The sequence below is a fragment of the Carcharodon carcharias genome, chromosome 6 (assembly GCF_017639515.1).
Source record: "Carcharodon carcharias isolate sCarCar2 chromosome 6, sCarCar2.pri, whole genome shotgun sequence".
Classification (NCBI taxonomy): Eukaryota; Metazoa; Chordata; class Chondrichthyes; order Lamniformes; family Lamnidae; genus Carcharodon; species Carcharodon carcharias.
Genome location: NC_054472.1, coordinates 163,133,620 through 163,421,977, shown reverse-complemented (window position 1 = coordinate 163,421,977; position 288,358 = coordinate 163,133,620). Strand labels below are relative to the sequence as shown.

At 42.8% G+C, this 288,358-nt stretch overlaps 1 protein-coding gene across 3 annotated transcripts; it reads left to right on the top strand.

Moving 5' to 3' along the window:
- The first annotated feature begins 68,644 nt into the window (after nucleotides 1-68,644).
- LOC121279382 (adhesion G protein-coupled receptor B1-like) lies at nucleotides 68,645-257,561 on the top strand. Of its 3 annotated transcripts, none has more exons than XM_041190585.1 (17): nucleotides 68,675-68,746; nucleotides 87,974-88,077; nucleotides 100,129-100,231; nucleotides 109,402-109,552; nucleotides 115,814-115,883; nucleotides 149,224-149,290; nucleotides 149,431-149,516; nucleotides 179,120-179,291; nucleotides 201,517-201,612; nucleotides 207,354-207,393; nucleotides 209,030-209,113; nucleotides 210,180-210,823; nucleotides 220,304-220,375; nucleotides 226,969-227,004; nucleotides 227,108-227,212; nucleotides 255,135-255,188; nucleotides 256,648-257,561. In XM_041190585.1, exons 2-17 carry the CDS (start codon nucleotides 87,977-87,979, stop codon nucleotides 256,840-256,842), a joined length of 2,076 nt encoding a protein of 691 aa, XP_041046519.1. In that variant the 5' UTR covers nucleotides 68,675-68,746; nucleotides 87,974-87,976; the 3' UTR covers nucleotides 256,843-257,561. The 3 variants fall into 3 exon arrangements, with proteins under 3 accessions (XP_041046520.1, XP_041046519.1, XP_041046517.1); XM_041190583.1 differs by lacking the exon at nucleotides 209,030-209,113 and adding an exon at nucleotides 159,103-159,201; XM_041190586.1 differs by lacking the exon at nucleotides 209,030-209,113 and having other exon boundaries at nucleotides 68,645-68,746.
- Nucleotides 257,562-288,358: the final 30,797 nt, after the last annotated feature.

The window sequence follows — 288,358 nt, the reverse complement described above, 5'->3', positions numbered from 1 at the left end:
TACCGGTGCCCCCGCCTCCCTTCTTGCCTCTTAAGGGCTGGTTAGCTCTGCCCATGGAAATTTACATTGAAAAAGGGCATTCGGTTCACATAGACCTTCAATAATCCAAAATATAATCGTGTTGACCTAGGCCTGAATTTTTCAGCCGGTGGGCAACTCAGTGCCATTTTACGCGGGCATGCCAATTAAGGCCTGTCCAGCATAAGACGCGAACAGTAGCGCTCAGCGCTACTTGTGCAGGCAGGGGGAGGAGGGAGAGTCGGGGCCAGGGCTCTTTTGCATGAAGCTGTCTCAGGGAAATTGAAACATTTTTGAAATAAATAAATAAATAAATCAAAAATTTGATTAAACATGTCGCCTCATGTGACTGCGCCACATAAGATGGGACATGTTTTTATATTTCAGAATTTTTTCTTTATTTAATTTATATAAGCTTTAGGAAACCTCAACCCGCTTGTGGATGAGGTTTCCTAAAAAACGTGAAGGCCGCTTGGTTTTTCTTTGCCTGCCCGCCAACATTAAGGTGGGACAGGCAGCTTAAACAATGACCTTTATTACTTCCTTAATGGCCCTAATAGGCTGTTTAAATATTGGCAGGCGGGCAGCCAACTCCGGCACGCGCCTGCCAAGCGAAACATCACGAGATAATGCGATGACATCGGGACGCACGTCCGATGTCATCGCGTGTCTTTTTACATGCTGGCATGCCGGACCCGTGCCCACACGCCGACTGAAAACTGCAGGCCCTAGTCTCTTTGTGCTTTCTGCACTTCAAGTATTTCTCCAGTTTCCACTTAAAAGATGCAAGCATGTTTACTTTGACCATCACCTTTAGGAAAACATTTAGTGATCCATTGACCCTCTCACTAAAGAAATGTCTCCGAAACCCTCTCTCTTTTGTGGCTTTATTTACTTGCACTTGCACTTTCAGGATATTATGTTTTTTGGACCATTAATTCTCTCTTTTAATTTATAGCCAACGGCTTCTACTCATTGTGGGCTCCCATTACTTCTTTTCTCCCAAAAGGAGTACATAATATTTCTCCACACAGGATAGATTTGTGATTTGTCTGGCCATCCCACTGACGTGCCCATCTTCTCCGAAGTCTTTTACAGTTCTTCTTTCTGATACCAAGCCTGCCACTCCCGCGTCAACAGGAAATTTTGCAAATACGCTCCTTATACCTAACTTTTAATCATCTCCCAATGACAAATGTAGGATGTGGGCGGCTTTTTTGGATGAGCCTTTGAAAGATCATGGCACAAAAATACTTGAGAAAAACAGAGAATTCTGGCTTCTCTGCAGGAAGATTGACTCTCAAGCCCATAAGCTGGGAAAGAAATCAGACTACAAGCCTTGTAACTTCAATCTAATCTTCACAGCGCAAGCCTAAGGAGAAAACAGGGCCAGAATTTTTAGCTTGTCAGGTGGGTCCGCACCCAACCCATACCAGCATAAAATGACATGCGATATTTTGGTCAGCGGGCACGCGTGGAAGTTGGCAGCGCTCCCACTGACAATTAACAAGCATATTAAGGCCATTAACAATGTAATTGAGGTAAATTTTTTGCTGACCATCCAATCTTACAGTTGGCAGGCAGGCGAAAAGGCCATGCGGCCTTTACATTTTTTGTGAAACCTCACCCACGGGCGGGATGGGGTTTCGAGCCGTCGTTAAAAAAGATAAAAAATGTTCATACTAATTTCTAACATGAGGGGTCATGTTTTTTAACATCTTAAAATGCTTTATTTGGCCCCGATCGTGGGCGGCGGTCAGCTTCCCGACCACTCCCACCTGCCCCTGCCAAGCCCACCCAACGAGGGTAAAATTCTGCCCCAATAATTGTTTGGAATTCTGTGTGCAAGAAGCTCTAATTATTTGGATAACTTTTAGCAGCTCCGGTTGTATGGAGTTTGGCTATGTAATCTTACAGGTGAAGTTCAGCATGTCTTTCTCTATAGTTATCTACAAACACATTGGATCTACCAATACGCTGCCCACATTGGTGGTTCAACTGAGTCAGCACATGTCCCTATTTTGTATAAGGTTGTAAACTAACAGGAGGGGCCAGACATAATTACACCTGAAACAGAAGTCACAAGGTTACATTCAGGACACATATGCCTCCATATTGTGCTTCATGAACCTGTTCTGACGTGAAGAAATGGCACCTTATCTACATTGGCTATTCGGACCCAGATAACTCTCTGTTGCTTTTTAGTTCATTTGCCGTTTTTCACATGGTTAGAATTCCTGCCATTCATTCTGTCACTCCTAGATCTCATTCAGTTTAACGTAATTGAGGAAAGAGATGTAAAAATAGATTATCATCTGAATGGGAGCACAATGTCAAATTTATAAATTACACAGACATAGGAAATAGGACCAAAATATGCTCGATACACACAAGAAGTTACTCAGTATCTGTAAAGTGAGATGAGAGGATATTGACTTTTCAGATGTGTGACCTTTAATCAGAACTAAAGATCAGAATGTAACGAAGCATTTTGGTAAGGCTGGAAAAATAGGGAGAAAAGGATGAGGAAGGAAAAGATACGATCATCACTCAAAAGGAGTAGATAGGATGGATGATCTACAAACAGCTGAATAGAAGATTGATAGGTGGTATAAAAATTAATGAGGTCTTACAGTGATATAAAAAAGACAACAGATTAAGCAAATGGTGGAGGGTGTAAAGACACGGGAGTGGTCTAGCAGCCAAAAAGAACATAAGGTCGGAAAAGATGGTGAAACAAAGAAAACAAGGCCTGCTATGTAAACATAAGGTATGGGGCTGTAACTTCCATGGGACTCCCCTCACCCCAAAACCCCAGGGGACACCCCGCATCTCCTGACTAAACTCAGGGAACTCCCCTCAACTCCAGATACCCCCAGGGGACTCCCCTCAACCCTAGATACCCCCAGGGGACTCTCCCCAACCCCCCTGACTTCCACCCCCACCATAGGACTCCCCCCACCCCCTTGACTACCACCAGGGGACTCCCCCTACTCCTCCCCCGACTACCACCCGCCCTGGGAATCCACAGCCCACCCGCCACCCCCCCCCCCCCCCCCACCAACCCCCCAAATGGGACTCCCCCCGACCCCTGAACCTCCAAGGGGCTCACCCTAAACATACCCCCCCCCACAATCCCGCCGACTACCCTCCTCCACAGGACTCCCCCTGCCCCCTATGGGACTTTCCTCCCAGTGCTCTAAAAAAAAATGTGTGTGGCCTCCTTTCATCCGATTCCACAGCGCCTGATTGAAGGCCTCAGGAGCACACTGCCCTGCACATTTCTCACCCGGCCTGAGTCAGAAGGTCAGGTGAGACAGAATCAAGAAGATTCACAGGTAGGAACGTGGAAGTGAAGTGGCAATCTGACTCCGACTTTAACCAAAGCCGCATGTTGGGAAACTGATGAGATCGAATGTAATGCTAACTTTTACACCGCAACTTACCTTACTTTCCACTGAAGTGAATGTAAAACTGGTGTTGAGCCCAAATCCCATAGATTTCCACACAATGGGCAGAATTTTATGCTCCCCGGAAGCGGTAAAATTGGGCGAAATGCCAAAGGCGCCATTCCCAGTGCCTACCTTCCTGCCCTAGTCCCGCCGCAATTTTCTGATTGGCAGGGAAGGCACAGGGCAGCCAACCCACCCTTGGGCCAATTGAGGACCTTAAATGACCAATTGGTGAAAACTTTAGGGCCTCTTGGCCCCACACCCCCACCCCAGGTGCAGATTCTCCCATGTTGGGCAGACGCTGCTGTCAAGTGGGAAGCCCAGCAGGACTCACTGCTCGGGCTGCTGGCAGGCAAGGGAAGGGAGTACATCCTTTACAAGCCCCCTGGGGCTATCAGAGACCAAGCCCCCACAGTCTTCTCCCAAACACAAACACCCACACCCACGCACACCCACACACACACACACACACACACAAACACACACACACAGTCCACACGCACACATGCACACATACACAAACACACACACACACACACACACACACAAACGCACATACACAGTCCATACACACATGCACACGTACACACGCACATGTACACAAACACACAAACACACACACGTACACACACACACAGAGTCCACACACACATGCACACGTACACAAACACACACACAAACGCACATACACAGTCCACACACACATGCACACGTACACAAACACACACACACACACAAACGCACATACACAGTCCACACACGCATGCACACGTACACACGCACATGTACACAAACACACACACACACAGCCCACACACATGCACACATACACATGCACACGTACGTACGCACATGTACACGTGCACAAACACACACACACACGCACATCAAATGCAACCCCAGCTGTAAATAAAATGGCGGCACCCCAGTGATTTTGTTACTAAACTCAGTTTTCAGACCGGAGGCTGCAGACTGGCCAGCAGAATGGGAAATGTTCCTGAAACTCACATTGTTCTTTCTTGGGACAGCGTAGGAGAATAAAGACAGAGAAGCTTCACAAGCCTATTTTGATCCCTTTCCCCCACCCCACCCCCACTAGGGCTATCTGTACCTTGCTCAACCCGCTTACTACCCTTAATGTCACCTATTATAACATTCCTTAGGTAATATCACCACCTTGAACACCTCTTTGTCTTTTTGTCTATGACATCTTTTGGTTATCTCCACCTATCATTGGTCCTCTATCCAGCTCTACCTGTCCCACCCCCGCCACCCCCCCCACCCCCCACACTGAAACCAGCTTATATTTCACCTCTTTTCTATTTTTCCTTAATTCTGTTGAAGAGCCACATGGACTCGAAACGTTAACTGTGTTCCTCTCTGCAGATGTTGTCAGACCTGCTGAGTTTTTCCAGGTATTTTTGTTTTGCTTCGGATTTCCAGCATCCACAGTTTTTTGCTTTTAAGCTTCCCATGGGAATGGGAGGGAAATTAAAGTAGCTACAGAGAAGTCATCGCCACACTTGCAGACAATACTGAGGTGCTCAGCAAAGTGTTTTCCAAACCACACTTGGTTTCGAGGAATTCAATATGTGACGACCAAATAATTAGAATTTGTGTATGGGAATTGCTTTTGCATATATACATGGGCATGAAGTGCCAACGCATGCTGTTTAATCCTCTCAGCTCATTGGTTAGATTGTAGTTGGAATATTGGAAATAATTTCCACTGGAATCTCCTGAGCACCCATCGCAGCTTCACCAACACAGCTGTTAATGTGATATTATGTGTGTGCTTTTCCACTGAAGTTACAGCTGACAAGTGGAAGGACCCCATGGAAATGCAGCTCCAATATTTCCAATTTTCCAGGTACAACTTTTGAAAGGTTTTCTAGGTCTTAGACCATGCACAGAGAAGATTTACTCAGGGTGGGTCAGTGGTGAGTGTAGTTTAAATGGTGAATAGCTATTATACTAATAGCTAGAGTGCATCATCATCAGTGATGTTAGATTATGTCAGATCACAAAGAACCTGAGGAAAGAAGGCTTTACTAGAGTCCTGCTAAAGTCATTCTGTAAATGGTGCAAATAGTCAATAAATGTTCACTTGTTGGTCTCCAGCTCTCTGCTATCGAAAACACTGAGAGCCCGGCTGTGACATTAATATCTTGAGGTGAGGGGGATGTGGGGGTTGTGTGTGTGCAATGGGTCGGGCATGGAGTAGTGAAAGAGAGACCCAGGGGAGGACAGAGGGACATAGAGGAGTGAAAAGGCAAGGGTCTGGCATCCTGGGTGGTGGGCAGAGGGATGGTGCAAACAGTAAGGTAAGAAAATGAAGGGCCTAAAGGGCGATGCCATTACTGCCCAAATGTATGATCATCTCAGGGTGTTGGCTGGCAGGGTCCTTACAGGGCACTGAGTTCACCGACATTTCAATTATTCTCACTGAGACTGATCTCAGACAATGTCCTTTACAATGCAGAGAAGGGAGGGCCAGCTGAGCTTGCAAGTTCAGCCATGTCCTACAGAGTGGCGAGTACAACACTGGTACAAACATGAATATTCAATAAAGAATGAACAAAAAAAAATAACATTGTTTCTTCCACAATGAAGGAAATGTCGCTAACTCTCCTGTAACCATCAAAATGTGCCAACCATGAGGTGTGTCAGCACATTTAGCTGCCTAAGCTAGTCTCAACAAATAATGATGACGCACACTTGAATAAAGTGAAAGATTTACAAGGGAAATTTAACTTTGGAAAACACCTGTGCCCCCTTTGTGCTCTCGTGTCTTACGTTAATGGCAATGGTACAAGGAAGTAAAGTTGTGACCTTGATGAAGAGCCTCCCTGTTTGACCAGGAGGCTCTTTTGTAGCCCACCCGTAGCCACAACATTGTCAAATGACGGCAGGTTTCACCACTGAAAAACATATCCCGCCAACTGATTGGACATTTCTCCCACGCAGGTCGCCAGCACTTTATATTTTAATTGTAATTGGGTGGGAAATGGGAAGAAGCAAGGGGAGAATTTTTAGCTCGGTGGGCAGGCCCACACACAACTGGTGGGATGATGTTTTGAAAAGCAAATACAAATGAAATAAAAAGTTTAACATCTAATGAAAAACACATCCCTGCTCATGTGACAGAGTCACATGAGGGGACATGTTTAATTAATTTTTACAGTTGTTTAATAATTTTTTAAATATATTCTTCATCTCCCTGAGGCAGCTCTGTGCTCTCAGAGCTGCCACACACATATCACGCTGGGCAGGCCTTAATTTGCCCACCAGTTGTCAATCGCAGATGGCAGTCCCCGCGGATCCTGCACGCCGAGGGCAAAATTCTACCCCAAGAATGTAGAAATGGCACTTCCGGTTATGCCATTGGGAAAGGCATGCTGCTGACAAAATCCCCCTCCTCCATCTCTATGGCCAGGATTTTGCCCTCGTCAGGCGGGCTTGGCGGGGTTGGTCGGGAATCTGGCTGCCACTCACGATCGGTGCCTGACCGTGATTTCACGTTGGCAGGCCACTAAAGGCCTGCCCAGCGTGAAACACGTGCTGCAGTGCTCAGCGCTGCCTGTGTGTGGCAGGGAGGAGGGCGAGTGGGGAACTTCACCCATGTGTGCAGGTACACGTAGGAAAAGCTCCCTGAGGCACAGAGCTGCCTCAGGGGCGTAGAAGAGTTTTAAGAGTTAAAAATAAAGAATTTTAAATTGTTAAAAAAAAATGTCCCCAAATGTGACTTTTGTCACATGAGCAGGGACATGTTAGGAATGAAATGTTTAAAGTTTTATTTAATTTTTAACAGCTGTTGGAAACCTCATCCTGCCCATGGATGGGGTTTCCTAAAAATTCCACAAACTGCTTGGCCTTTTTGCCTGCCTGCCAATCGTAAGGTTGGATGGGCAGCGAAAAATGTAATTCCATTTGGACTTTAATGTCCTTAATAGGCCTGTTAATTGTCGGCGGGCATGCTGCCAACTCCTGCGTGCGCCTGCCGACTGAAATATCACGTGTCATTTTACACTCATTCAGGTTGGGCACACCCCTGCCCTATGAGCTAAAAATTCTGGCCTATATTTCCTCTTTTTGCTTTCCTTTAATTGAAAGCATTTCCTCCCTGAGTTGTCGCCAATATTTTAATTCAGTTAATAGAATAACTGCTAATTTTGCATTCTGTTTGACAAAGTGGTTTTGTCAGGAGACAAAAAATACCAAGTATATCCTTTCCTGTTTTGGGGGTGGAGGTTGGGGGGAGGAGTGCTTTATTTACACAATGCTTCTTTTTTTTTAACACAAAACTGATTTAATTGGGGACACAATAGTTAGACCATTGCCCTGCTCTTCCTGGATATCAGTTTAAATACAACCCAGAGGGTGAAAGTGAGCATGACCTAGATTTTCTGATCATACTCCCATTAGTAAACTGCCCTAAATGAATGACTGAGTATTAGTGTTATGACTTGAAAATCTAGGCCAGTCACTTTTAGTGTAAAGTTGTAATATCTCAGTGTAGTTTTAGTAGGAACGAATCTGCTGACAATCTCTTGACAACATGGTGCTAATTAGCAGAAAGAAAAACAGAAAAAGCTGCAAATGCTCAGGAGGTCAGGATATGTTGACACAGGGAGAATTTAACGTTTGAGGTTGAGAAATGACAAATTATTTTTAGTTTTTCTTTCATATTTTGCAGTTGCCTGTCGTTTATTTTTTCATTTTGTACCAATTAGTACTAATGTGGAATGCTTGATGTTGTAAATGGGTTTATTAAAGTAAAGGTTGCATGCCTGACGTCGGAATTGAGTAAGAGGATGGAATCTTCTCCTTCCCCAAAGCAGCAGGATTCGTGAGTGCAAGATATCAGGAAATTAGTTTGGAACCTTGTTTTCCCAACTTTCATGGTGGGTCGAGGGTCCCGTTTGCATCTCGCGAATGCTCATTAAAAGGCCAGTAGTCTGGAATCTTGTTCCCCCTTCCAATTTTCCGCCATGCCGGTGGGAATTTAAACTGTTCTGTTTCACGACTCGACGTAAGTGGTGCGCACCCAACAAGGGAGAGTTTCCTGGACTGGCCGAGCACGCGACACCGCCTTCCCCACTCTCGCAGGCTGCTCTCGGGTGCCGGGCGATGCCAAGGCAGAAGGTGGTGGGCATGTGAAGTGGTGATGGAAGGCAGGAAGGCAGAACGGAAGAGTGGATGGCTGGCAGGGGAGGTGCGGGTGTGGGGTGGGTGCGTCCAGGAAGGAAAAGCCAGTAAAAACTGGGAAATAAGAAGACTGGTCTGAACTGGTCTTGTATACCTCAAAATGGAACACCAGTTAAACTTGGGAAATAAAAGCACTGGTCCAAAGTGTTTTTTCCTTCTGGGGTGGAAGGGTGGGTGGAAGGCTGGAAAGTGGGGTGGAAGGGGGATGGAAGGCTAGAAGGGGGGCGTTGGAAGGCTATCAACCTCACAGACCCCCTCCCTCTAAAAACACTCTGCCCACCCCACTTTGTGCTCTAAGTTGCTCTAATGGTCGTGTGCACTCCGCTCCTTTGAGCTAAAGGACATCCTGGAAGATCGAGAATGGATGTTCCTCATCTTAATACATGCCTGTGCATGGAGACATCGCTTTTTGACAAGGGCGATGACAGACATGTGCGAGGAGCCTCCCTCTCACACTATTCTGTTTGCCTCCATGATCCTTGAGACTCTTTAGAGAGGCCTTCGCCTTGGCATAGTCGAAATACTAACAACCCTCTAACCCCAGCACATTTAGAAAATCACTCTGTAGTCAGGTAGAATCAATATGGTTTTGTCAAAGGGAAAGGAACTCTTTGAGGAAGTAACAGGCAGGGTGGATAAAGAGTGCCACAGAAATCAGAGCTGGGGCCTCAACCGTTTACAGTTTATATCAATGACTTAGATGGAGAGACCAAACATATGGTAGCTAAATTTGCTGATGACATAAAGGTAAGTAGGAAAGTAAGTTGTCAAGAGGACAAGAAGAGTCTACAAAGAGATATAGATAGGTTAAGTGAGTGGACAAACATTTGGCAGATGGAGTATAATGTGGGAAATTGTGAACTTGTCCACTTTGGCAGGAAGAATAGAAAAGCAATGTGTTATTTAAATGGAGAGAGACTGCAGAGCTCAATGATACAGAGGGATCTGGGTGTTTTTGTACATGAATCACAAAAAGTTAGTATGCAGTGATTAGGAAGGCAAATGGAATACTGTTTATTGCAAGGGGAATCAAGTATGAAAGTATATTGGATAGACTTGGGCTGTTTTTGTTGGAGCAGAGAAGGCTAAGGGGTGACCTGATTGAGGTGTAGAGGATTATGAGGGGCATAGACAGGGTGGATAGGGAGCAGCTGTTCCCCTTAGTTGAAGAATCAATCACAAGGGGACACAAGTTCAAGAAGAGGGGCAGGAGGTTTAGAGGGAAAACTTTTTCCCCCAGAGGGTGGTGACGGTCTGGAATGCACTGCTTGGGAGGATGGTGGAGGAGGGTTGCCTCACATCCTATAAAAGGTATCTGGAAGAGCACTTGGTAAGTGATAACATTTCAAGGCTATGGGCCAAGTGCTGGTAAATGGGATTAGGTAGGTAGATCAGGTGTTTCTCACATGTTGTCGCAGACTTGATGGGCTGAAGGGCCTCTTCTGCACTGTGTGATTCTGTGATTCTATGATAGGGAAGTGTTGCTACAGCTTGTACAGGCCTTGGCAAGACTGTACCTGGAGTACTGTGTGCAGTTTTGGTCTCCTTACTTAAGATTTGATAAAATTACATTAGAGGTAGTTTAGAGAAGGTTCTCTCAACTGATTCCTGGGATAAAGAAGTTAGCTTATGAGAAAAGGCTGAGCAAGTTGAGCCTATATCCATTGGCGTTCAGAAGAATGAGAGGTGATCTTATTGCAACATAAGATCCTGAGGGGACTTGACAGGGTGGTGCAGAGAGGATGTTTCCCCTTCCGGAGGGAGTCTAGAACAAGAGGACACAATTTAAAAATTAGGGATCTCCCACTTAAGACAGAGAGGAGGAGATTTTTTTTTTTCTCACAGGGTCAATAGTCTGTGGCATTCTCTTCCCCAGAGAGCAGTAGAGGCTGGATCATTGAATATATTGAAGGCTGAGTTAGATAGATTTTTGATCGACAAGGAAGTCAAAGGTTATGGGGAACAGTCAGGAAAGTGGAGTTAAGGCTACAACCAAATCAGCCTTTCCACATTCACCCTGTTAAGACCCCTCTTAAAGGTTTCAATTAAGTTACCTCTTACTCTTCCAAATTCCATTGGATACAAGCTTAACCTGTCCAGCCTTCCCTCATAGGACAACCCGCCCATTCCTCGCATTAGTCCAGTAAACTTTCTCTGAACTGCTTCTAATTCATTTATATCTTTCTTTAAATGAGGAGACCAGTACTGTACACAAAACTCCAGATGCAGTCTACCAATGTCCTGCACAACTGAAACATACTTTCCCTACTTTTGTAATCAATTCCCCTCACTATAAACGATAACACTCTATTAGCTTTCCTAATTACTTGCTGTGCCTGCATACTAACCTTTTGTGATTCATGCAGTAGGACAACCAGGTCCTTCTGAATCTCAGAACTCTGCAATCTCTCACCATTTAGATAGTATGCTTCTTTTTTATTCTTCCTTCCAACAAAAACGGTTCCACATTTGTCCACATTATACTCCATTTGCCAGATTTTTTCCCAATCACTTAACCTATCTTTGTCACTTTGTAGTCTCCTTACATCCTCTTCACTATTTACTTTCCTATCTATCTTTGTGTCGTCAGCAAATTTAACAACCATTCCTTCGGCCCCTTCATCCAAGTAATTTATATAAGTTGTAAAAAGTTGAAGCCCCAGCACTGATCCCTGTGGCAAATCACAGGTCACATCCTGCCAACCAGAAAAAGGACCATTTATGCCAACTTTATGCTTCCTGTTAGCTAGCCAATCTTCCATTCATGCCATGTTACTCCTATGCCATGAGCTTTAATTTTCTGAACTAACCTTTGATGTGAACTTTATCAAATGCCTTCTGGAAATCTATGTACAGCACATCTGCTGGTTCTCCTTTATCTACAGCATAAGTGACTCCTTCAAAGAACTCCAATAAATTAATTAAACATGATTTCCCTTGCCCAAAACCACATTGACTCTGCTTGATTGCTTGAATTTTTCTAAGTGCCCTGCTATAACATCTTTACTAATAGCTTCTAACATTTTCCCAATGACATATGTTAGGCTAACCGAGCTATAGTTTCCTGATTTCTGTCTCCAACCGAGCTATAGTTTCCTGATTTCTGTCACCTTCCCTTTTTGAACAAAGGAGTTATATTTGCTATTTTCCAATCTAGTGGAACATTCACTGAATCTTGGGAATTTTGGAAAATTAAAACCAGTGCATCAACTATCTCACTAGCCACTTCTTTCAAGACCTTAGGGTGAAGTCCATCCGGACCTGGAGATTTGTCAGCCCGCAGTCCCATCAATTTGCTCAATACCATTTACCTGGTGATTGTAATTTTCCTGAGTTTTCTCCTCCCTTCCATTCCCTGATTTACAGTTATTCCCGGGATGTTACTTGTGCCTTCTATAGTGAAGACCGAAGCAAAATTCCTGTTTAATTCTTCCACCATCTCCCTACTTTCCATGATCAATTCCCCAGATGTACTTTCTATAAGGCCAATGCTCACTTTGTTAATTATTTTCTTATTTAAATATCTACAAGGGTAAGGAGGTTATGCTATTTTCATAAGGGCACCGATGAGACCACATCTGGAGTACTGTGTACAGTATTGGTCTCCTTATTTAAGGAACGATGTAAATGCATTAGAAGCAATTCAGAGAAGGTTTACTTGATTAATACCTGGAATGGGTGGGTTATCTTATAAGGAAAGACTGTACAGGCTGGGCTTGAATCCATTGGAGTTTAGAAGAGTAAGAGGCAATTTGATTGAAATGTATACATTCCTGAGGGGACTTGACAGGGTGAATGTGAAAAGGATATTTCCTCTTGTGGGAGAAACTAGAACTCGGGGTTGCCCATTTAGGACTGAAATGATGATTCTTTTTCTCTCAGAGGGTTGTGAGACTTTGGAATTCTTTTCTTCAAAAGGTGATTGAGGCAGAGTCCTTGAATATCTTTAGTAGATGGATTCTTGATTTACAAGAGGGTGGGTTAAAATCAGATCAGCCATGATCTTATTAAATGGTGGAGCAGGCTTGAGGGGCTGAATGGGCTGCTCCTGCACCTAACTCGTTCAGTTTAGGTGTGAATAATGTCTGAGTTAGCTTGCACATTTGGAGAGCAACTCAGTTACCCAAAATCTGCTGAGTGATGTTGCTAGGACTAGAAAATTGCAGCTATGAGAAAAGATTGGATAGGATGGGGTTGCTCGCCTTGGAACAAAGGATGCTGAGGGAGATTTGATTGAGATGTACAAAATTGTGAGGGGCCTGGAGAAAGTGGATGGGAAGGGCCTATTTACCTTTGCTGAGAGGTCAGTGACTAGGGGACATAGATTTAAAGTGGTTGGCAGAAGGATTAGAGGGTAGATGAGGACAATTTTTTTCATCCAGTAGATTGTAGGGGTTTTGAACTCACTGCCTGATAGGGTAGTAGGGTAGTAGGGGCAGAAACCCTCAATTCATTAAAAGGTATCTGGATGTGCGGCTCAAGTGCCATTACCTGCAGGGCTCTGGACCAAATGTTGGAAAGTGGGATTAGGCTGGGTGGCTCGTTTCGCGGCTGATGCAGGCACAATGGGTCAAGTGGCCTCTTTCTGTGCCGTAAACTATCTACGATTCTATAAATAAATCAGACACTTGACACACTTACCCCAGCATGGAACTGGCTGATGTAGTGATACAAAATACACAGCAGCTCAGGTATCTGTGGAGAGAGAAATAGTTCATGTCTCAGGCTGACATTTCCATTAGTTTTGATTTCAGATTTCCAGCATCCCCAGTATTTTGCTTTTTTTAATGTGGTGATACACTTTGCCTTTACTCTGTCTAGAAGATACTTTGTATTTATCTATTCGGTAAAGGTTACTATAGAAGGAGACAAAATCATTTGTAACTACAAAGAGAAAATCATCAAACAAAGATAAAGGAAATCTAACACCGACAAACAGAACCTGCCGGATGAGTGCCAAGTAACCCTGAACATATCCTAAATTCAAAGACAAGTCCTTTCTATACTAAGTGATCAATCTGGGTGATATGTGTTTGAAGGTTTCACCTTTTGGTGTCATTCACTTCCAACAGTTGGGGAAAGGTTCTTGAATTAAAGTTGGTAACACTCCTGCCTCTGAGTCAATAGCTGTGGGTTTACGCCTCACTTTAGCGACTTCAGCACAAAATCTAGGTTAACAATTTAGTGTGGTACAGAGGGAATACAGCACTTTCAGAAGTCCTGTCTTTCAGATGCGATGTGAAGCCAAGGCTCTGTCCACCCTCTAAATGGACGTAAAATAACCCTTGCCACTATTTAGAAGAGCTGGCAAATTGTCTCGGAACCTGGCCGATATTAATCCCTCGATCAACATCAGTCAGATTATTTCGTCTTTATCACATTGCCATTTGTCAGGCCTGAGAACAAATTACAACAGCGACCATTTTTCAAAAGTATTTAATTGGCTGTGAAGTGCTTTTTGAGACTCTGAGTTTGTGAAAACGGTTATTATAAATCCAAGTCTTTCTTCCTTCATTCCTTTCTTTGAACGCATCAAAATTAATGAGACACAGACACCCAGGCATACCGACTTTAATTACTCCCTAACTTTCAGCCTTCTTTTAACAAAAGATCCTACACTGGGCCACTGCCGGTATGACATATTTACATCCCACTAACAAGCTACCCCAGAGCTCAGCCCGTAATGGGGGCTACTGTCTTATCATTCTGAAGGAAAGACGTCTTCAATAAACATCTTCAAGGTTTTATTTAGTTTTGAGCTTTGATTTCTCAGTCATTTCCCAGCATTTACTTTGGCTAACCACTTCATAGTGTATAGCCATTTTTCAGTTATCACTTTATTTTGACAACTCAACTCCACAAGTTACAGAACTATTTTGCCCACGGCAACAGGCTGAAAATCTAGCCCAGTGAATCTTTGATTATATATAACTTTTGAAGAGGAAGAACTTCCTGTGATGAATTTATTTCTTTAATTTTAAGATGTAGTCAACACTGGTGAGGCTGTCCATCCTTGATGGTTTTTAGTAGAAATAGATTTTAGAAGTGGCTGGCTCAGCTGAACACATCATATTAAAAGACAACCACATCACACCAAAGCAAACTGTTTGGGATTTGACAACAAATGCTGACTTTGCCAGCAATGCCCACATTCCATGAAATAATTTTTTAAAAGCCAGTGTCCACTGAACGATACCCCAGTGTGAGGGCTGGATTTAATGGGACACTATGCTCCCTGCCCCACCCCCAGAAAAACATTGGGGAGCCCGCCCCTGCTCCCAATGACTGTCCTGTAGCCAATCGGCTTGAGGTGAGACTTTTATGTTAGCCCACAACTTCCCAGCTTTGTCAAATGCAGCTTGATACTTTGCTATGACAGTATTTGAACTTACAATGGTTCAGGGAGATGTGGCATAGTGGTAATGTTACTGGACTAGTAATCCTGAGGCCCAGGCTAATGCTTTGAGGACACGGGTTTAAATCCCACTACAGCAGCTGGTGGAATTTAAATTCAATTAATAAGTCTGGGATATACAACTGTTCTCACTGATGGTGACCATAAAACTATCATTGTTTTTATAAAAACCCATCTGGTTCACTAACGTCCTTTAGGGAATGAAACCTGTCATCCTTACCTGGTCCAGTCGACATGTGATTCCAGCGATGTGGTTGACTCTTAACTGCCCTCTGCAATGTCCTAGCAAGTCACTCAGTTCAAGGGCAATTAGGGCTGGGTAATAAATGCTGGCCTTCCCAGCAACACCCACATCCAATGAACGAATAAAGAGAAAAAACGTTGCTATCCAGTTGCTACCCTAAAGCTAGCGTGCCTTTTTTGGATTCTTCATAATTATCATTTCTTCTATTTGATTAATCCGAAAGATTCACATTCACTCTAATCAGATTCCATTTTGATCTATTTAGAACTTTCAGTTATTATGAGACCATCTTTCAGACTGTGTATTATTGATGAATTATTTAGTGGAAAACATAGTTCCTGTTCAAAACCTCTTTTCCTTCCCTTTTCCATATCAGTTTTGTTGCTTCTAAGGGTGATTTATTGTGTAAAGTGAGCTGACAGCAACAATAGCCCAGAACTTACGATCTCCAGATGGTTCTACCCCAAAGGATACCCTGGGGGACCCTTCAGAAATCCCTCGGCATGACTATGCAGGGATTGCCCAGGAAGTTTAGACTCCCGATAGGCAATTGCCCTCTGCCTGGAACCCTCTGAAACTCTGAGTTAAAGCCGGAGACCTTGGTCTGTTCCAGCTCACTTACCAGAATAGTTATCCAGGAAAAGTTAGAAGGAGCCCCCAACAACCACCCCTGACCAACCCCCGACCCAACTACTGCCCAATCACCCGACCAGCTCACCAATCTGACAACCCTCCTCCATCACCCGACTGCCTTTCTGACCATCCGATTACCCCCACCTGATTACCTCCTGATCACCTCCCCAACCCAATTAATCCCCTCTGATTCCCTGACTACTCTCACAACCACCCGACTGCCACTTCCCAAACGTACTCCCTCTCAAACCCCCAAGTACCTCCAACAACCCACGACTACCCCCTTTCCCAACTACCACCTGACCACCCGACCACCCCCCAACCCCCAGACCACCCTCGCAAACTGTCTATCCCGCTTAACTCCTGACTATCCCTGAACCGTATTCCCCCCCAAACCATCCAGACTTACTCAACCCCCAATTAACTGCCACCCTACCCCCTCACACACCCAACTGCCATCCTACCCACTCGCTCAATTAGCTTACACACTTACCTTCTCCCCGTAGCTTCTCAAAATGGCTTTGGGACATTTAAATGTACTGGAATATGGCAGCTAGTGCCATAAAAATGGGGCATGACTTGGCTTCCCATGATGATCCTGCACTATGGGGAAGGACTCCCAGGACAGGGAGGCCCTGCGTTTCTGAGGAGGCTCGGTTCGGAAGTCTGGGTGAGCAACACGGAACTCCGGCACAAGGTAAGTAACTAGGAATGGAGTGGCAATCCGATGGGGATTGCCACTCCTCGGAAGATTAAGCCCATTATGTTTTTGTTTTCTGGAGGTTGCAAAATGTTGGGTTAATGCATATCCGGAGCAAAGTTTCATGCATTGGAGGTGCTAATGAGGAACATGTACCTCATTACGAGGTGGTCTAAATAAGCGGATAGAGAGAGAACAGAAAAGAGAAGTAAGCACCAGGCTAGAAACATTCACAGCTAACATTGTAATGAGACTTTAAGTGACACTTATTTTCAGCCAACATCCTACACTGTTGAATAACTTATAACTTAACATATGGCAAGTGGTTTTGTACAAGATCAAAATGGTATGTGCCAGAATGTGACAATGATCACAACTAGTGAGATTTTGACAGATCCAGAGGAAGAATGTAATTCAGAGAAGTGGCTTGTGCATTCATATCAGAAGATTGTCTTTCTCCAACATAATGGTATTTGTGACATGGCATTATTTAGTACTTTAATTGATTTTGATAGAAAATTGGAAATGCAAATTTTCTCCCCTCTGTTGAGGCCACAGTTTCTCTTACTTGGGGTATTGCTCAATGGACACCAGCTATTTTTTATTCTTTCACAGGATGTAGGCAGCGCTAGCAAGGCCAGTATTTATTGCCCCTTGCTAATGCCCCTTGAAAAGGTGGTGGTAAGCCACCTTCTTGAACCGCTGCAGGTACACCAACAGTGCTGATAGGAAGGAAGCTCCAGGATTTTGACCCAGCCACAGTGCAGGAATGGTAATATAGTTCCATGTCGGGATGGTGTGTGGCTTTGAGGGGAGATTACAGGTGATGGTGTTCCCATGCACCTGCTGTCCTTGTCCTTCTATTTGGTAGATGTCATGATTTTGGAAGATGCTGTTGACAGAGGATTGACAAGTTCTGCAGTGTGTCTTGTAGATGGCACACACTGACTGCTGCCACTGTGTGTCTGTGGTGGAAGGAATGAATGTTTCAGGTGGTGGATTGGTTGGTGATCAAGTGGGCAGCCTTGTCCTGTATGCTGTTGAGCTTCTTGAGTGTTGTTGGAGCTACAATCATCCACCTCACTCCTGACTTCTGATGGTGGTGAGGCTTTGGAGAGACAGGAGGTGAATTACTTGTCACTGTTGAAGACACTGATAAAGTCTGAAATATGGTTCCATGCTCTCACTCAAAATCTGGGCAATGGTTCTATTGGCAGTGACTATTCTCCAGTGGTCAAGTAGTGTAAGATCAGATAGTGAATCTCGCCAGGCTGTTTTATCATGGTGAGGTATTGTTATTATGTCCGGTCCTATCCTCGTATCCTCGGTTCACTCATGCATTTTTTAGGTGCAGTTGCTGGATGGCAATTAGCAGCAAGAACCTTGATTGGCTTCATCAGAGCCTTACTAAGAGAAACTTATACCTCCCCTATGGCTGCTCCTGCTGAAATCAGCTAACTCAATATAGAGGGCCAAATGAACATAGGACCATCTTAGTTGATATGACTTGTTACGTCAGGCAGTGCTTTGATTATACTTCGGTGCAGGAATGGTTTATTATTACTTATTCACTGTTCTCAGGGAAAATAGACATGCTCAGAAGAAGAGTCATGTGGACTCGAAACGTTAACTCTTTCTCTCTCTACAGATGCCGTCAGACTTGCTGCGTTTTTCCAGTATTTTCTGTTTTTATTTAAAATAGACATGCTGCTGCTTTAAAAACAAATATGGAAAATTGTTGAAAAAAATAGATTTTGAATTAAATGGATGATGTTCTGAGTATGCACAAATTATAGAGAATTTGTCCACAGGCCTCACATATAATAATTTCTGCAGGTATACTTCCTTCTGACAGACTAAGCACCATCTTCCGACATGTACTTAGAACAATATAGGATTATGTGGATCTGATGTTGGGATGCTAGCATGCTGGTGGCATCCTAAAGAGAAATGGATTAGTGTTTAACAAAGTATTTGAAAAGGGTGTAATTCAAATTAGTGACTTAACTGCTCATATCATAAAATATTATTTTCTCCAACCTCATGGTACATGTGCCACCAATCAGTTCTTACCTTTCTTTTTAGCTTTCTTTATTTTCACTCCTGTCCTTTTTCTCTCTCTGTGCTCATGTAGATTTTAATAGAATGCAGGGTTAGTCAATAATATTTACCTTGTTAATTTTTGATTATGCACAGAAATGTAGAGGATGTACAGATAAGATTAACTGAGCACCTAAAATTTATGGATTGTCTGGTTGAAGTGGAACCTAACCACTGATATATTGACTGTGGACTATTGCGCAAAGGATCCAGTCATCCAACATTAGAAATAGGAACATGCTATTCATGTCTTTGAGCCTGTTCTGCCATTCGGTTTGTCCATGATCTGTATCTCAACTCATTTATCTGCCTTTGCTTCATATCTCTTAATACCCTTACCTACAAAATTATATCGATTTCAGTTTTGAAAATTTCAATTGACCCAAGCCACAGACTTTTGAAAGAGAATTCCGATTTATAATTGCCATTTGTATGACATAGTGTTTCTTGATTTCACTTCTGAATAGCTTAGCTCTAATTTTAAGATCCCCTTGTTTGGGATTCTCCCACCAGAGAAATAGTTTCTATGTATCCCTTTAAGCACCTCAATTAAATTAACCCATAACCTTTTAAAGTCAATGAAATCCAAGCAACATTTATGTATCCTCTTCCCATAACTCTTTCTGCACCTATTCTTGGTTATGAGCAGTCGCACCAAGTGCTTCGATTAAATTGGACAATTAATATTTATATGTCCGATTGTGAAAGTTTTAATTGAAATTCTAATCTTGATGAAGAGTCATTGATTAGGCAGACCATTTGAAGTATGTTTAATTGTGGCAAGCTAATTTACCTCCATGAGAAGGCTTTTACTTCACTTCTAGAATTTCTGGAGAAGTGTGAAAAATGTACGTGTCACTAGGGTGGATTACAACTGGTGTAAAATCTAACAGTTAAATTAGTATTATATGTTAGAAGTATACGAGTGTAAGGTCGTAGCATAAATGTATACAAGGTGATAGCTGCAAGTTAGGAGGAAAAGAATTCTATTGAAAGATTACTGAAAAAACAGCTTACCACAGAGGAGGACTGATTAGTTTTAATAAGTACTAACCACAATTTTAATAAGTATTAACCGCAACTTGCATTTATATAGCATTCTTAATGGTGAAAAACATCTCCAATTGTGTCACAGAATCATAAAAGAAACAAGAAAGAAATAATTCAGTGCCAAAGGAGGAGGCATTAGAAGGAGCAACCAAATGTTTGATCAAAGAGGTGTTTTTTTAAGAATGGTCTTATAAGGGGAGGAGAAGCTGGAGAGACAGAGAGATTTAGGGAAGGAATTTGTTTGTGTAGGGCAGATATAAGAAAGGGGGTTGGAATGTACAAAAGACCAGTGTCAGAGCAACACAATTTTCCCAGAGTGTTTATAGGGCTAGAGTAAATAAGATATATGTAATAGAATATACGTAAAGAATAGAATACACGTAAAGCGAGGCAGTGGAGAGATTTAATAGTAGTTAAATTTATATCTGATAAAAATGTTATTTAAGATATAAATAGGAAACATATGATTAAACCCTGCTAAAATTGTGATATTGAAATGCTGAACTAATTTATATTATATCAAGTTGAACCCAGCTCATGTTGTGCTATAGTAATTATCAGGCCGAGTTACCACACCACTTGTAACAATCATGTTGACAATTGATTGCACTTGACTATGTGGATGACATGAAATGGAATGCTTGAGTTCCAAATTCCTTTTTCAACAATAAATTTGAGGGCCTACAAAACATAAATATGTAATAAACATTTCCAAAAAGATAGATTCATTAATGGCAATGACATATATCAGTGAATCAGGATGCACCTGCAATAATGGTTTTTGAACACTGCTTCAAGCAACTGACAAACCACTTGAACAATATAAATCTCGCAAAATGTATTAATACAGCTGCGGAGGGCACAAGTGATGCATAAAATGGTAAATAATAGCAGAGAAAAGCATATATAAAGCATTCAAAGTCCTTGTGGAAGCTATAATGAAATATGGCAGTGACACATTGGTGGGCGAGGAACAGTCTCAAATAAGCAGCTAATGAGGCATGTGTGGGAGTACATCACCCAGATGGTGAACAGTAACCAGGAATAAAAGGAGAAAAACATTTGCATGACTTAAAGAGAAGTACCAAAATAAAGACAGGAAAATGCCTTACATTGGAGAACAAAAATAAATGCATTGGCTAGAAATGTGCACTATTTATACAAATTGGTTTTGAAAATGCAAGTTTGCATATAAAGAAATGCATCACTGCTGCACTGGCACAAATATGAAGAATGCAGCACTTCAAAAAGTATTCAAACTAAAAATAGCAGGGCCATACAAATAGCACTTCGTTATAATGGAGAGAAAGTATTGCAGGAATGAATACGCTTGTCTCAATCTCCATTGCTCTTACATTTCAAGTTAAAAATGGCATACAGTCGGAGGATGCAAAGTGCAACCAGAGTGTCAGACAAAAATCACTAACAGCATTCAGCATTCACAACACTATCTTTGATCAATTCAGCAGAATGAGTTTGAAAGATGTGGGGTGTTTGGAGTTTGCTAGGCGTAGTGTTGACCTTGTGGTTTGTACCAAATACTTCTGATGTGCTGTAATTTGTACTCACACAACCATGTCCACACACTGATCGTGCACAAGCCTATTTATTTGGCATATAAAAGCACTACCCATATATGCATGTGTGCTGATTTACTGCCTAAAGAGCAAGATCAAAGTCAACTTGCTGTAGAATCAGAGGAAATGCAGTCACAAATTCATAATGAACAACAGCATATTTTTTTTTTTAAAGCTACATAATTTAGGTGATGCGGAATAGACATTAGGGCCAACCAGATAGGCTATAATGTCTTTTCTGGTCCTATATTTTTCTATATCCCCAGATTGAGAAGGAATTGCAGGATTAAGCATTACTTAAAACAGGGCAGCAGTGGAAAGAAAGAGAGACTTCCATTTATATATCAACTTCCATGACCTCAGGACATCCCAAGGTGCCTTACAGAAGTACTTGTGAAGTGTAGTTACTGATGTATTGTAGGAAGCATGCATTTAATTGTGCATAATATCCCATAAATGAGATAATGACCAGATATTCTGTTTTGTAATGTTGGTCAAGGGATCAGTGTGGACCAGGAGAACTCCCCTGCTCGATAGTGCTGTGAGATATTTTATGTCCACATGAGCAGACAGGCAGGGCTTGGTTTAACACCTTATCTGAAAGATGGCACATCCAACATTGCAATACTCCACTGGAATGCCAGCTGAGGTTTTGTGCTGAAGTCTCTTGTAGTGTTTCTTGAACCGACAACCTTACTAACCAAAGGTGGCAGTGCTACCACTGAGCCACAGCTGATTCCTATCTAGAAGGGTCATTGGAAAGGTCATCGCTCTCAGTTTGACGGATCCATGGCAAGTCCGCTGCATGTGTTTTGTGAGGATGCAGGCTAAGGCTGGACTGAGGAAAGGAAAAGCTTACAGGTAACTCTGGGAGGAACTGAGGGAGGAACTCTGAGACTCCATGCAAGCCCCACGATGAGAAAGATAAAGTTATTCTAGGAAGTTGCTCTTCTGTAGTGGCAAGAACCAGAAACATATCACTTACCAATTGACACTTATGTGTTAGCAGCAGTGGTGTGCCATTTCCCAGCCCTATACAGTGGTCATTGGTGCTTGTGAAAGCAAATAATCACAGCAATTCCAGCAAAGGAACCCATTGCTTTGATGAGTATTCAAGACCGTGGGTCAGATACGTTGTGAACCTTGTACATCCAGTCACCAATACCACTTGCTCAACTAGGGGAGCATCTAATAACAGGGCACCAGCAAAAGCAACCTGCAGAAATTGACCGAGCACATAGAAATGCTGAGCTGCAAGACAAATTAAACACAAGAAGCAACGGCGGTGAATCAAAACAAAATTAATTCCTTTTCAATATCCTTTGCAGCATGTTGGTCTTTTATTGTGCAGAAAAGAAATCAGAAGTAAAGATGCAATTCTTTGCAGAACAATAGGGACACTAAACCAATAGCTGACATCCATCTGTCTCAGGAGATGATGGACTGTGCCCGGGGTTTATGTCACTTCTGTATTGAACATCGTCTGTTGTGGCTGGAGAGACCAATTCATGAGCGGCAGTCCCTTCCGCAGCGGGCACAGATGAATAGTGTTGGCTCAAGATTGGCTGATTATTTTTTCCTTCTGCCGGGCTCTCTTTTCTGCCATCCGATTGTTTCTTTTATCCTCTACTTTCTCCAGGCCTTTCCTGACTGTCTGTCTCCAGGCACTCCAGTCAGCAACGAGGACTTCCCATGCATCGATTCCAATCCCGATCAGTTTGAAGACTCGCTTGCAGACATTTTCGTATCTCAGATGTGGGAAACCTGTTGGGCTTATGCCAATAGCAGACTCGCCATAAAGCATATCTTTGGGTATGCAGCAGTCATCCATTCAATTCACATGAGTCAGCCAATGGAGTCACCACTGACTCAAGAGGGAAAATATGCTGGGGATCACTGCATGCTAGTGGACTTTCGTTTTTGTCACTCTGTCTTGCCAGGAGATGCCCAATATTTGTCTCAGGTAGTGGAGATGGAAACTGTTCAACCACCTTTCTTAGTTTGCATAAACTATCCATGTTTCACAACTGTAAAGGACGGTGCTGAGAACACAAGCTTGGTATTTGCAGAGCTTATTGTTTTCGGTTAGTTTGCAGTAGCAAAGTCCACTCTGTGGTTATTAAAGTAAGTCCAGCAGAGTAAAAATATCTAAATTCAAAGTTTATTGGAACAGGTGGGCAATATAGACTCTCACTACCTCCCTGCCTAGTGTGGTCATTTTTTTGCTGGCATTTTTGCACCTCCTGATCTCTCCTGCCTTGCAGCTACTTCTCAGCTAATACTATGGTTACTTTTGTATTTTCACATTCTTCCCTTGGAGAATAGTGTATGATGTGGAAGGATCCACATTTAACAACCTGGCAAGCCAAAACAAGATCGTTTTATCCAGGGCCATAACTGTCTTTATTCTGGCTGATTGGAGCTCTTCATGAGCTTCCACAACCCGTACAATGAGGTGAGTGAGTGAATGCAGTCAAGCACAATCACACCCACCGAATGCGAGCATCCTGCTAGTTATCAATTTAAAGTTCAGAGCCAAAGCCTTGGTGTCCATATGCTCAAACTGTCTTGAGAGGGATTAAAATCCTGCACCTTCTGATTCAGGTGGGAATGTTACTCTGAAGGCAAATGCCTATTCAGGTTCCGAGGTGAAGTGTCTGCTCCAAGCCATAAATTTGCATGGAAGGCAGCATACATTATCTGACCTTTGGGGTATATTGGAAGCAGTCTCTGTCAGGTTCCTCCTAGTGTAATGAGGAAACTGAGGGGATGGTAACACAGAAGCACAGAGGCGAATGGAGGTGGGCAGCCTGAATAGGGCTACACTAGCCATTGGATCCACGGTGACAGATGCAGTTACTTGTGTCTGGTAAACAAGCAGTCATACAGCTTCTTCACGGGCAACAGACATGCTGCCTGGTCGCACCTGCTGCAACAATAATACAGGACTGAAAACAACTCCTTGCGGTATACTTGTGTGAGTATTGACTAGATGCCCATGTTCATTTAGCATCAGCTGTGAAATTGTAGATGCCCACTTTTCCAAGTCCTTCCTTAGTTGTTTTGAACACTCCCCATCAGTTGCCTTTAACAAGGTTTTAATAAGCACTGACCGGCTCTTTCCAGCTTTTCTCTCACTTTCATGGCCTCTTTATTGTTGGATCAGATTAGCAGTTATCGGGGAAAGAAAAAAATGGACAATAAGTTCATTCAGAAATTTATCTTGTTAGTCAATTCATTTATTTTTACATGTATCTAATTACTGCGATAAAATTCTTGGCATGAAGAATTTTAGCTCACTTTATTCTGGTGAGTCTCAGATAGCGTGCAGTGAACTAAGAGTTAAATGGTACTGGAACCACTATTACATTGCATTCCTACTAAAGGCCAAACTGTGGTAGGTTACAGATGATGACAATTGAGCTATATATTAAATATCACCTTAAAATCCTACATATAAGTGTAAATCTTGTCTTTTTGATATTGTTTCTTTAAATGACTAGAAACAAGGATGAAATCATCGATGATTGTCTTTTAATACAGTCACGTGGCCTTTTTCCTTTGCTGCGCAGCAGGAAGAGGCTTTCAATTCACACGGGTCGATGATTGCTTTTTAGAGCACAAAGCAGAGTTAATGTGAAATTTCTTATTAGCCAGATCAGAGGATTTCACATCAAAGATCAGCACCATACCAGAAAAGGTCAGCAAGTCTTCATTTTTGTGCTCAAATTTGTAATAGCTGTAAACACATTTCAAATCCGCCTTATTTAAATTTATCACTGATGATTAATCTGGGTCATGTATGGATTTATTTGAAGTAATGGCATGCATTAGTGAATCTTTGGGGTCAATTATCTGCAGTGATCTTGCTTTGTACTATATCTATTATCTATCAGTCATATTATAATTACATAATATTTGTAATTTGAAGTGGTGTTCAATAACCTTCATTTGGTCATCTTCTAATCTGTTTTCATTGTTGTTATTTGCTTCTTAAGTTATGATCTGACTAAAAAAAAAAGTTATATTAGTTTTAGTCTTTTTCTTTTGCACCATTTCCTTTCCTCATGAAATAACAGACAACATTATTATGTTCACCCTCTACGTCACAGAGCTACTGCATTAGGCATACGAGGTTGTTTATTACTATGATATGAAATTTCATCGGCTGCATTGTATCCTGTCCTTGAAATTACATAGTCAGACTTAATTATATGCAGATCCGCATTGAAATCTCACTTGATGGCTCAGTTGGTAAAGACTGTACAATTGACCCGTCCCGACCAGAAGGTCGTAGCTTGATTCCTCATAAGTTGCTTTCATTTGGAGCTGCATTTGAGGTGCTACAATTTGGCTTGGTGGCCATGATTTTAATAAAGGGCAAATACAACACAATTCCCTCTCCTGGCTCCTTTTTGAAAATGTTGATGCTGTATGAGAGCAGAGTTGACTGGGGTGCCCTTCACCTTGCTTATGTCCTTGATGGATTATGAGACCAGAAGCCTGGTCCAATAATTCAACAAATGTGAGCTCAAACCTTGCCAGCCAGCCTGAGAATTTGAATTCAGTTTAAAAAAGAAAACCTGGAAATTAAAAATAAAAGCTGGCAGAAGTAAAAGTATAAGTAAACCCAAGTGGTTCATCACTCTGCTCTGCCCCAACAATGCATCTCAGCCCTAACACACCAGGCTTCAGGCGTTGTCAATGCTGTTGTCTTAATGGGCTCTACAGAACCTTACGATGGTGTCTCTGTGGACATAAAAAAAGTTTAAATTCTACTTATCCATCAGTGAGGCAACAGAGCCAACCAGTCTTACCTGGTCTGATTTGTCTATGACTCCAGACCCACAGCAATGTGATTGACTCTTACCTTCCATCTGAAGTGGCCTAGCAATCCCTTAAATTGCATCAAACAGTATGGTTCAAGAATAAAGTCAACTACCGCTTTTTTAGCGCAATTAGGAATGGGCAATAAATTCTGGCCCTGCCAGTGACACTCATATCCTGAAAATTTAAAGTAAATAACCTGCTGATATTCATTCTCAATAAAGAATGAACATTTGGCTAACATACTGGTGTCTGAATGTAATTGCTTTCTCTCTCTTGCACTTATGTATAATAGGTATAAATATTGTGATGGACAAGAGGGGGTTAATTTAAACAGCACTAATTTCTCACCCCCTGTCCATAAACAGAAAGATGTGTTGATTTGTTTCTCTTTTTACGAGGGGTGACATGTTTCCCAACCCCTCCCAGCCCGTCGGTTTTGTGCAATCCAATTTTCTATTAATAGCCCTGCAGTAAATTTGAGATAGGATAAACTTGAAGGGTTAGTCTATTTGCACACACTCAAAACTCGAAAAGGGGGTTCACAACGTTTCCCTCACATTCAGATAGCAAAGAGAGGGATAGAAAAAAGAAAGATTTACAGTACAGAGAGCATATAGAAAAGCAATATTGTTTCACGTGGGTTCCAGAGTCCAGATTTAAAGTCTAATGAGGCATTCTTTCACAGAGGTCGGTGGACTGAAAACCGATACTGGATAATGCACTTTTCTGGTGGTGTTGTCTTCACACGATGAGATAGGCATAGAGATGAATCAGTCTTGTAGGTGATGGTACAGAATTTTCAGTGTAGGAGGGGGCCAACTATTCCACCTGGGCAGAGCTCTTTGTTTGTAAGGCTGCTAGCTATGCAGACTGAGCTATGCCATTCAGCAAGGCATTATTACTTGTTCCACAAGCCAGATGTCCATGTCGCATGACTCAAACCTCTCCCCCAGGTCTTCGACAGATGTGTATCTAATGTCTGGATTCCAAAGGCTGTTAAATGTCTCAGCCATTAGGAATTGCAGGGCCTTTGTCTCAGCAGATGATCCATCTCCTGCTGGCCAGCCTGGGTTATTAAATGCAAATGGCCTTTGTAGAGCTCTCTTTGAATTCAGGCGGTGCAGTCCACAGGCAGTTGTTAGTGGCTCCGCAGAGATAACGAGGTGTGGGTTTTATCAAAACTGTCAAATAGCTTCTTTTGCTCAGGGATCACAGACAGGCATAGGTTCAGACATTTTAAAGGTCTTTGTTCAGTTTTAACATTTTGGAAATAACAGTGAGCGTATCTTATATACAGGACAGAATTTTCTCTTCGGCTTGGGGGGGCAGGCCCCACACGCCAACAAGTAAAATGACACGTGGTGATGTTGGACAAGTGTCCCGACCTCACCGCACGTCAATCCGATCTTTCGTTTGGCAGGCGCACACCAGAGTCGGCCACGTGCCCACCAAACTGTCAAAGGCCTGTTAAGGCCATTAATTAACCACTTAATCAATTTGACAGGGCTGCCCATCCAACCATAAGGTTGGCGGGCAGGCGAAGAGCCCAGGCGACCTTCGCATTTTTCATGAAGCCTCATCCATGGGCGGGATGAGGTTTCATTAAGGGTTTATTAAAATAATAAATATTCTCTAAACATTTCATAAACATGTCCCCGCTCATGTGATGCTGCAAATGAATTTTAACTTTCTTTATTTTAAACTTTAAAACTGAACTTAATCTCCCTGAGGCAGCTCCATGCCTCAGGGAGATTTCTGCACTCTTTTGTGCACATGTGCAAAAGAGCTCAGGCCCCGACTCTCCCTCCTCCCTGCCGCCTTCACAGGTAGCACTGAGCCTGCCCACGTAAAATGGCAGCGCGCAGCTGATTGTGGGCGGTGATCGGCTCCACGCCCGCCCATGCCTGCTCCCGAACGACCCACCCAACGGGGGGACAATTCTCCCCATTATAAAAATATACAGTGAGAGGGCTTAGTCCCTCACAATATCTATATTTATACAAATATATTGTTAAAGGGCAGAGGAATTTCAATGTTGTAAAATTCAATGATTCAGTGCTGCCATAGCGGGCACCTTCAGAAGTGGCAAAAGAGAGAAAATTAGCAGAAAGAAAACTAGCTTTGATGCCTTGCAGTCAGATGACTTTTTTTTTTCCTTTTTTGCCTTGACTCTTTGGAAGGTTAACTTTGTTTTGAAACCCCTTGCTATAATGTAGCAAAGTAGTTTTGATTTCATATATTTATATTTTCATATTGATGTAATTGAGACTTTTGCAATGCATTGAGATCGAGCATCGACCAGCAGGGTTTGATTATTTAGTAGATATTAGATGTGGGTCAGTGAGTTACAGGAGCATAATCTAATTGAGCGGCTCAAATAATGTCACAAATCAGGATGATAATCTTTAGTTGCCCACCTGAATGCCAAAATTAAATTATTCCGTTAATTCCACAGATGCAGTCATATTACTTACAATGTATTTTGTAAAGAAAACTTGCATCTTATGTATTTTGTTTCTTTTCGTTGGGAATGTTGAATTGTTTTTAATGCAAAGCATATCAAAGGGTCAAGGTCAAAAAAACAAGATATCACAAAAGCTGTAAAATTAAAAGAGAAGGCAAGGTAAATCAAGAATGCATGGTTAGGTGACTTTAAATTTGAGGTTTGTAAGCTGGTAATTATAGGAGAAAGAGAGAACTGTAGAAGTGAAGGAGTTTCACAGTTTTAGGTCACAGGAAAATGAATTTGATTCTGAGATCGTATGGTAAATCTTGATTTCAATAGAGTGTGGATGCAAAGATGAGGCCCATAAGAATAGTACATTTGGAACTTAGGAGAAACGAGCATCAAAAGTTTATTGAAACATCAGCCAACATAGATTGGGTAGACTAGGGATGGTATCCTGGTCCCTTAAGATGTTTTACTGTGTTATTGTGCTATATAATTGTTGTTGTGCTTATGGCACTGGACTAGTAACCCAGGGATTATGAATAAAAACCCCACCAAATTGAATTCAATAAATTGGAACTATATGGGCTAATACAAGGAAAGCAATGGCCAATGCTGGATTGTTGTGAGCCTCAGCGGTTGCCTTAATCTTCTTCAGAGAAAGGACCTTGCCTGCTCTAACTAATGACTCCAGTTCCACATTACATACTTGATTCTTAATGCCCTTAGGGGAATTTTGCATGACCAGTAAATACTGCCTTGCTGGTGCTACACGTCTCAAAAACAAATAAAGTCACAGGAATAGTAACAAATGGGGGGTGAAGTTGAAATTAGAATTGTTTATTATGCCACAAGCTTTGTCTTGTATCCTGTAGCGCTGCAAGATTTAATTTAATTTACTCAAGTGAGCTGTTAGCTCAAACCAGAAAATAGATTAGGACTTTGAATTTACAGTTTATCATTTATTGCCATTTCCATTTTTTTTGGCCAACATTAATTGTATTATTTTACTGGTCAACCCAGAAGAAAAAAACATTAAAGCTTGGGAAAAAGACTGGTACTGGTCGTAGCTGGTCTTATGTCCCTTAAAATGGAACTCCAGCTTAGATCAGTACCAGTCAGTCAACAAGTTTTGCTGGTTTTTTTCTTCTAGGAAATTGATGCAATAGAAATTATTCTATAAACTTGGAAGGTTTGTGAACTGTGAGGAGGATAGTCATAGATTTGAAGAAGATATAGACATGCAGCATCTGAAATTTAATGCAGAGAGGTGTGAAATGATGCATTTTTGTAGGAAGAATGAGGAGAAACAATATAAAATGATGGAAAGGGCAGATGGGCCTGAGGGTATACTTGCATGAATTATTGACAGGGCAGATTGAGAAAGCAGTTAATAAAGCACATGGGATTCTGGGCTTTATAAATACAGGGAAGAAAAGCAAGGAAGGTTCTGGTGAACTTTTATCAAACACTCATTTGGCCTGATCTGGAGTATTGAGTGCAATTCTGGGTACCACACTTTGGGAAAGATGTGAAAGCATTGGAGACCATGCAGAAAAGTCACTGCTTCTGTACTGGGGAGGGTTAGGGCTCAGAAGAAGTCCTGGGAGCTATTTATAGCTTGGTGCAGCTGGGAGTTTGGAGTTTGGTGAAACCCAGGGGAGGTGGCAGCTTATTGAAGCTAGCAGTCCAGAAAATAATTGGAATTAGATAATTAGAAGCAGGAATGCAGCTTTGTGAATCCCATGGAATGTAGCCTTAGGAGGAGAGAGCGAGCCATCGGGAGGTGAGCAGTCATTGAGGCAGTTCAAGTTGGAATGGCTTTTGAGGGAATTCAGAGGTTATATCTTCTAAAGTGAAGAATGACAATCCTTCATGAGGCAGACAGAGTTTTAACAAGATATTGTGACTCACAGTGGTCACTGACACCTGGCTGGATTGCTGAGAAATCCATGAGGTCTATTTTTGTTACAACTGTTTTGTGTTAAATGGTGTCAAGTTTCTTGAGTGTTGTTGGAGCTGCGCTCATCCAGGCAAGAGGAGAGTATTCCATCACACTCCTGACTTGCGCCTTATAGATGGTGGACAGGCCTTGGGAAGTCAGGAGGTGATTACTCACTGCAGGATTCCTAGCCTCTGACCTGCTCTTATAGCCACAGTATTAATATGACTAGTCCAATTCAGTTTCTGTTCAATGGTAAGCCCCAGGATGTTGATAGTGGGAGACTCAGCGATGGTAATACTATTAAATGACAAGGGGCGATGGTTAACTTCTCTCTTGTTGGAAATGGTCATTGCCTGGTACTTGTGTGGCGCAAATATTACTTGCCACTTGTCAGCTCAAGCTTGGATATTGTCGAGGTCTTGTTACATTTGCACACGGACTGCTTCAGTATCTGGAGTCGCGAATGGTGCTGAACATTGTGAAATCATCAGCGAATATCCCTACTTCTGACCTTATGATGGAAGGAAAGTCATTGATGAAGCAGCTGAAGATGGTTGGGCCTAGGACTCTACCCTAAGGAACTCCTGCAGTGATGTCCCAGGGCTGAGATGATTGACCTCCAACAACAACAACCATCTTCCTTTGTGCTAGGTATGACTCCAACCAGTGGAGAGGTTTCCCCCTGATTCCCATTGACCCCAGTTTTAATATGGCTCCTTGATGCCACACTCAGTCAAATGCTGCCTTAATGTGAAGGGTAGCCACTCTCACCTCACCTCTGGAGTTCAGCTCTTTTGTCTATGTTTGAACCAAGGTTGTAATGAGGTCAGAAGCTGAGTGGCCCTGGTGGAACCCAAACTGAGCATCAGTGAACAGGTTATTGCTAAGCAAATGCCGCTTGATAGCACAGTTGGTGACCCCTTCCATTACTTTACTGGTGATTGAGAGTAAATTGATGGGATGTTAATTGGCTGGGTTAGATTTGTCCTCCTTTTTGTGTACAGGATATGCTTGTGCAATTTTCCACATTGCCAATAGATACCGTTGTTCTAGCTGTACCGGAACAGCTTGACTAGGGACGCAGCAAGTTCTGGGGCACAAGTCTTGAGCACTATGGCTGGAATATTGTCAGGTCCCATTAAGAGCTAAGAATTTTTAGTAACAGGACAGAATCTTCCGCTTTGAAGTCAAAATTCAGTGGCAGGCATGGAAGTGCGATTGATTCCTGTTTTGGGTGGTGGGGGACTGCTGGTGGTGGTGCGGCACACCTGAACAAACACAATCTTGTGCTGTTTAGTTCATTACTTATTCACCCATGTGGAGCATGGCGAACCTCGTGGTGGGGGCGGGCAGGAAGTCACCCTTCCCTCCATAGCCTCATGGGCTCAAAGATCCGGCGCCATATTTAAAGGGCACTGAGACAGTAGCCCTCCCTTTCCCCCTTAGCCTGCCTTCCAGTTCCAGCCTCCACTCCATCCTACCCTCCCCTTCCAGCCTTTGCACAGCTTTTGCTACCGGCACCTGACATGAGGGAAGTTATGAGTGGCCCCCAAGAAGGTGAACACATAATTTACTGATCTCAAAGTCGTGGAAGAAATGAAGCTCGCCAGGTGCACACGACTTATATACAGTCATAAAAATGAATGTTCTAATTTCCCACTCCCGGGGAATTTAATTTGAAAGGGGATCTTACTTCCAGTGAGGTGGCCTTTTAATGAGCATGCATAATATGCTAATGAATGCAAAAGGGCTTCTCGATAATGTTCATCAGGAAGCTTGACCCATCTTTAAAGGTCTGAGAACAGAATTCTGACAGTTCATCCCGATGCCGGGATTCTGATTTTTGGCCTCACCCTAAATTCAATTCCCCCACAAGGCATGTTTCCCACTGCTGGCAGGACCAGAAGATTCCACCTAGGAAAACTATTGAGTCCCACAAAACCAGTCCATTTTGACTGATTCCAATTCTATTTTATTGCTTATTATTCAAATTAATCTCTTCTCTCCAAAAATATGTCCCCTTGCCCCTTGAAGCTACTCATGCCAACTGCCTCAATAGCTTTTCTTGGCACCTTATTCTCCAAATGCATCTTTGTTTTTGTAATAAAAAAAATCTGCCTGCTGTCTTTTTTCTTAAATTGCCATTTTGAAACTTGTCATTGATTTTTGAACCATTTTATGACCATAATAAAATTACTCAGCTTTATCAAGCCCTTCGAAATTTTTTAAAAATCTCCACTTGGATCACTCTTGCATTTCTTTGCTGAAGAAGTAACATTCCACGTCTTTAAAGTTCCTTCATAACCTACATTCTTGATACATGAATTATCTCCATTGCTTCCTCTGTATCCACTTAAGAACAAGAGACGGTGGATAGTGGTAATGTCGCTGGACTAGTAATCCAAAGGCCCAGGCTAATGTTTTGGGGACAGCTAGTGGAATTTGAATTCCATCAATTAATAAAGTCTGGAATTGAAAGCTAGTCTTAGTAATGGTGACCACAAAATGATCATTGATTGTTGTAAAATCCCATCTGGTTCACTAATGCCATTTAGGGAAGGAAACCTACCATCCTTACCTGGTCTGGCCTGCATGTGACTCCAGACCCACAGCAATGTGTTTGACTCTTAAATGGCACTCAGTTCAAGGGCAGTTAGGGATGGGCAACAAATGCTGGCCTTGCAAGTGACCCTCACATCCCATGAAAGAATAAAAAGTATTTTTAAATAGCACAGGTATATTTAAGGGAAAGCTAGATAAGTGCATGGGGGAAAAAAGAGACAGAAGAGTTAGATGAAGTAGGCAAGTGTGGAGCCTAAGAACCAGCATAGAGCAGTTGGGCAAATGGGCAGATTATGTGCTGCAAATTTATGTGCAACTTTCTATAATTTTTTTTATTCCTTCATGGGATGTGGGCGTCACTGGCTCGGCAAGCATTTGCCTTTCAGAAGGCGGTGGTGACCTATGGGATCAAAACCATACAAATTACTCAAATAGAATCCTTATACACGAGCAGAATAGCTTAGTAGGATGTCTACTCTACTTTTGCCAATTATAAGTAACTGAACTGCTGGTTTTGGACAATGACCCCAAAAGTTGATTGGGGGGGGGGGGCATGGAAACAAAATCTCTACCTTTTCAGTCTTTCATGGTCCTACTGTCTACCCACTAAGTTTATCTGATCTGAAGGAGGCTAGGTAGAAATCTCGGGTTTACCTTTTCTGGAACTCTCTATAATGGGCATCCATCCAGTGTCCTTTTAAGAATATGAGGTAGGGATGTTCCTCCCATGTATTTTACTTAGTTGAACTTGTGGAACAATGCAACTGTTTGATTTTCTCTCCTTCCTACCTGGGCGGGGGTGGGGGGGGGTGTGGGGGGGTGGGGGTGGGGGGGAGCCAGGAATGTAAAAACAACAGAATGGATCTCTGTCCTTTTTTCCCTACCTATCAAAGTGGAAAAATAATCCAGCTGTCTTCAGGAAAAAGAGTCTTAATAATTTAATTTTTTTTTAGAAATTATTTTTAAAAACATGTAATGTGTAATGGAATAAATTGCATTAAACCACATATTCATATTACCTGTGTGTGATATCAGTGTGATGAAAATTACATACAACCCTTCTTTCTCTGATTATATATAAAAAAAGTTTGTTAGATGGCTTTTTCAGGGACACAGGTCGGAATCGTCCCAAATTTACACTCAGCGTAGTAGCAGGCAGGAAAAACGACGTTTCACTCATTGGCTGCGATGGCAGCTTTTCACGCCATATCGTCCCAACCCCGCTGCATTAGTTATGCATTCCTGGACCACACGCCATTTCGATTGCAGGCAGGCTCCGATCCGCCTGCCACGCTGTCACCTCACCACTTCATCATGCCAGGCACTGCATTTAAAATACAGCCTCGCTCAGTGCTTCCTGCCCAGGACTGCAGCAAAGAAGACATGACCTGAAAGGCAAAAGGACTGCAGCCCTCGAGCGCCTTTTAGACACCATGGAGGCTCGCTGTGATGTCCTCTACCACATCTCTGGCCGCAGGAGAGGCAGCACCTTTACTACTCTAGCTTGGCAGGTGATGGCAGTGGTGATCAATGCCAATGTTGCACAGAAGAGGTTGGCCATCCAATACAGATAGAGGTTGAATGATCTCATCCATGCTGCCCGGTTAAGGCATCCATCTCATCATTCTAAACTCACAAACTCAAGCCCATTACACATTCACTGGCATCTCACTCACTGCCAGCTCAAGGGACATCATCGCCCATTCTCACATACATACCCTCACATCTCAATCTGGCCTCATCTCCTCTGGAGACTGCCTCCTCAGCCCTCACCATCTTGAGGCAGTTGCACAGATCAACAGGTGACCCCCCACGCCCTGGGATACCCTCCTACCCCAATACAGCCCTTATCCTACAGCCTCTTCCCTGCCTGAGGTAACTTCTCCCTCTTCCCCAAGTAAGACCTTACCCTGCAGCCAATGAAAAGCCTCCCACATATGACTGAACTGGTAAGTGGAGATCTGTGAGACCCCCCTAAAAGTGATGGGTGCTGTCTGTGAAGCCTGGCGCTGACGATTGCAAATGCTGACTGAAGCAAGGTAGGCAAACAAACCTTGAAGTCTTGAGCGAAGTGCAGCCCGCCAAGTGCATGCCTTATATATGCTGTTGTGAAACACACTGGCATGTTTTCCTACCTATGTGGGAGAACGATCCAGTGGGGAGGGACAATTTCGGTGGGCTGGCCTACTAAAGATATGCAGACGTAATACAGTGATGGTGGGAAATGTGGCTCGCCATTGGTGGGCTGAGCAGACGATCGCAAACTGGTTTCACACTGTCGTGAAACCGATCTCTCCATATTGTCCGCTCATGCTACCAAACATGCCCAATGCCAGCAGGCACGGAAAATCCTGACCACTGTGTCAGTCGCTTTGCATTCCTGAGTCATGATAAGTTTATATCTGAGGTTTGGCTTGATGTTGAAAAACCATTGCAGATGTTTTATGGCTTACTTGCCTAAAGAAGAAGTGTTGAGAACTCTTCTCTGCAGGTTTTCTGAAGACTGACAGTTACAGCAATTGCAAGCTAAGTGAAGAGGTGATAATGATTTGTACAACACATCTCAGGCCGTAGTTACTGGCTGTTCTTCAGGATGCTCTGAGTTCTTCTAATTTGCATACGTTGCTGTGCCTATTCTTTGATCTCTTTTTGTACTTCGGTGAATTTTCCTTTCTTTAAAAAAAATTAACTTTGACACTATTTTTGTGTCTCAATGATTTTGAGAACTATCCGTGATGTACTTTCATTCTACTCTTTGAGACTGGATGCTTATCTATATTTATATCCCAGGTGTTGCTTTCCTAATTAACTGAGGCAGGATTTATACTTTCAGTAATTTTTCCTTTACCATTGATTATTCTCCAAAGTGTAACGTTTGCATTCTTTAGAATGTGATAACATCCATTGTTTATAATCATAGCTTAGTCAAAGGTCTGTTACAATGCTTCACCCGGACATCACCTTGACTTTGTGGAGTTCAATCTTCCCGTATGAATGCTGAACACAGTCCACAGCTTGTGACACTGAAGTAGCAATCTGAAGCTTGTGAGTTCGCAATTCCATTTTGATAAGTTGTGAAAATGAACTCAAGAAATTAGATCATCTTTAAGCTGATACAATAAAATGACCATGGAGGTTATAAATACCCAGCTGGCTCATCAGTGTCCTTCAAGAAGTAACCCTTGCTTGGCCTGGCCTATATGTGACTCCAGATGCACAATATCTGGTTGACTGTTAACATCCTCATGATAACAAGGGAACGGCAATGAATACTTGTTTCCCACATTCCAAGAATATACAAATTTTCTTTTTCCATTGTTTCACCAGAGGCGTTAACCAATTTACTTTTAACAAGTCAGCGCCCCTGCAAAAGGAGCAGAGAGGGGGACTTCAGATGAAAGCTTTAATGTTGCAAGCATTACTTTTCCACTGTATAATTTTAAGCCCAGTGCTCTTTCTTGCCTATGGTATTTTTTTTACTTCTGCAGATAATTTACCTGAACATGAGTAAAAAACACAAGACTATAATGCAGAAAATTTGAAACAAGAACAAAAGGCCCTGGAAACACACAGTGTGTCAGGCCGCATCCATAAAAAGAACGGAGGGTTCTGATGAAGGGTCCATACCTGAACTATTACCCAAATACTGGCTATATTAAAATTGCTGGATAATAAAAGGAAAAGGAACTTGTACATTATGAATAATAATTACACCTGATCTAATCACAAAGTTCAAAGCTGAATAACAATTAAGTAGAAAATAAATAAATTATTATACATGGTCATTTGGTAATACAGAATTTGCTGAGAAAAGACATGCTATCAAAGCTTTTTGTCTTGCACTCATCAGGACAGCTCACAAAAAATTACTAACAGTAAAAGGGAGCAACAATTTATACCGCATGGGAAGAGGGTGTGGATTGGTTGGTAAGTGGACTCTGGTTTGAATTTGAACAAAGCTGGTTAGTTAACTGTTCCATGCTGCAATTTTCCATGGCAATGCCTCCACTGATCAGAGTCCACTTGCCAACCAATCAGCTTCTCATGCAGTATAAATTGTTGTTTCCCTTTACTATTGGTAATTTCTTGTGAGCTGTCCTGATGGGTTTAAGCTGAAATGCTCTGATAGCATGTCTCTTTTTTCAGGAATTGTTATTTCAATTCTATATCTTATATCTATAGTATATCACCTCCCCACTATTTTATCATATACACATTAACGTATCTATTAAAATAATGGAAAGAAATATGCCCATGACTGGGTAATAGTTCAGGTATGGACCCTTCATCAAAGCCCTCCATTCTTTTCATGGATACAGCCTGACACGCTGTATGTTTCCAGCACTTTTTGCTCTTGTTTCAAATTTTCAGCATTACTCATTTTCAGGTAAATAGTGAGACCAAAGCTTATATATCATGGGGTGCGATGACAATGCTAAATTATTCAAGCTTTGGCCTCATAGCGTCATCACAGTGCTTTGGAATGTTATTATTTGTGTGGCATATTTTCTGACTAGCCCCGTTAACTTAAAAAATTGCTATTGGATAGAATTTACTTCTGGTACCATTAGTGGACAAATATATAATATATTTTTCTGACATTCTTCTGTTGTGAAGCACTATCCTTTGTATGTTTGTACTATGTTTCTCCGTGCACTTTTTAAACACAGGTATTAACTCAAAAACAGGTTAATACCTCTATTAAGATGGCATGTTGCAGGATTTATTATGGACATAATAATTCCTTTCTGAGGTCTAATATTGGTTGGTAAATCTACCCCAATGTGTTATACCATGCTTATACCATGATGGATAATCGGGGGATGATTTTTTTTCTTCATACAAGGAATGTGGGCATCACTGGCATTACCGATCCCTAATCCACTTGAAAAGATGATGGTTTGTGTACTCTATTTTATCTGTTCTACATTAAGAGGACTAAATCCTAAATGGCCATTTCATGCTCCATCTTAGACGAGAATAAAATACAGTGATGAACTCTTTGAAAAATAAGTATATAAGAACATAAGAAATAGAAACAGGAGTAGACCATTCGGCCCCTCGAGCCTTCTCCGTCATTCAATAAGATCATGGCTGATCTTCTTGTGTTTCGATTTACACATTCCCATCTAACCCCGATAGCCTTTGATTCCTTTGCCTAACAAGAATCCATCTACCCCTGCCTTAAAAATATTCAATGACCCCGCCTCCACCACCTTCTGAGGCAGAGAATTCCAAAGTCGCACACCTCTCTGAGAGAAAAAAAATTCTCCTCATCTCTGTCCTAAAAGGGCGACCCCTAATTTTAATGCCCCTTAGTTCTGGACTCACCTACAAGAGGAAACATCCTTTTGACGTCCACCTTGTCAAGGCCGTTCAGGATCTTGTATACTTCAATCAAATCACCCCTCACTCTTCTAAACTCCAGTGGAAACAAGCCCAGTCTGCCCAACCTTTCCTCATAAGACAACCCATTCATAGTAAGCCTCCGTTGAACTGCCTCCAATGCATTTACATCCTTCCTTAAATAAGGAGCCAAAACTGCACACAGTATTCGAGGTGCAGTCTCACCAATGTGCCCTGTATAACTGAAGTATAACATCCTTACTTCTATGTTCAGTCCCTCTCGTAAAAAAGGATAGCATTCCATTAGCCTTCTTAATTACTTGCTGTACCTGCATACTAACCTTTTGTGACTTGTGTACTAGAACACCTAGGTCCTTCTGCACCTCTGAATTATGCAGCCGTTCTCCATTTAAATAATACTCCGCTTTTTTGTTCTTCCTGCCAAAGTGAGCAACTTCATATTTTCCCACATTAAATCCATTTTCCAGTTCTTTTCCCACTCACTCAGCCTATCTATAGCCATCTGCAACCAACTCATGCCCTCTTCACAACATACTTCTCTGCCTATCTTTGTGTCATCTGCAAACTTAGCTATCATGTCTTCACGCCCCTCATCTAAGTCATTGATGTAAATCATAAAAAGTTGAGGCCCCAGCACAGACCCCGCCGGGACTCCGCTCGTCACATCCTGCCAATCAGAAAAAGACTCATTTATGCATGCTCATTGCTTTCTGCCAGCCAGCTAATCTTCTATCCATGCTAATATCTTACCCCCTGCACCATGCACTTTTATTTTCCGTAATAGTCTATGGTGTGGCACCTTATCAAATGCCTTCTGGAAATTCAAGTACAGTACATCTACAGGCTCCCCTTTATCCACTGTGCATGTTACTCCTTCAAAAAACTCCAATAAATTGGTTGAACATGATTTTCCTTTCACAAAACCATGCTGAGCCTTCCCTATTGCTTTGAGCTCTTCTACGTGCCCCGGTATAACCTCCATAATGATCAATTCTAATAACTTACCCATCACTGACATCAAGCTAACTGGTCTATAGTTTCCTGTTTTCTGCCTCCCTCCCTTCTTGAATAGAGGGGTTATATTTGCTACTTTCTAGTCTGATGGAAACTTTCCAGAATCTAGCGAATTTTGGAAAATTAACACCAGTGCATCAAATACCTCCTTAGCCACCTCTTTTAAGACTCTAGGATGTAGTCCATTGCATCCGGAGACTTTCCAGCCTGTAGTTCCTTCAATTTGCTAAATGCTATTTCCCTAGTGATTTCAATATGTATAGCCTGTGAGAGCCAAATTCTCTGTGAAATCTCACCACTCCTATTTACCTGAAAGGAAGAGAAGATATTGTTAGTGTCAGGCAGCCAGTGCACCAGACCAGACACAGCAGAAATACATACATGGATAAGTTTCAGGATTCCTGGATTTACAGGATCACAGAATTTTTTATAGCACAGAAGGAGGTCACTCAGCCTGCCATGTCTGTGCTGGCTCTCTGAAGGAGAAAGTTGTCTTGTGCTCTCCCCCCACCTTTTCGCTATAGCCCTGTGCATACTTCCTTTTCAGACAATAATCAAAGTGTTTTCATAAATGGTGATTCATTTCCAATCATCTAACACAAGACACATATCTTAGAGCCATATTAATCCCATAGGACGCTTCTTACTTCTGTTTAAGGAGAATAAGGCATCAGCTGGCCATTAGTCAACTGACAGCCACTCGATTGTGTCTATTATATGGATAAAGGTATGAGGGACAACTCATAAGTACATCATAAGAAGCATAACTCATCAAAAGTGTTTGATTGAGTTGTCATCATCCACAGCTTAAACACTCACCCTAGTGTTAATGCATATTTACCGTATGATGCTTCAGTCTGTTATCTTGATCCCTTATTTAATTGTCAAGGCACAAGAAACCCTTACGCTTGCTTAATTGGGTTAGGCAATCTTCAGTTACTGACCTGATTGACATGTTTTTCATCTGATCATCCACACACAGTTTGATTTATGTTTAATGTGTCCTTAGATCTTTTGTTGTGCTGTTGGACTGACAAGTTTGACCTGGTAATTTTGATGTTACTATTTTCAACTTCTGTTCATAATGTTTTGCTTGAAGGTAATTTTGGGATTGAACCTTCTCTAGTATTTTAGTTTATTTCTGTCTTAACTTTGTTGCTACCATATAGGTGCACATGGGAATATTTTCTGCATGGTCTTGAACCTTCATTTATTGCACAAGTACTTTGTATAAATGCATAAATGCTCATTTTATTTTTTAACTTGTCCTGCAACTTTCTTCCTCCTCCTTCTGAAAGTACTGATATTTGCAATTCTTGTCCTCTCCAACCTTATTGTTTCTTTCAATGAATTGTTTTTCTCAGACATACCTCCATACTTTGCAAGTTCCTTTTCTTGGGGTAATAGTTGGAAACCTAATGTTCAGACTCTACCATTGACCAGTATGGTGGTATGTCTAATGTTGCCTAATAGCATAGCTAAAAGTGAAATTTAATTTTGCAAGAAACTACAGGTGCTTTTCACATATCCATAGGTGAGCATGCTGGAGCTCAAATGTGTGGTGCTACACAGCTGCTTTAAAAAATAGCACAATTTGCTTTGAAAGCAGTTAATTTTAGAAATTATCAATTTTTGGATGGTTTTTAATAATTCACAGGTTTCTGGTTCCTCTTCTCTGCCTCTTGCTGGAATCAAATCAAGGCATAAAACAACATTCTATACTCAAGCACAAACTCTTTTTATCTGTTATCACTTTCTTCCATAACCTGTGGGCTTTTAAATACCAAGGTCAGCATCACCTAGTCCTGATTTATCTTGTCCTCTCTCCAATTTTTTTTCTGGCTTCATGGTTGTGCTGAATTCTAAATGTGGCCAGTCATCTACCTTTCTCAAATTGGAAAAAAGAGCACATTTTAAAAGTATGTCTACTATCCCTATCCAATCCTTTATTGAAAGGATCAGATGAGATAAAGGGACAGTTTTGATGGAGTCACATTGTAGGTGGGTAAGATAATAGCATCACCATGGCTGAATCCCCCACCATCAACATCCTGAAGTTTATCATTGGCCAGAAACTTATCTGAAACAGCCATATTAGCTACAAGAGCAGGTGAGAGGCTAGGAATTCTGTGGGGAGTAAAGCTGAAGGATTCTAATCATGGCCAAGCTAGAGGTTGTTGTTCAGACACTTATTCTCTCAGAGAGTGCTTTCACTGCTTGACACGTGATTTTCAACTTCTTGGAAGGCATTTAACATGCCTGGCACTTCACTAACCTTCCACTACAGTTTCCTGCTTCCAGCCTTCTCCTTGGCATGGGAGCAGCTTATGCAGCCGTACCTTCCACTTCTACTGAGGGGCATGAGTAGGATCAACACCAGTATCAGTAGGGCCAGTAACAGTTGTGGTACACCAGCAGGATGCAGCACCTTCTCCAGCTGTCATCTCCATAGCAGCATGCCCCGCCACAGAGCAGAGCAGATGAACACTGAGATGGACTCCACGGTGAGACCAACAACACAGGGTCCACTGTGGCTTATCTGAGCACCAGTGCCTCAGGAGGCTCAGGCTCTCAGATCAGGTCACTGCTGACATCAGCCTACTGGAGCAAGATCTGCTCCCCACTGACAATGATTGAAAAGATGACTACCATTGGAGGGTCCTACCATGCCCCTGCATCTCTGCCTTTTGCCAAGATGTGTGTTCTCTTCTCCTGCAGGGAAAGAAAGTAGAGAGGTTTGAGTGCTCATGATGGCTTGTGTGGAGAGTAGGAAAGGATAACATTTGTGGAGGGTCACTAGGAGACACGTGTGTGAGAGGGCAATAAGCTGAGTATAAGTGCGAGTGTTGGCTGCTCAGATGAGGAGATGAGTTGCCTGGAGTGAGGAGAAAGAGTGGAGCTGTAATGCGTGTTGACCTGAGGAGTGCTGTGCAGATGAATGCTGGGTAAGGCAGAGTGTGGGGCTTGGCATCTGAAAGTCTTATGCCACTCACTTCTTATGCCCTCCTGACGTTCCAGATCCTCTTGGTGCATTGTCTCTAGCTTGGATGGACACATTTCTGATGCTGACCACCTCAATCACTTCCATCCACACCTACTTGGTAATAGAGAATGCCCTTTTCCTCTCTTCCTTGAGAGAGCTCACCTCACTGCAGCCACTCAGATCCTGCAGCAGGTTATGCCTGGTAATCCAGGCACTAGTGAGACACCTGGAGGACAGCCTTCCCAGGTTTCCACCCCATGGCTGCCTAAAAAATTCAAATGCTGGTGAGTCTTTGTACCCCATGGTCCCTTTATGCTATGGTCCATTTAATTAGAAGTCCTTCCACTGAAGGAATGGACCAGTCACCTTGCCCACCATCTGTAATTGGTCGAGTACCACAAAGGTGGAATTTTCATGCCTTGGACTAGGAAAAAGACTCAGCGAAGCCCATTGCATCAGCATTCGGGTTTCTGACCTGCAAGTGGCCCTGCCATTCCATCAGGGGCTAAATTGATAAAATTATGCCCAATATTTAATTGGGCAATTGATAATTCTATAGAACAAACTACCTTGGGAGACACAGAAAGCAGATAGTATTGATTCATTCAAATGAAACTAAGATAAGTTTCTTTCAGTGGGTAACATTTTGGGATTTATAATGTGAACATTTTGGGACATAAAACATGCTAAGTATAGTATGTTTCAGAAGAAAAAGGTGGCTTTGGACCAATGCTTCCCAAAGCTCCCCATAACTGGATTTTTTTAGTGTGTCATTTCTGGGTCTACTGTAGACTAATTGATGGAGATTGATTGTTATGATTAATCAGTAACTCCATTATCATTGTATCGGACGATGACCATGATAACAAAAGGTGAATTGATGGATCTTGGTCTCCTCTTTTCTCACAATTTCTATGTTCCTATCTTTAAGCGATGACCTCAATTTGACAGTTCTATTGAAATCCACTCAAAAGCTGAAAAGGCCTTCAGGCATTGGGTCGAAAGATCCCAGAGGAATTTTCACACTGCATTGAAGACAGGAAGCCAATTTCTTTTATATAAATGTGAAGGTTGTTTTCTAGTTAACTGAAGTAATGTTGAAACTTTCAAAAAAGAAAATACCGGAACGGAAACTTTCAGCTGTTTAAGTTGACATTTGACTTATATTTTCCTCCGTTTAAAAAATGGGAGAAATGCTCTGTTTCTTTAGAACTGACAACTTATTAGTAGAATTGTGGGACTGTAATTTTGAAATGCGATTCCTGATAGTGTGATTTTAACAGTAATGGAAATATAGCAGGAGGTTGCAATACATGTGATAATAATCCTTTAATGGTTACAAAGCAAATAATAAACCACATTACCATGAATCATGAGTGTGCAGAATTCATTTTGAATGATACACCATAGGATCATCAAATTTTACACTGCAGATCAAGATGATTCAACCATCGCAGCTGCACCAGCACTTTGAAAGATCTCTCCACTTACTTTGATAATATTTGCCTTTTACCCACACCCATTAAAACTTTTTCAATTATTAATCTGCTTCCCTTTTTAAAGTTATTGTTGATTTTGCTAGGTATTCCATGATTTAACATTTCTTTGCTTAAAAAATTGTCAATCTGCCCTTTGTACTTTGGTGTTGATCTTAAAATTGTGCCTTCTTGCTACCAATTCATTGATCACGGCAAAGTTTCTCTTGATATACTTATCTAAACTTGTCTTACTTTCAAACATCTGTTAGATCTCCTCTGGATCTCATAACAAAAGCCCCTCATCGCTGCTAGTCAAATCTCTTCTCCATCCTCTCCATGATTTTGACATTTTCCAAAAATACCTTAATCCTCACGAAATATTCTATCTAATGCTTTAAGAATTATTAGTTTGCTTTTCTACTCTGTGTCACTATTTTTAAAACGTAGGATTCCATGTTCTCCTTTTTTTACAGTGTTATCAACTTGTCCACCCACTTTAAAATTTTGTGCATCTAAACCCCTTATTTTATCTTCAAGTATATTAACAATTTGAGACAGGCCGTGTGATAAGTATGCATTGCTTGAGAGGTAAAAGATGACTTAGGATATTTGTTTATTGTAGGCGGATGTAGGCATTGTTGGAAAGGCTAACATTTGTTGCCTATTTCTCATTGTCCCATAATTATTAATATAATTGTAATGGCCTACTCCTGCTCCTATTTCTTATATTTCTATGTCCTTGAGATGGTGTTCATGAGCTACCTTCTTGAATCACTGCAGTCAGTGGTACTAAAGGAGTCCTAGTGTTTTGCTCCAGCACCATGAGCAAATATCAACGGGCAGGATTTTCCCTCGGCGATTTGGGGGCGGGGCCCACTCGCCGAGGGGAAAACGACGCGGGATGACATTGGGAGGAATCCCCGACGTCATCACGGTCCCTTTAAATTTTTAGGAAGACGGGTGGACGGCGAAATCAGCTGTCCACCCGCCGACATGTCAATGGCCAATTGAAGCCATTGACAGGCTCATTAAGATAATTAAAGACCTGCCCGTCCAAGCTTAAGGCTGGTGGATAGGCCAGGAGCCCCAGCGGGCTGCAGCTTATTCATGAAACTTCATCCACTGGCGGGATGAAGTTTCATGTCCCTTTTTTAAATATTTAATAAATTTTATGTGTTTAGTATAAACATGTCTCATCTCATGTGACATTATCACATGAGGGGGTCATGTTAATAATTTCAATATTTATCTATTTTTAGACTTTACTTACCTGTCATGAATCTCCCTGAGACAGGACTTTGCCTCAGGGAGCAGTGCGCTCATTCACGCACATACACGAAAGAGCACGCTTTGACAGTTGGGGATTCCCTCCCCCCCCAACCCCGGAACAGGAAGTGCATAGCGCTTCCTGTCGGGAAGGCTGCTGGGCGTGCTTTAATTGGCCCGCCCACTCAAAATGACAGCAGGCCCTACTTCGGTGGCGAGGGTCGGCTGTCCGCCCGCCGTTGAGCCGGTGGGGCCCGCACGCCATCCAAGGGCAAAATTCTGCCCAACATATTTTCAAGCCAGGATAGTGTGTGACTTGGAGGAGAGCTTGAATGTAGTGGGCTCCTGCTGATCTTGTTATTCCAGGTGTCAGCAGCCATTGCTTTGGTAGGTGCTGTCAAAGATATCTTAGTGAGTTGTTGAGTGCATCTCGGTATACACTGCAGTTGTGTTGCACCTGAGGTGCATGCAGTGAATGTTTAGAGTGCTGGATGGGGTGTCAGTCAAGAGGGCTGTTTTATCCTGAGTAATGTTGAGCTTCTTGAGTCTTGTTGGAGTTGTACTCATCCATGCAAATGAAGATTGCTCCTGATTTGTGTCTTTTAGAGGGAGGAAAAATCTTAGGAACTCAAGAGGTGAGTCATTCACCATAGACTCAGTTTATGACTTGTTCCTGTAGCCACAATATTAATGTGGCTGTCCAGTTAAATTTCTGGTCAATGATGATGCCTAGGATGTTGATGATGGGGGATTTGATGGACATACCAGTGAATATAAAGGAGAAATTGTTAGACACTTTCTTGTTACAGATGTTCATTGACTGGCACTTGTGTGGCATTCATGTTACTTGCCATTTATCAACCCAAACTTCTATGTTGTCCAAGTCTTCCTATCTGTGGCTACATCATTATCTGAGGAGTTGTGAATGGGGTTGAACACTGTGCGATCATCAGTGAACATCACCATATAATGGAGGATATGATACAGTTGACAATGGTTGGGTCTAGGACACTACCCTCAGGAGCTGCTGCAACAATGTCCCGGAGCTGAGATTATTAGCCTCCAACAGCCATGACCACCTTCCTTTGTGCTAGGTATGATTGCAGTCAGTGGAGAGTGTTCCCTGATTTCCATTGGTTTCAGTTTTTCTAAGGCTCCTTAATATCATTGACTTTATGTGAAGGGTTTAAAACCACCACTATAATGAGATCTGGAACTGTGGTCCTCAAGGAGCCCAAACTGAACATTGGTAAATGGCTCTTTGTGAGTAAGTCCACTTGACAGCATTGACAATGACACCTTCTATCACCTTAGTAATGGTTGAGATTAGGCTGATGGGGCAGTAATTGGCCAGATTGCAATTGTTATGCTTTATGTGAACAAGACATACCTGGGTATTTTTGAACTTCATCAGGTAGATACCAGTGTTATAGCTGCACTAGAACTTGGTTAGAGGTATGGGTATCCAGTTTTGTGTTGCTGTGTCTGTTCAGAATCTATCCCACTTAGCATGGTGGTAATGTTATATAACATAATAGAGGATATGCTCAGTGTGAAATGAGAACTTTGCCTCCACAAGGATGGTGAAGTGGTCACTACTACCAATACTATCAAGGACAGACACACCTCCAGCAGGTAAATCAGTGAAGACGAGACTAAATATATGTTTGCTCTCACGTTGGTTCTCTCAACACCATTTTCTCCTGCAGACTGCCTGCTTCTGTCCCTGTGTCACCTTTTTCATTATCATCAGCATGACAATGAATAAGAGCATCAATAATTGAACAGTAACTTTCAGCTATGGCTGAAATAGCCTTTGCATATGCTTTCCACTTGGTGTCAGAGAGATGTTTTGGTATGGTGGAATCAGGACCCAAAAGTGATTTGAGTACTGTCCAGCATTTTGTAGAGGAAAAGAACATTTGTTGCATATTTGTTTTATATTTGTTGCACAACAGCAAAACAATTTTCTGCATCTAGGCAACAATCAACTGCAGCACAGCCAACAAGATTCTGTGAATGACCAACAGTGGAATATATATAGTATACTTATTTTTCTCTGCAAGTTTTTGCAGCATGCCATTATACCTTCCTGCCATGTTAGCTGCATTGTCATTTGACTATCCTCTGTGCTTACTGAAGTCAACTTTGCAGTCATTGCCTAGATAATCCAGCACCATATTGGTCATACTTTCATCAATATTCAAGGAAAGTTAGAAAATGTTCAATGGGAAAACCGTCATTGGGAGACACATATTACAATAAATGTTGGCTGATCAACATGTGAAAGATCTGATGAGTGAAGTTTCTGCTTTTCTCAAGTCATCCAAAATAGATCCTCTTACTTTTTTAGCCAGAAGCATTTTAATGACCTTTTCAATTTCTCAAATGGTCATTCCAATGTTGACACTCTGGGGGATTTTTCTATGTCCAGAATGAAAGATCATCCTCAGTCAAAACGCCCCAGAGACCAAGATCATCAGACTTTGTGTATCTATTTCCTTTAGCTGGGATTTCAAGCTCTGTAACATTCCCAGATGTAGTCTCACATTTACATCTGTATCATCTATCGTAGTAGAAGCACTGGATGTTTGTGGATGCTGTGGGCCCGGATGACTCTCTTCAGTATGAGGTCCATCATTTTTTTTAACAGTGAAATAACTGTAATTGTTTTATCTGCCCTTCAAGCTGTTGCTTTTTTCCTTTTTTGACATGCAATTTTATAAGTTATTTTCATTTTTAACAGACCTCTCTATAATAATAAGACAATTAAACCTTAGGCAAATTCTTTGAATTCAATCCTTTATGTTTACGAGTAAAGTAGAAATAAAAAATCAAATTCATATGTTTCAATAATATATATATATATAGTTACACGGTGTCAAGCAGAGAGGGGAAACGCCTGGGCAAAATTTTCTGAATTCAAGTGTACCACGGTTTACAACTGCATCACGTGTGTGTTTCACACTTTATTAGTTTTTAGAATTTATTTCATAAAGGAAGATATTTCAAAATAAAAAAATGCTTTTATATTTATTATTGCCTTGAAAAAGCCATATAAGGCATTCTTATTTTGTGAACAAAGTGTCTAAATAGATCAAGTGCCTGTCAGAGGTCAGGGGAAAGGACGGCCCTGTCTGGCACCATGAATATGAATTATAGTTATTTCTGCGCAGATTTATAACCTCAATAAGAAAAATAATTGTTTAGTCATATAAGTGTGTTTTTCTCATATCAGAACCGAAATGTCGATTTTAGGAAGTCTTTTTTCCTGTTTCCTTTATTTTTCAACCAGTTATGTAAAGCTTGAAATTTAGTCTTTTTTTCATATTTAGAGGCCCATCATATTATGAGGCTCTAAGCTGTAGCTTACTTAGCTTATGCGTAAATCCGGCTCTGGTAGTTGGCCAAATCCTCGAGGACATAGTGTGTGATTATGGCTTTATCAGGTTGTTCCTTCACTGGTCTGTGAGACAGTTCTCTCAATTTGACCTCAGTCCACAAGTCCTGAATCTTCGGCTCAGCAAGCGGGGCATCCCGACGTCACCAAGCATCATTTATATTTTCAGTTCGGCAGGCAATTAAACTAATATCAATTAAACTAATAAACCGAGCTGCCCGTAAAACCTTAAGGTTGGCGGGCAGGTGAAGAGCCCAGGCGGCCTTCACATTTTTCATGGAACCTCATCCATGGGCGGGATGATGTTTCATGAAGAGTTTATAAATTTAATAAATTTTTTCATTAATGTTCATTGACATGACCCAGCTCATGTGACACTTGGCCCGCCCACGTAAAATAGTGGTGCAGACCCAATCGGTGGGGGGCTGATCGGGTCTGCGCCCGGCCCTGCACACCTCCCCCCCCCCACCGCCGAATTCTTCCCCAAATGTTCATGAGGAAGACTTTGCAGGGTCGACTGGGTTGGATGTGCCTTTGTCATGTCTAAATCTGATGCCTAGGTTTATGTTGTCTAGTTTTGTTATTATACTTTGTATACTATTCTTGGTGACATTTAGTACAAGTGAGCGGCTTGCTAGGCCATTTTAGAGAGGGCAGTTAAGGGCCAACCACATTGCTGTGGTTCTGGAGTCACAAATAGGCCAGAGCAGGCGAGGACAGCAGATCTGCTTCCCTAAGGACATTGGTGAACCAGATGGATTTTACAGCAATCCAGTGATTACACAATCACCATTACAAATACTAGCTTTTATTTCATATTTATTTATTAAATAGAATTTAAATTTCCCAGCAGGAATGGTAGGTCTTAAACTCATGCCTATGGATCATTCGTTCAGACCTCTGGATTATTAGTAATAAAAGCAAAATACTAAAGACGCTGGAAACCTGAAATAAAAATAGGAAATGCTGGAAAAACTCAGCAGGCCTGGCAACATCTGTGGAGAGAGAAACAAAGTTAATATTTTAAGTCTGTATGACTTCTTCAGAGCTGGAGAGGTAGAAATGTGATGGACTGTTGAAGAGACGGATGGGAGGTGGGGTGGGACAAGTGGAGTAAAGTAGAAGGTCAGGGATTGGTAGGTGCTCAGGAGAGATTTGACAAAGAAGTCACGTACACAAGACAAATGGAGTGTTAATGGTAGTGTTAAAAACTAAAGAAGGTGCTAATAGTGGCATAAAGGTAAGATAGCAGAATGTGTTACTAGCAGAACAAGGGTCAGCATTCTGTGAAAACAAAACATAAGAACAAGTTACAGATGACCTGGAAGACAGAGTTCATGGTTTGAAGCTGCTCAACTCAATGTTAAGTCCAGAATGCTGTAAGCTGCCTAATCAGAAAATGAGGTGCTGTTCCTCCAGTTTGCGTTGGGCTCCACTGGAACATTGCAGCAAGCCACGGGCAGAAAAGTGCGTATGAGAGCAGGGTGGTGAATTGAAGGTTGAGGTCGTGCTTGCAGACTGATCGAAGATGTTCCGCAAAGAGATCACCCAGTCTGTATTTAGTCTCCCCAGTGTAGAGGAGACTGCATTGTGAGCAACATATATAGTAGACTAAATTGAATGAGGTGCAAGTGAATCACTGCTTCACCTGAAAGGAGTGTTTGGGGCCTTGGACGGTGAGGTTTATTAGTCCTGTCTGCTGCTGTTCCCAATGTTCTCCAACACTGAAGTTTACTTTGTGTTATTTTTGGATATTTTGTAGACTAATTGAGGGAGATAGATTGGTATGATTAGTCAACAGCACCATTATCATGGTGTCATGTGACTACCAGAAGCTGAACTAGATGGACCTTAGTATTTTTCATCTAACCATTCCTATGTACAAAAATGTATCACTCTGCAATAATTGAATCTGCTATCCATAAGCATGCCCTATTCCTTACATGTTTTGGGTCCTTAACGAAGTACTTAAATGATGAAACCTGTCTGTACTTGCGTGTCTGTCATGTAGGATTGGTGTATTTATTTGTGCTTTTAATATAATTTTAACTCAATATTCCTTCCAAATATTAAAATATTCTGCCCACCAGTTCCCTGTTACCTGCTGAATTTGTTTGTCTATTTTTGTTATTACCTGATTGTCACATTTCCATGTATTTAACTTAATTACTTAGTCTATATATGAGTTTTATGATTTTTTTGCTGTACATTACACTGCAATTCAGCTTTTGAGATATGAATATGTTTCTTGAATGTAGTGCCATTATTAAAATGCCATTGTTAAGAAAAGAGCAATGCTGTCGTGATTACCTCCTCGCCTGGTCAGTGGGTGAGTGAACTTGGAATAACTTGGAAAAACATTAATTACTTACTACTTTCTATTTTCTAACCATTTTCATACCCTGCTACTGCAGTCCCTTTAACCCTGCATGCCGTAATTTTATCAACAGCCTATTTTGGAAATCCACACGCAGAACACGCACAGCATTTCCTTTCTTATGAGCGTCCAAACGTGCTTTTAATTGCCTCGGGCGCTACGATACTTTTAGAAATATATTCTGGCTGTTCAAAATATGCTCAATACACTCTCAGTGAACAATGATTTTATCTCTCTAGAAGATGACCCAGTACCGCTGATAGACAGAGTTATCCATAGTAAAAAAGTAGAAAAAAACTAGAAATGCTTAGGTAAGGAAGCATCTGTGCAGAGAAACAGAGTTAACATTTCATGTTGATGATCTGAGTGGTCCATAGGTTTGTCCATTTCTCTCTTTTTAAACAGAGATATTGCATTGGCAAATCAGACTCCAGCACAACTTACGTATCTAAGATGTGTGAAATTTTCAGACTAGGCTATTAACAGTAACAGTGAGCAAAGTATCCAGTAATTAGCCATAATCCACAAGAACCATAGGCATAGAACTGCAGATGTTTACAGCACAAGTAAGGGCCCATTGTCTCTGTGCTACCTCTTTACTAGACTATTAGCTTGAGTCAAGCAAAATTTTATCCTCAAGTGTCATCAATACTTTCAATAAGTGGATAAGTTGTGACTCTGACCTCATTTCAAGTTCACTCTTCCAGCAAGGGAACTGGATAGCAACCAGAATTGAGGATCACGGGTAAAATATAAAGCCCTGCCGCAAGGCAACTTTGGAGGTGCTTGAGGGGCATTTAATCGGCCTGGTGGATATGGGGCAATTATCCCACTGCCTTCCTCCCTCTGCTCTAAGTCGAGGGTGGGATGGCTTGTGGGCAACCTTGCCGCCTGCTGCCAATTGAGGCCCTTATGTGGGCAATTAATTCCCACTTAAGATCTTCAGCCTGCACCACAGGTATTTTGCCCCATATGTCTCCCTGGGTGCTTAGGTCAGTGAACTCTAGGGTTTGAATTTTAGACCTTCTCAGCTGCATGGTTCACCAGGAAAAACTCATTAAGCTTTTAAGAAGCAAAGGTGCTGTCTTATTAACAGAACCCAATGAAACAATAATAGTCGTCACTTTTCTGGCCCTTGCAAATGACATGTTCTCCACACATTTTATTTTTTTACGAACTGTTTCTATTACTTCATGCTCATTCTGCTTTGGTGAGTTTCCTCCTCTTCTTTGTATCTCTTTTCCAGTTTTGCCAGTTCCTTCACCCCCCTTTGAAAATAAACCATTGCTATTTTAAAATAATTCATTTATTGAATGTGGGTGTTGCTGGCTGGGCGAGCATTTATTGGCCATCCCTAATTGCCCTTGAGAAGGTGGTGGCGAGCTGCCTTCTTGAAGCACTGCAGTCCATGTGGTGTTGGTACACCCACAGCGCTGTTAGGGAGAGAGTTTCAGGATTTTGGCCCAGCGACAGTGAAGAAACGGCGATATATTTCCAAGTCAGGATGGTGAGTGGCTTAGAGTGGAACTCTCAAGTGGTGGTGTTCCCATGTGTTTGCTGCCCTTGTTCTTTTAGATGGTAGCAGTCATTGGTTTGGAAGGTGCTGCCTAGGAAGCTTGGTGAGATCCTGCAGTGCATCTTGTAGATGGTACACACTGCTGCCACTGGGCGTCGGTGGTGGGAGGGTTGAATGCTTATGGATGGCGTGCCAAACAAGTGGGCTGCTTTGCCCTGGATGGTGTCAAGCTTCTTGAGCATTGTTGGAGTTGCACTCATCCAGATAAATGGGGAGTATTCCATCAGACTCCTGACTTGTGCCTTGTAGATGGTGGACATGATTTAAGGAGTCAGGAGGTGAGTTACTCACCACAGGATTCCTAGCCTCTGACCTGCCCTTGTAGTCACTGTATTTATATGGCGAGTCCAGTTCAGTTTCTGGTCAATGGTAAGCCCCAGGATGTTGATAGCGTTTCAAGAAGGCAGTTCACCACCACCTTCTCAAGGGCAATTGGGGATGTGCAATAAATGCTGGCCTAGCTGGCAATGCCCACATCCCATTAAATGATTTAAAAAAAAACAGTGATGGTAGTGCCATTGAATGTCAAGGGTGACGGTTGGACTCTCTCTTGTTGGAAATCATTATTGCCTGGCCCTTATGTGGCACGAATGTTACTTGCCACTTGTCAGCCCAAGCTGACTGTTGGGTTTTGTCTCATTTGAACATGGACTGCTTCAGTATCTGAGGAGCCGTGAATGGTGCTGAACATTGTGCACTCATCAGCGAACATCCCCACTTCTGGCCTTATGATGGAAGGAAGGTCATTGATGGTGCAGCTGAAGATGGTCAGCCGAGGATACTACCCTGAGGAACTCCTGCAGTGATGTCCTGGAACTGAGATGATTGATCTCCATCAATCACAACCATCTTCCTTCGTGCTAGGTATAACTTCAACTAGCGGAGAGTTTTCCCCCTGATTCCCATTGACTCCAGTTTTGCTAGGGCTCTTTGATGCCACATTCAGTCAAATGTGGCCTTGATGTCAAAGGCAGTAACTCTCACCTCACCTCAGGAGTTCAGCTCTTTTGTCTATGTTTGAACCATGGCTGTAATGAGGTCAGGAGCTGAGTGACCCTGGCGGAACCCAAACAAAGCGTCAGTGAGCAGGTTATTGCTAAACAAGTGCTGCTTGATAGCACTGTTGACCCCTTCCATCACTTTACTAATGATAGGCAGTAGACTGATGGGGCGGTAATTGGCCAGGTAGGAGTTGTCCTGCATTTTTGTACAGGACAGGCTGCTGGTCAACTTCTGATGTCTCTGTAAGTTCCGTCGTTCTTTCCTTCATTCATCTGTTCCTTCTGTTTGTGTGGCCAGTCTTCATGTGTGCACCTCAACAAGGCTGGATGGAGATCAGAACACCATCCAATTCTGAACTCACATGTGCTGCTCAGTTCATATTTATCAGGACTCAAAATTTTATTCCTCATTTGTTTATAAGCACAAAAGTCTAATATTGTCAATCTAGTGTCACCATGCCCTTGATCAAAGCAAACTGGCTGTGTCCCAGCACTGACATACATCTGTCTTCATTTGCTGTGGAAAAATACATTTATTTAGGAGTTCTTGTTAATAGAAGGGGACAGTGAATAAGCAATGGCATTATGTTAATTATAGTAATTGCCTCTCTGGCTTTTGATTTTCCCCCCTATTTTATGCTGCAATACATTCTCAAATGGCTAATCCTTCTGGTCTCTGCTGCTGCCTCAGGACAGGTGCAGCAGTGAACCCATACATTCATCCTTCCACTGGATAAATGGGGTCAGGTTACAAATGAGTAACAAAGCATAGCTGATGTTTCAAAAAGATAGCCTCCGGGTGCACTAGTTTCAAAATTAAGTCATTTAAAAAAAAAAAGTAGTCCTGATGGCTCAGTTGGAAAAATGCCTAGTCAGGTGTGGTAAGCAGCTATGCAGACCCATAGACTGAGGGGTCAAACTTTTGTCTGAGCTACTTATCAACCAGGGCTATGTTGGGGACACTATAGTTGACCTCAGGATTTCAGGTTGGAGAGGAGAAAAATCAGCCAGAACATCTGCTCCAATGATCCTGGCTGGAAAATATATATGAGAAAAAGAGTGGAAAAATCATTTTAAAAAATTTAGATAGCTGAAAGAATGGAATCAAAATACTGTGGATGCTGAAAATCTGAAATAAAACAGAAAATGCTGGAAACACTCAGGAGGTCTGGTAGCATTGTTGGAGAGAGAAACAGAGTTAATGTTTCGAGTCCACTATGACTTTTCTTCGGAACTGAAGAGAAGTAGAATTGTGATCGGCTCTGTGCTGTTGAGAAAAGGGGAGAGGCCGGTGGAGCAAAATAGGAGGTCAGGGATGGGTTAGAGGGCAGGAGATGTTAAGTGACAAAGAGGGTATGGAACACAAGATAAAGGGAGTGGTAATAATAGTATTAAAGACTAAAGCAAGTGTTAATAGCAGAATAAAGGTCAGAACTGTCTGAAAGCAAAAATATGAGAACAAGATGTAGACTGGCACTTAGAGGCATGGTGGAAGATCTAAATGGAGGACAGAGTTCATGGTCTGAAGTTGTTGAAGTCAATGTTGAGTCCAGAAGATGTAAAGTGCCTATTTGGAAGATGAGGTGCTGTTCCTCAAACTTGCATTGGGCTTCACAGGAACATTGTAGGAGGCTGAGGACAGAAATATGCACATGGATCAACCTAGAATAGAAAGATAACCCTGGCTTCTTCTCTCTATTGCAAGCCGTATCTTTAAACTTATCCCCCCGTATCCTCCACCCTCATCTCCAATGACAAAAGTGAGGAGCTCATAGATTTCTTTGTCACAAAGATTGAGACATATGATCAGCTGCCTAAGTTATTTCCCTCCCTTGCCCTAGCTCACTAGGCCAAACTTCCTCTCAGGCTCCCCACTGCCCCAGCTGTGAAATTGTTCCCTTCTCTAGTTTTACTCCTTTATCCCTTCACGTCTTCTCTGAACTCATCTTGCCCATGAGACCCACTGCATGTATATTGACAACACCTGGCTTTACCTCACCACCACCTCTCCCTCGATCCTTTCATGTTTCTAAATTGTCAGACGGCTTGTCTGACATGCAGTAATGGGTGAGCCAAAATGCCCTCCAATTAAATATTGGGAATTCTAAAGCTATTGTCTTCAGTCCAGGCCACAAACTCCATTCCCTTGCCAACGACTATGCCTCTCTGCCTTGTAACTGTCCAAACTTGAATCAGACAGTGTACAACCTTGGTTTCATACTTGAAGCTGGGATGAGCTTTCAAATACATTTTAGCCATCACTAAAGTCATGTATCTGCAGCTCCATATCATCAACCATCTCCACCCTTGACCCAGCTCTTCCGCTGCTGAAACCCACAGCCATGCCTTTGTTATCTCCATATTTGACCATTCTAACATAAACCTGGCCAGTCTCTTGCATTAACCCTTCTGTAAACTTGAGGTCATCCAAATCTCTGCTGCCTGTGCCCTAACTTGCATCAAGCATGGTTTTCCCATCATTCCTGTGCTTACAGGTCAAGAACTCAATTTTAAAATTCTTAACCTTGCATTCAAATCTCACCATGGCCCAACCCCTTCCTATCTCTGTAATCTCCTCCAGCTTTACAACCCTCTGTGACATCTGCACGCCTTTAATTCTGGCCTCTTGAGCATCCCCTATTTAAATCACTTCACCATTGGTGGCCACCTTCAGCTGCCTAGGCCCCAGACTTTAGAATTCCCTCTCTATACATCTCTCTATCTCAACTTACCGTTCCTCCTTTAAGGCACCCCATAAAACTTACCTCTTTGTTTTTAGCAATTATGCTAAAACCAGTCATCCTCCAATGTGAACATCAATTGCGTAGATTACATGGGGGAGAACATTCCCCCCATAGGGGGGAGTTGTGCAGGGGCGGGCAGGGTGGGCACAGACCCAATCGGTAACCCGATCAGGTCCGTGCTGCCATTTTACGTGGGCAAGCCAATTAAGGCCCGCCCAGCGTAACACACACCCTGAAGCGCTGAGTGCTCCCTGGGGTTCCCTGAGTCAAGGCCTGTGCGCTTTCATGCATGCGTGCGAAAGAGCGCAGAAATCTCCCTGAGGCACAGAGGTGCTTCGGGGAGATTAGTTTAAATTCTAAAATTCTAAATAAAGAAAAGAGAAAAAAAATTAAGACATGCCCCTCACATGAGCTGGGACATGTCAATGATTTTTTACAAACATTTTTATTCAATTTATAAACACTTCATGAAATCTCATCCCGCCCATGGATGAGGTTCGATGAAAAATGCAAAGGCCGCCTGGGCTCTTCGCTTGCCTGCCAACCTTAAGGGTGGACGGGCAGCTCAGTTTATTAGTTTAATTAGTTTTTAAATGGCCTTAATAGGTCTTTGACAGTTCGGCTGCGCACCCGCCGAATTGAAAATCTACATGATGTGCGGTGACATTGGGACGCACACTTGACGTCACCCCGCATCATTTTACGCCTTGGTGAGCGGGCCCTGCCCCTGCTCGCCGAGCCGAAAATTCTGGCCATGGAGTTCACAATCCATTGGCATATTGATAATCATTGCTGTCAGAAAATTAAAAAAAACTCCTATTTCTAAGGTGCTTATAAGGAAATGTCCCAAGGCGTTTCGCAGAGGCATTAAAAAACAAAATATGACCCCGAGCCAAACTTTTTGAGAAATAATGCAATTAATAAATTAAAATCGCTGTAATGCTTGACCAAGAGCCAATGTAGGTCAGCCAGCATAAGAGTGATCGGGGAACTAGACTTGGTGTGAATAAAGACACGGACCATAGACTTTTGAATAAGCTCAAGTTTATGGAGGGTAGAATGTGGAGGCCAGCAAGGAGTGCATTGAATTGGTCAAGTCTAGAGGTAACAAAGGCATTAATGAAAATTTCAGTAGCAGATAAGCTGAGCCAGGGGCAATTGTGTATTGGAGTTCAGAAGATTGAGGGGTGATCTTATTGAAACGTATAAGATCCTGAGGAGCCTTGACAGGGTTGATACTGAAAGGCTGTTTCCCCTTGTGGGAGAGGCTGGAAGTAGGGGACGATGTTTAAAAACAAGAGGTCTCCCATTTAAGAGAGAGATGAAAAGATTTTTTTTTCAGAGGGTCATGAATCTTTAGAGCTCTCTTTTCCAGAGAGCAGTGGAAGCCGGCTCAATGGATATTTTTAAGGCAGAGTTAGATAGACTCTTGACTAACAAGGGAATCAAAGGTAGGCAGAATGTGGAGTTGAGGCCACGTTCAGATCAGCCATGATCTTATTGAATGGCGGAGCAGCTTCAAAGGCTGAATGACCTATTCCTGCTCCTAATTCAGATGTTTGTATGTTCATATGTTCGTATGTTGTAAGTCAGGCCATGTTACAGAGTTGGAAACAGGCATCTAGCTCTTCAATATGAACCATATGTAGTTATTTGAATATTTTTCAATGTTAATTGTGCTATATAAATATAAGTGGTTGTAAACCTTTTGTTCTAAGCTGGAATAAGTCTGACAAGATTGTTGCTAATCATAAAAAGTATCATTGCTCTTAATCAAGTTCTCTTAAACGAGATCCACTAAATAACATGTTATACCTGTGCACTGAGCTGCTACACAATTATGCTAGTTTTCTACCCATGTTTCTCATTGATAAACATGGGTAGAAAACTAGCATAATTGGGGTGTCCTCAAGTGACAGAAGAGAGGTTTTTTATAAATTAGAAACTGTATATAGCCTGCTTTAAATGTGTGGGAAAAGAGTTTCTTGCTTAAAAATGAATTCAAGTTCAAGTATAATAACTTTGCATTTTTCAGACTGCAAGGGACATTATTTTCTCCTGGAACTCCTCCAATTTTAAATATACTGCAAGGTGTGCACTTTCCAGTCCAGAAAGGTCTCAGATACAAAACTCAGGCTATACTTGCTTAACAAACAGTAGTTAACCATTTATCTCAGTGTCCCTTGCTTGGAGCGGGTTGGGGAAAGTTTGCAAGAGATCTCATTTCTGTTCACTATATAATGATATCAGCCAGAGAGTGTGCCTATCTCAACATTGGACAACAACAGATTTAAGCTCACTCACCTGTACCAGTTTTCTGCCTATGCTTCTTGTCCAAGCTCAAGAGAAAAAAATAATGAAAAGCAGTTAGCACTTGCGGAACTGCACCTCATCTTAAGTCAGCACATTCAGGAAAGGAGAGGAAAAAACTGGAAGAACAAAGAAGAGTATAGCAGGCTAACTAATATATCAAAGCTGTAAGTGAACACTTCTGCAACCCCCAAGGCAATTGTTTCATCCCTCTTTCCTCAACCAAAATCAATATTCAGATGAAGCATGTCCAGGGACAGAGAACACGATTTGCACATTTGCACTATGACTTGTTTTACTTATGATTGCAAAAGAGGAAATCTCATGGGCTATCATCATTTTGTTTGTGAAAAGGCCAATCTTGGTAATGCTCGCAGATCACCGAGTAAAGGTGTCAGTTCTTTGCCTGCAACTCCCAATCATTAAGACCTGGGCAGTAACTGAATGGAAGGCAGGTGCCTTTCCAAAGGAAGAGAGTGCAGAACCTGTATTTCAACGTTGCTCTTTCACTAATGCTTCCTTAATCAGATTTTCTTCACTTCTTTTACTGGAGAACAAAAAGGAAGAGCAGACCAAAGCAGGGTTATCTTTTAGAATACATCTATTCCCTTCTGTGTCCAAACTGATATCTATTGTGGCTCAGAAATCGTCACTAATATAAAAGACCAAAGCAGAAGGTGCTGTCTTTGTGGTGAAGGGGTTGACTAGTACTGTAGCGTGCACTTCAGTATATTTTTATTCTCAATTGCATTTGCAAATCCTCTTTCATGCAGTAGCATAAAATGAAGTCATTTCATGGTTCATTTGAAATGAACCATGTTAGCTTATTACTAATGGTGCATTTTCAACCGAGGTAGGGTTGTAAATTGCATTTGCTTGTTGGACCTCTTGCAGTTTTTATTTGTGTATATATATGTGTGAAATATAACAGGGAAAATGATTGACATTCAAAATTATATGAGAGCAAAGCAATGATTTACCAAAATTATCACAATGATTTTCCTTTTGGAACCGCAATTGACTTATTTCATTGATTTATTATGTATTTATGTAAATTTTCCCCTCAATTGATGGTGCACTAAATGAATGACACACAGCACAGTGGGCAATACCTTCATTGTTATTTCACAGCTTTGCATCATTTGATTACAATGGTATTTGAAGTGATATTTCTTCATTTGTAAAATTCAAATTTCGTTATTTGCTTAAATTCAGCATGTGTTGGGTAATGGGCTTTGACGGGTTAAGTAGCAAATGAGTATATACTTAATATTTAAGTGTTAAATGTATACTCTTTACCACTTTTTTATTACTATAGGATTGCGTAAAAAAGAGACATGTCTAAGCTTTTTGTATGGCACTTATCAGGACACTCGCAAGAATACCAATATACTGCATGTGAAGAGAGTGCTGATTGGGTGGCAAGTGGCATTGCCATGGAGAATGCACCACTGCTGGTGACTGATGGTTAACAGCCATGCATTGTTCGAAATTTAAATCAGGTAGTTTGACCCTGATTGGTCAAGGCATTGCCCTGAGGAATGATTCAGTGAATGGCTGTCACTTATTTTGTTTAACTGAAGCAGACACAATGTATGTACATGTTCTTTCTGTTTGCAAAGAACAGAGCCCTGTGTATTAATATATGTAATTTCCAGTACACACAAATGTGCCACATTGTGACACCAAATGACAATCTTACATTGGTTGTCAGCGTGATTCTTAGCATACTGAGGATTATTCAGCAAATGTTGTCTGATCGCGGAATCACATCTAGTGTTGGACACTATGGATTTTTGCAAGCACGGGAGGTTGGGTACAGTCTATACCATGCCTGTTGTGAACAGCAGCTGGGACATGCTTTTTGATACGATTCGCTAGTCTTTGTAGCGTATGGCCTACATACCAAGCATCACACTGGCGCTGAAATTTCTATACCACATTACTCATTTACGTGATAGGCAGAACAAGAAGAGGTATTAGCTGAGGTTGAACTCCTCTACTCCCAACTATCCCCCACAAACCAGCATCTTTTGAAGATGGTGAATGCTTGAATGCAAACCCAGCTGATCTAGTGCTTGCATTTTGTGGGATGCCGAATGACCTGTCCAACTTTCACATGCAATACCTACAGCGTTATGAGGCCTTAAGGCCAACCTGGACCTACACATCAGTAATAAAAACAAAAAACTGCGGATGCTGGAAATCCAAAACAAAAACAGAATTACCTGGAAAAACTCAGCAGGTCTGGCAGCATCAGCGGAGAAGAAAAGAGTTGACGTTTCGAGTCCTCATGACCCTTCAGTTCTGTTGAAGGGTTATGAGGACTCGAAACGTCAACTCTTTTCTTCTCCACCGATGCTGCTCGACCTGCTGAGTTTTTCCAGGTAATTTTGTTTTTGTTCTACACATCAGTAAACCTGACAAAGGGACATGAATAGTCATCCTTAACAAGTGTGACTATATCAGCAAAATGCACACCATTCTTAGTGACAGGTCCAAATTCGTATACATTGGACCTGCCGCTCAACATGACCAGTCAGCCTTCCAACAAAAGTAAGTTAAAAAAATACTTGCTGAACTTGTGTAACAGCAGTGAACTACCACATGATATATATGACAGGGTTCGTCGTCCCAGTTTGCTACGTATGTATGGACTACCAAAGACACACAAAAATAATAGTCTGTCTATGCCCCACCTTATCTATGACTGGTTCTGCACAACATGAATTGGCCAAATGGTTGGGCGAATTGTTACAACCAGTTTTGACCAAGTTTTCCACATACACGGTGAAGGACTCCTTCAGATTTGCAATGGCCGTACAGGACTTACATATCAATAGCAATGCTGTGTCCATATGCTCATTTGACATGGCTAGACTATTCACCAATGTTACACTTAAGGAAAGCATAGCTATTTGCACTGCAGCACTATATCATGGTGATCTAGATCCACCACCATTGCGTGAATCAGTATCCGTTAAACTTATGAACTCAACAACTCGCGCAGTTGAGTTCAGTTTTAACAACACCATGTTTGCCCAAATAGATGGTGTTACCATGGGATCCCCTCTAGGCCCAGCTCTCGCAAACATCTTTGTTAAGTTCCATGAGAAACGTGTCTTCAATGGAATGACACCTAACCTCCTCCTACCCCTCAAATATTTCCAATATGCGGATGATACGTTTGCTATGTTTAAATTTGCAGCTGCATGTAACAATTTCCTTACATATCATAATAGGGTCCATATTGCGCTCAAATTCACCTATGAAATGGAGCAGTCAAATAAGCTCCTCTTTCTTGACATTCTAGTTTGCCAGGGGATTCTCCACCATGGTCTATGCAAGCCTACTTTCTCTGGTCAATGTACATGCTGGGATTCTTGCAGTTTCATGCATTATAAGATTGGTCTTATCAGCAACCTTGTAAATAGGGTCCGAGCCATTTGTTCACCATGCAAGCTTGATCCTGAAATAGGGTGCATCAAAGGCATCCTGCAGGATAATGGCTACCCTGATCAGATCATTTTACGCTGTGTATCACGCAAGCTCATTAACAGGCCGAAGACTGTCACTTTTGGCCCTGAAAAATGCCCAGATTATCTCAGATAACCCTGGAAGGGCAAGGTATCTCAAAAAATTGAGCAACAAGTGAAGTTGTCTGTTTCACGCTGCCACTATGCAGTAGCACCATGAATGGTATTTGCCACTAACAGGATGCTGCTGTCAAGCCAAAAAGATGTTCTATCACACAAATGAGTAATGTGGTATGTGAATTTCATTGCCAGTGTAATGCTAGGTACATAGGCCATACGCCACAAAGTCTGGCAGATCGTATCAAACAGCATGCCCCAGTCACTGTTCGCAATGTGTAGGGTGCAGGCTATACCCAACCAGCCCGCGCTTGCAAAGCTCAAAACACAGTGTCTGACATTAGATATGATTCCGCGATTGGACAACGTTTGCTGAATAATCCTCAGTGTGATAAGAATTATGGTGACAACCAATTTAAGATTGTCAGTTGGGCCTGCAGTGTGGTGCATTTGCGTGTTCTGGAAACTACATATATTAATACACAAGGCTCTATTCTTTGCAGACAGAAAGAACATGTATGTGTATTGTGCCTGTTTCAGCTAAACAAAATAAGTGACAGCCATTCGCTGACTCATTCCTCAGAGCAGTGCCTTGACCAATCAGGATGAAGTAGCCTGATTTAAAAACAAAAAAACTGCGGATGCTGGAAATCCAAAACAAAAACAGAATTACCTGGAAAAACTCAGCAGGTCTGGCAGCATCGGCGGAGAAGAAAAGAGTTGACGTTTCGAGTCCTCATGACCCTTCGACAGAACTTGAGTTCGAGTCCAGGAAAGAGCTGAAATATAAGCTGGTTTAAGGTGTGTGTGGGGGGGGCGGAGAGATAGAGAGACAGAGAGGTGGAGGGGGTTGGTGTGGTTGTAGGGACAAACAAGCAGTGATAGAAGCAGATCATCAAAAGATGTCAACGACAATAGTTGTCAACGACTATCACTGCTTGTTTGTCCCCACAACCACACCCCCCCCCTCCACCTCTCTGTCTCTCTATCTCTCCGCCCCCCACACACACACCTTAAACCAGCTTATATTTCAGCTCTTTCCTGGACTCGAACTCAAGTTCTGTCGAAGGGTCATGAGGACTCGAAACGTCAACTCTTTTCTTCTCCGCCGATGCTGCCAGACCTGCTGAGTTTTTCCAGGTAATTCTGTTTTTGTTTTAGCCTGATTTAAATTTCGAATAATGCTTGGCAGTTAATTGTCAGTCACCATCAGTGATGCATTCTCCATGGCAATGCCACTTGCTGACCAATCAGCACTCTCTTCACATACAGTATAAATTGTTGTTTTCCCCTTATATTAGTATTCTTGTGAGTGTCCTGATGACTGCAAGACAAAAAGCTTGGACATGTCTCTTTTTTCAGCAATACTCAAGTTCTGTACTACCAAACGACTATAACGATAGGATTACATTTATTCTAAAGGTGTTATTTCAAAGCAAATGGGAAATTATTTTTCCACTTGAAATACTGGCATCACCAGCCCTTTCTCAAGCTTGTGACACTTGAATTTAGCTAGTTATTATTAGTGGGCTATTCAGTCCCAGACAGAAGGATGAATCACCTGACAATCATGTATACAAATCTTCATGCATGGGTCACAGAAACTAGGGTGATTTTCCCCCTCCTTCCAATGGGGAGTGAAGACAACAACGGCATGCCGATTTATGCCTTGACTGCTGCAGCACAATACAAAATTGGGATTAGGCCAGGGATCTACTACTCCTAAGCATCACACCACAGAGTAGCTTTATCTACTTTAATGGCATAAATATTTTTAACTTTTTTTTTTGTATTTTTTTTCTTTCCTTCCTATAAATATTTCTCTTCCCCACATTATTTAATTAGCAGAAAGTCGAGGGAAGTCGGTCTGCAAGCTCCAAACGTGCTGACAATAAGTAGTTATGATAGGGTGCATAAGGTTGGTCTCTGATTTTGTCCTCTTACTGGCCATTGCTTAGCATACCTCCAACAAGACTTGAGACTTGAAATGTGAGGATTCTGTGAATCCCTACCTAATCACATCATAATTCAGCAAACAAGAATTTTACTTGTAGCCATCGGAATTCTTGCTGCTCTCGTTGCCTCTGGCTCCTAATTCATGGCCTGTCCCACTGTGGGATGTAGAAATGGCTGAATTCAATATCGTAATTTTCATGCTCTTAAGCAAAATAAAGCAAAATTATGTTATTAGGAGCAAGTTAATCTCAGCATCCAAGTGTCTATTCTTCATACAGAACTTGGGTATTTTTGCTGAAACAAGACATATGTTGTCAAAGCTTTTCAGCTTTTCACAAGAATACAATATCCAAAGGGAACAACAATTTATACTTCATGAGGAGATAGTGCTGTTTAGTTGGCAAGTGGACTCTAATTGGTAGGGGTGTTGCCATGGAGAATGCACCAGTTAACTGATGACTGACAGTTAGCTACCAAGCCTTGTTTAAATTTAAACCAGGCAGGTTGACTCTGATTGATCAAGGCATTGCTCCAGGAAATGAACAAGAAGATGGGTGTTGTCTATTTTGTTTTGTTGAAACAGGCACGATGTCAATACATGTTCTATTCTCAAAGAACAGGGTCCTGTGTATTAATATATGTAACTCCTAGCACACATAAGTGCGCCACACTGCGAGCCTTAATGATAATCTGAAATTGGTTGTCAGCGTAATATAAGGGAGTAGTTACAAGAATTCTATTACTGCTTTGGCTGAGATCAACTAACTTTTACATCCAAAAATAGAACCTCCTGAGACATTTTGACAACATGATAAGACATTGTATAAGCCCAAGGGTGGGATTTTCTGCCCCCATCCGCTGCTGGGACTTTTGGCTGGGCCACTGAATCTCCCGTGGTGGGTCCCGCCACAACACAAGCCTTCTTTCCAAGAGTCAAAGCTATAGCTGCTTTCAATGGCAAGGATCCAACCACAGAGGCCAGGATTTTCTGAGGATGATATCCAAGGTGGGAAGGCTGGCAAAAAAGCATGGGAAGGCATTGGATGGCATGCCCAATTTCCTCTCACTAACATGTTATTTTGCCAGCAGCGGGAAATGTGACAGAAAGGACAGCTGCTTTGAGTCTAATTGAGCCACTAAGCGGCAAACTAACAGCTAATAGAATAGCACCAATCCTTCTTCTTGTTTTGTAAAGCTCGTTGAATGAAGCGGACTACGTTGTTAAAAATTGAATTTGGTACTGAAACGCTTCTGCACTAAAGAGTTAAATAGTCTGCGTGCTGTAGCTACAGTGATCCTGGTGTGGAAGTAGTAATATTGCCTTTCTCCCACAAACAATCTGTCAAATATTAAAGTCTAATTAAAAAATCAAATCTAAAAAAGATTTGCACTTTGCTACCCCACCAGCACTGCCATTTTGCATGTGGGTGTGCTGATCAGACTGCAGTTGTATATTCCCACCCACTAGCAGTCTGACTCAGCTTCCCACACAGCATGTAGTAAAGTGACAGATAGAGATCTGTTACTGTGACTGACCTAAGGAGAGTAGAAGTATGATCTTGTTGGATCTGTGGGATAAAAAATATAAAACAATAATGAAATCAATGAATATACATAATAGTGGGATTTACAAAACAAATTATAGAAAGGTACATAAGCTCCTTTCATGCAACACTTAAAAGAGGCATCATTATTTTGGACATAAATGCTAAATATTGATAGAAGCATTTTAAAAAATACCCCATTTAACAAAAGAAATCACTAACTCTTCAAGGTTAAACCAAGATAAATTATTTTTCCTGTTTCTGGTCCAACACCGAAAGGCAGACCTCAATTAAGCCACATGCCAAACGCTGTATGCACACTCCAGTCCTTGACTCTTGGCCCTCCACTTGGTAACCATTAAAGACATATGGATATAAGCAATACCCACCAGACAATGCCACTGTGATTGAGCGTATCAGCATGCTTGCGTCGTTGTCACTCTCTGAAGCAGTTCTCCAGGGTTGTCCAGAGCCTGAGTCACTAAGTAACTAGTTACTTACTATCGCAATGCACCAGGTGTATTATATGTGTATATGCTTGGTAACTATGAGTGTTACAGAAATGAGCATCTGATGACTACAGAACAATTACAATAATGTAGCCAGTGGTTTAGTTCATCATGCCATCATGTTACCCATTGTGTCCACAAAAATGTTTTAATTTTGCAAAATGTTTGTTCCAGAAATGGGAAACCATTGCAAAAATCAGCTGGTAGGAATACTAGTCCAACATCTACCTGGCAATTTTTGAAGCTGGCAGACAAGACTATTCTGACAACTAAATCTACATCAACCATGACAATGCTGCTGTCAAGTGTTGATTTTTGTGGTTCTTATTCACTTGCAAGACTGATCTTGCTCACTAATACCGACTGTAACACATGAAATACACCGTCACTTATCTGTTGTTGTGCAGGGATAAATCTTAGGGATTTTTTTTCTTATGGCGCTTGCTCTGCGGTTGCCAGTTTTCTGCCATATGGTAAGGTTTTTTGATGGGTGATCCAGAAATTTCAACTGTGTGAACCCAGGCATCGTTTGTGACATACATCTATCACTCATTTAAGATTAATAAAGTTTCAATGAAGATTTATCAGAAACAAGAAAAACCGCAAAACTCAATCCCAAATCCATTTCCCCATTCACTGCATGAAACCTGGCTAGTTTGGGGCAGCAAAAGGTCGTAGCCCTTTAAGCATAGATGCTTAGCTATTAATGGAGCTGAAGGTTGATATTGTAAATAAATCTTTTGAAGGCTGCTTCAGACACATGCAGATACATCTGACTAACATGAACATGGGTTCAGATAATCCCCCACCCCCAAAGACCTGCAAAAATCAGACATATCACCCTCATCTCAACTGAAAACAGATGCGTGTGTGTGTACACGGTTGTTAAAGACTGGATGCACATTTTCTGCACTAGGCAAATTTTGAAAACATCAAGTTGTTAAATGTAATTTTTTTAAAAAGCCATTATCTTTGTGGTTATAGCTGCAGGTATATTGCACATGATTATTGTATCTAGTACAGAGGAACAATGTGTCCCACTGACTATTCACACGTCTATTTCAGGAGAGACAGGTGTCATTAAACCCAAAATTTATTCTAGCAGGAACAATTTGGATCTGAGAAATTGCAGCAATTTTAATTTGAATTCGTCCCTAAAGTGCAATGTGACTTTTTAAATTTTCAGTTTTGCGCTGTGACTGAGACTTAAATTATTTGTTAATTATTTATATGAAGAAATCATGTACACTCGAGAAAAGTTAAGCTCGAAAGCTCCTTTGCCATGGGTTGTTGCCAAATCCGTCACCCGCTCTTTGACTCATCACTTTAATGATGGCATACTTGCTTTTCTTCAGTGCATTTTGTTTCCCCCCACCCCCCCCCTTCCTTTCATTGCTTCCTTTCCTAAGTAGCTCCCAAACCCTTGGAACACTGTTACAGTGTGCATTTCTGTTTTAAGTCTGTGCTTTTGGTAATGGAGCTATAGTGCTCTTGTTTTGGAAACAGGTTTGTGTGTGCACTTTTTGTTTAGTGTTTGTAGAATTGATGACTGTACAGTACCTAAATTATTTGGCATGTTTTCAGATGAGTTCTTTAAAAAAAAAAGCAATGTAAATTGGCGTTTGATGCATGGGAAGAAATGTTGAATAATCTTCAAAAGGACAGCTGTCTTAGTATTGCCTAGACAACCTGTGGGGGGGCCAAAGTAAACTGAAAGCCGGCTCTCAGGTACCAAGTAGCTGCTGAATTTTATTAATTTTTCGGCATCCTCCATTCAAAGGGATGAATCGTCTACCTTTGTAGATGTTATTTTGCTTGTCTTTCGTGCCGGTTTTTTTTAACAGGGGGAGCCGTCCTTCCGATATCACTCGGAATATTATAGACATTAATTAATACATTGTTTTCTCTCTCTTTCTCTCTGTAAATAGCGGGACCTGTTAAAGAGAGGTTTGCAGGACCGGGATTGTCTGCAGTCCCCGTCTCAAATGTTACTTTTGTTATTCCCTGGCATGCAGGATGTGGGGAATTGAGTGTTGACTTTTATGTTTGGGTCTGGGTAGGGCTTGCTGCTGCTGGTTCTGTGGGGAGAGGAATTGTCGTCCAAGTAATTGCAATCATTGCGTACGTCGCTGTTTTCCTGGAAGAAAACTTATTCATTAAATGTTCCTCGTGCGGTGCCGAGCTGATGCATCGCCTTGTTTTGATTTTATTATTATTGTTTGGGTTTTTTTTCTGGTGCATGCGTGAGATTTGTCGCATTTGTTTTAGCTCTTCATTTAGAGACGTGTATCTGTGTTTTCTCTTTTGGAAATTGTCAGCTTTGCCGTACAGGGGGTCTGGTCGAGCCGCGGCTGCAAGACATTCCCCATTGACTCGTCACGTACAAAATGCCAGTGTGACCGTCTCTCCAGCTTCGCCATTTTGGCTCAGCTCTCTTCAGATTCGGTGAGTCCTTTTTATTTATTTTTATTTTTGGAAGGGAGAAAAAAATGGTGCATTTAGCCTCTGTGAGAAAAAAAAATAAACGGTATAAAATCAGCAGTCGAATTCATTGCAAGTGAACGCAACATCAAAAGAGACATGTCAGCTGTGATTAAAGGCTGACATTTCATTTTTGAAATATATATTCATATATGGATGTGTTTGTGTGTTGGTGACTGTTGCGTCTATTAAGAAGCTGGTATTTACGACGGCTCCTTGACATTGGAATAAATTGCAATCAGCATTTGTTAAGATGCTCTTTAGATGCTTTCACATGATATTAGGCTGAATTCTCATTTTCTGTGGTCAGTTGCCTGAAATGTGTAGGAGTAAAATGGTTTAGCACTCACAAATGCTGCCAAACGCCGATTTGTTTTATTCAACTAAATATGTTCCACTGTTGCGCGATACTAGAGCACATCTTGCAGAATTGTTAAATTCCGTCTGTGGCTGTAGATGGATTATACATGACATCCAAAACATTTCCTAGAAATATAAGCGGGTTATCTCAATAAAATTTTTATTTCACTACGTAGTATCCTCATCACAATATTCTTTAATGTTATGATGAGTATTAATACTTCATGTGATTAGGCGTGTTCCAAATACCAAATTCCAATTTATGAACAATGCAATTGGACTTCATAGTAAATATTATTGATATAAATCAACAGTGACGTAAGGGATAAATAGCAAGTAATTTTACGCCAAGATGATAAACTAAGTGGCACAGCTATCAGATGTACATCTAAACGTTCTGCCTTATGTGTGTTTTTTTTTCTCTCACTTTTCTACTGAATTTAAATAAACAGTTTAGGCAACAATTGAGTCTGGCACCATGTGTCAACACAAGCCCATTCTATTTGCAACTACTATCCATTATAATAGCTCAGGGAAGTAAAACTTTGGTACTCAGCTGCATATGTTAAATATACACACATGACTTCCGATCAGATCAACTCTGTTGTCACTATAGAATGTGAAACTGTTTGAATTGTTTTTATTTGGCGAGGCATTGCTAATGGAATTGGCCATTTATGTTAATGGACTAAGAATAAGATGGATGCTGGTCATGTTCTCAGAAAGAAGCTGTTTAGAATGGTCTAAAACATAAGTTATACACACTATGATGTTTCAGAATGTTGCTGTGAATTATATAAATTTATTATTTTTGTTTGTTGGTGAGAGATAATGAAATCTGCAAAAAATAATTTTCATTTGCTTTATGCACAAGTGATTGTCACACTTTAGTAGCTAACATTATTTATTATACAATGCTTCATTTATACATGTTTTACTTCATGATTCTTGTGTAATTAAATCTCCAGTTTCATTATGCTTACTTTTATATGATTGTATCTGTAACTTAATGATAATGACAGTTGTTCTAATGGTTATTATATAGTGGCTTGTATATGGAAAAAAATGCCAATTTTTATGCGTGATACAAATATTGAATGTATATATAATATGGATTTTGTAGATTATACCGATATCCATACAGACAAAAATACACTTCTAAAATTAATCGAAAGGAATAAATACTGGATCTGCACAAGACATGTTTTAATGTGAAATTAGCCAGTCAGTGTATGCTATTGGGCTTGTGGAATATTGTGAATTTACCATCAGGCAATTGTTTTTGCATTCAGAAGATATATTTTTGTGCATGAGAAAGGAGTAATACTATAAATAACAACAGGAAGTGCAAAGCACACCAGGCAGCATCTGAAAGGGGAGGATGAAGTATTATTGAAGGTATGACCTGTAGTTCGTTTGAAAGGTCTGACCTGTTTTCTACTTCAGATGTTGATCCACCTGCTGTGCATCTCCAGCTTTGTCTGCACCTACTTAAGATTTCCCGCCTTTGGAGGTTTTCCTTACAATCTTTACCAGGATAAGGGGCAGTATTGGCAGTTCATTTTCTTAGCAAACACGTGTTTGACTCCATTAGTTATTTTTTGCCCAAGTGATCAATAGCTGTGGAACAAATTAATCATTACAATCAGCTTGGTCTATTGCAAAGTTATTGATTGTGAGAGAAAAATTATTCCATCAAAGGAGCAGTATTGCTTCAGAGGCATGGTTGGTGCTAATTAATTTTGTGACCAACAACCTTCTGGTGTACTAAAGATATATGGGCTCGGAGGGTCCTGGGTAAATCCTGGTCCCAACCAACATGGGCCAGCAGCACAAACTGCTGCTAATTTGACTTATTTGGAATTCATTCAATCAGCTGGATTTTATGGCCCGCCACTGGGCGTGTTTTTGGTGGGGGGTGGTGAGCGGGGGGTGCATATAAGATACGTCTGCTGGCTAAACCACCATCTTCCCGTCCACCTCTGACCATGTCTCCATAATGCGGGTGGGGGAAGAGGGGCATGGGGGTGTGTAAGGTGTCCACTAGGCCACTTGCCCTTAGGTCTATTGAGGTCCTTAAATGACCAGTTATTGCCCACTTAAGACCATCAATCTGCCCGCCACTGAGGTAATACGTTTGACAGTGGCAGGCAGGCGAAGAGTGAGAAGGCTTTTGTTTAACACAGGTGGGAAGGAAGAAGGGATACATCCTCCTGGGGGTGCTCTGTGCTTCTGGGGCATCCCTCCCCGAAGGTATTACCCCTCTTTGTGCCTCCCCACCTGGACACCAAAACTCGATCTGTCATCCACCCTTGCCTCCCTCCCAAGGGTGCCCAATCCCTTCTTGCCTTAAAAGTCAGACTTACCTTACTCGGGTCATCATTGCTTTTCTTTGTAGACATGCTTGCAGGCCCAGCAGTGACCACTACTGAGTTCTGACACTGCTGGGGCTGCTAGAGTTGCTGGTTGCTCAGATTGGCAGCCAGCTGTCAAGGGAAGGACTTCCTCTCGTTGAGGAGCGAAAGTCCGGCCCTCACCTCATTAAGGCCACCCGACTGCATTATGACTGTGGGGCAGCCTTGTTTAAAGTTGGTTGATTTGAGACCAACCTTTCTTCCTGTGGGTGGGTGGGGAGCAGGGATGGGATTTTGAAGTTATGGGGATAGGATGGGGAAGTGGAGTTGATGTAAAAGTTCAACCAGTATCTTATTAAATGATGGAACATGCTTGTGGGGCTATATGGCTATTTGTTCCTATTTCTTAAAGCTGAGGCCCATTATTTGGTTAGAGCGAAGGGAATTTTCATTCCATATACTAACTTCCCTCTACTCTGGCCCCACAAAATCTGCAAAATAAATTATGTATGTAGTTGCCTCCTCTGACATTGCATAGGCTGCTCTATGAGACAAACCTGATAATCGTGATTGTGTCTGTTTTCTGGGTTACACAGGGAGTTAGGACAGTCATTGAGTTATGGTGGCAAAGAAAAGGGCTATTTGGCCCATCAAGTCCATGCCAGCTCTCTACAAAAATCCAGTTAGGTCCCATTCCCCCATTCCATCACCGTATGAAAATGTATTTCCTTCAAATGCCCATCCAACTTAATTTTGAAATAATTGATTTTCTCTGTTTCCACCACGCTTGTAGGCAGCAAGTACTAAATTATTACCACCCGCTACATAAAAAAAGACTTATTCCTTATTTTCCCCTGTATCTGTGGACAAAACCTTAAATCTATGTCCCCTAGTCCTTGTACCATTAGCAAATGTGCATAGCATTTATTTGTCTGCCTTATCTAAATCTGTCATTATCTTGTACACCCCTAGCAAATCTCCCCTCAACCTCCCAGAGATGAACTGAAGCGACTCTAGCAAAACGGAATATTAAAAACAAGCCTAGTGTTTATCACTATGTTTAAAAATTATATTAAAAATTATATATAGGACCTGGCAACACAGATCACTTGCAGTTTATTGCCTGGTATTCTTCAGAGTATCCTGTCACCATGGGCAGCATTTTCCATTTTGAATGACATTGAGATCAAATGGCGGTCCCAAAACTGGATTGTATCAGGGACAGTAACCCAAAATCAACGTTTGCTGGATGATTGGCTAATTAGTAGCTAGAAGGTATGCTTGAGTTAGGAACAGCTGGTAGGCTCTCGAAGCTCGTTGCGGGGGAGGGGGGGGCGTGGGGGGGGGGGGGGGGGGGGGGTGGGGGTGGGGGGAGGTTGCGGTTGCAGTAGGAGGCCCTCTAGAACTGAAAGAGCTATAGCTTTCCAGTGCAGGGATTAGACAGAGAGGGGGACTTTCTGCACTATTAACATATTCAAAATTAAAAATGGCCATAGCTGCCGCCAACATTGTGAAGAGGAAACCCTCAGGTATGGCAACTGTGGGGGGAGGCCTCAAAGTGATTCTGGAGTGCTAGTCTCCTGCTGGAAATTTCAATTTAGCCTCTCATCATTGGTCTTAACTGGACTTCTAATTGACTCAAACTACCCTTCGCTTGTGTGCAGCTAGTTAGGCACAATCCAGCTCTCACGAAGACAGCCGGGAGTCAGGACTGTGGTGGGGATGCCGGCTGGCATAGGGAAATCCCATGCCTGCCAGCCTCTGTTCTTGCCCTCAATCGGGGCCAACATCCCACTCCATGACTCAGTTGATAGTCCTCTCAGTTCTAGACCCAAAGATTGCTGGTTTGAGCAGCACAGTGGGGCTTGAGCATGTGAACGCTGATGGAGTGGTGCTATGTGGAAGAAAGTGTCTTTTGGATGAGTTGTTAAATGGAGGTTATGGCCTCTTCAAGGGCACATTGAAGATTGCATTCTTTGAAAAAGAGCAGTGAGTTCTCTTGGTCCTCTGACCAACATTTCTCTGTACTTCAGTAACAGCAGGTAAACAGATTTGCTGATGTTCCTGTCACTACTGTTTTGGGAAAATTGTTGGGGCAGAATAGATTCTGCCTTTGCCTACGTTAAAACGGTGACTGCCCTTTAAAAGTACCTCTTTAACTGTAAGGTGCTTTGGGAAGTTCTGAGGTCGTAAAAGGCACTATATAAATGCGAGTTATTTCTTTCTGTTGCAAAAGCCTTCCATTCCAAACAGCGTGAATTGCTTTCCGATATTTCAATGGTATGGTAAGGTTCTTGAAGAAAGCTAGTTTTTATTTGTACCTATTTAAATTCAAGGTAGGAGTTTAAGTTCTCTTGATAGGCCTATCCTCTTGCAACTAAGCAGCCTTGCATTCTTTCTAACTGAACAACAGTTTCTCCAATGGTAGTAAATATTGAATTTGCATTTACATTTTACTATTCATATTCTCAGCTTATGCAAAGCACCATGTTATGTGTGTAAACATGGTAGCTAAGTTGCTCATAAGACAGCCCCACAATCACCAAGAGAGATAAATGATCAATTACCTCCATTTTGATGTTTTTGGTTGAGGGTTTGGTATTGGCCATGACACTGAGAGTACCTCCTGCTCTTTTGCAATCCCTTATGTCCACCTGACCAGGCAAGAAGGGACTCTATTTTACGTTTCATCCAGAAGACAGCAACTCTGATGGTGTAACGCTCCCTTGGTACTGCATTGATCTGTAATCCTAGATTAATATGTATGGTCTGACTCAGAAGTGAGCAGGCCACCAATGAGCCAAGTTAACACTGCAGGTGCCATCTATATGCAAATACATTGGGCCCATTACTTACTCTGATGCTGCACAAAATAAGATAGAACAATAATAAAGAAAATTAAACAGTTATTTATCTTCATTTATGCTATCCTGATATAGGTGGACAAAGCATCTGTTCCAGAGCTGTTGCTTGGTGGAACTATTTTTTTATTCTTCCTTGGAATATGGGCATTGCCGACAAGGCCCACATTTGTTGCCCATCCCTGATTGACCTTGAATGAGTGGCTTGCTCTCCCATTTCACAGGGTGGTTAAGAGCCCATAACATTACTGTGGGCCAGGAGTCACAAGTAGGCCAGGCTAGGTAGGGATTGCAGATTTCGTTCCCTAAAGGACATTAGTGAATCAGATGGGTTTTTACAACAATGGTCATGTTCACCATTACAAAGATTAGCTTTATATTTCAGATTTATTAATTGAAATTAAATTACACCAGCCACCGTGGTGGGATTTATACGCGTGCACCCAGAGCAACTTTTTTGTTCAAGGAACTCCAAATGGTGTAGTCAATCCACCTTGAGAAGTTAGATCTGTTAGTTTGAGATTCCAAGATTTCAATGTTGAGGATAGGAGCTTTTAAAATGTAAAATAATAAATAAATAATGAAACACAATGTTCTGCTTACTTCCTGGTAATTAAATACAAGGATACACAGCCAGCATGCTTCACGTAAGAAATTGGCTTGGTGCTAAGACTGAATCTGTATGTGTTCTTACTTCTTATATTTAAAAAAAAATATTTTGATACATATGTTACAGATGAATATATTTCAGAACTGACCATATGAATTGTATTATAAGGACTCCCAGATATTATTTGGGAATTTGCAGTAAACAGTGAGGAAGATAGTAGCAGACTTCAGGAGGACAGGATGATGAAATGGGCAGGCACATGCCAAATGTAATTTAACACATAGAAGTGTTAATGTATCTTGGTAGGAAGAATAAAGAGAGGCAATATAAACTAAATGATCCAATTTTAAGGTGGTTACAGGACAGAGAGAACTGGGATGCACGCATACAAATCTTTGAAGGTGGCAAGGCAAGATCAGCAGGCTATTATAAAAGCACATAAAATCTTGTAAGAAGAAAAGCAATGAAGTTATGCCAAACTTTTATAAATCACTGGTTGGACACCATACTTTAGGGCGGATGTAAAGGCCTTGGAGAGGATGCTGAGGAGATTTACTAGAATGGTACCAGGGATGCAGGACCTCAGTTTTGTGGAAAACCTAGAGAAGCCATGGTTATACTCCTCGGAGCAGAGAAAGTCAAAGGGAGGTTCAGTAAAACGGTGATGAAAATCATGAGGAATAAGGAGACACTGTTTTCAGTGGCAGCGGGGTCTGTTTCCAGTGGACACAGATTTATGTAATTGGCAAAATAACCAGTGGAGAGATTAAGAGAATGTTATAGATGTTAGGATATGGAATCCAATGGCTATAAAGGGAAGTGGAAGCAGATTCAAGAATAACTTCCAAAGGTGAATTGAAGGGGAAAAAATTGCAGGGCTCTGGGGTATAGGCAGGTGAATGGAACGTATTGGAATAGATTTTTCAAAGAGCTGACATAGACATAATGGGCCAAACAAAGTCCTTCTGTGCTGTATCATTCTATGATTCTATGATGGGTACCCCTAATCAAATCATTGTTGTAAAGTGACTTCTCCTGGTTTCAAATCAAGCACACACTGATGCTGTGAAACTCTTTGCCTACTGACATCACACAAATATGTTCCTGATTTGGCATTAGCTGGCATTAAAATGATAAAGTTACTCAGAGAGGCCACAGCATGACACCATAGAATGGGTATTCCATGTTAGGTTCTCTGAGGCTGTCCTCCATTTTGAATAATGTTGCAGTAGTTCACGCTGCAGTACACGTGTCATTTATTGTGGCATAAACATACCCAACAGCAAATATAAAGCAAAATTTTTGTTACAGTTTTATTGACTGTTCTGGAAACTAAACCTGTCTGAAAATTCACATTAAAATAAGATGTGTTCCTTTAAAAGACGACCTGGAAGACAACATTTTTCAGATAAATTGAGGCACTTTAATCTTGAAATGACTGCAATTTAGATAAAAATACTTAACACATTGACATGATATTTCTGTCAATTATTTTAACATGGCATTAATTGATTTAAGTGTGTTAGTGCCTGCTTCAACATGAGAGGCAAAGAATGTCATGTGAAAAGTTAGCGCTTTCATACGCCAATATTGCATGCAGTAATTTAGAGGATCTTGCTTCTTGATCGTTTGTTTAATTACATTGAAACCTGTCTTAGAGGCCATCTGCTCAGAAATCTGTAATCTGATTAATCAGACTTGAACTTTTGTATGGAATCTATTTTTGGAGACCCTACGAAATTGCTCTTGAAGATGATCATTGTCGACATTTTTATTGTTATCAAGTAAGAACCGAATACCTTTTAATTTTCAGTGGAACAATAATGCAATTAAAACTTAATAAACATTTGTTACGACCCCGGACGAGGTCCAATATTTGTTAAATTCCCAGACGAGATCCCCAATTTGTTATGGCAGGGCTGGAACCCCAATTTTATGATCCCGGATGAGGAGGAATGAGCTGGCTCCCTTTCTTTATTCAACCCCCTTGGTTGGTCACAACAAGGTTAATTTAAAAATCCTTTCCCCGTGGATACCTTTTTACCAGTCCAAATGTATTTACTTTTCTTATGGAGCCAATTTAACGGGGCTTTCTTGAGTCAAAGAAGGAGTAAGTTTATTTGTTACTAAAACCTGAGAAAAATAATGAAAACGCAACACACATACACATAGATCAGAAATGAGAAGTTAAGAGTCCAAATAAAAGTTAATAAAAATACAAATCAGTCCTTTGCTTGCCTGCAGGGATTAGATGGCAGTATGTTGTGGCCATTAAGTTGGATGAGTCCGATAGAGCTGATCATGGCAGATTCTCAGTTAGCTGGAGATACTTAGAGTGAACTGTTACATCGCCTCCTGCTGGTGGGATTTTCTGGTCCCCCCAAAGTCAGTGGACTTTGGAACGGCTGGCTGCATTTTCTGGCTCTGACCCCGTTGCAACAGGACTGTAAAACTCCACCCTTCTGCAGGGTAGCTGAAGAGGCTATCTGATTTCCTTCTGATGATGGCTTCTGCTGAGCCTTGCCTACAACCACAAAGCGAGAGACAGAGAGAGCGAGAGATTTCGCCTGCGACCCGCAGGGGCACTTGGTTGGTGTTTCTTCTTGTTTCTGTCAATCACCCACTGTTCTTATCCCTGTGTATTCCCAGGAGGGGTGGGGTGTCGGGGGGCAGGATGCACTTTTTTTTTCGCCTCACACAATTTTACACATTTTCATGGCGCAGTTGACTCTGATTTTTCATGGCCCGTCCAACCTTTCGTTTGGCTGATGGTTGAATCGGCCAGGCGGCCTTTGCATTTTTCATCAAACCTCATCCAAAGGCGGGATGAAATTTCCGTGATGAAATAAAATAAAAATAAATCTGTGTGGACAGCGTTTTTATCGGCTATATTTTCAAGTGATTGATTATGATGCATGGACACTTTTTTTTCAGCTTTTAAAACGTTTAGTTTAGCCTTTTCAGGTCTCCAGGTCCCCAAGGCAGCTGTCTGCCTCCAGGGAGCTTTATCACAGCGCTGACCTGCGCCTGTGGAAATGTCAACGCCCGCCCTCTTCCTGCCCCCACCCCAGCATCGCTGAGCTTTTCAGCTTGTGTTTCACACTGGCTGGCCATTAATTGGTCAGCCAGTGTGAGATTACGGTCAGGGGCCTGGTTCCCAACTGCTCCCGGCCCCGCTGATTGGGCGCACCTACCAAAGGTAAAATTCAGGCCTCTGAGTTATAAATTAACAGGAGATGGATTTTTGAGTGACTGCTGAGACGTATATATCAGTCTTTTGTCTCCGCAACCACAGGAGATTAAAGTTCAGTCTTTTGCATATTTCCTATCTCCCTTTCAAGTGTCTCTGCTTGAAGAAGGCCATGACACCTTTTTCAGGCGTGACATTCCATGTTCTCTCAGGACAGGCCTGTCAGTATAACCCACAGAGGAATTTTCTGGAAAGTGGTCACTTTACATTATCAGCCATCTTTTGCTCAGTGTCTTTGCTTGTGTTTCTTTTAAAAACCACAGGTCTTCCTTTAAAAACTTCAATATGCCCATAAGTAATTTGTGGCTGTAATCTGTTTTTCATGACTTAATGTATATCAATTATTGCAGCTTCAACATGTAATAAAACATTTTGCATAATGTACAGGAATGTGAAAGGGATATGGTAATATGAGATAAATACTAGCTTCATAACTTAGGGAGAACATGAACATTTTTGTTTCTCACAAACTGAAGTGTTTGTTTCTCCTGATGAATGGGAGGACAAAGTGGGAAGGGAAAGGTAGAGAAGAAGTGAGGTGACATTAAAATAGAAAATTTCAGAGGCCTAGCAGCTGGAGAACTTTGATAGCTATCCACCATTCTTCCCATTAAACATTTTTCATGTTAGTTTTTCATTATATCGTAAGGAAGCTAATGCTGCACAAGAAGGGGAGAATCACAATATGGCTAGGTTTAAGAGAGGTTTCTGTTGAAAAGTGAGGGCTACTATGATCAAAGAAGATGTAAAGAAACTTAAAGGGAGAAGTTACATAAAAGTATGCTGTTTTAACATCACAGTGGATTGATGTACTGATCCGTAGCAATCTTGACACACAGAATTGATCCCATTACACTGCTGAGATCCTGATTTTGGCTGTGCCATTGTTAAGTGGAGATGTTAAGTAGATGCCAGACAATTTCCCACTCCTCCACCTGCACCCTCCCACACCACTGACATGGAAAATGTAAACAACCCAAGCTGTCATGCCTGTCTAAGCAATAGCTTTGTAGTAGCAGAAGCTTGAGAGTAGACCCCTGAACATTATAATCATAGTCTTGACATGTCCCAGGGAAAGAAACAGAGGGGGAAGAATCGACTGGGTGAAATTGATTTGGAATTAGTTTAAGCTGTTCAACTCAGTGCTTTTCTGTGATGTCGATTTGTTTGAAAGTTGAAAGCAATGACAGTGTAATACGGAGTGTATCAAAACAGTTACTTTTTAATACCTCCGAATCCTTGAACTCACCATGTTGCGTAATGGTACTTTAACTTTGGGGATCACTCATTACTAGTGCCACCTAACCACCTTGATGTCAACATAGTGTCCTTTCATTAACAAATTTCTACAGAAAACCAATAATTAAATTTCCTTCCAATCACTAAAGGACATTATCCACTTATATCCATCACAATCACTTACTTAACTGTGATCTGATAGTGAAAGCAGTACATTCGTTGAGAACTCTCACATGGGGACTGTTTGCTTTTTTCAACTGTAGATCTTTCTTCCATCAGTCTCTTGTCAATCAAATAAAGCATTGAGGCCCCAAAGTGCGTAGGAAGAGAAGAACATATCAAAGCCATGTAGCTCCTTAAACCTGTTCTTCCATTCTGTTAAATTATGGCTGGAAATGTACTTTACCTCTACTTACCTGCCTTTGCTCCATATCCCTAGATGCCCTTACCTATTGCAAATCTATCATGCCAAGTCTTCGAAATTGCAATTAATTGAGTATCTTTTGGGAAGAGAGTTCCAAATTTCCACTCTATGCGCCATGGTAAACATGTGCTCCCTGAATTCATTTTTAAATAATTTAGCTTTAGTAATCAGCTTGCTCTGCATTTACTCACCAGAAGAAATCATTTCCCTGTCAAATTTCTTAATTATTTTAAAGATCTCAAATAGATCACCTCTCAACCTTTTAATTCAAAGGGAATGCTAACCTAGTTCATACAATCTTTATTTGTGACCTATCCTTTTCAGCCCTTGTGTCATTCTGTTGATTCTGCACTGAAACCCCTTAAAGGCTTTTTCTGAGGCTTGGTTCCAAAAATTGAATGCAGTAGTCCAGTTGGGGTCTGATCAAGGCTATGTACAACTAAAGCCTTTTGTCAGCCTTGACTTAGAGCTAGCACACCCACATTTGAAGGTTGTGGGTTGAAGCCCCACTCCAGAGATTCAAGCACATAATCCAGGCCGATGCTTCAGTACAGTACTGATGGAGTGCTGCAGTACTGGAGGTGCCATAACTCAGATGAGGCCACGAGTGTCTGCTCAGGTTTAGAAGATCTATAGCGTTATTTGAAGTGTCGATGCCCTGGCCAACATTGCTCACTCAACCTACAGCATTAAAAAAAAATCTGGGCATTAATCTCATTGCTGTTTGTGGGACTTTGCTATGGCTGCTGCATTCCCCTTTATTATAACACTGACTACATTTCAGAAGTACTCCATTGATTGTGAAGTGCCATGGGATATCCTAAGGTCATGAAAGGCACTATATAAATGCAAGGCACTCCCTGCGTATTTATTCATCCTGGACATACAAGGTATCCAGAACCTCCTACATCCTGCAGGTATCACAGCTTATGGCTTCAGCTACCCCATCCCCCACACTAAACTCAGTTGTTTAGCTCTAACAAACCCCCTCAATCTCATGACTGTCGGGCCTTGCTGTGTGAAAATTAACTGACACGTTTCCCCACATTACAGCAATGACTACACTACCAAAGTACTTAATTTAGTTGTATAAAGCTTTGGGATGTCTGAGATTGTGAAAGATTCTAGACAAATGCGAGTCTTTCTTCTCTGAAAGCATCATTCCCTCACCTTTATATTTTTGAGATAAAGGACAACATGCTATTAGACTATTTGATGACTGTCACCTGTGCACTAGTTTTTAGTGATTTTTATACATCGATGCCTCAATCTCTTTACTCTTTCCCAGCTGCCAGTCTCACCATTAAGAAAATACTCTGCCTTTCCCTGATCTGAAGTGGATGACTTTGCTCTTCCCCATATTGAATTCCAATGTGTCCTAGTTTTTCTCCACTATGTCTTTATTTCTTTGTAACTTGTTTCACTCATCTGCACAACTTTCTGTGGCATATTTGGACATACAATGCTGTATTCGCACATCCAGCTAGTACATATTGTGAAATGCTGAAGGCCAAATGCAAATCTATGAGGAAGACCACTTGTTGCATCCTGCTCATCAGGCAATGAGCTCTTTATCTCCACTGTTACCACCTTCCCAACCAGTTATTGATGTATGCCCCAGGATGGCTCAAATTCCATGCACCTTCATTTTTGATTTTTGTGGAACCTTTTCAGATGCCTTCTCACAATGTTTGTATTCGCTTCCCGATCCACTATCCTTCCTACTAACTCCTAAGTGTGGCTGAAATTGGGAATTCCTCTTCATATTTGGTATATGTCCCACCAGTCTGAGGTGACTGTACTGGTCAGTGCTCTAACATGTTACACTGGAGTGTTACTTCTATCACACCAGAAATTATTTTGTCACTCTGTTTCCCTTAAGTTGTACATAATCCTTATCATGGTAAATCTCTGGGTAACATAGAATCGCAACAGTTTTCTCTTAAATAATTTATAATTTAGATTCCTACCAAAAATTTCTATGCAGTGCATTTCAGGTCACAACAATTTACTGTATTATTAAAAAAAAGTCCTCATGGTAGCTTTGGCTCTTTTGCCAATCACCTACAGTCTGCTCTGGTTATTCAACTTTCTGCCACTTCAAAACAGTTTGCCTTGATTTCCTCTATCACAACTGTTCATGATATTGAACAGCTCTATCAAATTTCCTTTCAACTTTCTCTACTTGAAGGAAAACAACCCCAGCTTTTCCAGTCTCTCCATATGACTGAAATCCTTTAACCTTGTACCATTTGAGTAAATCTCTTCAGCACCCTCAATGACACCTTTACATCCTTCCTAAAGTGCGGTGATCAGATTTGAGCACACTACTCCAGCTGAGGCCTAATGAGTGCACAATAAATTCTTAGCAGCTTCCTAGCTTTTGTACTCTATGCCTCTCTTAATAAAGCCAAGGATTCCATGGCTTTTAAGTAGCCTTCTCAACTTGGTCTGCCACCTTCAAAGATTCGTGTACATATACTCCCAAGTTTCTCTGATCCTGCACCTCCTTTAAAATTGTCTCTTTTAGTTTATATTGACTCTCCATATGCTTCCCACCAAAATTCATTACTTCACATATTTCTGTTAAATTTTGTTTGTCATGTGTTTGTCCATTCATACATCAGAGAGCAGTGTTCCTCATTGTGATTGCTGGGGAACACCACCACATGTTTCCCTCTAGAATGTAAAAGCAACCATTCACTACTACTCTTTGCTTTCTGATCCTTAGCCAATTCAGATCCAAACTGCCCCTATCCCTTTAATCCCATTATCTTTCAATTTTCTTACAAGTCTATCAATGTGATACTTTGTCAAACACCTTTTCAAAGTCCATATATGCAACATCAGCTGCACCAACCTCATCAGCCCTCTTCATTAACTCATCAAAGAGTTTAATCAAGTTAGTCCAACATGATTTACCTTCAACAAATTTGGCATAATTTCTGTTCATTCTCCAATGCATTTTGAAATGCCAATTAAGTTGTCTTGCATTATTATCATTAAAGATTTTTCCATCATCAACTTTAAGCTGACTGGCCTAAAGATGCCAGGTTTCTCCATCTCCCCTTTTGTACACAAGGATGTAACATTTGCATCCCCTAGTGCCCTGGCACCACCCCTGTATCTAAAGAAGATTGGAAGATTGTGGTCCAAGCCTTCATAATTTCTACCCTTACTTCTCTCAGTAACCTCAGATGCAACCTTGCTGGACTTTTCTACTTTGCGAGCTGCCAACTGTTTAAGTATCTCCTCTTAATCTATCTTTACCCTATTCTAGATCCCTATTACCTGCTCCTTCACTGTGACATTTTCTTCTTTAGTGAAGACAGATGCAAATTACTCATTTAGCATCCCAGACTTGCCCTCTGCCTATAATTGAAGATCTTGTTTTTGACCTCTAATTGGCCCCACTCATCCTTTGACAGCTAATTCATACATTTATAAGTTCATGAAAGACCCTTATATGTTAGCCACTAATCTATTGTCAGACTCTCTCTTTTCCCTTCTTATTCCCTTATTTAGATCTCCTCTGTGCTTTATATATTCATCTTGATTCAATTCCGTGTTATGTGCTTTATTTCATAGCAGATTTTCATTTAATGTTCCAGAGCATCACCAATACATACACTGAGCAGTGTAGGCTAATATCTGGTGTTGGAATGGAACTTCCTGTGTTTCAGCTTTTTTACATGGGCGGGCCAATTAAGGCCCCCCAGCGTGACGTCCGCCAGGAAGCGCTATGCGCTCCCTGTGCTGGTGGGATTCCCTCAGCCAAGAGTGTGCTCTTTCACGCATGCACGCGAAAGAGCACACTCATCTCCCTGAGACTAAGTGCTGCCTCAGGGAGATCAGCGCCAAGTTTAAAAATGGTACATGTACAATAATAAAATTTCCCTGACATGTCCATCACTTTTAATCAAACCTTTGTAAATTTTTTAAAACCCTCATGAAACCTCATCCCACCCGTGAATGAGGTTTCATGCTTTTTCTGAAGCCCGCCAGGGCTCCCGGCCTGCCCGCCAACCATAGCTGTTTCGGCTGCTCCCCCGCCGACCTGAAAATTGAAATAAAGCAGGGTGGCATCAGGAGTTCCACCCGACGTCATCCTGCGTCATTTTACGTGTCGGCCAGCGGGCCCTGCAACACCCCCCCCCCCTCCAACTACACCCGCTCGCCGACCTAAATATCCTGGCTGTAGCTTATGCAAATAGGAATCAGATGCATTTGACCTTTGCTAAGAGACTAGCTTTATTTTCTTTTTTAATCACTAGATGCAATTCTGCAGATATTTTCTAAAAACAGTAACTGTATATCTTCTCATGTAAATTAACGTAAAATTATATTTGGGCGTATTGTAATGTGTAGAATAGTAATCACAAAAGTTTAAGGCACAAGAGCATAACTGTTGCCCCAGTTATAACTGTAACATTAATACTAGAGTGGGCTGCCATTGAGTCTCCAAAAGCAGGTAATAGTAAATGTGATGCTGAAGTTATCTTTATAAAATTGTTTGAAAATATTCCATTTATCTCACTGCTCCTTTGAGATGGATGTTAGAATAAGTGACAGCAGCATCTTTAAATTTGCATTTCAGCGACGGTCACATAGGGCAGAACTTCCTCTTCGGCGTGCGGGGGCAAGTGTAAAATGGCGCGTGCCCGCCGAACTGGCAAAGGCCTGTTAAGGCCATTAATAAACCAAATTGATAGGGCTGTCCGTCCAACCTTAAGGTTGGTGGGCAGGCGAAGAACCCAAGCGGCCTTCGCATTTTTCATGAAACCTCATCCACGGGCGGGATGAGGTTTCATGATGGGTTTATTAATTTAATAGATATTTTTTAAACATATCGTAAACATGTTCCAGCTCACGTGACACTCACATGAGGGACACATGTGTAAATGATTTTTAACTTTCTTTATTTTGAAGTTTAAAATTGAACTTAATCTCCCTGAGGCAGCTCCATGCCTCAGGGAGATTTCTGCGCTCTTTCACACGCCTGCCTGACAGGCAGAAGATTCTGCCCTTGGCTTTTTTAACATGAGCAAACCCATGCAAGAAATTAGGAAAATGAACATTGAGATTCACAGTCAATTTTAGGGTATGCATGTATACAAGCACTCTTGTCTGCACTTTCAGTATGAGCTGGCTACTCATGCTTTGCCTAATGGATCTTGTTTGAGTTAAAAACAGGAAATACTGGAAATGTATCAAGATACTTTACCATTGCAAAATGAAAAAAAGAGTAGGTTAATGTACCTGATGAACGTTATACGCCATCTTATAATATAACTATAACTATCTGGTCTCTTAGTTATTACTTGAGCACTTTCTTCTCCTACTTCAGTGTTATAGAACGGACTGCGCTGTTGAAGATACAATGCTATTTGACAAGCACTATCTAACTTGTGATCTCCTATGCTTTTGTCCATATGCAATCAAGAATCTGTTACGTGGCTGTGATGTTTAGCTGTAAACCTGGTCTTCCCCTTTAAAGGCCACTACTCTTAACAGACAAATCCAAAAAATTGCAGCAACTTACAAATTGCCAACATCAATCAGAGGACAACTGTAGCTGATTTTAAATTTTAATGTTTAGGTTATGACTGATATTTAAAATTATTTTTGAGATGGTTTTTATTGTAACAGAATGTGCCATGTCTGAAGTCTGATTATTGTATACTGAATATCAGCTTTTATTTTTGTACTAGTTGATGTATGGTGACATTGCACACGGGAATATTAGACCAAGTGCTTTCAGACGAAGCAGAATTCGAGAGCAGGAAAGAATTGGAGCATGGCACACAGATGTGCTCAGTATCCATTTTAAAATCGTACATTCTGTGCTTATTTTTGTATCCCATTATAGATTCCTGTATCCCACATTTATTAAGTAAACTTGCACACTGTAATTACTGTGACAATGCTGGCATTGCAGCACCTCTACTGATGGCGGGGGCACGGTTGTTGGGGAGAGTGGAGTTGCAGCCTAACAAGTTTTACATAACCAGTTTCCATTCTAAATGTGAACCTGGGAATTATAATGGAAAATAAAATTACAACCAATATATATATAGATATTAGTTCCTTACTCTGTTAGGAATATATATGGTTTTACAGTACATTGATCAGACAATTATACGGTCACCTCTCCTCTTACTTGACTTTATTTTTATTCAAGCATCATCTAGTGATGGCAGCATGGGCAGGTATCCAACTTTAAGCCTGTTCAGTGCTACTCCCCCCACAGGAAGATAGAGTTATCTGCCTGACTTTACCTCCCTGCTCATCATGAAGTGATTTATCTCTTTCATGCTTCCTGATTAGGATTTCAGTAAGTTAGACAGATTGCAAAGTGCAGAGGTTTTTAACCTCCACTGTACTGGGTTGCACTGTTACTTTTATTTTAACTTTAAAATCCTTCCACGTGAGTGATTGGATAAATTCAGTAAATGGTTTGGCATTGACAAGGCAAGAAGGTCCTAGCTTTGATTCCTGTTGGGTGGTGAATAAATTGATCTCCACTGGGAAAGCAGTTGGGGTGTTGACCACTGTACTGTAGAGAAGGAGGAAAATATCAGTCTGGGTTCCTCCATTTGGTTCAGTCCTTAATGGAAGATGTACTTATGTGGATATTGGAAGCCAACAAATCAAGCTCTTGTTGATGCATTGCACAATTGAATATTTTCTTGACATTAGGAAGGGATAATACTGAACAAAAAGGGATATAATTGGTTTGGTAAGTTTGGTAACAAAAGTCTCTGTGAGCACATTTCAGGAACCAAAAGTATCTGAAAGCTGTCCATTGTGACAAGAATTTTGGCATGATTCTCCCTGTGCGATCCTGAACACTGCCATCAGGCCTGTGTTGTGTGTGAAACAGTCACTCATTGTGATTTTCCCTGGGGTGGCCAGTTAATGATCAGAGAATGGACTTGCCATCTAATTAAGGATGGCAGGCAAGCCCTTGAAGCTGGAGGGCCAATCAGAAGTCTTCCGGCTTGAAAGCAGCAACAGGCTGTGATGACAGGTAAGTAACAGAGAGGGCGCTAAAAAAGATGGTGGGGAGCAACCCTCAACAGGGCAGCCTATGGCTGCCGCAGCACTCAGGCAGACAGGGAGTGCCATTAAAAGGCTGCCTGCAGCACTGGCCCCCTGCTCTTCTGCTGGAAGACTGCCTCCAAGCAGTTAAACTGGCCCTTGCTGCCTGTAGAGACCTGGGGCAGAATTTTGGGGGGAAGTTGATGGGCTGGCGTGTGCGGGCGCAGTTCCGATCAGCGTGCCGCCATTTTACGTGGGCGGGCCAATTAACGCCCGCCCAGTGTGACGTCCACAGGGAAGCATTATGCACTCCCTGTGCGGGCGGGGGGAATCCCTAAAATCGAGAGTGTGTTCTTTCGTGCATGCGCATGAAAGAGTGCACTCATCTCCCTGAGGTTAAGTGCTGCCTCAGAGAGATCGGCTCTACTTTCAACAATATTAAAAATAGAGAAAAAAAAATTCCCTTACATGTTCCCTCATGTGACAGTGTCACATGAGTTGGGATATGTTCATAAATTCCATAACAACTTCATTAAAATTTTTAAAACCCTACATGAAACCTCATCCCGCCCGTTGATGAGGTTTCATGTTTTTTCTATTGCCCGCTGGAGCTCCTGGCCTGCCCGCCAACCTTAAGGTTGGATGGGAAGGTCCTTTAATTGCTTAACTGATCCTGTCAATGGCCTCAATTGGCCATTGACAGGTCGGCGGGCCCGCAGCTGATTTTGCTGCGGGACCGCCTTCTTGAAAATTTAAATTGGGCGTGGTGACGTTGGGAGTTCTCCCCCCGATGTCACCACGTGTTATTTTACGCGTCAGTGAGTGGGCCCGGTCCCTGCTCGCTGACAGTAAAATCCTGCCCCTGGAAGTCGACAGGAAAATCCCATTTGGCCAGACTGCGTTCCTGAGATGAGTAAGTGATTTAAGTTGCTGGGGGGAGATAAATTTGCTTTACATCTTGTGTTAAAACATGATAATGATAATTTATTGCATAAAGGTGTTCACTGTTAGCTCTGACTTCTAACAATTATTCTATTCTGACTTTCTCATAGAACATGGACAAAACGATCCTGCCTTCGGTCACTCTAATCGTTGGCTGTGGAGTTTCCTCATTGACTCTCCTGCTGTTAATCATTATTTATGTATCTGTCTGGAGGTAATGACATTGAATTTTGTTTTATTAATTAAACTGCATTGCAACCTATATTCAAAGGGTTATATTGGCTGATATATACAGTCAAAAGGCCTGACATAATTACCAGCTTTTGATCCAGCGGAGAACTTCTTTAAGAAATGACCTACCTAATGCAGCCTATTTCTTTATGGCCTTGACTAAAGGGGTCATTATAAAGAATTTAAATCAATTACCGCTATATAAATGTCACATGTTTTTCATGGCTTGCTGTTCCATATATTCATTTTGGTAGGAAGAATGCGGAGAGACAATATAAAATAAAGGGTAAAGTCTAAAGGGGATGCAGGAGCAGAGGGACCTGGGTGTGTATGTGCATATACCATTGAAGGTGGCAGGACAGGTTGAGAGTGCAGCCAATAAAGAAAAGGCTTTATTAATAGGGGCATAAAGTACAAAAGCAAGGAAGTTATGTTAAACTTATGTAGAACACTGGTTCAGCCTCAACTGGAGTATTGCTTCCAGTTCTGGGTGCCAAACTTTAGGAAGGTTGTGAAGGCATTAGAGAGGGTGCAGAAAAGACTCATGAGACTGGTTCCAGGGATAAGGAACTTCAGTTACGTAGAAAGATTGGAGAAGTTGGCACTGTTTTCCTTGGAGAAGAAAAGGCGAAGAGGAGATTTGATAGAGGTATTCAAAATCATGAGGGATCCAGACAGATAAACAGGGACAAACTGTTGCCACTTGTTTAAGGACTGAGAACAAGAGGGCACAGATTTAAGGTAATTGACAAAAGAAGCAATGGTGACATGAGGAAAAACCTTTTCATGCAGTGAGTGGTTAGGATCTGGAATGCGCTCCCTGAGAATGGAAGCAGGTTGAATCGAGGCATTAGAGAGGTAATTGGATTATTATCTGAAGAGGAAGAATGTGCAGAGCTACGGGGAGAAGGCGGGGAGTGGCACTAGGTGAATTAGTCCTCCTGAGAGCCAGCACAGACACAATGGGCCGAATGACCTCCATGCTGTAACCATTGTGCGATTCTGAGATGAGATGACAAAAAAGCGACTTGCTCTGGTCCCCAACCAGTACTACTCTTGAGTTGATCACTTTGGTCATCCTCATATGTTCAGAGGTCTTCACCACCTAATCTTCCCTCTGTGAAATCAAGTTTGCTGCCTAATGGCACATGGTTTCTGAGATCAAAAATGTTTAATTTGCTACTGTACTTGCTTCAGAAATGTTGCTGTTTGTTTTATTTGTACATTTATTTCCCTTCTCTCCAGTTGTTATTAAAATGAGAAGGCAGTAGAGGACATAATGCGGAATTGCAATGGCTCACTGTCCTTTCCTACTAGGAATATGGTTAAAATTGATTCCAGGTTAATAGGATTTGGGTTTTCTCTCCTCCCTGGCAGCAAGAGTCGCATGTTGAATCAATTTAACCAATTTAAGCCCAGTTGCTACCAAATGAGAACTTGTCGCATAAAACTACATTGGCAATCTCACCCAGAAAGGCTCCAAGGATGGCTGTGAAAGAAGAGATGCTTTTTTTTATATTGAAAGTAGAATGTAAATTGTTGGGAGCGTTTTGAGTAAACTTTATTCTGTATCTTACACATGTTGTATCTAATCTGAATCTGCTTAACATTGATGCTGACTGTTCAAAATGGAAAGATATTCTAGCATTCAAACTAGGAACAGGAGTGGACCAATTGGCCCCTCAAGCCCACTCCGCCATTCAATAAGATCATGGCTTATCTAATTGTGGCCTTAATTCCACTTTCTTTTCAACCCCCCATACCCTTTGACTCCCTTGTCAATCAAGAATATATCGAACGCAGCCTTAAAAATATTCAATGACCCTGTCTCTACCACTCTCTGGAGAAGAGTTCTACACACTCACAACCCTGTGAGAGAAAAAAGTTCTCCTCATCTCCATCTTAAATGGGAGAACCCTTATTTTTAAATTGTGTCCCCAAGTTCTAGTCTCTCCCACAAGGGGAAACATCCTTTCAGCATCCACCCTGTCTAGTTCCCCTCAGGAACTTATATGTTTCAATAAGACTGCCTCTCATTCTTCTGAACTCCAATGGATACAGGCCCAACCTGTCCAACCTTTCCTCAGGATAACCCCCTTATCCCAGGAATCAGTTGAGTGAACCTCCTCTGAACTGCTTCTAATGCAATTATGTCATCTTTTAAATAAGAAGAGCAAAACTGTACACAGTGCTCTAGATGTGTTCTTGCCAATACCCTGTACAACTGTAGCAAAACATCGCTACTTTTATTTTCCATTTTCCTTTCAATAAACAACAACATTCCACTTGTCCAGATCCCTCTGCTCTACAATCAGAGTTCCACAATCTCTTATTTAAATAATATGCTGCTTTCCCGCCGGCATAAAATTCCGCCTCTTATGTCCTCTTCGCAACTTACTTTCCTACCTATTTTTGTGTCATCAGTAAATTTAGCAACCACACATTCAGTCCTGTCATCCAAGTCATTAATATAGATTGTATATAGTTGGAGCCCTAGCACTGATCCCTGTGGCACTCCATACATTACATCTTGCGAACTCGAAAATGGCCCATTTAAGCCTGCTGTCTGTTTCCTGTTAGCTAACCAATCCTTTATCCATGCTAATGTGTTACCCTTTGCACCATGAGCTCTTAGTGTAGTAGCCTTTGATGTGGCACCTTGTCAGATGCCTTCTGGAATTCTAAATGCACCACATACATAGATTCCCTTTATCCACGTTGCTTGTTACTTCATGAAAGAACTCTAATAAATTAACCAAACATTATTTCCCTTTCACAAAACCATGTTGACTCTGCCTGAATGCATTGAGATTTTCTAAGTGTCCCACTATAATCTCCTTAATAATAGTGCCAGCATTTTCCCTATAACAGATGTTAAGCTAACTGACCTGTCGTTTCCTGCTTTCTTCCTCCCTTTTATCTTTTGAATAGAGGAGTTACATTTGCTACTTTCCAATCTGATGGGACCTTTCCAGAATCTAGGTTCTTTTGCAAAACCAAAGCTAATGCATCTACTATCTCAGCAACCACTTATTTTAAGAACCTGGGATGAAGTCCATCAGGACCTGGGGATTTGTCAGCTTTTATTTCTAATAATTCCCTCAGCACCCTTTCCCTGGTGATTGTAATGGTTTTCAATTTCTTTCTCCCTTTCACCTCTTGATTCACACTTGTTTCTGGAATGTTATTTCTATCCGACAAGATGCACTGCAGGAATTCACCAAGGCTTCTTAGGCAGCACCTTCTAAACCTACGAGCACCACCATGTAGATGGACAAGGGCAGCAGACAGTTGGGAACACCACCACCTGGAAGTTCCCCTCCAAGGGGAATACTCACCATTCTGATTTGGAAATATATTGTTGTTCCTTCACTGTCGCTGGGTCAAAACCTTGGAACTCCCTCCCTAACAACACTGTGTGTGTACCTACACCTCAGGGACTGCAGCAGTTCAAGAAGGCAGCTCACCACCCTTTTTCTCAAGGGCAATTACAGATGGGCAATAAATGCTGCTTTTGCCAGGGATGCCTACACCCCATGAATGAATTTTAAAAATCCTCAGCAATGAAGACAACTGCAAAATATCTGTTCAATTCACCTGCCATGTACTATTGAATATTCATGTCCCAACTTTTGTCATCTTGCAGCCATGTCTCTGTAATGGCTTTCAGAGCATACATATTTATTTATTTCTATTTGAAATAAATGTCTAGCACGATCGTCAGCATGTATGGCACGAATGGTTCTCGGAAGTGGAAAAACTCTCTCAAAAAATAAATGATAAACAGAGTGAGCACTCCAGGCCAAACTTGGTTAGAATAAATTCTATTGAGAGAAGACTTCTTTTAAAGTAACGAGTAGAATTTTGATCCTTACTACAGGGGCTCTCTGGAATGGTCACTTCTGGTATATTGTTGTGAAAAAGATGACTTACAAAATTCATTATTAATCCTAAAGTTTTCTGAACGTTTAATTAGTTTGAATTAATTTAATTAGGTAAGATTATTTTTTATATATTACCCACATTGATTATAATCTAATTAATAACTGCTTCCTGGCCTATTAGGCTCTGATTCTTAGAACAGGTACAAGATCAGTAGAATTAAAGTGACTCCAGGGTCCAATAAGGTGATTCACATCATTGCAGTCTGACAACTCCTGCTTCATTTATTGGTGGAAGACCTGTACAACAGAGCAAAATGTGCTCTTCACATTACTATTTTAAAGAGAAAAAAATTGCATTGCAATTATTTTGTTCTATTTCAAGGAATCAATCTAAGTCACTGAAGTTAAGGACTTGGTGTGGGATAGAATATCAGGAGTTGAGTTTTGGATAGCTGAAGTTTATGAAGGGTGCAAAGTGGGAAACTAGCCTGGCGAATATTGAATAAATTGAAACAAAAGCAAAATACTTTGGATGCTGGAATGTTGTAATAAAAATGAAAATGCTGGAACATGCTCAATAGCAAGGGTGGCAGCATCTGTTGAGAGAGAGAAACAAAGTTAACAGCTGGGATTTAGATCCCGTGAAGAGGTTCCCCTGCACTGGTTGGGGAATCAGTGGCAGCCCCGTGTCATTTCTGTGGTGGAGGCCCGATGCAATTAACTGCCCCATTGGGCACTTAACTGGGCAGCCTCAGGCCTTCCATGGGATTTCGGATCCTGGGGACGGATATCCCCTAGTGAAAAGCCAGCAGCTCTCTATTGCTCTAGGCCCAGCCCAAGTTCACCGCTGAATCCAAGATCACAGCTGAGTGGAGACAGGATGGGGGTCGGAGGTTGCCAGAGAGGAGGGTGTTGGAGGCATCAGAGGTAAGGGCAGGTACGTAGCTTTGAGTGCCACCCCCTTCCTAATGCTGGGTCCCAAGATTGGGCACTGAGTGCCTGACAACATGGGACCCACTACAAGGCCACAGGCAAACCTCACAAGGTTTGTTTTGTGGACTTCAGGATGCACATGCGACTCCCATTAAATCCCTGAGTCACCACTGAATTCCAGTGGGCTCAGAAATAATTGGTGTCAAGTGCCTCATGATGGGATCCTACATCAGGCCCTTCCTGCCCCCATCTTAATTGGGGCCAGTTTCCCTGACGCCAGGAACCCAGTGTGGGTTCTCCTGCCTGATCCCCCGGCATCCACTACCCCTGCCAGCATGTACGCTCCAGTGGGTTCAATTACATTGTGCCCAATGTATCAAATCAATGAACTTTCTTCAGAATAGGGAAAAGTTAGAGATGTAACAGGTTTAAAGCAAGTGAAATAGGAGGTGGTGGGGAGAAAAAACTGAAAGGAAGGTCTGTGATAGGTTGGAAGTCAGGAGAGATTCAGTGACAAAAGAGGTAATGGTGCAAGGCCAAAGAGAGAAGTAATGGGACAAGTAAAGAAACAAAAGATGTGCCTTGCGGTGGTGTGAATAGCAGGATAATGAATAGCTGCTGCCTGAAAGCAAAAACAATGAAAAAAGAAAGAAACAAGAGACAAGAAAAGTAAAGAAAAAGGAAACAAAATGGGACAGAGGTTACAATCTAAAATTGTTGAACTCAATGCAGTGAATACAGTATACTAAATTGAAAGAAGAATAAGTAAATTGTCGTCATCTGGAAGGAGTGTTGGGGCCTTGGAAGGAGAGATGGGGGGGGGGGTAAATGGGCAGGTGTTGCATCTCCTGCACTTACAACAGAAAGCTACTCATGATGTGATCTCTGTGTCGGGGAAGCTGAACACAGACTGGGTGATCGCTCTGTAGAATGCCTTTGTTCAGTCTGCAAGCATGCCCGGAAATTCCTGTCATCTGTTGTTTTAATTCCCACCTTGTTCCAGCTCTGACTTTTCTGTTCTCTGCCTGCTGCAGTGTTCCAGTGAAGCTCAGCCCAAGCTCAAGGAACAGAGCCACATCCTTCAAATGGGCATTTCTGGTCTCGACGTTGAGTTCAACAATTTAATTTTATAACCTCTGCCCATTTGTTTCCTTTTTGTTGTGTTTTTTTTTCATCTCTTGTTTCTTTATCCTTTTCTTTTTGCTTCCGGACGGCAGCTGTTCATCATCCTGCCACTCACACCTCCTCTAGGCACATCTTTTGTTTCTTCACCTGGCCCATTACCTCTCCCTTTGGCCTTGCACTATCATCTTTTTTGTCATTTAACCTCTCCTGCCTTCCATCCTATCGCAGACCTTCCATTTTGCCTTTTCCCGCCCTCCCCCATTTGACTTGCATAAAATCAGGTACCTCTCAAAGTGTTTCCAGCCCAATAGAAAGCCAGCCTGAAACGCTAACTGTCTCTCTGCAGATGCTACCAGAACTGCTTAGTATTTTCAGCATTTTCTGCTTTTATTGGATTAGTTGAATCTTGAGCTGGCAAAGGCATGAATTTATGTTTCAGTGGTCATTTGGCTGAGTTAGGGGCAGAGGTGGGCAATGTTGAAAAAGTGGCCTTTATATTGGAGAATAGCTAAAGTCAGAAACTCAGCTTAGGGTCAAACAGTATATGAAAAGTTGAAAATAACTTTATTTAGCTTGAGACAATGTCTGAGGAGAGAGAACACAGTTGATGGCGAGGTTACATAGTTTATGGTGGGGGCCAAAGACAATTGATTTGTTCTTCCCAGTGTTTAGTTAGAGTAATTACAACTCATCTAAGACCAGGTGCCAGGCATGCAGCCTGATATTCATTAATAGGAATTTTCAGGCTGCAATTTACACTGTTGGAATCTTAACCAGGAAATGTATGCTGAGATCACAGCCTCAGCTTGCCTGGTGGAGTGTAAGTGATATTATGAACCTGGTTGTCTGGGAGCGGAGTGAAACTCAAATATGGGCAGCAGCCCCTTTTCTGAAGCATTGATCGAGCATTACCTTAAATATATCTGTGGGCATGTCTCTGGTGGGCTGGGTTAACTTGCCCTCACACTCAAGGAGAATATATCTCCAGGGAATAAACTAGAGTAAAACATAATGAAAGGGTGAAAAAGAAATGGGGAGCCACGATGAAATCTAATAGTAAAGCACTAGTAATTTTTACTTTGACAAACCATCATTTTTATTTGGAAATTTGCTATAATAGTTTTTACTTAGACTAGTGCAGCAAAAAAAAACATCTTTACAGGTATTCTTGGTTGAATAAATGCAAGTAATGTCATTCAACTACTAATAGGCTGCCCAATACAGATCTAAAATAGAGGTTTTCCCTCAGTCTCAAAGATACATTTCTGCTCCCCTCTGGGACCTCTCTTTTCAGTGGAGACCATGCTGAGCAGGACTTTGTTGTGTATATCTGTCCAACTGAAGCCTTTAAGCAGGTTTTTGGACATTGATTGGTTTCTTGTTTGACCTGTTACTCCACCCCATATAATTTGAAGTGTGTGCAGCTGGCTGAACGTTTGTTAGTGAAGAGAAAGTTACCCTCTCAAACAGTGGGTGTACAATGTATTTTTCACTGGGAGAGGCGAGGAGGCAAACCCCTCTGTCACAAATCAAAACCTAGCAGTCTTTTATATTTCAAATATAACTCTCGCACAGCAGTTGTATATTTTGACAGATGGATGTCTTGTTGGTTTAGTCAAGCCAGGGATGGCTCAACAGATAGTGAGTTTGAGTTTTGAGAGGCTCCAACACAGATTGTACAAGTGTTGAAATCAATACCAAAGGTCAAAGTTACATTGATCCAGGCAGGAGATGTAGGAGGGAGATTATCAGTATCAAGGATTAGACTAGAAAGGCAGAAAATTGGTTTGGAGATTGGAAATAAAATAGGCTCCAGAAAGGGTGAAAATCTGCTGAACCAGTTCTGTCCTTGAGTTCCTAAATTGGAACGATGATTTCAATTATGTATTTTGGGGAAGAGGACCTAACATGGAGACAGAGCATTGATATAATTATATTGTGGGATGCAATGTGAGCTACAAAATAATCCTATGAGTAATCTATAAGTTCAATGTCAGAGGCAACTTGCAGTACAACAAAGCCTTTGGCTCTGTTACAAAGATGTATCGGTATACATTTGGTGTAGTTATATCCATGTATGATCATATCATTCAGAACAGTTTAAAGATTGCACCTCAGCCTTCCTAGGCTTTATGTTTTTAAACCATATTGTGAACCAGTACATTTACCTGCTGAACTATAGCTTATTACTCCTTTAACAAAATGCTTATAATATATTCTAAATAAATATGTTTAACGAAAGGCAAGATTTTCATACCTGTAAAAGCTAAGAGCACATAAAGTAACTACTTGAACACATTGGTGTTCTTCACTGCTTCTTTCTACTTCTGTGAATAGTAAACTGCTCATTGATTGAAAACCTGAACCATGTTTATGAAAGCTGAGGGTCATTCACCCAGCCCTTAGATTAAAGTCCTTGACTCTGAATGTTTTACTTTGAAACTCTGTTGTAGTTGACATTTACTCTGTATAATCAGTAAACCAACCATTTATTTGGAAGTCAAATCCATCACGATTGAAACCAATATAGAGTTAGTTCGCCCCGAGATTGACTAGTTTATTTCTTTTTAACTGAAGTTGAAATGAAGTTAAAAGGTCATTTGTAATCCAAAAAAAAAGATTTACTATGAATATTGGAAACTGTAGATTTTGAAATTGTCATCAACCAACCATGTTTGTGATATTCATGGCAGCACAATATTTATTGGAGATTGTGATTCAGGACCTTGGAGAGAGAGAGAGGGAAGCACACTTCAAAATATTTCTGGTCCAAGTGAATGTACCTTATGCTGCTGAACTTTAAATATTCCCCTCAGTCTTCAACCTACAGTGACAACATCCCATCCCCACCCCTTCCAGGCACCCCTGCCCCACTCCCTCAGCCCCCAGATCATCCTATACTGTGAAGCTCGACTTCTTGCTACAATATGGTTACTGCTCACCCCCTGGTCTATTGACAAGCAAAATGGCTATTTTTCACATGTGAGTCTAGTGATTGTCAACAGGCTATTTGACTGCAGGAGCATCTCAGCTGAAGCTGATCCTGATCTCACCCAAATTTCACATGTGCACACTTGTAGTAAATTAGGATTCATAATTCTTCCCTAACTCAAAGATGTTGGGGTCAGTTACGGTACCTCTGTCACCACTCTAGCTCAGCTCAGGGACCAAATTTGAAACCTTCCTGAGTTCTATAGTTTATATGGCACAAATTGCTTTGCCCATCCAAGTTATTGGAGAGCCAAGTATGTAACCTTCATTCACTTGTGTTGCCATGACAGAATTCTTATGGTTGAGGTAAAGGAAGATGTGTCCCAATGTCTATGCAAGGATGAGCTGAGATTTGGCAATCCTGTGGCCAGAAGTGTTAAAAAGACTTTCAAGATTACTTTTCCCACTGGGAGAGTCCACTATAACATCTGTGTCCCTCAGTTGCTCTCCAAAACGCTGGGCAACTAGCCTTGCTTTAATCTTACAAGTCTCATCTGCAGGACCTTTTCCATACAAAGCTGTCTATGCGATGAGGCTGGCTGTCCCCTATCTGATGCTTCAGAATAAACTCCAAATTCCATCCAACTAATTCCTTTTGTTTTGCCTGTCTGATTAGTTTACCCTTTAGTTTATTGGCAGCCACCAAAATCCTCACAGTCATGAGGATGTCTGATTCTAGTCCTATATTGAGACTGTTCTGTGGCCCTCCTTTCATTGTGTAATCTATTTGAGCTGCAGCATCTGCTTGCACTTTGATTTCTTTTGGGACAACTACTGTAAGATCTCTCTCTCGCATGAGCAGAAACTCGTTCACAGGCATCTAACACTGCACAGTTAAATAACTCTGTGACTAATACATTCATCACTGGAATAGAAGTTCTAGTGACTAGTACAATTCCTTCAGTCTGATCATCATCTTCAGCCTCTGAATTTTCTGTGTCATGCATCACTTCAAGAACTCTGCCGTTCCACTTAGGGCAGCTCACAGCGTAATGATGTTTTGAGTCACACCTGAAGCACCTGTTAAATGTTCCCCAGGTATTCCTGGGATTCATTCGCCTGTTGCTGCCCCAATCCTGCCGTCTGCTGTGAAAATACTTTCATCCTCGTTCCTTTTATCTGTAACTCTTCCTTTGTACTGGTGCTTGCATCCAGATTCTGGATGATCTAGAAACGCTGCAATCCTAGAATCCTCCATCCTTTATGACGGTGTAGATGCTGCTGGATCAAGGCCGCTGGAAATGACTGCTTCCCTTTGATTTGTTTCAGGACAGTGGACAGCTACTCTAGAAGGGAGTCACTTTTCTGAGAACTGAGCCCCAGTTCAGACCTGTCTGTATGTGACACCTTCGCACAATCCAGTAATTTAACTGCAAGAACTGAACAAGGAATCTCTGAGTTGAATTCCTGTGGTCTTTTATACAGTCTGCTGAAGTCCGAAATATATTCCTCCATGGAATCTCTGTCTATCTTTTGAAATCTATCAAAGTCTGACCACATCTTGTAGCCATTCAATAGATCATCTCTGCTAAATTTCATCCATGAAACCTAATAAAAGAATCAAACTTTCCTCAGTATCCATCTGACTGGCTTCCAGCTTACAAGATTTGTTTGGAAGCAACAATGCCAAGGCCATATCTTGTTTCCTCTTCAGTAGGAATGTAACTCTTGTCCACATATCCACTTAATTCTTAAACTGGTCATAAGGTTCAGACTCTGAGAACATTGGTGGGTAATCATACCCATTCTTCATAAAAGCTACTCAGGTTGTAAACTTCTGTCTTAACAAAAAATTCTTACTTTCCAACCTTCACCATGCTAAACTTTTTAACAGCCAGTTGGTGAAAGAAGAGCCCAGGGGCCAATTTTTACTCAGTTTTAGACTTATTCACATAGTGAGCTGTTACAAAAGAATAACTGCTAACTCTAGAGTCCCCCCCAACAGTGTCAGTAAGTGCCTTTTTATCCTATTTGGATTAGAACAATAAAATAAACAAATGAAATAACAATGACGCAAACTAATTAACAGCCCCTTAAAGGGGCACTGTAACAAAAAACCTCCAAAACTTTAAGGGAAACTTAAATTAAATTAAACTAACATCCCTGGGGTTGATGATGCACTTCAGCCCCTGTGGTGTCATCAGTTGCGGAAGGCCTCAAGCATACCAGCAGACAGAGATTTCCAATCAGTTGTGTGGCAGAGTGAATGTGGAGCATGGTGATGTGAGCAGCCTCTGCTAGCAGCAACAGTACCTGGTCCCCCATCCGAATACTAACCAGGCCTGAGTCTGCATGGCTCCTGAGATTAAACAAGATTGGGCATTTTCAGGTTAGCACGGCTATAGCCAATTGCTTTTTTATACTCTATTGAGTAAATCAGTAAAAAAAATAAACTAATAACCAATAATAAAAACAGAATCTCAGTAGGCCTGTCAGTATCTGTGGAGAGAGGAACGGGGGCTGGGATTTTCCGGTCCCACCCACTGTGGGTTGGTCCGTCACATTTTTCGTTCCACCTGCGATGAATACGGTCGTGTGCGGGACTGGAAAATCCTGGCCTGAGTCAGCGTTTCGAGTCCAATACGATCCTTCTTTGGAACCCGGAGTTCTGAAGAAGAGTCATATTGGACTCGAAACGTTAACTCTGTTTCTTTCTCCACAGGTTCTGCCAGGTCTACTGAGTCTTTCCAGCATTTCCTGTTTTAATTTCAGATTTCCAGCATCCACAGTATTTTGCTTTTAAATTAATAACCAAGTTAACAGTCCCTTAGACAGAAAGACAAAACTTTAAAGGAAACTTAGCAAATTAAATTAAAATGTCATTTCTGGGGCTGATGATGCACTCCAGCCCCTGCGGTCATGAAAGGCCTTAAGTGGACATCGTGTGCTCCTTTTCTAGAGACACCCAGGTGCGAATGTAGCCGTGGAATAGGGACAGACAGTCTGGTTGAACAAAAGTGCCTCTTTTTCTGTGCACAAGTAATTATCCAATGAATGCCACCCCCCCCCACCTCTCCAACCTGAAGATGCTTAACCTTAATTTATACAATTAGCAAAGTAATGTCATAGATTGTAACTTTTGTTTCTAATGTACATTGCAGGTACATTCGGTCAGAACGGTCGGTAATTTTAATAAACTTCTGCCTGTCAATCATTTCATCAAATGCTCTCATCCTGATAGGACAAACTCAGACAAGAAATAAGGTAAGTGGTTGATTTTTAACGTCATGCACTGTGTGTGCATGTTATTTAGCAGGCATGCATCTGGGTGTTTTAACCTTAACATTTTCACTCTAAAGAGATTCAAGATATGATGAAGGCAGTTAGAAAACTGAAATCTGAGCAAATAATTGTGGTTTATTCATAACTGCGGCTATCAGCCTTGGTTCGATTGGTTGTAGGTTCAAGTTCCTCTGAAGAGTCTTCGGCACATAATCTATACTGGCACTTCAGTGCAGTACTGAGGGACTGCTACGCTGTTGAACCTGCTGGAGATGTTAAACTGAGGCCTTGTCTTCCCTCTCAGGTGAATGCAAAAGACCCCAAGGTACTATTTGAAGAAGAGCAAATGTTTCCCAACATTTATCCCTCAAGCAACACCTAAAGCAGATGATCTAGTCATTATTTCTTTGCTGTTTTGCAAATTGGCTGCTGTGTTTCCAACATTCCAACAGTGACTGCACTTGGGCTGTGAAGCACTTCGGAGTGTCCTGGGATCATGAAAAGCACTTTACAGATGCAAATTCTTTCTTTAGTTTCCCTTTAAAAGAAAGGCTTGCATTCTCAAAGTGCTTTATCAGGACTCAGAAACATCTCAGAGCATTTCACACGCACTGAATTACTTTGGAATAGTGCAATAACTGTTCTTACGTTGGCATAGGTGGAACACATTTTGCTTGCAGCAAGACTTAACAGCAATCGGCTGAATCACCAATGACCATTTTTTTAAATTAATGTTGCTTGTAGGAGAAATCCTGCTCTTTAGAGAGTGGCAGAGGACCTTACACTTCTACTTAAATCAGCAGAACATGGTTTTCATTTGATAGCTGTCTCAAAGGACAGTGCATTTGACAATATGACACTGGGAAAGTCAGCCAGTTTTGTGCTCCAGTCTTGGAATACATCATTCTTGTTCCAAGGCAGCTGAGCCAAGCTGACATTTTTAATGCCATTGGCTCCTTTTGTTTTTTTAAATTTAAACTTGGTGCTGCAAAAATGTATCAAATGTACACTAAACATTCAGCATGGTCCAAATCCTGAAATGATAGGGACTCTAACTAAAACATTGATGTATTAGAAGTAGAAACACAAGATTTGTAAGATGTTTCACCGAATTGCCCAAAACAAAAAAAAGTGTGAGAGCAACAAATTGAGATCACCAAACATGTTAAGTCCAAGAATAAAGAGAATTTCCTGTTTTTATTTCAGATTATCAGTAACTGCAGAATTTTTTTCTTGTCTACAAGATAAGCACTTGGAGAAGTTTTCAGTTTGCATGCTATATTCCTGAAAACAGTATTACAGTAATTCAAGGCATGATATGCTAAGTACATAGCATAATGTAATGTAATAAAATATGAAACTACTCCAATGTTGCATTTTTTAACTTCGATATTAAGTATATAAATTGAAACAGAAGGTCCAAATTTAAGACATTTGGGACTAGAAATTGGATTGCTCGGTGCACGTTTTCCAGGCAAAGAAAGGGGGCTGATTGTCCAATATCACTTGGCGGAATCTTGCCCTTTGTATATGGCAGTGACAGGCCCACCAATAGACATTGAACTGTGCTGTTTTCCTGCATATCTATAAGCTGCTTGAATTTAATGCTATAATGCTATGCCTGGAGCCATCTGCCATACTGGACAGAAACACGTTGGAACTCGTGCAAGGGAAGCTCCTCCGACTGTTCTCATTTGTTTCCACAGTGGCCCAACCTTAAAGTGATTGCTGAAACTTGTGGAAAAAACACATGGATAAGGACTCCAGTTGCTATCTAATGATGCAGGAGATCACATGGCCCCCTTGTCCATTCATTGAGGCACCATGGTTGTTGCCATTGCTTGGATGGCACCCAAAACAGTGTACAACTTTCCAGGCCTTGATTCCTGCTTATTCTTCCCACCTAATTCCTTCATTCTCTCATCTATCTATATTATTTGAACTAATTTTTACTTTTAACTAATGTATACTCTCTATACATTTTTTGAATTCATTCTTGAGATGTGAGATGCGCTAGCAAGGCCAGCATTTATTGCCCTTGAGCTGCCTCTAACTGAGTGGTTAGCTTGGGCTATTTCAGAGGGCAGTTAAGAGTCAAACACATGGTGTGGATCTGTAGTCACATGCAGGCCAACCAGGTAATGCAGATTTGCCTCCCCTTAATGTGTCAGATGGGTTTTTATGAGATTCCAATAGTTTCATGGTCACTATTGATAAGAGTAATATTTTAGAACTATAGAGTTATACAGCGCATAAACAGGCCCTACGCCCGTTGTGCCTGTGCCGGCCATCAAGTACCTATCTATTCTAATCTCATTTTCCAGCACTTAGTCCATAGCCCTGTATGCTATGACGTTTCAAGTGCTCATCTAAATACTTCTTAAATGTTGTGAGGGTTCCTGCCCCTACCATCCTCCCAGGCAGTGAGTTCCACATTCCAACCACCCTCCAGGTGAAAAGATTTTTCCTTAAATCCCCACTAAACTTCTTGCCCCTTATCTTAAACCTATGCCCCCTGGTTATTGATACCTCCGCTAAGGGGAGAAGTTTCTTCCTATCTACCCTATCTGTGTCCCCTATGAAGCCCATGTAGGCTACGTCAACTGCACTATCCTCATCTACACAACTAGTCGCCTCCTCGAAAAACGTATCCAAATTTGTTAGACATGATCCCCCCCGACGAAGCCATGCTGACTATCCCTGATAACCCCTGCCTCCCCAAGTGGAGATTAATCCTGTTCCTCAGAATTTTTCCCAATAGTTTCCCTACCATTGATTTTAAACTCACTGGCCCGTAATTACCCGGTTTATTCCTACTACCCTTCTATGGTTTATTCCAGATTAATTATTGTCTTAAAGATGTAATTAACGAAATGCAAATTCTCCCAACTGCTGTAGTGGGATTTGAAACTTATGTTACTGGACGATGTGTCCAGACCACTGGATTACTAGTCCAGCAACATTGCCATTATGTTACCACCCCCCTCCTCAAACATCAGTTGTTCTATCTTCTTTTATCTTCAAGCTGTCTTCAAGCTGTTTTCTTTGGCATCTCTGATTTCACTGTCCTCCTGAGAGATAGATCTTGGATTAAAAAGCTTAGGCTATGATTGCCTAAAAACTAGCCCTGGAGGTCATTTTGTTGCCTCATTGAATGCTTGAATCTGACAAGAATTTATGAGTCAAATTGAAATTGCAATCCTCAAGAGTAACATTGAAATGGAAGTTGTCTCGTCTGCAATACGAGTAGCCCAGTCAGACTTGGATGAGCTAACTCATAAGTCGGCCAGTTAGGGTTATATACACATGACTTGCTCATCAAACACATTCATATTACATACAGGAAGTAATTCTGCACACCCAGTGGCAGAGATGTGCACCAGGGAATATAGTTTAGTAATCTTATCTCCATTTGCTCCCAGAATGAGAGATTTGAGCCTCAAAAAGTCAATAAGCTGTCCTTTTCAAATATTAACTGATTTATTGTTGCGCATTTCCAGTAAAATACCTTCAGTTCTGTTTAAAGAGCTCCTTTCTATTGAATAGCTGATTTCATTGTTGAAGTCTGCAATTTCTCATTCCATCTTTCACATTTCTGCCCTATTTTCCCCTCTCAGGAGAGGAGGGTACTTTTAAAATTCTGTCATGGGATGTAAGGTCATTGGCAAGGCCAGTATTTGTTGCCCTTCTCTACTTGTCTCTGAGAAGGTGGTGCTGAGCTACCTTCTTGAACAGCTGTAGTCCACGTGGATTAGGTTAACCCACAGTGCTGTTAGGAAGCAAATTCCATGATCTTAACTCAGCAACAGTCAAAGAATGGGAATATAGTTCCAAGTCAGGATGTGTGTGGCTTGATGGGGAACTTGCAGATGGTGGTGTTCCCTTGCATCTGTTGCCCTTGTCCTTCTAGGTTGTAGAGGTTGTGGCTTTGGAGGATGGTATCACAGAACTATTACAGTGCAGAAGGAGACCATTTGACCCATCGTGTCTATTGAAAGTGCCTTGGTGAGTTGCCGCAGTGCATCTTGTATATGGTACGCACTGCGGCCACTGTGTGTCGGTGATGGAGAGAGTGAATGATTAAGGTGGTGAATGGGGTGCTGAAAAAGCGGACTGCTTTATTCTGGATGGTGTTGAGATTCTTGAATGTTGTTGGGGCCGTACTCGTCCAGGCAAGTGGAGAGCATTCCATCGCATTCCTGACTTGTGCCTTGCAGCTGGTGGACAGGCTTTGGGGAATCTGGAAGTGAATAGCCTGCTGCAGAATTCCCAGCCTCTGACCTGTTGTTGTGGCCACAGTATTTATATGGTCCAGTTCAGCTTTTGGTCAATAGTAACCCCGAGGATGTTGATGGTGGGGAATTCTTGGTAATGCCATTGAATGTTGTGGAGAGATGTTTGTTGAAGATTGTCATTGCCTGGCACTTATGTGGCACAGATTTTACTTATCACTTGTCAGCCCAAGCCTGAATGTTGTCCAGGTCTTGCTGCATATGGACATGGGCTGTTTCAGTGTCTGAGGAGTCATGAATGTTGCTGAATATTGTGCAGTCATCAGCGAACATCCTCAGTCCTGACCTTATGATGGAGGGAAGGTCATTGATGAAGCATTGATGATGGTTGGGCCTATGTCACTGTCCCACAGAACTCCTGCAGCAATGCCCTGAGGCTGAGATGATTGGTCCTCTTCCTTTGTGTGAGGTTTGACTTGAACAGAGTTTTCTTTCTCATTCTCAATGACTTCAGATTTCCTAGGGCTCCTTGATACCACACTTGGTCAAATGCTGCCTGTATGTCAAGGGCAGTCACTCTCACCACACCTCTGGAGTTCAGCTGTTTTGTCCATGTTTAGACTAAGGCTGTAATGAGGCCAGGAGCTGAGTGGCCCTGGCAGAACCCAAACTGAACGTCAGTGAGCGGGTTATTGCTAAGCAAGTGCTGCAATATTGATGACCTCTTCCAGCACTTTGCTGACGATGGAGAATAGACTATTGGCCAGTAATTGGCCAGATTGGATTTACCCTGCTTTTGTGGACTGGACATATTTGGGCAATTTTCCACCTTGCTGGGTAGATGCCAGTTTTGTAGACTGGCAGTTCTCTAGCACCATGACCAAACCTCCAATCTCCATGCACAAGCAAAAATGGTGAATGTTAGCAGATGGTTTGGCCATCTCACGCAGTATCAGTTCACACTTGCTTTCCAACAGAGGCCTGGTGAATGAAAGAAGGAGAAAGAACTTGCCCCCATCAAGCCCCTTTCACAACTTCAGGATATTCAAATATGCTTTAGGTCCAATGAAGTCATTTTTGAAGTACAGTCACTGTTTAATGAAGAGAAGCATGGTAAGCAATTTGTGCGCAGCAGGACCCCACAAATGTCAAAGAGATAAATGACTATTCAAACTGTTTTAGTTGATTGAGTGATAGCTATTAGAGTCATGGGGTGGAATTTTACAAGGCCATAAAATGCAGTGAGCTGTTCAATAGTCCATTGACTTCAGTGGGACTGGAAAATCCTGCCAGCAGGTGGGGCCATAAAATTCCGCCATGAATTGTCCTTCTCCTGTGCTATAACCAATCAGCCTGCTGCATTCATGCCAGCAAGAGCAACTTAGCTAGTCCCACCTCCCAATCCCTCACCCCTTTCGTTGCAGCCCTGCAGAGCTTGTCTCTTCAGCTGCTTATCCAATTCCCTATATCAAAAGCCATGACTGAGCCTGCCTGCACTCCACTCTCAGGTGGTGCATTCCAGATCCTAACCTCTCGCTGGATAAAAAAGCATGGTGGAGGCAGATACGACCAAGGCTTTCATAACAAAATTGGATAAGTACCTTAAGAGGGAACACTTGCGGGGCCATGGGAAAAGCTTGGGGAGTGTGACTAGCTGAGTTTCCTTGCAGACGGCTGGCATTGTTGGCTTCCTTCCATGTTGTAACCATTCTATGATGCTATGTACTAGCAAGGATTGACTTTTTATTAAAATGCTATTGGTGATCTTAAAATATGGTCAACCTGGTGATTGTTATCATATCTTGATAATCCCGAACCATATTAATTGAGATGACAGATGGATTAAGAGGATTAGAGGCTATTGCATGCATTTCATTTGACAGAAAAGGCTTCTATTTCCCCAAAGAGATTACATGAGCAATGGGACACTGCTGCAATTCTTCGAAATTTTTGATGCAATTTTAAATCTGTAGAAGTCATACAGGACTATTCAGGGTATAGCCAGCAAGCCAAGTCTCTCTTGCTCCCATTTTCCAGAATTCCTGTTCCATTTTATGCTCCACATTTATAAACTCTGAGCCAGTTGTTTTCCTTAGCCTAAAGAATCTAGTTTCGGATGCCTAAAGCACTGAGTGGAGCTAATCCACTGCCAATTTCACCTTGAGACAGCTGTATTTTTGTGAATGAATGATTTTGGCTATGGTACAAAGCCAACTGGCCAATTTCATCTGCAATTCAGAGTGCCTCATCTAAGCGTAATATTTATTGGCAAATTGATGTGTTTGTCAGGATTCAGCTGTGTAAGCAGACCATAACCAAGGTTTTTTTTTTAATTTAGTACTGGTAAAATTACTGCTAATGAATGAAAGTCTTGAGTTGAAGCACTTACTGTAAAACAGGACCCTGTTCTGCAATGTTAGCCAATTTTATCTTTCACTTGCTTCATTCATTCACTACCTCTCCCGGTTTTAAATCTCTTACTGGTTTCTGTGTTTTCACGTTATTATTCAGGATTTTTTTTGTCCAATTTTCCACAGCAATTTTAAACACTGGGTCTTTAAAGAAAAGTATTCACGCAAACTCAAAATATGGTGCAATGCTAATGAAAGTTGTTTTCCTCAACCATTGTAAACAATAAGCACTTTGTTTTTCTGTCTTAATAATCAAATAAACATTCATGCTTATTGTGTGAGGCACCTCGTCCTGGGTGTTCGCCAGGGATTGGCTGGAATAGGTTCTTCCATTTGCTTTCACTGGCAGAGATAAAAACAGACATGGACAGTCAGTTAATTCCAGCAAAGACTATAAAGTTAGTCAGACTTGAAATAGAAAAATACAAGGGCAAGTTTTGACCAGGTGGTGTTTAGGTGGGTAGATTGTCAAATTACTTGGCTTGACGAACCACTGATATGAGGAAGCATAGTGTGTTTATTATTTTGTTTTCTCAGTTCACCTTTAAAAAGTTTGAAGATGCACACACGCAAAAGACACAAATATCCATTTAGATTATTGATAAGCTCTAAGGTTATGCTATTGTATATTGGTTTATGTAAGATGGGCCAATCACTTAAGGGGGTGGGCTGCTGACTAGCATTGCTGCACCTAAGCAAAAATCTGAGGCAGCACTTTAAAAGTGTCATTTTGATTTCTGGCTGCAGTGACAAGCAGCTGTCTCACTCCCAGCGGTTTCATTGCTGCTGTCCATAAGCAAGCGGGAGGAGGCACTTGACTTTAATTCAATTTGTTCAGCAACCTGTAGAAAATTCTTTTGCTCTGCTTCTTCCCTCCCTGATGATCTGGTAGAAATGGGGAACTGATAATGTGGGACATTTGCAGGGACAGATCTGCCTTAGTCCGCTTCAAGAGCAACACAGTGGGGTCCATCAATCCATCGTGTAAGTAAATTGATTGGAATGACCATTTTAAAAATTAAAGCACAGGTTTCTTCATTTAAGAGCGATTTCTTCTGCTAAACCAATGTTATTGAATGAGCATTATTTAAGAAAAAAGCCGATCAAAAAAGTCAAGCCAGCCAACCACAATTCAATCTTTTTTAACTCCCAAGAAAGGGCATTTTATTATCAAGGATATTTTTGGAATTCCTGCATTACAATGATCCAGTTAGCAAACGTACATTGTACTTGAAACTGTTCAAAGGAAACTGCTCCAAATGTTTCTGTAGACTTGCTGCTGCCATTTCAACACCCTAAGATACAGCACCTGCTAACTGTAGAGGTTGCTGTACACAGTGCTCCATTGAAAGGAATTAACTCCTATTATCACACAGCTGCAAAATGACATTGACCCAAATGCATCTCGTCCTTCTGCATTAGCAGATTTGCCGCCAAGGAATTAGACTCTTTTTTTCATTAAGCAACCAATTCACTGCATTAGTTGATGTGCTGGCAAAGAGTGTGAGTTAAACTCTGTTGGACTGACAAAAGTGGGAAATGTTGAAAGATAATGTGGTTTAAAACAAGAAATTGCAGATTGGGTCAGTGTGGCTTTCATCCTTACGTGAAGTAAGCTGCTTCAGAATACTTTTGGTTCAGTTCTCAGAGTTCTGAAGATAATCAGGTTTCAGAATATCGACAACAATAAATTCTACGTCTAACATATTATCTGATGTACTCCAAAGTAAAAATCATCTTTATAGCGCTGCGGGCGGAATTGAATAACAACCAGTGCTTTCCGTGCATGAGGACTATTCATAGGAACTTTGCAATGTTGCATCCTGTACCATGGGTTTTAGTGGGAAATGAGTAGTGACCAGGTACTGTATGAAGACTCAGCAGCGAACACTTTCAGAGGTTTAAGTAGCATTAGTGGAATGAAAAGTATTCTGTATTAAGGGTTTTGGTAGGAATTGAGCAGCGAACAGGTCTTTCTTCATAGAAGGCTTTAGTGGGAACTAAGCAAAGAGTAGAGCTTTCTGTACGTAGCACTTGACTAGAGACTGCATAATGATAACTGTATATGAGGCTTTATTGATAATTAGCCATTCACAAATCTTTCTGCATAGAGGGCTTAGTGGGTCCTAAGGGAAGAGCAGATCCTTCTATGCAGGGACTACACAATGGCAGGATAATCTATATAGAGCACTTTATTGGGCATTTAACTATTAGTAGATCTTTCTGTAAATGGGTTCATTGGAGTCTAATTGATTTCTCTGTAGAAGAGACTTCAATGGGGACTGAACAGTGAGCTGGGAGAGGCTTTAGTGGGTTAAATCTTGTTGTAATTTTAAGTAAATGAACATTAAACAACTAAAAATGTGGGAATTGCACAGCAGGCTATTTAGCCTCTGAAAGATCAAATCAGGGCAAACTTTGTAGGTGTCACCAACATGAAATCAGTGATTTTATTGGGTCAGTGAAGATGTTTGCTAATCAATGTTCCTTTTACTTTTTATTTTACCAGGTGATCTGTACCCTTGTGGCAGCGTTCCTGCACTTCTTCTTCCTGTCATCCTTTTGCTGGGTGCTGACAGAGGCCTGGCAGTCATACATGGCTGTCACAGGAAGATTACGAAATCGAATCATTCGGAAACGTTTTCTCTGTCTTGGATGGGGTTAGTAGATAACAATTTTATATGTCCTATCACCATGGAAAATATTGTGTTCCTTTATCAATTTTCAACCCCACTTCTGTTTTCCCATGGTCAGCTCATCCTTTCCATCATGTCCCCTTGTCAGGACAGGACAGTGGTCCTTTTCACAGGTTCTGGTTAATTCATCAGTAGCCACAATTGAGCATTTAAAAAAAAAATCATTCACGGGATGTGGGCTTCACTGGCTGGGCCAGCATTTATTGCCCATCCCTAGTTGCCCTTGGAAAGGTGGTGGTGAACTGCCTTCTTGAACTGCTGCAGTGGATCATCTCACAACTGGTATCACATCAGAAGGTGTCAAAGGCTCCCAAGATAACTGGGGATGCGGATAACCATTTGTCATAGTTTCGCTTAACTTTCTTAAAATTAACCCTACATTTCTTGATCATTGCAGAATGATTCTAAGGCTTTTGCCTCAACTGTCAAGCTCATTAGAACCATTGAATTAAAAGAGTGAGCACAAGATAGTTGATGTTAGCTTTTCTGGCTTAGTGCACCTGCTAAGTTTGGGCATTGATTTAAAACCAATTGTTGACTCTGCAAATTCTTCCACCCTGAGACATGATTGACAGTGCTTTGACATGGCCCTGAGAGGTTGCCAGAAGAGCAAGTTGTAGACTGATTTGTCTTCCGTCCTTCCCCTTGGGAAATATCTGGCTGCCTCTTGGCCTCTGCCACTGAGGTAAGAATGAGCTATGCCATCGGGATGAGCTTTACTTAAACCAGGCTGGGACCTGGCCAACCGTATAACTAGGGCTTTGGGCAGGGCTTTAAACTAACAAAGATGGTGGGGGGGGAGTGGGGATGGTTTCGGTGAAGGGAGATTTAGAAATCCAAAGAGAAAGGTCGAAGCATTGAATCAGTAGAGCGATGTGGGTAAAGGCAAGCAGAAAGGGAAGTGAAGGGACAGAGAGTTTATCAGAAATCGCACGGCTGCGAATAAGGCCTTTACAGGGAATTGCAGTAAAAAAAATTAAACTAAAGGTTCTTTATCGGAATGCATGAAGCATCTACATAAAATGGATGAACTAGTGGCACAAATAGAGGTAAGTGATTTAGATCTAATCGCCATTACAGAAACATGGTGACAAGGTAATTAAGGTGGGGAAATAAATATTCCGAGGTGCACAATATTTTGGAAAGACAGACAGAATGGCAAAGGACAAAGCATAGCCCAAATCGTAAAATATGACATAAGGTTATTAATGAGAAAGAAGATGAAGTAGAATCAGTATGGGTGGCAAGAGTCAGAAAATACTGGTGGGAGTAGTTTATAGTCTGCCTAACAGTAATTAAGACCATAAGACGTTGAAGCAGAAGTAGGCCATTTGGCCCATCAAGTCGATTCAATGAGATAATGGCTGACCTGATAATCCTCAGCTCCACTTTCCTGCCTTTTCCCCATAACCCTTGATTCGCTTTTTGATTAAAAATCTGTCTATCTCAGACTTGAAAATACTTAACGACCCAGCCTCTACCCTCCTCTGCAGTAAAGACGTCCACAGATTCATTACCTTCTGAGAGAAGAAATTCCTCCTTATCTCTGTCTTAAATGGGTGACCCCTTACTCTGAGATTATGCCCTCTGGTCCTAGACTCTCCCACAAGGAGAAACAACTTCTCAGCATCTACCCTGTCAAGGCCCCTAAAAATCTTGTAAGTTTCAATAAGGTCACCTCTCATTCTTCTCACATTATGTTCCATCTGTCAGGTTTTTGCCCGTACACTTAACCTGTCTATATCCCTCTGTAGACTCTGTGTCATCCTCACCACTTGCCTTCCCACCTATTTTTGTGTCATCCATAGACTTAGCGATAGTACATTCATTTCCCTCATCCAAGTCATTAATATATATTGTAAATAATTGGGGCCCTGGCACTGATCTACTAGTTACAGGTTGCCATCCTGAAAATGCTCCCTTTATCGCAACTCTCTGTCTGCTATTACTTAGCCAGTCCTCTATCCATGCTAATATACTGCCCCCAACACCATGGGCTCTTATCCTATTAAGTAGCCTTACATGTGGTACCTTATTGAATGCATTTTGGAAATCCAAATCTATTACATCTACTGTTCCCCTTTATCTATCCTGCTTGTTAGCTCCTCGAAGAATTCTAATAAACTTGTCAGGCATGATTTCCCCTTCATGAAGCCATGCTGACTCTACTTGGTTATATTATGCTCTGCTATTACATCCTTCGCAATTTTCCCAATGATGGATGTTAAGATAACTGGCCTATAGTTACATTTTTTTGTCTCCGCTTTTTGAATAAGGGTGTTACATTGGAAGTTTTCCAATCTTCTGGGACTTTTCCAGAATCTAAAGATTCTTGGAAGATTACAACCAGTGCATCCACTATTTGTGTTGCTACTTCCTTTAATATCCTAGGATGCAATCCATCAGGTGGAGGGACTTATCGGCTGTTAGCCCCCATTAGCTTCCCTAGTACTTTTTCTCCAATTATAGTTATTGTATTTATTTCCTCTCCCCCTTTTTGCCTCTTGATTATTTAGTATTTTTGGACTGCTATACCATTGAACAGAGCATTAAACAATAAATTATTGGAGCTTGTAACAAAAGCAATGTAATTATTGTGGGGGACTTAATCTTCATATAGACTGGGGCAATCAGATTTGCAAGAAGGATCTTGAAGATGAGTTTGCAGATGTTTTTGCGATAGTTTCCCGCAGCAAAATGTTATGGAACCGACTAGGAACACAATTATCTTAGATCAAGTATTGTGTGATGAAGCAGGATTAATCAGTAATGTCTTAGTAAAAGACCTAATGGGAAATAATGATCATAGTACCATTGAATTCCATGTTCAGTTTGAAAGGAACAGATTCCAATCATAAACAAGAATCTTAAACTTAAACAAAGCAATTACATAGGTATGAGGGGTGCATTGACTAAGGTTAATTGGAGTTAGGAACGCAATGGGTTGTGGCCAACGTAAACCTTAGATTTAGGTCTGCAGACGGGGAGAGAAATTGCTTTTACACTGAGTGTTTCGCTTTCAGACTCTCTCTAAAGCTTGAACTTTCCTGTGAAATAATTGGCATTCTAAATAGTAGTGTTTGAAACACAGTAAATAAGTGCGCTTCCCTTAAGGGTACAAAAGATTGCTCCACGACTGTAATGAGGAGCAATAAAGGAGAAAGGACATAAAAATGGTGCTATTTAAATATGGAGCAATATCTCATTGCACTTCTATTATGTGTTCCGTGTATTTTGAATTTTCTCAAATGGTTATAAATTATTCCACGTTATTACGTCATCGTTATAGATAACATCTGAAGCAGTTTGAAAATGAACAATAAAATCACATAGATGCAGCTTTGTTTCATTGCTGGCAATGGCAGCAGTTCACTTTAGCTATTTAAAATTCATGGCTGGCAATGATATTACTATATACAGTGATTATTATGCAGTCCCAGGTTAATGTAAAGAATCTTTCTGATTTGAGAGCTGTAGATACAGATATATACAGAGCTATTAATATGGCATTAAATCAAACACTGTTTCTTGCAAAAGACTACAGTTTATGCACAATCGTAAAAGATGTAATGTGGATTTTACGTCCTTTAAATTTCTTTAAGAAAAGCCGCTGTAAAAAAGTCATATCTTTGCAATCGGATTATCATTTTTGATTGATGTTTTATTTTTTCCCAAGGTTGTGTAATCCATGCTATGTTGTCATGTCCCGTAATTGTGATTTTTTTTCAGCTCAGCATTCTAGGCTTGTGTATTTGAGACAAGCAGAACCAAAACCAAAACTGATTGGCTATTCTGTCCGACAGAAAAAAAAATGATTTCATAACACAGTTTATTATCTTTTCTTTTGTGAGGGATTCCTTATTACAGGCTGCAGATGTTTATATTTTAAATGGCTGACACACACTTGAGAGCATTGCTTTCGATTTGTCAGCTCAGTACCCTGCTTAAAGTGTGGAAGCACTTCAGCATGATGTAATTGACCATTTTTACTTTAGACCAGGTTCAGGATAGCACCTACAAATTATCCACTATTTTGGATATGTCCATACATCTATGCCATGTGCCCCAAGCGGGATCAGGAGAGAAAGGGAAAAAATAAATTCACTACTATTGCCAATTTTTCTAACTCACTTGGACTTAGTCCAAATACTGAATTCATTCTTTTATAAACTCTTAAAGCAACATGAATTTATCCCAAAGTTAGAACAGAACTTAACCTAATCAAGTCTCTTCAGTAAATGAACAAATGCATATGGAAAAATGGAGCAATGAAAGACAATTCATTCCAGTGGGCATATCCCATCTCTGTTTTGTATACATTCTACTATATAAAGATTCTACTCTTTATCCCCCAAGGAATGGTTTTGAGAAACGCATTTTTATCTTTCTTATCCTGCTGCCTTTTCCATGGCAGCCTGGCAAAATTTGAGAATGCCGGGCTATAGTAAAGCTTTTTGGCAGTGCCTGTTCTCATGTTTGTAGCCAGAAGACAGTTTCCATAAGCAAACAGCAAATTCCTATGAATTGAAACTTGCATCCGATTCATTGATATCTATTAAAAAGTGAGCCCAATATTAATTGTTAACTCCTAATTATGGTAGATCACTCACTGGAGATTATCTGGGACAGTACTTTCTATCTGACTTGCAATAATGGAAAATAAAAAAAAGTTATCAAATCACCGCATACACTTCAAGTTACTTGGCCAAAATCACATGGCAAAACAGTGGAATACATAGTAATCAAACTTAGAATAGATGAATAGTTTATGGATTTTTAAAGTTCTTTTCAATAGCTTCTGAGTGACATTAGGATGGGTAGAAGTAGCAACATTGGGCCTTGAGGGTAGGCATGGAAAGACAGAACTTCGAGAATCAAATGGCTGGACAACACGCAGAGCTTGGTTGGATGAATTATTTATTGAATATGCAGAGAGCCAATCAGAAACTCATGTTTGCATTTGTATTCTAAGTTAAGGCAGTTTGGACAGTATTACTTGTAACTTGCACTCTGATCATGGGCATTTCTTTTTATCTTGTTCATAGAAGGAATAGAGGTATTGGATGCCATGAAGTTGTCCTCACTACCATTCTGATCCGCATGGAGACCAACAAACCAAAAAAAAAATCTACCGAACAACCCCAATAGAAAATAACGATGGACAAGATTTCACTTTTTAAAACTTTTACTTTAGCAATTAAACCAAAACCAACATAAATGAAACATTAATTAACAGGCAAACTGCAGTCAATAGAGACTGTAAATTATACTTTAAATAGCAGATAAAATGAAGATAGATCTATTGGATTCACTGGGCACTCTTAGCATATATGGCACGACCTTCAACCACAAAGTGCTTCAAACCTCTGTCTTCCTCAGGGAGCGTTCTAGTTTCTTTCTCCATGCAGGGTTTAACCACCAATTGTCCTCCAGCAGCTACTCCCAACCAACCAGAGTCCCACAGGCACAGTCTTCACCAAAATGGCAAGCTCTGGTTAATAGGTCCCTTTAAAATAATTGAAGCAGCTGTAGTAACTTTTCTTAACCCTGCTCCCGTATCTAATCTTCAGGCTTACTTCTTTTTAAATTACTCCACACACAACGTGCCTGCATTGAACTGCACTGCTGAGATCATCTCATTGCTCTGTACTTTGGTTTCAACCGGCTTCCATTTCCTTAGGAACCTGAAGTCTCAGCCCATTTCCCAAAAAGCTGAAATCTTAGTTTCTCTTTCAGTTAGAGAATGTCTTTAAAAAAAAAAACAAGCTTTGAGACCAGAGTTAGTGCACCCAACAAAACATTCGACAAAGCCATCTGTGTAGATAACAACTCCCACGTGCTTCCCCAAAATGTGCATTTCATCACACTACCATCAAACACTTTCAGAAGCTAGTGAAGCAACTTTGGGTACAAATAGCATGTTAAAAGCCTGAAAACTATTTAAGTTGTACAAAATACTTCTCTGTAACAGTGCAAAATAACTCACTGTTATAGAATGCGGTATCCCTTACAAAGAGCAAGCATACGTTTATATAAAATGGGCCAAAATGTGCTGTAAACAGTTATGGTTCTTTGGAATAATTTTGGAGCATTAATGATGACACACCTAAACTCCCTGCAGTAGTGCGTATATTGCTATCTAATACGTACATAAGTAGATTAGAAATAGAACTGTTTGGGCACAGCTAATATATATGTATTTATTTTACCTTTAATTTGTTTTAGGACTTCCAGCCCTGGTTGTCGCAACATCTGTTGGATTCACCAAATCGAAGGGATATGGAACAGTAAACTAGTAAGTAGGTCATGGCATTCCTTAATCGCTTGTTTGATAAATGTATAATCATCTTTTTACTGAAGTTTTCATCATAAGGTGATTGATTGCAGTCTTTCAGTTTACTCAGGAGTCTTACCTACTGTGAGCAATTGGTGCAGACTGTTTCTGCCTCTCGTAATCTGCCAACCATTGTCTTTTGTTAATCCTTCAATCCTCTAGCACCAGCTTGCACTGCACTCCAGAGAGAAAATAATGCAAAATCAAATTTCAGTGACTTTTTTACTTCAGCTTTCTTTTTCCCCAGTGACCTATCATGGCTTATTACTTGATGTATATATGACCATATATACAGACTTTGTTTGTTCTATTGGCCTTTTCTTAACTGCAAATTAGCATAATAATGCAATATTTGTAACACTATTATCTGCCAGGAATGTTAGTTGAAAAGTACTGTATTCTACAGGTCTCTGACGCCTATTGTATATATTGTTTAAAGGAGATAGTTGGCTGGAGGGAAATATATAGCACTCATTCAGACACGTGCTTTGATAACTTGTAAATGATGATGGGGATCCATGGGCAATTTTCAACTGTTGGTGGAATCACAAAGTCACATTACACATCTTAAACTCACGGCCAGTTACATAATATTCTTTATAGTATTGCATATGATGCATGTATTTAGTTTAAAAATAACTTAGAGATGTAAAAGGAAGACTTGCATTTATATAGAACTTTTCCTGACCGCGGGACATCCTAAAGCACTACATAGCTGGTGAAATACCTTTCAAAGTGTTGTTATGTAGGAAACATGGCAGGCAATTTGCAAATGTGTTAATGAATAAATCTGGGCTAGGATTTTTCAGTCAGCGTGCGGGGACGGGCAGGCATCCTGAGGTCATTGCTCTGCCTCGCGATGTTTCATAGAGTCATAGAGGCCAACAGCACAGAAAAAAGCCCTTCAGCCCATCGAGTTTGCGCCAGTCAAACAAGTATCTAACTATTCTAATCCCATTTTCCATCACCAGGCCCATAGCCCTGTATGCCATGGCACCACAAGTGCACATCCAAATAATTCTTAAATTTTATGAGTGTTTCTGCCTCTACCACCTTTTCAGGCAGTGAGTTCCAGATTCCCACCAGCCTCTGGGTGAAAAGATTCTTCCTCACATCCCCTGCCAGACCACTTAGAACCTCCTCCCTTTCTATGCTAATTTCTTCAATTATATCGCAGCCCTTCTGCCTGATTTCCATACCCACGTCATCCCTCTTGTTTCGTTCCGTGGGCACGCACCAGAGTTGGCTGCGCGCCCGTCAATAATTGATAGGCTTATTAAGGCCATTAATGAATTAATTAATGTCAAGTTAACGCTGCCCATCCAACCTTACGGTTGGTGGGCAGGCAAAAAGGCCAAGCGGCCTTTATGTTTTTTAGGAAACTTCACCCACAAGTGGACTGAGGTTTCCTAAAGCTCTTATGAATTAAATACATAGTTTTCCTGAAAAATAAAAACATGTCCCATCTCATGTGACACAGTCATGAGGAGACATGTTTCATTAAATTTCTATTGATTTTATTTATTATTTTCAAAAGCGCTTCAATCTCCCTGAGGCAGCTCCGAGCCCCAACTCTCCCTCCTCCTCCCCATCGCCCGCACAGGTAGCGCTGCTACCGCTTGCGTATTATGTAAGGCCTGCCTGTGTAAAATGGCAGCGCAGAGCCGATCACAGGCAGCGATCGGCTCTGCAATCACTCCCACCTAGCCTGCCTGACGCCAGAAGAATTCAGGTCCTGGTTTTCTTTGAGCTATTGATTGTGGGGTAAATATTGGCCAGGGCACCAGTGATAACTCTCCTGTCATGGGATCTTTTATGCCCACCTGAGAGGGCAGACAAAGCCTTGGGTTAACTTGTGATTTCTCATCTCTGACAACACAGCATCTTCTTAGTACTGACCGAGGGTCTCAGCCTAGATTTTTATACTCAAGTGCTGGAATGGAAATTGTACCCATAATCTTCTGACTCAGAGGTGAGAGTGCTATCCACTGAGCCACAGCTGGCACACACTATGCCAGGTGCGCTGAGTAGAGAAGATGTACTTAAGGAAGAGAAAAATATTAGAAAAGCTGAAGGCACCTGACATTAAACACCTCTTGCAACGGTATTACACAAGAATTTTTCTCACCAGAAATAGGCCTGTCATAATACTGTAATTAAATCAGATTGACTACATACTATGTATTCAGTTTGAATAATAAGTGTGTGGGGCTATTGGAGTAGTATGATAGGGACATATCAGTGTGATGAATTTATTTTACCCAACCATGGACTCTTTAGTAGTTGTGGCAAGGTGCAAAATCCTAAAAGGCTAATCATCATTGGTGTGATATTTTCCACATATTTAAGGGGCCAAGTCTCCCTTCTGAGCGAATTTGTGCGATATTTTTGTCAGCGTGCGCTGGAATCAGCAGTGCGCCCACCGGCAATTAAAATGCCTAGTAAGGCCATTAAAAAGTTAATTAAAAGAAAGTTTTCACTTTACGGTTGACAGGCAGGCAAAAAGGCCAAGCGGCCTTTGTGCATTTTTGGAAACCTCATCCACGGGCGGGATGAGGTTTCCAAAACCAAATAAAAATCAAATAAAATCTTCAATTTTTCATTAATAACATGTTCCTGCTCATGTGACAGAATCACATGAGGGGACATGTTTCATTACATTTATAAAATCTTTCTATTTTGGAAAGCAGTTCAACTGTGCCTCAGGGAGATTAGGAAGTGTGCACTCGCGCGCATGCGCAAGGGTCACAGTCACCCAGCTCGCACCCACCCCCCCCCCCCCTCCTCCTCCTCCCCCTGCCTGCACAGGCAGCACTGAGCGCCAAATTGTCTTCCGGCCCCCAGTCGCGGGCAGTGGTCAGCTTTCCTGACCGCCCCCATGCTGATCTCGCATGCCAACGTCAGTGATTCCGGCGAGCAGGACTCATAATGAGATGCTCAAGTATTGAAGTTAGCTTCCCGACGTTTGGCGGCAGGAGACGCGGCCTGCTATTGATGGCTGAAGCGGACGATTGCAAACTGGTTTCACAACGGCCTAAAACCGATTTTTGGCCTTCTCACTATATTGCCCGCTCACGCCCGCCAATGGGACTGGACAATTCTGCCCAATGTAAGGGTCAACTTTCTTTTAAAGGACAGATAACTTTAATGAATCATTGCATTATAACCTTCATTACAACACCCAATAATGACATTTGAAGGTGTGAAAACACTTACCCTTCAGAATATTCCCATTTTATTCACAAACTCTCAAACCTACCGTGCTTTTAATGGGCTTCCAGATCCCCGTCCAACCAGATGAAAATGGCATGTGGGAGGAAATCCAATTTTTGTCCTCCGTTTAAAATGGGGCACCCGACCTCAGTGGAGCGGGCATCTATTTTGCACACTAAGCATTCCCAAGCTGCCAAAATGGGGTCGGGAATGGGGAGGAAAATCTGACTTCCTTCAAAAAGAAAGGAACCGAATGTGGCCATTCCTGTACCGAAGAGCATCTCTGCACCCAGATGGAAATTCGGCCCTAAATGTGAGTGACAAAGTTGGTACAAATGTAAAGTTAGAGACTGTGAAGAGATCTTTGAGGGACCTAGTTGAGAAATGTTATCACAGATGAAATTGCAGGTTAATTACTTACCAAATGGTTGTACCCAACATGGAGGAAGGGTCTCCTAGGAAATGTGATGAGTTTAATAATTTTTTGATATTTGTTCATGGGATATGGGTGTCGCTGGCTAGGCCAGAATTTATTGCCCATACCTAATTGCCCTTGAGAGGGTGGTGGTGAGCCACATTCTTGAACCGCTGCAGTCCATGTGGTGTGGGAACACCCACAGTGCTGTTAGGAAGAGAAGTTAGTGTTTAAAATATTGTGCTGGAGGATAGTAGGCTATTTTTGACGTAGGCTTTGCTGCTAGCGCCTCGTTCATAACAACATAGAATTATGATAGAACATTTATGCTAACTCCACTACCCACTCCATATCCCTTCATTCCTTTAGTGCCAAAATGTATATCAGCCTTAATATTGAATATACTCAATGACCTTAAGTAGCCACAGCTCTCTGGGGCGGGGAATTTCAAAGATTCAAAACTATTTGAAGAAATTTCTCCTCATCTCAGTCCTACATGGCCGACCCCTTATCCTAAGACAAGATCTCTCGTTCTGGAACATCCATCAATGGGAAACAGCTTCTCAGCATCTACCCTGTCAAGCCCTCTCAATTGAAGTTGATTGACAGATTAAGTGCCGAGGTCAGCTTGTTGCTTTGTGTTGCTCTGGGTTTTCAATTAAGTATTGGCAATTAAGCATGGAACAATGCTTTAATCAGCACTCCCTTTGATTCAAGTTCTTGTCAGGAAACTTGTCTTGCAAAATCTACCTTAAGAGAGTAAGCCTTACTGATTTGCCTTTTGCATTGCTGTTATTACCTTTAAGAGGAGAATGCGATCAGAATTATTATTTAGGAATGAAAACTGCTGTACGTAAACAGAGAAAAAAGTGTCCCTCTCTCTGCAGGGATGAGAAAATCACATACACCAGCACAAAAACGTTTGGGGCAAATGACCAAAATCAAGACCACTTTAGTTTATTATGTGTTATGCAATCCATTAAAACTTTAATAGTTCAGGGCTAAAATTGGAAAGATCAGTCCCAAATTTTGATAGCTTTGTAAAATAAAGTAATTTTGCCTTTCAGTTTTTGATTAATTTCTTCCCTTTTGCACATTGATTAGAGACACACTTTCCAATTTGATCCAACCAAAGAAAAAACCCACACAAATGCTGGAATTCTGAAAATAAAAGGATACCCAAAAAATCTGTCAGTATTAGAAAAGGGAAGAGACAGGTTAGCATCTTACAATAATGCTAAATCATTTAGCCCAAGAAATGTCGTGACAGGTTAACAAATGATTCCTGCTATTAGTTAGACTTACCTTGGTCCATTTAATGAGGAAAATATTTTGTGTGGCAAGTTGCTGGAATTGAGGGATGAAAACAGTGCAGTGCCCTCTATAGGGCACCTGGGACCTGAGAGAACAGGGGAAGCAAACGTGTATCTCCTTAACCAATCAGATTAAAAGATTGTGAAATCAGCAGCACAGGATTGGAGCAGGAAGTGCAATTTAGAATGGGTGATCTTAATTAAAAATCAGGTACAGATAAATACAGGGAAGGAAAGTACATTTGGATTATGAGAGAGAAACAAAGAAAAGGTAAACAAAAAATGAATTCAAAACATCTCCAACATTGAATAAAGCCTTAAGGAATGAGACTCCCCATGTAAAGTTAATTTTCAGTACCAGAGAGGTCAACTGATCATAATTAATACTTAACCACATTCTTATAAGGTTACTTGGACTTGCCTTTCTGTAGCAAATCTACTTCAGTATCGTGCAAGCATAGAAACACCATGTTGCTGAATTAATTTGAATGGGGAGCTAGACTGAGAGATGAAGTTTTCACATAACTCATGGTGGACCAGTGCAAAACCAATTGTAACTCCTTGATTTCTGAATTTGCTATGGGATTTTCAAAAGTATAGTGATGAACCTATTAGCCGCACCATCATTTTCATAAAAAAATTTTAAACTATGAAATCCTTCAATGTGATCATCGTTAACAATCCTGAATTTTAATTTTAATCTGCTGTTCTCCCCTTGCCTGTTCATTTTATTCAGTTCTAGAAATTGATTTACTTACATTTCAGTGTGACGTTCTGACAGAAGGCCCAATCTAGAACTGCTAATATGCCCTTTTTCTCCCTTTACCTCTGCTGCCTGCTTTCAGCATTTTTTGTCGTTGTTTTGGTATTCACTTATCATGTAGCAGGCCCCCCCTTTAGCTGCTGGGTTAAATTTAAAGGGTAGATACAATCTGAGGTATGCAGCCTGATTAAAATATTTAAATGAGCAACCCATCTCCTGGGAGCAGGTTGGTTGACTGTCCCTTGGCCTGCCTCCATTAAATCTGGAAGCGGGTGGGTTTGAGCTGGATTGTGTTTAGGTTTGATCCATTAAAACATGTTTTTACACCTCACCTGATCTAACCCTTTTTCGATTTTTGGGTTAAAACTCTCCTCTCGGGGCAGGTTTTTCTGGTCGGCGAGCGGGGGCGGGGCCCACTCGCCGACACGTCACATGACCCAGGGATACATCAGGCTTGCGTCCCGACATCACCCCACGTCACATAGACTTCCAGTTCGGCGGGTGTGCAGCCGAATCGGCTGTGCGCCCACCGAACTGTCAACGGCCATTAAAAAATTAATTAACTTGATTGATGGACCTGCCCGTCCAACCTTAGGCTCAGTGGGCAGACCGGGAGCCCTGGCGGGCCTCGGAAAAAGCATGAAACCTCATCCATGGGCGGGATGAAGTTTCATCAGGGCTTTTAAATGTTGATCAAATGTTTAAATAAAAGTTGAGGACATGTCCCAACTCATGTGACGGTGTCACGTGAGGGGACATGGCAGGGAATTTTTTTTATTACCTTTCTGTCAACTTTTGAATCGGAGCCGATCTCCCCGAGGCAGCACTTTGCCTCAGGGAGATCTGTGAGCTCTTCTGCGCGAACAAGCGCACACCCGGCTGAGGGAATCCCCCTCTCCGCCCGCACAGGGAGCGCATAGCCTTAACTGGCCCACTCAGGTAAAATGGCGGCGCTCCCCCCCCCCCAACCAGGGGGCGCTAATCGGAAGGCCGTCCACCAACGCCCGCTCTCACAATTCCCCCCCCAAAGAGGTGAAAACGTTCCCCTAGGTTTCATAGCTTTTAATTTACTATTAGAAATCATTCATGTTATTTTGAACATCAAAAAATATATACCACACAGATATTTTGTAAATGTGTTTCAGAACATGTCCATCAAACTATGGGCGTGCCACTTTGTTACACATGCAAATTCACTTTGACATTTATAAAAGGAAGCACTATAATTTGCAATCATGAAAGAAAGTCGAGATGACTACTAATTGACCTCATCATTCAGAATGTCCTCAAGTGCAATTAGCCTCTGACTGACTTCAGGAAGTTACAGTAATTAGACCTTCAACCCTTAAAGGAATAGGCCGCTTTACCCACATCTGCCTCTTAGCAACAGAGCAGGCAGTAGAACAATTGATGTTCATAGGAAAGACGGAAGGAATTCTGCCTATCATGTCGGCATCAACTTATTGCTGGAGCAATCCAAAATGAATTCAACCATCCCATTCTCTCCTTGCATATATTCTCCTTTAAAGAATATAGTGGTCTCTGCCTCAACAACTTCCTGTAGAATAACATTCACTGTACAGAAACTCTGTGGGAGGAATTTTACGGCCCCCACCGCTGGTAGATTTGAAGCAATACCTGCCCCCACCTCTGTAAAATTTACCCCTTTGTGTAAAGTCTTCTTACTAACCCTCATCCCTCACTTTCACAATGACCATTTTGTATTGATGATCACTTGTGACTGACTCCCAAACAATGAAAATAGTCTTTCCCTATTCACTCTATCAAAATATTGCATAATTTTAAAAGCTTGTGCTAAACCTACTCAGCCTTCTCGGTTCCAGTAGAAATAGTTGCAGTATCTCGAGTCTCTCCTTGTGACATATTTTTCCATTACTGGTATTATACTAGCGAATCCATCCAGTTGCTCTGTGCGTTTAATGTTGTTTCTATAATAGCATGACTAAAGCCACGCCCAGTAGCCTAACCAATGTTTTGTGTAAATTGATAATTACATCTTTACTCTTGTACCTTATGTCCCCATTTATAAGACTTAAAATGCTGTTGGCCTTTTTTTAAATTGCTTTATCTACCTGTACCTGTATTTTCAGGAAATTATGTATTTGAATCTCCACCTCCCTAAGGCTTAAGGAGAGAGAAAAAAAATTAAATTCCGGTCCTCGGTGCTGAAAACTTCTGAAGAACAACTTGTATCTGGTTTAGCCCTGACTGAGCCCCAGGCATGGGTCGGATATTCTTTCCTCAGGCTGAGAAATTTCTATCAAGCCCTTGTTCACCTTGTGATAGTTACAGATTCAGTTTAATTATTTCTTGGGAAAGCCAGACAGCTTGGCCAGGAATTTAATTTGTTGGTGTTGCCTAGCTTCTTGACTACACTGGAGAGATGTGGCCAACCTGGGGTAAGGAATTTTAGAAGTTGTTCCAATGTTCTGACTGCGGTGAAGCATTTTTTAAAAAATAAGGCTACCATTCTGGAATGGCATCCTGATCGAAATAGGACACCTCCTGACGATAGCGGCCTGCAATTTTCTGACCACATTTTAATAGTTGCAGGTTTAAAGAGGCACAGATTGTGAGCACGAAATTAATTTCTTGAAATCCTGAATGAACCTCCATGCATTGCCTTGCTTGCTTACATTTTTGTTGTCCATCAGCAGTTGGATGGGATGATGACTGTCAGCACAGAGCAGAAACAATTTGCAAAGTTAATGGGCTGTCTGCTGCTCGGTTATAGAGGGCACGGAGAGGAGCAAATTGCACTGGATTCCCTTTTATCCCAAATGTCTATGGTGCCTGAAATAGACAGGTGCCCCCCCCCCCCCCCACCCCCCACTTCCCATCCCTCAGGTAACTGAGGATTATGCGTAGATATAGTCTGAAAAAAGGTTTGGAAGTCAAACAGCATCGGTATTCATAGGAGTTTTATTTTCAGCTTCTTTGGGATCCTTATGAGGTAAGATTCAATCAGGCCAGCCTGACAGCTATTTGAGGATGGAATTTGTCTCTTTTTTTAAAACAGTTTGGAATTTGTGGGCCTCCAGTTTAACAAATTTAAATGTCATTTAGTACTGAATATTATTTGCTATGGGCTGTTCTGAATGAGCAAATATCATCATTTATTGGTTAAGAAATGTTAATTTAAAAAAAAATCACATGGGTCGGGATCTTCCATTCGTTGGGCGGGCTCGGTGGACGAGGGAGTTCATGGAGCCACCCGCGATTCGCGCTGCATCGCAATTTCACACGGGTGGGCCAATTAAGCCCCCCCCTGCGTGGATCGGGAGACGTAGAGCACTACCTGTGCGGGTAGGGGGAGGAGGGAGAGTTGGGTCCAAGGCCCTTGCGTCGCATGCAAGAGCACTTCAACCTTCCCGAGGCATGGAGCTTCCTTGAAGCGCTTCATTAAAAAATAAATAAATAAAATAAAAAATTTAATGAAACATGTCCCATCATGTGACTGTGTCACTTGCGATGGGACATGTTTTTATTTTTCCAAAAAGATTTCTATTTAATTTGCAAAACCTTTAGGAAACATCCCACTTGTGGATGAGGTTTCCTAAAAACCCTTGGCCTTTTCGCCTGCCCGCCAACCGTAAGGTTGGACGGGCAGCTTAAAATTCAGGTTAATTACCTGGTTAATGGCCTTGATAGGCCTATCAATTATTGGCAGGGCACAGCCGACTCCGGTGGGCGCCCGCCGAACGAAACATCGTGCGACATCATGATGATGTCAGGACGCACGCCCAACGTCATTTAACATTCTGGCATGTCGGGCACGCGCCCACACACCGAAGGGAAAATTCTGCCCATGGCCTCAGCAGCTAGCAAGTATCGTTCTTTAAGTATCTTGAAGGGAAGACTCCAGCATCTACCCAAAATCATTTTACATTTTAAAAAACCTTTTCTCCCCTCTTCCATCAAAGCTGTTTCCCGCCATCCTGAAACAATGCATTTTTGAGGTCCTATAGCACACTGTATCCAGTTATCTGATATTTACTTAGTGGTCATGGTTTAAAATTTCTCAGCTCAACCCTGAACATCAGTTGCAATGTGGTGAAAGCACATTGAAGCACAATTAAAGAATGTTTATAAAATAGAATGGATAGATTTTGAAGAAGTCAAGCAAATATTTTTGCGTGATTGAATTCAAGCAGAATGGCCAATATATGACAGCTTGATGTGTCCAGCGATCACTCTACATTTCATATTCCAACACAATGTTTTAACATTGTGCTATTATTTGATTACATTGCAATTGATGTTCAGGATTGCAGAGTTAATGGGCTAAATTTAGAGGAGCCCACCGGAGAGGGTATGATGGCAGGGTATGCTGGGAGAATCTCACAGGAGTACTCACCACCTATTCCCAGCATGGGAAAACTGACACTAATTTAGTGGGTGGGAAAGGGCCTGACATGGGAATCCTGCCTACTACTGGTGGGGTGAAAGTGAGGCTTGAAATGATCCACTTTAAGCTAATTATCCCTGAGCTCACCAGGTGGCTCGGGGATTTAATGGGACTTGCACGGGTCTCCTGTGGCTCGCCAAGGCCACCCAGCAAACCCTTTTGGGTTTGCCGGTAGACTCTTGTTGCGCAGGGGGTGGGGTGGTTGGCTCATCGACAGGCGCTCAGCACCCGATCAAGGGAGTGGCACCAGGAGTGGGGGCAGGGAGCTACTGAAAACCAACCTCCTGCCTTTGTATCCAACCCTCACCCAGCCCCAGTCACCAGCAGCGAGCCTAACAACAGTGGCTACCAGGCTCTGATTGACTGGCTTCTCTCGGGTGTGGAATTTCTGCCCTGCTCGGGCCTTGATCACGTGAGTTAAGTGCCTGATTGGATTTAAATTGTGTCAGGCCCTCCGAGGCAGAAGTGATGCTGGCCTCCCATTGGTTCGCCAAACAGTGGGACTGGAGGGATCAGCCCCCCCCCCCCCCCCCCCCCCCCCCCCCCCAAGGCACAAGAACTAAATTCTGCCCAACGTGTCAAGTCTATGACCTTTCATCATCATGGAGAGGCTAGAGATGGAGGGAGTTTGAAGCACATACAGTTGCAGGGAAGAGGTGTGGGGGCAGGAAAGGAGAAAAGGCAGAGATCTCCGAGAGTGGAGAGCAGGAGGCTTCCAAAATAAATGTGATGGTGGTGCAAAGTAAAATTAGGTGATAATGAGACAAGCAGTGAAACAAGTGATGGGTCAGAAGCAGGGTAAATGGTAGGAGCATTAGAGCACAGGAGGAGCAAAGCATGAGAAATCAGAGAGAAAGCAACCATGGGCCAGAAATTGGATTGAAGGATGGTGAGTGGATCCCAGCGCTGTAAAGTACCCCACCCCCTCTAATCATGTACCAATAGGGTTCTCCACCCGAAGCACCAGCACACATCTCCCCCACTTCCAGTGGTTCTGGTATAGCCATCCTCCATTACCAGCTTCTGCTGTCTGACAAAAAATGAAATGGTTATTAAGATCCAAAGTTGTTAGTGTTTAACATTGTTAGAAATTCATTGAATATATTGAAAGGGCATGTGTTTGTTTTATTCCTCCATGGGATGTGGGCATCATTGGCAAGGCCAGCATTTGCTGCCTGCCTCTACTCCTGAGGGCAGTTATTAATCAGCTGCATTGCTGTGAGTCTGGGCTCACGTGCAGGCCAGACCAGGTAACGATGGCAGATTTCCTTCCTGCCCTAAAGGACATAAGTGAACCAGATCGGTTTTTACAATGAATGATGATAGTTTCACATCATCATTACTGAAGCTGGCTTCCAATTCCAGGTTATTGTTTTAATTAATTGAATTTGAATTCCACCAGCTGCCATGGTGCGATTTGAACCCACATCCCCAGAATATTAGCCTGGGCCTCTGGATTACTAACCCAGTGACATTGCCGGTATGCCACTATCTCCGCACACTGGGTGGTGGGGTGGAAAATGTGGGGCGGGCGGTGGTGGCGTGCTTTGCATTCTAGTGTGAAGGAACCATTCTCATGCACGATCAGGCATGTGATATCTGACTAAAGCTATTTTGTAACTTCTACATTTATTTTGCATTTGATTAACTCAAATGTCAGCATCTGAATGTAGATTCTGATGCAGAATTACCTGGCACAGCATGATGATCTAAAAAGCACCTGTCATATTGGCTCACCTTGCCTCAGATAATTGTGGTGGTTGATAGCCTAGGGGCAAGGTTTCAGCCATCTATTTGCCACTGAGGAGGATCCTGGCAGTCAGCCACTCTCTTAGTCTGCTCTCTGTCCAGACTCGCTGCAGTGATGACTGGATTTGCTGACAGCAGAGTGGTAGGCCTACTGGAAGTCATCCCTCTTTCATCAAAGAAAAGCTGCCCTGAAAAAATGAGTTTTCGGTGACAGTAAAATCGCATGGCATACCATGGGAGTCAAGTGCATTTGGAATTATATTTGCATGGTTGTTGTTTGGATTACTTTTGTTTAAAAGGACTAGGAAAGGTTAGGTTATGTAACTGCCCTGAAACCCTTTTTGTCGTTTTTGGGTGTCATGTTTATTTTGCATAAATAGTAATTGGCTAAATGTCAAAGATAACTGTGATCATCTGTGGTCCTGGTAAGAAGCTAAATAAGTGTAAGTTTATTTCTTCACTCTTTACGCAGATATTTCTTTTAAGTATCTGGGCTTCATTATGGGCAGTAATTTTAGCTTGGCAGGTGGGCGCACGCCCGACCCGACCGAGCATGAAATGACGCACAATGACGTTGGCCTAGCGTGCCGACGTTAATGCGCACTCGCACGATAGTTCGGTCGGTGGGCACACACCGGAGCCAGCAGTGCGCTGGCCAACAATTAAAAGGTCTACGACTGGCATTAAGTTCTCAATTGTGCTTAATTTTTCACTGCCCGCATTTTTTTGGAAATCTCATCAACGGGCGGGATGAGGTTTCCAAAAGCAAATACAAAATGAAAAGTTCTGAATTAAAAACATGTCCCTGCTCATGTGACAGAGTCACACGAGGGGACATGTTTTGTTATATTTTTCTGTTTATTGATTTTTTTCAATTTCTTCTTCATCTCCCTCAAGCATCTCCGTGCCTCAGGGAGATTATTCAGTGGTCTCTCGTGTGCATGGGCAAAGTTTGCACTAGGCCTGCTCGCCCTCCTCTACCTGCCCGCACAGGCAGCGCTCAGTGCTGCCGCTTGCGTATCACGCTGGCCGGGCCTTAATTGGCCCACCAGCGTGAAATTACGGTATGGTACCAATCGCAGGCAGCGTTCGGCTTCCTGACTGCCGCTTCCGTCAATCCCGCACACCAAGAGCAAAGTTCTGCCTATGTATCAGCATTGAGCTGTTGGCTCTTCAGTGTTTTCCACCAATCCATAGAGCCTGAGACTGAATTGGCTGAGCCAAATCCTGCTGTGCATTGTTTTCTGAGGAGCCTTAGCAGTGGACATGCTGACTTCCTTTGTTGAACATGCCTTGGCATCCCTGAAATTTTGTTCATGTTGAACTTTGAATATATCAAGCTTTTCGTGTATGTTGCAGGCATATAGATTGTAATGTAGTTCATCTTAATTATCATAGATTTTACCTTACTGATTTGATCTTATGAAGGTGTGTGCATAGTTTTTTTTCCTTGATACTCAAGGCCAAGTATGCTGAGCTTCAGACCTGTTTATCTCTACTATGTGGTAAATGATTTGTTTGTGATCCTTTCAAATGAAAGGAAGAAATGACGTTCCTAGCTTTATGAGTTTGGGGAAGCTTGATGGACTGCTCGTCTTTAATTGTCCATCGTTTTATATGCTAGAACTAATGAAATGTTTTCCCCCACTCTTATGAAGTGTCTATATTTGCAATGTATATCTGCAAATGTGCAAGGTTCACATTTTTCCTTTTAAATACTAAGGGATCTCCCTTCTGGGAATTCTACTTTTTGTTTCCAAAATCTTCAGGCAAGACAGGGGAGGGGTAAACGAGGAGGAGGCGTTGCATTATTAGTTAAGGAGTTAGTCACTGCAGTAAGGAGAGATGATATCTTGGCAGGGGCATCAAATGAAGCTTTGTGGGTAGAGCTTAGGAATAAAAAATGGGCAACCACATTATTAGGTGTTTATTATAGAGCCCCAGATAGTCAGCAGGAAATTGAGGAGCAAATATGTGCACAATTTGTGGAGGTGTATAAAACCAATAACAATAGGGTAATTATATTAGGTAATTTCAACTTTCCCAACATTAATTGGGATAGATAATAAGGGCTTGGATGGAGTGGATTCCTTGAAATGTGTACAGGAGAACATTTTAGGTCAATATGTAGAGGATCCAACAAGGGACGGTGCAGTGCTGGACCTAATTCTGGGGAATAAAGCCGGACAGGTGGCTGAGGTGGTGGTGGGCGAGCATTTTAGTGATAGCGACCACAATATGGTACAGTTTAAATTTGTTGTGGATAAAGAAATCGACAAATTGCAAAAATATGTTTTGGATTGGTGGAGAGTGGATTTTAGTAAAATAAGGCAGGATCTGGCCAAGGTAGACTGGGAACAGTTACTTGTGGGGAAATCTACAGAGGAACAGTGGGGAGAACCATGCATGACCAGAGATATTCAGGTTACGATGAGAAGGAAAAGAGAGGCTTTTAGCAGGTACAAGGGAAGCAAATCAGCAGAGGCATTAGTGGAGTCCAGACAGTGCAGGGTGGAGCTTAAGAAAGCAATTAGGAGAGCAAAGAGGGGATATGGGAAAGCTCTGGTTGGTAAAGGTATGGGCAAATCCCAAGATATTCTATAAGTATATCTATCAATGGGAAGAGGATAACCAGGGAAAAAGTAGGGCCCATAAGGGACCAAGGGGGCAATCTATGGGTGGAGTCAGAGGACATCGCTAGAGTGTTAAATGAATATTTCATGTCCGTCTTCACCCAAGTGAATGAGGATGAAGGTATCGAACTCGGGGAGAGAGACTGCGAGGTTCTTGGGCAAATTGATATAGGGAGTGAAAGGTATTGGAGGTGTTAATAGGCTTAAAAGTAGACAAATCTCCAGGTCCGGATGATTTGTGTCCCAGTCTGCTGAGGGAGACAAGGGAGGAGATCTCAGCGGCTCTGACCCGACTTTTTTATTCCTCTCTAGTCACGGGGGAGGTGCCAGAGGACTGGAGAACAGCTAATGTGGTTCCGCTATTTAAGAAAGGTTGTAGAGATAAGTCAGGGAACTACAGGCCAGTGAGTCTCACATCAGTGGTAGGGAAACTATTGGAGAAAGTTCTGAAGGAGAGTATCTATCTCCACTTGGAGAGGCAAGGTTTGATCAGGAATAGTCAGCATGCCTTTGTCAGAGAGAGGTCATGCCTAACAAATTTGATTGAATTTTTTGACGAGGTGACCAGGTGTGTAGATGAGGGTAGTGTAGTTGATGCAGTTAATATAGATTTCAGCAAAGCCTTTGACAAGGTCCCACATGGGAGACTTATAAAGAAGGCAAATGCACATGGGATATAGGGTAATTTGATAAGGTGGTTTCAAAATTGGCTTAGTTGTAGGAGACAGAGGGTGATGGCAGAAGGATGCTTTAGTGACTGGAAGCCAGTGTCCAGTGGTGTACCACCGGGATCTGTGCTCGATCCCCTATTATTTGTCATTTATATAAACGACATAGATGACTATGTTGGGGGTAGGATTAGTAAGTTTGCGGATGACACAAATATTGGCCGCGTGGTTAACAGTGAGGTTGAGTGCCTTGGGCTACAGGAAGATATAAATGGGATGGTCAAATGGGCAGATAAGTGGCAGATGGAATTTAACCCTGAAAAGTGTGAGGTGATACACTTTAGAAGGTGTAATTTGACAAGGAAGTATTCAATGAATGGCATGACACTAGGAAGTTCTGAGGAACAAAGGGACTTTGGCGTGTGTGTCCATAGATCTCTGAAGGCGGAGGGGCATGTTAGTGGGTTGGTGAAAAAGGCATATGGGACACTTGCCTTTATCAATCGAGGCATAGATTACAAAAGTAGGGAGGTCATGTTGGAGTTGTATAAAACCTCGGTGAGGCCACAGCTGGAGTACTGTGTGCAGTTCTGGTCGCCACATTATAGGAAGGATGTGATTGCACTGGAAAGGGTGCAGAGGAGATTCACCAGGATATTGCCTGGGATGAAACATTTAAGTTATGAAGAGAGGTTGGATAGACTTGAGTTGTTTTCGTTGGAGCAGAGGAGACTGAGGGGCAACCTGATCGAGGCGTACAAGATTATGAGGGGCACGGACAGGGTGGATAGGGTGCAGCTGTTCTCCTCAGTTGAAGGATCATCACGAGGGGGCATAAGTTCAAGGTGAGGGGCAGGAGGTTTAGGGGGATGTGAGGGAAAGCTTTTTTAAGCAGAGGGTGCTGAAGGTCTGGAATGCGCTGCCTGAGAGGGTTGTGGAGGCAGGTTGCCTCACATCCTTTAAAAAGTACCTGGATGAGCACTTGGCACGTCATGACGTTCAAGGCTATGGGCCAAGTGCTGGTAAATGGGATTAGGTAGGTAGGTGAGGTGTTTCTCACATGTCGGTGCAGGCTCGATGGGCCGAAGGGCTCTTCTGCACTGTGATTCTGTAAAAAAAAATTTCCAAAATTAGCCAATCTCATTCCAGAAATGATACTTATTTGTTTCTAACCCTAACGGTCTTCCACTAGTCACTCCCTACCAACTTGAAAATGCTGCATTTATCCCTGCTCTCATTTTCCTGTCCATTAGCAGGTTCCCCCTCAATATAACCCTCAACTCCATTTTGCATGTTAACCTTTTGTGTGGCACCTTCTTGGATGCCTTTTAGAAATTCAAGTATATTACATTGACCGGCTCCTCATTATCTACCCAATTAACTACATCTTCAAAAATGCCTTAAAAATTGTCAAACACAATTTCCTTTCATAAAGCCATGTTAACTTTGATCATACAGTGATTTTCTAAGTGGATTGTTAAGATTTCCTTAATAATAGATTCCAGCATTTTCCTGATGACTCATGTCAGATTGGTGTAGGTGGGATTTTAAAAGCTTTGACATGTCTTTTCTTTACACATTAAAATTATTTTTATGAAAATAGGTTAAATTGAATAATTGAATTGATATTAATGAATAAATGTGCAGCAATAGTTTCAAAGTGTTACAGATAAAGTGAATTAAAAGTGTAACATTGCGTACAAAGGATAATGTTGTCAGGAAGATGTAATAATTCTCATAATATTATTGGAATTTATTGTAAAATAGAGTAATAATGGGATGTGTCTATATGAGTCTGTGTGCGTGTGAAACTTAATTGAATTATAGGCAGCTGGTCTGGATGCTTTGATATAAGAAGATAAGTTAGGTCTGAAACGTTAATTAGGTAAACATGAGGAAGTTTAGAGACATAGGTGTCAAGGGAACATTTGTATTTTTAAATAAACCAGATTAGATTGTTTTCAAAGGAGGGGTGAAATGTGTCACCTAGCCAGATGAAGTTTAGAAAGAATGTGTTTATTTTTCCTAAAGATTACTGATAAAATTTAGTGCTATGAGAGGTTTTTGTTATCAGGAAGATAAAGTCCAAAGACATAGTGAAACAATGGGTATTTGCATTCAAAGAGGAAAATATGTATGAAGGAGAGAAGACTTTTTGTAAGGGAAGGCATTTTAAGATCTTACAAGTGAAAAAAGCCTTCAGCATCTATGCCTCCACCTGCTGTCTTTGAAGGACTGAAGTTAAGAATACTCACTTTGAATTTGACTTGTTCAGGGTATTATATTTCTTTACCTGGGTCTTTTAAAATCTATGTGTCTTACTGTTTTTTAAATACTAAGGGATCACCCATGTATTGTGTAACAAAAGTGTAACTGTAAGTTAGATTGATTCGGGGAATTTAGACATTATCATCATAGTAATTTGCAGGTCTGCGTATGTATTTAAAAATCATTTCTCTTATTAATAAATGTTCAATCTAATTTTGTAAAAACCTATAAGACCTATAAAACCTATAAACCTATAAGACTTGGGGGTCTTATTTACTACTGAATCTTGAAATTTATACAAATTGTAAATAAGTTGTGGCAGTTGTTTCAAGTTTCCCTCCAGGATTTGAACAACTGAGCATTTACCTACTGCTGTGCTATAACAATATGCCTTGACCCTGATAGAAATCCAAGTAATTCAGTTCTTTAAATATATTTCATCAATAATCATAGTTGAAGAGCTTTGTTTTTGTCTTTGGCTGGAAATGGATGTGTTGAATTGACCTGGGACATAAGGATTTTGTTATCGGATTTAATGGTTGTTTATATGAAGAAGATCATTAGTTCTATCTCAACCTATCTATCTTGAGTAACAATAAAAGTCCTGCATCAAAGCATCCAATTTTTTTCTTGAATAACACAGGGATTTCACTTTCACCATGCTAACTGGACATCAGTTACATATGTTGATCATTCTTCGTGTGAAAAAGAACTTTTATTAGTTTGAGCCTATGTCGTATTGCCCTAACAACACATTTTATTTGAAATAATGGCAGGGAATTTCCTTGGGATTTCTCTAGGTCCACTGCAGCAACTTTGCCAGAAGTCTGGCAGAAACCATGGCAAAGTTACCCTTCAGTTATTTTCTTGCCTATTCCCAGGTTTTACCCTGTAACCACACTGCTTTAATCTTAAATACTAGTCTTTAATCTTAAATACTAGCCTTTCATGAGGGACATCGCCCAATGCTTTTGGAAATCCAAGTACATCACGTAGAGTTTTTGATATTAAACTTAGAATGTCCCTTCAAAAGCCAACAGGATTGGTCAGGTAGGATCTGACTCTATTTTGCTGTTGTTTACTAGACTATTATCAACGAGTTAATTGTCAAGTTTGCTCTTGATAATAGTTACATTATTTTCATGGCACTGATGTAGGACTAACAGTTTTGAAATTGCCCTGGGCCTGTTTTGAAAATGGACACCACTTCACCTGTTTCCCACTCACTAAGGTTTCCACAGTGTTCAATCCTATGACTATCACTCCCTCACAAATCTCCAGCCTTGTCAGTCAGGAGCAAGTGTCACCTGAAATTGTGGATTAATTTACTTCTAGCACTATGAACCTATCGATGACTTAAATCAATTGTCCTTTTTACATCAATTATTCATATTTAAGGAGAGCATATATCCATTTTTTTCTCTTGTAAATATGACCTAAAAACTTCCACCTACTCTTTGCTGAAGTGCTGGGAGCTTTCTCGTAAGATGATGTTTTGCGCAATGATGGTCAACTATATGTTAAGCGTTGCCTGGTGTAGCTCAGGATCCCCACTCTGGCTTGGTGTTGTTTGCTGCATTTGTTGCAGAGGAAGACAGTGGGCTAAGAAGGTGCAGGATTTGCTAACGTCTGTATTCTCTGTATTCTCCTTGCCCAACTGAGGTTTTTGATTCTGCTCATCTCTTTCAGCGCATTTCCAAACAGTTAGCCTCATGAGGTCACAACTGCCAGTGACTGTCTCACTGTTGTCAGTGTCAATATCCGCCATCTGCATATCTCACATGCAGGTGTCATTGTAGTGGAGATATGGAGGCCCAGGAGATCACGACCCAGTAGCCAGGTACCGTACAGAAGGTCTTTGGATGTACGGTCACCAATGAGTATATACTGATGGAATTAGAATGCTCCAGGCCCTCTGAACTGGTGACCTTGTCATGCCAAGAAATGCTGAGGATATTTGTAAGACAGCAAAAGTGGAAACTGTTCAGCCTATCTCCTGCTTAGTATATATTGTCCAGGTCTCAGCACTGTAGAGGGATGTACTGAGGATGCTGGCTTGTTAGACTCTCAATATGGTATTCTCAGTCAGGTTGCTGTTGTTCCACATTTTCTTACTCAGCTTGGACACAACAGCTGCAGTTTTTGTGATACGTGTTGATTTCAGCTTTGTGTCAGATTGTTGGTGATTTTGCAACCTAGATCTGTGAAGCTGTCAAAAACCTTTAGCGTCGCATTGTCAATGTTGATAGATGGTGGACCATGACATTTGTCTTCCCGATGGTGATGGTCAAACCAAATTCTTTGCGGCCAGCGAGAGTCCGTCCATTTGCTGCTGCGTGTGTTCCTCAGTATGGAATGTTAGTGCAGCATCGTCAGAGTGGAGCAGCTCCCTGGTGAGGACTTGGTACATCTTTGTCTTGGAACGTAGGCAAGCAAGGCTGGACAGCTTTCCGTCAGTCCTATATTGTAAATAGACACCCTTGATAGATAGCTTGAAGGCAGGTGACAGCAATAAAGACAAGAATATGCCAGAGTGTCAGTGCCAGAACCAAACCCTGTTTGACCCCTCTGTGGATCTCAAATAGTTCTGGTGTTGCCCTGTATTAGCTGATCTTACATTTCATGTTGGATAAAGTCAGCTAATACAGGGCAACATTGGAATCCTTTGATATCTTTGCTGAAGTGGTTTTAAATAAATTCCCCCAATTAAAATTATTGGTATTTCAACCTTTGACCTGTTTCAGACTGATGAGTTTAAATGTACACTATCGACATCCTGAGGGTTACCATTGACCAGAAACTGAACTGGACCAGCCATATAAATACTGTGGCCTCAAGAGCTGGTCACAGAGGTTGGGAATTCTGCAGTGAGTTGCTGACTCCTCAAAACCTGTCCACCATCTGCAAGGCACAAGTCAAGAGTGTGATGGAATACTCTCCACTTGTCTGGATGAGCACAGCTCCAACAACACTCAAGAATCTTGGCATCATCCAGGATAGAGCAGTTGGCTTTATATACACCCCATCCACCACATTAATCGTACACTCCCTTCACCACCGATGAACAGTGGCAGCAGTATGTGCTATCTACAAGATGCACTGCAGGAATTCACCAATTATCCTTTGGCAGCACCTTCCAAACCCACAACCCCTACCACCGAGAAGGACATGGGCAGCAGATGCATGGGATCACCACCACTTTCAAGTTCCACTCCAAGCCACACACCATTCTGGCTTGGAATGATATTGTTGTTCCTTCAAAATCGTTGGAACTCCCTTCCTAACAGCACTGTGGGTGTACCTACACCACATGGATTGCAGTTCAAAATGGCAGCTCACTACCACCTTCTCAAGGGCCATTAAGGATGGGTAATAATGCCAGCAACACCCACATCCCATGAACGAATAACATTTTTAAAAAAGCTTTATTTGTAAAACTCTGAAAAAAATGCACACTATCCCAAAGAGCATAAGATATTTTCAAAACAACCAACTGCATTTCCACTAGTCTTAGTGCAACAATAAAAGCCCTATAATTGTACCTTCTGTCCTTGAGTATTTCTAGAATATGAGAAGTGTTCTCCATGAGCTGAGCTACGAGCCTTGGACTTTATGGTACTTATTGCGGCTACTGTTACTGGGTTGGATTTATGTCCCTTTTATTTGCTGGGTATAGCTTTTGGAAACTCAGCTGGAGCTCTCGTAAACTATGTTTATGCGACAGAATCACATTTAGTTCACATCAAAATGATCAATGCTAATTGTGGTCTACAAATGTTTATGAAGACACCTGAAGAAAAATGCAGATCACGCTGGCCAAGAAATGCCATTTTGGGAACAGGTCTTTGAGGATAAAAAAAAAAGACGATTTGTCAACCTTTGTACATAGACAAGTTTAATAATTTATTCATCACTGAGTCTAAGAGAAAACCACATAAAGTGCAGAACAAAAATTAGCTTTCTGACAGAAGTGATGAAACTTCTAAAGTATGGCCCTGACTTTTAGGGGAAGTTAACAGCTGATTGATTGAGCATTGGAAAGAGTGGATAAAGGAGAAACACTTTATATTAGATCAGAAATGTTATACACTGGAAATCAATGGTTTACCTCAAGAGCTTCTCTAACTTCGGGATGGGTGCTACATCTATCCAGGTGGTTAAAATGAAGCAGAATGTTTCAGTATGGTATCCAAGCTGCCTTTAAGATTGACCTTGCTACCATTGTGTTGTCTTCTGCCCAGCAGTTCTCATTCCTTATTGTCCACTTGTGAACAAGATCCTTGCCATCCATGACCTTATTGGGGATGCTTGCATTGACATCATGGCCATGACTCTCACTTGGTTCACAGATAAGAACATAAGATATCGGCGAGGAGTGGACCACATGGCCCATCGAGCCTGCTCCATCATTCAGCACGATCATGGCTGATCTTGGGTTTTACCGCCACTTACCTGCTCCCCATATCCCTTGATTCCCCGAGAGACCAAAAATCTGTTTATCACAGCCTTAAACAACAATGGAGCAGCCACAATCCTCCGGGGGAGAGACTTCCAAAGATTCGCCGCCCTGTGACCGAAGAAATCTCTCCTCATTTCAGTCCTAAATGATTGTCAGCTTATCCTGAGACTGTACCCCCATATTCTAGATTCTCCACCCAGGGGAAACAACCTCTCAGTTTCTACCCTTTCAAGCCCCTTAAGAATCTTGTATGTTTCAATGAGATCTCCTCTTGTCCTTCTAAACTCCAGAGACTATGGGCCCAAAGTACTCAGCCTTTCATCTTAGGCCAGCCCTCTCATCCCAATATAGGGAATCTTTGCTGCACTGCCTCCAATGCAAGTATATTCTTTGTTAAATATGGAGACCAAAACTGTAAATAGTACTCAAGATATGGTCTCACCAAATTCCCGTTGAATTGTAACAAGAATTCCTTCTTATATGCGAATCTTCTTGCAGTAAAGACCAACGTGCCAGTTGCCTGCCTAATTGCTTGCTGTACCTGCATGATAACCTTCTGTTGTCTTTGTGCAATGATGAAACCTTTTTTTCAACTCATTCCTGGGATGTGGGCATTGTTGATGAGGATCTCATTTATTGCTTTATACCTGCTTGTCTTTGTGAAGGAAATGGTGAGCAGAATCACAGAATTTTAATAGCACAGAAGGAGGCCATTCAGCCCATCGTGTCTTCACCGGCTCTCCAAATGAGCATTATGACCTACTGCCGTTGACCTGCCTTTTCCCTGTACCCATGGACATTGTTTCTATTCAAATAATCATCTAATGCCCTCTTGAATGCCTCAATTGAACCTGCCTCCACCAAACTTCCAGGCAGTGCATTCCAGACCTGAACCATACGTTGAGTGAAAATGTTTTTTCTCATGTCACAGTTGCTTCTTTTGCAAATCACTTTGAATCTATGCCCTCTTGTTTTGATCCTTTTACGAGCAGGAACAGCTTCTCCCTATTGACTCTGTCCAGTCCCCTCATGATTTTGAACATCTCTATCTAATCTCCTTTTACTTAGCCTTTTTCTCTCCAAGGAAAACAGTCCCAACCTCTCCAATCTATCCACATAGCCAAAGTTTCTCATCTCTGGAACCATTCTTGTAAGTCTCTTCTGTACTCTCTCCAATGTGTTCACATCCTTCCTATAATGTGGCACCCAGAACTGTACACAATACTCCAGCTGATGTCTAACAAGTGACTTATATAAATTCAGCATAACCTCCTTGCTCTTGTACTCTATGCCCTATTGATAAAGTCCAGGATACTATATGTTTTATTAACTGCACTCTCCGCCTGTCCTGCCACCTTCAATGATCTATGTGCTTATACACTCAAGTCTTTCTACTTCTGCACCCCTTTCAAAATTTTACCTCTTATATTGTCTGTCCATGTCCTTCCTACCAAAATGCATCACCTCACACTTCTCCGCATTGAATTTCATCTGCCATCTATCTGCCCACTCCATCAACTTGTCTATGTCCTTTTGAAGTTCTACATTGACCTCCTCACAGTTTACAATACTCCCAAGCTTCATATCATCCATAAACATTGAAGTTGTCCCCTGCAAACCAAGATCTAGATATATATCAGGAAACGCAAGGACCCCAATATCGACCCCTGGGGAACTCCACTACAAACCTTCCTCCAGCCTGAAAAATATCCATTGAAATCCTCTGCTTCCTATTTTTCAGACAATTTTGTATCTAAATTGCTACTGTCCTTTTTATTCCATGAGCAATAACTTTTCTCTCAAGTCTGTTGTGTGGCACTGTATCAAAGATATCCTTTTCAAAGTCCATGTATACCACATCAACAGCATTACCCTCATCGACCTTTTCTGTTACCTCTTCAAAAAACTCCAGCAAGTTGGTTAAACATGATTTCCCCTTTAGAAATCCACGCTGACTCTTCCTTATCAACCCATATTTTTCCATGTGACTACTAATTCTATCCCGAATAATTGTTTCTAGAATCTTGCCCTCCACCGAAGTTAAACTGACTGGTCTGTAATTGCTGGGCTTATCCTTACAACCTTTTTCAAACAAGGGTGTAATGTTTGCAATTTTCCAATCCTCTGGCACCTCCCCTGAGTCTAGGGAAGACTGAAGGATTATGGCCAGTGCCCCTGCAATTTCCATTTTCACCGCCTTCAATATCCTTGGATGCATCTCATCTGATCCTGGTGCCTGGTGCCTTGTCAACTTTAAGTACTGACAGTCTATTCAACACTTCGTCCTTATCAATTTTGAACCATTCTTGTGACGGAGTTTCCTTGTCTGTCACCATTGCCTGGGTAGCATTTACCTCCTTGGTAAAGACAGATACAAAGTATTCATTTAATACCTCAGCCATGGCCCCTTTGTCCATGTGTACATTCCCTTTCAGGTCCCTAATTGGCCGTAATCCTTTCTTTACCATCCTTTTACTATTTATATGCCTGCAGAAGACTTTGGGATTCCCCTTTATTTTGGCTGCCAGTCTTTTCTCATAATCCCTCTTTGTTTCTCTAGTGTGTTGTTTCACCTCCCCTCTGAACCTTTTGTCCTCCTCTTGGTTCTCAATTGTATTTTCTACCTGACACCTGTCATAAGCACACTCTTTCTTCTTTATCTTAATTTCAATCTTTTTTTTCATCCAGGGAGCTCTGGATTTGTTTGCCCTACCTGTCCCTTTCGATGGAATATACTTTGACTGTGCCCGAACTAATTCTTTTTTGAAGGTGGCCCATTGTTCAGCTACGGTTTTTCCTGCCAATCTTTCATTCCAGTCCATCTGGCCCAGCTCCGTTCCTGCTCCATTGAAGTTGGTTCTCGTCAAGTTAATTTTTTTTACTCTGGATTGTCTATCGTCCTTTTCTAACATCATCCTAAAACATACATTACAATGATCACTGTCTCCTAAATGTTCCTCCACTGACACCTGATCTATTTGGCCCACCTCATTTCCAAGAACCAGGTCCAACAGTACATCATTTCTTGTTGGACACATAGAAAATTCTCCTGAATTCAATCTAGGAACTTTTGCCCCTCTCCGCCCTTTACCACTGTCCCAGTCCACATTTGGATAATTAAAGTCAGCGATTATAACTACTCTATAATACTTGCATCTCTCTGTCATTCCCCTGCAGATTTGTTCTTCCACGTCCTTCTCACTGGTTGGCGGTCTATAGACTACACCGCACAATGTCATTGCACTGTTTTTGTTCCTTAGTTCAACCAAATTGATTCTGTCGTTGAACCCTCTGGGACATCCTCTTTCTCCAGCACTGCAATGCTTTCCCTAACCAATACTGCTGCCCCCACCCCCAATCCTATCTTTTCTGACCACCTTGTATCCAGGAATATTTAACACCTAGTTCTGCCCTTCATTGAGCCAGGTCTCTGTTATCGCCACAACATCATATTTCCACATTGCAATCTATGCCTGCAACTCCCCAATCTTATTTACTATACTCTGTGCATTCACATACATGCATAGTAACACTGATTTAGATTTTGTTACTCTCTCCGTTACCCCGACTTTACCTATTAACTTACTATTCTCTATACAGTGCTATCTGTCCCTCACAGTATTTTGTGCACCCTGGTATTCCTCTCTGATATTTTCTCTTGGATCCCACACCCCTGCCAAGTTAGCTTAAAGCCCTCCCAACAGCACTGGCAAAACGCCTCACAAGGAACTCAGTCCAAGCTCTATTCAGGTGCAACCAGACCGGCCTGTACAGGTGCCATCTACCCCAGCAGCCTTCTTGAATTTAAATGAGTGACTTGTTAAGCCCTTTCAGAAGGTAGTGGGTCTGGGGTCACATTTAGACCAGACCAGGTAAGATTAGCAGATTTCTTTCTCGAAAGTGCTTTGGTGAACCAGATGGGTTTTTTAATGACAGTCCAGTGATTTCATGATTACCATCACTGATTCTGGCTTTTTAGTCCAGCTTTGCTTAATTAATTAAATTTATATTCCCCAATTGCCATAGTGTAGCTTGAATGCACATTTCCAGAGTGTTAGTCCGAGCTTCTGGATTACTGGACCATTAATGTAATCAGCACAATATCGTCCCATGCCCTTAGCTGAGCTCACGCCTCCATCTATTCTTTGTCCTGACCAAACCGCTATGATGGCAGTGTGGCTCTTTTCGTGAAATCAAATCTCTAGCTCTTTGCCTCCTTTGTCCATCACTCAGTAGCAACACTTCAGACCAAACTGGCCGAGTCCGAAAGGACATAGCTGCTAGGCTGGGTCTGCGTCAGGTGCTAAGGGAACCAACAAGAGGGAAAAACCAACCTGCCAGCCACAGATGCATCTGTCCATCTGACAGTATCAGTAGGAATGACCACCACATAGTCTTTGTGGAGATGAAGTTCTATCTTCACATTGAGGATACCCTCTATCATGTTGCGTGGCACCACTGTGCTAAGTGGGCTAGATTTTGAAGAGAGCTAGCAACTCAAGACTGAGCATCCACGAGGTGCTGTGGGCCATCAGCAGCAGCAGAATTGTACTCAACCACAATCTGTAACCTCATGGCCTTGCATATCCCACACTCTACCATTATCACCAAGCCAGGGGATCATCCCTGGTTCAATGAAGAGTGCAGGAGGGCATGCCAGGAGCAGCACAAGGCACACCTAAAAATGAGGTGTCAACCTGGTGAGGCTACAATTCAGGACTACTTATGTGCCAAACAGCAAAAGCAAGTGATAGACAGACAGAGATAAGAACAAAAAACTGCGGATGCTGTAAATCCAAAACAAAAACAGAACTACCTGGAAAAACTCAGCAGGTCTGGCAGCATCGGCGGAGAAGAGCAAAGTTGACATTTCGAGTCCTCATGACCCTTCAACAGTTCTGTTGAAGGGTCATGAGGACTTGAAACGTCAACTTTGCTCTTCTCCGCCGATGCTGCCAGACCTGCTGAGTTTTTCCAGCTAATTCTGTTTTTGTGAAGTGATAGACAGAGCTAAGTGATTCCACAACCAACGGATCAGATCTAAGCTCTGCTGTCCTGCCACATTCAGTTGTGAATGATGGTGGAAAATTAAACAACTCACTGGAGGAGGAGGCTCCACAAATATCCCCATCCACAATGAGGGGGTAGCCCAGCACATCAGTGCAAACATAAGGCTGAAGCATTTACAATAATATTCAGTCAGAAGTGCCGAATGGATGATCCATCTCAGCCTCCTCAGGAGGTCCCCAGCATCACAGATGCCAGTCTTCAGCCAATACAATTCACCCCACATGATATCATGAAACGGCTGAAGGCACTGAACACTGCAAAGGCTATCGGCTCTGATAATATTCTGGCAGTGCTACTGAAGATTTGTGCACCTACCCTACAGGCATCTACCTGGCAATGTGGATAGTTGCCCAGGTATGTCCTATCCACAAAAAGCAGAACAAATCCAACCCGGTCAATTACTGCCCCATCAGTCTTCTCTCTTTCATCAAAAATGTGATGGAAGGGGTCATCAATAGTGCTATGAAGCAGCACTTGCTTAGCAATAACCTGCTCACTGACACTCTGGGTTCTGCCAAGGCCACTCAGCTCAGCCTTGATCTTGATTCAAACATGGACAAAAGAGCTGAACTGCAGAGGGGAGGAGAGAATGACTGCCCTTGACATCAAGGCAGCATTTGACTGAGTGCGGCATCAAGGACCCCAGCAAAACTGGAGACGTTGGGAATCAGGGGAAAGCTGTCCACCGGTTGGAGTCTTGCCTAGCACAAAGGAAGATGGTTGTCATTATTGGAGGTCAATCATCTCAGTTCCAGGATATCACCGCAGGAGTTCCTCAGGGTAGTGTCCTCGGCCCAACTATCTTCAGCTGCTTATTCAGTGACCTTACTTCTATCATAAGGACAGAAGTGGGATGTTTGTTGATGATTGCACAATGTTCAGCATCATTCGCGACTCCTCAGATACTGAAGCAGTCCAAGTCCAAATGCAGCAAGACCTGGACAATATCCAGACTTGGGCTGACAAGTGGCAAGTAGCATTCACACCACACAAGTGCCAGGCAGTGACTGCCTCCGACAAGAGAGAAGTTAACCATCTCCCCTTGACATTCAATGGCATTAGCATCGCTGAATATCCCACTATCAACATTATGGGGGTTACCATTGACCAGAAACTGAACTGGACTAGCCATATAAATACTATGGCTCCAAGAGCACGTCAGAGGCCAGGAATCGTGCGACACATATTTCACCTCCTGACTAACCAAAACCTGTTCACCATCTATAAGGCACAAGTCAGGAATGTGATGGAATACTCTCGACTTGGCCGGATGAGTGCAACTCCCACAACACTCAAGAAGCTTGACACTGTCCAGGACAAAGCAGCCGCTTCTTTGGCACCCCATCCACAAACATTCACTCCCTACACCACCGACGCACAGAAGCAGCAGTGTGTACCATCTACAAGATGCACTGTAGGAATTCACCAAGGCTCCTTCGACAGCACCTTCCAAACCCATGACCACTATCATCTAGAAGGACAAGGGCAGTAGACACATAGGAATACTACCACCTAGAAATTGCCCTCCAAACCACTCACCATTCCGACTTGGAAATATATCGCCATTCCTTTACTGTCTCTGGGTCACAATCCTGGAACTCCCTCCCTAACGGCACTGTGGGTATACCTATATAGCATGGACTGCAGTGATTCAAGAAGGCAGCTCACCACTACCTTCTCAAGAGCAATTAGGGATGGGCAATAAATGCTGGCCTAGCCAGCGACATCCACACCCCATGAACGAATAAAGAAAAAAAATCTCACTTTATTCCACCTCTCCCAAATCTTTTAAATTATTGTTCTCCACCATGCCCCAGCCCCCAACCCACGTTTCCCCTGAAACATTCTTCCTTTTTTCCTTAGCTTCTGTTCTCTGACACCTCATTTTGTGATTTCAATCTCCGTATCAACTCATCTTGACTTTCTGTCAGTGCACTCTATCTGATTCTTGAAGTTTAAGAACCACAGGTTTAATCTGTTTGCTACATACTCTTGCACTCAACAAGTCCACATGACGGAACCTTTGAGAAAACAATTTTGGCATAATTTTTCTGTTTCTGTTTTGCATCTTTTTGAGAGGGACATGGCTATTGGTGTTTTTCATAACCATCTGGTAATCAAGATTTTTATTCTGTCTTCTCGTCAAAGTAGTGACTCTTGTTTCTATGGGTACGAGCTTCAGGATACATTACCAAAATTACTATTCTCTACGTGCAGTCATTGACAGTGAGTGCTGGAAGGATGTATAACGATGGGAATGAGCATCTTAGCCAATTCAGCTTTGCGAGCCCCACTTCCCACTCCAATTTTGTCATATAACAGTGCTAATGTTGTGCAAAATGGGGATAAATGCTTCAGAGCTGCAAATGAGAGAGGGAAAAATATTTCAGTAATGGCATTCTGGACAGTTACACAGCATGCAAGGTTATCTCAGCAATCTTCATTTTAAGTGTAGCATTGTAGCTGTTTACTAAAATGAATCATACAATATTGAATTGCATAGTTTACTTTAGTGGCTTCCATGCACATAGGTTAAATATCAATTAGCACCTTCATTTGACAGATCGGTGTTGGTTGAAAAGACTCCAGTGGGGGAAAAAATAGTAATGAATTCAAATTTCCATCACAGTTGACTTCCCTATTTTTTACATTCCACTACAGGGTGGACTATGTTCTCAATTCGTTGTAATTTATTTATTAAAGGTTGCTCTGCATGCTGAGCTCTGAGCTTCATCAACAAACAGGGCTTAATGCATCATTCTTCTCACGGACATACTCCTGATGTTGAGTAATGAGTTTCTTTATCATATTTGACCTTAGAGCTGCTTTGCAAACCTATACTTAATTAATAAGCAAACATTATTAATGAAAAGTGCTCTCCATTAATCTTTGTTAAAAAATTCAAACTGCTAATGAGTATTGCAGTAAACAGATACAATTACTGGAGAAAAAAGGGCACACTTTGACTTAACTTTGTCAAGTGCAAAGCCTACAAATGTGTTATGTTAATTTACTAGAATTGTTACATTAGCCATTGTGGCTTCCCCAGATTGTAACCTGTTCCAGTATTTTCAATTTTATCAATTTTCATTCCTGCTAACACTTGGTTGAATTTTGGTAATCCTCCATTATCTTGCCCATGTGACCACTCTTCATCTCAAAAGTGAAGCTTGGTGCTTTCCATTTTTGGTCAACCGTCATTACAGCATTAGCCAATGGTGTGCAGTGGAAAATTCCGTCCTTTCAGAAATCTGCCCACTTTGTGCTTGAAGAAGGCTCTAGCAGTATGGAGCAAATGAACCAGTCCTTATGTTTTCATTTGAGGAGTGGACTGAGTTGTACTCCTCTCTGTGTTTCTTACTGAGTCCTTAACTAGCTCAAGTTACTCCAGTCACTGCATGCTTTGAGTAGGAAAAGTCTCAGGAGACAGAACTTGGACAGGAATGGACTTCAGCATTAGTAAAAGAAAATAAAAGGCAAGAGGATGAGAGAATTGGAGTAAGAGAAGGACAAAGGTAAAGGGAGCAGGAATCATGGACAGAACAGAATGGTGAAGTGCACAGAACAGAATGGTGAAGTGCACAGAGTAGGGTAGGGGAAAAGTATGGTGGACTGGAGAGAGGGGCAAGTGGAAAGGCAAGAGAAGGAAGAGCAGTAAATGAAAAAGGAAAATTGATGCAGACGAAGGATGAAGGAAACAGAAGATGGACAAAATTGGAAACAGCGCCTTGTGATACAGGCAAAAGAGTGAGCATTGGAGAGGGCATTGGTAAGTATATTGATTCACTGAGAGCAATGACGGAGACATGCCAGTATTAACTGTGAATGTTAAAGGGAAAGTATGAGAGAAGAACATTTCAGCATGAATGGAGAAATGAGAGGAGAGAAAGGATCATATACGCAGGGTGGGGAAAGGAGAAATGTGGGACTGCAAGAGGATTGTGGGGAAGCAGAGTACCATGTTCTATAACATTTTTGAGCTAATGCTTCCATTATATTTCCTATCAGCCCATATTAAGTTAATTGGTCCTTAGTTCCCTAGACTTGTCCTATCTCCCAATTTCTGGATAGTAATCATATCAGCTGCGTGCTAAACTCTGACACTATTCCTTCTTGTAATGATTTTTTTTACATGTATGTAACAGCGTGCCTGCTATCACTTCCTTCACTTAAACACATATGGATACAATTTATTTGGACCAAGGGTTTCATCCACTCTAAGGGCAGCATTTTCCCCCCCGTTGGGGGTGTTGTGCGGGAACGGGCGTGTTCCCGATCGGCGCCCCTACTTGGGGGCGTGGCGCCATTTTACGTGGGTGAGCCAATTAAGGCCTGCCCAGCGTGATGTCCGCTCGGAAGTGCTATGCATTCCCTGGGCGGGCGGGGGGGAGGTGTTTCCCTCAGCCGGGAGTGCGCTCTTTCGTGCATGCGTGCGACAGAGTGCACAGATCTCCCTGAGGTTCAAAATTTCATCCAAGGCAGAAAAAAATATTCCTGACCTGTCCCCTCACATGATACTGTCATGTGAGCTGGGACATGTCAATTTCTTTTATTTAGACATTTCATACAAATTTTAATACCCTCATGAAACCTCATACCGCCCGTGGATGAGGTTTAATATTTTTTCTGAAGGCCGCCTGGGCTCTTTGCCTGCCCGCCAACATTAAGGTTGGATGGTCAGGTCCATTAATCAGTTAAATTCCTTTTTTTGATGGCATTAATAGGTCTTTGACATTTTGGCTGTGCGCCCGCCAAACTGAAAATCTAAATGATGCGAGGTGACGTCGGGACACAACCCGACATCACCCCGCGTTGGTTTATGCGTCGGCAAGCGGACCCCGTCCCCTGCTCGCCAACTAGAAGATGCAGCCTTAAGTTTGACTAACTGATCAATCATGTCCCCCCTTTTTATCTTAAATACCTTTATTTTTTTTTGATCTCTTCTTCTGATGTCAAGTCCACCATGAGAAATAGTGAGGCAAAGTAATTATATAATACTTCTGCCATTAACTGAGAGTTTTCTGATGTGTGCCTTAGTGAACCTATCTACTTTCTGATTTTTCTTTTGTTAATTATGTGTCTGCAGAATTACTTACTATATTTATATTCCTCGATAATTTAATTTAATAGTTTCTCATTTTTTTCCTAATTGTTGTTTGACTTGTTTCCAAATGTTTTTTGTATTCCCTTTTGCCATTCTCTCCTTTGTTGTCTATGTACTTAGCGTGTGCCTTTTTTCTTTATTCGTCCATCTTGTATCATTAAGGTTAATTTGTTCTTTTCTCCTGGACTCATCATCATTTTAACTGTTTCTCATTGCAGTTCTATTTCTCTGTCAGTAAGGTTTTCTAGTTTATTTTTTCATAATTCCTTTCTTATCCCTTTAAAATTAGATTTTTTTCTAAGTTATTACTTTGTAATTACCCTTCAGGCTTTCGTTTGTTTATGATTTTTTGCCTTTGGTACAAGTGATGGAATATTAAGTGTACCTATAACTTAAGTTAGATGCCCATCTAACTACTTGTTTTCAGGTGTTACAGAGATTATAGCCAGTCTTTGTTTTTGAGTTAAAAACAATAACAGAATTACCTGGAAACACTCAGCAGGCAAGTCTGGCAGCATCAGTGGAGAAGAAGAGTTGACGTTTCGAGTCCTCATGACCCTTCCACAGAACAGTTCTGTGGAAGGGTCATGAGGACTCGAAACGTCAACTCTTCTCCACCGATGCTGCCAGACCTGCCTGCTGAGTTTTTCCAGGTAATTCTGTTTTTGTTTTGGATTTCCAGTTTTTTGTTTTTATCTTTGTTTTTGAGTTGTCAGGTTTTGGGAGCTGTGTTAACCTTATTTGAAACTGTTGGTTGGCTTTTGCTAGTTTTCAAAGTTGGCTGACATTTATATTTATTCTGTACAGTGCAGTTGACTAACTTTGACTTACATCTGCAGAAGGTGTCAGTCTTATATTGCAACCTAAAAAATAGTTATCATCATTTGCTCAGTTAAAAATTGGACAGAGGATGATAGCCAGAAGCAGGGAATTTGTCTCAAAATATGGAAATTTGCCTTGATTTTGATGTAAGTCACTTGGAAAACTTCACGATGAATGATTCCTTATCATGAGATACTGAAATAAGTGTAGATTTTAAAAATGTAATCCTATTTAAAAAAGCAGATGTCTATTTTCCATGTCAAAAATTTCTGGACATCTTCCTCAAAGACTAGGCTATCTAGTCATAAAGCAGCTGCATGATAATTTTGCATTCTCCAGAGCTCAGCAGACCCCGCATCTAACCCTCTCTCTACCTTTGTACTGTTTCCTTGCAGTTGCTGGCTTTCCTTGGAAGGAGGTCTGCTGTACGCTTTTGTGGGACCTGCCGCCGTTGTTGTTTTGGTATCAAGTTTCCAATCTCATTTCAGTAACCATTGATTGCAGTCTCAGTAGTAAAGTAATGAAAGAAAAAGTTACATTTTAGAGCTCTGGTTGTTCACCGTAAAAAGATATTTTATGTTTATACATTTTTATTTCAACAGGTGAACATGGTTATTGGCATTCTGGTATTTAACAAACTTGTATCCAAAGATGGAATAACAGATAAGAAACTGAAGGAACGGGCAGGGTATGATTATAAATACATCATCTAGCATTTTATTATCCTTGAAAGATATTCACCATATTTCCTTGACTAGAAACAAGCAATACTGTCTTTTACTTCTGGAATACAAAGTTACATAACCTTAAATATACTTGCTCATCGTAACCTTGAAGTGTTAAATTATTAATGATTGTCATATCCGGACATCATCGAACCATTGACATAGTATAAGGTTCACACTGATATCATGCGTAGTCACCATATATTTTCCACAACGTTTAATTTTACTTCATAATTGGATCACCACTCTCTGTTGTGTTTGAAAGGAATGTTTGAATTTAAAGCAAAAGCATCATTTTTGTTGGCCAACAGTGCATGCCTTGATTAGCTAATAGGCAGTGTAAACTCCTATTGCCTGACTGCTCTGGAATGAGCATACAAGGTTGCTGAACATAAATACAAGTGAAGGTGCACAGATCCTTTAAGCACAAATTCAAAATTTAAGTACTGCTTCATTTAGTAGACTTTGCTGCTCATAGCACACATTTGGGCTATTTCATTGAATTAAATATTGATGCTTGGTATCATTTTAATAAAGCGTTCGTGCAATTATTTTAGAATTTTCTTTTCTCCCCTCCCAAAGGCTGTGATGCGTGCTGGTGTACCGTTCCTTAAGCATTGGCTTTCAATGCTTCGCCTCATGTTTTAGTCTGTACAGTGTATGTATTGCCAAGATGTTCAGTCATGTGAAGCATTATAGGCAAGTCTGATTCCCAACTCACCTAGCAACTAGTCAGGCACACTAACAGGGATCTGAACAATTGGGATAATGTCCGTGGCTGGTTTTTAGCATGTGGAGGCTGATATAAATTTTGACAGTCACCACTGCCCTAGTTGAGATTAGTTAATTCAGCAGAGACCAGGGCCAGAATTTTCCCGTTGGCGTGCAGGGGCAGGTCCTGCACGCCCGCGCATAAAATGACACGCGGTGACGTCGGTTGAGCGTTCCGACATCACTGCGCGCCATCGCAATATTTGGGAAGGTGGGCGCGCTCTAAATTCAGATGCATGCCCGCCATCAATTAACGGGAAGGCAGCAATTGATCTCGATTTTTCGCAGATCTTCAGGTCGTCACACAGGCATAATGGGCAAGCGGGTAGGGATGTTTGTATAAACCTCATCCACAGGCAGGACAAGAGGGCTAAGTAGGGTCGGGAATGTGATGTCTGAGGTATTTAAGTGTGAAAGTAACTTATACTTGCCTGAGTGAGCAGGAAGACTTAAAAACTCATACCAGCTGCTAGGACAGGAGTAAAAGCCTTGGTCAGGACTCTATAGTAGAGATTATTTCTGGGACCAAAATAAAAACAAAAAAACTGCGGATGCTGGAAATCCAAAACAAAAACAATTACCTGGAAAAACTCAGCAGGTCTGGCAGCATCGGCGGAGAAGAAAAGAGTTGAAGAAAAGAATTAAACGTCAACTCTTTTCTTCTCCGCCGATGCTGCCAGACCTGCTGAGTTTTTCCAGGTAATTGTTTTTGTTTTTTATTATTTCTGGGACCTGCAGCTTTCAGTAAGCCTTCCCTCAGCCTGGGAATGGGAATTGTTCTCTCCACTGGAGGCACCTGGAGGAGGAAGGGAAGGCCAGAAAAGGGAGGAGGCCAGGAGTCCACATTCAGCTTCCAGGGGAGCAGAGGCGCGGGGGCAGCCGGAAGTCCAAGGTGGAAGGGGCTGCAGAAGACGCCACTATCCTGCTGCCAGGGTTTACAGGCGGTGAAGCAGCGACCTCAGTATGTTTGGGGTGCAGTGCCGAAGGGAGACAGTCACCTCCATCTGTCAGAAGATAGGCCCTGAGATCTCCGCAAACTTTGTGGGTGGACACCCCATGCCAGTGACTCTAAAGGTTACAGCTGCCCTCAACTTCTATGCCTCCAGCTCATTCCAGTGCTTGGTGGGTGATCCCTGTGAAGTCTCCCAATCAGCTGTCCACAGTTGTTTCAAGCAGGTGACAGACGCTCTATTCAGGCGTGCATTGACTTTCATCCACTACCGCTGAGACGATGCCAGTCAGACACAGCAAGCCAGAGGCTTGGCAGCCATTGCTGGCTTCCCCCGTGTCCAGAGTGCAATCGACTGCACACATGTGGCCATCAAGGCGCCAGCAGGTGAGCCCAGTGCCATCGTCAAGAGGAAGGGCTTCCACTCCCTGAACGTGCAGCTAGCCCACCACAGATGGGCCTTCAACACATGCCAGGGCCGCAGGCTCCACACTCGATACCTAAGTGCTAAATCAGCCTGAATAGTAACATTAACTAAAGCCCTTGTCAATAAAGCTCAATGTCAAAAACTCATTCATAACATCATGGCTTCCCATACGCATGCAGAAGTAAGGAATCACCCTGAGGCATGGCAACATGTCAAAATTTATTGAGTAAACAAAAGTAACTTCATAAAGCAAAACAAAAACGGCGTTGGACATCACACCAAGTCTTCCAGAAAGTACTATAGGCCAACATAAAAGAACAAGTGAAAAACCCGTGGTGTGCTTAAGGTGCCTTAAATTTATATTTACGGGTGTTACATCTAGCTGCTGTCTCCTCGCTGGCACCGGCATCTGAGACAGCCTGCTCACTGTGCTGTCCTGTTGGCCTCAATGACCTTGGCAGATGTCCTCTGGCCCACGGAGCATTTGATGGCCCCGCCTGGGAGGGAGTGGCCAGTTCCACAGCTGGCTTCTCCCCAGTCGCCGCAGCCTCACTGGATGCCACGGTCACTGGCAAAGGGGTGGAGGAGCTGCTGCCTTCATACGGAGCGGCCTGAGAGGAGCCTGCAGAGACAACAGGCAGCTGCTGGGCTGACGTGAGGTCGCTTCGGACCTCCCTGCTCACCGTAGATGGATGGGCACTGAGCCCATCTGTGGCCAATGCCACTGCAAGGGCTTGCAGGACCCCAGAAGGACCTGATTGTTCTCTTGGAGGTGCCTCTCCATGAGAGTTGCCACTTTCTCCATGGAGTAACCATGGCACTCAGCCAGGAGGCTCATTGCATCGGTAATGCTCCGCAGGGACTCCTCCAGCACGGGCACCGTGCTACACATAGCCTCATGTATCCCCGCCAGATTGTCCCACATACCCTGCTGCACCTCCAGCATGCGCTGCCTCACAGATGACTCCAGAGGCACATCATCAGCCACCATCCGAGCAAGTCCTCCGACTGCCGGTGCTCTGGGCACTCTGTCTCTGCCCGCACCTCAAGCGAGTGTGAAGTGCCCTCACCGCCGTGCCCCGGGTCATTAGCCGAAGATCTAATTTCCACCAAGGTGCTAGTATCTGCACTGGTGCCTGCCTGGCTGAGGTGGTGTGACGCTGGTGAGTGCATTTGCTCAGGGGCTTCAGGGGTTAGAGGTGGACCCTCTGCCTCCTCCTCCCGGCCCTGCTCCAGTGATGCTGAAAGGAAGAAAAAGGGCATTTGATTCGTTACGATGTCAACTTCATTGCTGCTCCCCTGGATCATTATGTGCTCATCCTTCCATAATCAACGCTAAACCCATGTTGTTAACTTCAATCACTGAGCATTCAGCAGGGCCATGACTTCTGTGACACACATGGTGACCTGAGTGCTCGCCAAAGATACCTCGCTGTGGTACCCCAGCCTCACCGCTACCGGTGGACCTGGGGGCATGGCGCCTCTCAAGTTCCATGACCTGCTGCTCAAAAGCCGTTAGGATGGCCAAGTGGGCTTGCCGTCCACCAGTCCGCATTCATTCCGATGCATTGTGCGCGGTCTTCTCCCGAAAAAGAGAGAGGAGCATTAATTAGTCCAGCCTGCACCTGAATTCCCACCGCAGCCCTGCCAACCCAACCAGAGTGGGACACTGCAGGGCTCCAGTTCCTTGTCACCTCGCAGCTGCCACACACTCACCCAAACAAGCCAGGGCTGACCACCAACCCGCCCCCCCCACCCCCCGCCCCCATTGCTCAGATGCTGCCTCCCTCACATGTGGCACCACAAGGTGCCACTTTGCTAAGCAAGGACGCACAAGCATGTGGAGCGCAAGCACCAGAAGATGGACTGGTGCCCCGCTAACTGGAAGCTCCCCTCCCAGCGTGTCAGCACCCTGGACTTCGACATGCTTTGCAGTTCCAGCCCTCTGCCTCGGTGCAGACCCTTGACGTTCAACCCCACTCTATACTCTGGGTGTCAGTGTCACACATGCTGCAGATGCAGGACACCCTCTCAGTTCAACCCTCTCAGGGTGAACTGGGCATGGGCAATCTCTGCTGTCACACCCTGCGAGGGAAACATGCCATGAGGCATTCAGTGATGTTACTGTACTCAGAGTTGGCGGGGGTGGTGGTGGGGGGCGGGGAGGTGCAGGGGTTGTTTGGGGGAAAGGGTGACGGCTGCATTAAGTGACTTGAGGCAACATGTTACTCATCCTTCCCGAGCGCAGGAGATCATTGGACCTTTTGCGGTACTGGAGCCATGTGCGCCGCACCACACCATAGGAGCTAATACTCTCAGCTACCACGTCCCCCGGAGGTTTGGTCAGGTAGGGGGGCCTGGGCCTCCCGTCTCTCGGTAGAAGGACCACCTGCCGCGCTGCCACCTCCTCCAGGAGGGGGCAGCTAGGCACTTGTCTGAAAAACGAGGGGCACACTGCCTTGTTGGCCTACCCTCCGGCCTGGCCTGCCCCGTTGGCCTACCCTCCGGACTGGCCTGCCCCGATGGCCTACCCTCCGGACTTGCGTCACCAACATTGCCCCCTCTGCTGAGTCCTTCTCCCAACCATTGTGAGCAGCCTTTCCAAGGCTGTCAGGCCTTCATTTAAACAGGCCGTTGGGTCGTCACTGGACCCGGTGGTCTGAGCGCGCCCGCCACCGCCCACCCACCTGCACCCGCTCCCGACCGACCCGCTCGACATGATGTAAATTCTCCCCCCAGTTTGTGTGACTCAATTCCAGATGGATCGATGTATATACTGACTGAGCAATCGGAATAGCAAGATATTTATCTTTGAAAAAGTGCATTTTATATTTTTGTGCAACTTAAACCTAGGATTTTCCATCAGCATTAATTTTAACAAATTCATCAACTACATATGGCTATTTGTTTTTTTACAATTTCAGAAAGACGAGTTGCTTTAGGAGTGAGTTAGTGTTTTAACCATTGACAGGACAATACAAATGTGCCTGGTCTCCTCATCTCTATTTTGTGATCTCCATGGTAATAGCAGAACAGTATTAAGTAAGGGTAAACTATTAATGTTCTTTCATTCAGGCTGTCGAAAAGAAAATTAGTTCTTACAAAATGTGAATGCCATATATGGTGAGAGTTGCGGACTTCAAATATCCAAGATTTGCATTTAAATCCAAGGCCATTACGGTGAAAGGCCTGGCTTCTTCCGTAGCAACAGTCGACACACGCTGTTGCTTAGCCACTTACTTTCTCACAGTCGATGGAAAGAAAATGGGAACTAGCTGTGAGAACAAAAAAGATTTATCAGTAAAATATTATTTGCTATTGGAAAGAGTGGAATGGTGACACAAACAAAGATTTATATGTTTTACTGAAGGGATAATTGGAGACTCTGAAGCAAGGGCAGGAAATAAGTTGTAAAAATGTATGACTCCAGCTAGGTGGAGTTCTGCCAAGGTTGAGAATGCAGACTGTCACCTCCTTCACATTCCCTGCCTGTCTTCTTCAACGCCTTCCGTGACTCCTTGCAGTCCTATATTTAGAGGGAGCCTTGACTCTGCAGCAAAGTAACCAATGCTATAAAGCTGTATAGTGGCATTGTGAATATGTGTTAAGAGCAGGCTGCAAAAAGGATTTTTCAATTATTGACTGGAGCAGCAGTTTGCTCTGAAAGTTCAAATCCATGACACTCATGTTGACCGTCAGTGTAAATGTTCTTTGCATTCAGAAATTTGAGCAAAGAACCTTCCTATTAATACCGGGGCATGCCGGTGCTAGGCATTGGACTGCGAAAGGCCCAAAAATCTTAGGACAAAATAAAAGGGGTGGTTTGGGATCCACCCCTTTCTCTTGACCGATGTGCCAGAAAAAAGTGGACATTTTCAAGAAAGGATCTGGAAAAATCGACTGTAATGTATGTGATTGGGGTTGGTAATGGGGAGGTGGTGGTCGGGCAAGCTTATGCCGCAGTGCAGCATGTTGTTGCTCCATTGTGCTATGCCACAATAAAATGTTTAAACTTTGTTTTTAAATTTGTACGTTCATCTGAAGTTCTTGGCAGCATTTCCGGGCTCTGAATAGGGCGGGAACACAAGTGGATGGGGATCGTAAAATCCTGGCACGGAATGCTGATTAGGCTCATTAATTGCCCTGTTATCTCTAAAGGAGGTTGACTGGAAGTTTCTCACACTGGTGGGGAAGTGGGGTAGGGCAATGCTCCAGAGAGGCCAAGGAGCCTCTCCTGCTTCCCTGAGTATGAGAGCAGCCACATGCCACCCTGTAGAAGGGTAGATGGGTAACCCCCAGCCACCCCCTCCATCTCCCCCCCCCCCCCCCCAGTAGTGGCTTGGCTGCAAGAACTATATTTTGTTTAAAGTTTTTTTTAAAAAAATTGGTGTGAGGGCACCATGTTGAAGCAACTTCTCTGTTATTTACCATCCATTGCACGTTACTGCTCCTCTCAAGCTGGAAGGCCTCTGATTGGCCCCAAAACTTTGAAAGCCTGCTTGCTACCCTTAGCTTCCCTGTCCAACTATCTTCATGGCAATTACTGGGATGCTTCCATGAACATCCCAACCCGAGTGACTGTTTCCCAAGATTAGTGGACAGGAGCAAAAATTACGTTGCAACCCCAAAGACGCGAGGGATCCACAGGAACGCTCCTCAACACAAAGTTGGTGTTAGGGAAGTTTTTCTCTCAGGTGCTAACCCTGGGAGAGAGAGGCAAGGCCAAGTCTAGAAAGGCCCAAGAACTCCTTGTGGGCTCGAGAAGAGCGTTCCTGCTCTTCCTCTCCATCAAAGAACCTTTAGTAACGTGAAATTTATACACTTACAATGTCCACATCTTGCTATTCTGTTGTCTCCAGCAAGGTTTTGCTGTCAGGTTTGGCGCTCTGTGACCTTTGTATGTAAAATAGATTCCTGCCCACCTGGGTTAAACAGCCCTTCCAGGTCTGATCTAAGGTCAGTTAAGATGATGGAGCGACAGAAGTGCTTTGGCAATGTGGTGCGATCACCCTGTCCGTGCCATTCCCACTGGGTGGGCAAGGTTAAAATTGTCCTTGATCTGGGAGACTGTATGATCAATGTCGGATTGTTTGTTGGGAGTTTTAGGTCCATCATTCTATTTTCTTTAGTTCCCCATCCTTGATCCCCTCAGCACCTCGTATTTATGAGAGAGTAGCATCAAAATCTGTGCTTATTCGGGTAGAGTATGGTTATTTGTGCACTTGCCTGCTCTCAAACACCTCAGTGGGCTGCAGCAATAATTTGTTCTTCAGAACTCTCAAATCTGAAAGTGAGGTTTCTTAATTCAGCTAAATCAAGAGCTATATAGAATCCAAATTGAAATTATGAATTGCCAACCCCCTCAGAAACCCTCAGTACTTATTGCAGATAGTAACCATAGTGATAATAATAGAGATAAATTTGGAAATAAATACATTTCACCTATTAAAAAAAACCTTATTGCTTCTTTTTCACACATCATTTGAAATGAATTCAAACTACTAAAATAAATTGTTCAGCATATTCATGGATCAATGTAAATTGTGCAAAATTAAATGATAAAGCATCTGTTTGGAGCAATGGCACTGAACATTAGCAGAGATGGCACAAGGGAGTGCGTGCAGGTATGCAGCCTGCTTTCTTCCCCAAGCCTGAGGAATGCACTGAAAGTCTCTGCACAATCAGGTGCAATCGCTTTGGGTGGGCCTGGTGAACTGCATTGTTAGGCTTAGAATCTGTCACTCATTGGCACTAGTTTAGCAGTCTCACTGGAGACCATCAGCAGCTGTCAAAGAGATCCAACCTGTCTCAGCACTGAAGTTGAACGCAGGGGCTCAGATAATGCTCCAAAACATGATGCTACTCAGCTCCTCCCAAGGGAATAAGAAAGCTCTAGTTAAAAAGGTTTCATTCTTATATTTCACGCTTGCTTCTTCAAATTAGATCTCATTCTTTCTGTCCTGCATTTTTCTTACTATCTGCAGCTTTTTAAAATCAAGGTTAGAAACACCTCATTGTTATTGATTTGTTATACCTTTCACCTACTTTTTCAATATTTAAATATTTTTTGAAGAAAAGTTCCATTTAAATAGTTGGGTAATTGCAAAGACATCTTCATGGATATATTTAACACTTGAATTACAAGTCCTTCCTGTTATCCCCTACCCCATAAATCTCCAGTTGACATTCACAAAATTAGCCTGAGAGTGAAATCTGAATGCAGATGTATGTTAAAAATCCCAAAATAGTATGACACATAAAAGTGGCCATTCATCCCATTGAATCTGGGTCAACTTTTGCAAAGAGCAATCTAGTTAGTCCCACTTTCTGGTTGGTCCCAATCCACATATCCCTGCAATTCTTTCTCCTTCAGGTATTTACCCAATTCCCTTTTGAAAGCTAAGGTGCATCTGTAGTCACCAGACAACTGGCAGTATGTGCCGAATCCCGACAACTCGTTGCTTAAAAAGGGTTTTCCTCATGTCACATCTGGTTCATTTGCCAATCCCCTTAAATATATGCCCTTTGGTTATTGGCCCTTCAGCCATTAGAAACTGTTTCTCTTTATCTAAACCCTTCATGATTTTAAACACCAATATCAAATCTCCGCTCCACCTTCTCTGCTGTAGGGACAACAGCTCCAGCTTCTCCCTGTTACTGTAATCCCTCATCTCTAGAACCAAGTCTAATAAACCTCTCCTGTACCTTTTCCAAAGCCTTCATGTCCTTTAATGACCGGTGCCCACAGTAAACTCACTACTCCAGCTCAGACCAAACTAGTGTTTTATACAGGTTTAGCATAACTTCCTGGCTTTTGGACTCAACGGGCTGAATTTTGCGGGTGCCATGGTCCCTTCACCACTGGTGAAGACTTAGGATATAGAATTTGCAGCAGATTGGTGTACACGGCATTTTGGCGAGGTAGCTTATGTTTTCAGCGATTTATGTAGGAATTCAATAATATTAAATAAAAAAAGGCTCATGCTAAGGCAAATAAAAAGGATGCTCTCTTATATTTCTTTGATATTTATTTGATAAATTTAAAAGTAACATTGGCACATGATGTGATAATTTACTTTTCATGTATTTACTTAACATATACCAGTTCACTAATTGGAAGAATAAAATCTCAATACATTGCAGAAATATATAAAATTGAAACGTGGGAATGGTTTTACTTCAGAACTTCATTGCATTGCCAGTGAAATCTTGCTTCCCTTCAAGGAAATATGGGATATTGCTTGTCATTTTAAGTGGATTTCTTTACTTGTGTGTCTTTCTTTTAAATACTGACAAAATGAACAATCTTTACAAAGTTTTATTTTTCTGGATGAATATTATTTGTCTCTGATTTTTGTGTTAAAGTTCAATTTTTGTTTCAGTCTTTTAATTTTAATTGCAGTCAGATGACAGTTCCCCTTTACGGTATGACGCTCAAATGTTCCAAGTGTGGAGTTATATCTTCAGCTGAAGTATCGGCTACAGTCACCAGTAACGCCATGTTAGTTCTTGTAATTTCAATACTTGTTTTTATTTTTGTCTTCTGAAGGCCATACCAACAGTTGATCGCAGGCTTACTAAGCAGATTGCATGCGTGGGTGGTAAAAAAATTTTTAAGAACCTTGAGCTGAAAATCAAATTCTGACTATATTTTAACAGCAACAGCAGCAGAGCTTCTGCTTTTGCTGCTGTTACACTCGAATGGTTTAAATTTTCCACATTTTAAAAGCCTTGAGCTACTGAAAAAGTTAAAAATCCAGCTAGCTATCTGTTTTCCCTCCCATTGTGGAAGCACTCTCTAAATTTCTGTTCTAATCTTCCAATTAAGGTGGAATCAAATCTGTTCACTACCATGGATTGATGAAACTTTAGCTTTGTTCCTACCAGAAGTGGTTTTGAAACGTTCTTTCACATTTACAATTTTTAAAAAGTGGGCAGTGGTTAAAGAGGGAATCTCTTCACAGTTGTAACCCACGCAGTGCTTTGCTATCGACTCCCGTCAATCCAAATGGCATCATTGTATTGGACATCTCTAAATTATTGCATCGCATGCTTCCAATTATTGGATTATTCTGCCGATAAAGTTTCCTCTCCACACTCAGCTTATTGACGTACTGTGAGCCATGGACCTTTTATAGATGGGCTACCAGATTTAATAGGCAGTTTGCTGTACACCTGGCCACTAACTGGAAAACATCAAGAAATTCCACTGCTGAAGGTTTAGATCAGGCAGCCGCAGTGCTTACAAAATGTACAACAACTTCAACTTTATGGTGCCTATAATGTAGGAAAATACCCTATGGTGCTTGTTTGATGTTTCATTGTAAGAAATTGCTGCTGCTCTGTAATTGGATGTTGAATGAGCAACCTGACAAAACAGGGACAGTGGAGGCATTGAGAGAAGTGGCGGTGAGGTGAAGCTGGATGTCAGTGTATATGTAGAGCTTCAGTTATTTCCTCGGATGATGTTGCTGAGGGCCAGCATACATTTGTCTCGGATGCTAACCTTTTGACAGAGCTTGCACTTGGTCATTCACACTGGGAACATACATGACTGCTACAGGAACTTGGAATGTGTAACCTCAGTGTGAATGCTGCAATTCTCAATCATTTTTCTTAAATGGGGAATTGGTAACAGTTGCAATTATGATAGGACAACTTTTTAAATTCACCACCCACTAATGGAACAAAAGATGTGTACAAATAAATGTGATGTAACAATATTCAGGCTTCAACATTACCGTTGCCAATGCCACCAATACTTCCATTATGCTAACATTTCCAGCAATACCTGATCCATATTTAAGTGGAATACTTTCTCCATCCATTTTCATCAACTCGTGGAATAGAATCATTGAATGTTTACAGCACAGAAGGAGGCCATTTGGCCCATTGTGTCTGTGCTGGCCCTCTGAAGGAGCAATTTACTTAGTGCCTCCCCACTGCCTTTTCCCCATAGCTCTGCAAATTTTTCCTTTTTGGATTATGATCTAATTTCTTTTGAAAGCCTCAATTGACCCTGTTTCCAGCACACTGTCAGGCAGTGCATTCCATTATTTGCTGTGTGAAAAAAAATTCCCTATGTCACCATCGCTTCTTTTGCCAATTACCTTACATCTGTGCCCTCTGGTTCTCGATCCTTCTATCAATGGGAACAGTTTCTCCCTATCTACTCTCTGTCCAGGCACCTAAATTTTAAATACCTTTCAAATCTCCTGAACTTTCTCCCCAAGGAAAACAGTCCCAACTTCTCCAACCTTACTGTGTAACTGAAGTTCCTCATCCCTGGAACCATTCTCATGAATCTTTTCTGCATCCTCTTTAATGCCTTCACATCCTTTCTAAAGTATGTTATGCAGAATTGGACGCAAAACTCCCGTTGAGGCCAAACCAATGTTTTATATAAGTTTTAACATAACTTGCTTTTATACTCTATAATGGTGTTGATAAAGCCCAGGATGTTGCATACCTTATTAAACACTCTCTCAACCTATCCTGCTACCTGCAGTGATTTATCCATAGGATTTATCTGGAGGAGTCCGAATGGCACTATAACACTTTTGTGATACGGCAAGGTCCCTCTGCTTCCATGCTACCTTTAGAATTGTAGATTTTATTTTATATTATCTCTCTTGCGGACCAGGATCAGCTATTTTTCCCTTGTTTGGCACTCTTCACACAACAGGTTATTCGGATTATCAATGTTGAGGCTGTTTTGAGCTCTATGCAATGAGTGGAGTCCCTGGTGAATTTTAATTGTTGGGCCATTGACCAGTTGAAGGTTTTTTCAGAGGTGACACGGCAATCTAGTGTAGGACTTAGCCAGACTGCTCCTGATATCCGATATCACACTGCTTTCCAGAGTCACTTATTGGCTGTCAAGATATACATTAAAAAAAAGGGAGTGAGGGTTTTAGCTTAAATGTTTTCGAGCACAAGAGATCCAGAATAGATATGATGCATCTCCTGCCCCATAATTACAGTGGAGAAGGCTAGTTAATTGTAATCAAAAAAAGCTTTCATAGTAACATTGGCTGTTTTTATTGCACAGAAGTAAATTATTTTAAAGCACACAATCACCCAGATATAAATAAGAATCAGTCGAAAGTTCTAGATAAGTGAACACTGAACTATCATTGCATATTTCTTAATGTAAGAAGCATTGACATAGGTTTTAATGAAACCTTTTGTATGCATATTTTAAATTTCTAATCAAAAAAATTTCCAGTTTTATCTTAGATCTTTAAAAATTCCATAGAAAATCTTTAGTTCCACTAGTGCTGACTAATCCTCTTAAGCACTCGTAGCATCTGAAATTCTGTCATTTCCACTTTCCTGCATAGTGTTTCTGAAGTTGATTAAAAAGGACTGTAACATTTCACTATAAATCACTTCCATAGGGCCTAACCTCAGTATGCACAGAATATCTAAATGTTGGCTCTGAACCAAAGGCCTGGAGCATAAACCTATGTGTATGCCTCTGCCACTTTCTTTTTAAAGGGCAGCAGTTTCGCACTCTGTGAATAATGAAGGTCCAGTTCAGTAAAGACTTCAAGGCTCGCCGAAGAGGCTGCAGGCTGTTTTCATGTGGGAAATATGCATGTGTACAGCACTGAGGTTCTACGACTTTTGCAACAACAGTTGAGTTCAATGCTGTAGAGCATGGCTTGCCTTCTGTGATTAATGGGCCTGCATTTGTTAATTACAATTAATGATAACATTTTTTTTATTCGTTCAGGGGAAGTGGGCATCACTGGCTAGGCCGGCATTTGTTGCCCATCCCTAATTGCCCTTGTTCAGAGGGCATTTAAGAGTCAACCACATTGCTGTAGGTCTGGAGTCACATGTAGGCCAGACCAGGTAAGGATGGTAGATTTCCTTCCCTAAAGGACATTAGTGAACTAGACAGGGTTTTACAACAATCGTTGATGGTTTCATGGTCATCATCAGACTTAATTGAATTCAAATTTCACCATCTGCCATGTTTGATTCAAATCCAGGTCCCCAGAGCATTACCCTGTCCCCCAGATTCCATACCACTATGCCATCATCTCCCCCCAAAAAGTGTGATGAATGTTATTAGAGCTAAGGTCAAATGTGCTGGTCTCGGAACATTTTTTCCGCTCATTCATGAGAATATATTGCCCATCCTCAGTTAAGAGTTACTGTAGGTCTGGAGTCACATGTAGGCAGACTTACTTCCCTAAAGGGTGTGAGTGAACCACATTTATTACTGAGAATGTAATTGCTTATAGTTCCAGATTTTTTTTTAATTCATTAACTGGATTTATATTCCACCAGCTGGAGTGGGATTTGAGCCCATGTTACCCTAGGCCTCTGGCCTAGCAGCCCAGTGACATTAACACTATTCCACCAACTCCCCTTAACATTGTTTGCTGAAAGGGAAAGAGAATGGATGGTTCTCTAAAGGTCTAAAGTCAGTGCCAGTAACTGTAGTGAAAATGAATAAGTTATTAGTATATATAGCTGATACAATACAGAACCAAAAGCAGTTTGACCCTGATTAAAACATTTAGGCATTATCCAGAACACTGCGTCCTGCTCTGATTCCTTGACATTAAAGCTCTTGAAATGGTTCAGAATAGGGCCACTAGATTAATATCCAGCCCAGAATCCCTAAGCTTTCGTAATAGGTTTTTAGACTAGGGAGCTGGGTCACTGTAATGTTGAAAAGTATATCATGATGGTTAAGAGTTTCTAGTCTGGGTATTCAACTTTGGAAGAGGGTTGTGCAGTGGAGTTAGATGCTTGAGAAGGAGAGTTGGACAAGTTCCTGGAGCAAGCTGGTAATGTTGTTGACAGAAAGTAGCCGAATGCACCCTGTTCTTACTTGCTAGAACTTCTTCTCAACTGTCTTTAAGGGCTGGAGAGGAATTTCCCAGAATTTGTTTTTCCCTGTTTTTACCTTTATTTTGCCTTTGCCAGGATTTTAAGTGGCTGTTAGTAGATGAAGGCATATTGGCAGTCGTGTTGCGGAATGGGATAGGCTTGATGGAATCTGTCAGTCTTTTCACGTCTGTAGATCTTTGTTTTGTGGTAACTTAAGTCTGCTTGCCATGTCAGCCCATGGACAGTAAGTTCAATAGAATGCCATAGTATCGAGGGAGTGTGGAGGAAGCATCCAAACCATTGTGTCCCAATTATGTGCGGACTGCTTGCTCCTGCTTATCCCAGCATTGATAAAATGATGGCTGGGTCTCAGGTGCTAGTGATTATACTTTAATCTCAAGGGACTAGGTTATAATGTAGCCAAGAGTAATGGAATTTAAGATATCTATCTTTGCTTGCTTTAGATAGCCTGACATGAAATGGATTCAGATAGTCACAATCCCACTAGGGCAATGATAATTTTTGTTTTTGAGGCGATAACATATGAGAGATAGCAATGTCAAACCAGCAGGGCCAAAACCAAATTTTGTGCTCTCTTAGGGCTAGATTTTTATGTCGGCAATCGGCGGGACCGGGAGCGGCTGGGGAACAGACCGCCGTCCGTGATCGCCCCCCAACCACGATTTCACGCTGACTGGCCAATTAATGGCCGGCCAGCATGAAGAGTGCACTGATATAATCAGCACAGGCGGGCGCTGAGGAGCGCTCACAGAAAGCTCACTGAAGGCAGAGAACTGCCTCAGGGAACCGAAGACTTCAAAAGAATGGATGAAGGTTTTTAAATCCGGAAAAAAATGTCCACGCAACACAAAGCAGCCACCTGAGCATAAACATTATAAAAATTCTGCCCATACGCTTTTATTGATTTTTTAAAAATTTAATAACGGCAACTTCATCCCGCCCTTGGATGAGGTTTTCTGAAAAAGTAAAGGCCGCTCGGCCTATTCGTCCGCCCGCCAATCGTAACGTTGGACGGGCAGCAAAAAAATTGTGCCATTAATGGTGCTAATAGCCCTCTTAATTGTTGGCAGGCGCACTTCTGAGTTTTGCACACGCCCGCCGACCGAAATATCACGTGAGTGTGCGATGACTTCAGGACGCTTACCCGATGTCATCGCGCACTATTTTACTCGAGCGGGTCAGGCATCCGCCCGCCCGCGGGACATAAAATTCTGGCCATAGGATCATAGAATCTTACAGCGCAGAAGAGGGTTGGTCAGCCCATTGTGCCTCTGCTGGCTCTTTGAAAGAGCTAAGCAATTAGTCTGACACTTGCTTTTTCTCCATAGCCCTGCAATTTTTTCCATTTCAGTTTCCCTTTGAAAATTACTGTTGAATCTACATCCACCAACATTTCAGGCTGTGTATTATATATATTAGTGACTTGGAAGAGGGAAGTGAATGTACTATCGCCAAGTTTGCGGATGACACAAAAATAGGTGGGAAGGCAAATGGTGAGGATGACACAAAAAGTCTGCAGAGGGATATGGACAGGTTAAGAGAGTGGGCAAAAATGTGGCAGATGGAATATAATGTGGGCAAGTGTGAGGTTATACATTTTGGCAGGAAGAATAGAGGAGCTGAATATTATTTAAATGGAGAAAGACTGAAGAAAGCTGCAGCACAGAGGGATTTGGGGGTCCTCATGCATGAATTCTCATGCATGAATCCCAAAAAAGCTAGCATACAAGTTCAGCAGGTAATAGGTAAGGCAAATGGAATGTTGGCCTTCATTTCAAAGGGAATGGACTATAGAAATAAGGAAATCTTGCTAAAACTATACAAGACACTAGTCAGGCCACACTGTGAACAGTTTTTGTTCCCTTTCTGAGGAAAGATATACTGGCATTGGAGGCAGTCCAATTCACTAGGTTGATCCTGGGAATGGTAGGATTTTCTGTTGAGGAAAGGTTGAGTCAGTTATGCCTATACTCATTGGAGTTTAGAAGAATGAGAGGTAACCTTATTGAAACATACAAGAATCTTAGGGGGATTAACAGGGTAGATACTGAGAGGTAGTTTCCCCTTGTGGGAGAGTCTAGGACCAAAGGGCATAATCTCAGAGGAAGGGAGCGCCTATTTAAAACAGAGATGAGGAACTTATTCTATGGAATTCTTTACCGCAGGGGGCTGTAAAGGCTGGGTTGTTAAGTATATTCAAGGCTGAGATAGACAGATTTTTAATCAGTAAGGGAATCAAGGGCTATGGAGAAAAGGCAGGAAAGTGGAGTTGAGGATTATCAGATCAGCCATGAACTCATTGAATGGCGGAGCAGACTCGATGGGCTGAATGGCCTACTTCTGCTCCTACGTCTTATGGTCTTTTGGTGGGTGTTAGATCATAACAACATGCAGCCTAATACCATTTCTTCTCATTTTGCCTTTTGTTCTTTTTCCAAGAATATTAAATCTGCGTCAGCTGATTACTGACGTACTTGTCAGAGGGAATGGCTTCTCCTTGTCCACTATTCATAATTTTCTATGGTTCAATTAAATCTCCCCTTAATCTTCTCTGTTCTAAGGAGAACAACCCCAGCTTCTCTATTCTGTCTACATAACTCAAGTCCCTCATTTCTGGATTCATTCTTGTAAATCTCCTCTGCAAGTTCCCTAAGTCCTTGACATCCTTCCTATAGTGTGGTGTCCAGAATTGGGCACAATACACTAGCTGAAACTTAACCAGTTCTTTTAAGATTAAGGTATGTTGACAATGGGCGCATACTTAGCAGCACTGATAGCCGTCAATTTGATCAGGGCTATAGGAGGTGAAGGGTGAAACTGTTGTTGGGCAAAATACACGAAAAACAAGATTTTCTAAGATAGGACTTGTTCAAATAAATAACGGTTGCACCTGATGGGGTAGATTTTGACTTATTTATTCATTTGACAATAATGGATGTAGACTCCAATCTCTATTTTGTACTGTGTTTTTGTAATCTAATACTAGTTAGGAACCAAAATGCTCAATTGACTTCAGTTGTTAATGACAACTGAAAAATCCATAGATAGGACAATTCCCACATGTCAAAAATAAAATGGCACTGAATCCCTGCAAGATTTTTTTTCCCCAGATATCCTGCTGTAACTTCAGTGGGAGATTGGCAGAAAGCCTAGAGAAATGACAAAAAAAACTAAGCTATGACAGGATATAGGGACAGATTTTGCAGGAATTCTATTCATGTTGTTTTCCAGGGTTTCTGCAGACTAATGGCAGAAAATTTGGACAAACCTTGTAAAAATTTAGGACCTTTTTCACAAGCCCCGAATAAGATTTTACTTTAAAATCTCACAGCTATAAGCCAAATGATGTGCTTTACAGGGTTTGTAATCACTTCTTACACATGGCTCATTTCTAACATTTCCTAAATTGGGCTTCATATCTCATCTGATATATTGTTCAGTGTCACTATTCACTGTCATCATCAGACCCATCTGACAGTTGAGCTACTTGCTTGAATGGATTCTGACAGAGCCTTCCTTCCATGTAGATACAAGCATCTGTACAGAGAAACTCATTAATTTCGTGGCTATGTGACCCCTGAGTACATTCTGAAGTCGAGCACTTGCAAATCATAAACTGAAGGGCAAGAGTCTTCCTCAAAAGAATTGTGTTCAGTCAAAATCATAGCCTTTTCCAGTTGGGGAGTTGTTCTGGGAAGGGCTTAATTTGTTGCCTTCCACAAAAATGTTTCTGCATGTATAAGGGATTACATTGTGCTTTGTTAATGTCTGAGAAGGTTAATGCATCATTCTAAAAGATAACAGGGGCGTGGGACTTAATATGAGTTGTGTGCAATAGTACACCACTCTGTCCCTAGTTCAACAAGAGTAGGCTGGGTGAACATTAACGTATATTTTTAACTTTCCAGTCTTTTGCATAATGGTTAAATAATATTTGATCCACATCAATTAGTGCCAAAATAGATAGGTGGATTAATGTTGACTAATTTGCCACTGGCAAAGCATCTGGCCTCAAATCTGCTCCCTCAAATCTGCACAAAGAAATCGTGAGCTGGCCAGGTGGGCTGGAATTTGCAACTGTTAAAATTCCCACCAGAAGTGGGGGTATAATGTGGCCAAAATTTTGCATAGTAATGTCTTATTGACTCCTCTTTATGTAGTGCAGCAGACTAACCCTTGTTCTCAAACATTTTGTAACCCACACTACAGTCCAATCTCCGGAAGTATTTATCGAGCTATAAATTGGCCTCTGGATTACAACTACAGTATCTTTAATTTGTACAAACCTGTTATTTACTTGCTGCCCCTTTCCATTCAAGCATTTTCGCTCCCACAGTAAAGCATAAGCTTATTTTGTGTTTTCTCCCATCCATTTTTCCCTTCAGGGTTGTTGGAAAGTGTTAGAAAGATGAGTAGTTGAGCTGTATCATGAACACTGCTTCGGTGATCGATAAGTCCTGGAGTGAGAGGCAGAAAAGCTACCTACTGAGCAACAAGACCTCCTTATACGGTCTAACTATCATGGCCACATCGCACCATAACATATGGGCCAGGGCTTTTCAGTCAGTGTGCGGGGGCGGGCCTGACACGCAGGCGCATAAAAGGACGCGCAATGATGTTGGGCATGCATTCCGATGTTATCGCGCTGTCTCGCAATGTTTCGTTTGGCGGGTACGTGCTGGAGTTGGCTGCGCGCCCGCCAATAATTGATAAGCCTATTAAGGCCATTAACAAAGTAATTAATGTCAAGCTTACGCTGCCCATCCATCCTTATGGTTGGCAGGCAGACGAAAAAGCCAAGCGGCCTTTACGTTTTTTAGGAAACCTCATCCAGGAGCGGGATGAGGTTTCCTAAAGCTTTTATGAATTAAGTAAAAAGTTTCCCTGAATGTAAAAACATGTCCCATCTCATGTGACACAATCACACAAGGGGACATGTTTCATTAAATTTTTATTGATTTTATTTATTGTTTTAAAAAGCAACTCCGTGCCTCAGGGAGATTGAAGTGAGCGCTGGCCCTGACTCTCCCTCCCCCCCGCTCCCCCACCCGCACAGGTAGCGCTGCTACTGCTCATGTATTATGTTGGATGGGCCTTAATTGGCCCGCCCGTGTAAAATGGCGGCGCGGAGCCAATTGCAGGCGGTGGTTGGCTCCACGACTGTTCCTGCTGAGCCCGACCGAAGCGGGAAAAATTCAGGCCTTAGTTTCAGCTGTGAAATCACAGACAGGATATAAACTATCTCGATGTTTGGAGTTCCTTTTTCATGAAGCAAAATTGTGGCCACATTTTTGAATTCATGAGTAGCCCACAAAGAAAGTCTCTCTTTTCATCATTCAGATCTTTTGAAAGTACAGCAAGGGAAAGATTCATCATTGGTTAAATGGTCTTTCTGATATTTATACAACGACCATTACTCATTTCTTTTGCAAGTTACAACTGCTGAATTAAAACATGACTATGAAAACTGTACCTTCCAAAGATGCACTGAGGTTCTTAGGTTCCCAGGTAAGGGTTTGCATGGCAATTGTCCAGAAGCACAGAATTCTCTGGGCAATTTCCCTGCACTGGGAACCATCCAAAAATGTGATTCAAATCGCAAATGTTGGATGGTCCTGACTGTGTTACATCAATAGTTACCCAGAAAAAGTTAGAAAAATTAAAACCTCTTCTAACTTCCGGGTAACTATTGTACAGATCCAAACCAGACCTCCCCCAACTCCAGGGGACTCCCCCACCACCTCCCCACCCTGACTAACCATCCCCCCTTGGCATACCCCACACCTCCAATCCCCCGTGGGAATTCCCCCACCTGCACAGGAGTCCCCTACTCCCACCCCATGGGCCCGATTCTCCCCTAAGGCCTGCCCATCTCCCACCAACTCCATACCCCCCAACAGGCTCGACCTGACCCCCTCATCCCACCATCCCCTGCAGGCCCGGTTTCACTGGACCCCTCCGTTGATCATACCACATACCACCCCTGCAGTGCAGACCCAACCTGGCCCAACATAATACACCCCGCCCCCCACCCCCCCCCCCTCCACCACCACCCCTAGAGGCCATACCCATCCCCCCCCCCACCCAACCACTGCGGTCTGATACCCCTCCATCCTCATCATCTACCCCCACCCCCCACCGAGGCCCGATGACCCCCACCCCCATTTCTCCCCCCCCCCCGCCCTCAGTCCCAACCAACCCCCCCACCTCCCCACCTGAGGCCTGACCTCCCCACCCCTACGCCTTTCCGAGCACCGACCTACCCCCCTCACATCCCCCCCCCCCCAGTACTTTGGATCATGAATAAAGATCTGGGTTGTTCAGTGTGCAGCAAATGGTTGACCTGGCGTGAGTACAAAAAAAAACTTCCACCCTTTCTGAATCTGCCAGTGAATATTACCGTGAATGTTAGCTTTATTACCACATGGTTAAATGCCAGTCAAATATTTTTCATGCCTCCGGGCATACTTCACACTTTCACAGCACTTAGTTCGTAGACTGAAGCGATTTGAGATTTATAGTCAGCGTGTTAAAAGATTTTAAAGAGAAAGCTGATCCTAATAAATTGTTTACCATGGCTAAGAGTTCAGTAGGCTCAAAATCGTGCACCTGAAAGGGCTTAACATCTTATCCAAAAGGTGGCACCTCTTGACAGTGTAGTATTCCCTCAATTCTGCACTGGAATTGATTTTTGTGTTTAAGTAGCAGGACTATAGCAGGACTCAAACCCACAAAAATCTGACTCAGAAGCAATGGTGCTACCCAAAGTAACTTCTAAGCTTCATAGGCATGCAGCAGTTGAGAATGTGCCATGCTGGGAACAAACAGGTTGCGCCCAAGCAATATTCACTTTAAGATGTGCTCATGCATGTCTGTGCATCAATCTTAAAGGGACTGTGTAATGCAACAAACCAGCCGTTCGCACATGGGACACAATGGGACACAAATTAAAATCAGGAAGTTGAGAGTAAAGGAAGCCGGGCAGAATATTTTTGAACATTGAACAATAGAATTGTGGAACAAGTGATCAGGAAAGGGACTAAGATGAATGATATAAATGGGTTGAAGAAATAACTGGATCTCAAGAAATAAACAGGATTGAGAGTATGCTGAAAAACAACAGATCAGTTAGGTTGATGTATGCAAAAAAGCACTAGTCAGACTGGGCTTTACGACTCATTCTTGTTCCTGTAAATTCTTATGTTGATCAGCAAAAGCATTTCATGTTGTCTGCAGGGCATATGACTGAGTCAGTCTTAAAAATCCCATGAACAAGCATTTCTTTGTTGTGCAAAACTAAATCAAGCGAACCAATTTGTCAGATGTACACTGCACAAGACAACTTGACAACTTCTGGCATAAGTTTTTTTCCAGAAGTCAGTCAAATATAATTGTTGGCTGTGCAGGTTAAAGGCACCTTGCATCCATGGAAAAATGTTCATCACAGCTTTTTCTGATTGAGTAGCTGTATAATATGTGTAGATGTGCACTTGTCAAAATGTGTTACAGCTGGGCATGCACACAAAGATCATTACAGCTATCATTGGACTCGCTGTCATATGCAGTTACTGCATACTTTGTGATGGTAACTTCTTTCTCTCATCTCTGTCAAGACTTTTGATAATTTATCTTTGCAGTTTGCTGGCACTTAATAGATTGATATGTCAAGAAAATATAACCAATCAGCCTTCAAAATAATAGGCTTATTGATGTAAAGCTCTGAAACCCTCTGTTTAATGTGATGCTATTAACCATTAAATGATTGTCTCTGAACATAATTTACTGCAGTAGAGGAAACCTAAAAGGACTTGAATTTACATAGCGCCTTTCACGCCACAGAATCCTCCAAAGCGTTTTACAGACAAAAAGTACTTGCTTTTAAGTGAAGTCACTGTTCTAACATAGGAGACATGAACGCCAGTTTGTGCACAGCAAGCTCCCACAAACTTTACCATGATAATAACCAGATAATCTTTTGGAATGTTGATTGAGGGATAAATATTGGCCAGGACACCAAGGATAGATAGCTCCCTGATTCTTCTTCAAAATGGTGTACCTGAAACGGCTTAATGTCTCATCTAAAAGGTGGCATTTCTGACAGTGTAGTATTCCCTCAGTACTGCACTGGAGTTGATTTTTGTGTTCAAATATCTAGAGCAGGACTTGAACCCACAATCTCCTGACTCAGAAGCAATGGTGTATGCTGCATAGGTGTGCAAAACGGGTTGTGCCCAAGCGATATTCACTTTAAGATGTGCGCATGCTTGTCTGCGCATCAATCTTAAAGGGACTATGTAATGCACCAAACCAGCCATGCACAGCGTGCAGCAATTAGAGGGAACATGGGTACTACCAAGTGAGCTACAGCTCCGGGTTCATCAAATAGAGGGATATCCTTTTGAAAATAAAACACAATCAATCCTCATTACAACCACCGCAGTTATCACGTTCCTTTAGTTGGACCTAAGAGGTTTCTTTTTCTGATCCTTAATATTTCTATGGTCCCATGTGTCTGCATTCCCAGTTTATCACAAATCTTACAGCATTTCTACTTAAGGTTCTATTCTTAGCATGAGAAGAGTTGTTCCTTAATAAAGAAGAGCTGTGTTGAAAATATCTGTGCAGCGATAATGTATGGCCCGTATGGAATGCTGTAACTCTAGTGGAACCCCATTGTATCAAATCCTGACCTAAAGTCAGAATTTCCTGAGAGATTTGTTGGCATAAAACAATGCTATTGGCATTAGATTGAGTGGGCCTGAGAGGAGCTTTGACACTGAGAGATTCAACTTTCCTTGCTCTCAAAGGGTCCAAATGTAGATCTCAGAAGTTGAAAGTGGGGCCCACCCTGGGGCCCAGGTCAACATTGAAGAAAAAAGTTTTTGTTTAGAAAGAACTTCAATGCAACCCTTTGCAAGGGCTTCTGATACAGTGGAGCATTTGAGGATTCCCGGCAACTATCTTTCCCAGATCTGGCACCATGCACCACTGTTTTCAAAAAGGCAGGTTCTCTAGTGGCATGAGACACCCCAGTGGTGTTTAAATAATTTATTCTTGCCCCTGTGCATGTTGATTGGGGTTAATGATAGAATTTTTGGGTAACTGCATCCTAATAGGATAAGTCTACCTCCAACCCATTTGATTTTTGTCTACCTGTACTTTAGCACTGCTAACAAATTTGTAATTGGCCCAGAATTTGATTTAAAAAAATCAAATCACACACCGTTACTAATGTACAAACCAAACAACGGCTTTTGGCAAGGAGGATATACCCCATGGACTGCAAATTGTCAGAATTCGCTAGGCAATTTGCTTTGCAAAAATGACATCTCACCCTTAACCTTCCTGTGATTTTTATGACATTACTGCATTAATTGTCCATTAAGCTAGGCGCAGAAAGTTAAGACATGTAATTAACAGTGTAAGCACCCTTTTAATGATGTAATAATTAATAATGATTGCAATATACCTCTCTGGTCCAGATAGTGAACAATTAGAAGTCTAGAGTTTCATTCCTTCAAGAAATGAATTGTTGGAGATTTGAAAAAATGTTGAGTTTAAAAAAAAATTCCTTTTCTATGTTTCTCGCTCAAACCAATCTTACTTTTCCTCTCATTATTTCTCTTTCTGTAACTGATTTGATGTTTAATTCACCCACTTGAATCCCCGCTCCTTCCTGGCCCTTCCTTTCTTTATAACTCAACCCCTTAATCTCGTTGGTAAGGAGATACACTGTTTGCCCCAGTGTTCACCAAGGTGCCAGATGCCCTGTTGCCCTCGTCCCGCCATTTCTGCTCATAATTCCAGCAGCCTTGTGGGCCTGAAATGTTAAAATCTAAATATGTACAAACATGTCTGCACAACGGGACACACTGTGAGATTATGGGCTGGATTTTCATCCTTAAAGCAGGAAGCGAGAATCGGGAAATTTCCTGTCTCAGTGCGCCAACCTCAGGAGAAAGTGACTGTACAGGCGAGAGTTTTCTTTATAATTCATTCATGGGGTGTGGGTATCACTGCCTAAGTAAGCATTTATTGCCCATCCCTGATTACCGTTGTTCAGAGGGCATTTAAAAGTCAACCATATTGCTGTGGATCTGGAGTCTTGTGTAGGCTAGAACAGGTAAGTATGGCAGATTTCCTTCCCTAAAGGACATTAGTGAACGTTATGGGTTTTTGCAATGATGGGTGATGGTTTCACGGGCTTTCATTGATTTCAAATTTCAATATCTTCTGTAGTGGGATTTGAACCCCAGAGCATTACATTGTGTCTCTGGAATACTAGTCTAGTGACAATACAACTACGCCACCACTTCCCTTTGTTCTAGAGGGTGTGGGTGCTAATCGGAATCAGGCCTGCTGTCCCCAGAAACTATGCAGAGGCAGCCACAGGGACTGCCTGGTGTGGAGGAGGGCTGTTTAAGAGGTCTGCCTCGGTGTTCTACGACTTTGTCCCAGTTACGATAAAAACAATAAAATAGAAAATAGCCTTCACTCCCCTTGCCCTCTTCATGCCAATTCATGATGTTTTATGGCCTCCAGCCCACCCCCTTTGACCCCCTCATACCCTCCATGCCAACCTACGGTACTTCAATGCCCATTTACCCAGTATATACTCTGTACAGAACCAATAAACCCTATTGTAACAATGTCACATGTGAAAAGGCTTGAAAAAACATTCATTCATAAATTTGTAACAAAAATCTCCTTTTACTATAGCCCTGTAAAAGTATCAATCAACCAGACCATTGAAGTATCAATAGCAGAAATTGCAGGCACTTGACAACTCTTTATCTTGGTAAATAAATATTGAGCAATTGAGAATTAGATCTAAGAAGAAAGCTGTCGATCAAGCAATATTTTCCCTTGGTTGCAGCTGTTTCACCAGCCTAATGGATGTCTGGGCTCTCAGCAAAGTCTCATTATGCATTGAAGATTCTACCACTCTTTATGTTATCATAACCACTATAATTTTGACGATTTGTTAAGTTACAATTTAACCTTTTCAGTTTCAGTGGAAAAAATCCCTAATGTCCCTTAACTGTAACTCATTAGATGAATTCAGGGGACAAGTCATAAAATGGATAGCAAACTGGCAACAAAACAAAACCAAGCATAGGCGTTAAGGGAAACTACTCAGACCGATAACACAAGAGCCATTCGTCCCTACAAGTCTGATCCATCATTCACTAAGATCATGGATGATCTTTGACCTTAACTTCACCTTCCCATATGATACCCACAACCTCCAGTTCCATTAGTATCCAAAAATCTAGCGTTGAATGTACTCAACGACTGAGAATCCACAACTCTCTGGCATAGAGAATTCCAAAGATTTGCAACCTTTTGAGTGAAGTGAATTTCTTCTCAACTCAGTCTGAAATTACCAATCCTTATTCTGAGATTGTGATCACTAAACATGCAGGGAAACAAGCCCCCTTAAAATATTAAATGGGGCTAAGTAGGTTAGTGTAGCTCTAGCATCAATCTCCTGGGAGCAGGCAGCGCATGGGCCACAACCTGCAGTGGCCTGTGTGGTGCTCTTCATTGATAGGATGGCTCGGTGAATCAACATAATTCTGTGTAGCAGTGCTCTCTGAATAAATTTTTCTCCCTTTATGTTTCAACTCACGTCTCCTCTCTTCTTCTGAATGCTTGGGAATGTAAGTCTAGTCTAGTCAGTCTCTTGTCAGGACATTCCCCTCATACCAGGAATCAGACCAGTGAACCCTCATTGCACTCACTTCATTGCACTCACTCCAAGGCAAGTCTGTTCTTCCTTAAATAAGGAAGCCAAAACTATATAGTCTTCTAGGTGTGGTCTCACCAAGGACCTAAATAGTTGCAGTAAGACTTCACCCTTGAAAGAGCCCAATTTTAACTCTGTGTAAGTGAATAGGTTTTTAGTGAGTTAAAATCAGGCCCTTATACTCTGGACCCTTTGTAGTAAAGGCTGAAGTACCACTTGTTTTCCTAATTGCTTGGTGCAGCTGCATGCTAACTTTCTATGATTCGCATACGAAGACACTTAGGTCTCTCTAAATACCAATATGTTCCAGTCTCTCATCATATTAAAATATTCTGCTTTTCTATTTCTCCAAAAAAAGTAGATACCTTCTTCTCCCAAGTTTCTATGTTTCTACTTTTCCATATTCCATCTTTCCATGCATTCTTGTCCACTCACTTTATCTATCTATATCCCTTTGCAGTTTCTTTGCGTCCTCACAACTTACTTTTCAACCTAACTTTGTATCATCAACAAAACTGGACACATTACGCTCCACTTACCTAAATCATTGACAGTGAATGTAAATAGCTGAGACCCAAGAGGCCCAAGCGCTGATCCTTGCAGTACCCCACTAATTCCAGCTAACCCAGATGATTCATTTATTCCTATTGTGTTTTCTGTCTGTTAACCAATCCTCTGACTATGCTAATATATTACCCATAATCCCATGGGTCCTAATTTTGTGTAATAAGCCCTTGTGTGGCACCTTGTCAAAACTTTTTTTTGAATCCAGTTACACTAAATCCATTGGTTCCCCTTTATCTACCCTGCTAATTATAACCTCAGAGATGCTCACAAATTGTCAGACATGCTTTCATAAATCTGTGTTGACTCTGCCGAATCATTTGATTTTCTAGATTCCCTGTTGCTATGTCCCCAATAATAGATTCTAGCATTTTCCCTACTGCTGGTGTCAGACTAGCTGGTTTACAGTTCCCTGTTTTCTCTCTCTCTCGGCCTGATGCTTTTCTGCTGCTCTGCTCTCAGCCTCACTCTTTGCTACTTGCAAAAGGTGGGAAGTAGTGTTTCATATACGAACACAATATACAAACATATGAATTATGAGCAGGTGTAGGCCACTCGGCCCTGCGAGCCTGCTCTGCCATTCAGTGAGAATGGTGGCTGATCGGATTGGAACCTCAACTCCACATTCCCGCCTACCCCCAATGGGTGCTGTTCACTATTTACATAAACAACTCATATTCTGGAATCGGAAGTGCAATTTATGGTAATCACCAAGTAGTTTGATAAAATACAAAATAAATTAGTAAACTTTGAGTATGAGCATATAATTTGCAAATTAATTTTAGTATAATTGATTTGATAATGTTCATTTTGGCAGGAAGTATAAGGAGAGTACATACTCCAAAGGGATTGGGGGGGACAGATATATAAATCACTAAAACTAGGGGAATAAAGCAACAGAAAAAAGCAAGCAACATACCAAAAACTGTAAACTCCAACTGTGACCAAATACACATATATGACCAAATACGCATATATGTTACATGTATGTACACATATATACACAGATACTGATAAAAATAAACATACATACAAAATATATGTTCCATTATTTGTCTACTGATTGCACAGCTACTTTGACAATACTTCCTTCTACCTTAGGAAAACACTTCCCAGTTTTTCAGTCCCTGTTCCATCTGTTTTGGCTATGCCACCTTCCACACCAGTACGTCTGGTATGTCTTCCTGTCTCCTCAACCCAGGAATTCCTTCCACCATGGTTGACAGGGCTTTGAACTGTGTCCATTTCCATGTCCTACACTTCTGTCCTCACCCCTTCCCCTCCCGTCCAGAACTCTGACAACCTTCCCCTTGACATCTTCCACCTACTGGCTACCACATCCAGCAAACCATCTCCTGACTTTTCCACCACCTCCGGTGTAATGCCACCACTAAACTCATCTTCCCCTTTCCTCCCCTCTCAGCATCTCAAAGGGACTGTTCCTGCACAACTTCTTTATCCCCAACATCTTCTCCCATTCCCATGGCACCCTTGCATGCAAGCACAGGAGATGCAACAGCAGCTCTTTGATCTCCTCTGTTCCCACTGTCCGGGAATCCAAACAGTTCTTTCAGGTGAAATAACTTGTACTGTTGTCAATTTAGTGTACTGTATTCACAGCTCATGATGTAGTCTCCTCTACATTGGGGAGACAATGGTGCAGTGGAAATGTCACTGAACTAGTAATCCAGAGACCCAGACTAATGTCCTGGGGACACCGGCTCAAATACCATCATGGCAGCTGGTGGAATTTAAATTCAATGAATTAATTTAAAACAAAATAGAATGAAAGCTAGTTTCATTAAAAGTGACCATGAAACCATCATTGATTGCCATAAAAACCCATCTGGTTTACTGATGCCCCTTAGAGAAGGAATTCTGCTAGCCTTCTTGTAGCTCCAGACCCATAGCAATGTGGTTGACTCTTAACTGCTGTCAGGGGACATTTAGAACCAAGGACAAATGTTGGCATTGCCAGAAACGCCCACATCCCATAAAAGAATTTCAGAAAGGGTGACCAAATGTAGATTGGCTGACTGCATTGCAGTACCTCCTTTTGATGTACACGCATTCCACTCCTGCTCTGTCCTCAGCCTCCAATGAAGCTCAACATAATTTTCAGGGACAGCACCTCAAATTTCGGAACTCAACATTGAGTACAACAATTTCAAGTCATAACTTCTGCTCACATTTTTTGTGGACCGCTGCTGTTGGTAATAATTCTGCTCTTTCCATTTGCAACCGTTTGGTTTGTCTTTTGTTTCTTCACATATCTCATTATCATCTCCTGCTGCCTTGCACCATTTTCCCTTTTGTCATTTAATCTCTCCTGCCTCCTACCCTATACAGACCTTTCCTTTTGTTCTTCCTTCCCTCCCCGTTACACCTTTACCTTCCCCAGCTCTACCGAAACATTAACTCTGCTCCTCTCTCCACAGATGCTGCCAGACCTGCTGAGTTTTTCCAGCATTTTCTGGTTTTATACCAAAAATGCACATTTTTTATTATAGGAAGTGATTGGACGTAGCAGGATAATGTAGAGTTGTGTAGATATGTTAAAATTTTACTTGATTACTTTAAGAAAGGGCAGGGAAAATCTTCACAGAATATTCCCTCTGGAGATTAAATGGAAGAAATGGATTTGATGAATCAGATCTTTTCCCATGTCCTTATTATATTATCGCATCTCACTGCTGGTAATGACATATCCTCCAGTTATTCAAAATGTATTTTAAGTATACCGAGTGCAACATGATTATGCTGCTTTATGAAGCTGTAGATGTTATTGGAGCAGTTATTATGGTAATAATCATTAGTATCTTGAGCGTAGAATGCATAAAATTGCATCAGAAAATAGACATTTAGAGGAAAAATGGACTTTCTCACTGATAGCTCTTCTTATACCAAGTTCTATTTTAATAAACCTTTCTGCTGATGGAATCAGTTATACCTTTTAGCTGAAATGAAACTAAAGGTATTTGTTGCAAATCTGAATGGTTTAGAGTGGCTTTTTCACCCCCGTTTTATACATAGGGAGCTACACAATCCTCAGTTTACCTCACTATAATGGGGATTTTAATTACGTTGCAATAATTGTTTGTTTGGCACTTCTGTTTTATTGTATTTGGATTATGTCTTAAACCGAGCCTTTGATGAATGATGTCAGTGACCTGGTACTCACAGAAGCCTTTTCTTAATTTCTCCCTAACATCTTTTCTTTTTCCCTCCTTGATAGGGCGTCTCTTTGGAGCTCTTGTGTTGTCCTACCACTTTTAGCATTGACTTGGATGTCTGCAGTGTTAGCCATCACAGATCGAAGATCAGCCCTCTTTCAGATCCTCTTTGCTGTCTTTGACTCTTTGGAAGGCTTTGTCATTGTAATGGTCCACTGCATTTTGAGAAGAGAGGTATGTCACATGGAAATACATGTGAGATTAAAGGGCAGGGGAAATGTTTTGCAGGGATAATGAAATGAAGTTCCTACATGTATGGATCTATCTTTAATTAACTGGAAGGGGAATAAAAATTGTGTGAAGTGGTGATGCCAATAGTGTGTTTGATTTACATGTGTTTCCTCTTAAATCTGGATGTGATATCTATTTTATATGTTTCAAAAATATACAGATAGGGCATCAAAGATTCCTGCCAATGACTGTAAGGTACTAATCAAGGATCTAGGTGACATTGAACACCACATGAGTAAAACTCAGTAGGTTTATATGATCTCAGCCCCCAAGGTCATTTCTTGTGACAATTCAGAGAGGCTGAGTACTTTGCTTCAGAAAGAGGTCACCCACACAGCACAGTAAGGGTTATTTCAGTCCAGTCAAAAGTTGGTCAAATCTGCTAAATGACATTGATCGTCTTCATTGTTTTGCAAGGCGTTTTTGCAGAAATAGCCCTCTGAAGTGCTTTCCAGTGGTTGATTTTTTCTGATTTGGAAGCCTTTTCCAGAATAAATGGTGGCACCTAATACTAATTTGTACGGTGCTTAAGGCTGGGAAGGAAAGTTAATGAATTGAAATGTCAGACAAAGTTAGGTTAGTTAAAGTTAAGGTATCAAAAGCAGAAAACGGAGAATGAAGATGAGGAAATGGCAGTGAAAGGGAAGACTAAGTGAGCAGAACAAAAATGTTTGAAATGGTTTTTATTTGTATTTAGAAATGGTGCATTTATTTTGGTTGCGTCAACAGTAATATTGTTATTCCTGTCATTCAGGTAACTTTTTTAAAATGTATATCTGTGTGTGTACCTAAATCAATTGAAAAGTTTTTTAAAATGACACATTCCCTGGAGGGATTGGCAGTCTGACGGTTTATATTATATATCCTCTCAACACACTTTCTGGAATGATTCTTAACGTGTCAAAACTTAAGGCTTTAATTGTAAGACAGTCGCTAAAAAAATCAGTAAAGAATTCAGAGAACATGTGGAACTGAGAACCACATGGAACATTTGAGATGAGTAACATGGACAAATTTGAGGGGAAGCTAGATAAGCACAAGGGAGAAAAAAATGTAGAAGGGTAAGCTGATAGGGTGAGACAAAATAAATCAAATGGAAGATAAAAAATAACGTGGGACAGAAAAACTGGCACTGTGCTGAATGGACTTTCTCTAAGTTGGTAAATTCTACGTAAAATACAGCAACAGCTATCAGTTTTGATGTCTGATATCGTATTATGGATGAATAAGTGTGATATGAGAGCTGTAAATGAATGTACTGAATGATAATGGAGTTATTAATTGGGAAGTTGATGTAGGTCAATGTGTATTAGATGTGTAAGATATTTAACAAACTGTGTTCGAAGAACCAGTTGTGTCACCAAAAGACTCTTGAGCAATTGTATTTTCTTGAGCTTCCCCTTAACTCAATAAGTCATAGTGTAGACTATAGTATGAACCAGAGTATGCATAACTGCTGGCAGTATGTTGATATACATAATGTTGGGGCCAATGTTATAGGGTCAACAATTAACAAATGAATTTCTTGCTGAAAAAAATACTATTTTAAATGAATGAAATTTTCTATGTTGTATGAATTAAATGTTTCTCGCCCTCGACTAGTAAAGATATGAAATGAAAACCAAAGAGAAAAATAAGTTATTTAGAAGAAGATGGCTGCTAGTTGGAGTGGCATTCTGATCAGAGTTCGCCTACACCCCCCAGTTCCTGGATGACAAATTCCCATAACTCTTGAGCAACATTAGCCTGAAGCAAAATGCAGGACCAAAGGTTTGGGTGAAGAAAGCTACCATACTCAGATCACATAGTACCTGCTAATAGCCAAACCAAGCACAACATTAATGGTATCCTTTCAGGTTTGTCTTATTTCCAGGTACAATATCTGAGGTCAAAGTGGACCACCAGCATACAAGGGGAAATAGTGTTCATGCGAGGAAGGGAATTTTAAAAAACATGTTGAAATAAAACTATTTTCTTGAACCCACTAAGTACTAAAAATCCTTCCTTTGTGGATTTTCATGCATGGTTTCCATCACATGGCATCTATAGAAATGATTCTCTGTACCTTTCCAATCCTGAATATTTTTAAGTAGTAAAACAGTACAATTCTGATTATTCTCTGAATAAATGGATTACATGTTTACTCGAATTACAGGTTTTGTTTTATTTTGAACACAACTGTTACATGCAATCTTAAGGGTTAATATTGCACAGTTTGTGATCCATTCTCTTAGAGGAAAACATGGATGAACTTTGCACTCAAGGGCAGAATTTTGTCCTCGTTGGTCGGGCTTAGCAGGGCAGCAGGACTGCGATTTCACACTGGCAGGCCAATTAAGTATGTACAGGAAAAGCTCCCTGAGGCACAGAGCTGCCTCAGGGAGATGAAGATTTTTAAAATAAAGAATTTTAAGGTGTTAAAAAACATGACCACTCATGTGACTGTCATATGAACAGGGACATGTTAGAAATTAGGACGAAATTTTTTTTTTAATGATGGATCAAAACCTCATCCCACCCACGGATGAGGTTTCGCAAAAAATGCGAAAGCCGCTTGGCCTTTTCGCCTGCCCGCCAACCGTAATGTTGGACAGGCAGCGAAAAGTTTCATTCAATTATATTGTTAATGGCCTTAATAAGCCTTTTAATTGTCAGCGGGCGCGCTGCCAACTCCCACACGTGCCCGCTGACTGAAATATCGTGCGAGTGCGCAGATGATGGCAGGACGCTCGCCCGATGTACCCTTGCCACCTATTTGACTCCTTCACCAGCCATTGCCCCAGGTTGAACTAGACTGTAACCCTGGCATCCAAAACAACCTTGACCACCATTTCCCATTGATCTAACAAAGCTCGTATCCTATTCTTCACCCTTTTACACTTGCAGACTTGAATTCTCCTGGTCCTCGAATTTAAAATTTCAAAATCTCTTCATAACCTTGCTCTTCGCTATCTCCCTAATCTCTTCCATCCCTACGTCCGCCACCCTCACCCAGCCCTCCTCGCAATACTCATAACCGAGAGAGAGACTGGGTAAGAGGGAGAACATACTGACCTAGCCACTTGAAGTGGGACGCACCTTACAACAAATAATTGATATTAGTCAATGAATTCAGTTGAGTTTAAACAGAGTTAGAAAAGAAGAGAAACTGAGGAAATAATGATAATGAATGAGAAAATGGTAAAGAAAGATCAGAATGAAGTGTGACCTCTTATACATGGATCTAGCCTGGGCAATTATGCCTCCAGTCAGACCCCATATTTCAGATTGCCCTCTCTAAAGCTCCCTGCAGCTACGCCTCCCTCTCCTCCTCTAAGACCCTCCTTAAAAATGCATATTGTTAACGTAGCATTTGTTCATTTTTCTTAAAACCTTTGGGTGGAATCGTACCGGATTTGCACAAAGTGCAGGAGCAGACAGGATAAAGGACGTTTTATCCTACGGCGGCTTTTCACACCCTAACGTCCCGTTCCTGGCGCGTTCTACCTCATTAATAATGTGTTCACAGGGAACACGCTGGATCGCTCGGATTGTCCACTACATCAATGACCTCAGCACTTCCTCGCTCAGGGCGCCATATTTAAGGCACAGTGGAGCGATTGCCTACTTCATGTCTACAGACTAGGACTTCTCTAGGGGACAGATGGCCCCAGAAAGCAAAGAAGACGGCAGACCTCAAATTTAGTGCCGCCTTTCTGGGTGCCTGCTGGACACAGTGGAAGACCGCCTCGATGTCCTCTAACCCTGCTCTGGTCGCAGGAGGACCACGAGAGTTACCAGTCCGACCTGGGAGACAGTGGCAGTAGTGGTCACTGCCACTGGAGCATAGAGGACATCAGCCATCCAGTGCAGGAAGAGGATGAATGCTCTCATCTGTTCAGCCAGGGTAAGTAAACCACATCATCACTCTTAACTCACACACTTACAAACACATCACACTTCCACAGGGATCTCACATCTCAAAGGGACAACACTGCTAACTCTCACACACATCCTCACATCTCCATCAGACACATATCCTCTGGAACTCACGTCCTCATCCCGTCTGTGGCTCCGCTCACTACACAAACATTCTGTGTCGTGCCATTTGTCTTGCTCACACACTCTCTCCGTCTGTTTTAATGCAGGAGGAGCTGGCTCACAACAGCAGGACAAGCTCCCAGACGGAGGTGGAATGGCCCAGATGAGGGCCCTCACTCATTTTGGCGAACGTGCCATCGTGCTGACTGCTGAGGACGTGGACCATGCCTGTGGCAACGGTGAGGTTGGCGGCAAACACCCACGTCAGAATCCTGCACCACATCATCCATCTCTCAATGCAACTGTGAGTGCTCTCTCTCTCCCACTTTTGACTCTGCTGCCATGCACTAATTATCTTTAGTTTTGTTCACAGGGAGCTCTGCCAAGCGACCGACACCCTCAGTCAGCCAATCCCTCACCTCCATCCAGGCCCTCACCTCCAGCCAAGAGGACACCTCCTCCAACGAATAGCTGGAAATAAGCAGCCTGGAAGACCCGTCACAGTGCTTACCCACACCCTCCACCAGCGCAGAGACACACACCTCAGACCTAAAGCAGGCTCGGGTTCACAATCTGGTGGTTACCGTAGCAGGAGGAAGCAGGTTCAACCAAGCTCCCCGGCACTCGGAGGGCTGCTGGGGAAGACGCATCTTTGAGGCCGGAGTCAGATGACGAGCATCAGGATTCAGTCTTCCAACTTATTGTGGAAAGTCAGCAGAAGTTGGGGGAATATCACGCAGAGCTGATGGAATCCTTCAACAGAGTGTCATGTGAGTCAGAGGAATGTGCCCACCTACACTCTGAATAAGTGTTGCCCACATGTGTACGCATGGGGGTCTCCATGGGAAGGATGGTGGATGCCATGGAGACCCTGGTCCAGCAGAATGCGGAGATGTGCAAAGGCCTGCACTCCATCGTGGTAGCCATGGATGAGTTCCTGCAGTGGCAACACGAGGGAAACGGGACACCTCAACATCCCTCCAGGTGCTTCCACCCTTCAAGGAGTCAGGTGGGGACCCTCAGATACCCGAAGGGAGGAGGAACGGCAACTGGACACCCCTGGGTCACCCACTCCAGGAATCTCAGAAGTTGTCCTTTCCCTCCGAGCCCCCTTTGCCTGTGAACCCCCTTCAACCTGATCCTCTGTCACCACAGAGGGAGTAGCTGGCCGACAGGAGGACAGCCAAAGCAAAAGCCTCAAGTTCGGCTCTCCTGAGGCTGCATGCCAAAGTCATCAGAGGCAACAGGGCCAACCATTGCACAAGTTGTCTCCACCCTTGCTGCGGATGTCAGGGCAGCACCTAGGAGAAGTAGGCCTAGAAAGGTTAAGAATTTCTGATCACAACTGGTTGCACAGGTGAACGCATTTTGTCACTTTATAATTTGAAAATATATTCACTATCACTGAATAATGTGTAATGTTAAATTTCAACTTCATTTACAGGCTTTGCCAGTCCTTCGCCCTGCATACCCCCCACTGGCAGTTCAGCTGCACACAGCTGGACCACGAGTGATTCTGGAGGGAGAAGTGTGTGTGTGGCAGAGCCTTTCAGAGCCTCAGGCAAGCACTCTCCCACGCACCCAGAGCCTTCCTCCATCACACTCATCTCACTGTCCCGAGCATTTTCAATGCTGCCTGTTGGGGTTCTCTCGCAATTGTCCATCTGAGCTGACCTCCATCTCCACCCACCCACTGATCATACTCCCATGCAGCACCGGTGCCGTCCAACAGGAGGCTCTGCTCACTTTTGATTTGACAAAGATGGTCGTAGTCAAGCTTATGGTAAGCTCCCCCATCCTTTCCCCTCCCTCAGTCACTCATGTCCTTTCCCCCATCAACACCACCCCCACCCACCCCTCCCCCCCATGCCCCCAGCTCCTTGGCTTCAAATTCCACCTCCTCACCGTCACCTACCAACCTGCACCCTTTTCTTTCCAGGAAGTCCAGGTTCCTACCTTCCTGAGAATCCCACCCCATCCACATTGACCTTCCTGAACCCCTCCCTCATTACCCCGCTGAGTTCCTCCACCCCCACCTGAATTCCTTGCCCCCTCCGAACTCCTTCCCTTACACCTTCCTCCCCCCCTTACACCTACCTCCCCACTTACCACATTCTCCCCCGTTACACCCTCCTCCCCCATACACCCTCCTCCCCACTCCCAACCTCACCACCCCCCCCGATACTTCCATCAGCTAACCCCTCCCACTGCAATCTCACCCCCCCATGACTCCTTCATTCACCTACTCCCAACTCCCAACCTCACATTCCCTGACACCTTTGACTCCCCCCCACTCCACCTCTCCAACCTCACCCTCCCACTCTGGTACACCTTCCTCTCCCACTCACAGCTGAAGCTTCCTGTCTGCCCCCCCCCACTTGCCGATCATCCATAGCAGCCCATGGCTAAGACCATGATGTTCCAAAACAGACCCCAGACATCAACAAGACCTCCCACCTTCTGAGACCTGCTTTGCGGCGGTGCCATGTCCATGAGAATCCATCAAGCATGCGATGCAGGTGTTCCTCCAGGATCTGGTAGCTGTCAGGCTCCAGCATCTTCTGCTCCTCGGGTTTACGAGATTTGAGCAAGGCCCTAATGGCAAGTCCCGACTTCTGCACGTCACGCTTGTCCCGACATGTTCTGGGCCAGCGTGTTTTCCCGCTGGCGTAACGTTAAATCTGGCATAGGGGAATGCAAAGCGGGTTCATGCTGACCTCTAGCGGGATTGGCATTCTACTATGGCAGACACCACCGGATGAAAGTGATTTTTGGCCTTTTCGCATATTGTGCCTCCTCGTCCTCCAGAAGGCCCAACGCCAATGGAGCTGGAAAATTCCGGCCTTTATCTTTGTCTCATCATCTATTAACTAGCAACATAACATGATCATTTCTTTGTATTGTGTTTAAATTCAGTCGCATAAAACAATACTTTGGGGCGACATTTCTGTGCCTATATTGAGATAAAACTCTCAGAATATTTCGTAACATTTGAATAAATTGCTGGGATTTTTCTGTGCTGTTCAAAGAATTCAGCACAATTTTCATCTCTTGATAACTCGCACGAATCCTTGAGTTAACAAAAGCAAGCCAAGCAGCCATTTTGAATTTAGCTCACTTATGTACTAAATGCTGATTTAGATATAGGCCTCTCCAGTTTTAAACTTTCAACTCTGACAAGCAAATATTGGCTTTTTTTAAATAATTGGAGGGTTCAGCAATTGACTCATAATATCATTTCTCAGTGAAATCAACTGTCGAAGATGTCTGATTTCACATTCTGCATTTAAAGAGAGAGCTTACTGAATGTCTTGCCCTTAATTTCTAAACGCTACAAAGAAAAATACAGTGTACTAAGCAACCTGTTGTGAGAAGTTATGTAATACTAGTTTCAGGCGTTTTATATAGATGTGAAATTTTGCTTCAGTGATACAATATGTGAGCCATAGGCTTTTCTTTTCAAAAGCTCTTCAAGCATTCCCTTTGACATGAAAGAATGGAGTCTCACAGTCAAAATAACTTTCCATAGAGCCATAGAATGATACTGTACAGAAGGCCAGTCAACCCATCATGCCCATTTTGACTCGTTGGAAGAGCCATCCAATTATTCCTACTCCCTTACTCTTTCCCTATAGCTCTGCAATTTTTCCCTTTTCAAGTATTTATCAAATTCCTTTTTGAATGTTATTATGGAATCTGCTTCCACCATGCTTTCAGATCACTGTGTGAAAACACATCTCCTCATTTTCTGGTTCATGCATCTGGTTATTTTGTCAAATACCTTCAATTTTATTTCCTCTGGTCATGGACCCTTCTGTCATTGGAAACAGTTTCTCCTTATTTACTGTATCAAAATCCTTCAAGATTTTGAAGACCACTATCAAATCTCCCCTTAACCTTCTCTAAGGAAAACAACCCCAGTCCCTCTAGCTTCTCCACTGACTGACGTTATTCGGTCCAAGCACCTTTAAAGTAAATCTCCTCTGCTCCTGATCTAAGGCCTTGCTACCCTTTCTAAATTGTGGTGCCCTGAATTGGCCACAGTACTCCACGGGGGGCATAACCAATGTTTTGTAAAGGCATGGCATAACTTCCCATGCTTTTGTTATCTATTAAGGATTTAGTAGGCCTTCATAGCAACCTACTTATCTTGCCATCTTCGAAGACCTGTATAAGTTTACCTAAGGTCTGTCTGTTTTTGCACCCCTTTCAAATGGAATCATTCACTATGTTGGCTCTCCTCATTCTTCCTGTCAAAAATGGATCATTTCGCTGGGTTAAATTTCATCTGCCACATGTATGCCCATTGAACCAGTCTGTTTTTGTCCTCCTGAACTCTATTACCATCCTCCACACTGTTTACTACATTTCCAAGTTGCTGGATGGAATTTAATGCCCTCCCCCATGGTGAGGCAGGAGGATGGTGGGTGGGAATCCTGCTATCTATCCATCTCCGCCCCGATTAATGCCCAGTTAAGGAACCCATCCCACGGCCTCTGATATTCACCCAGCAGTGGGCAGGGTGCTTGCCATGCAGAGAGCACAACAAGCAAGCCCATGCGAGGTTGCTTGAAGGCTCCCAAAGAGGGAAGGTGTAGGGGGTCTCGTTCAAAGGCAGTCATTTCCTGATAAAGCAACCTGGCATCTGGGAGGGAGGGAACCTGCTGAGGTCCACCAGCCTTCCTTGCTGCTGTCTCTTATCAACATCCTGGGGTTTAACATTGACCAGAAACTGAACTGGACCATACATATAAATACTGTGGCTACAAGAGTAGGTCAGAGACTAGGAATTCTGTGTCAAGTAACCCACTTCATGACTCCCTAAAGTCTGCCCTCCATCTACAAGGCACAGGTCAGGAGTGTGATGGAAAACGCTCCACTTCCTTGGCTGAGTGCAGCTCCAACAACACTCAAGAAGCTTGACACCGTCCAGGATAAAACAACCCACTTGATTGGTACCCCTTCCACAAACATTCACTCCCTCCACCACTGACGAACAGTGTGTATCATCTACAAGATGCAATGTAGAAACTCATTAAGGCTCCTTAGGAGCACCTTCCAAACCCACGCCCACTACAACCTAGAAGGGCGAGGGCAGCAGACACTTGAACACCACCTGCTGGAAGTTCCCCTCCGAGCCACACACCATCCTAACTTGGAAATATATCACTGTTCCTTCACTGTCGCTGGATCAAAATCCTGGAATACCCTCCATAACAGCAGTGTGGGTGTACCTACACCACATGGACTGCAGTGGTTCAAGAAGGCAGCTCATCACCACCTTCTCAAGGGATGGGCAAATGAACACAAATAATTCCCCACACCCCCCCACGTTTTCACTCACCTGTGCCCGGGGATCCAGTGAAGAACCTAGGCCTTGGGCGGGTGCAGTAACAGGCAGCAGCTGCTCCCTCTCCAGTGACACTACCATTCAATTGAGCTGATGGCTTCTGATTGGGACAGAGATAGGGAAATTTCTGCACTTAAACGTACCCTGGAGGACCATGGATACTCAGACCTTGAGCATATTTAAAATTGAGATCGATAGATCTTGGGGAGCTAAAAGAATCAAGGGACATGAAAATAGGGCAGGAAAGTGGACGTGGGAGTTCAGCCATGATCTTATTGAATGGCCGAGCAGGCCTGCAGGGCTCTAAAGCTGATTCCTGCTCCTACTACTTCTGTCCTTACCCTATGCACAAGCTGGCTGCCATGTTTCCCTGCTTAAGTGCTGTCACTGAACTTTAGAATAATAAAACGTGTGTGAGGCCCTTTGGAACACCATGAGAAACGTGATGAGGTTGTATAAATTCAAATGTTTTCTTCTTCCTTTCAGAAACAGGTACCTCCTTCCAAATCACAGAGGCACTTTCGCCCTGTGAACCCACTGCCTTCTAGCTGGGGGGCAGTTACTAAAACTGATTTCAAGAGAGATCTGCTGACGTCATTCAAGTACATTCATTAAACAACAGCGCTATCGTGCACTTCTCATTTAAGATGATTGTCAATTCACCTCTGCTCGCCTAGCCAGATTCACTGGCCACAGCACTTACTAAGGCCCGCCAACAGGGAATCATGATGCACGACTAACATGGGCCCATTGCATCTGATGTAGGCAGCACACCAACTTCATGTTGCCTGCTAGTTTACACGATTGTAACATGCGGTGAGTGCTGATGAATGTCTGCACGCTACATGTGGGGGTGGGGAGGCGTGCATGCGCACAATCATGAGAGGCTGCTTCAAGTGAAAGCTCAGTTGCACTACTTAAAGCCAGTCCGCACTCCTGAAGGGGGGAGTTGCATTTTAGGTGGGACAGGTGCAGAAAGTAATTATAAATGTTAGCATGATGTGGAAAAGAATGGCACGACTTGGTGGAGAACGAGCTCAAGATTTTCTGATATTGCAGTGGAGAAGAGATGCCATCTATCCACATGGAGCTTAAAAGACAAACTTTGCGAAGGCACTGGCACCAGATATTTGTCACTGTTAGTATTTCGGCCCCAAGGACCTAGATACAGTACCACAAGAAGTTCAACGAGTGGTCAAGATCAGTGAATGTAGCTTCAAATGCCATTTCCTACCAACTGCACCACTATCCTTCACAGTGATCAATTCACCATACCCCTCTCTTTGACCTGTCAATCAACGATCTCGTATCAAATCACCACTCATGCCTAACATTCATAGCTTCACCTCATTCTACGCACTCAGCACTGTTGCAAGACTTACGCCTATATCTCATAGCTTGAACATACTGCCAGATATTCAACCATGCCTGCCATATCAACCAGACAGATTTGCACCACACTCACTGACACACTTCCCGCTCTCTTGCAGGACAATGTGGTGCATAAACAGGCACAGCAGCATTTAAACAGTAGGAGGCAGGCATGGCTGCATGTCCTCAATCAACCCCATGGAGGAGATGGTGCTGTCCGTCATTGGAGTGATCATGACTGAGGCTGTGGTCAGCAGCAGGGTTGAAACTATCAAACATGATGGAATGCTCATAACTAATCCACCTTCTCATATACAGCTTTTCCCTCATCTGAAAACCTTTTCTAATTTACAAGCTGCAGATGATGGAGGCCTGTACCCTTTCCGTCCACCGCTCCCCCGCCTCAACACTAGCCTGTGGCCTTCTCCTTTAAGATATCAAAAGAACCATAACCTACCCACCTGTGGTGGAAGAGCAACAAGTGGAGACAAAAGAATGGATTGATGAAGAAGACATGCTATCTCACTTGCAGCCAGCTCTCTACTGACATTGCATGTATGTTAGAGGATAATTTAGAACCCGGATATGCATGTCGTGAGTCAGCGGACATGAACAGCCTGTAGCCAGGGCAGGGGTCAAGGGTAGTGCAAATGCCAGTTCACTGGAAGGTGAGGTCGCACACAAATTCTGCTGAAGAGGACTCAGGTGAGGAATTTGATGTGGCAGCCTACAGAAGAAGGCTGATGGGTATTCGCAATGAAAATGTTCAGTGCATTGGCACTATCAGAAAGGCTGTGATCAGTGTCAAGGAGCATGGAGGAGCCTGGCACTAACTTGGCACAGGGCTTTGCGCAGAGCTTGGATTCCACCTTTTCCAGCGTGGAAGTGTTGGCCAACTATGATGCTGCACCTGATAGCATTTGTCTTGGCTTGCACTGCAGCAGAACCCACTCAACATTGGAATTCTACAGCGGTTGCTCAGATTCAAGCGATGCAAGTTCAGCTTTCTGCCATCATAGCTGTGTGCGCCAGTGTTCAGGGTGTCACAGTAGTCCAACAATCTTATCTTCTGACACATTAGGAGAATTGCGGCACCCGTCCCAGGGAGCGGCAGTGGCACAGTGGAACACAAGCTTGTTGTACTCTCAGGGTGACAGCATTTCTTCTCCCACCATTGCCGCTCTACAAGTGCCTTTTCTGTCAGCCAACCCGGACCACTGCCACCCTTACTGAGATGGTGCAGTCTGAAGCCAGGCCTTCTAGGACCAGGGCTGGCTGAGAACATCCTACATGGCCATCTTCAGTCTCTCCCAATGAAAGCCAGTATTCTACAGCCACTGGGGTGCATTGTGTAGGAGCACTAGAACAGACAAAGGCACATGGAAGACAAGCACTAAGGGAATTCACAAGGGTGATTAGTTGACATTTGTACGCAATAGACCATGCTTTGATTTATAAATTTGGTTTGGAATATTGATGTTCGTTTTTGAATGGCTTTTAATTTTGCATTGTGGCTAAGCAGAAGCTGGGCAGTCACAGAGGGAAGGTAGATGTGGGACTTCTGGTAAATGGGAACTGGGGTTGAGTTTTCTGGTAACACAGATGGAGGTGTCAGTTGTGTTCATTCTAGCCAGATAGGGACTGTGCTGGTTGCCTCCTCCCTTCCTACATTTACATCTGCTCCTTCTCTTCACCTACTCACTGTATCACTGGTGGCAGTGCTTTTCTGATGGCGATATTTTGAAGCACGCAGCAGACACATCTTTTCACAGGCTCTGCCGAATGCTGCAAGTCTCCTCCAGATTGGTCCAGGCAGTGGAAGTGTTGGTTAATCACCCCAGTGGTCGACAGTATCATTTTTATTATGGCAGCATAGCTTTCATTATATAGATGCTGTCTGTGTGTATGTGGGTTGTGCAGTAGAGTGTCATGTCATCAAAGCTGGTCATAGCGGTTCAAAGATAAATAGCAGAGTTAACTTCTCCAGAGTAAAGACATCATGAATGCTGCCAGGTGACCAGACATTGGTCTGCATGATGCATTGAAAATGGTCACTCATTAAGGAAGTGGAATTCCTTTTAATCCTAGTACATCTTGTGGAGTCTGCAAACCACCGTGCATGTTGTCAGTGGCATCCTGCATCAGGGGGAAGTGTGAAATCCTGATGATGTCATGTACCCACTCTGGCTGCTTGTGCCTGGAAGGGGAGAATGGGATTTCTTCAGCTGTCTTGGAATTCAGACTTTCAGTGGCTTCCTTTATGCAAAGGTGGATGGCAAACTGGGCAATGTTGCAAATACCACATGGAAGGAGACAAGCGTGTAAAGATTCATGGCCTCAGTTACCTTGACAGCCATGAGCAACGTCGTCTTCACCCTGCTCTGAGGCTGCAGCAGTTGACAAAATTCAATGAGGATGTTCTTAGTACGGCAGAGATGTCTGACACTGTTCCTCACTGAGGTTCAGGGAGAATAATTGGAACACAAGAAATAGGAGCAGGAGTAGACCATTGAACCATTGAGCCTGCTCCGAATTTCAATACGATCATGGCTAATCTTGGGTTCTAACTTCACATCCCTGCCCACTCCTCATATCCTTTAATTCTCCAAAAGACCAAAAATCTTTCTATCTCAAGCTTAAATGTATTCAGCAATGGAGCATGTACAATTCTCTGAGGTCGATAATTCCAAAGATTCACAACTGTTTGAATGAAGTAATTCTCCTCATCTCAGTCCTAAATGATCATCCCCTTATCCTGAGACTGTGCCCCTATGTTTTAGATTCTCTGACCAGTGGAAACCATCTCTTAGTGTCCACCCTATCAAGACCCTTCAGAATCCTGTGTGTTTCAGTGAGATTGCCTCATTTTCCTGAGGGCATAGGCCCAGTTTACTCAGCCTCTCATCATAGGAAACACTATCACCTTAGGGACCAAGTTAGTGAACCTTCGCTGTACTGCCTCCAAATGCAATTATATCCTTTCTTAAATGTGGAGACCAAAACTGCACACAGTTGGATTGGATGGCCAAACTTTCTGCTGAGAGCCCTTCTCCCCTTTTCTCCTCCCTCTTCCTGTAGTTTGCGCAGAATCCTCGAAGTCAGGACACAGCTGATCAGCAAATGCCACACCACTGTCTAGAGACCTGAAACAACCCTGCAGACCACCAAAACTTCTACAAACTCAACAATGACCGTAGAAATCAATCAGCAATGAATCTGACTGTAGTTGATAATCGTTTAATTAGAGCTTGTGGTGAGGATCCTTCCTGCTGTTGTACGCATGTTAAACTGCATGTGGTTAAGAGAGGGCTTTAGTTGGAGTGTTGAGCTCCAAAATGTCAGCACTGGCGTCAAATCAGTGCTCCATACTGATTTGCAACATGACCTGTTTACTCTGCATACTTCCGGTCAACCCTCCCTGCGTGCATCCTAATGTTCTCACTAACCTGACACAGCATCAGCAATGTGTGCAAGCTCACTGAGGAAACCATTTTGGAAGCAAAATGGCACTCGCGTGAAAACATTGGGCTCTATGGAACCCAATTTTGTAGCCAATAACTCCTGAAAGCCATTTTCCTCCATTCATTCATTCATTCATTCTTGCTTTTAAAACAAAGATTTCACGAGTAAGCAGGTGAGGAGAAGGTGCACAATGTGAAATTGGTTTTATTAACGCTTGTCTATTTCGGTTCGATGATTGCTCTTAGAGCACCAAATTGGCCTTCGTGGTATGGACGAACACTTGTCGGGTGAATTGTGTCGGATGCCATTTTGGTGCAAACATTATCACGTGAACCTGAATGCCCACCGTGAGTTTGCGGAGCAGGCAGATCCTGACTTCAGTCAGCGTTGAATGTTGATTTGATGCCAGGCGTGCCATTTTGAAGCACAATGCTGCAGCTAAGATCCTCGCTGAACCTCACACAGCTGAACATTCCTTCAGCAGCAGGAAGGAGCCCCACTCACCCTCTGCCCACCTGTGTCATTTAAAAGGATCAGCAGCTAGTAGTTGTTTGTTGATATCTTCTGGTTGTGGCAGCAATTCTAAAAGTCTCTGGTGCTTTCTGTAATTGCTTAATTTTGCAATGGTCCACGGGGAGTGAGGGTGGCAGCTGCTGAAGGACTTTTCACTGACTTCAAGGCCAGGATTTTATGGTCCCTTCTGCCTGGCAGGATATTATGGTCCCACCAAACTGAATGGAGATTTAAATTGTTCACCGCACCGAGCGGGGGAAACAAACCGCGGAGGGGCTGTAAATCCTGGCCCAAGTCTTCTGCACAAACTAGACACTCGCAGGCTTGAGTAGTGCAACATGAATTGGAGAATGGACAAGAAGCCATGTAGAGGAGGGTGAATAGGGCTCATAGGAAGAAGCCACATCCAGGGTCTTCAGGAGGCAGTTCTCCTATCTAAACCTCAGCAAGAAACAATCTATGAGATGTCTGCCCTTTGCCACCCACTATATGGCAACCAGCTGAGGAACAGCAGCATGAGAAGGAAGATGAAGAAGCGGGAAATGGGAGGAAACCTAGACAGTCCTTTTCTGCCTGAGATGCCTGTGAAGAACTCCTCCAAGTCTGAACCCAGTAACTGCAGTCCCAATTCCCCATTCAACACCTCACCTTCCCTCTGTCACTGACCATCAAGCACCCACTCGGCCACAATACAAAAATAAACTTAATCATATTTATAAATCAAATCATGCCATATTTCACACAAAAATCAACTAATCACCCTTATGCATTCTCTTAATGCCTGCCCTCCATCTGTCTTTGCCTGGTCTAATGCTCCTACATAGTTTCTACCCCAGTGGCAGCAGTACGACTGATGGAAGACTGCTGAATTTCAGTGGAGTAGGTAACAGATGGCCATGGAGAATGGCCTTGAGCAATTCTGGGCTTAGAAGGCCCGATTACACGCTGAACCATCTTGGCCAACCGTAGACAACAACAGTTTGGTCTGGCTGGCCGATGAGCAGCAGCAAGGGCACTGGCCTTGCAGCAGTGGTGGGAGAACAAGTGCTGTCATCCTGAGAGAAGACAGCAGGATCTGCTCCATGGAGCCACCCACCCAGGGTCATGCCTTAGCACGATGGTGGCAGTATGAATTCTCATGACGACAAACTGACCTGGCGTGACAGTTGTCTGAGCATCCACCGCAACTTGCACCTTACAACCTGGCACCACTCCAAGCTCCACACGAACCTCTGTGCCAAGTTGACGCTGGGTTCCTCTGCTCCAAGGTTTTGACCACAGACTCCCCAGTACACCAAGCGTTTAGTTGTGTGCTCCTTCGAAGTGCTCATTTGAATCCTCTGCACTGATACACATGTGCAACCTTGCCATGTGTCTCACCATATGCAAATCTTGCCTCAAATCGATCCTTTAAGCGATGCACAGTGTCAGCATCTGTGTTGGTGGCTCCAAGTGTGAAATCAAGAATTGGCGCTGTGTCTTGTCATCACTGTCATGTTAGTGTTTCTCCACTGCTCAGTCAGGTCAGCCCTCTTGGGTATCTGAAAGGGAAAAAGCACAAGGATAGGGTTGTGGTGAGGGATGGGAGGGCGGGAGAAATAAGAGGTCAATTCTTAGGTCATCTGCAGCTTTTAAATCATAAGGCATGAAAGATGAGGGGGATATGGGTTGTGAAAGGGAGGATTAGATACCAGGATTGCCGTCATCTTTGATTGATAAGTTCCAACACTGGCTACAGCTTCAACAATGGTCATCCCAATAATGACCAGTATCATCATCATGGGGATTAGGAGCTGCAGCCACGTCTGTCCGCCTCGTGTCCGCCTCGAGTTAACTCCCGCTGCCTTTGATTATGTGTCAAATTGTTCTTCAAGAGAGAAGTATGTGTTCCAGTGAGTGTGGGGCAATGTGTTTGGGCGATGGTCCTGCCATAGTTGAAAAGCTGGCAATGTGTGCAGGCTCTGAGGTGTGAGTGTGAAGTTTGCAGCAGCGTTAAGTGTTTCAGGTGAGGCAATGTGTATGAATTTTAGATATGAGTGCTGCTTGATAAAGATTGTTGGCTGGTGAGAAATGGGAGCATAGCGAAATGAGCAGTCGGATGATTCACTGATCATCTTGTGAGGTCATTGAACTTCTTATAGTACTGCATCCAGGTCAGCAGGGCTGGACTCCTGGCATTGACCTCCACAACTATCCACCCCCTTATGAACTTGTGTCTGCCCCCTGCAGATACATCACATTGCTCCTACTTTCCACCTCCTCTACCAAGGCCTCCAGGGCAGCTTCGGAAAACTTTGGGTCCAGTACTTTCCCGTGTTGTCATTCTTCACGGTTTCCCAGGTCAAATTCAGTTCCTGCATCACTGCCAACACCTGCTCCAGTCACAACGCTTGTCCCCTTTCAGGGCCGCAGAACAGTGATGCTCGGAAACTATGATTCTGGGCTCCCTACTGATGTGTGCAGCCCATGTACAATATGGTTCGCACAGGCTGTGTGGCCCAGTCATTCAAATAAGCAAACAGCACAAGTTGGTGTGTTTTACATTGAGTCATCGGCTAATTGAGCATCACAATCTGCATGTGAGTTTTTTGCGGCTATCCAGTGCAGCCGCTCTGCAGACCAACATTTTGATGGTTTGTTCAGAGGTGAACTCAGTGGCTCTAACTGAGAGTAACTGAGGAGGGGTCAAACTTTGGGACTTAGGGCAGAATTTTATGGTCCCCTGTGGGAAGGTTTGGAGGCAGGGGTGCACGTACAATTCTCTGGGTGGCTTTCTTGCTTCCTCCCCACCCGTCCCCGGCCTCACCGCGATTTTATGCCCCAAATGATATCACAATTTTTTGGTCGGCGGGAGGGACAACAGATTGAAAGCTCAGAAGGTTAGTCTGCTCAGTCCTTAGGCAGGAAAGGCAGTGTGCCTTGTTTACAGGCCCCCTTTTCTGATCAACTTCTACCCACCCCCCTGCCCCCACCAAGGTCTTCACCCCACCCCCCAGGAGTCCCCTCTTTCTCCCCACCCAGCTTTTCTCTTTGCAGTCCCTGAATACAGTCCCAGCAATGGCCACCACTGCTGGGACCAGAGAGATGCCGGCCATTCAGATGGCCAGCAGCTCTGGGTGGTGGGACTTCCTTCCCGAATGGGAGAAGAAGGCCTGTTTCCAGCCATTTAATGCTCCTCAGGACTGCGGGGGAGCCATCCGGATTGGGGGTGAGCTCCCCACCGACTTTTGCAGTGACAGGGTTCAGAAACCTGTCGCCTGTTAAATTTTTCCCTTGGAGAAGACGTGCAGTTATTACCACTTTTATCTTCTGCCCTATATTCCACCAGAAGTGAGAGGGTGTAAGAATCACCAGGCCCAGCAAAAACACTACCATGTAAATGATGGATTTAGACCAAGGTCACAGGAACAAGAGTAGGTCATTCAGCCCCTTGAGCCCTTCTGCCATTCAGTTAGATCATGGCTGTTCATTACCTCACATCAATTTACCTGCCTCTGCTTAAAATCCCTTACTTCATAAAAGTCTTTTCAATCTCAACCTTGAAAATTTTAGTTGACCCAGCATCCATAGCCTTTTGGAGAGTGAATTCCGGATTCCCTCTGCCCTTGCATTAAAACCATATGTAATTTCCACTCATTGACCTATTTTTAAGTTGTGCCATTGGAATTCCTTCTGTTTGGGCCTGACTGTTGTATTGACATAGCTAATTTCAACACAGTAAAAATTATGTCATTCCACTTCTCTTATTGGTATCTTTTTGACCTGTGGTTTGTTGCATACTGGTGCTGTTTTCAGTGTAATTGCACTCAAGACACAGCAATTCTGCCCTTACTGGAGACTTCAGGCTGAATATTATGAGGGAGCAGATGACTAGACCCCCCACCCCGCCAAATGCCTCCCACCCCCCTTCCCTTCCAGAAGCAAAGTCGGCGTGGAGCCAAACCACTTCATGCTGGTCCACCTCACAGCCATAAAGCACTGCCTGCAGGCTAAACAGGACCGGTGTGGGACTTCTGCCCCTTACCGGGGAGGAAGTCCTGCCCTCGGGAGCTGCTGGCCAATCCGATTAGCCAGCAGCTCCATCAGCCCTGGCAAGGCCAAGAGTGTATTGGTGAGCACAGGCAGGAATGCAACTAAGAAGCAAAAGAAGGACCATGGATACCTGGAAACAGGTAAGTCCGGGGCCTTGGACAGGGAGGATCTGGGCAGCTTAGGGAGGGGGTTGGGGGCGGGGGACAGGGAGATGGGTTGGTGGGTTTAAGGCAACAAGTGGGTAGGAAGAAAGAAGGGATCTATCTTAACGGGACAGCCCCAACCCCCCCCCCACCCAATCCGCAAAGGCCAGCCCCCAAAGATAGAAATCCCCCTCCCGCCTTCATTGCCGCGTTTAAAAGATTTTTTTTAAAATTAGGCTTGATTATCTATTTAAAAATGGCGAATGGGCTGCTGATTTCAGCAGCTGCCCACCCCTCATATTGTGGGAGTGATTGCGGGAGTGGGTGGGAAGGTGGTGGGGTAGGCACCCGCCCTATTTTACGTGCCCCCTGCCAGAAACACACCTGGCAGGGACATGTGAAATGCAGCCCATCATCATCATCCCTACCACCATGCACCTTGATATTTCATATGTAGGCTTTTACCCTATGTAGTCCTCAGAATTAGGGATGGAGTTGCGCATCATTCAGAATCTTGCTTTACCACACTTCTGTTGGCAGATCATGGGCCTCAGAATTTGAGGACCATAAAGTTACAGAATCACAGAATTGTTATAGCGTAGAAGGACATCGTATCTGCACTGGCTCTCCAAATGCCTGATTCACGTAGTGCATCCTCCTGCATTCTCCCCATAACCCTGCATGTTCTGCCTTTTCAGTTAACAGTCAAATTCCCTTTTGAATGCTTCAATTGAACCTGCCTGCACCACACTCAGGCAGTGCATTCCAGACCTTAACCACTTGCTACGTGAAAAACCTTTTTTCTCATGTCGCTTTTGCTCGTTTTGCCAGTTATTTTAAATATGTGTCATCTCATTCTCAATCATTTCACGAGGGGCAGTTTCTCCCTATCTATTGTTTGTAGACTCCTCATGATAATACATAGCTCTATCAGATCTCCTGTCAGCCTTTTCTCCAAGGAAAACCTTTTCTAAGTTCCTTGCCCCGGAACTATTCTCGTGAATCCTCCCAGCACTTTAAATCATGCTTATTTAATTGTTTTTAAAGAGGTTAGCAAAGGCAATGTTCCCTTGTTAAAGTTACATGTATAATATGTCAATTAATGGCACCTAATGCACATTTATTAACCGCCTCCCACTTTACCATAAGTAAGGGCAAAAAAACAGTGGTTGGCAGCAATCTCCAGAGTGTAAAAGAAGATGGGAAGCGCCCAAGACTTCAGTACACTTTGATAATAGTGGTAGAATTTTGCTATCAGAGCCATTGGCAAACGGTTTAAGAAAGACAAACTTTAATTAAATCCAAACTTATTATTAATGCTAAACTTAACGCCAATGCTTGTTTTCCTTCATGAGCAGAATTTTACAGCCTCCCACTAGCGGGTTTCCGTCTGGGGAGCAAACCGGAAAACCGGTGGGCAGAATTTTTCCCACATCGGGCAGGCCTGGTGGGAGCAGGCGGGGGCGATCGAGAACCCAACCGCCGCCCGCAATCGGGTGCGCACCGCCATTTTACAAGGGCGAGCCAATTAAGGCCCGCCCAGCGTAACACGCGAGTGGCAGCGACCTGTGCAGGCAGGGGGAGAAGGGAGAGTCGGGGCCAGCGCTCTTTTGCACATGCGCGTGCAAGAGCACAACAATCTTGCCTCAAGGAGATTGAAGCGCTTTTGAAAATAATAAATAAAAGCAATAAAAATTTAATGAAACATGTCCGCTCATGTGACCCTGTCACATGGGATGGGACGTGTTTTTATTTTTCAGGAAAACTTTTTTATTTAATTCATAATAGCTTTAGGAAACCTTATCCTGCTCGTGGATGAGGTTTCCTAAAAAATGTAAAGGTCACTTGGCTTTTTCGTCTGCCTGCCAACCGTAAGGTTGGATTGGCATCATTAACTTGACATTAATTAATTTGTTAATGGCCTTAATAGGCCTATCAATTATCGGCGGGCACGCAGCCAGCTCCAGCACGTGCCCGTTGAGTGAAACATCACGAGGCAGCGCAGTGATGGTGGGACGCACGCCCGATGTCATTGCGTACCATTTTATGTACCGGCATGTCGGGCCTGCCCCCGCATGCCGACTGAAAAATCCTGGCCTGGAGGTGTCCTTCCCACTGACCACCCACCCACAACCTGGCTTTAATTTCACGGGAGGTGGTGGCGGGGTTGGGAGGGATGGTGGAGGGGTAGCTGTGGGCGACCCACCTGTTCTCATCTCAATTGAGGCCCTTAAGGGTTGCCTCAGGCCAGCAGGAAGAGGTCAGCCTAAGGGTGGCAGAAGCCCAGCAGGTTAGCCTGCTCAGGGCTCGGGCAGGGAGGGCCTTCCCCATCGTCCCCCACCCACCCCCCCACCTCCATGCTCCTCGTCCAAGGTGCCACCTGATCCAAATCTTGCCTTTGTAACCCATCTCCCCTCTTCTCATCCAAAACCCCCCCCCGCCCCCCCCTTCTCCCCCAGGTCATCATGCCTCGTCCCCTTCCCTGAAAGAGCTCCAGTACTTGCCTTCCAAGAGGATCCTGATTTTTCTTCTTAGTCCCAGCAGTGGCCATTGCTCCTGGTGGTGCTGCCAGGACTGGAGACCTCCCGGCCAATCAGAGGCAGAAGTCCTGCCTCCGCCCGATGATCCACAGAGTGTTAATTGGCTGTGGAGAACCATTGGTGGGGTGATTGCGTTCCCCAGCAAATTTTTCAGTGGCAGGGCAAAAAACCTTGTTGCGTTTTACCACTCAAAATTTTGATCCGGCCATGAAGGCGTTGAGGGGTCCAAAGGGAAGCGGTGCCTGTGGGGTGTTAGTTGGATGGAGGCCCTTCCTGCCTGAGCCCTGAGCAGGCTAACCTGCTATGCTTCTGCCACCCTAAGGTAACGAATGTGCCTAAGTCAGGTGTCAAATGACTGAACCAATCAGAATTACTATCTATTGAAATCAGTTCCCACTGTTGGCCTCAGTAACTCTGTCAAGCTAATTTCCTTTGTTGTCCTCAGCAGTACTCGCTATTTAAAAATAATTTAACTGAAATGACCCAACATTTCTTTGATTCTGAGGAACTTAAAGGATGTAATTACACTTCAAGAAGTGAACGCTGACGGTGAGACAGCATCTTGAAAGACCTATCCTTCTTCATGTTTACTTTGCGCATATTTGAGTTTGGCTGTTTATTCAGCTGCGTTAAGGATCAGCTGTTTACCGTGGGTTTGAACTCTTTCTACTTGATCCTATTTTCCTTCCCTCAATAATATTTTAATTTAACCAGGTGTTCTTGTCCTCACTTCACAGGTGCAGGATGCAGTGAAGTGTAGAGTCGTAGATCGACAAGAGGAAGGGAATGGAGACTCTGGGGGATCATTTCAAAATGGACATGCACAATTAATGGTATGGACATCTGTGCTAAAAAATACCATACTTGTGTTGAATGCTTGCCAACCTTTCTTGAATGATTGCTTGTGAGAAATGTTATAACAAGTTCTGCTGTATTGGCTGAGGATTCTTATAATCTAATTTTTATGCTTCTCCTGGGAGATAATATGGCAGCTGCTGGGTGGATTGTATCGGTGATTGTGTTGCCTGCTTGCAGCACAGCAGAATGGGACAGACTCAATTGATCCACTGGTCTTTTTTCTATCCATTTTGTACATTCATATTCAGAATTTAACAGTTTTGAGAAAAATGTAACTATTAGTTCAACAGATGTGGCATTATATAAGAGTTTATAGTGAAGCCAGAGGATTTCTTGTTCTCATTCTGAAGCATTTAGGTTATAGCTGGAGGTAAGTTATAACTGGAGGAGTCTACAGGTCTTTTGCCTACTACCATACCAGGAGTTCCAGCACTACTGACGTTGTATATTCGTGCCTTGTCAGTATGAACACCAGAGGAATAAGACCAAGGCTCTCTAAGAGAAGAAGAAAATCAATTTTTCTTCCATTCCTATTCTCTTCGCTCTTCTGAAGATGCTAATCTTACTCTTGGTAGGTTTCTGTGGGCACCAACAGCTTGATAAACACACAAAATGGAGGGAAACGCAAACAAGCAAGAGTTTGTGAACTGATTTTACTGTTTCTTTTTAAATTACAATCTGAACAATCTTTCCATCAGAAGTCACTGAGAAGTGATCCTCCTGAGCACCCAACAAGTATCAGGAAGCAGTTCGATTTGGAGGGTATCACAGTCGAGATCATTTTTATCTTTATCCAGTGTCTGGACATGTACACTGCATAATGATCAGGAACAATGACCAATTTACTTGTCCTTTACCTGAAGCTAGCAGTAGCACTGCTACTTCCATCTGATGTCGGCTAATAACACAGAAGGAAATTTAAGACCTTCTAATGAGGCTTAGTATCAAATGATGCAATGAATCTATCCAAGAAATATACAAGGAAATCGTTGTTATCTAATTGTGGTTTGTGTTCATCAGATGATTAATGAGAAACCTTGGCTGCTGTTTGTTATAATGACAGATTTTTAGTAACAAAACAGATGAAACCTCAATGGAAAATGGGATTTGTATAACAAGTGGTTGAGCTGCTGCCATTCATTTTGTGAACTCATTCAAGCTGGGCTTTACGCCCAAAAAGTAACAAAGTATTGGGTAAGTAAGGCAGGAGGAGGCTCACAGCTTCGCATGGAGCAGAAACACCAGCATAGACCCCTGTTGGGTGTAATGGTCTGTTTCTGTTAAGTAGATTTTAGGTAAAGTTCCCCCTTTTTGAGGGTTGAGATAACCGGAGGCTGCAAGAAGCATAGTGCTGGAAAATATATTTGGAGCACTGTTTTCCACCGATTGATTATTAGTTTCAACTGTTTGACTCAAGTGCACTACATTTTCAAAATTTCATTATTTCAAATAGTCAGCATAAAGAGTGGGGTCACCATTCCTTTTTGCACTGTTTCCAATCCTGTAAGACAAACATCATTATTGGAAGAGTGTAAGAATTAAACATGCAAATAAGTCGGGCCCCATGACACGCTGGAGCACTTGGTGATTTTTGATGAGAAGGTCATTCAGATCATCTTTTTTAATAACGTACAAAAATGTTAACAGTCAATATTGATCATAAAGTCATAAAAAATAGGAGCAGGAGTGGGCCTTTTGGGCCATCTCCCCTGCTCTGCCATTCAGTAAGATCATGGCCGATCTAACTAAGGCCTTAACTCCGCTTTTTTTGCCTACCCTCATAACCTGTGACTCCGTTGTCGATCAACAATCTGTCTCACTCAACCTTGAGTATAGCCAATGACCCAGCCGCCACTGGAATTCCAGACAATTCCAAAAACTAATTCCAAAACATGCCCCCTCTGAAAGATGGCCCAGAGTATTACGCTGGGTGTGCGGGCACGCTTCCCACACGCCCAAGCGTGAAATGACACGCGATGACATCGGGGGTGTGCCAGATGTCATCGCGCAGTCCTGCGACGTTCCATTTGGTGGTCACGCGCCGGAGTCGACTGCTTACCCACTGATAATTAAAAGGCCTATTAAGGTGATTAACAACCTCATTACCTTGAAATTTATGTTGCCCGTCCAACCTAACAGTTGATGGGCAGGCGAAAAGGCCAAGCAGCCTTTACATATTTTAGGAAACCTCATCCACGAGCAGGATGAGGCTCCCTGAAGCTAATACACGTTAAATAAAAACTTTATTTTGGAATTAAAAACATGTCCCATCTCATGTGACAGAGTCACATGAGGGGAGATGTTTTATTAAATTTTTACTGTCTTTATTAATCTTTTTAAAAAGTGCTTCAATCTACCTGAGGCAGCTCCGTGCCTCATGGAGATTGAAGCGATCTTGCCCGAGTATGTGCGAACTGCACGCCAGGCCCGCTCTCCCTCTCCTCCACTCCCCCCACCTGTACAGGCAGTGCTTGGCACTGCCGCTCGCAGTCCACACAGGGCGGGCCTTAATTGGACCACCCGCGTGAAATCGCATTGCGGAGCCAATCACAGGTGGCAGTCAGACTCTCGACCGTCCCCACTGAGCACCCCTACCAAGGGCAAAACCCTGCCCGAGAACTTTCTGCTCATCTCAACCTTCAGTGGGAGACCCCTTATTGTTAAACTGTGCCCCCGGTTCTAGATTTCCCACAGGAGAGGACAAATCCTCTTCACATCTACCTTGTCAAGCCTCCTCAGAATTTTTTTTATGATTCGAGAAGATCCCTCCTCATTCTTCTAAACTTCACTGTGTATAGGCTCTACCTACTCAACCTTACCTCAGAAGACAACCGTTTCATCCCAGGAATATTAGACACCCACCATTTTGTATGACATTTACATTTTTCTTATGCATTGGGAAACCCAGATACCAGATGGTTCCTCACAACAGTTATAATGCTCAAAAATCCAAGCCTCTTGTACAAGATGAGACTGAACACTACAAGGTTGTTTAATCATTTTCATGCCACGTGACATCCACACGTAAATATTCTTTGTGGATTGTGACCCTTCATGCTGTGAGTTGGCATATAAGATTCTGAAGGAGCTTGACAGAGTAAAATGTTGAGAGGATGTTTCCCCTGACGGGGGAAATCTAGAACAAGGGAGGCACAGTTTCAATATAATGGGTCTCCCATTTAAGATGGAGGCGAGGAGGAATTTCCTCTCTCAAAGAGCCATTGATGTTTGGAATTATCTTCTCCAGTGAGCATTGGAGGCTGGATCATTGGATATATTCAAGCAGGAGTTGGACAGATTTTTGACTGAAAAGGCAATCAAGGGTTATGGGGGGCAGACAGAAAAGTGGAGCTCAGGCCAAATTCAGCCATGATCTTATTGAATGGCAGAACAGGCATGATGGGCTGAAGGGCCTATTCCTGTTGCTATTCCATATGTTCTTATGATACTCCACTTCTCAGGTACTGGGCAATAGCTGACAGGAATCCAATTTTATGGTGTTAGGCTAGGTTCATCTTTCATGAAATTACTTTGTCACGAGTGAAACCTAAGGGCTAGTATGACTCCACCACCAACTTTTATCCCCAATGCAGGGATATAACTATACAGCCTTACACAAGAGTGTATTGATGTACATCTGATGAGTCTGTGCTGCATACTGGTGCCAAGTTATAACTAAAAGAAAGACAGACTTGCATTTATATAGGACCTTTACTGACTTCAGGATGCCCAAAGCACTTTGGAGCCAATGAAGTACTTTTGAAGTGCAGTCACTGCTGTAATGTAGGAAATAACCATTCACGAAGACACAGATTGATTGCTTACGGAACCAGTGGAAACCACCTCTTTCACCTGGCATTACCGGGGCAGTAACAGTCTTAAAACGGAGTCAGTTACCTTCCTGCCCTGTCAACACCGGTGAAGTTGCTGTCCCCATTTTGACAGGGACTTATTGCCAGTTGTTCAACGTGCCTGTCCGTGTAGGCCCCTTATAATGTAGGAGTCAGAGTTCAATGATGCAAAAAGGACCTTGATGGCCATTTTGGGTCGTAATTGGCTAAAGTCTGTGCCGTGCACACTCTGACCAATTCCACAAACGATGAAGCGAAATAGGCCCAGCAAAGGTAAGTGACAGCTTTTTGTGGGCTTCAAAGGGGCAGCGGGTCTCTCAGTAAGACAAAGGTCTTTGCCGCCCAGGGAGCTCTACCTTCTCTGGCCGCAATGCAACCCCCTTCTCACACCGACTAACTCACCAAGTTAAGCAGCCACACAAGCCTGAGCTAGAGACTTCAACCTGGCAAGCTACATCAAGACACCTATTGATATCCTGCAGCTCATTGTCAAATTTAAATTAAGCTGTGGCCACAAATTTACGGGTACTTTTTGCTGCTGTAAAAATGGGCTGGTTAATGTGCTCTTTCAGTTGGACAGCCATCAATCAAAATCAGCCCTAATATACCCTTGATTGAGCACTTGGAAAAATGGTGGGTGAATTCATCAAAAAGGAAGCACTTGTACCTTCACATTCATCATTATCATTGTATTGAAATCAAAAATTTGCAGCTTATTTCAATAGGCTTTTTGGAATGTAACACCCACCATCTTATAGAAAAGAGAAAACTCTAGCTACAGAGCGGTAAACTAGGACTTGCAAATTGGAAGGGGGGGCGAGGGAAATATACATGAGCCATGAAATGTGGAAACTTGCTCATGCCATTTCACAAAGGGTAATCCCACTAGTGAGCTGACATGATTACTGAACTGCACCTCTCTTCCCAAACAACCCTGTTGAATTGGGGAACAAGGTAGACACAGCAATCACTTATTTGGTCTGTCACCATCAAACAGAAGATCATGATACCAAACGTGTCACATCTGTTGTAGAATTCTTGCTTACCATTCAGGTCAGAAACTGAGCGAAAATCAGAAAGATCCAGTGCAATTGCCTAAGAAACCATACTGCACGAAGGAAGCTCTAGACATGTCCTTGGCTGACATAACCGTAGGATCCTTCCAAATCTGAAATGTCATTATGGTTTCACTTTGCCTAGAGGCTTGCTTTGTGCCCAATTTACAAATTCCATTTTTTTGAAAATGCCTTGCAAGCCAATTTGTTTTATTCAAAAATGGAAATTGGGCTATAACAAGGTAACCGTGTGCCTTTCACACCTTTGTATATAAATAACTAAGATAAACATGTTAATAAGGTAATGACCAGTGTTTGAATTCCAGTGAATGGAAGGGTAAATTATGTGACACAGGGCCACTGGTTCAGCACCTCACTTGGGAACATGGACTGGACAATTTGGCACCAAGGTTAGTATGCACCAATTATAGTGCTTCCAATTTTCCAGTGATTAAGTTATGGCCTGTGTCCTGATCTGTTCCCTAATCAAATGAGGTTTCCAAACACAGATCTGCCTTGCCAAATTTACGCTCTGGTGGAGTCTCCTGAGCAGTCTACTCCTCTTTGGGGCATCAGGATGGCTCCAATTCCATTACAAGATTAATTTTGAGGCCAGTGAATCATTCACCACAGCAACTCCAAGATTGGTGCAGTTTACAATCAGTGTTTGTCACAGTTCCTCGATGAGGACTAACTGATTGCATGAGCCCTAAATGTTGAAGCAGGAGAGGAGCATTAAATGTCAGGAAAAAGACGCCCTGCGGCAATATTTTTCATCATTTCTAAACTGTTTTTCCCTAACTTTTATAGACTGACTTTGAAAAGGATGTAGATATGGCATGTAGATCAGGTAAGTGATTAAATAATTTTATATAAGATTTATCATCTTGTTTAAATGAAATTTTGTTTTCTCCGTTCTCCCCCCCAAAAGATTCCATGCTATACTACCATCCTACAGGTGCCATCTGCTGCTTTAGTCAAGTAAAAGAGAGATGGTGGCATAGCAGTAATGTCACTGAGCTGGTAATCCAGAGGCTTTGGCTAATGCCCTGAGTCAATGGTTCAAATTCCACAATGGACTTCAAATTCAATGAATAAATCTGGGATATAAAGCTAGTCTCAGTAACAGTGACCATGAAACTTTCATCAGGTCTTGTAAAAACCCATTTGGTTCACCACTGTCCTTCAGGGAAGGAAATCGGCTGCCTTTATTTGGTCTAGCCTACATGTAACTCTTGCAGACTCGCAACAATGTGGTTAGCTCTTAACTGCCCTCTGAAATGGACTGGCAAGCCACTCATTTCAAGGACAATTAGGGATTGACAACAAATTCTGGCCTTGCCAGTAATGCCCACATCCCACGAAAGAATAATGAAAATCACAGCAATGATTATTGTCTGCAATAAAAAAATATGCTGGAAATACTCAGCAGGTCTGACATCATATTTTGAGAGGAAAGCAAGAGTTAGTGTTTCAAGCTGATGACCAGGTTCTGATGTAAGGCCATTGATCTGAAACTTTAACTCTGTTTCTCCTGTTCAGCGTTTCCAGTATTTTCTATTTTTATTTCTGATTTCCAGAATCTACAGTATTTTGCTTTAATATTTAGTGATTATGGCTGGCTGTTTCTCCAGTGGCATCATGGCTATGTCCAATCCTATTCTTACCTGATGCTCCCATCATTATCAGTAGGTGATCACTGAATAATCACCAGGAGGTGATTATAATTTTTCATGATTTTTCTTTTTCCTTAAAACCAGTGGCACCATGGCTATTTCTAGTGCCATGCCTGGTGCTCAGTCTGGTTTTATTAGAATATGAATGAGGTGAACATGCTTCATGCTTTTTCTTTTTCAACAACTCTTCTATGCTGGCCTTATTTTAAGAATTGCTAAACTCTGGTGATTTGGGCTGAATTTCCTTGGAGCTTCTGCTGCTTTGCTACTGTAACTTGATTGGAATCCCTGTTTACGTGTACAGAAAGGGGTTTCCATTGGCGTTACGAGAGAGCGGGAGGAGCTCAGAGGAAGCTCACCCCTCCTTCATTTCCTGTGCTTTACTGACTATTGTGAGACACTTGGCCAGTTGTTGCCACCGAGGACTCATGAAGAGCCCGTCGCCCAACTGGACACTGTGCTTGAACTGCTAATTAAGCATAAACATCCAGTCAATAAAGTATTGGAAATAAACCTGTTATGTGATATTTGCTTGTTTGTAGTGTAAAATATAACTTCCAAGACCCTCTCAGGAGTGACTTTAGACTAGAGACTGTAACTGATTGGTTGCCTCTGAAACAGCTGTAATTAAAGCATGCAGTCGGAATTTCACTTGCTGTTCTCATGGAAATTATGTACTTGTAAACTTCACATTTTAGTGTTAATAATTTTCCTTGAGGGAAGCTGAGTGTGGGTGCTGATGGATTGTATTGCAACACTACTTGAGACACAGTTTTAGTTATTCTTTTTTTAAATTCATATTCTTTTTAGTTTATCAAGGTGAAGGATGTCAGCGCTGGGGAGTGGAACACTTTTCTACTTTGAGAAAGCAGTGTCAGGATCAAGCACTCCCAGGTTAGGAATAGCATGGGCTAGATAACTGAATAAAGCTCCCTCTACTCTGCACCAACACTATGCCTTTAATCCCAGTCACCGGAGAGCCTACCCCCAACCACACTAACATGTCCATTTTTGACACCAGGCAACTATATGTCCTCTCTGTGTGAAATTGCCAGTTTAGTGCCAATGTGTACTGTGGGATTGTCACAAAGAGCTGGGTTCAGAACACCTAAATATCAGCCAAAAAAAATAAAAATCACATTTTAGTGAATGTTTCCTTTGGAATAGCTGACACAGAAAGGAAAACTTAAAAGAGCAGACGATACAGAGCAATGTAAGCTAACTGGGGAGATTTCTTTTAAAAAGCCTGGTGCCCTTTATCGCTAATGTGCAGAGAGTTCTCTGGGTGAAAAAAAAAAGCATGATTGTGTTATTTTAGGGTTTAAACATAGAAATTTTGTGAGCTTTTTTAGATATTGGTGCAATAGGAATGTGTTTATAGATAAATTTGCTTATCGATGTTCTCTCAGGCTAAGGAAGATGTAAAATCTATGTTCAGATAAAAGGAAAGAGTCAGACTAAGGAAAATAGAACAAGGCCACATAAATTGTTGACTTTGTTTTTATATATATATATATATAAAAATATATATATATCTATATATACATATACATATATAGATCAAATTGTGATATATATATACATATATAGATCAAATTGTGTTAAAGTAATTTACTGATTTATTGTTAATATTATAGCATTAAACTATTCCTATATTTGAATAACTTCATTACCGTAATGTTAGCGTTTTATTACAGTGAACACAAAGAAAACAAACCCGGTCACCCAGGGAGATCGTAGCAAATAAATTCACATTTATGTAAATAGAGCCCTGAATGAGCTTCAGTAAAACAGCTGTGAACGTCTGGTGGTCCTGTTAGTGATTTCCTGTGCATGTAGCACTTTGCCGCATGTTGCTAGCGATTACACACTCACAGAGCCATCCAGAAAAATTGTCTAATGATGTGCAGCAAATTTTTTCTAGTAACAAAATATAACACAGTTATTCTCAATCTTACAGTTTTAAATAAAGATATCAACGCCGTCAGAACAGGAACACTCACAGGAACTCTAAAGCGCTCTATGGTCCACGATGAAGACATGAAAATGAAATTCACCCATCAAAAGTTGTCTGGTTTCTCAAGTCTTCCAGCAAATGTGTCAAAGATGCATCTCCAGGGATCACTGAACTATCCAGGATCGTTAAATATGAATGAGTTTGGCGACCACACCTTAAAAATAAATAAGAGTGAACAGCCGAAATCAATATATATATGTGACGGTGACATTTTCAAGCAGTTAGACTCGGAACTAGCACGAGCACAGGAACAAGTGATTGATGCTAACTATGTTATCTTGCCCACCAACACCTCAACCCTGAGGCCCAAACCAAAAGACGATAGCAAATATAATATTAACATTAGTCAATTGCCCCAGACTAGACTTATTCATCTCAATGCAGACAGTGGGTTTTGTGCAAAAAACTCACCGATGGATCACGTTAATATTGCTTGCAATGAAAGGGCTTCTCCTGGCCACCAGACACCGAGTTCTGCAAATGAAACACAGCTCCCCAATAACCTGTGTGACACAGGTGATTCAGGGAACTCAGGGATGGTGTCCAAAAGTGAGACAGTATCTACACTATCCACAAGCTCGTTGGAGGTAAGGAATTAAAATAGGAATTTTCTTGCTTGCATCCAATTTCAGATTTCATTTTACTTTTCCGGTGTGTAATTGGCAGTAACACTCAGATTGTAAGAGGAACCAGGACAGTTGAGAGCTGCAAATAATTACCTAAAAGGTCTGCTATAAGTTTATTTAAATGTGACTTGCTACTGGTCAGTGTTAAATATTATAATGGCTTCAGTGCACTATGACATGCAATGTTTGGATATTGTTTTACTTGCACAATTTCCCCACACTACCAACTCTGCTTCCTGTGCCTTCGTGAGAAGTGTGCAGAAATCAGATGATTCGCTTCAGGAAGGAAGGGACAGGTGGAAATATCAGGTTACCCCAGGTTAGGTCATGGACCTCTTGTGTTGTCCCAAGCAATGTCAAATGAAAGAGAACAACAGCCTGTTCACCTGACTGTCAGATGTTAAGCGGCTGGGGCTACAAGAAGTGGAGGAAGAAAGGACAAAAATCAGAGCAAAAATAAATAACTTCCAAGAGAAAAACTCATCAAATCTGCTTTGATATCAGGCATTTTTACCTCCTCCACCTCCTTGCTCCTATGTAATCAGATAACTTCAAGAAATAGCCTTTGCCCATGTTGAGTCACTTCAGCAACCAGTTTTCCATCATAACAAAATCTTTACCTCCCTCCTTCCCTTTTTCAGAAGAACTCAGAAAACAATAATAAGCTCTCATTGGAAGCATTACCTGAAATGATTAAAAGTTGTTTTAATTTCCTTATATACCAATGTGATGACATTGAAAATGGACTACTTATGCTTCCTTCAATGTGCTGTAGTTGGACAGGGCCTGCAGTATTTCAACCCAGAGAATTTACCATGTACAAATGCTCTAACCCCTCCTTTCTGGATTTTAACAAGGTTTAATCTGTTTATTTTAAGCAGAATGTTGCTCTCATTAAAATAGCAGGGAGAGGAATTGCGATCAAATGCTTTAAGTGTTTGTATACAGTTTAAGACCTCTGTTGAGAGAGGAATTTTAGATGTGTCAAACATTTGTGAGTTAATAACCACTGTATCATTTCAAGGCCATTATGTTCAATTAGATGAGAATAATGTTGCTGTTAAGGTTATGATGTAGGACTGGGGCGATGACAAATTTTGACTGCCAGTTGTCCATATCTGGCCTGTAAAATGGGCAGACAGCAGTTCAAACTTGGGCCATGGGTATCTTGGCTGCTTCTTGGATGTCTAAGACCAGCCTGGTACAAATTTTAGCAAGCTTGCAAATAGGAGACCAGCAAGCCCACCTGAAGTCGGCGTAGGGCTGCTTAAATATACAAATTAGGGTCCTATATCATTCATAGGGCAACTAGAGGCTGCTCAAAAGAACGTTTCAACAAGCTCCTGCTACTATAATAGAAGAGTCATAGGGGCTGGAAATGTTAACTCTGTTTCTCCCTCCACAGATGCTGCCAGACCCGCTGAGTTTTTCCAGCATTTTCTGTTTTAATTTCAAATTCCTGCTACTGGTTGTCACATTAAAACATCTGGCTACCCATCTGTTTGAAATTCCTCCTCGGGATCGACCTGCCAGAAGGATCAAGTGTGAAAGTAGCTGATCACCTGCTTCCCAAAATAGGAGGGCTAAAATGGCTGGCATATTTAATGGTATTTCTAGCTTTCAGGCATCCAATTTGCTGACTTCACGCCAGTTTCACATACTACTTGAAGATCGCCCCCGAGGTGTGTACAGTGGGTGTGAATTATCGAAAATTGTTTTCTGTTGTTGCATAATATTTCTTTCTGAGGTTGTTGACCTCTGTATTGAAGCAAGTCTCAGCAGCCTTTGTTTTTATTCCTGTCAAATTCTTCACTGATTTCTTTTTGGTACCTTTTCTTCTTATTGAGTCATCCTGTAAAGCAGAAAGGTTTTATTTTACCTGTGGGCATAGTTTACAATCCCCAGACTTGACTCAATAACTGTGCCAAGAATGAAGAACTGTATGTTTTCTGAGTTTGCATCCATGCAGTATTTTTACAAGCAATATGGTTTTCCTTGGACTTTCGCAAATGATAATCTCCTGCAGGTTTCCTCTTCCCCCGTCATGTCCACCTCTTGTCACAGTGACTTCTGTTAAGAATTGAGAGACTGCAGTGGCAGGTGAAATGGACTCTACAAATGCAGTCATCAGCTGACAAATTAGAAGCAGCTTTCACCAGGCAAGGAACAATCCCAGCAGGCTTTTCCCATTCCCATGTATGTCCGAATAAGATGGGAATCCTGATATTAATGTGTATAATTAACTATCCAATCGAGCGTACACAGTGAGAGCATGAGAGATATCAGTGATAGTCGTTCAAAATGGGATTACAATATTGAGCCCCACCCAAACCCCCCACCCCCACGACCCCCAGTAGGGAGTCAGATGTCATTGACTAGTTCGCCTTCATGCAGAATTAAATTGCTGCTCACATTATTAATTGAGCTGAAAAGCAGTCCAGTTTGGAAAATGAGCTTCTATTTGCCAAATGGGAATGCTAGTCTTCGAATTGCCTCATAAGCTTAAATATTGAAATAATGGGAGATACATGTACACTGACCAGTGTTCATCTCAATCAACTCTTATGCTTTAGAGCTGTTAGCTATGTACAGGCTGGCAGCTGACATTTGTTTCAACACCCCTTTCCAATACAAAATGTAATGCATAGAAGTGGTGATAGAACTGGATTTGATCTTTATGTCGTCACTGCAGGAAAATAGATACACCGAACATTTTCTCTTAAGTCTGTCATTAACTTTCAATTTAGATTTTTTAAAAATTCTTTCACGGGACGTGGGTATGGCTGGCTAGGCCAGCATTTTTATTGCCCATCCCTAATTGTCTGTGAGAAGTTGGTGAGCTGCCTTCTTGAACCGCTGCAGTCCTTGTGGTGTAGGTAAACCCACAGTGCAGTTAGGAAGGGAGTTCCAGGATCTTGAACCAGGTTCAGTGACGGAACGCTGGTATAGTCCCAAGTCAGGTTGGTGTGTGGCTTGGAGGGGAAGTTACAGATGGTGAGTTTTCCATGCATTTGCTGCCCTTGTCTTCCTTGGTGATAGAGGTTGCGGGTTTGGAAAGTGTTGTCGAAGGAGCCTTGGCCAGTTGCTGCAATGCCTATTGTAGATGGTAGACACTGCTGCTACTGTGTGCTGGTGGTTGAGGGAGTAAATGTTGAAGACAGTGGATGTGGTGCCAATCAAGGTGGTTGCATTGTCCTGGATGGTGTTGAGCTTCTTGAGCTTCACTCATCCAGGCAAGTAGAGAGTGCTCCATCACACTCCTGACTTGTGCCTTGTAGATCATGGACTGGAGTCAGGCGGTGAGTTACACTCTGCAGGATTCTCAGCCTCTGACCTGCTCTTGTAGTCACATTATTCACAGGGCTGGTCCAGTTCAGTTTCTGGTCAATGGTAACCCCCTCCAGGATATTGATAATGGGGGGTTCAGCAATGGTAATGCAAAATGAATGTCAAAGGAAGGTGGCTGGATTCTCTCTTGTTGAAGATTGTCATTGCCTGGCACTTGCGTAGTACGATTGTTACTTGCCACTTATCAGCCAAGCCTAAATATTGTCCAGGTGCTGCACATGGGCATGAACTGCTTCAGTATCTGAGGAGTCACAAACGGTGCTCAACACTGTGCAATCATCAGCGAACATCCCCATCTCTGACCTTATGATGGAGGGAGGATCATTGATGAAGCAGCTAAAGATGGTTGGGCCTAGGATACTACCCTAAGAAACCCCTGCAGTGATGTCCTGGGACTGAGATAATTGACATCCAACAACCATAACCACCAGAAGGAAAACAACAGTTCAGACCAGTACTCTTATTTCCCAGTTTTTACTGATGTTCCATTTTAAGGTATACAAGACCAGTTCGGACCAGAATTCTTATTTCCCAGTTTTTACTGTTTTTCCATTCTGGACATCTTCCTTTGTGCTAAGTATGACTCCAACCAGTAGAAAGTTTTCCACCTGGTTCCCATTGACTCCAATTTTGCTACGACTTCTTGATACCACACTGCCGTCATGCCAAAAAGATGTCTGCCTATCACACAACTGAGTAATGTGATGAATGAATTTCAGTGCCAGCGTGATGCTAGGTATGTACACCATATGTCCCAAAGACCGGCAGATCGTATCAAACAGCATGCCCTTCTGCTGTTCACAATAGGCAAGGTTTGGATTATATCCAACCAACCCGTGCTTGCAAAATCAAAACACAGTGCCCAACATTAGATGTGATCCTGTGATTTTACAATATTTGCTAAATAATCCTTAGTGTGCTATGAACTATACTGACAACCAAATTAAGATTGTCAGTCAGGCATGCGGTATGGCGCATTTATGTGTACTGGAAGCTATATATATTAGTACACAGGGCCCTGTTCTTTGCAAACAGAAAGAATATGTACACGTATGTTTTGGATAAACAAAATAAGTGACAGCCATTTGCTAGGTCACTCCACAGTGCAATGTCTTGACCAATCAGAGTCAAGCAGCCTGGTTTAAATTTCAAACAATGCTTGGAAGCTAGCTGTCAGCTTCCATCAACTGGTGCATTCTCCATGGCAATACCTCTACCAACCACAGTCCGCTTGCCAACCAATCAGCACTCTCTTCTCATACGGTATAATTTTTTTGCTTCCCCTGTCATTGGCATTTTCTTGCGAATTGTCCTGATGAGCGCAAGAGGAAAAGCTTTGGCAAAAAAAAGTCTCTTTTTTTCAGCACTTACTGGACTAAAAATCCAGGGGCCTGGACTAATCATCTAAGGACATCATTAAATAAATCTAGAATTTAAAAAAAATGTGGGTATCAGTAACAGTGACCATGACAGCCCTGGGGTTGTTGTAAAATCCCATCTGAATCTCTAATCCTCTTCAGGGAAGCAAACATGTCCTCTTTACCTGGTCTGGCATACATGCAACTCCAGACCCATAGAATTGTGGTTAACTCTAAACTATCCTTTGAAATGGCCTAGCAAGCCACTCGGTTTTTAAGAAGGCAGCTCACCACCACCTTCTCAAGGGCAATTAGAGATGGACAATAAATGCTCGCCTTGACGATAATGCCAGCATCCTGTGAATGAATAAAAGAACTGTATGGATATAGTACCAGAAAAGCTGATGAAGAATTGAAATTAGAATTTGAAAACATCTAAATCATTTCAGGAGAGAGCAGCTCTACATTCTTGATCCATAAAAGGTCAACTTGTTGCATTGGACGCAGCATGCCTGAAGGAAGCAGTTGGTTTTTGTTCCTCTGAACTTAGAGATGTAGGGCTGGATTTTCATGGAGTCAGGGAGACTCCATGGAGGGGTGAAAATAGCGGCCAATCCTGGGATTCCCGACCCCATTCCTGGGATTTCCTATTTTCAGTTGTGCTGTTTAAAGATGTAGGCTGGCTTGGGCCGTAGGCCGCAGCCTGCACTCCTAACCTGGCAGGCTCCATTGCAGGGATATAGGCATGCCCTTGCCCTCCACAATTATTATGGCGTTGGGCCAGCTTTTCAGAGTCGTGCTTCACTGCACCTCAGAAGTGTTGTGAACCATCGAGATGAGGGAACCTTTTGAAAGGTAAGATCAAAAGGTCCTTCCTATGCACTCCACCAACCCCCTATGGCCATTCGTGCCTTCCATGCAAAGGTATGCTCCCCCCCACCACCTGTCCTCTATAGCCCCTCATACCTCCATGCCAAGCTATAGCACTTCCATGCCCCTACACTGTATCGAACCAATGAACCCTATGGTGACAATAGGATGTCAAAAAAAGCTTTTTTTTTAAAAAAAAAGTCATTAATTGATAATTTTACACTTTATTAAAAAAAACCTCCATTTTACTACAGGCCTATAAAAGTGGCAATCATCCAGACCCATTAAAGGATCAATAGCAGAAACTACAAGCACTTGAAACCTTAGCCTGGATTTTCATTCTTGAGGCGGGTAGGGGAGGTTGGGAAATTCCTGGCTTGGTCCATCTACCTTGGGTGAAAGTGCCCGCAAAGGCGGGATATTCAATGTGAGGGCTGGGTGTGAGCTGGAGTCAGACCAGCTGACCCAGAAAGAAGTATGGAGGCAGCCAGAGGGGCTGCGGGTACAGAGGTGGGCTGTTTAAAAGGCCCAACTCTGTGTTGTGGGACTTGGTCCTAGTGAAAAAAAAACAAACATTCCCTCCACTTCTCACACCCCCTTCACCCTCCAAACACTCCTCATGTCCCATCTGTGTCACCTAATGTACCACACTCACCCTCCATGTTCTCTCTTGTCCCCTATGCCAAGCTCTGCCCTTCCACCTGTCCCCTATGTATCATACCACCTCAAGTGGCAAGTTCTACCCTTCCACCCACTCTTTCAGGTCCCCTAAGCCAAGCTCTGCCCTCCACCCACCCCTCATGCCACCTCATTATGTATGCTTGGCTGAGAGCCCAGACACTATTAGAATACTAGAACAACCACTCCCCAGATGAAGAATTGTTTGATTGACAGCTCGTGCTCTTGAATCTTTGCTGTCAGTTTCACAATCAGCCAGAATTTCCAAGGTATGGCAAGCACAGTTGCCACTCTGCTCCTTTTCACCTACCTTATTTGGGAGCTGCACCTTCCTTGCCCGACCTTGTGACTCCAGCCTGGTGAGAAAAAAGTATACCAGTTCCTGGGATTCATCATTTTGGGGCAGCAGCATTAGGGGAAGAAACACATCTTCTGAGGTACTTCCAGGTACGAAGCCACCCTCCCCCTTCCTGGAGATCGGAAGTTCTACACCATTGTTTGTTGACACAAGTTAATTGGCTTTAAGGATTTGTGGTTTGTGGCTTTTGAAACTTTAAAGGGCTAGATGATTGACTCTTTTACTAGCTTGCAGCACTTCAGTTTGGGGCAGCCCAAGCTGCCGTAAAGCAGGTAAGTTTAAAGATCCCAGCCACTTTGAAGCGCCAGGGAGAAAATAAGTGTGTAAGGTAAGTGAGTGACAGATTAGGTTGGGGGGAGCGTAACATGAGTCGGGGGGGGATAGGATGGGTCGGGTCAGCTGGTCAGCTGCAGGTGTATGATTGGTTGGGGGGCTAGCATGAGTTTGGGGTTGTAGGATGGGCCAGGGGGTAGGAAGCGTCAGGGTGTCAGGTGGTCATGAGGTAGTTGGGCTGACGGTGTAGTCGGGGAGTGGGGGGGGGTGTCAGAAGGGTTGTCTGGATGGTGAGGGTGTAGTCGGCGGGCAGCCGGGTGGAGGGATGGTCGGGATTAGGTTGGTTAGGAAGGTGGAGAGTAGTTGGGGGATGGGGGACGTTAAGGGTGTGGGAGGATAATTAGGGGGTTAGTCCAGTTGGGGCTTGGGGGTGTGGGTTCAGTAGTGTAGTTACCAGGAGTTGGAAATGCTTTTAATTCTTCTAAATTTTCCTTGGCAATTATCCTGCTAAGAGAATGGGAACCGTCAGAAGTCTCTGATTTAAATTGGAGTATCGGATGGTTCCCAGTGCAGGCTAATTGCCCATCGGAAGTTTGAACTTCCTGGACAATTCCCATGCAATTCTTGCATGGAGACTTCAAGGGGGGTGCCCCAGCACATCTTCTGGGGTACCTCCCAGGTACGCATTCCCCTGCGAAACCGGGGAGGCAGTGGCGTAGTGCTATTGTCAATGAACTGGTAATCCAGAGACCCAGGGTAATGTTCTGGGGACCCGGAGCAGATGGGCAGAGCCAGGAATTTTTCCGACTCCCTCTACCAGCCTCGAGGATGAAAGGAGGATTTGGAGTCATATGATGAAGAGTTGTAATCAGAATCAAAAAATAATCTAAATCACTCCAGAAGACAGTAGGTCTATATTTTTGATCTTTAAAAAGCCATCTTGTTGCATTGGAAGCAGCATGCCTGAGGGAAGCAGTTAGTTTATGTTTCATTAAACTTAGAGATGTACTCACCAACCTGCACAGGAGTTCAAACTCAAAGTTAAAAGGAACTGGAGGACCTTCCTGATTTTAGTAAAGACTGCATGGAGCTGAACCAAACAGACCCAGACGTCCGGGGTGGAATTTCCAGGGGAGTTTGCCCACAACTTTGGCAGAATTTCAACAAGAAATCAGGAAAAATATCCAAGGAAGTGGCCAAGTATCCTGGGTTTCCACTGATGTTGTGGGTGAGCCCCTGCACAACATTACCAACAAACAGGTTTGACTTTTGGCCAGCGCTGAGCTGATTTCAGCCTTTGCAGTAGCTGGAACACTGCAAATTGGCCTTTGTGCCCCTGGGCTATGGCATATCCAGTGTCCTTTGGTGAAAAGTGTAAGTGTATGCATGTTGGGCAAGGACAGGATTGGAAATAGCTAAACTGCCACAACAACGGAATTTCCGACACATGCTTTCTGGATTTACACATGACTAGTAACCACTTGAGTGAGAGACCAAATTAAAAGGCCTTCAAAAAATATATTTTTGTAAAATTAAAGAGCAGGACACAAATGCAAACAGTGCTGATTCATATTTGAAGGGGAAGCATCCAAAATGAGGATTTGGCATTGAAATAGATATTTATAGAAGACATCTTTTTTTAAAGAAAACAAAACAACCACGTTAATAAGGCAGAGTTTCTAAGGTCTTGCCAGTAGTGAGGTCTTAAATCGGAAAATCATAAGCAGTACATTCATGATTTTTGGATAGGCTGCACATGAGGCGCTGTCATTTCAAATGGGATTTTCCTAACATTTTGCCCATAGATTTACAGTCGACCAATCAGTTTGAATTGAATTTAAGATAAAAGCAAAAAACTGCAGATGCTGGAAATCCAAAACAAAAACAAAAATACCTGGAAAAACTCAGCAGGTCTGGCAGCATCTGTGGAGAGGAATACAGTTAATGTTTTAAGTCCGAATAACCCTTGAACAGAACTGAAGGGTCATTCGGACTTGAAACGTTAACCGTGTTCCTCTCCGCAGATGCTGCCAGACCTGCTGAGTTTTTCCAGGTATTTTTGTTTTTTTGAATTGAATTTAAGTTTTGTAATTTCAGAGTCAGCCTTCACCTGGAGATGCATTATGTTTATTTTCCCTGTCCCTCTGCCCCATTAACAAAGTAATCAGTGTTAACACTTGATAACTGTGAGGAGCAGGAACTCACCCAGATTTTTAATACATTTTTGCATGTTAGTTTCCCTCAGTATCACTTTCAGGTCTCGGAAGAATATAAGTATGGAATCCAAAAAGGCTATTTGGTCAATTTAGCCTATTCCCTTTATTGACCCTGTAGATTTTGTTCTATCATAGATTCTGTCTAACCTAATTAATATCTCTGTGGGGAAAATATCTTCTAATCTCTACTCTTGTTGAGCACTTGGCTAATTTGTACTTCTGTCCTCTGATTCCGAGGTTGAAATCTAAGTTGAATAACCTGTTTCTGTCTGTGTGTCCCTGAATCATCTTTGCTTCAGTGAAAATAAGTTAAGTTCTTTGTGTCTTTTATAATCTTTAGAGCCCTAAGTCCCAGAATAATCCTAGTCGCGCCTCCCTGAACTCTCTCCAATGTGTCAGTGTACCGTTGAAGGTAGGATAATAAAAATTGTACACAGTCGTCTAAAGGGCTGATTTTATGAAGTTGTGCCCTTAGTGTGGAGTTTAATTTTGTTGGAAGCTCATATTGGGAATTTGGGCATACATGATTTACTGCCCATTAAAATTGATTGGCAGAAAACTTTGCAGATGCCCAGCTTCCTGCTATGTAGTCCCAGCAGGCAATGCTTCACACTGGGAGCAGAATGAACAAAATTACCCTAAATGTGCTGTTCAGTCATGAGTTTTACAGATCTGACACCCCACTGTGTACATGTTGTTTCATATTTATGTTCGTTTTCTTATCCTTGTCTAAATGAAAAACAATTTGTCATCCCTTACCCATTCACTTAGTGTATCCAGATGTCTTTAAAGGCTACAAATCATTCTGATTACCTATATACTTTTGTGTCATTATCAAATTTTATATTGCAACAGAATTCCTCCTGCGTCTCATTTATGAATAGTATGAGCATTAAGGGACCTAGAACACACCCCATGAAATTAGACTATTAATTCCCCCCCCACCCCACCCCAACCCGGTAGAGCTTATTCCATTTATTACCTTTTGCTCCCTATTCCCAAGCCAGTTTCAGTACAGTTAGTTAATTGCTAAAGACCTTTTATATGTTGGACTTTATCAGGTGCTTTCTAAAAATGTAAATGAAATTACATGAACTGAACAACTCACCGTATAATTAAGTTCCTCCTCAAAGAACTTCCGTCAATTTATGAGGCATGACCTATTGCATCTAAAATCATGCTGACTGCGCCATATTTCTTAATAGCTATTGTGTCGTTGAGATGAACGCTATTAATGTCCTACAAAATGCACTGGAGCAGTTTCCCCATCATTAATGTTAGGTTAACTTGCAAATGATTCCCTGCTTCACACTACAGTCCTTCTTTGAATATGATGATAATCACTAACTTGTAGTCCTGAGGTGCTACTCTCATATTTAAAATGATGGAAATTGCAACTGGCAGGAAGCCATTCACCTGACCTCAACTGTGTTGGCGTTAACGTTGGCTCTCCAAGTGGAACAGTCTGCTTCTATCCTATTTACCTGCCTTTGCCTTAAATCCTTCTATATTTCTCCTTTCCAAAAATTTATCCAATTCTGGTTTAAATGATACGATTTGCACCTAAACAGCCACTTGTAGTAAAGCATTCATATTCAAATAGTCCCCCATTATGGATTGTAAAATCTTTTAACTTTTCACTTCAATTTTCTAGTGAACGTTTAGAGTTTATACTCTTTTATTACTGATTGGCCCAGTTCTTTGCAGACAGAAAGAACATGTACACACATTGCGCCTGTTTCAGCTGCACAAAATAGTGCCAGTCATTCGCTGACACGCTCCTCAGGGCAATGCCTTGACCCATCAGGGTCAAGCTGCCTGGTTTAAATTTTGAACAATGCTTGGCAGTTAACTGGCAGTCACCATCAATTGGTGTACTCTCCATGACTGCACCTCTACCAATCACACTTGCCAACCAATCCGCACTCTCTTCTCATACAATATAAATTGTTGTTTCTCCTCGCATTGGAGTTCTTGCGAAATGTCCTGATAAGAGCAAGACGAAAAGTTTCGACTTGTCTCTTTTTTCAGCAATACTCAAGCTCTGTACTATCAAATGACTATTTCAAATATAGTTTAACCAATGCCATGTACAAATTCAATATTGGATTTTTTGCGTTCAATCCTCTTTTGCATGACATTCAGAATCCCAGCTCCTACCTGCACGCCCATACCTGTGCACATAAATACCTCTTTGTTCCTCTACTCCAATGTCAAATTTTCAGAGCCTTGTGTTTAGGGTAAATGTTCATTCACTGTTCTTTTCTCAACAATGTCCACATACACAAGAACGCAAGAAATAGGAGCAGGAGTAGACCTCACAGACCAAAATTGCACACAATATTCCAGATGCGATCTCATCAAAACCCTGTACAATTGTAACAAGACTTCATTATTCTTGCTATTAAGGTTAACATGCCATTTGCCTTCTTAATTGCTTGCTGCACGTGCATGGTGATTCTCTGTGTTCCTTGTACAAGCACACACTCACGTACAACTTTCTCAGCTTTCAAAATTTATTCTGCTTTTTTTATTCTTATGACATTGAAGATTGTCTGGCAATTATTGACTCACAGTACTAACCTGTTCATATTCTTCTGTAATTCCTTGCATTTGACAACTATGGTTCAGCAGTCGGTACACAGTCATCTTATCACACAACCAACCTTACCACCCAACTAAATGCCCCCTTCTCTATCAAATATGCCACGGGGATGGCAAAAGATTCCTGCCATTGAGACCTTGGCAACCTGAAATCACATAGGTCATTGAAATTTTGGTTAGTTACATGGATTTTTCAGAGCTATGTGATAAAGTGTCAGTAAATCAAAATTTAAGGCACATGATATTAAAGGGCATAAACATAAGAACCAAGGGACAGAAGATAGAGAGGAAGGATAAATTGATTTTTGTTTAATGAAATAGTTAGTGGTGTGCCACAGCTATCTGTGTTAAAACCTGTTTTCTAGTTATTTAAGTAGTGTGGGCATAGGAAGAGGAAGAACCCAAACAAGGTTTAATACCAAATTAAGTGGTATTGTGACCTGTGAAAGATATATATGAAAAAACTTGCATTTATATCCCATCTTTCAGAACCTCAGGAGGTCCCAAAGCAAACACTTTATAGTCAATGAATTTCTTTTGATTGTGTTCTGTCTAGAATTCTGGACACTGTTGTTTTCCCTGTCCTCTATTTGGGCTTCTGGGAGCTGTACATCTCCCTTTTCATTCACTACAAGTTGTCTGTTTTCACACTTCGCTGGATTACTGCTGAAGAGTCTTTTTTTGACCAATTGACCTCTTCTACATCTTTCGGGCCAATAAAACATTTGGTTGATGAAGGCCCAAACCACCATTCCCATCAAGTCACCTCTCAGCTGCTAATAACCAGGGTGCATTACAAACAGGTTTAAAAATATATTCAGTATACCAAATTAAAGAAGTGCAGTATCTGAGCTAATTCTTGTTCAATAGGAAGAAAGCTTGAAGTAGCGATTTCCCAGGATTCTTACATATGACTCTACAATATCCTTTTTTGGTCACCTCCTCTCAGGAGTGAACAATCTAAGTGTCACCTAGCTTAAAATTTGAGTTAAGAATGAACCCTATCTGACTTCATGGTGTAAAATTTCTGTGGCGATTCTCCAATCTTCCACCATAACCTTGGCGAAAGATTGGTGGAAACCCTGAAGAAACAGCACAAAGCTTAACGTTCTACTGAAACACCTCAATTGAAAGATTTACTGAGGCACCATGTACAACAGCATTGTGAATATGTTCAGAAAAACCTCCAGCAAAATTACGAGCATGTTATGAAAGAGCAGTTCATAAATGACTGCTTGTGATGCCAGTGTGCTTAACATGTCCATATGACTATTCTCTCTCCATGATTCTAATTTTATTATAATCCTATTTGTTCTAAGGCAATGCACACAGATAACTCTCCCACTGATCTACTTGCCATAGGTGTCACACTCTTTCTTTAATTAATGGTATCATTCTTACTGAATTCACAGTTAATGCTATCCCCTGCCTCACTTTTGAATAATAACAAAAACTGTTGGAAGTGCAAATTAGGTAATCCAGATAAGTTAATATTTCAGATGGAACTTTTCATCATTATTCTGATGAAAGGTTTGTGTTTAGGTTGCAGTAATTCTTTCAAGTACAGACCGATCTGCGTTTCACACAGTGCTGGAAATTCTCTGTGACAAAACACATCTTTAGTTTGAGTGACCATTCCCTGAAATAGGAATTAGTTTAAATTCCCAATGAACCTAAGCTTGGCTCCTATTATAACAACAACTTGCATTTAAATAGCACCATTAATATAGGAAAGCATCACAAGGCGCTTTAAAGGACTGTAATTATACAATAACGATGCCGAGCCAAAAAAGGAGATATTAGGAAAGGTCATTTAAAATTAGATTACCCATTTAAAAGTTTATTTCAAGGAGGTCCTTAAAGAAGGGGAGAGAGAGGTAGAGAGACTGAGGAGTTTAGGGAAAGAATTACAGAGCTTGAGGCCTAGCCAAATGGAATCTTGGCCACCAGTGGTGGGGCGAAGGGAGTGGAGATACAGAAGAGTCCAGAGCTGGAGAAGGTTCCAGGAGAGTTGTATGGTTGGAGGAGGTAACAGAGATATGGATGGATAAAGTCATGGAGAAATCTGAACATGTGCATTCAAATCTAACATTGAGCCATTGGTGAACTAGGTACCAGTGTAAGTCAGTGAGCACAGGAGTGATAGATGAAGGGAACATGGTGTGGGCTAAAAAAATGTGCTGCAGAATTTTAATTGGAATCAACTTGATGGAGGCTTATGAAGGTTTGTGAAGATGCGAGGCTGGTCAGGAGAGCATTGGAATAGTTGTATCAGGAGATAACAAAAGAGTAGATCATGCTTTCAACAGAAGATAAGCTGAGGCAGGGGCTGAGATGGGTGATGCTACAGAGGTGGAAATAGGCTGAGTTGTGATGGAGAGAATGTATTGAATCAGAAGCTCAACTCAGATTCAAATAGGATGCTAAGTTTGCAAATAGTCTTGTTCACCTTTAGACATTGGCCAGGGAGGTGGATGAAATCAGAGCCAGGGGAATTAATCTAGTAGTGATGGCCAAAGTCAATGGCTTTGGTCTTCTGAGTATTTAATTTGAGGAAATTGCAGCTCATTCAAGACTCAATGTCAGTTAGATAAGCAGCCTCAATAACACAGGCAGTGGAGTGGTCAGAGGTAGAGGTGGTGAGGTAGAGTTATGTGTCATCAATCTACACGTGGAACTTGGCTTCATGTTTTCAGATGATGTCAAGATGAAAAATTGGAAAAGGCTAAGGAAGGATCCTTGAGGACCTTTGGTTCAGGGTAGAGAAAATGAACCCTTAAGAGGGAATTCTCTGATTATATCCAGATTGGTAAAATGTGGAATTGAGCAAGGGAGTCCTACCCAGCTGGATAATGAACAAGAGAAGCTGGAGGAGGATGGTATGATCAACCATGTTAAAGGTGGCTGAAAGGCCGAGAGGGGTGAAGAGGGATGGTGTACCACAGCTACAGTCACGTAGGGTGTCATCTACAAGGGAAACCTGATTGTAAAGTTCAAACATTAAATTGTGAGAATGATAGGCACAATTACCCATAATTATACCTGAATCTTTGAAGAATGTATTAATGCTATATTCATTTATGTGAGGTGAAGTATAAGTCCAGTTTCAGCACTCCTTTGCTCTGTATTGGAATTAATTACAGTATATTCAGCTCTCTCATATTGTCAACCTGATAAGCATGCTGGAAACAACACAAATAAAAATTTCCACCATAGTTTGATTATTTATTGCTTTACATTCAAAAATTTCTGTAATTGCAGGTGTAACTTTGGTCAGTGAGTATCAGACAAGCATATAAGCAATCCTGATATAACTAGAGTTTCCCCCTTGATCCAGTGAAATGGATTTCTGTCAGTGAATCACCAAGCAGAATTTAAGCCCGTTAGCCTGATTGTGTCAAACTGTAAGAAGCAATGAACAAAGGTAAATTGATAATGTTGGAGCATTCCTATTCATTACCCCTAATGCCATTTTGAAACCATGCTAGCTGCCTTACAGTACTGTTTTCTCCCCAGTCCAAACCCTGATCTGGGTGACATAATGAAGTCCTTTTAACATCTATCAATGTGTTTTGACCCAAAGTGGTTGCAGCTAAGCACTATCTTCATGAGTAAGTGTTTGGCTAAAGTTTTTGTGTGGGAGCGGCATTATTCTCAGAGTGGCATCTGCTGCATAGGGTACAACATGCATTTCAGAATGATTTATGTCTTTGTTATGTGGCTGTGAACAAATGAAAAGTGTTTGTAATGTTTTCTCATTTTAAGAAGGAGTACTTCAATAACCCTTCACGTTTGAACATTTCTGTTTTCTGTGTTTGTCAAGGAAGTTAATTCAAAATTTTCCATTTCAGGCATTCAGTGTCAGCATGAAACATTTCCAGGTTAAGTCTAACACAATTAGATGCGAGTCAAGTTCTGTACCAACAAAGTATCCCAGTCCTAACCTCATTAAAGCAGCCCCTTGCTGCAGCAATGTAACATTATTGAGTTTCCCACATCAGCCATCCTGTGGCAGTTCTGAAAGAGATTGCCGTATCAGGGCAATTGTGTGCTGTGGCTCATACCCTTAAGCAACGGAGTTAAAACTGCTTAAACTGATTGAGCCTAATACCTTAACAGGCAGCAAAAAGAGAACATTTCAATTCCATCAGCTTGGACTTGATGTTATTTGGGTTCCAGAAGTTAGAGAATAACATCTAACCCACTGTCCAGAATTCCCCTGGCCCCTCGCAACTTAGTTTTAAACTGATAATGAGGACATGGGGTACATTAATGATTATGATGAAATGCTACATTGTTCTGTAAAATAAAATTAAATTACAAGTTTACATTAACATCTACATCACAATTTCATGTTCATTTTTGAACGGATGCTGCTAATTGTCTTTTTTTTATTTCTAGAGAAGAAAATCTAGGTATGCTGAGTTAGATTTTGAGGTAAGCCCTTTCTTTACTCCGCCAGATTCACTAATTAAATGCCTGACTCTGTCCCCGATGCATCTTATTTGCATTTCATTGATGTTTTGGTTTTTATCTCTAGAAAATAATGCACACAAGAAAACGGCATCAAGACATGTTTCAGGACCTAAACAGGAAGCTTCAGCATGCTGAGAAAGATAGAGAATCTCCCACAATAGACAGCAAAGTAAGAATGGGTATTTTTAATCCAGAAGGACTCAGTTACATTTTGGGGCGCCCACAAGGCAAAAAGCCTAGTGAAGTCTCCTGCCTGTCTTCACATTGTTGCTGTAATTCATTGCTGCTCTTAAGTTTTTGAGGCCCCAATCCAAACCACAGTGTTGCTTTTGACCAGTTTCAGTAATGTTGTAACAAGCTACATCAACGAGAGAGGGAATGAGGATTCCCCAGCTATTCTCCAGTGACCTAGTCCAAACCTATGAGAAGTTTGGGTAGTTCAAATGAACTCTTGAATTAAAGGCCACTTGTTTGGGAAAACACTTCAAAACCAAAAATGTAATTGGATACCTGAACTAATTTGAAACCTTTTTTTCATTTCTTAAGTTTCCTGTTAAGTGATACCCACTTTTACAAGGTCCTGAAGTCACATTCATTGCACATATCCTCATTTAAATCATCAGGCTTTATATTTCAGTGGGAATGTCAGTTTAAATTGGCTTAATTCAGGGCTGACTCTCCAGTGCAGTGCTGCGGGAGCATTGCACTGTCAGAGTTGCTGTCCTTTGGATGAGATGTTAAACCAAAGCCCCATCTACTTACTCAGGTGGATGTAAGAGGCTCCTTGACACTATTTCAAGGAAGAACAGGGGAGTTCTCCCCAGTGTCCTGGCCAATGTTTATCCATCAATCAGCATCATAAAAAACAGACTATCTGGTTGCCGTTTGAATGCAAATTAGCTGCCGTGTTTCCTACGATACAACAATGGCCACACTTCATAAACGGATAGCAAGAGCTTCTACAGGTATTTAAAAAGGATAAGAGTAAGTAAAGTGAGTGTTGGTCCTCTAAAGAGTGACACTGGGGAGTTAATAATAGATAATGAGGAAATGATGGATGAAATAAGCAAATATTTTGCTTCTATCTTTGCTATAGAGGATACAAAAAACATTCCAGTAATAGCTGCAAATCAGGAAATGAAAGGGAGAAGGGAACTTGGTGAAATTACAATCGCTAAGGAAGCAATACTGAGCAAAACTGATGGAGCTGCAGGCTGACAAGTCTCCGTTTTCTGATGGACTTCATCCTAGAGTCTTAAAAGAAGTGACTAATGAGCTACTAGATGCATTGGTGTTAATTTTCCAAAATTCGCTAGATTCTGGAAAGGTTCCATCAGACTGGAAAGCAGTAAATATAACCCCTCTATGCAGAAAACAGGAAACTATTGGTCAGTTAGCTTGACATCCGTCATGGGGAAGTTGTTAGAATAAATCGTTAAGCAGGTTATAGCTGGCCACTTAGAGAAACTCAAGGCCATCGGAAAGAGTCAGCATTTTTTGTGAAAGGGAAATAATGTTTAACCAATTTATTGGAGTTATTCAAAGGAGTGACATGTGCTGTGGATAAAGGGGCCCTGTAGACGTGCTGTACTTGGATTTCCAGAAGACATTTGTTAAGCTGCAACATCAAAGATTATTGCAGAAAATAAAAAACTCATGTGTATGGGCTATCATATTAGCATGGATAGAAGATTGGCTGGCTGGCAGAAAGCAGAGAATATGCATAAACGGGTCATTTTCTGATTGGCAGGTTGTGACTCATGGAGCCCCATAGGGGTCTGTGTTGAGGTCTCAACTTGTTAAAATTGAAATCAGTGACTTAGCTGAGGGGAACAAAGGCATGGTCGCTAAATTTGCAAATGACATAAAGATAAGTAGGAAAGTATGTTGTGAAGGGCACGTAAAGAGGTTGCAGATGGATATAGATAGGTTTAGTGAGTCGGCAAGAACCTGGCAGATAGAGTGTAATGTAGGAAAATGTGAATTGTTCACTTTAGCAGGAAAAATTTGCAAAAAGCAGAGTATTACCTAAATGGAGAATGGCTGCACAATTCCAAGGTGCAGAGGGATCTAGGTGTTCTAGCACATGCATCACAAAAAGTTAATATGTAGGTACAGTGAGTAATTAAGGAGGCTAACGGAATATTATCCTTTATTACAAGAGGAAGGGAACATAAAAGTAAGTATGTTCAGTTAAAGAGGGTATTGATGAGACCACATCTCGAATATTGTGTGCAGTTTTGGACTCCTTATTCAAGGAAGGATTTAAAGGCGTTTGCTGTGGTTCAGAGGAGGTTTACTAGATTGATACCTGGAATGAATGGGTTATCTTATGAGGGAAAGGTCAGACAGACTGGGCTTGTTTCCACTGGAGTTTAGAAGAGCTTAATTGAAGTATATAAGATCCTGAACATATCGACAAAGTGGATGTGGAAAGGATATTTCCTCTTGTGGGTGAGTCCAGAACTTGAGGGCACTGTTTTAAAATCAGGGGTTTCCCTTTGAAGACAGTGATGAGGAGAAATTTTTTCTCTCAAAGGATTGTGTTACTTTGGAACTCTCTGCCTATGAAGGCAGTGGAGGCGGGGGTCATTGAATATTTTTAAGGCAGAGATGGATAGATTCTTGTTAGGCAAGGGGATCAAAGGTTATCAGAGGTAGATGGGAAAGTGGAATTCGAAACACAAACAGATCAGCCATGATCTTATTGAATGGTGGAGCAGACTGGAGGGGCCGAATGGCTTACTTCTGTTCCTATTTCGTATTTTCATACTTTGTTGGCTGTAAAGTGCTTTGAGATGTCTGGTGGTTATGAAAAGTGCTATTTAAATGCAAGTCTTTTTTTAAGTCAACCTGACTGGAGAATCGAGAACAATTGACATCAAAAGGATCTGGATTATGTTTGATTGACCCACAATATAAGACCCATCTACTAGGCAGGTGGAGAATAATTTACACCAACAGGTGTCACACAGGAATGGTGTTAAATGGTTTATTAATGAAGGAAAGTTTGAGCAACCAAGCAATTGTTGAGAGAGTCAAATCACTTTGACTAGAGAGAAGGGCTTCTACTCCTGTGCCTTGGCTGAGAATGTCCTCTGATCATAGCGGTCACGAGCTGTGCAGTTCCTTCAAAATATAATTTTAATCAAATATTTTTGTTGGCATTTATGAGCTGATGCAAAAGCCAACTAATTAATTCCCTGCTGAGCATATTCTCAGTGTGAAGCTGGCATATTAGCTTTGGCTCAGTGATAGCATTCATACTTCAGCATCAGAAGGTCATGGGTTCAAGTTCCACTGCAGAGACTTACTTTAATGCAGGACCGAAGCTGACGGCAGAATCTCGTAACAGCGGCGAGTGTCCTGATGGTGCAGTTGAAAGTGAGCGGGACTTGCACTCAGAGGCAGGACGGCTGGCCATGCGCCATCATGCACCAGCCAGACAATTAGCTATACACAGTCAAAGGGCATGGCCAATTGGGTGGCGAGGGCAGGCAGAAAGTTGCTGACCCTGCCGTTACTTCAGAGTGGTTGAAGGTTGTGCGTCATATTTAAACGGCACCCGGACAGATACCTGCAAGACAGCAACATTGTTTTGTTTGTCTGAGGGGAGGATTGTGAACTTGGACTGCTGCCACTCCCTCCCCACCTGCAATTCTTAGACCCCTGGAACTGCAAGCCATCACCCTGCACCCACCTTCAGTCACCTTTGACCTTTGCACTGGAGGGGGTGCAGAGGAGATTCACCAGTATGTTGCCTGGGATGAAACATTTAAGTTATGAAGAGAGGTTGGATAGACTTGGATTGTTTTTGTCGGAGCAGAGAAGACTGAGGGGCAACCTGATCAAGTTGTACAAGATTATGAGGGGCATGGACAGGGTGGATAGGGAACAGCTGTTCTCCTTAGTTGATGAGTCAGTCACGAGGGGACATAAGTTCAAGGTGAGGGGCAGGAGGCTTAGGGGGAATGTGAGGAAAAACTTTTTTACCCAGAGGGTGGTGACGGTTTGGAATGTGCTGCCTGGGAGGGTGATGGAGGCGTGTTGCCTCACACCCTTTAAAAAGTACCTGGATGAGCACTTGGCACGTTATAACATTCAAGGCTATGGGCCAGGTGCTGGTAAATAGGATTAGGTAGGTAGGTCAGGTGTTTCTCACGTGTCGGTGCAGACTTAATGGGCCAAAGGGCCTCTTCTACACTGTGTGATTCTGTGATTCCCTCGATCCTCCCTCCATCACCCTAGACATGCCTTCTGTGACCTTCGAGCCACCCACCATCACCCTTGATCAACTGTTTGTCAACTTAGAGCTGTCGCCTGGCAACATTGAGCTGCTTCCCCCCGGCACCCTTGACCTGCTCATGGTCACCCTCGATTTGCAGCTGTCATCTTTGATCCTCCCTCTATCACTCTTGACCTTCCCTTGTTACCTTTGACTCTCCCAGCCTCGCCATTGAGCCGCCCTCAATCACTATTGATCTCCACTCTATAATGCTTGTGCGGCCTTTCATAGAGGTTTTCCTTCCCTCTGTCATCCATCTGCTCCCTTTTGTCCCCCATGACCCTTTTTAGGGCTACCATGACCCGACCTCCCTCCCTCAGACAACCATGCCCGACTTCCCTGGACAGCCATCACCTGAGCTCAATGCAACAGCTCAGTCTCCTCCCCGCTGGCCCAACAATGCTCCCTATGCAAGAAAAGCAGTCCTTACTCACTCCAAATCCACCCGGAAGACTATCTTTGCCTGTTGCACGCCACCTTTAACGAGTCATAAACCTGTGTGAACTTGTTTATTGTTTGCTCCCAACTTAATTGCAAAGGTACAATTTAAAGGGGTGACCAAGGAGCCTAGAAGGATGGAAAACATGACTTACTTAGGCAGGATGCGAAATATCCATTTCCCTCTGGTGGGTTGAGATGAAGAGATAAAGCCAGGGGCGTGTTTGCAGCATGTTAAGCATTACACAGGCCTGTGGCGGGTTCCTACTTGTAATATGTTTGCATGTTGTGAATGCTCATTAATGTGAAACAGTTTTCAATAAAGTCCATTTGCAAGATAAATTCAGTGGTGCACAAGAATCTCATTTCATCCAGTTCATGGTCGTTTAAAGGTGGTCTGCATCTGTTGGCTTTGTGCTGTTGTGTGTGAGGTCAGCAGTTTTCATTGTTTAACTCTACGGCACAAGGGAAGGGCGCAGGAGAATGGACTCTTGCATGGAAGCTCAGGACTGTCAGTGATGAGGGGGGTTTTGGAGTGGGGACGGGGACACAGAGGAGTGAAAGAGATATCCAGGGGAGGACAGAGGGTGAGGTCAGGGGCATCGAAGAATGAAATGGGAAAGGCCTGGTGTCCTGAATGTAGTGGGAGCAGTCAGTCAAGATAAGAAAATAAGGGGCCTAAAGAGCACCATAAGTACTGTCCAAATCTGTGTCCATCTCAGGATTTTGGCTGGCAGAGTTCTTATAGGATTTTTAAGTCCACCTACAACATTTCACTTACCCCTTGCTGAGAGTGATCTCAGACAATGCCCTTTACAATATAGAGAAGGGAAGTCCAGCTGAGCTTGCAAATTTAGCTGTGTCCCGCAGAGTACAACACTGGACACAAACATAAACAGTCAATAAAGAGTGAACAAAAAAACACAACATTGTTTCTTCCACAATGAAGAAAATGTTTCACACTCCCCTGTAACCATCAAAATGTGCCATCCATGAGGCGTGCCAGTACAATTCGCTCTCTGACTAAGCTAGTCTCAACAAATAATAACAATGCACACTTGAATTATTGTAAAACTAATGTAACGTGAAATATTTGCAGGTGAAATTTAATTTTGAGAAACACCCATGGCACCTTTGTGCTCTCAATTCTTCAGTTACTGGCAATGGAACTGGGCAGGAAAGTTGTGGCCATGATTCAGAGCCTCCTTGTTTGACCAGGAGGTTCTCTGCCCATATGTACAGCGTTGTCAGCTGACAGTGGGTTTCACCTATAAAAAGCTTCCCCAGGCACTAAATCAATGTACTTTATACACTGCTGGCACTTAGAATTTTAGATATGCTCGTGTGGGAAAAGGCAAAAAAGAGAAAAAGCAGAACTGGCATACGGTTCCGGTTATGATGTAAGGACACGCTCTTGACAAAACCCCGGCCCATGTGTTTTAATGAGTACGTATGACATGCTAATGTATTGTTAACGTAGGTTCCGACACTTGCCATCAGGAACCATGATCCGCCTTTAATCCACCACCAGCTTAATTCCCAACATTCATACCGCCGTCAGGAAGCTGAGTTTCAGCGTCCCGCGTGGGAGCTGGTGGCATTGTGATATTGTCACTGGACCAGTATTCCAGAGACCCAGGGTAATGCTGTGGGGACCTGGGTTTGAAACCCACCATGGCAGATGGTGGAATTTGAACCCAATAAAAATCTGGAATTAAAAGTCTGATGATGATCATGAAATCATTGCCAATTGTTGTAAAAAACCATCTGGTTCACTAATGTCCTTTAGGGAAGGAAATCTGCTGGACAATAAGGCATGGGCAATAAATGCTGGCCTAGCCAGTGATGCCCACATCCCATGAATGATTTTTTTTTCAAAAGTTCCCCGCCTACCTTGTCCCCTGCTCATGGGAGCTTCAGTAGGTTCTGCCTGACACTTTAGTGCTCTACTTTGGTAGTGCTATTCTTTTAGACATGTTGTCTGACAACCTATTGCTCAGGTGGATGTAAAAGTTCCCATTAAGCTACTTGAAGAAGATCAGGCAAGTTCTCCCAATATCTTTATCCATCAGTTATTCCTCAATCAATGGCACCATGTGGTCACTTTTTTTGCTCTTTTGGGGGCTTTGCTGTGAACAAAATGGCCACCACATTTCACTACATTCCAAACATACTTTAAAAGTAAAAAAAAAATAAAAATTTTCTATTTTATAGAAATTTTCTATTTTTACTTATTTCTATTGAAGAGTCATACGGACTCGTTAACTGTATTTCTCTCCGCAGATGCTGCCTGACCTGCTGAGTCTTTCCAGGTATTTTTAGTTTTGTTTTGGATTTCCAGCATCCGCAGGTTTTTGCTTATATTTTAAAAGTAGTTCATTAGCTGTGAAGCATTTGGGGGCATCCTGAGGTTATAAAGATCTCTATATACGTGCAAGTCTTTTTTTACATTGAAATGTGTTCTGCGTGTATACACATGCTGAGCTGGAGAGATAAGTAAGTGAAAGTGAGTGTAGACAGATGTGCAAGTTGTAAATTAGGATAAGGTATAAAGAGTTCATAAAACACGGGCAAGGGCAATAAGCATAACTTTATTTTTTTTACTATTTTAACGGGATGGGGTGTCGCAGGCTCGGCAAGCATTTCTATTGTCCATCCCTAATTGCCCTTGAGCTGCCTTCTTGAACTGCTGCAGTCCGTGTGGTTTAGGTAGACCCACAGTGCTGTTAGGAAGGGAGTTCCAGGATTTTACCCCCTGATTCCCATTGACTCCAGCTTTGCTAGGCTGCTTGATGCCACACTTGGTCAAATGTTGCTTTGAGGTCAAGGGTGGTCACTCTCACCTCACCTCTTGAATACAGCTCTTTTGTCCATTTTGGGTAAAGGCTATAACAAGGCCAGGAACTGAGCGGCCCTGGAGGAACCCAAACTGAGCATCAGTGAGCCGGTTATTGCTGACTAAGTGCTACATGATAGCACTGCCGATGACTTCTTCCATCGTTTTGCTGATGATGGACAGGAGACTGATGGGGTGGCAATTGGCTGGATTGACTGGCTCTACGTTTTGTGGACCGAGCATACCTGGGAAATTTTCCACATTGCTGGGTAGATGCCTGTGTTGTAGCTGTACTGGAACAGCTTGGCTAGGGGTGCAGCTAGTTCTGTAGCACAAGTCTTTGTTACTATTGCTGGAATGTTGTCAGGGCCCATAGCCTTTGCAGTATCCAGTGCCTTCAGCGATTTCTTGATATCACGTGGAGTGAAATGAATTGGCTGAAGACTGGCATCTGTGATGTGGGGTCTGAGGAGGACCGAGATGGGTCATCCACTCGGCAATTCTGGCTGAACATTGTTGTGAATGCCTCAGATTTATCTTTTGCATTGATGTACTGGGCTCCCCCATCATTGAGGATGGGGATTTTTGTGGAGCCTCATCCTCTAGTTAGTTGTTTAATTGTCCACCGCCATTCATGACTGGATGTGGCAGGACTGCAGAGTTGTGGGATCGCTTAGCTCTATTGCATGCTGCTTTTGCTGTTGGGCACACAAGTAGTCCGGCGTTGAGGTTTCACAGGTTGACACCTCATTGTTAGGTACACCTAGTGCTGCTCCTGGGCATGTCCCCCTGCACTCTTCATTGAACTAGGATTGACCTTCTGGTTTGGTGGTAATGGTAGAGTTGGGGAAATGCCGGGCCACGCGGTTACAGTTTGTGATTGTCTATAATTCTGCTGCTGCATCCCTCGTGGATGCCCAGTTTTGAGTTGCTACATCTGTTCGAATTCTATCTATTTATGCTCCCTAGGAGGCAGGTTTACAGATAGGGCAGCTCATAAACTACCATAGGTGCCTTTCCTTCTGCCTATTTGCCTGCCCCCACCATTGTCAGAATTTTACGAGGTGGCCCGCCTGCCCTTGTGCCAGCCGAATCTCTTAAGTGGCCAATTAGCGGGCGGAGGCCAGCAACGAATGGGAAGCCCAGCAAATACCCCACTCAGGCTTTAAGCAAGAAAGGCAAGGGTTGGCAGGGGGTCCTTTGTGTGGCCCCTTTCTGAATTGGAGGCCTCCCCTCAAGGTCTGGATCCGTCAGGTATCCCTCCTCGCTGGCTCTGCACCCCACCCCTGTCACCTCTTCTAACCTGGCCCCACTCCCCCACCACCCCTCCCCACAACTCATTCCTCTATTCAGCTCTTGTCCCCTCAGCACTGGGGACTGGATGTAGTCCCACTCTTGGCAGCCCTGCTAGGACCGGAGAGCTGCAGGCCAACTAATTGGCGCAAATCCGGCTGTGAGGGAAATGGTGTTGATGTGGTGTACATGGACTTTCAAAAGGTGTTTGGCAGAATGCCACACAACAAACCTGTGAGAAAAGTTATACTCATGGAATAAAAGGGACAGTAGTGACATGGAATTGGCTGAGTGACAGGAAACAAAAGAGTAGTGGTTAATGAAACAAACGCAGAAAATGCTGGAAAAGCTCAACATCTGTGGAGAGAGAAACAGAGTTGCTGTTTCAAGTCCACATGACCCTTCTTCAGCAATGATTAATGGATTGTAGTGATGTTCCCCAGGGATCAGTATTGGTAGACATGTTTTTTCTAATATAATTGACCTAGACTAGGCTTATCCAACCTTTGCGCTCAGCGGGGGAGGCCACATTTGCTTATTTTTCTCTCTCAAGGCCCCGGTGAACAAATTTCAGTAAGACAAAGTTTGGCACAAAATAAACAACTTTAAAAATAAAAATAAATAAATAAAACGGCCTTTAGGTAAGAAACGTTTCCTAAGCAAAAGTACAGGAATGTTATGGTAATTGTTAAGTTAAAAAAAGAGTAATTAATAAGAATGACCAGAGTGTGAGAGGGTCAGAATGTGTGTCCAGCTCACTCCCAGTCTCAGGGTGCTCACTCATCCATCCTCTCCCATTGTGCGTGGGTGTGTGTTAGTGTGTGGTAGTTTGAGTGAGTGAGAAACTGAGACTGGGCTTAAGGCAGACTCACAATCACTCTCCCACACACACTCAGTCTCTCGCACTCAACCCCACACACTCACTCGGTCTCTTGCACTTAGCCTCGCTCACCCATTCGGTCTTTCACACTCACCCCACATGCTCAGTCACTCACTCTCACTCCGACTCACACACACACTCAGTCACTCACTCTCACTCCCACGCATACACACAGTTAGTCTCTCACGCACCCACACAGACATGCTCTCTCTCATTCCCACGTATTCACCACGGCAACATCTCCTCCTCAGGCCTGCCAAAACTTCACTCTCTCTGGGCCAGCCAAAATTTTGCCTGCCTCAGGACCGCCAAAATTTCACCCTCCCCGGGTCTTCCAAACAGCACCCTCCCTGGGCCCGCGAAAATGGTGCCCTCCCCGGGCTTGACGTGACTTGGCCCTCCCCAGGTCTGATATACCTGTCTCTGGCCCTGCCGTTACTTGGCTCCCTGGGCTTCAGCCCTGCCATTCCTTGGCTCCCTGGGCTCCAGCTGCGCCGTTACTTGGCACCCTGAGCTCCAGCCCCACTGTTACTTGGCTCCCCGGTCTCCAGCCCCACCGTTACTTGGCAGCCTGGGCTCCAGCCCCGCTGTTACTTGGCAGCCTGGTCTCCAGCCCCACCGTTACTTGGCACCCTGGTCTCCAGCCCCACCGTTACTTGGCACCCCGGTCTCCAGCCCCGCTGTTACTTGGCACCCTGGTCTCCAGCTCCACCATACCTTCATTTCCCTTGGCCTGGCAGCCCTCAGCATAATCACCAATGCCGGTGTTCACCACTCCTCAAATCAGAGACTTTTTCTCTCCCTCATTTGCTGTTAAAAGGCTCACTAGCGTGATCAAGCATGGGAGAGAAATAGCCCGTGATTGGAGGAGCAGCTTCATGCAGAATCTTCCACTCAAACTCATCTGTTTGACTGGAATTTTGAAAACTGGCTCCGGGGGCCGCGTAGAGGGGCTTCACGGGTCATATCCAGCCCACGGGAAGTATGTTGGACAAGCCTGACCTAGACCTTGGTGCACAATTTCAAATTTGCGGAAATTACAAAAATTGGAGATGTTGTGAACTGTGAGAAGGAAAGTGTAGAACTTCAAAAAGACATAGACAAGTTGGTGAAACGGGTGGACAGGTGACAGATGAAGATCAATGCAGAGAAATATGAAGTGATTAATTTTGGTAGGAAGAACATGGAGAGACAGTTTAAAATAAAGGATGGCATTATAAAGGGGGTGATGGAGCTAAGGGCCCTGGGTGTATATGTGCATAAATCATTGGGGATGGCAGGATGGGTTGAAAGACTGGTTAATAAAACATACAGTAGCTTGGCCCTTATTAATAGAGGCATAGAATACAAGAGCAAGAAGGTAATATTGAACTTGTATAAGTCATTAGTTCAGCCTCAGATGGAATATTGCGCCCAATTCAGTGTGCTGCATTTTAGGAAGGAAGTGAAGGCATTGGAGAGCGCACATGCAATATTCACAAGAATGGTTCCAGGGATGAGGAACTTCAGTTATAAAGAAAGGTTGGAGAAGTTGGGACTATGTCCCTTAGAAAAAAGAAAGCTGAGAGGAGACTTAATAGAGTTGTTCAAAATCATGAGGTGTCTGGACAAAGTGGATCGGGAAAAATTGTTTCCACTTTTGAAAGGATCAAGAACGAGGGGGCACAGATTTAAGTTAATTAATAAAAGAAGCAAAAGAGATATGAGGAGGATTTTTTTCGTTCAGCAAGTAGTTATGGTTTGGAATGCACTGCCTGAGAGTGTGGTGGAGGCAGGTCCAATTGAGGCATTCAAAAGGGAATTAAACTATTATCTGAAAAGGAAGAATGTGCAGAGTTACGGGGAGAAGGGGGGGAAATTGCTCATTTGGAGAGTTGGTGCAGTCAGGATGGGCCAAATGGCCTCCTTTGCTGCCGAAACAATTCTCTGATTCTGACACCCGACTTCCTATTCCTTCAACCCTCGTCTCCAACGACAAGTGCAAGAAACTCATGGACTTCCTTGTTATTAAGATTGAAACTATCCGATCAACTGCCTCTGCCACATCCATCCTTTCCACTAACCCACGGGGCCAAACTTCCTCCAAAGTTTCTTCCTGCCCTACACCAATACTGACATCTTTCTCCAGTTTCTCTCCTATCTCCCCTCATGCCCTCCTTGAGCTCACCATGTCCATGAGACCCACCTACTTACTGCTCTCTTGACCCTATTCCCACTAAACTGCTGACCACCCAACTTCCCTTCTCTCTCCCGTGTTAGCCAATGTTATAAATGGTTCTCTCTCACCAGGTGTTGTTCCCTCTCCTTTAAACCTACCGTCATCAACCCTTGCCTCAAAAAAAGCCCTTAACCCCACCATATTTACCGTCCCATCTCCAACCTCCCTTACCTCTTCTAAGTCCCTGAACGTGTTGGCGCCCCCTAAATCCATGTCCGTTTCCTGGAACTCTGGGCAGAATTTTGCCCTCGTTGGGTGGGCTCCATGGGGGTGAATGGAAGCGGTCAGGAAGCCGACCGCCGCCTGTGATCAAACCACAACCGCCATTTCACACTGGTGGGCCAATTAAGGCGCTCAGCACTGCCTGTTGGTGGTGGTGGTGGTGGGGGGGGGGGGGGCGGGGGAGGTGGCAACAGGAGGGCAAGCATGCAAGTTCGCGGATGACTGCAATGGAAGCTCCCTGAGGCACAAAGCTGCCTTGGGGAGCTGACGATTAAAAAAATTAAACATCATGAAATGTAAAATGTTCAAAAACCTGTCCCCTCATGTGACTCTGTCACATGAGCAAGGACATGTTATTAATGAAATGTTAAATTTTTTATTTAATTTTTAATTGCTGTTGGAAACCTCATTCTGCCCATGGATGAGGTTTCCTAAAAAATCCAAAGACTTCTTGGCCTTTTCGCCTGCCCGATAACCATAAGGTTAGGTGGGCAGTGCAAAATTTCATTTCATTGGTACTTTAATTACCTTAATCGGCTTGTTAATTGTCGACAGGAACGTTGCCAACTCCTACACGTGCCCACCGACCGAAATATTGTGCGAGTATATGATGACGTTGGGACATTCGCTGACATCATCGCGCATCATCTTACGCCCGCCCAATGAGCGAAAAACTCTGGCCTCTATGTTTGAATGCCTCCAATCAGGTTTCCACCCGACCACAATACCGAAACAGTCCCTATCAATGTCAGCAGTGACATCTGATGTGACTGTGGCAAAGGTAAACTTTCCCTCCTCATCTTTCTCGACCTGCCAGCAGCCTTTGACAAGGTTGACCTCACCATCCTCCTCCACCACTATTGCCCAGCTGGGTGGGACTGCTCTAACCTGGTTCCATTCTCATCTATCTATTAATGGCCAGAGAATCACTTGCAATGGTTTCTCTTCCTGCTCCTGCACTGTTATCTCTGATGTCCCCTCAAGGATCAACCCTCAACTCCCTCCGATTTCTCATTTACATCTGCCCCCTCAGTGACAACATCCGAAGGCATGGCATCAGTTTTTACATGTACGCTAACGGCACCCAGCTCTATCTCAGTACCACCACTCTTGACTCCTCTACTGTTGCTAAATTATTAGATTGCTTATCCAACATCCAGTAGTAGATGAGTAGAATTTTCCTCCAATTAAATATTGGGAAGACTAAAGCCATTGCTTTTGGTCTCTGCTCCAAACTCCACTCTCTAGCTACCGACTCCATCTCTCTCCCTGGCAAGAGTCCAAGATTAAGCCAGCCTGTTCACAATCTTGGTGTCACATTTGATCCCAAGATGAACTTCTGACCTCATATTCATGCCAATCTAAGACCACCTACTTCCACCTCCATAACATTGCCCAACTTCTCACCTGCCTCAACTCATCTGCTTTCAAGGACTTATTCATGCCTTTGTTAGTCCCTGGTCTCAACACACTCTTGGCTGACCGCCCAAATTCTACCCCCATGTAGGATCCGGTGGGTGGGTTTGGGGGACCCCTCCCAACAGATCATACAGCTGCCCGCCTCCAAACTTGCTTTGTGAGGGGTGTTCAATTCCACGCCATGCCAAATTAATAAAGGGTTTCCTGTGGAGTATATCCCATCCTTGTAACCTTCATTTCAAAAAGAAAAGGCAACTACCACTATATAACACTCCGTAACTCCAGCCCACTTCCCCTGGCCCCACCTCCAAGCTAGTGGCCCAGTCAGCCACTCTTGCGTCATAAATCCAACTTGATGTTCTATGGAACTTGACGTTTCAGTAACTACCATAGAGGCCTGGACTCATTTTCTTCCTTTAGAGCCTTCAGTATAAATATTACTAAAATTGGTATCAAACATGTACGAACGTACAAACAAGGCCATTTGGTCCCCTGAGTCTGCTCCACCATTTAATGAGATCATGGTTGATCTGATGGTAATCTCAAACCTGCATTCTTCCTACTCCCGATAACTTATCACCCCCTTGCTTACCTAGAATCTATCTACCTCTACCTTAAAAATATTCAAAGACTCTGCTTCCAAAGAGAGTTCCAAAGACTCACAGCCTCCTGAGAGAAAAAAAATTGCCTCATCTCCGTTTTAAGTGGGTGACCGCTTATTTTTAAACAGTGGCCCCTAGTTCTGGATTCTCCTACACGAGGAAACATCCTCTCCACATGCACCATGTCAAGTCCCTTCAGGATCTTATATGTTTCAGTCAAGTCACCTCTTACTCTTCTGAACTCCAGCGGATACAAGCCTAGCCTGTCCAACCTTTCCTCATAAGACAACCCACCTATTCTAGGTGTTAGTCTGGTAAACATTCTCTGAACTGCTTCCATCGTATCCACATCGTTCCTTAAGTAAGGTACCAATACTGTACACAGTACTCCAGAAGTGGTTTCATTAGTGCTCTGTATAACTGAAACATTACTCCCTACTTCTGTATTCAATTCCCCTCACAATAAATGATAACATTCTATTAGCTTTCCTAATTACTTTCTGTGCTTGCATATGAGCCTTTTGTGAATCATGCACTAAGACACCCAGATCCCTCTGCATCTCAGAGCCCTGCAATCTCTCACCACTTATATGATTCTCTTTTATTCTCCCTGCCAAAATGGACAATTTCACATTTTCTCACATTATACTCCATTTGTCAGACCTTTGCCCACTAAATTAACCTATCTATATCTTTTTGTAGCTTCCTTACCTCCTCTTCACAAATTACTTTCCAACCTATCTTTCTGTCATAAGCAAATTTGGCAACCGCCCCATCCATCCCTTCACCCAAGTCATTTATATAAAATGTTGAGGTCCCAGCACTGATCCCTGTGGTACACCAATCGTTACATCTTGCCAACCTGAAAAAGACCCATTGATGCCTACTCTCTGCTTTCCCTGTTAACCAACTAATCTTCTATCCTTGCCAATATGTTACCCCTATACCATGAGCTTTTATTTTGGTTAAACATGATTTCCCTTTCATAAAACCATGTTGATTCTGTCTCATTACCTTAAACTTACCCAAGTGTCCTGCTGTAGCTTCTTTAATAATAGCTTCTAACAATTTCCCTATGACAGCTGTTAAGCTGACTGGCCTGTAGTTTCCCACTTTCTGTCTCCCTCCCTTTTTGAATAATGGAGTTACATTTGCTATCTTCCAATCTAATTGAACCTTTCCTGAATCTAGTGAGTTTTGGAAAATTAAAACCAATGCATCAGCTATCTCATTAGCCATTTATTTTAAGACCCTAGGATGAAGCCCATCAGGACCTAGGCAAGTGTCAGCCTGCAGCTCCAACAATTTACTCAGTACCATTTCTCTGGTAATTTTTCTGAGTTCCTCCCTCTCTTCCATTTCCTGATTTATAGGTGCCTCTGGGATGTTACTTGTATCCTTTATAGTATATGTCTGGTCTTTGAGATTCTAATGCTGTAGTTTATGCTTAGTAGGCTAATGTGTTACCTTTTTTTAAATATCTTAAAAGTAACATGACCAGGTTTTCAAAAGTCAAGGTCAGGGCACATTGAAAGGCCTTGCAAAGGTGGGACTTTGTGATGATTTATATGTCAGGCAATGGCATCACTGGTAGGAGTCTAGCAGAGACCCAGAGTCCTCCCGCTCTTACACTGCTGATCTTCCTCTCTCCCCAACTCACCTTTGACTGCCACCTCCACTGGCATCCTGCTCTTCCCCCGCTGGTCTCCAGCTCTCCCCTGCTTTCCCCAACTGACCGTCCTCTGCTGAACTCCCACTTTTTTTTAATTCATTCATGAGATGTGGGCGTCACTGGCTAGGCCAGCATTTATCGTCCATCCCTAATCGCCCTTTTTCAGAGGGCATTTAAGAGTCAACCACATTGATGTGGATCTGGAGTCACATGTAGGCCAGACCAGGTGAGGACAGCAGATTTCCTTCCCTAAAGGGCATTAGTGAACCAAATGGTTTTTTACAATTGACAATGGTTTCATGGTCATCATTAGACTTTTAATTCCACCATCTGCCATGGTGGGATTCAAACCCAGGTCTCCAGAGCATTACCTTGGGTCTCTGGATTACTAGCCTAGCGGCAATAGCATTACCCCATCGCCTCCCTCTCGCTGTCCCCCACTGGCCTCCCACTCTCCCCCACTGGCCTTCCACTGTCCTCCCTGCTGGCCTCTAACTCTCTCCACCCCCCACCCCCACCCCCATCCCCGCAGGCCTCCTGCTCTCCCCCCTCCCCGAGGGCCTCTGGTTTGCCCCTGCTCACCTCCTCCATGGAATCCCTGATTGGCCAATTGGTGAGTTCAAATAGAATGGCCAACCTTGACACTGAAAGGTGGACCAACCAGGGCAGGGACCCATGGAAATCAAATCAATTTTGGGGAAAACAAATTCACCCCTGCACCAGCTCTGGATGCTGGTGAGAAGGATTTCTGCACATGCAGGAGAGTGCCGGTGAGAGTGCCAGTGCAGCCGCTTATGGGTCGGCAAGCGGCAACATTCTGATTTGCACCCTGCAGCAGAGAAGGTTTTTTTTTGTGTGTTTGCCAACAGTAAATGGAGGGCGAGGGAAAGGGGAGGGGTGAGGTACTGAAAGGAAGTGACACCGATGCTGCTGTGAAAAGGTGAAGTGCTAATGGAAATCTCTAATATGGTTGGTGTAAAGAAGGAAAAGCTGCAAACCGGGACATTTGAGTTATTTTGCGCAAGTTGTCGGGACACCAGGCTGTTTAATGAAACTCTGCGACTGTTCCAGCAAAACTGGGGCACAAGGCCATCATTCTTAGAAGTGCTTGTACGAGTAGGGTAACATTTTAGCTGAATACATCCAGGTGTTCTGCAGTTGAAGCAACTAAATGCTGCTTGTCTAATCTAATCTGTATTTTCCAAAACAGTTTACAAGGAAACTACAGCTACTTAATGCTACATGTGTGAGACAGAAGTTGGAAGAGGAAATGCCCTTTAGCAATGATATTAATGAGCTGGACTGTGGTGTACAGGGGCACAATTTAAATTTGCAGATGACGCAAAGCTTTGAAGTATTGTGAATAGTAAAGAGGGTGGTGATATACTTCAAGGGGACATAGGCCGGTGGAATGGGTGGACGCGTCGAAGATGAAATTTGAGGCAGAGAGCTGTAGGAAGAATGAGGCAATATGAAATAAAGGGAATAAAGAAAAATGAGCAAGAACTTTTCTTGCACAGCAAATGGCTTGGATCTTAAATTCATTGCCTGAGAGTATGGGGGAGACAGATACAATTGATAATCACATGAAGAGAAAATAATGGTGGAGTTACAGGAAAAGGATGGGTGGGGATGTGGTGAAGCTGAATTGTTCTTAATTTATTAAACAATACATAGAGAATAAACAACTTATGCCCTTAATTTACAGTGTTACTGTCCTCTTTAAATACTTTCCTAAAGAGCATCTCTGAGTTTAGTTTAAAGAAACAAAAAGAGATGAGAAAAACAGAATTACCTGGAAAAACTCAGCAGGTCCGGCAGCATCGGCGGAGAAGAAAAGAGTTCACGTTTCGAGTCCTCATGACCCTTCGACAGAACTTGAGTTCGAGTCCAAGAAAGAGTTGAAATATAAGCTGGTTTAAGGTGTGTGTGTGGGGGGCGGAGAGATAGAGAGACAGAGAGGTGGAGGGGGGTGGTGTGGTTGTAGGGACAAACAAGCAGTGATAGAAGCAGATCATCAAAAGATGTCAACAACAATAGTACAATAGAACACATAGGTGTTAAAGTTAAAGTTGGTGATATTATCTAAACGAATGTGCTAATTAAGAATGGATGGTAGGGCACTCAAGGTATAGCTCTAGTGGGTTTTTTTTTTATAATGGAAATAGGTGGGAAAAGGAAAATCTTTATAATTTATTGGAAAAAAAAAAGGAAGGGGGAAACAGAAAGGGGGTGGGGATGGGGGAGGGAGCTCACGACCTAAAGTTGTTGAATTCGATATTCAGTCTGGAAGGCTGTAGAGTGCCTAGTCGGAAGATGAGGTGTTGTTCCTCCAGTTTGCGTTGGGCTTCACTGGAACAGTGCAGCAAGCCAAGGACAGACATGTGGGCAAGAGAGCAGGGTGGAGTGTTAAAATGGCAAGCGACAGGGAGGTTTGGGTCATTCTTGCGGACAGACCGCAGGTGTTCTGCAAAGCGGTCACCCAGTTTACGTTTGGTCTCTCCAGTGTAGAGGAGACCACATTGGGAGCAACGAATGCAGTAGACTAAGTTGGGGGAAATGCAAGTGAAATACTGCTTCACTTGAAAGGAGTGTTTGGGTCCTTGGACGGTGAGGAGAGAGGAAGTGAAGGGGCAGGTGTTGCATCTTTTGCGTGGGCATGGGGTGGTGCCATAGGAGGGGGTTGAGGAGTAGTGGGTGATGGAGGAGTGGACCAGGGTGTCCCGGAGGGAGCGATCCCTACGGAATGCCGATAAGGGGGGTGAAGGGAAGATGTGTTTGGTGGTGGCATCATGCTGGAGTTGGCGGAAATGGCGGAGGATGATCCTTTGAATGCGGAGGCTGGTGGGGTGATAAGTGAGGACAAGGGGGACCCTATCATGTTTCTGGGAGGGAGGAGAAGGCCCCCCCTCCACCTCTCTGTCTCTCTATCTCTCCGCCCCCCCCACACACACCTTAAACCAGCTTATATTTCAACTCTTTCTTGGACTCGAACTCAAGTTCTGTCGAAGGGTCATGAGGACTCGAAACGTCAACTCTTTTCTTCTCCGCCGATGCTGCCAGACCTGCTGAGTTTTTCCAGGTAATTCTGTTTTTGTTTTGGATTTCCAGCATCCGCAGTTTTTTTGTTTTTGTTTTTAAAAAGAGATGAGAGTTTGATTGAAAACCATTCCCATCAGCAAATCCCACCTTCTCAGTTATCTGATTTCAGCTGAGGTGGCAGTACCCAATGGAGAAAAGAACTTGTATTTATATAGCACATTCCAAAACACGTCACAGCCATTTTAATATTTTTGAAGGTCCATCTCTGTATTGTAGTAAGCAAATGCGTCACCGGTTTGGATTGACCAATTAGGTCTCATAAACAGCAAATGATGTAAATTAGCCATTAATCTGTTTTTGTTGGTGTTGGTTGAGGGGTAAATGATGATAAGAATACTAAAGACGCTCCCTGAATTGCAAATCATGTCTCAGAGTCTCTTAAGACAAAATTTCTATTTAACATCTATGTGAAAGTCAGCACCTTCAGAATTGTGACACTATCAGTTTAGATCAAGTGCTTATGGCCTAATGTAAAGTTTGAACCTACAACCATCTGACGTAAAGTGATTGCTAACTACTGGGCCAAACTAACACTATACAATTAAGGGCAGCATCCCTGGACTTGGAAGTGAAAGAAAATAAGTAAAAATTTCCACATCCCAATCCCATACTGTTAACCCTGCTAGATAGGGTGCAAGTATAGATCTCATTCATTCACAATCATTGGAAAGTTTTTTTGGTTACTTCAGCAATCAAGTGTTGACAATTTGTATTCCCATCATACTCTGTCAGGCTTCGGTATTACTTTTCCTCTCCAATCTTTTGTTTTTCGATCAGTTGTTGTGGGGTACAATCCAAGTGTGGACCATGTCAGCTTCGCAAGTTGGACTACAAAACTGACATATCATTTAACCAGTTACATCATCAATCATAATCAGTAACAGTGCCCTTGCACTTGTGCTCATACATCAGAAAACTGCTTCCAATAGGGAAAATGTAATTTTGTAAAATTGGCCCACATTACTGATGAGCAGTAAATGTGGGAATATCACTTTTTTAGATATCAAATGTGGACAGGGGCGTTTCTTCCAATTTTCTCTCCTCCGGTTTTATGGGCAGAATCTTGCCCTTGGATGGTGGGCAGGCAGCCGACCCTGCCACTGAAACGGGGCCCGCCGCCATTTTGAGTGGGCGGGCCAATTAAGGCCCGCCCAACGGCATCCCCGACGGGAAGTGCTATGCACTTCCTGTGAGGGGGTGGGAGGGAATCCCCAGCTGTCAAAGTGCGCTCTTTCGCACATCTGCATGATAGAGCGCGCTGCTCCCTGAGGCAAAGTCCTGTCTCAGGGAGACCAGTGACAGTCCAAAAAAACTTTAAAAATACCAAAATTAAAAAATTATTAAAATGTCCCCCTCATGTGACAATGTCACACGAGATGGGACATATTAAGAAAGACCACATAAACTTTATTAATTTTTTTTATTTGTTTGTTCATGGGAGGTCAGCTGGATTTGTTGTTCATCCTAATTATCCGTGAGAAGGTTGTGATGATTAGTTTAAAGGGATTGTGATCTTGGCTCCGGGGCTCATGCGTGGCCTTGTCTCTCGCATCCTCTTCCACTTCATCATTCTCCTTGGTACCAGCACCTTCAATGTCCTTGAGGAATAAGATCAGTTCTCTCCCGATCCTCTTTGTTGCCGTCTTCATCATCATTCCACATGGGTGAGTGTAGCATCCTTGGGTAAATAGAGTCTGAGATGTGGAGGCTTGTTGCATTCTGCTGCTTCATTAGGATGGCACGATGACTATCTGGTGAACATCGAGTCACGTGGTGCTAACATTATGCCATTTAAGTTTCTTTTCCCCTTCCCAGTATCTGCAGCCTGCTCATCATAGATCATCTGTCTGTCTCAAGAGACATTAGACTGCATCTGGGCTGTAAGTCACTTCTGTATTGAACAATATCTGTTGTGGCTGTAGAGGCTGATTCTTGAGTGGCAATCCCTTCCACAGCTGGCACAGATGAATAGTGTTGGCCCGAGGTCAGCTGATTTTTTTTTTCCCCTCTGATGGGCTCCGTTTCCCACTATCTGCTCATTTCTTTTCCCCTCTGCTTTTTCCACACCCTCCCTGACTGCTTGTGTCCAGGTACTCCGGTCAGCAGTGAGGACTTCCCATTCATTGACTCTGACCCTAGTCAACTTGAAGTCTCCCTTGCAGTTATCCATGTATTGCAGACATGGGCAACCTGTTGGTCTCATGCTGCTAGCAAGCTCCCCATTGTGCATGCCTTTGGAGATGCAGCTATCATCCATTCGGTTCACATGACCCAGCCAATGGAGTCACCACTGACTCAAGAGGGCAAACATGCTGGGATCTCTGCACTCTGGTGTACTTCGGCATTCTGTTTTGCCAGGAGATTCCCAGTATTCATCTGAGGCAGTGAAGGTGGAAGCTGCTCAGCTGCATTTCTTGGCTTGCATTAGTTGTCCATGCCTCGCTACTGTAATGGAGGGTGCTGAGAACACAAACCTGCTACACACGGAGCTTTGAATTTTGGTTAGTTTGCTGTTGGTCCCCATTCAACTTCTCACTTTTGACAAGACAGTTGTGGCTTTGGCAATCCTGGTACTAATTTCTGCACCAAGGGGCAGGTTACTGGTATGTGAAGCTGCCGACGACCTCCAGAGTGAGGTTATCAGTATCGATGGAAGGTGGAGCCTTGGCCCATAACTTTGGTCTTCCTGATGCTGATCAGTTCAAACAATTTGCAGGCCTGGGAGAACCAATCTGCAAGTTGTTGCAAGTGAACTTCAGTATGGAATGCCAGCCCTGCGCCATCAGTAAACAGCAGCTCATGGATTAGGACATTATGCACTTTAGTCTTGGCGCGCAGTGTTGCCAAGTTGAACAGCTTGCCTTCAGCTCTGGCATGCAAGTAGACACCCTCATTTGAGTCTCCGAAAGCGTACAATAGCAGCATGGAGAAAAATATGCCAAAGAGAGTTGGCGCCAGTACGCAGCCTTGCTTTATCCTGCTGCTGATCTTGAAAGCATCTGATCTTGTTCCATTATAACTGATGGAACTGTACATGTCCTTGCAGAAAGAAGAAATGACGTCAAGGAGTCCAGATGGGCAGCCTATTTTCTGCAATAGTTTCAAGACTCTGTCCCTGCTGATATGATTGAAGGCCTTGGTGAGGTCTATGAAGGCAATGTAGAGTGGTCTGTGCTGTAACTGCCAAAGTGAGAAAATCCTGTCACCTGTTTGTAGCTGCACTGAGATTCAGGTTAGATGCATGATGCCAGGGTCTGCAATCTGGTCAGAACAATGTGATCAAAGGCTTTCCCCACAATACTTAACAAGAAGATGCCTCGCAATTGTTACAGTCACTGACATCCCCTTTGTTTGAATACAAGGTGGCTATTTTTGCATCACACAAGTCGTGAGGCACAAATCTTTCAGAGACATAAGATGCTGCAGCAGTTCCCATATTCCACTTTTGAGATTTCAGGAATGCCATCGTTTCCTGGGGCTTTAGCACCAGCAAGACAGTTAGTGGCCTTGTTGAGCTCTACTATGGTTGGATCATTGTCCAGCTCACCCATGACAGAAAAGTCTGGAATGCTGCTGAGAGCTTCTTCGGTGACAACATTTTCCATTGCATAGAGTTCGTAATAGTGCCACCTTTCCATCTGCTGGCTAGGTTCAGTAATAATCACCTCTCTTTGCCTTCAGGGGAGCTGATTTGGTTGCTGCTAGGCCTGTTGCTTTCTTATTCCTTCATGCATCCCTTTAGCGTCCCCATATTCAGCAGCAGATTGTATGTTGTTACAGAATTTCAACCAATATTGTTTGGCACAGTGCCGAGCAGTCTTCTGAGACTTATTTCTGGCAGTTCTAAGAGCATTTGGATTTTGTTTGCTGGGAACTTGCTTGGAGTTCATGTGGGCTCTCCTCTTGGTTACAGTAACTGGCTCCATTTCAGTCCAGTAAACCTCAAACCAGTCAGCATTCCTCTGATCTATTTTCCTGTATGTCGTGAGTGTAGAGTTACAGATGGTGACGTGCAGATGATCCCACTTTGACACCGCTCTGGCCTTGGGCATTGTTAGTGGTACGGCAGATGTTGATCTGAGGAAGACCTTTGGCTGAAGGCCTGACCTTGCTCGACACCTACGAAGTTGTGATAGAACACGAGTTCCTTAATGTCAGGGGTGCTTCCTTTGGCCCTCTGTCTGTCATGGAAATTGTGCACTAGCTGTTGTAACAGGGTTGCATGAATTAGGGGAAGGCTAGTGGTTGAAAGTTAGGCCTAGATTTTCACTCCTAGGTCAGGTACACAGAGACAGAAGAATTCCTGGCTCTGTGAACACGACCTTTAAAAACGGCCGCCCGCAGGTCAGACTTTCATGGTCCCTCATACCCACTATGCTCTTAATAGCCCCAATGCCAACTTAGTGCCAATTCATTGCAACCTATACCCCCAGCCACCACCCTTTGCCCTCACCCTCGGCATGCCGAATCACCTAATATCCCTTGACAGTTTGACACCTCCAGTGAGCTTTTGCATAAAAAGTGCATAATCATGTTCACTTTAAACAATCCCAAAGGGCTTTACTTCTCCCAAAGGATGCCTTACCTCTCTCAAAGGTGTCCCTGGACCATATCCAAAGGGGTATCTTACATTTCCAAATGGGTGCCCTGGCTATCCAAATGAATCTACCAAGTTCCGACCTCCTCTTATCTATTCTGATCTGCATACTCCTGACTGACCAAAATCCTACTTCTGTGGAGGCAACTGGTGATTTAAATGGCTAGCTGCCTCCATAAACAGCGCATGCATGAACCCTGGCCGACGCCATTCCCCCCCTTGCAAAAATGGAACATGTTGTGATTGGGGGCCGGATTTAGAAGTTTTGACGATTTTGACCATAACAGAGAGGCTCTCCCTCCCTGCTGAAAATCGGGGCCTGGGCAGTAGATATAAGAGATCTGGTGGTTACACCGTGTGAAAGTGGGGGAAGTGGTTTCAAGGTTCTACATGCAAGGAAGTGTTATTGGGGGAGATGACGATACATATTGTTAGATCTGTAATGATTGCTTCCCTGACCGATAATACAGCGTGAAGGGTTCATTGTACATCTCTTAGTTTTAGAGCGTGAAGAGTGCAGCATCCTGACTGTGAATTGTGAGATTCAATATATGCTTGCTGCTGCTTCCCCAAACTGCTGCTCCAAACTTCCGCCAAACTTGGCATTTTAAAGACTTCACTGCCTGCTCAGATTTCCAAACATGGGGTTCGCCCCCTTCCCACCCACCCCCACCCAGGAGGAAGCAGGCAAGAAAGGAGAGCGTAAAATCAGATGACGTGACAGAGACACCGGGCCGGTTGGAGGCGGCAGCTGGCCTGCCCATACTTGGGCCAATTGACGCCATTAAGTGGCCAATTAATGGCTACTTAAGTGCCTCTCCCTGTGACCGCCAGTATTGTACCAGCGGCAGGGCTGCGCAGTGGCGGCCCTGTTTGGGGCTGGGGGAGAGGACTTGTATGGCAACCCTGTCTCCTACTGAGGCCACCCCCTCCACCCCACATCCCCAAACCTGGGCCTCCACCCGCCTTGATGGGGCCCTGTGAAACTCCTGTAATTTTCTGCATGTTCAGCTCCAGTAACAATCATCGCTGGGGACTGGATGCATCCCAACAGTGGCCACTTCACCCAGCCGTCCTCCTGGAAACACAGCTTTCAGCGATTTGATTGGCCAGCCGCTCTCGGAACAGCATTTCCTCCCAGTGATGGGGGCCGATGTCTCACCCTGAGCCAATTAATGACCCGAGGGGGGTAAAATTGGCTCAGGCTGAGATGGACAAGTGGAGGTGGGGGTCACCCTCAACTTTTGCCTTTACCTAAAATTCTACCCAATGTGTACAGAGGAGAGGTGCCAGTGGATATGTAATTGAGCTGACGCGTACAATTCAATTGGATTCAGCTCCACCGAGCTTTGGTGGGTCCAAACCCAGACTCTTTGGTGCAAATCCCAGGCGTAGGTTTCCAAAAGGAAATTTGGAGGCATTAGCTTTACTCCTGAATAAATCTACATTGTTATAAGGCACTTCATAAGAATTTGCACAATTTTACAAAAAAAAAAGCCTAATTTTCAGAGGACCCATGGCTTTGTCGTTCGAGACTTGGGCTCAGATTTTCGCCCCTGAGGTGGGTGTGCAAAGTCAGGAAAATTCCCTGTTGGGTGCACCTGCCTCATAAAAAAATTCCCAAATGGCTGGATTTTCATTCAGCGGGAGGGTAGATACATGCTGGAGTTGGGCCGTCCGCTCCTGTAAACAATTCAGAGGCAGCCATATGGGCTGCCGAGTACCGAGGTGGGATATCTAAAAGGCTCATCTTGGTGCTCTGGAACTTCATCCCTGTTGTAATAAAATGAGTTAGGCCCTCTAGCTCACCCCTCACATCCCTTCACTTCCCACCCACTCCCCATGCTCCATCCATGCTTCTCTATCCACCCCCTTATACCCTCCATGCCAACTTAGTGCCAACTCATTCCAATCCATGGCCCCCCCACTCATCTCCATGGCCCCTAATAGCCCTTAAGCAAACTCATGACAATCCATGCCCTCTGCCCACCCCCCGTGCCCTTACACCCTCCATGGCAACTTACCCAGCATCTACAATGGGCAGACATCAGGACCATGCTGAGATGAAATAAAATAAAGTTCTAAGTATCTATACTTAGACTTCACTATATATAAAATTTTCTCACATTGATAAAAACCCATTCAATAAATTTAAACCCCTTCAGGTACTTAATCCTGTATAAAAACAAACATTTGTATTCATAGCCCCTCCTGGAGCTATCAATCAAACTGTGAACTTACAGCACCCACCCCCAAACCCCTCAACTGTGATGATAGGTGTGGATGCAGGCAAGCAGTAATAATACTATAATGATAATCCTCAGGCTTATATCAATGAACAGCTATTGCAATTGCAAGCATCGACTTTTTTTCAACTCAGAGACATAGCAGGCTGTTTCTTGTTCAAAATTTAAAGACCAGAGGATTTAAATAGCTTGATAGGTTGACAGTTCCACAAACCTTATGCACCTTAAACATCTCAAAAACTGTTAGTCACATACAACAGGAAACAGCCCTCGGCACTGTGTTCAGATGGCTCTACTGGGCTGGGTTTCCTATATGTGTGAATCACACACTGACCCCTTTCTCATATCAGTGAAAATAGGATCTGTCAGAAACTGGGCTGGACTTCCAGATCTGTGTTCCTGGCGCCATTTTGGATAAGGTGCAAACCCTCTACGACTTTGTGAAAACCCAGGCCTTAGTCTCTATCACTGATAAGCACCAATCAGCGTCCTATCCTTAATGTCACTCACATCAAATATTAATGTCATTGAGTTTAAGTCTTTATTTAAAAACAATTTTTACATAGTAATTAGTCCTCATTCAATGTAAAAAATTGACGTGCAGTCAAGGCTCATCAAAATGTCACAACAGGGAATCTATTTGAAACATGAATCTGCTGAGTTATGGGTATTGGCTTTACTTGGCCATGTACTATGTTGCTGTATTTAAACTAACTGCTTCTTAAAATTTCAGAAGTTGAGAGTGATGAATAGTAAAACATAAAGAGAACTATTAGTGTATCTTTTTGAAGCACCTTCTCCTCTCCATTTTATTTGTTTTATTAGTAACTGCCTATGCAAATAAGCAAACAATTAACATTTTTTCCTTTACATGTTCAAGAACTATTCCAATATTTCGGAGCTTTTTTATCTGCTTTTGTACTACCCCTGTTTATTTTCCTATCTGACTCCAGTTATTGTGACCTTTTTATTGCATTACACTAACCCTGCACATTGTTTCTTAAACCCCATTATTTCTGGCCACCCTATGCCTTTTCATAGAACCATACAGCACAAAGAAGGCCATTCAGCCCAGTGAGCCTGCATAAGGAATCTGAACTGAAGTCCAAAGTTAAGGCATTTTCTATCTCTTCTCAACTTACCCCATTTGCTTCCTCAGATTTTCTATTTTGTTCCGGACCAGCTCCAAAATCTGTATCTTACCAGACTATTCTCAGCCTATAGAAACAGAAACTCCATTTTGCCCGTTTGGTAATTTGCATAGGTGCAGTTGTTCCACAGAGCTGTACAATTGTCAGAATCTGAAAACTGGATTTTTTGCCTGTGATTCTGTTTTTGAGGACAAATTGGCATGTTTAAAAGGAACATTTTTTTTTCCAAAAAAAAAACTACACAATGCAGATTTTACTGTCAATAGCTTAGACTAGTTTGATTTGATCAAATCTCTTGAAGTTTGGGTGAATTTGAATTTTGGCTCAGGTTACTGGTGCATCAGAATATGGCAATGCATTCTAATGTGTTAAAGGGCAATTATCATGCTTCTCTGAAGAGAATTTTAATTTTGTGCTACAGTGTCTGAACCAACACTTTTATCATTGCGACATCATGGTAACAAGCCTTGCAGTGATTTTTTTTGGCACACAACGGTAAAACAACTCCGTTTATAGGAACAGCTCAAAATTCTCCCTAGTGTAAGAATATCCTTTTCAATCACATGGTTAACATTTTGTCCTTTGTATTCCTAACATAATAATTGTAAACCACAGGAAAAGAGAAAGCTAATGGGAAAAGCGTTGTACAGTATTGGAGTTAATGTATTACAATATTTCTGTCAGCAATTCTTGCACCACCTAAATATATTACATTGAAAGATTTGTTGTGATATTCTAACTGGTATATTTGAAAGGACATTGCCACCAAGAATTTCTGACCTACAGCCCAGCCCCAGGCGAAACAACCAGTGACACTGGCTGCTTGGGTCTCCAGGATCGGCATGAGAACGTCAGTGTGAAGATCAGGGCAAATATAAAATGTGGAATTTGAAGACAATAGATTATTGTCATTACTAGTCCTTCCCTTCCTGCGCCCCCTCCCTCCCACCCCACCCCCCTCTCCCTGCCATCCCACAACATAGTTTGGCCTGTGTTAGACAGATACCTATTGATATTGCTCTTCCAACAGACTGTTGTAGTTTCGGTGCTGATTGTTAATACTGTAGTACTGTTGCCTGTCAATACTGCACTGCACTTTTAGTTTTTAGAATTGTTTTCTTTATTAATAGGCAGTGAAACGATGGAGTGTTTCATCAGCAGGAAGTGATAAAACCAATCTCAGTGTAAGTATGGTGCTTTCTAACTGAATTCTTAACAGTTCACTGTTTGCAGGTTGCCTCTGGCACAATGCTTGGTGGAATGGCCTGGTAACTGCAGAGAGTTCTCAACGGGAGTCCTGGAACTCAATGACTTCACAGCAATAAATTCTGTGTGTCAAAGACTAAGTACAGAGAAAACAGCTTGTATGGAAAGATCCATCTGACAGAGGTCGTGACAGACAGCTAACCTTCACTTATGTTTGTTTATGGGAATCCCTTTGCGGTCTACACATGGCTTCCGTAACAATTTAAACTTTGTGCTTGCCAGCTTTGCTTCCCTATTTTTGTCCATTGCACAGAAACATTGTTGCAGTCTATTTACTTAATCTACCGACAGAAAGCTTCATGCAACCACTTCCTGATCGATAAAGGTAGTATAGTGAAACTCATTGAAAATATCCTATACTTACAGCTTGCTTTATTTTGCTCTGACTGTTTTCCACGGATGACATTAGATGATCCAAGAACATTAAAGATCATAGAATGAATTAGATACAGGATAAAGGTCCTGAAACCTTAGCTGTAAACAGTGTTTAAAAAGAAAAATTTTCTGCAAACTCATGATTCACTCAACTGTTTTTCGTTCAATGTCCCATCAGTGTTTCTTAATCCAACTTCAGAAGACCCAAAAACAGCTTCTCTGACTAACCATACAATGTAGTGCCATGATGTACCAAATCACAATAAGTTTTGTGATTACTAAGTTTTATGGTTTCTGAATTGAGCTACCAGTTTGGATTGTTACCCCTGCTGGGGGCAGAGGGTGGAGGGTGAGCCAGCAATTGTCCCAGCTTGAAACTGAGATTGTAAAATGAACAAGCCTTGTTCAGTGTTCTAATATATGGAAGCACCATGCCAACTCCTAGAGAGACTTCAGTAAAAATTAGAAAATATGTGGGCCTGGAGTTTCCTTCACAATTGTACCCAGAGACTCTCATATTCTAGGCCTAAACCTATTGCATGGCCTAACCGATTATAGAAGTTACGGCGTAAGTCAGTCATATGCCCAAATCTGCTCAATCTTTTCCATCCATCAAAACTCCTGTTCGAATGAATCTCTGCTGCAGATCCTTACCCCAGCCCTCAAATGCGAAGAGTTACTTAGACACAGCTACACGGGAACAATTTTATTCCAAGAAACGTATTTGTTTATCTCTGTGTGCACATTTCAGAAACTAATACCACAAGTACGTGATGCAAAAGCGGCTTGGTTCTAATGCAGCTTCTCAGCTGAAAAAATAACCTTTCTCCTTCAGATGCTGATTGGTTTACTGTGCACTTCCAGAATGCTCTGCCTTTATCTCAGTCTAGCATGCATTAGTGTTGTGTGATTCCAAAAAACAGGAGGTAGTTTGATTGGAATCCTGGACTTAGGTTTCCTTGGACTTAACTGTAATTAATAAGCTGCCCATTGCCCCAACAGCAAGAGAAGCAGACTCCAATCAAGCGGCCTTGGGAAGGAATCCGAAAGATGCAGTCTCCCCCCACATGGATAAAAAAGGAATTGGATCCCACCCATCAGTCTCCCTTAGAAATGAGAACGGTGGAATGGGAGAAAACGGGAGCAACGATACCACTTGGTGGACAGGACATCATTGATCTTCAGACTGAAGTCTGACCTGAGGAGTGACTTTTTTTTTAATTTTAAAACAGATTGGTTTCTTTTGAAACCTTATTACAGTACAGATATCTTGTTCTCAGAGAGATATTGTTTTAAACCTTGTGATGCAGTCAGCGTCGTGTCGTCTCACTGCGGTGAGAAAACACGTTAGCGAACACAGTAACCGTAGTCCAGAAACTCTTATCAAAGACAGTAATGGGCAAATATATATATATATAAATATATATATAAATATATAAAAAAAACAAGTAACTTCAGTTTAGTGTTGATTGCTTGATATGCAAGCATTTTTTGCATCAAAATTTAATGGCATTTTCTTGTCATATTGTGTATTATATTAAAAAAATGAAATTTCAAACAGTAAATACAATGAACATACTTAAAAAACTGTGATGTACCTGTCAAATTTTAGATATATAAATTGAAAGCACAAGGCCTTGGCTGCCCTGCTGTATAATATGTAATTATTACACCTATTGACTTTTAGCTTAAATATCTTTCTATACTGTGTTTAATTTCCTGTTAAGTTAACAGACTTTAACAGTGTTATGTACAATGACAGAGTTAAGCTAATGTTATACCATGTGTTTAATAATCGTTGACCCTCGGAGATTCTACTTTTATGGTTGGTTAAACTGGTTCTGGTTTCCTATATCTGTGTTTGTCAGTTTTATGTACAGTTTTCAGAGCACAAAATGAATGTCTCCTTTCTAATAAAAGCATAAACTATAAGCAGTGTATTTATTAAAGCTCATCATAACGATGCAAGGAAATTTAGAGAGTGAGATTATCTGAAACCTGCAGGAGTCTAAACTTGCCATTTTTAGTGGACTGATCCAAAGCCGTGCAAAATTGATTTTTAGTAGAAGAATGGAGATTTAATCTTCCCTTGCCGTGTCTAAGTTCGGTAGCAGGCATAGAAGTGGGAGTGATTTCTGCTGAGGGGGAGGGCGTGGGACAGCTGACCACACATGACCTTGAACTGTGAAACTCATTAACTGTACATACGCAAGGAGCTCGCCAATTCTCACGGCAGGGCCAGGAAGGAAGTCACCGCACCCGCCTTTACTTCATGGGGTCAAAGGCCAGGTAGCATATTTAAATGGCACCCAGACAGCCTGCACTATCCCTTCCACCTTTGCCCAGCCACTGCCCCACCTTTCCCTGCTAACTATTCCCTGGTCACCCTCCATGCAACTTGCACTGCCACCAGCCAGTCTCAAGCTGGCATTTACAGACGCTCCAAAAGAGGACAATGCTGTGACAGCCCACCATTAATCATGGACGAAGTCCACCTTACCAGATGCAGGTCACTTATTTGCAGTTGTAACAGTGAATGTTCTAATTTCTTGCTGGCAGGGAAGGTAATTTGGAGGGGAAGCTTAATTATGGCAAGCAGGCCGTTTAATGAGCATGCATGACATGCTAATGCATGATAAAGGGCATCCTGACAACGTGCATCAGGATGCTCAATCCGCCTTCAATCTGATGAAAGCAAAATACTGTGGATCCTGGAAATTTGAAACAAAAATACAAAATATTGAACAAACTCAGCAGGTCCAGCAGCAGATGAGAGAAATAGAACGTTTTTAATCCGTATGAATTCTTCAGAGCTCTGAAGTGTATTACTTCCCTCACCTCACCGCCCACCCCTGCTCTCGAGAGTCCTGCTCTTGAGAGTAGTCCCAGTGGTGTCAGGACACAGTAGTGGCCACTACTGGAGCTACAGGTAGTGGCAAGAAGGCAGACAACATGGATACAGGACTGAGGTAAGTCCCAGGTATTTGGGGAGGGATCAGGGACCCTCAGGAAGGGTGGAGATGTAGGGTGGGGGGGCTTAAGTTTTGGAGGCTGGGGGCAGTCATAAATGGGAGATGAATTCCCCAAAGGGCACAGGGTACCTCTTCCCCCTCCCCCCCACCCCCCAACCCCCTCTGCTTCAAGGAGCATGAAGAACTGCAGGGCACAAATACAAAATAATTGGCAAAAAGAGTAACTGTGATGTAAGGAAACATTTTTTCACCCAGCAGGTGCTTAGAGTCTGGAACAGACTTTCTGAAAGGGTGGTGGGGGCAGCTTCGTTGGAGTTATTCAAAAGGGAATTGTATTGCTACCTGAAAAGAAATAATGTGCAAGGCTACAGGGATAAGGCAGGGGAGTGGAAATAGGTGGAGTGCTCTTTCAGAGAGCCAGTGCAGACTTGATGCGCCAATTGGCCTTCCTCTGTAAAGATTATGTATGAGGAACCCCTTTCCCGCCTGTTCACCTGAGATGGTGAAGTAGCAGGCTGGCAACCTTCATTCTGCTTTCCTCTGACTCATATTATGATGGTGGTGGTGGAAACAGGCCCTTAACTTGCCAAGTCGCCTAAGGGTGGGCAGGCTGGCTGGCTGATGCCTTATCCGCCCACCATATTATGGGGGATAGCTTGGGATTGGGTGGGAAGGCAGCAGGCTAGCCATTTCCATGCCTCCCACTTGCAAATATGCTGACTTGGGCACCATAAAATTTCCCTCTATGATCTATTCACGACCTGAAAGATAACCTATGAGAGATGGTCCCGACTGAGTGCCCAGTGCAGAGGTTTCTCATTATAGGTTTGAACCATCACAGTTACAAGGAAAACAATGTCAGGGCTTAGCTCAATATTATTTTAATCGCCTTTCATCCCCTTTTATAAAATGCTTCCTCATTAAATGCAATAACTCTTAAATGTTAGCAGAAAATGCAGTGAAGGAAATCTGCAGACGTTGGAAATCTTGAAAGGAAAACGTAAAATGCTGAAAGCACTCAGCAGATCAGCCAACAGAGCAGAACAGCTACATGTTGGACGCAGACCCTTCTTCAAAGCAAATGTTCTGTCCATAAATGCTGCCTGGCCAGATGAAAGCTTCCAGCATTTAATGTAACACTTGTTTCAAATCCATTTTGTTCAAAAAAGTTAATTTTTTAAATCCTGAAGTGTGTCAGACATTTTAGATTTGACATTTCCCGCTAAAAAAAAACTAGAGTTCCTCACAAACAAGATGCTTATCAAAGATGTATTAAATTGCCCTTGTAATTTTATTTTGGTTCAGTGTCAAGGACTGCATCTTTGAAAATGTTAGGCAACATTACAGACTCTGACTGATCATTATTAAATATTCTCTATATTGTCCATAGTTACTTTTCAGTTTCCTACCTGCCTCTCCTGAAGGTGTTACAGGGAAGGTCATCATTACCCAAACCTGATCTAACTGTCCAATATGCACATGTACACTTTGCAGGAAAGGGTCCAGGTTGTCTTATTATGAGCAGTAATATTTGCTAAAGCTTTTTTTCCCCCACGTTATAGAGGTCAAAAATAGCACTCCTTTCTCTGTTGTGACTGAGTTTAAGAATCTCAGCACAGACCGGGAGTATTTTTGGACTCGTACGAGATACTTTATTGAGCAAGTTACTCATCAGGACAGCCTTACTTTTCATTTTCAGACATCCCACTCATATTGGCGACCTTTCTAATGGCCATCATCCTTGTGGGAGAGTCTACAACTAGGGGTCACTGTTTAAAAATAAGGCGCTCACTTAAGATAAAGTTGAGGAGAATTTTTTTTCTCTCAGAGGGTCGTGAGTCTTTGGAACTCTCTTCCCCAAAGAAGCAGGGTCTTTGAATATTTTTAAGGCAGCGATAGATAGATTCTTGATTAAAAAGGGGGTGAAAGGTTATCAGGGGTAGGTAGGAATGTGGGATTGAGGTTACATTCAAATCAGCCATCATCTTAAAAAAAATAGAATTACTGGAAAAACTCAGCAGGTTTGGCAGCATCGGCAGAGAAGAAAAGAGTTGACGTTTTGAGTCCTCATGATCCTTTCACAGAACTTTTGTTTTTATCAGCCATGATCTTATTGAATGGCGGAGCAGGCTCGAGGGGGCCGAGTGGCCTACACCTCCTCCTAACTCGCATATTCGTATGAAGCGTTAACGGCTCTCTCCAGAGTTGCTGCCTGACCTGCTGGATATTTCCAGCATTTTTTGTTTTTCTTTCAGATTTTCAGCATCCACAGTATTCTGCTTTTATCCTATTCTTATCACTGGATCATTACAGGATAATTGCAAAGTCATGGCATCATTGACTTGACTAACAAAACTAACCAACACTTCAGCAATTGACCTAATTACAGGGGCTTTGTATACTTTAATTGATACGCAAAACATGTTATCCCTGAAGCATATCACTGTTTATAATATGTGAAGACGACAGTCGGCCTCTAGTGTTTATTAGACAGGGACTTGAGAGCATGAAAGATTTAAACAACAACTGGCTTTCTAAACTGTGGATTTCAAAGAAAATGCTCTACTGGCTTCAGAAACAGATACGTAACTAAAATGGACCATTGTATACTTTTGAATAGCTTTTCAGTGCATTGTTTTCTCCATCCTCTACTGATTGCGTAATCACAAATATTTCCTTCCCAACAGTCATCATCTGTCAAATCGAAAGCTCTTGCTCACTCAATATTGGGCATTGTGCAGTGATGTGGAATAACCACTGAATGTCTCTTTTTTTATGGTATAAATAAGCTGACTATAAATAGCATCGTGGTGCCGCATCAGTCATGGCATTGCACTCTTTTCAAAACAAAAGCCTAAACAAGTTACATCCATCAGCTAAGAATTAGCCTTCTCTCCGGGGAGCTTTGACCTTTTGGAGAGTTGAGCCCTTCAACTGACAGACTAGCAGAGATGATCAAGCATTGCTTGCTCCTGGCTAAGAGAGCCCCATGCCTTCATTTTCTAAAGTCTCTTTGCATTTTAAACCAGTACGAGGCCACTCACTGCTGTCATGAATTTACTCAACATGCAAAGTACGGGGGTGGTTATTATCATGCAGAGAATGTTCAGCGTGTTAGACAGTCCTGGAATCATTTTAATTCTCTTGGCTTAAGTTTTCTTTGCCTAAGTGTTATCAAAGAGTTTCCTCAATAGAAAAAAGAGGTTTATTAGTTGCTGCTGTATTCAGTTCGCGAGAAATCCAAACAACAGGATCCTTTTAAACAGAATTTAGTTACACAAAACATATGAAACAAATCCCTGTTTAATACTTTGCTACCTAAGCAGTGTACCCAATAGTGAAGTGCATTGACACAATAATAAAGTTACTAGTACTGTACCTTTTATCACTCGGTAACGTTTCCATCATGTGCATAAATTCTAGTTAGAACCTTTTGCATTCTTTCTTTTCCGAGAGAAACCCAATTCCCTTTTGAATACCTCTATCAAACCTGCCTCCACCACCATCTCAGGAAGTTCAGCCCAGACTCCAACCACCCTCTGGGTGAAAGTATATTCCTCACATCACTTTTACTCCTTTTGCCAACTATTTTGAATATGTGTCCTCTAGTTCTTGATGCTCCCTCGGGAGGGCACAGATTCAAAATTATTGGCAAAAGGAGTAGAAGTGATGTGAGGAAAATTTTTTCACCCAGAGAGCGGTTGGAGTATGGAACAAACTTCCTGAGAGGGTGGTGGAGGCAGGTTCGATCGAGGTATTCATAATGGGAATTGGATTGCTTTCCGAAAAGAAAGAATGTGCAAGGTTACAGGGATAAGGCAGGGGAGTGGGACTAGGTAGAATGTTCTTTCAGAGAGACAGTGCAGACGCGATGGGCCAATTGGCCTCCTTCTGCACTATAAAAATTCTGTGATTTTGGTGATGCTCATTTAGCACAAGGTCAGCCGCAATACGTTTCCTGGTGTCAATCCTGATTATATATTCAGTACATTTTCCTACATTGCAATGTGAGAATAATGGAAGCACACACATTTGGAGAGGGAAAACCAGCATTGCTGCAACTCCTTAAAGGGTAGCAGCAGCTACTTAACAGGGAAGCCATTTTTAATGAGCATTTTTTAATCAGTGCTTTATTAATATCATGTAAAGTGAAAAGAAAACAACCTATGTTTATGTGTGCAACAGTTGAGGTGCTGATGTAGACTTGTCAAACGTGGACCAATCTCTGTTTGTCGAGAGCTGAGTGGGTTAAAATCACTGCTGTCTGATAATAAATCTGAATAGGCTCTGCTGTTCACCACATGTTTTCTGCCAGTGTAACTAGCCCTTGTCTGAGGCAGGCAAAGACCTAATTAAAATACAGCAGTTGGGGGCTGATAATGTAATTTAAACCCCAGCGCAATTTTAATAGGTTTTTGGCAAAGTGTGTGCTTGATGCCCATCTCACCAGCAGGAAAATATGCCAAGACCGAGCAGGCCTGGAAGGAGCTAAGAGAAGAGCACTTCTGAAAGCCTCTCACTGTAATCGTGAATAGAGGTAAGATTTTCACAGGGAACTTTGAGCCATTTAGTGACTCTGACATCAGCAAAAAAAGGATCTTAGAATGCAAAGTTTAATATGGGGCTTTATATCAGTATAGAATTAAAAGGCATCATTGATTTTTTTTCTATTAATATTAATGAGGATTTTTAAGTTGGGTGGCATCATTAATTTCAAATCTGATAAATTTAATGCCAGTCAAAAATTTAGCAATCTTGCTGCATGCATCTAAATGGATAGACCTCCCCAAATGTATTAGACCTGGCCCTCATAAACTAACCAGCTAACTATACTACTGAACCCCCACTCCCCCCAACTACACCTCCACCTAACACCCCCAACCAACTACCCCTCATTCTCCTAACTGCCCTTCCCACACCCCCCAACTATCCTACAGACACCTCCCCCCCCCCATCCCCCGAGTATTCTCCCAATCCTCTGGCTACTCCTCGACTATATCTGATTACTTTCCCACCCTCCTCCTGACCACCTAGCCCGAAACCCCCCAACCATCTGATCCTGACCCCCACAATCACCGAACCTGACCCTCCAGGCCTCCCTACCCCCTCACCTACTAACCAGCTCCTCAACTACCTGAGCTCCAGTGGGTCATACCCAGGAGGTACCCCAGAAGATGCGCTGAAGAACCCCCCAAATGTCCCCATGCATGGACTGCCCATCGGAAGTTTAAACTTCTAATAGCAATTATCCTGCACTTGGAACCATCCAATATTCCAATTTCAATCGAAGACTTTAGATGGTTCTGACTGTCTAAGCAGAACAGTTACCCAGGATAAGTTAGATGGATTGAAACCACTTCTAACTCTTGGGTAACTCTACTACTGAACCCACCCCCCCTCCCCCCAACTACACCTCCACCTAACACGCTCAACCAACTACCCCCCATTCTCCTAACCGCCCTTCCCACCCCCCAACTATCCTACAGACCCCCTCCCCCACCCCCCCCCAGTACTCTCCCAATCCCCTGGCTACTCCTCGACTACACCTGATCACCTTCCCACCCTCATCCCCCACCAAGTACACACCTGCCTCCTGACCTCCGCTCGGCTGTCTACTCTCCCAACCTCCTGACTCACCCGCACCTGCCCTGACAGCCCCCACCCCAACTATCCAACCGACATACCATCCCCTTCCCCCAGACCACCCGACCAGTCCTCCCCGCCTGACCACCTGACCACCCTCCTCCTGACCACCTAGCCCGAAACCCCCCCCAACCACCCGATCCTGACCACCACAAGCACCGAACCCGACCTTCTAGTCCACCCTACCCCCTCACTCAGTTACACATTTACTTCTCAAAGCGGCTGGGGCCTTTAATTACGTGCTTTATCGCAGCCAGTGCTGTAAAAAAAGAAGGGTGGAGTGGGGGGATTGGGTGGTGTCACTTTCCCTGTGCTGCTGCCATGAACTAGAAAGAGCTGCTGTGCTTCACTTTTCTCACCAGGCCCAGGTCAGAAGATTGGGCGAGAAATAAGGTAAGTAAAAAGGAGGCAATCTGACAATGATTTCCACTCCATGGAAATCCTGGCTCATTATATGATTCAGTCATTTGAGTTGTGTTTGGAACCCTTCCATTCTGTCCTCTGAACGCTTAAAGTGTTACTTAAAGTCCTGGCGCTCCACATATTATACACAAAATTTAGTATTATGTAACACCATAACATTTTACTTTTTCTTTGGGAGCTTCAACATCTAACTTCTCACAATTGTCCTGGCTCTTAATGTAATGGGACAAATCAATTTACCTAATAAAAGCTGCAGAAGAATAATGGTTGTTCACAGCTGGGTTTTGAGCCAATAACTGAGATACCAAAGAATTGTGATTTTCATCATCAGTGTGTCCGCCAGACTGTGGCTGGAAGGTGACCCTGTGTGCAGGCAAAAATAAGCATTCATTTAGCACTCTCTTGGTCCAAATATCAGAAATGAAGTTTATAAAACCAGTGAAAGCAAGTTATTTTCTACAAGGGGATCCACATTTGAAATAATCTCAGGAATTGTCATTTATTTATTTCTCACACAAGTTTCAATCTATGGTGTTCTTTTTACAAGAAGGTTTCGAACTTTAATATTCCTTTGACTGAGGAAAGCTAGTGAAAGGCTGTCGTTCACAGAATCACGGAATGGTTACAGCACAGAATGAGGTCATTCAGCCTGTTGTCTCTGTACTAGCTTGCTACATGAACAATTCACCTAGTACCATTGCCCCACCTTCTCCCCTGCACATTCTTCCTTTTCAGATAATAATCTAATTTCCTCTTGAATGCCTCGATTGACACTGCCTCACCACACTCTCAGGCAGTACGTTCCAAATCCTAACCACTCTCTGCGCAAAAGTTTTTCTTCATGACACTATTGCTTCTTTTGCCAATTACCTTAAGTCTTGAGCCCTCAGGTTCTCACTCTTATGCCAAGGGGAACAGTTTTCCTTTATCTATTCTTCCTGGACCCCTCACAATTTTGAATACCTCTATCAAATCTCCTCCCAACCTTTTCTTCTTCAATGAAAAAAGTCTCAGGTTCTCCAATCTATCTACATAATGGCTCAGTTGGAACTGTTCAGAGGATCAATGGCCCAGATGCAGCTAACTTTCTGGCACAATTGTTGGTGTTGACTGAAGGGTAACAAAGTAACAGATATGCTTACTTCCTGATAGATGTCAAAATGTACCATGGTAATGCTGCCATTCCCATTAAGGGTCACCACTTCCAGTCAACTGCTGGAAAGCAGATTGCAGAATGTGAGTGGTTCCTCCAAAGCCCCCATCTGTATGGTCCATCAATCCATCTGAAGTGAATGCCCACTCTGGAAGAAATTGATGAGAGGGTGGGTAGGGTTCAAAGAAGTGGTTGTCAGGTGTTGCTGAGAGACATGGCCAGACTTATTGCAATCACGAGAGAATTGAACTAGTTTCAACATTGCACCCCTGTTCTGGGGGTGATGCTGGTGACATTGGTGACCTTTGATTAGGCCTGGATTCTTGTTGCCTTGGACTCACCTCCATGTAATGGGGAAGAGGACCTCTTTCTTTGCCCATATTTTCCCCCCTAAAATATACTTTATTCTTAAAATTTGTTAAAGTACTTTCGAAAATATTGCAAATTGGACCTAACAGAAAGTGCAATAAAATGCAACTTTCCTCCATACAGCATGTTGCACTCTGAGGTGCCTCAGTACAACTACAATACACACGATATTTACAATACACAATACACATCCATGTCAAGCATTCAGGCCAAGGGATTCGACGTAGTTTCCAGCCTCTTGGTATACTATGGCAGGCAGACCTTAGACTGAGGTCTTTCCCCATTCAGCCTTTGCAGCAGAGGCATCAAGCTTTGGTGCATCCCTCAGCACGTAGTCCTGGACCTTGAAATGTGCCAGTCTGCAACACTCGGACAACTGGACAACCAGTAAGTTTCGGGCAGATCAGTCTTTCATCGAGTTGATGGTCCTCCAGCAACAGTTGATGTTTGTCTCATTGCTCTTCCCTGGAAACAGCCCGTATATCACAGAGTCCTGCATGAGAGCTGCTCAGGATGAACCTCCACAAGAGCTCTCTTTTTAAACCTTCTTTGCAAAGATACATTCCAGAAGGAGGTGGCTTATGGTCTTTTCCCCATTGCAGCTGCCTTGAAGGCAGCTTTGTGGTAGTGCTCAGTGCCTTATGGAAGAAGAAACTTGAGCACATTGCAAAACAAAAACAGAATCACCTGGACAAACTCAGCAGGTCTGGCAGCATCGGCGGAGAAGAAAAGAGTTGACGTTTCGAGTCCTCATGATCCTTCAACAGAACTGATCTTTCTTTACAAGGAATGGGAAATATAAGCTAGTTTAAGGTGGGGGATGGGGGGAGAAATTGGGGGTGGGTGTTAGGATAGGAGCAGAACATCAAAAGATGTCACAGACAAAAGAACAAAAGAACACAGAGGTGTTGAAGGTGGTGATATTATCTTAACGAATGTGCTAATTAAGAATGGATGGTAGGGCACTCCAGGTATAGCTCTAGTGGGGGTGGGGGGAGCATAAATGACTTAAAAATAATGGAAATAGGTGGGAAAAGAAAAATCTATATAAATTATTGGAAAGAAAAAAAAACAAAAGGAAGGGGGAAGAAACAGAAAGAGGGTGGGGATGGAGGAGAGAGTTCAAGATCTAAAGTTGTTGAATTCAATATTCAGTTGAGCACATTGCATTCTGCTCCTCGGAGCAGACTCTGAACCGGAAGATGATTTTGGAACTCTCTGCTGGCTCCTCACCTATTGGAAATCTTCTGTGACATCAACCCCTAGCGATGCAGCTTTTGGGGACTCAAAGAGGGGTTTTGCAGCTCTCCAACCTTTGTAATCCATCTTGAGCTCCTTGACGTTTTCCAGGGTCAAACGTTTCACATTCAGCTTCCATGTCCCCCTGCCACCTCACTGGTCTTCCTGCAAGGGACAGTCAGCCAATAGGAGACAGTGGTCAGAGAAGAACACCGGTGCTTTAGTCAGCGGATCTGACTGTCAGTGCTCTGGACACAAACAGAAAGTCTATCCCGGAGCAGACGGACTCATTTGGCCTTGACCAGGTGTATCTATATGGCAATTTGTCTGCAGCGTTGCTGAAGATGTCACACAGATTGGTATCTTTCACCATTTCCATTAAGAGTCTGGACACGGACTGTCTGCTGTCAGTCCTATTGGATAAGCCATCTGCTTCGGTGGTGCAGTTGAAATCACTGCCTAGAATGACCAACCTGGACATCACCAGCAGCAATGGGAGCTGTTGGAAGATGGCCAGCTGCTTGCTCTTTAGAGCTGGGCTAATTAACTGGCTGGGAGCATTTTGTACATTACATCTGCTGTAAGCAGGTGATCACCCATGATCTCCTTAAACTTCAGTGTTGGTGAAGTTGCCTCCCCGCAGCAGAATATCCAGGCTGGAGGAAAGGCAATTATTTCCTCCTGACTAGATGGTCCATGGAACCATCACCTCAATCAATTTTGCTTTATCATGTCCCTGTGAAGTACTTTGGGATGTTTTAGTACATGAAAAGTGCTTTATACCAATTATAATAGCCATCTTTGTTGTAGAGGAGCACAAATTTTGGCTACAGCCTGTCTCTGAAATTCTTAATATACTGATATTGCAAATGTTTGAAACAAAATCAAGCCACATGATGCACACTCATGTAGCCAAATACATGATGGACAGCAGGATGAATACTTGACTACCCCTTATTGTGTTCTGTACTTTCCAAATTACTCAATCAGGGCAAATAACTTTACTACTGCCAAGGGGAAAGCATTTTAACAGTGATCTGTGCATTACTGATAATTACGCAGGTTCCATGTGGTACTCTGGGTACTAATTCCCCCATTATAAATCTTCAATAGCACTCTCACCAGCTGAGTGCTAGAATATGTGCCATTGAGGCCTTTTGAAATTCTCCAAAGCTGATGCAGACTAAGGTAATCCACCTCAGAGGGAACTGACCACCTTTAGTCTGCCAGTATGATAGCCCCTCTTTGATTTAACGACTTGTAACTATGCACCCATTTTCTTTGACTTGGGACATCTCCGTGAGTGGCTGTGGACCATCCTGCCTTACAAAGTTGGATTGTGGTAAGTGTCGCCGAAATAACTTTGCAGACATCAGCAGCCTTCCTCAACTATTATTTCATCACTTTAGGTCAAATGATCAGTCCCTGAAACTTAACGCTGGGTCTGTGACCTGCTGAATAGGCAAACTGGAATCTTGACCTAACGCAGTTGCATCTCTGAACAAGAAACCTGGAGTTCCACGATCATAGTCCATTGGTAGTGAAATTCATCGGACAGTGCCAGGCTTATAGTTAAGATAGTTGGCAGCTCAACTGTAGGCTACAGGGACAACTCCATCACACGAACATATGAGTTATGAACGGGAGTAGACCACTCGGCCCCTCGAGCCTGGTGTGCCATTCAATAAGGTCATGGTTGATCTAATTGTAACCTCAATCCCACATTCCTGCCGACCACAATAACCTTTCACCTCCTTGTTAAGCAAGAATCTATCCACCTCAGCCTTAAAAATACTCAGAGACTCAGCTTCTGTGCCTTTTGAGGAAAAGAATTCCAAAGAATCATGACCCTCTGAGAGAAAAAAATTCTCCTCACCTCTGTCTTAAATGAGCGACATCTTATTTTTAAACAGTGAACCTTAGTTCTGAATTCTCCCACAAGAGGAATCATCCTCTCCACATCCACCCTGTAACGAACCCTCAGGATCTTAAAGGTTTCAGTTAAGCCGCCTCTTACTTTTCTAAACACCAGTGGATACAAGCCTAACTTGTCCAACCTTTCCTCATAAGACAACCTGCCCATTCCTGGTATTAGTCTAGTAAATCTTCTCTAAACTGCTTCTAAAACATTTACATCTTTCTTAAAATAAGGATAACAGTACTGTACACAATGCTGCAGATGTAGTCTCACCTGTGTCCTGTACAACTGAAGAATAACCTCCCTACTTTTGTAATCAATTCCCCTCACAATAAACAATAACATTCTATTAGCTTTCTTAATTCAGTTTGCTGAACCTGCATAATAGCCTTTTGTGATTCATGCAATAAGGTACCCAGCTCCCTCTGCAATATCTCACCATTTAGATAATAAGCTTCTTTTTTATTCTTCCTGCTAAAATGGACTGTATCAATATATGGAAAGGGGCAATGGGTTTGTGCATAGCAAGGCCTCACAAGGGGCATCACCAGCTCCAGGGCAAACATTTCACTGTGAAGGCAGTTGTTTTCTGACAGTCCCAGGTAACAATGTAAACACAACTAGATTCATCAGGGCAGGCGCAGAGTGATTGCCATTCAGTGAAACAGGATTACACAGAAGTGCTGCACTACAATACTGTCAATTTGTAAATCCATAACTTTGGAACAAAAGTACTGGATCATGCCACATTGCATACTCTTCAATTTAACCAGTATACGTTTCAGTTTAAAGTGTGATAATGTGTAAAAGCTTTCAGTGGTTTAACAATGGAATCAAAAGGCTGCCTGATCTGCACCAAATGGAATTTGTTCATTGAATAACCTATTGCTGTGATAGGCAAAGAATTTCTTGTAATATTAGCTCACTGAGAAGCGAGAGACATACGGAAAGAATGAAGAAAGAAAGGCTTGCATTTATCTAACATCTTTTGGGAATTCAGAAAAAAAAATCTACTTTTTGAAGTGCAGTCACTGTATCAATGTATGGAATTGGGCTGCCAATTTGTGCACAGTAAGGCCTCGCAAAGTGCAACTGATAATGATATTGGGGGCTTTCAAATATGTTATGATCTTGGAAGAGACCGGTAATGTGTTTATTTTTTTTAAAGAATTCAGAAACCCAAGTATTTACTCAAAGAATGAAGTCACAAGGTGCATTTAAAAAAAAAGAATTTTACTAGACAAAAATCAAAGAACATGAATGCTAATAACTACACTCTATCTTAAAGATATTAAAAGTGCAATGAGCACAGTTACTTAAAACCAAACTTCTTAAGTCAAAGTTGCTTCTTCACCCATTTTACATACACCCCCACCCCCCCAATAACTTAAGTCAGATCCTAATCATAAATTGGAAGTTTAAGCACTTGGTCCGAGGACTGTTTCACAAATTCATATAAAGGTTGAGGTTTCTTGGACCTTCCGCTTACTCCCTTTAACTCTCCTCCAACCATCCCACGGTTACGAACACAGATACCACTATCATCTAGCGCATATCCTCTACTATTCTTTAACTCTGGGATCTTGCATGTAAAACTCACTCTCAGAATTTTACTGAATCCTACTTGAAAAGGATGTCCTCTGCAGCTTGAAATTGAACCACACCCACAATCAACTCTAATTAACTACTTCTTGACCCTTTGCTATTCTATTGCCTATCTCCTAGGCAACTTGGTCACATGAACATTTATTGGAAACCAAGTGCTTTATCAGAAATCCTATTTCAGAGAAGGCTAGCTTTTAAAGGGACCATCAGCCCAACATAAATATAGTTTTTTCCCCTAAAAGCACATCACAAATACCACACCCACTCCACATTTAGGAAAATTGAGAAAGATAAAGAAGTGAGCTTGCACAGCTCAGCTATGCTACACATGGGATAGTTGAGACAAAGCTTATTTACTAACTGCAGACTACCACATGTGCACACATTATCTTTTATCCTGTAGCTTGGGTAAACATTCATGGGTAATGCATCCAAAACTCTACTGGCAGCATCTTAATTCGTACTAAGGTCCATTCACTCAAAACCTCTCTCTGGTCACTGACTCACATTGGCTCCTGGTCCAGCAGCAGCTCAATTTTAAAATCCTCATTCTTGGCCTTGCCTATCTCTGTGTAACCTCTTCCAGCCTTACAATCTACTGAAACCTCTGCACTACTCCAATTTAGGCCTCTTGGAACATAGGAGAATAGGGCATAGGAAAAGGAATAGTTCATTTGGCCCTTCAAGCCTGCTCTGCTGTTCAATAAGATCATGGCTGATCTGATTATAGTTTCAACTCCACTTTCTTGTCTGCCCCCATGACCCTTGCCTATCAAAAACCCATCTAACTCAGCCTTGAGTAAATTCAATGACCCAGCCTCCACTGCTTTCTCGGGAAGAGAATTCCACAGACGCACAACCCTCTGAGAGAAAAAAAATCCTCAGCTCTAGCTTAAAAGGGAAACCTCTTATTCTTAAACTGTGTCCCCTAGTTCTCATCTCCCCCACAAGAAGGAACATCCTCCATATATCCTCTCTATCATGTCCGCTCAGGATCTTATATCTTTCAATAAGATCAGCTTATTGCTCTAAACTCAAATGGGTATAGGCCCAACCTGTTCAACCTTTCTTCATAGAATAAGCCCTTCATCTCAGGAATGAGTCGAGTGAACTTACTCGGAACTGCTTCTGACACAATTATATTCTTTTTTAAATAAGGAGACCAAGACTGGACACCGTACTCCAGATGTGCTTTACTAAGGCCCTGTACAGCTGCAATAAAACTATCCATGCTAATATGTTACACACTACACCATGAGCTTTTATTTTATGCAGTAACCTTTGGTATGGCACCTTATCAAATTCCTGTTGGAAACCCAAATACACATAGATAGGTTCCCCTTTATCCACCTTGCTTGTTACTTCCCCAAAAAACTCTAAAAAATTAGTTAAACACAATTTCCCCTTCTTAAAATTATGCTAACTTTACCTGATCTCATTATCATTTCCTAAGTATCCTGCTGTAACTTCCTTAATAACAGGTTCTAGCAATTTCCTATTACAGATGTTATAGTTTCCTGTTTTCCATGTTGGAATTTAAATTCCACCAGCTGTTGTAGTGGGAATTGAATGTGTATTCCCATAGCATTAGCCTGGTTTTTGGATTACTAGACCAATGACATTACCATGATTCGATCATTGCCCCTTGAACATCCCTTATTTGAATTGCTCTACCACTGGTAACATTACCTACATTCGTCTTGACCTTAAACTTTGGTATTCTCTCCCGACACCTCCTCATCTTTCTACCTCTCTCTCCTCTTTTAAGACACTTCTTAAAAGTTACCTCTTTGACTAAGTGTTCAGTCATCGTCCCTACTATCATCTTATGTCACTTGGTGTCACATTTTGTTTGATGATGCTCCTGTGAAGCGCCTTAGGACATTTTATTGCATTAAAGGCATCATATGGGCAGAATTTAATGCTTGCAGAGACGGACCCGCCACTGTCTAGAGGGCTGGTGGCAATCCTTACACGACCATTTCTGGGACCCCTGTTGGGATTAAACCCCAGTTAAGCAACTCAATGGCTACTGTTGCATTTCCCAGTTCTTTCAGGGGCAATTTCCCACCACACCTTCTGCTGTGGGGTAGATGTTCTACCTCCAAAAGCTGCTGGCCAAGCAGCCAGTGGTGGTAAGGGGAGGGAGGGAGGTTGTTGTTGGCAGGGGGTGGGGGGGTGGGGTGGGGGGGGGTGTCTTCCCATGGGTTCTTTCCTTGTCACTGAATGCCGGAGAATGAGGGACCATCCCCAGCCCACTAGGCCACAGGCATGCTGCCAGGGTTTATCTGGTTGTTTGCCCACATAGCATGGTCCCTGCCTGCCCAGACATCCTTTGGGGGTTTCAAAGAGTTTTATAACCTAGATGAAGAAGATAGTTTCATGAAGGAATGGCAACAATAACATAAAAACATAACATTTTGGAAAAACTCTGGCAGCATCTGTGGTGAGAGAAACAGCGTTAACGCTTCGAGTCCTCATGATTTCTTCAGAGCTAAGGAGAAGTAGAAATGTGATCATTTTATGCTGTTTAAGAGGGGGTGGAGCAGGTGGAGCAAAATAGGTCAGGGAAAAGTGGGAGCTAAGGAGCAATTTGGCAAAGTTGTCAGGGACACAAGACAGAGTGTCAATGGTTGTGTTAAAGACTAAAGAAGGAGCTGATAGTGGCATAAAGGTGAGATAGCAGAATATGTTAATAGCAGAACAAGGGCCAGCACTCTGTGAAAGCACAACATGGAACAAGTGACAGATGGCCCTGTGGGATGTGGAGGGGTGGGTGTGGGAAGGGGGCAGTTGGACAAAAGGATTCAAATAAATTACTTAAAAATATAAAAATAAATGTAATTTTTTTAAAATTGGGTTTAAATGGGGGTACAAATGGAGGAGAGAGTTCATGGTCTGAAGTTGTTAAACTCAATGTTATGTCCGAATGCTGTAAAGTGCCTAATCAGAAGATGAGGTGCTGTTCACAGTATCAGAATCACAGAATCACACAGTGCGGAAGAGGCCCTTCGGCCCATCGAGTCTGCACTGACACGTGAGAAACACCTGCCCTACCTACCTAATCCCACTTACCAGCACTTGGCCCATAGCCTTGAATGTTATGACGTGCCAAGTGCTCATCCAGGTACTTTTTAAAGGATGTGAGGCAACCCGCCACCAGCACCCTCCCAGCCAGCGCATTCCAGACCGTCACCACCCTCTGGGTAAAAAAGTTTTTCCTCACATTCCCCCTAAACCTCCTGCCCCTCACCTTGAACTTATGCCCCCTTGTGAATGACCTTTCAACTAAGGAGAACAGCTGCTCCCTACCCACCCTGTCCATGCCCCTCATAATCTTGTACACCTCAATCAGGTCGCCCCTCAGCCTTTTCTGCTCCAACGAAAACAACCCAAGTCTACTCAACCTCTCTTCATACCTTAAAAGTTCCATCCCAGGCAACATCCTGGTGAATCTCCTTTGCACCCCTTCCAGTGCAATCACATCCTACCTATAATGTGGCGACCAGAACTGCACACAGTACTCCAACTGTGCTCTCACTAAGGTTCTACACAACTCCAACATAACCTCCCTACTTTTGTAATCTATGCCTTGATTGACAAATGCCTTTTTCACCACCCTACTAACATGCCCCTCCACCTTCAGAGATCTATGGACACACAAGCCAAGGTCCCTTTGTTCCTCAGAACTTCCTAGTGTCATGCCGTTCATTGAATACTTTCTTGTCAAATTACTCCTTCCAAAGTGTATCACCTCACATTTTTTAGGGTTAAATTCCATCTGCCATTTATCTGCCCATTTGACTATCCCGTCTCTATCTTCCTGTAGCCCAAGACACTCAACCTCACTGTTAACCACTCGGCCAATCTTTGTGTCATCCGCAAACTTACTAATCCTACCCCCCACATAGTCATCTATGTCGTTTATTTAAATGACAAATAATAGGGGACCGAGCACAGATCCCTGTGGTATGCTATTGGACACTGGCTTCCAGTCACTAAAGCATCCTTCTGCCATCACCCTCTGTCTCCTACAACTAAGCCAATTTTGAATCCACCTTATCAAATTACCCTGTATCCCATGTGCATTTGCCTTCTTTATAAGTCTCCCATGTGAGACCTTGTCAAAGGCTTTGCTGAAATCCATATAAACTACATCAACTGCACTACCCTCATCTACACACCTGGTCACCTCCTCAAAAAATTCAATCAAATTTGTTAAGCATGACCTCCCTCTGACAAAGCCACGCTGACTATCCCAGATCAAACTTTGCCTCTCCAAGTGGAGATAGATACCCTCCTTCAGAACTTTCTCCAATAGTTTCCATACCACTGACGTGAGACTCACTGGCCTTTAGTTCCCTGGCTTATCTCTACAACCCTTCTTAAATAGCAGAACGACATTAGCTGTTCTCCAGTCCTCTGGCACCTCCCCCGTGGCCAGAGAGGAATAAAAAATTTGGGTCAGAGCCCCTGTGATCTCCTCCCTTGCCTCCCTCAGCAGGCTGGGACACAAATCATCCAGACCTGGAGATTTGTCCACTTTTAAGCCTGCCAACAACTCCAATACCTTGTCACTCGTTATATCAATTTGCTTAAGAACCTCGCAGTCTCCCTCCCCGATTTTGATACCTTCCTCCTCATTCTCTTGGGTAAAGACGGATGTGAAGTATTCATTCAACAATCTAGCGATGTTCCCTGGCTCCACCCATAGATTGCCCCCTTGGTCCCTTAAGTTCTTTCAGTTTGCGTTGGGCTTCACTGGAACATTGCAGCAGGCCAAGGTCAGACATGTGGGAGTGAGAGCAGGGTGGTGTGTTGAAATGGCAAGTGACAGGATGGTCTGTGTTATGCTTGCAGACTGAGCGAAGGTGTTCTGCAAAGCAGTCACCCAGTCTGTGCTTGTTCTCCCCAATGTAGAGGAGACCATATTGGGAGCAGCGAATACAGTAGACCAAATTGAAGGAAGTGCAAGTGAAGCGCTGCAAAGCATTCCTCTCTCCACAGGTGCTGCCTGACCTGCTGAGTTTTTCCAACATTTTCAGCTTTTATTTCAGTTTTCGCGCATCCACAGTATTTTGTTTTATCAACAATAACATGCTGACATATTTTTTGCTACACTTGTCAGAGCCCAGAGCTTGGATTTACAAACCCCATCAGAATCACAATAGACTAGATCTGTCTTTACCACTGAACTGTATAAAAGAGACTTACAGTATGTCACTTGTTGCAGATTGACGTACAGATCACATCTGGAGCAATGATGGCTCTTGTCAGGATACAGAAGGTATTCACAACATTCGATTTTTATGCTACTGGGTCCTTCCAAGACACTTGAGAGGACATCTACAATAACTGTGCTTTGGAATATAAATGCATATCAAGAAAATAAATATATGCAATGCTTGCAGGAAGCAACATGCGTAACACTTTGTCTGAAAAATACATTCAGTGAATATCTTTTTGATAGCAAAGTGTTTCTATACCTTATCCACTGTGCTGCTTTTTGGTGTTTCTATTAGGTACATATGTCCTATTACATAACCTAGTGTTATAGCTAAATGCTATATGAGCAAGAGGCAAATTGGCCTGTCATCAGCCATTGGGAAAATGCTTGAAATAGGTTATTAAGGAAGCCTTGACAATGCACTTAGAAAATCATAGTGGGATCAGATCAAGCATTGTTTTATGGAAGGGAAATTGTGTTTGACAAGGTTCATGGAGTTTTTTTGAGAACATAACTAGTAAGGTAGACAAAGGGAAGCCAGTAGAATTAGTATAATTGGATTTTCAAAAGGCATTCAATAAGATGCTACACAAAAAAAGGTTACTAGGCAAGATAAGGTCACATGCAGTTGGGGGTAATATATTAGGATGGATAGAGAATTTGTTAACAGACAGGAATCAGACAGTAGGGATTAATGGGGCATTTTCAATTTGACAGGATAGTGGAGTGCTGCAAGGATCAGTGCTCAGGCCTCAGTTATTTGCAATCTATATCAATGACTTAGACAAAGAGACCAAAATTATCTGTTTCCAGGCTTGCTGACAATACAAATCTAAGTGAGAAAGTAAGCTGTAAGGAAGACACAAATGTAGCATAAAGGGTTAACAGAATGGATACGCTAATCTATGATGTAATGATGATATAGCACTGATATCAGCCAGTCAGGTGCTAGGCACTCTTTGCAGCAGATGGGCAACTCTGAGAAGAGACGTGCTTCTCTGTAACCTACCCTGTACATACGGCAAATAACGTAAATAAACTAGTTTTTAAGTAAACATCCTGGTATACCTACAGTTCCTCTTCACAAAAGCACAGACCTATCATGTTCCAAAACAACAAAGAGGCTGCAAAGGGCTATAAATAGGTTAATTGAGTGAGCAGCAAGATGGCAGATGAAGTATAATATAGGGAAGTGTGAGGTTATTCACTTTGATAGTAAGACTAGGAAAAGAGATTTTTTTTAAGAAATGTGAAATTTTCAAATGTTGATGTTCAAAGAGACTTGGGTGTCTCCTTTTTAGGCAGTCCCTCGGGATTGAGAATGACTTGCTTCCACATCATTTCAATGAGCTCTGAGATGGCTGATAAGTCCAATGCATGATCTGCAAACTCTTCCACATGTGGGGCAGGTGGTTCTGGAAGCGTTGGGTAGATGAGTTGTTTGGAGGGTTTATGTAATCACTCTAACACCTTGGCTTTGCCTTGCATGTCCCAATGAAGACTCACAATGTGTTCAGTGCCTTCCTGGATGAGCCTTCTCCATCTTGGTTAGTCACAAACCAGGGACTACCATGAGTCAGCAGAGATGTTTGGCCTCTTCAAATGACATCTCTAGACTTTCTCTGCTGTCCTCCTGGGAGGCTCCTGACCTGAGTGAGGTCTGAGACATAGGTGTACTTGTACAAGGAACACAAATGCCTTAACCAATCAGAGTCAATTTTAAACAATGCATGGCAATTAACTGTCAGTTACCATCAACTGATGCATTTCCCATGCCAATGCCTCTACCCCAATCAGAGTCCACTTGCCAACCAATCAGCACTCTCTTCTCATACGGTATAAATTTGTTGTTTTTCCTTACATTGTATTCTTGCGAATTGTGCTGATGGGTGCAAAAGTTTCGACAATATGTCTCTTGTTTCAGCAATACTCAAGTTCTGTACTACCACATGAGTTTTTCTTATGTTCTTATGTATTTTTTGCCCTTCTACTTCATCCCAATCCCCCAATACCAAGTTATTTACCTCCAAGATAATGATTAAGTGCCCAACTTCATGCATAATCATAAAATCACACAGCACAAAAAGAGACCAGTTGCCCCATCTTTGAAAGAGTTATCCAGTTAGTTATCCACTCCTCTTCTCTTTCCATGTAGCCCCGCAAATGTTTCCCCTTTGAGTGTTCATCAAACTCCAATGTAGTGGATGTGACCAAATTCCTGGCTCCTGCCTTTTATTGCATTTATGCTAAATATGACAATATCTATGGAAAGCAGCCCAAGTTCACTTGCCTGCTAATCTATCCATCCTTACTCTCTGTGAAAAAAGCACATAAATGCATTCAGTGCCTCCTCCGGGATGACTGGGCTCAGATCAGGAAGATTACAGAGCTGACGTAGTTATGAATTCATATTTTAAATCATGTCTGTACTTGATACATATGCATTCATCTTTTAAACAATTTACAGAGGTGAAACTGAAGACCATAGTGGTCTTGGTTCCTCCTGCAAACCTATCACAACATCAGGCTGTAGGTGGGTTATTAAAATTAATTTTATTCGCTGCTTCTCATCATCCTTCCTGAGGCATCGCCTACCCACTTCATTCTCTTGTTTCTTTTTTGCAGTGTACAGGCAGAATCCTCATTGTGAGACAACATTAACAGCTTCACTGCCTTCATCACCTCCTTCAGTATTGCATAATATTTCATGTATAATGCAATGCTCAGCCATCTGAGGTGGTAAAGAACAATCTGCATATTTAAAATCTGTCAAAGATGATCCTCATTGCCTCAAATAGCACAAATCCCATAAACAAACATGTGGCTGGATTTAATGCAGGCAACGGGGAACCCGCCCACTGGCTGCAGAGCTGACGAGGACCCTGTGTGACCTCTTTTAGGGAGGGCCTGCTGCGTCATGTGCCTCTTAGGCACTTAACTGGACAGTGATGGGCCTTCCCTGGGATCAAGGATCCTCAAGCAGAAGTTGTACCCAGCTGCATGCCAATCAATGATTGACAGCTCTATTGAACAGCAGCGCCACCAGAGCGGCAGTGGCTGCTGCCGGTACTGTGTCCAGCTGAGGCCCAGGATCTTTATGGACCCAGGCTACAGGTGAATGATAGTGGGATGGGGTTTGCAGGCTGGGGTCAATGGGGGCGAGGGGTTGTTAGCAAGGACATAGGATGGCTCTCAGCAGGCCCCCTCCTTCCTGATGCCAGGGCCCTCAATCAGGCACTAAGTGCCTTTGAACAAGGGACCCCACCAACGTTCATTCCCCGGAAGGTGCAAGCAACCCCTTCCAGAAATACTTGCTGTGTTCCCCGCCTGGTGACAGATGACCCACTGCTGGGTTAATACCAGTAGCATCAGGATGAGATCCTTAATTGGGCACCTCAGTTGGCAGCAGGACAGGAAGGCCACCATGAACCTTCCCAGCATAGAGTTATCAGGGTGGAGGTGGGAAGGTGGAGGGGGGGTCCTCACCCACCACCTTCACACCCAATTAAATGCCCCGCTACCTAACTCACCATGGGTTACATTCTGTCCATCCTACATGTTCCAAACATATCCAAGTGTTAACTCAATTCTTCACACTGTAATGAACATATCTTTTTATTTCTGTTGGAATGTTGTAAACAACATATCTATTTTTACTTTCTGTTGGACTGTGGATTAGAATTACAATGACTGCAGCTTAAGAGTAATGGAACAGATTATGCATGAAAGACAAGATGGTGCCGGAAAGGAGTCCTGGACCAAGGGAGCTGCCTGACAACAACATTTTAATTAGCTCCTGAGCAGGTGACCACACTTTGTGTGAGAAGCAGTGCAGCAGATAGCTCCTGGCCTGCAAAGAGAAAACATCTAAAATCACTTTAACTCATACCTCTACAACCTACTCTCTCTCTCACTCTCTCTGAGGAAACCCCTGTAAAAAGGGAAAGAGGGAAACCACTGTCAGAGACATTGAAAAGCAAGTTTTTGACTAGTGAACCAAATACTGAAAGTTCTGAAAGACCACCTTGTGTCATCAACAAGAAAGGAATTTGGAACGCATCAATCAAAATCAACCCATCAAAACCTGTACTCCAGTTTGGTGCTATTCAGCTGTTTTATTCTACTCTTAAAATCCATGTTTTTTGTGTCTTGTGTGTGTGTGTGTGTGTGTGTGTGGACTTAAGAAGGGGGTAGAATTTAAGTTATAGTGTTAGAAGTTAGCAGTTCACATTTCTTTCTTTTGCCTCGAGTTAAAGACAATTTGTTCAATGAACAGCTATTTACTTATTGGCCAGGATTTTAGGTAGGTCAGGCAGGCTTGGCGGGAGCAGGCAGGGGCTGACGGGAACCCAACTGTTGTCCGTAAGTGGGCCGGCGCTGCCATTTTACACAGGTGGGCCAATTAAGGCCTGCCCAGCGCAATGTGCGACTCTGGCATTGGCGTGAAGGGGCGGGGCTCAATGTCCACTAGGTCCGATGGTGATCCGGTGTCCTATTCAAAAATGGAGCAGGCAGCCATACGAAGGCTGCCATTGACTCGGAGGACCATTGTCATTCAGAACATCAGTGCTGAACACGGCAGGAGGGAGGGTAGGTCGGCGGGTCAGTCGGCCTCGCGGTTTTCCAAAGATTGTCTCGCTGCCCTCCTGGATGAGCATGCCATGGTGGTAGGACGCCGGGATATCCTGATCCCCAGAGACGGGAGGAGGAGGCCCCCCCCACCTCATCAAAAATGCCTGGGAGGAGGTGGCATCCAGGGTGAGTTTCCGCGATGTGGTGAGACTCACATGGGTGCAGTGCCCCAAGTGCTTCAATGACCTCCTGTGATCGGGAAGGGTGCGTACTGTGTTGGGATGGGCCACTTAGCACTGCAGTTAAATGCGCCCTCCCCCCCACCCCCACCCCAGCCCCAACCCTTCCTGACCCCGGACCTCAGAGTTCTTAGTGTGTGAGTGGCAAATGTCAGTGAGGCAGCATCTGGACAAGGGGTGAGCTCTGGCTGCTTGGAATGAGTGTCTTGTGGCTCTAGGGTCACGAATCAGCTGTGAGGTGTTCCTCAGGTGGGGTTGGCCAGGCTGCAATGGCAATGCAGGTACAGGGTGGAATAATCAATGCTCCTCTGTCCTTTCAGGAGAAGACAGCCCATGATAATGTTGAAAGCTTTGCGGACTGGCGCAGGGCCACCCCACCTTCTAACTTTGTCCAGTTACGAGCAGGAGGCACTGGAACAGGAGAGGTGCCATGCACCTTGGTCACCCAGCTGCGGTGAGGTTGCGCTGCCACAGGGAGGTAAGAGTGCAGTGCACTGAGGTTAGCATGTCTGTCATTGCAACAGTTCCATTGTTCTGTCTATATTGATGTGAACCTCGAACATGGCATCACCATTGATAATGGAAAGAAGAGAGCACCATGATCCGGGTCCCAGGCATGCACAGTAACAGTGTAATGACTTCAACTAATGACATGTCCTCGTTCTTCCTTTCAGACTCATCATAAGCCTGTTGGGGTCAGGAGTCTGAAGGCCCGCTGCACACCCCAGAGGACACAGACAATATACACGCACCAGCATCATATCCTCTCAGCCAGGTAGGTACCAGGGCAGATACCAGCACCTCGGTAGACATTAGATCGGTAAATAGTATCTTGGTGCACAGTGATGGGGCCAATTCACACTCACTTGAGTGCAGGCAGAGGCAGAGAGTGCCCAGGGCTTCTGCAGTCGAAGGAATGTTGGGGACCAGGAACATGCTCAGTCGGTGGCTGATGATGGGCCTCTGGAGTCGTCCCTGAGGCAGCAGATGCTGGAAGACCAGCAGGGTATGCGGGAGGATCTGGCGGAGATACATGAGGGAAAACGTGCCATGGTTTCTGTGATGGAGGAGTGCATGCAGAGCATGAGCAATACAATGACCCTCATGGCCGAGCACACTGCCTATTCCATGAAGAGAGTGATGACTCTCATGGAGAGGCTCCTCCAGGAGCTCAAACAGGGGTTCCTGGGGATGTGCTCCGACCAGCAAACCCTCATACTGGCAATGACCTCTGGTGATCATTGTCAGTGTGGGAGGTGGATTGGGCACCCAGTACCCCAGCTAGGTGCCCATCCATCAATAGTGAGCAGGGAGGCCTAAAGCAACTTGACATTGGTGCATGAGCTGCTTGTTGTCCCTGCGAGCTCCACTCAGGATGCTCCGGGTGAGGGGAACAGCTCCTCTGCCCTCCTGCCAATGACCATGGCATCCAATGAGGCTGTGCCAATGGGACAAGTACAGGCTCCACGGGCCAGAGGATGCTCGCCAAGGTCATCAAGGCCAACAGAACAGCAGAGTGAGTAGGCCATCTCCAATGCTGGTGCCAGTGAGGGGGGAGCACCTAGGCATAGCACCCGTAAATGCAAACTTAAAGCACCTTAGGCACAACATGGGGTTATTGCTGGTGATATTTTTTCCCACTTTTGAGTTAGTTATTAGTAGGTGTGATGGAGAGCAACTTTCCATTTAATTTGTTTTATGTATGCCAAGCACCACACCGTTAAATGTGTTTGTGTTCAACAAGCTTCTGGGTGCTTCATTAGTTCTGCAGACGCAGAGTAATCCATGATGTTATGACTGACTTGTTTGTCATTGAGCTTTATTGAAATGGCACAGAGTGCATGTTGTTCACCAAGCAAAGGTTCCTGTCAGGTATTGAGTACGGAGCCTGCAGCCCTGGCATGTGCTGGTGGTTCATCTTTGGTAAGCTAACTGAAAGAGCATTGGATCAAAGCCTTCCAGGTGTCCCTGTCTCCCTGGAGGTTGCTCTGGTTAGTGTCTATCCTCTCAGCATTCTTTTGAGCGTCCTTGGACTCACTGCTGGACTCATTACTGGACTCATGTCAGAGCTTCAACATTTTCTTCATCCACTGCATTCCCCCTTTCCAGTGCCAGATTGTGGAGAGCACAGCTGCAACCACTATCAGTGACACACCATGGAGGATATTGCAGTGCGCCCCCTGAACGTTCCAGGCATTGGAAACACATCTCGGGAAGACCGATGGTTCTCTATACCACCGCTCTTGTGGAGGCATGGCTCCTATTGTACCGCTACTCGGTCTCTGTTCTTTGATGGCAGAGAGGCATCATGAGGAGATAACCCTTGTCGCCCAGCAGCCATCCATCCAGCTGGGCTGGAGCACTGAAGAGCCTCGGCACGTGGGAATGTCTGAGGATGTAAACGTCATGGGAGCTGCCTGGGTACCTTGTACAGACTTGCAAAATCTGCATCCTATGGTCACACACTACCTGCACATTCATGGAGTGGAAGTCCTTCCTGTTGACCAAGGCACCGGGCTCACCTGCTGGCGCCTTGATGGCCACATGTGTACAGTCTATTGCACCCTGGGTGCTGGGGAGCCAGCAATGGCTAGTCTTGTCCAAGCCGGAGTGAATGAAAGCCAATGCATGCCTGAGCAGAACGTCTGTCACCAGCTTGACACAACTGTGGACAGCTATTTGGGAGACTCCACAAAGATCACCCACCGACCTCCGAAAGAGTCGGAGGCATAGAAGTTGAGGGCCACTGTGACCTTCAGTGCCACTGGCATGGGGTGTCCACCCACTCAGTCAGAGCTGATCTCAGGGCCAATCACCTGACAGATGGAGGTCACTGTCTCCATTGAGAGACGGAGCCTCCTTCGGCATTGCACCTCAGACGTATTGAGGTAGCTACATTGGCGCCTGTAAACCCTGGCAGCAGGATAGTGGAGGCTTCTGCCGCCCCTTCTGCCTTGGACCTCCTGTTGGCCCTACACCTCCCCTCCCACAAGGTGCTCCCCTGGAGGCTGAATAGGGACACCTGGCCTCCTCCCCCTTCTGTCCCTCACTTCCTCCTCAGAGGAGGTGCCTCCAGCGGAGATCACAACCCCCATTCACAGGGTAAGGGAAGGCGGTCTGACACCTGGAAAGCCCCAAGTGTTATGACTCCTCCAGAGCACTGAACTGTAGCCTGTGATTTTTGTCAAGGCAGCTCAGAAGCGAAATGAAGTTGTCCTGTTCACACAACCAAGCAGCAGTAAGTTATAATTTAAAGTACTAACAACTCGCATTAGTGAGTCCACTCACCCCTCTTATCCCGCCTGTGGATGCAGTTTTTGAAAATGTGGTCTACCCGCCTGCCCGTTGTGCCCGTGCGACACTCTGAAAACCGCACGGTCTGCTGGAAATCGCTGTCAATTACTGCCTCAAGGGTCTTAAGTGGCCCTTTAATTAATGGAGGGCATGCCTCCATCCTCATAGCGCCCGCCTACCGAAATATCGTGATGGTGCGCGGTGACATCGGGATGCACGCCTGATGTCATCAAGCGACATTTTACGTTCCGGCGTGTCGGGCCCACGCCCGCAGGATGTAAAATGCTGGCCATTAAGTTTACAAACCTGGTACTCGTATTCTGTTAACCTAAATTAAACAGTTAGGCAGAATTGGGCCAACCTGGTGGTTTGAACAAACTTTTTGCATTTGTCGTGGCTGGGGGAACAGTGGGGCTTGATGTTACAGCGCACTATCCCCAGTGAGTCGTGACAACAATCTTTCTCTTGCCCCCTCTCCATCTAACTCTGACCAAAATTTTTAAATCTTCCTGCACTTTGAATATTGGAATTAGAGTGTAACCCTTGTTCAAGAGAGGGAAAGGAATAAATTGGGTAACAATAAACCAGTCAGACTAATGTCACTTTGTGCAAATTGTGGGCTTGCATGAGGAGTTGGAGTGGGCAGAGTCCCCGATGGGAAATCCAAAATTGCAGTGTGTCAGTCAGTGAATTTTTAACTCAGTCCAGTTATTTCAATGCACTTTGAGTTTGTCATCCAATTAGTGAGCAATGATGATGACCCACATGACATGATTTCAGCTCTAGTTTTAAAGGAACACTCCAAACATGCAAGTTGAAGCAGTTGCAGGTGGCATGGGGAGGCAAACAAGTCTTGGAATGGAATCAAGGTGGACAAAGGCTGTGCCTCGCTTCAACCATACCTCCTTGGATATGGTGTTGGTTGCTTCAAGGACGCAGGTAGATACTGTTCTTTAGTAATGGAATGAAGAAGTCTGTTGATGAGTCCGTCAGTAGCAAGAGTGTAGATGCAGCTCAAGAAGCACTTCAGTGACCTCAAACAGGACAGGAGAAGTGAGAGCAATAGCACATTTACCTACGTCCAGATGTGCATATCACCCTAACACTCTCACTCCACTTTCTCAAACTTAGTTCAGCTCATTATTACTCAAACCAGCTTACCTTGCAGATGCACCCACTTCGCTCTGTGTTTGGACTTCCTCATATCCTCATCTGTTCATCCACCACTGACACCTGTCTTTATCTGTATGCCTATTCCTCATGGTCACCCTCAACAAATATTTGTCCTTCATTGGGTAAATGCACTCCAGTACTCTCAATGATAGGCTTCCTCTTTCTCTCCTTGTAGGAGAGGAAAGCATGGAACTCCAGGGAGAGGTAGAGAAATGGAAGTGGCCCTCAGCAGATCTCTCAAGGCAGAGTAGAAGGCACTGGAGATCAGTGGAGTCTTGGTGTGCTTGACCATTAGAGATGGGGAGAAGGTTATTTTCAGGAATGCTTTGTGTTGTTAGCATTATGTTGCCAAGTGTGGGTGGTGGAGGGTGCACAAGTGGCTTTTGCATGAGATTATTATAATGGCTGCAGTGGTGAAACCTAAGTGAACCTTGCAATAATTAAGATATCTAGGGGAGCAGTGTGTGCTGCTGGTAGTGTATTTCCTGCATCTCCTTCCATCTCCTCTTCCTCCTTTTCCTTTGTGAAATCCTCCAAAGAGGCTCTGTATTTTGTGCCTCGTTCCTCCTGGAAGCCAAATCTCTCTGCTGTGCAATGTTGAGCTGAGCACAGGACACCACACAAGTACCAGGTAATGATCATTTCTAAGAAGAGAAAATCTAGCCGTCACCTCTTGACATTCAATGGCATTACCATCAATGAATCCACTATCAACATCATGGGGTTTCCATAGGTCAGAAACTGAACTGGACCAGCCATATAAATACTATGGCTAAAAGAGAAGGTCAGAGGCTGGGAATTCTGTGGCGAGTAACTCACCTCCTGGCTCCCTGAAGCCTGTCCACAATCCAAAAGGCACAAGTCAGGAATGTGATGGAATACCCTCCACTTGCCTGGATGAGTGCAGCTCCAACAACACTCAAGAAGCTTGACACTATCCAGGGCAAAGCAGCCCACTTGATTGGCACCACAACTACCACTTAAACCTTCACTTCCTCCACCACTGATGCATAGTACCATCTACAAGATGCACTGCAGAAACTCCCAAGGCTACTTGGACAGCGTCTTCCAAACCTATGACCACTACCATCTAGAAGGACAAGGGTAGCAGATATATGGGAACACCACCAACTGGAAGATCCCCCTCAAGCCACTCACCATCCTGACTTGGAAATATATCACAATTCCTTCACTGTCGCTGTTTTAGCACAGCAGTTGTTATAGGCTGTGTTATTTAAAGTCCCAGAGGTAGATGCTGGTAGGATGTTCCCAATGGTGGGGCGTCCAGAACCAGGGGTCACAGCCTGAGGATATGGGGTAGACCATTTAGGACTGAGATGAGGAGGAATTCCTTCACCCAGAGAGTGGTGAGCCTGTGGAATTCGCTATGACAGAAAGCAGTTGAGGCCAAAACATTGTATGTTTTCAAGAAGGAGTTAGACATAGCTCTTGGGGTGAAAGGAATCAAAGGATATGGCGAGAAAGCGGGAGCAGGCTATTGAGTTGGATGATCAGCTATGATCATAATGAATGGCAGAGCAGGCTCGAAGGGCTGAATGGCCTACTCCTGCTCCTAGTTTCTATGTTTCTATGAAACATTAAACAATTGGAATAACCTTTATTTTCAACTGGTATGTTTGTGATGCAACTCTGAATTCAGAAATGAAACCACCAAGCCTCCAGAGGTTTTTTATATAAATTAAATTAAACATTTATTAATTTGAATAAGAAATTAAACACATACACATTTACAAATTACTACCATAATAACTAACAAACAAATTCCCAAATTAATGACTCTCAAAATCTTCACCAAGGCAACAATAATCCATGGACATTAAACGGGCACCAGACAAAGCACATTTTATCTTATGAATTCAAAATGAGGTTCCTTCCAATTTGTTTCCTTTGCAGACAGCTGTAAGCTTATAGGTGCTTAGATATCACATGTCTCTGACTTCCAAACACAAAACTCTTCTATGTACACCTATCCTTCCCTTTGAATGTAGATTTCATTGTATCACCAGGCCCTTTGAACTCCACCTCTTCGAACAATAAAACCCCTTTCATAGTACTAATTTTATCAGTAATATAAACATATTGCTTAGTGTCTCCTGCTAGGTGCAAGAATTCACCTCCAGTTTTTGAATGGCTTATTCAACAAAATGCAAATGTACCCTCTACCTTACTATTTATATCTTAAAGCTACTATACATCAAAGCACCCAGATTAACTGGTTTTAATCCAATTAATGCACACACACACACACTCGCACCCACAGACACAGGCCCCACTACAACTCCAATTTAAAATAATTTCCAATAATATTATGTACGTTAATATCTCTTCATGACAGTCGCTGGATCAAAATCCTGGAACTCCCTCCCTAACAGCACTGTGGGCGTACATACACAACATGGACTGCAGCAGCTCGATAAAACAGCCCACCACCACCTTCTCAAGGGCAATTAGGGGTGGGCAATAACTGCTAGCCTAGCCAGCGATGCCCTCATTCCATGAATGCAGGAGGTCATCAATGCCCTATTTAGCAAGGCTCATAATTACATTCAGTTTTCTCTAGATGATGCCAGCCAGGCTGCCAGAGCAGTGAGCTTTGCTGCTATCTCCAGATTCCCACAGGTGCAGGGTGCCATTGACTGCACTCATGTGGCTTTGAGAGTTCCCTGGCAGCGGCCACTGCAATTCATCAACAGGAAAATGTTCCACACCCTCAATGTGCAGCTGGGCTGCAGCCACAAGAAGGACATTATGCAGGTATGTGCGAGATACCCTGGAAGCTCCCATGACTCATACACCTTGAATCACTCACAGGTGCCACAGATATTCAAGGGCCCTCAAAGCATCCAGGACTGGCTCCTCAGTGAC

Coding starts and splice junctions, on each gene's coding strand:
- LOC121279382 (XM_041190583.1), top strand. CDS start 87,977: ATGGACAAAACGATCCTGCCTTCGGTCACTCTAATCGTTGGCTGTGGA. Junction 115,884..149,223: donor GGATATGGAACAGTAAACTA/GTAAGTAGGTCA, acceptor GTTTCCTTGCAG/TTGCTGGCTTTCCTTGGAAG. Junction 255,189..256,647: donor GTGATAAAACCAATCTCAGT/GTAAGTATGGTG, acceptor TTGCCCCAACAG/CAAGAGAAGCAGACTCCAAT.